Source organism: Abramis brama, assembly GCF_963993115.1.
Source record: "Abramis brama genome assembly, chromosome: 8".
Taxonomy (NCBI): domain Eukaryota; kingdom Metazoa; phylum Chordata; class Actinopteri; order Cypriniformes; family Leuciscidae; genus Abramis; species Abramis brama.
In genome coordinates this window covers 38,012,172-38,300,529 of record NC_139970.1, presented here as the reverse complement: position 1 = coordinate 38,300,529, position 288,358 = coordinate 38,012,172, and the positions used below count along the sequence as shown (strand labels likewise).

At 36.7% G+C, this 288,358-nt stretch overlaps 8 protein-coding genes across 26 annotated transcripts in view; 4 read left to right on the top strand and 4 right to left on the bottom strand.

The window, feature by feature from the left end:
* nckap1 (NCK-associated protein 1) overlaps positions 1-3,787 on the bottom strand; it is a 51,952-nt gene extending 48,165 nt beyond the window's left edge. For 5 of the 10 annotated variants that reach the window (XM_084121575.1, XM_084121581.1, XM_084121579.1 and 2 more), the window contains exon 1: positions 3,479-3,723. In XM_084121575.1, the coding sequence (XP_083977701.1) occupies positions 3,479-3,586 (108 nt within the window). In that variant the 5' untranslated portion in view covers positions 3,587-3,723. Of the gene's footprint in view, positions 1-3,478 lie in introns of all 10 variants that reach the window. The other 5 variants (XM_084121576.1, XM_084121584.1, XM_084121583.1 and 2 more) reach the window with 5 other exon arrangements.
* Positions 3,788-5,497: 1,710 nt separating this feature from the next.
* On the top strand, positions 5,498-7,608 carry dusp19a (dual specificity phosphatase 19a; the record flags this gene model as incomplete). The annotated part of the gene is made up of 4 exons (XM_084122920.1): positions 5,498-5,720; positions 6,273-6,319; positions 6,444-6,596; positions 7,390-7,608. 4 exons carry the CDS (start codon positions 5,498-5,500, stop codon positions 7,606-7,608), a joined length of 642 nt encoding a protein of 213 aa, XP_083979046.1.
* Positions 7,609-44,967: 37,359 nt separating this feature from the next.
* Positions 44,968-128,046, top strand: pde1a (phosphodiesterase 1A, calmodulin-dependent). 4 transcript variants are annotated; one of them, XM_084123194.1, is made up of 16 exons: positions 44,995-45,275; positions 46,819-46,845; positions 89,092-89,205; positions 94,776-94,958; positions 98,525-98,591; positions 98,691-98,807; positions 102,979-103,119; positions 103,322-103,422; positions 105,891-106,016; positions 106,150-106,251; positions 107,383-107,503; positions 107,899-107,980; positions 109,151-109,265; positions 109,350-109,537; positions 110,535-110,816; positions 127,974-128,046. In XM_084123194.1, exons 1-15 carry the CDS (start codon positions 45,178-45,180, stop codon positions 110,801-110,803), a joined length of 1,851 nt encoding a protein of 616 aa, XP_083979320.1. In that variant the 5' UTR covers positions 44,995-45,177; the 3' UTR covers positions 110,804-110,816; positions 127,974-128,046. The 4 variants fall into 4 exon arrangements, with proteins under 4 accessions (XP_083979318.1, XP_083979320.1, XP_083979319.1 ...); XM_084123193.1 differs by lacking the exon at positions 127,974-128,046 and adding an exon at positions 112,126-112,255; XM_084123192.1 differs by lacking the exon at positions 127,974-128,046 and having other exon boundaries at positions 44,968-45,275; positions 110,535-112,090.
* Positions 115,600-137,488, bottom strand: ppp1r1c (protein phosphatase 1, regulatory (inhibitor) subunit 1C). 3 transcript variants are annotated; one of them, XM_084123199.1, is made up of 7 exons: positions 137,355-137,488; positions 136,976-137,152; positions 134,911-134,971; positions 126,220-126,254; positions 125,833-125,899; positions 116,320-116,475; positions 115,600-115,836 (listed from the first exon to the last, which is right to left on the bottom strand). In XM_084123199.1, the coding sequence occupies exons 2-7, from the start codon at positions 137,054-137,056 to the stop codon at positions 115,742-115,744; spliced, it is 495 nt and encodes a 164-aa protein (XP_083979325.1). In that variant the 5' UTR covers positions 137,057-137,152; positions 137,355-137,488; the 3' UTR covers positions 115,600-115,741. The 3 variants fall into 3 exon arrangements, with proteins under 3 accessions (XP_083979325.1, XP_083979323.1, XP_083979324.1); XM_084123197.1 differs by lacking the exons at positions 115,600-115,836; positions 116,320-116,475 and adding exons at positions 118,092-118,587; positions 119,315-119,518; XM_084123198.1 differs by lacking the exons at positions 115,600-115,836; positions 116,320-116,475 and adding exons at positions 118,376-118,587; positions 119,315-119,518 and having other exon boundaries at positions 136,976-137,157; positions 137,355-137,481.
* Positions 137,489-143,095: 5,607 nt separating this feature from the next.
* itprid2 (ITPR interacting domain containing 2) lies at positions 143,096-190,357 on the bottom strand. Of its 5 annotated transcripts, none has more exons than XM_084121350.1 (19): positions 190,237-190,357; positions 171,583-171,781; positions 168,462-168,504; positions 166,499-166,548; positions 165,868-165,921; positions 164,068-164,110; positions 163,893-163,991; positions 161,562-161,770; positions 157,398-158,074; positions 155,573-155,633; positions 154,763-154,851; positions 152,879-154,411; positions 151,648-151,722; positions 151,369-151,484; positions 150,530-150,677; positions 149,352-149,417; positions 148,843-149,238; positions 147,313-147,441; positions 143,096-143,964 (listed from the first exon to the last, which is right to left on the bottom strand). In XM_084121350.1, exons 2-18 carry the CDS (start codon positions 171,737-171,739, stop codon positions 147,334-147,336), a joined length of 3,924 nt encoding a protein of 1,307 aa, XP_083977476.1. In that variant the 5' UTR covers positions 171,740-171,781; positions 190,237-190,357; the 3' UTR covers positions 143,096-143,964; positions 147,313-147,333. The 5 variants fall into 5 exon arrangements, with proteins under 5 accessions (XP_083977476.1, XP_083977477.1, XP_083977478.1 ...); XM_084121351.1 differs by lacking the exon at positions 190,237-190,357 and adding an exon at positions 177,348-177,472; XM_084121352.1 differs by lacking the exons at positions 168,462-168,504; positions 171,583-171,781; positions 190,237-190,357 and adding an exon at positions 166,698-166,852.
* A 4,586-nt stretch (positions 190,358-194,943) lies between these two features.
* Positions 194,944-198,276, top strand: neurod1 (neuronal differentiation 1). The gene is made up of 2 exons (XM_084121422.1): positions 194,944-195,309; positions 196,213-198,276. Exon 2 carries the CDS (start codon positions 196,222-196,224, stop codon positions 197,272-197,274), a length of 1,053 nt encoding a protein of 350 aa, XP_083977548.1. The 5' UTR covers positions 194,944-195,309; positions 196,213-196,221; the 3' UTR covers positions 197,275-198,276.
* Positions 198,277-200,160: 1,884 nt separating this feature from the next.
* On the top strand, positions 200,161-256,056 carry cerkl (CERK like autophagy regulator). Its single transcript, XM_084123421.1, has 13 exons — positions 200,161-200,604; positions 213,639-213,872; positions 225,457-225,588; positions 230,182-230,245; positions 236,633-236,775; positions 243,145-243,219; positions 248,116-248,293; positions 248,521-248,577; positions 248,844-248,875; positions 249,972-250,080; positions 253,187-253,283; positions 255,033-255,232; positions 255,726-256,056. Exons 1-13 carry the CDS (start codon positions 200,268-200,270, stop codon positions 255,805-255,807), a joined length of 1,740 nt encoding a protein of 579 aa, XP_083979547.1. The 5' UTR covers positions 200,161-200,267; the 3' UTR covers positions 255,808-256,056.
* A 1,844-nt stretch (positions 256,057-257,900) lies between these two features.
* On the bottom strand, positions 257,901-287,860 carry itga4 (integrin alpha 4). The gene is made up of 28 exons (XM_084123420.1): positions 287,519-287,860; positions 286,715-286,827; positions 284,659-284,756; positions 284,143-284,272; positions 283,933-284,000; positions 283,724-283,853; positions 281,142-281,227; positions 280,554-280,616; positions 280,331-280,468; positions 277,707-277,815; positions 276,604-276,698; positions 275,667-275,757; positions 274,294-274,339; positions 273,563-273,717; positions 272,023-272,177; positions 266,428-266,580; positions 266,240-266,316; positions 263,908-264,055; positions 263,672-263,770; positions 263,498-263,574; positions 262,846-262,935; positions 262,656-262,743; positions 262,453-262,560; positions 260,248-260,373; positions 260,040-260,165; positions 259,413-259,511; positions 259,193-259,312; positions 257,901-258,511 (listed from the first exon to the last, which is right to left on the bottom strand). The coding sequence occupies exons 1-28, from the start codon at positions 287,716-287,718 to the stop codon at positions 258,425-258,427; spliced, it is 3,075 nt and encodes a 1,024-aa protein (XP_083979546.1). The 5' UTR covers positions 287,719-287,860; the 3' UTR covers positions 257,901-258,424.
* Positions 287,861-288,358: the final 498 nt, after the last annotated feature.

Below are 288,358 nucleotides of genomic sequence, written 5' to 3'. Positions count from 1 at the left end.
AATGAGCGAGGTCAGACATACACAAGAGTGACATCAGTGGGCATGGAGAGACAGGCGGCACTCCAGAGACCTTCTTGCGCTCTAAACGGGCATCACACACACTGATGAATTCACATCACATATCTGAGCGAGTTCACAGCCAGAGGGAGGAAAAAATGCTAACGCCGATGGTCCTCCACTAGCCCACTTTCTGCTGTGATCTGGACTGCTGCCATTACGGCTAGCATCAATGCCAAGCCCTTCTCAAAAACCTTAGAAGTGGCTTTAATGGCAAAGGGTACGAAAAAATTTATTTTGAAAGGACCGACTAGAATTGACAGGCTTTACTTCGTGTGTGTGATGCTAGCACGATTCAAGATATTTCAAGCCCTCTGATTGCTGAAAGTGTAATATGGGAGGATCTCATGAAAACATGTCCAGCTCACATTTCAAACCAACAAGAGAAAAAATATGTTGCATACCGAAAATAAAGACCATTATTTCATGACATATAAGCACTTCCCTGTAATTATCACAATAGTGTGATTTGTGTCTGGACATTTTAGTTCCTGGTAGGATTTTTTTTATACCAGCCAGACAAATTCATAATTTGGCCTTATTCAGATTATCAGCATCAGTTTGTTTGTTTATCAGACATGTTATCTGTCAAAATCTATTGTCTGTGTTTTTTTCCCCCAGTGAATATTATGTTAAAGTCCCCCTGTGGTGAAAATCAAGTTTTTAAATGTTGTTTATATGTCTATGTGGTGTTTTTAATATGCTTTAAGACAAACCATGTGCAAAGTCACAAGTCAACACCATTCCTGAGTATTTTCTCCCTAAAACTGCAGTGAAAAAAAGACGGTTTGAAATCGCTGGTGTTTCTGACGTCACAAACTACCTCTTAACCAATCACGTCAACGTGCCGGCGGGCTTTAGCAAATTAACTATGCTGTGAAGCAGGGGAGTCTCAAGAGAAGCCAGGTTATCCCAGTATATTTTTCTGTTGATATGAAAAATCAGGCATTTAGCAATATATAGCGGGTGAATTATGTGCATGATGTATATTACGATGAACTAGGCCTATAGCTTATGCCCTTCTCCACTGGCTTTCTAAGTTGTTCAAAAGCGTTTTAAGGTTGCTGATTTTCAGTCTGACTCTGAGATGGTGAATGGAAACATGGTTTGTGTAACATTATCAACATTATTAGCTGTTTGACAACATAGTCAAGCAAAAGGCTAATCATATTAACTACCGTTATCTGTCCGACGTTGTAGAGAGCGATACATAAAACGCATTACCATTCTGATACATCGACCTGACCGAGTAGATTTCTGAGCTGATGTGATTGAATGGAGGCGGGGCTAATTTGCATATTAATGGTCTGCTTATACTAAATTAAGTAAGAGTGTGGTTACATTCAAGCTATTTTAAGGCATGAATAAAAGACATTCACAGGAAAAAACATTTAAATATGTCGTTTTGGTGATCAAAGATGAGTTAAATCATGGGGGACTTTAAATAAGCACTCAAATTTAATTCACAATCAAATTTTTTCACTAATTCACAAAATCACAAATTGCTTGTCACTAAAATCTAACCTAGTTATGAAATAATGTTACAATTAAAGATACTGTAATATATATTTTAAATCAGAATTAAATAATTTAAACAATGCTTTCATTATTTATAAATCATTTAAATTATACATATAAATGGGTCAAAACACAATACTGGTCTCGGCTTGTTGGGAACATATTAATAACAAGCCGAGACCTAATTGTGGGTCAAAAGTATGGATGCTCTGATTGATTTGCCTCAGATCGATATCAGCCGATAATCACATTCTATTACTCGATCAGGAGTCACTAAAATAGGCAGATCTCACCAAACGATCTCAGATTGATGACGGCAGACTTCAGTGCCGCGGTCATGTCAGTGTGGAGTTATTACGCGGTATCAAGAAACATGTTCAGTTGTAATTATGTTCAGTTTGACATTAAGTCTTGTAGGCTCTGTCTTTAATAAGCCAGAGAATCCTAATGTGGATAATGTTTTGCATAAGCCCTGTTTTTAAAGGCCTATTAAAATGTTCATTGTAAAATTAATATTTGTTGTGCTTAATCTGATTATTTATTTGATTCTAAATTAAAACAACAATCTACATCATTACTGTAAATAACAATCCTGATCGGAGCATCACTAGTCAAAAGTGGAATATTTTTATTCTACCACTTTTGACCCATTTATATACGCATTTACTGCTTAATTGCCATGAAAATAATGTCACAATGCAAAAGATTTTTAAGCAAAATATCCTTTTGATTTTGAGGTGAAATGTGACCCAGACATGTTCTTGAGTGGTTCTGTGATATTTACCCAAATATTACCCAAGAGTCATCTAATAATTTTTTCAAACTGATTTAAAAAAAAAAAAAAAATTCTAATTAATTAAATATTTAATAAAAAGACTACAGCAACTAACATTTTGTCAGAACCTCAAGTAAATAACATGTTATTTTGTTTAGATGTCTATTCAGAATCTTAATCTCTATTAAAGAAAAATAAAAAAAGATTCTCAATTTATCCACAATCGTGCAGCTCAAATCCCAAGATACTAGGCATAACCAGTTTATGCCTCTGATTCTTACATCACAGATCAATTATTTCTAATTACAGCTCAGCAAAATCAAACAACTACTTTTACAATTAAATCCACCTTTTGATAAAGGGAAATTATGAAAGATCAATACTGCAAGACACAACTGTCAAACCACCACTTCAGAATCCTACAGATCTGACATCTGTCAAACATGCTCTGGACTTCAGGTATGACAGATGAACAACTGAAAGGGCTTGGATGAGATCATTTCAACACACCCACTGAGATATCAAACTGGAAGATTCAAATTGACCAGGACTGCCAAGCTGCTACCAACTACCCACAATTAGATCTTTGTAGAAACTACAGCTTTCAGGGCTGTGATGCCAGGATTGGATTATCCTCTTCTATAGATGGGTCATTATCAGTGCTTTAAAAGCTGGGTCACGATGAGGTTCTAGTCTGGACACACAATGTTCACAGGCCCTCTCAATCACAGCTTTGTGCCGTTAACCCTGAGACTGAGTATACAGTGCCAGTATATAGATATGCTAGCATGATATCTGCTTTAAGATCGTAGGGGGTGTAACGTTAAAACTAGGACATTAGCCACCCTCATCCTAATCTCAACATTATAATCATCGTTATTTTTTATAGGTTAGATCGACCCCCTAGAAATTCACTAACCTGTACTAAATCTCAATCAAATGAGACATTAATGCACTATACAACGTAAACATTGATTTATGGCTGTGTCGCGCGCATACACACGCACACACTCACTCACTCAATCAGGGCCTGGCCACATCAACCCCGTGTGTGTGTATGTGGTTGTGTATTTGTATGGGTTTACTGCAGTCCTCTGCTACACACATGCATGAAGCGCTTATTCTCACCTTCTTTATGTTGTAGATGCGCGTGAGCATCCCGATGCCGCGGTCGTTGAGGATCGTCAGTTTCTCCGCCAGCTTCTGCTGGCTCGGCTGCAGCGCGCTCCGAGACATGGCTCAAACGACCGTTAAAACGAGCTAAATCTCAACCGAACGGATTCCTCTTGTAGTGTTAAAGGGTAAAGTGCCAAAACGAGTTGGTTTTTAGTGTTAAAATTCGCCCATATTACGGGCTTCAGGCGCGTCGTCGGGATGTATTTTTTTTCTAGGTGTTGCCCTGACGGCCAGAACGAGGCTGCTTCCGGCAACGTCACTGCGTCACGTGACCGGAGCACTCCGCAGGACCGCCGCCCCCATCATGCTGATGATAGTTGTTGCAAAAATGTTTTTGTCTGAATTATTTTCTGTGGGTTTTTATAGTTTTAAGCTTAAAATGTATTTGATACATTTATACACATGCAAATACAAGCAGTTTTCCAATATTTAAAAAACAAAAAAAACAAAAACAAACATAATTTAATGCATCATACATTTTTTAGATAATAAACCAAGATAAAATACCCCCCCCACCCCCCCCCCCACCCCCAAATGATGATGATTTGTGCAAATCATCTGAAGCCATAAATATTATATATACTTATATATATACTTTTTATGAAAGTGTAATCTACTAAATGCAATTACAAATAATTGAATACCCTTTAATATGCATAGTCTCTGCATAATTTGTTCTTGTAGCATATAGCCTAATTTTGTAGTGTCCGTTTTACCTGGGGCAGGTTTTGGTTTTTAGGCCAATTAGAAACAATTATGCTATCACTCTCAATTTTCATTATATAGCCTATGCATGTTTATTAAAATGTATTAAAATCATCATGACTTCACCATCATTGCCCTGTATCGACAAACCTGACAAAGGCGAAATTCAAAATGTTTTTTTTTTCTTCTTTTTTTTCCTTTTTTTCTATTAAAAACAATGAAGCATTACTAGAGCCCAAGCGAAGAGTTGTGATTGTAATTTGGGCCTAATGGGTGGAGCTAGAATATCCAACCACACCCTAACCCTACCCACAACTCTATCCCTCCACTCCCATAGAGCTCCAGAGAGGAGGAGCTGGACTAATCCCACCCCATTGGAGAGAGGAGGAGCTGGTCGTCATTTGACTCTGCACTGCAGTCTGCAGTGAGTAGCCTACCACTTGATTTTGATCAATACGCGCTCCGAACCAATGATTCGAAACAAATTATTCACAAAGGTTTCGAAGCTTCATGAAGCAGTGATTTGATAGCGCCCGCATCAATCTGCCATTCATTCATTCATTAGCCTAATTTATTCATTTGTATTAAAAAAATATATAGCCTACTTTTTTTTAAATTATTTTTTTACATAGGTAGCCTAGGCCTATAGCTTCAATAGCGTTTTCAAACCAGTTTTCACTGAACAAAAAAAGTAGATTGTTTGTACAGTAATTTGCTACAGCTACATGAATGGCTACATCATGGGTTATTGACAAATTGGGTGGTTATTGACAAAACACACGTCGGGCGGTTATTCACAAATATATGGCAAAAATCGTATAGCCTATATAAAATAATAATAATAAAAATAATAATAAATAATAATAATTATTAGATAGCCTATTAATTGCAGTGTCTGCGCCAAAGACGTTCGCGCGAGACGAACGCAAACCGACTGCACCCAGAAAATTGATTATTAAATTATTTTATAAAGTTGCCTGCCCTGAAAATACGTGAATCATTTGCGCATTGGGAACAGGTTCACTAATGCAGGCAAACATATGCAGTTATATTTCTCTCCTTTAGGTGTCACTGTTGTTTTGATCTTCCCCAGGTAATTATGCTGAGGTGCGCTAATGAATCTTCTCAGTTTTCAGGTAGTATCAAGGTCACAGAAATTTAGACGGGCATTCATTTACTAGGAAGGGAGCAAAGCACAGTCTCACAGCACAAACTAAGATTAGGAGCCTTTACATTTCTGCTTGGGACATCCTCGCCGCAAATGTGATGCAGTCGCTTGCACAAGAAATAAAATCCTTCTCCAAAACTAAATTGCGAAAACAATGCACCAGAGTAACAACTTTGAGCGGCAGGAGGATTATTGAGACATGGAGAGGTTCCACTGTACAGGTGGTTGAGGAAACAGCACAGCCTGAAACTGCATGTGGATATGTTCAGGATAATAACTGGGATCTTCAGGTTGGATATATTAAACCATATATGTTGCTTGGTGAGTAGGCTAGTTGATCTTCTCATGTGACACTGTAACAAAAATACGTAAAACCTCACGTGATGGCCTGTTTTAGTCATTATAAAATGTTATGTATAGAATTATATGATTAAAAACTTTGTATTGTATCATTTTAATGTTGTACATTGTGTACATAATGAATGCATTAAATGTAAATTATATTTCAGGGCTCAGGCTATATATAAAGTAAAATGATAAAAGCCTATAAATGATACAAATTATTCTAATAATGTAATATATTCTAGATTTTTAGGTTACACTTTATTTTAAGGTGTCATTGTTACAGTGTAATAATATATTTAAGTACTGAGTAATATTAATTAACAACATGTAGGCTACTTACTATAGGTTTAGGATAGGATTAGGGATTGGTTGAGGGTTAGTTGCATGTAATTATGCATAATTTACTGTTATTACTATGGTAAATACATGTAACATATGTAACAAAGGACACTTATAAGGACTAAAGTATTAGCAATTTTGATATATCCTAATAGTAATGAATGATTTTTAATTATGTTTATTTCATAGGGTCACAAGATGCCGCTCATGACTTTGGTACTTTGAGGAAATATAAGGTAATGTGCTTGACTGATTTCTTATTTACTTGAGTTTATTATTATTATTATTATTATAGCATTTTATTATAATTTATAATGTAACTTTTCTTGATGACGTATAATGTGTTTCCATTGATTTCAGGTCACACATATATTAAATGTTGCGTATGGTGTGGAAAATGCCTTCCCTGACTTGTTCATCTATAAGACACTGAGCATAATGGATCTGCCTGACACTAATATCATATCATATATCAAGGAGTGTGCACAGTTTATAGACCAGGCTAAAGCTGAGGTAACATTTGCCTTTTGTTTCTTTGCATAGTCATAATTATATACACATAAAAAATATACATTTGGTTAATATTTTGGGATTTCCAAGAATGATTTTGCACAAAATCATTAGTTTTTGCTCAAATCCTTGCATTTTGCATAATGTAACACCAATGTATGGAGGTCTGGCAGCATTAAAATATGGATATTTCATTCTCTCGGTGTAATTTCCTGAGTGTTGGGCTTTAGCGCCTGGCCTATGTGATACTGCATCGGTCATCCAATGGCTAACTCTCTTATTCTAGGTGACCATGCGGAGTGCTGAATAATGGATGCTGAGTTTTCACAATGCATTATTCATCAAGTTGTAGAAAGATCATATCACTAACGGGCCATTGTTTGTCATACAACCTCTTTACTAAATAGTGTCGCCAGTCACCCTTAACCTGACACTGCCTCATGATTCAAATTCACTAAGGTTTATGATTACAATGGCTGCTGGAAATAAGTTTCCATTCCTTTGTAAAATGAGCGTAGCACCTCCCGCCACCTAATTTACTATGTCGTCTATGATGCGAAGGGAAACAACGGCTCAGTTAATCAATTGATGTTCTTCTCAACTCGACGGAATGTGGTTCTCTCACCCGTAACTTGCAATTTTGTAATTCCTTGCAATTAGCATAGGATTAATTACATGCTTTATAATGGAGTATGTAATGATGTGAAATTAAATGCCTCCATAGAGGGATTCTAGTAGCTTCTGGAAACCATTTATTTTCATTCTGTTTGACTGAACAGTTGTTTTCTCTCTCCAGAAAGGAGTTGTACTTGTCCACTGCAATTCCGGAGTTTCACGTTCTGTCTCAGTTGTCATTGGATATCTGATGTTGAAGGAAAATCAGGCATTTGGTGACACGTTTGCACTGGTGAAATCTGCTCGACCGGCCTCTTGTCCAAATCCAGGTTTCATGGAACAGCTGAAAAACTTCAGACCACAAGACGCTACACAAGCAAATGGTTTGGGTCATGACTGAACATTATACTATGGCTGCATCCACTCAATGTTAAAGGGATAATTCACCTCATAATTAAAATTCTGCCCTCATTTTCTCATCCTCACATCTTTTTTTAAGCTTTAGGACTTTCTTGGTCCCACTTTATATTAGGTGTCTTTAACTACTATGTACTAACATTAGATACAATGCACTTATTAAGTGCATACATGTTTTTACATTGTACTTGCATTTTATAAATACCTGCATGTAATTACATCAACAATTACAATGTTGACCCTTCCTCTACCTCAAACTCACCCATACCACCAAACCTGTCCCTTACCTTACCCCAATCGTTTTTGCAATACAACATAAACACAATAGGTAGATTGGAATTATTTTTTTGATGTAAGTATAATAGTAGTTAAAGACACCTAATATAAAGTGTGACCACTTTCTTTATTCTGTAGAACATGAATGGTGATATAGAAATGTCTAAGCTGCTCTTTTCCTCAAAGTGAATAGGGCCCATGGCTGTCAAGTAAGATTTTCAAGGCAAGTTTGGTAAATAACTTAAATTTCAGTCTGTTCCTCACACAAAGCTTAGAATATAGCACATGAGTAATATGCACTACTTCTGTGGAGTTTTTTGTTGTTGTCTTTTTTGTTAAAAAGTAATATATGATATGAGGGTGAGTAAATATAGGCAGAATATTGATTTTTGGGTGAACTGCTCTTTTAAAGCCACCAGTGCTTCCATTGCAGTCTCATATATGACTTTGATTTAACACTTTGGAATTGTCTTATTAGGTGCTAAACCAGCTAACAGGGAACATTCTCAGAGTGTTCTGGCAAGGTTCTCTCAAAGTTATGAACAAATGTTCTTCCAGTAACATTAATAGAACATTCATTCAAAGTTATCTGTTCTTTAATAATGTTCTTAAAATGTTAGCATGAAAACATCTATAAATCATTCATGAAACACTTTTTTTTTTTTTCTAAAATGTTAGTTGGACATTCGTCTAACATTTTTAACTGTTACTACTTGTTTCAGAATGTTCAGAGAACATTCAATATTAACAATCCCATAATGTTTGCAAAATGGAATGTTCCATTAATGTTCGCATAATCAAGTTTTTTTTTTTTTTTTGACATTTCGAATGTTCAGAGAACAGTCGGAAATAATGTTGTCATAACTTTATGGGAACATTAGCAATACATTCTTAGAACATTTTATTGTTAGCTGGGAATATGACTAAATGGACAAGTGAGTACAGCCATATAGGCATTGCAACAACACACTGTAAAAAATGGCCTGGTCATTTTCTGTCAGGACATTATCTATTCATTTTACTGACATTTCTGTTAACCCCAAAACACAATGCAATGCATAATTCAACATACAGGTAAAACACCTGTAAAAAAATATTTTTTTACAACAGTAAAAAAAAACAAAAAACAGTATATATACATTGTGTCCTATTACAAACAGTTTTTAGAGTTCATCATTGGCTTTTAGGTCATGAGTTGGAATTTGAATTAAATGACAGGAAGAGGAATTTACTAAACTGCAGTACAAAGAAATTCACTACAATAACAGATGAGATTGCATTAGTTCCCATTTCCAATACACTGTATTATTTGTAATTCTGTAAATTCAGTTACAGTTCAATTTCAGGATTTCACATTTAAAGGCCATTCACACCCATACACTCATTTTAGTAGCTTCTATGGGGTATACATTTCTTATCATAATAAATCAGCAAAACATTGTATCATTTCAGATGCAGTTATCACCCTGTTCCGCTAAATTCATCAGGCGTTTAGAATCTGATAGTGACATCTTGTGGTCACAACTCACATTTAGCCTTTTCATCTGTTTAGTAAAATGGTTAGATCCAATTCAGTTAAAAAAAATATAATAAAGAATAACATTCTGCTCTTAAACCAGCTTCTTATACTCATTAACTTGGTCTTTGATAGTAACACTAGGCATTTTGTCATCATTTAACTTCCTTGGTTTGCGTCTGGGATGTTAAGCTATATTTGTGCAATAAAGTAACTTAAATATCAACCAGAAGAAAGGGACTAGTTGAAGAAGTATTCCTGTTACAACAAATATAAGTTTAGTTTTCTTTTGTAATTTTGTAATTTTCATTAGGCCTATATATTTTGATGTTTTTGTCCATAGATTGCATAGTAATATAGTTTGTTGTTTTTTTATCTTAAAATACTTGTTTAAACCTGTTGTGATTTTCTGACGATAGTAATTTGTCATCGTATATATATTTTTTATTAGAACTTCTTGGATTTTGTGGTGTAGACCGAGCCTGTTTTTGACGTTAAAGTATGAATGTGTGGAATGGATTATACTGAATAAAATATGTATATTAAGATACTTTACATGTCTGTATATATATATATATATTTTTTTTTATACAAACTATGTTTTTGTCAGTGCCTTTAACTAGATTTAAATTTCAGTCAAATTAAATGTAATTCAATCTATAAACTACACTGGCCTCATAAACATAACATATTGAATGGAAAATGTTTGGAATTGCATATTAACTTATCAAAGGTAAGTGTTATTTAGATATTTGCAAAACAATGTAAATAGATAAAGAGACTAACTTGCTTCAAAATATTGTTTGAAACGGTGTTGTTTATAAAAGGTCTCCACTCAGAACTGGCCGGGTTGTAGCGCCCTCTGTGTTAGTGATAGAAATACATATTGGCAGGGCGAGGGCGTGCATGCTGCCTACATGAGAATATTACGAGTGAACTGAGATGACTTATCTCGAAAACATAGGGAAACTCTCTGTGCAGTTGTCGTCACTTCAGCTCTATCTCCTATGTTGTTGATAAACTCGGGGATTTGCTTTTCCACATGGGCACTTTCTCATCCAAGCTCTCCAGGAGAAACATTGTGACCGTGAAGCCCAAAGAGTCCGATGACGGCAGAGCGAACCGGGACCCGAGCAAGAGCCAGACTCGGGTCATTAAAAATTCAGTTCAGAAGGTCAGCCGGGAAGTTCAGAGGGAGTCTGTCATCACTGAGGGAGGCAAGTGATGAGAGTTTCATTGCTGTTTTCAACTCTGTCCGTGCTGAGGAAAAGTTCGACATGGTCCAATGACGGTTTTGTTTGTTAACTTTAAATTTGGGTAAAATGATGTCAGGCATTTGGTTACAGCTTAATTTTTAGTGACAGTTATATCAAAGCTATGTTTTTATATCAGACAATAATTAATTCACAATTAATTACAGGGGATTTGTCACTTATGAGGTGCGAATTAAGGTTTGAATTCCCTCAAGGGAGGTCTAAAACATCGACAAAATATCATAAGTAGTAATAATTCATATTGTTATTATAGATGTACACAACACAAAAATATAACAGAAATCATTAGTGTTAGTTTACTAAGAAACATTAAGTCACCATGAAGTCAAATTTGACAATTCCTATTTTTTTTATGGAATATTGCAGTAGCCTATTTATTATAAATTATTTATTCATGAGCATGTGCCACGTGCCCTCATAATCTTTTATCATAATAACTTTACCAACTCTACTCTGATGATGTGTTTACTGGCTCTAGGGCGGGACAACCTGTCACGCACATGAGATCAACCAATAGCAAACCACAACCGTCCAACAATCCAATCGATTCCCAATGGACAAAATCAAGTCCCGTCCTGTTTTTTTTTTTTTCCTGTTCAAGAAGCTGGCAGCATCCAAAATCGCATACTCTCTTGAGTAGGTACTTATTTTGAATAAGTAGGCCTACTTACTTACACAACCGCTAAAAAAGTACGTTCTATATAGTAGCCTACGAGTGTGTGTAATCCAGACATACTACATTCAGTTGTGTCAGTTAGGTTGCTTTACTGTCATTAACAAATCCTCTCCCTTGGGATTGTGAAGTTTCCATTTTATGCACACTTCAGAATCTCGCCTGAAGAAGTAGGTCATCTGGGTAGCCTACTTTTTGCCTTCTTTTTTATGAGTTGACATACTTCTTTTGTCACGAAATGTTTTTCGCCTACTATATAGTAGGGAAGTATGCGATTGCGGTTGCAGCCGTTGTTACAATCAGATATAAGTCACAATAGGGAAGAAAACACTATCACAACTTCTGTTTCATGTCGACTTTAAAACCTCATATTGAGTTAGCTAACTGACAGGAAAATTACTTACAGGAATTCCTTTTAAAAGTTGACCCCTCTGAAATTCATTGAATAAGCATCATGTGTAATATTTTGCCAGATATGAGGTCTTTCCTTTAGACCTCATCTATCACCAGGGATTTCTTCAGAAAAATCCGAATTCAATATTTACAATGTTATCTGATCCAAGCACATTTTTAGACAATATTACCAAAATAGTAAAATTGGAAGACATACAGAGACAATTGTTTTGGTGGAAATTTATGGCAGAATTTGTCATAGTTTTGCATGCATTCTCAAAATGACCTGTTGGCTTGGGAATCAATATTAGTTCAGTTTCAAATTAGCCTTTAAAAGGTACAGTTGGTCAATTTATTAGAAAATGTAAAAATGGTTGATATAAGATTTTATAGACTAGTGTTACAGCAGAGATACATTTTTGACCAATTTATTGGTCTTGTTCATCAAGTTAATTTTATTTATAATGTGTACAGTACATGTACTCAAACTTCATGTTGAACAGGTTTCATATATAACATGTGATGTGGCCACATGGGCCACTCATGCAAAACACTAGGTGAGCAATATGAATATTAATGCACTTCCAAGAATGACATGACATGGCCAGTATTTCACTGCTGTCTTTGTCATGGCAACCCCTGTACAGTATTAAACAGAGTGTCATCGGAGGTCTTGTTTCTTTAGAGAATGCATTATAATGATTTGAATCTTACTATTTTATTTCAAGCCTCTTGGACGTAAAGGGGTTGAGTGGGCAGAACAAAGCCGGTGGAATTCATTACGAGGCCTCTCTGCCGCGTCGATTGGGATGCTGCGATTGGGGGCTAATTTGCTCGCCGTTGTTTTGGTTGCCAACCGTGCTGGATGGCTGTGAGGAAAGCAATTAAAGATTTTGTCTTATGGCCAAATGAAGAGCAATTAAGAGGAATGAATTCAGCCTCTTTATTTCACAATCACACTGAAGAGCTGTTGGTGGTTAGATTAGCATAAGTGCTGGCAGCGTTCTTTGTTCCCAGTGTTTTTTTGACCCCTAGTAACTTGCACACAAATCTACTGTTATCCATAAAAGTGGAGCTCACAAAAAGTATTTTCAATACTTCAATATTTTCAATATTGCACATTTTAGGGGCTATATGTAGAATTCAGAAACCCTTGTTATTAGCGACACCAGTGGCTATTAAGTGAACTGCAGCCAGCAACTTACTGCTTGTTCTCGCACTCGTGCACACATAACGTACAAGAGACTGAACGTGATTTAATGCATCGATATACTCACGGCAAATGTATTTCTCGTTTTTTGCTTAGAAGTAAAAAGAAGTTGGAAATACCTTTTCAGCGATATACTGTTACCAAACATCCAGACGCCGTCCGTCCACTCTGCTGAAAGTGACGTATAGAAGAATACGTACATATGTGCTACGCGCTTTCCTCTCAATAACAAAATAAACACACAACAAAAAAGACAGCGGTGAGAAAGCAGCAGTTAAGAAATCATCACCAACTCTTCACCAGAGTATATTTGAGACTACGGACTATATAGATCTGGTTATGTAAAGCTGCGTTCACACTACAAGCGACTTTGTCGCTGCATGTCGCCAGTGGCTGGCGGTGAGGTCGCTAGTGGGCGTTCCCACTACTGGTTGCCTAGTAATGTTTGTGAGTGACAGGGTGTTACTCCATGTTGTAGACAACAAATCTGTTTTCTTGCCGCTACAAGCTAATATTTTGGAAGGAAAAGTCTAAATATAAATGGAATCAGTACATAAAATGCATAATATTAAAGATGAATGAGAAACAGCGAGTGCTCTTTGCTACCGCGGCTATTTAACTGCAGCAAATGGGCAAGTACTGGTCTTTCTGAGTTCACGAAAGCATTCAGGCTCAGAGTCAGCACGGCGAGTACCACTGTATGTACACGGAGACATATCATAAATTATTGGACAGTTTCTGACTGCTAAAATAAACTTCTAATTCATCTTGCCTCGGTCGGACTCGGCACTGAAGAGTGACGGATCACGTGTGCTCCACTGACTTCACTCCTATTGGTTGTCGCTCCCGAAAGTCGCTCTTCATTTGCATAAAGTTGAACAGATCTCAACTTTGTCGCGTCGCTGGACACGCCCCATCCAGTCGCCAACGGTCACTGTCGCTTGTGTCGCCGGAAATCGCCAGCTCTCCATTGAAATGAATGGTATCGTGTCGCTTTGTTGCTTGTAGTGTGAACGCAGCTTAAGACTATAGTTTGAATTAATCCCTTTTCTTTGCATGACACATAAAGTAGACTTTATACAACATAACACTTTCGGCATTATCCTAAACATTGTATAAGCATTCATTTCATGTGTCTTTGAACGGAAGAGAGGCTCTCGGGAGCGCACGTAAACATCACATCCTTTTGATTTTTTTCTGGCAGAAATGTCCGGAGTCCTTCACTTAAAAATCAGTCTACAGGCTTTCATAGACAACCTAGGAAGTTGGAGAAGGTCTCGTTTTTCATGTTTTTTTACAAGCTGTTCACACATTGGCAACAAAAAAGCGATTAATACATTAAAATTCTTACATATAGCCCCTTAACTTGGGCGGCAGAGGCTCAGTGGTTCATGTAGGTTGTCTACAAACCGGAAGGTTGGTGGTTCAATCCCTGGTTCCACCTGACCAAGTGTCGGGGTTGTCCATGAGATAGACAGCTGCTCCTGACGAGCTGGATGGCACCTTGCATGGCTGACACCGCCGTCGGTGTATGAATGAGTGAGTGAATGGGTGAATGTGAGGCTATGTAAAGCGCTTTGGTGGCCATAGGTCTGCGAAAGCGCTATATAAATGCAGTCCATTTACCATTAACTATATCTTTAATTTATGATCTGCAGAGCATTTATCTCAGGTCATATGGCGCCACCAGCCAAAACAAGTTTTCCCTCTGCAACTGCGTAAGAAGAACTGAGGTTAAGTTACGCCAGTGGTTGTGTTAATTGGGGTAGTGATCTATATTTTAAAGCCCATAATTAAGTCTTTGAGTTCCCGTAGTAATGACTCGCCCTTGCCTTGTCAAATGTGTCTGAAGACGAGTGTTCCTATGTAATGAAGAAGGTTTCCAAATGCCTTCCGTCCATTTGAGACTCAGGCTTGCTGTTGCATATCAGTTCTAGATTTAATACTCTGTCGCTGGACCAGCCGAAGAAACTTCCTGTGACGTGCTTGCACTGTCAACCTGGGAGAATAGGAGTGTTGATTTAGTGGAAATGCAAAGACTATTTCCTGTTCAATTCATTGTTGCTGATAATTAGATGACCTTGAGCATGGCCAGGGCAGTTTCATTAGACAAATTTACATGTTCATGTCTGATAAACACGCACATTATATTAAAGGGGTCCTATTACGCTTTCCCACTTTTTCAGCTTTAGTTAGTGTGTAATGTTGCTGTTTGAGCATTAAAAAGGTCTGCAAGGTTACAAAGCTCAAAGTTCACCCCAAAGGGAGATATTTTATTCAACATAAGCCCCTTTTCAAGAACTACAACGAATGGCTTGTTTGGACTACAACGTGTTTTTTCTGGATCTTATTAAGTCACAATGGAACTCATTTGAATGATAAAAAGTGTTGTCGCTATGTTAAAAGAGACAGTCTTTTTCCACAACATTTCCAAAAACTCATTTATTTGACCTTCCTAAGGCTGACAAACTTAAAGTGGTTAAAACTTAAACACTGTTCCTGAACATTATAACCCCAACTTTGCACTGCACATTTTATTGAGAACAGCTTGTTTTGTTAGTTCTTGCTTTTTTAAGACTGCTCACTGCTCCTTAGGAAAATTAACCATGGTTTTGTGATCGATTACTGTTTGTATTACCTTAGTTTTTCCACAAATATCACGATTAAATGGTGGATAACATAGTATCTATAATGTATAAGATAATTACAAAAAAACATACCACTCTGAAACGTGCTTGAAAAGTCTGTGATGAAATCCGTTCTTCACAGGTTTGAATTGGTTTGAAATTGATGCAATCCTCAATATTTACACTAGAGAAGAGCTTGCAGTTACGGAGGGGCGGGACATTTCCCAAACACGCGCAATGGGCCAGCTAACCAATCACAGCACATTTCATATTTCGGAAGGATTCGTATCTTCATCGATATCGGCGTATTTGAGCCAGACAGAGAGGTAGAGAGGTGCTGTAATAATGTATAAAATGTGTTTTTTGAAAAATAAAGCATGAAAAAATATTCTAGTACACCCCAAAAACAAAATCAAGACTTTGTGAAAGGGCCCCTTTAAGAAACAAACTGAGCTGTGCAAAGTGACAGATATATTACTGAGAATCATCTACCGCCTCACACCGAGTATAAGTGTATTCACTTGTTATGAAAAAAAGTGTCCTTGCAAAAGAGTGTAATTGTGATTCGCCAGAATCGCCACCATGTTGTTTAGCCTTACAGTGATGCATAAAAGGATGCTAGATTTGTTTATTGTGAGACTTCTCTAGCTTTACATCCTGCTTGAACCTATGTAGGTTTGTAGCAAATTTGCATAATGGTTCCCCATGGTCTTCATTGGCTACACGTGCTCAATGTCTATTCTGACTCACCCTCAATCAGTGCAGTTGTAGTAGAGGCCTGGAAGTGTTTGGTTTGTGTTGTCAACATGTCGAGAAGATGCTGTTTTCTGCACTGCGAAAGCAAATCCACTTTTCATGCTCTTCCAAAGGAGGAGGTCTCGTGCTTGAATTGATGTGGTAAAACCGATGCAATCATTACTGTTCATATTACCGTGTATACAAGTGCAGAGGAAGCCTCCAGAGCTGAAATTCAGATATGGTAATGGGCATTTAGTTTCTGACACACACTGTATGCAGTAGGCCAATCACAACAGACTGGGCCGTCTGACCAATCAGAGCAGAGTAGGCTCACAGAAGAGGGGTTTAGGGTGCGGATCCTTTATCGAACAGTTTCAGACAAGAGGTGCAATATATTTATAGTATGAGAAAATAATTCAAGTGTTTTTTGTCCTAGGATGCATGTATATAAACCTATTGTAGGAGACCTCCAAAAACTAAATTAGGAACCTTTAAAATAGCAAAATGGGACACTTTAAAGGGGTTGTGAGTGAATTATTTGGAATAGCACGCATAAACTATCCAAACAACCTGACAGATATCACTGAAATATGTGTCCTAAGAAATCACAAGGTCTCTACATCTTAACCAACTTTTTGCCTGTCTGCCATTGAGTGCATTCAGATGCTCAGATCCTGGAATGAACCCCTGAAAGGATGTGACCTGCTTCCAGAAATATAAAACATCTACTACAATATAATATAATATAATTTAATATAATATATTATAATAATACACTATGATATAATATTTTTTTTTCAGTCACTAGAAAAAAGGTGTCATACTCCTTTCTTGGTAATTTTGAAATAAAATTCCATTTAAATAATGAATCTATAGCAATTACTTGTTGCCTCTGTTTTCTGTTTAATCTACCGTATAATTATTTACCCATTGCACATAATTACAGTTACTCCCATAGTTTAAAAACAATAGGCCTAGCACTTGAACTACATTTAAATAAAAATCTCATGATGGCATATTTACATTACAAGATGAGATTGTTGTCACTAGAGGGCTCCCTTTACCCATACAATTCCTGAGAGAGTGCAAGAAATAAAAGGCCATCAGTTTAGTGTTTTGAAAAATGCGATGCATCTGAAAAGTATTAGCAGTATAATCAGTAAGGCTTATGTGAAGAGTGATGCTTTGTTTGAAGAATGTTCCCACATAAATGTAAATCTAGGGTAACGATGATGCAGTGCCGAGTCTGCCGACAAACTCAAAGTGTTGGAAATGATTGTTTGAAAAACAGATAATGAATAACAGAAGAAGGAGGATCTAGAAAACCCTGCAATTTTATTTGCATATAAAATGTGTTTACCCAACTTGGACGGACATAACAGCATTGGTTGGCTCAACCAACAATGCAAGATTAGGGTGGGACTACATGTTTGACCATACAATAGGACAGAGATGGCATATCTGAAAACTGGCAAATTTGGCAGATTTGTTGTCACTATAGTGGACGTTTTCAGCCGTTTTGCTAACTTCCAGCACTAATTTACCCATTTATTATACCACTCAAATTGCTTCAATTACATGCCCTATTAACAAAACCCTGCCCTCCAGAGACATGATGCCATGTCAGCAAATCAGAACATGTAAAAGTCAGTGAGCAAGAGAGCATTTCTGATTGTCTTAAAAGGTTAAGTGGTTATTATTAGCCGTTTACAGAGTCTAACGCTGTCACAGAGACATACGCTACATCTTTTAGTCAGTTAGGTGTGCTAAAATAGCGCCTGCAGCGCATCCAATTCAGTGAGCACAATTCACACAGAATGCATATTTTTTGCAAGGTTTTTATAGTCAAAGGGTTAGTTCACCCAAAAATGAAAATACTGTCATTAATTACTCACCCTCAACCCTCATTGGTTCTTGCAGAAGCTGAAACGTGCTGCGTAACACAAGAATGAACCTCATTGGTTCTTATAGAAGCTCAAACATGTTGCGTAACACGAGAATGAACCTCATTGGTTCTCGCACGTCAAGCGCACATGCTTGAGCTTCCGTTTACCACAACTGATGTGTGTGCTGATGAATGAATCATGTTTATATGTGAATAAAAGCCTAAATGAAATCTGTTCATCATAAAAAGCGATCGAGTCTCTTCAGAAAATTTGGACTAAACCGCTAATTCATATGGATTAGTTTTATTATCTCTTTATGAACTTTTTTAAGCGTCAAAGTGGTAGTTGAGTAGACTGTCAATGGAGGGACAGAAAGCTCTTAGATTTCATTAAAAAGATTTTCATTTGTGTTCTGAAGATGAACTAAAGTCATACGGGTTTGGAACGACTTGAGGGTGAGTAATTAATGACAGAATTTTCATTTTTTGGGTGAACAAACCCTTTAACTAAAACTTAAACCCCAAAAATCTTTTGTTACTTGAAATAAAATAAACTTTAAGTTTTTATATTTTTTATAGAAGTTAAAGTTTATTTTATTTCAGCTAGTTGCAAAGGCAAAAAATTTCACCTAGAAAGGTACTAGCATCCACAGAGCACACCATTATTCTGTTTATTATTAGTGTGCATTATTATTTTTGTTGTCTGCTGGTTTATATTCTCCACCTTTTTAAAGCCCTGATGGATTCTGATTGGCTGTCAATGTTTTTATCATTCATCAGCTGGAAAAAATCGTCCTGAAAGTGATTTTGCCAATATCATTCCTCTGTGTTGTTATCGTTATAGTTGTGGTGTGGTGTGGACAGCTTTTCTTTTTTATTTAGAATGATATTTTGAATGATATATTTATCGTCATTGTTACAGTTGTTGTGAACTCTTAAGTGTTTTGGAAACGGAAAGAAATACAGAAATGATTAAATGGCTGAGCTAACCCTATATTTATCTGTCAAGCAACTTACTGGCCACCATGAGAGCAGCTCTAGGCGTTGGGCCAGGTCAGATCCATCCCCCTTTCCTCAGTGTATAGTCTGTCATTGCTCTAAAGATGGGAGTGTGATTGTTACTCACGAATCGTGCTAGATATAGCATTTGACATTTGAGCCTATTAAATCAAGAGAGGAACATCTACTCACCTTGAGATGATCCATGATAATGCATTCATTAAATTGATCTTATTGTTTTTCCTCCCTTTTCCAGACTTTTGTTATATCGTTTTCCTTGAAGGATGTGTGATGTAAGATCAAAGATTTTTTAAAACATAGAAATGGATTAAGGCAAAGGTCCATCAGTCCAACAATAGAAAAATAGACAGACAGGAATGATAGCACAAGGTGAAGCCCAATCAACAGCATAAAGGCTGCCTATCCATATGAGGATGATTTATCCTTTCAGGAAGAGGAAATTGGGCTCATTGTAGCGTGTGTAAATCCGGATTTATTTCCTCAATGAACCGCTGAGGTATAATGAAACACTCTGTGAGTTGATTAATATCTGCCTCCAAATGCCAGGTGTCAATCTCAGATATTCAAAGTAAAAAAAGCATTTTCTTTTGAGTGCAGCACTTGCATGCTGCTTTCACTGTTTAATCACAGGTGTGTAAGCATGATTCATGCCTTTTGTCGCAATAACTCGTGCCAGCATTTAAAAATAGTTATGTAATGGTTATGCAATGCTTAATTTTTATATAATCCAGACACACTTGGTCCAGGCTCGTGCATTTTTTTCTTCTAAAACAATTTGAAACTGTTGTCATATTTCTCTTTCATGATAAATAGGTTTCTGTTTAATATTTCTGTTAAGCTTTCTTGCCAGAGTGGCTTATATGAATGTGCTAATTAGGACTAGTCTATATATTGAATATTTACAATATTAGGGATGTAACAATATATCGTGTCACAATATATCGCAATACAAAAATGCAACAATATGTATTGTGGATAGTGACAATATGTATTGTCTGTATAGATCACCCAAAATGAAAATTACTGTGTGAGAAAAAATGTAAGTTTTCAGAGTTTTAGTGTCAGTTCTACATTAAACTACTATATATAATGTTGAATATAATGTATAATAATGCAATGGGGGAATATTTGTGTGTCCTGATAATGCCAAATGTCTGATGTTACCACTAAAAGTGTCCTACATTATTTTAAATATATCTAGTCAGTGACAGTGAAAGCATATTTGTCTAATATAATTAAGTATTTTCAGCTTCAGAATCATGAATATTGTTATTCTGGTGTCTCTATTGTCCTGTGCTTTGGGTTTCAGCACCAAGTCCAATCCTATTCATTTACACACACAATGAAATAGCAAATTTAACATTTTAATCAACAGTACATTTTTTGTAAACCTTTTACCATATGTCTTGGAGTATCGCATTAATATCGTATCGTGAGTTCAGTATCGCGATATGTATCGAATCGTGACATGAGGGAATCGTTACACCCCTATACAATATACTATAGTATATATTCAAAATACTCTTTGCTGTCAATATGAAATTAAGCAACATGAATATCCAATGATTGCAATGATTTTTATTTGGCCATGAAGTGAAAATTTGTATCATTAGAATAAAATAAGTGGTAATAAACAAATGACAGAAAACAGAAAGGAGAATAGAGTTTCTACATGAATTAATCCAATTAAATATGTTTATTTAGTTTTTTTAAGACAGTCAGTTTGCATGTTTATTTATTTATTATTTATTTATTTTTAGTAAGAGCAAATCAACATCTATCCATCCATCCATTCATCCATCCACCCATCCATTCATCCACCCATCCATCCATTCATCCATCCACCCAACCATTCATCCACCCATCCATCCATGTCCTAATAGTAACCCTGAACATTTTAGCAACTTAGAAACCATTCAAGCATACCTACTGTATGCAACAGCATAGCAACACCTTAGCAACCTCCTTGAAACACTCCAGCAACCACACAAACTAAGCTGGCTGAGCGTTGTCCGTCAGGCCGGATGCATAGATGTCTAGTGCCATGTCTAGTTTGTCACATGACTTTAAGTCAGTGTCATTGAGCAATGAGGCCCATGATTATAATGACAATAGATGAGCTTTCCAATTAGAGCTCTATTTTTGCTCTGGCAGAAGTGAGGTATTACATCCCTAATGTGTCATATTTTATTCAAGACCTATAACTTCTCTGATAGATACTTTCAGCAGAAATGTAGTTTAGCTTCAATTTGAGAGCGGATGCTATTAATCAGACATTTGACAAGGTGTAGTATATTTAGACAATTATATTCCAGTCCTGTTCTATTAACAAAGAGAACCTGGTCTTCATCAATCAAGGGTCCTTTGAGGTCGTCAGTGTTTAACAGCATTTTTGGTCTGAGTCTGTGTCATGTCTTTTTGTGTTTACAGATTACAGTCCTGTTGTGACTGTCCTGTTCCCTGTAGCTTCACTATGTGGTGCTAATGATGGCCATTAACACATGCCACAGCAGCTAGACACACACACACACACACACACACACACACACACACACACGCACACCCACACACGCACACACACACACACACACACACACACACACACACACACACACACACACACACACACACACACACACACATACACACATAAACACAAACACACACACACACACAGTCTCAAACGCACAAAGGCCTACAGAAAGCATGGACAATCTTTAGCTTGGAGATCTGTCTGTTATATAAGAACTTATAAGAATGACCTTTGTATTACTGACAGGGCATTGGACATGACATCTACAGAGAATAGTGTAATCAACTTCTGAGGATGTTTTATAAAGTCTTTGGAAGAACTTTGGCCCTGAGGAAATAGAGTAAAGATGTATTTAGTTATTTTTTTAATAAAGATAACTAGATCTGCACATATTTTCGGAAGAAAATGCGACCACCACATTGATATGTTGCATGATTTAAGAATCATGTTTTTTTTATTGAAATAAAATTTGTTCCCTCGTTTTAGTAAATCGTGGCCATGTTAAACTAATTCGTTCCCTCGTGTTGATCTAACCTAAACAACGGAACGATTATTATTACAACGTGGCCACGATGTAGTAAACAGAGGGAATTTATTATTATATCGAGCACACAATTTACTTAAAACGAGGGAACAAATTAGTAAAATGGGCTGATGTATTTTTAAGTTGAGGGAACAAATTGTTAATTCGTAACCGTGATATAAAAATTGTTTCCCCTGCATGTCATTTGCGGTGCTGAATTGAAAATGATTATTTTCAGGTTTCTACATTATACCTAACATTACTCTATTAGTGGGTAGCAGAAAGATAAACTTCACAGGCAATCCTTTCAAAAATGTTAATATACTTTCTATTTTCTATTTAAAAATGTAATTTATTAATGTGAGGCACATGATCATTCAGAAATCATTCTAATATGCTGATTTACTGGTCAATTATGATAAATTATTATTGGTTCTCAGTTATTAATGGTTCTTATTATTATCAATGTTGAAAAACATACATCAGTCCACGAATTCACCCAGAAATTTTAGTTAAGAAATTTCTCTATAGCATCTGTACTGAATGGAGTCATACTGTGAGTAACAGGCGTGATGTTTCTATCTAATCCACTGAAGTGTAACCATCTGGCCGTAGCAGAGAGACTCACACACCTCAAATCACCCAGGCTGGGAACTGCAGGAAATGAGCTCGCAGTCCGACTGATGGCTGACGTTTCATGAAAAAGTGCATGAACATTTCTGAATTCCTTTCATTCCATCAATGAATTATTGAATGTTCTCTTTCAGAGAATGATAAGGAGCCACTTTTTCTGGAATGTGTACGTCATTTACTTTTATACAGTGTCTTTTTAAGCACAAGCCCCTTATAGATTTCTCTGCTTAGGAGCACATTGGCTGTTGAGCCTTTATTTAGGTTATTTTTTTGGGTTATTTTTTCAGCATTTGGGTAGTTTTTGTGTTACCCAGCTCCTGGGTCAGACATAACAACCCAGACCTCTTCAGGATAGAGCAGTGCAGCTCCATCAAAATTGTGCATATCTTCGGTAAAATACAGGTTTGTGTAACTTTATGATTTTATTAAAAAAGATACAGAATCTAAATACGTATTATGTTAAAATATGTTCTCAGAACTGTACACTGATTGTTTATGGACAGGTTATGGAGCCTGTTGCTACGAGTGAAACGCAGGGCGGTGGTCTGAAGTTAGAAGTTCCCCCGCTGAACATGCACAAGCTCCTGCACGAGATCCAGCGCGCGGTGGAAACGGGACAACAGAGACTGCTCGATTACACTTGAATTACTTCTAAATGTTTAATTTTTACTTCTAATATTTGTTAAACTAGCTTAAATGTTGGCAATATGTATTAAAAATTATATAAAATATACTACACTGTAAAATATGATTGAAACAACCCAATTTGCTGGGTACAATTAACCCAACATGTGTTCTGTCCTATATTTACCCAGCCCTTGGGTTGAAAACAACCCATATTGTGTTGTTTTAACCCAGTGTTTTTTTTATGGGTGTTTTCAGAATATGATTATCCCCATGTGAAGTATCACCTTGCTAGCTGTCATTCTACTGTGTAAAATATATATAACATGATATTATAAAGACAGCATGTTGTTTTAAAATTAAAAAAAAGTGTTTGGCTTTAATAGTCATTGAATTAAAGCTAAAATAAGTGTTTAAAATGTACATATAAACATGAAAAACATTTTATTTAAAATGTTGTAATTGGCCAGTCTTTAGAAAGCAGAATGAAATAGTAATAATAGCAAATTCACACCTCACACTCACACACCTTGCTTTATTACAATATAATTTAATAATAATTATCTTTACATTTTTTTAGCAGCACATGGTTAATTTGTACAGACAGAAATATGCCTGGTGCAGCACTAGGATGTAAAGAGATGTAAAGTTAGTTAAGCAATATTATAAGTTAATATTGACATTACATTTCTTTACATTCTTGCCAGTTAGCTTTAACGTAAATAGTTTGAAAATAGTTTGTCTCTTCAGACAACACACAATAGGTTGTTTCATTCCTGAAAGAAGCGTTTCTGAACAAATCGTTTGAGTCGAGCCCCAGGAAGTGAGTGCTTCTATTGACTTCACTTGTCTCCATTGAATCCAGTGGGGTCGCTGTGTCCAGTTTATATACTGTCTATGGCTGTAGCTCAAGGTATTCATCTATGGTTTGGTTTTGAGGAGAAATAGTTATTTTCTTTGCTACTCATTTAAGCCTTATGTTCTAATTGAGCACATGCTAAATAAGTCTTGAGACAAGTTTCTCTATTGGACTGTTTTATGCTAAGTTCAACCGCTTAATGCGCCTTGGAATTATCAATGAATTATTGACTGAGTTTGTCGTCTTCGAACTGCTTAAACCTGTGGAACTTCCTGTGGATGTTTATTGACTGAAATCATTGTGCCATCATTGGCTTTGAGAAAGCTGGACTTGTGACAAGCTGCGTTGGAAACTCATGTTTTTCTATCATACAAACGATTTAACTGATATGTAAATATGGTTTGTGTTTGCGTGGAGGGTGAATACGTTTGATGTTACTTGTTTGGCACTTAAATATAATCACTGCAAAAACTCAATGGATGGTACCCTACCTCTTTACAATGATTTTGATCTATCTTTTGGAATTCAAGATGGTATGTTCCAATGTGACCTACCAGCATCAGTTGTGGCGTTTTACTGCCATTCACAAATCCTCTCCCATGGCCTCATTGCATGATAAAGTGTCTAAAGTGAAAGGCCGTGTCCGAAATCGCATACTCTATTGAGTAGGTACTTATTTTGAATAATTACTTACTTTGTGTGCTAAAAAGTATGTTCGACAGTATATAGTATGAATGTGTGTAGTATGAATGTAAGCCGTAAAGACTTATTAAAGGAAGAGGAAGATAGAAATAATTTTTATTAGATTATTACTAGTCTCTTTATAAACCAGAGTCAGAATTTTTGGATGCATCTAAAATTAAAAACTACTTTTTAATTTTTTTAACCTCCCCACAATTATGTCAACAAAATAAAGACATTTACCTCAGAAAAAAACTTGTTAGTCACCTAGAAAAATTCTAGAGAGAAGCATTTAGCTAAATACTGTTATTATATCCATATTCATTATATATTTTTTTTACTTCTCTTCAATATTTAATGCAGGCCTATTTACCATTTAAATGTTTATATTTCAAAAAGCTAATTAGAGTAAAAACAGAATTATCTATTTTAAAGTTAGTATTATAACTTTATTATTATAAAAAGTTCCTTGTGTGCAATTTGTGTATACAAATCAGTTCATTTTAACCTTCAATATTATAGAAATGTAGTACCAACGGACTCCCTATATAGTTTACAGCAATAGTTCGATTTTTTTTCCTTGAGAAAATTTGCCATGTACTGTACCTTATATATATACAAATTAATCCATATTGAATCAAATCGCAAGATTGTGAATTGAAATCGAATCGAAGTGAGTCTGTGAACTAGAACTAGAAGTGTATGATTTTGATTAAGCCACTCACTTGGTTCGTTTCCTGAACTAGCTATTTTTTTTTTTAACAAATCGGTTGAATGAATGATTGAATGACACACTCATTAAGATAATCATTTGTTGCTACCCACTGGCATAACAATGTAACCTGCAGGAAGAGTCACTGAAAAAAATGGCCCTTGTTGCTTTTTAATAAATATTTACATTTAATAATAATAATAACAATTTTCCCACAAAGTAATACATTTAATTAGCCTACCATTAGGCTGTTTAAAGTTGCCATTCTATTGACAGAATATGTGGCCACGTGTGTATTTTTAAAATGGCTTTGAACATCAATGTATGGAAGCTTTTTTCCGCCACTGAATAATAAATAAATAATAATAATTGCTTTTTTTCTCAGAATTGCGAGATATGAAGTCAGAATTGTGAGAAATAAAGTCGCAATTGCGAGATATAAAGTCGCGATTCTGAGAATTAAAGTCGCAATTGCGGGATATAAAGTCGCAATTCTGAGAAATAAAGTCGCAATTGCGAGATATAAAGTCGCAATTATGAGAAATAAAGTCGCAATTGGGAGATATAAAGTCAGAATTGCACGATATAAAGTCGCAATTGTGTGTTATAAAGTCAGAATTGTGAGATATAAACTATTCTGAGGTAAAAAAAAAATCTTTTTTTTCCTTAGAATTGGACTTTATATCTCACAATTGTGAGTTTATATCTCACAATTCTGAAAAAAGATGTCAGAATTGCGAGATATAAACTCGCAGTTGTGTGTTATAAAGTCAGAATTGCGTAATATAAAGTCGCAATTGCGAGAAAAAAAGTCTGAATTCTGACTTTATAACACGCAATTCTGACTTTATATCTCGCAATTCTGACTTTATAACACGTAATTGCGACTTTATTTCATGCAATTCTGACTTTATATCTCGCAATTCTGAGAAATAAAGTCAGATTTGCGAGATGTAAACTCGCAATTGTGAGATAAAAAGTCGCAATTATCTTTTAAAATGTTTTATTTTGTGGCGGAAACAAGCTTCCATATCAATGACAGTTTAGAGAAACTATCCATTTTATAAATTAGGTTTTGCAGTATGTTTTTATCACCTGCAGGCTTCAGTACAGTTTTCCTGTGAGATGTCAAGCCATTGACCTCAGCTGCAAAAGCTCACTTGGACACAGTTGTTTCTGCAAACGAGAAGTGAAATTTTAATCGAGGCGATCATGGTCACACCTGCCGCTCGTATGCTGCCACATATACCCCTTAAGTAATGCCCAAACACACACATCGACAACACTTGTGCATGTAGGCTATTTAGGATGGACCCATGTTATTGTTTACATATGCAAATCTTCCACTCTTCTGATCAGTGGTGTGCATCAGCCTCCACTGAAGATAAATTGTGGGCAATAACATTTGATATTACGGATGAATAGCTTTGCAGGGATTTTTCAGAATGTATCTCTATGGCAACCTGTAAAACCCAATTTCACTGACACTGAATCATAAATTAGGCCGTAATTGTCGTGTCCACCCAACTGCTCTCTCTCACCATATTTAGTCACACATGCTACCACATTCTCACGCTTGTCTCTGTCTTCTCTCTTTCACTTTCCTGTTTTTTTTTTGTTCTTCCTTTGGTGTACTGCCATAAAAAAACACTTCAAGCGTAATTAGAGGGGAATTCATTAATAAAAAGTTCTTTCTGATAGCAACATTTATTTGAAAGCAATTTCTGCATAGTTTTAGCGCCTGTTTCAGTAAAGGAAATATGTAAATAAGGTAATAGACCCTTAAAATCTATACTAAACACAATTTGCATGCAAATTCCCAGTCTTGCAGTCCTAAGTGCACACTTGTGGAGGATGCAGTAGACTGTCGCAGTATGCTGTACTGTAAAGGGGACCTATTATGCAAAACATTTACATAAATGTGTCGGCAGTGTGTGTACTCAGTCACCCTATAATGGTAAAAATCCACCCACTCCTTTTTTTAATCCCCATAAAACATAAGCAGTGACTCAGAATAAGCTATTTGCAGTTTCCAGCAATGTGATGTCACATTGCTTTGGCCCCGCCTTCGACTGCTGATGGACTCCGCCTTATTAGCATAGACCCCGCCCTGAGTGAGCTGTACACAGTCCGCCATGTATATCTCCTCGCCAGAGCATTTAACAGCAGCATTCAAGTAAGAAATGTATTCTTATTAAAGCTACAAAAGTTATTTAAGAGCAGCAGTAACGCATTAGTAACGTGTTACTGTAATTTGCTAAAAAAAATTGTAACAGAGTAATGTAATGCGTTATAATTTTCAAAATGGTAATCGCTGTCGACAGAATGCTGTGTTTTATTATCTAGATTGTAAAAAGAGAAATAGCTTTTCAGATGCCTGCCTGTCGCACACGCAGTGAGCTGGCCATCTACCCGAGACCTACTTTGACTGGTAAGAGCTTGCGCGACGGGTGAACCGGCAGTTTTCTTCATCACCCGGAGGGCGAGGTCGGTTACTGCACGGAGCTCCCGGAGGAGCTCTGGGTCAGAACCACCCTCATGCATGTCCATGAGTTCCTGGGCCTGGTGGACCTGCAGGAGCGCCATGGCATGGAGGGCGGAAGCAGCCTGTCCACAGGCTCTGTAAGCCTTTGCCATTAGACCGGACGAAAACTTACAGGCCCTGGACGGGAGGCGAGGATTACCTCGCCAAGAGGCACTGGACGCCGGACACAGTTGCATCGCGATGGCACGCTCCACTGGCGGGATATCCTCATACCCCTTAGCTGCTCCGCCATCAAGGGTGGAGGGAGGACCCACTAGGACGGCTTCTGGCGCTATACGGCGCAGTCCACGTCCTAGTGAGCTCCTCATGCACCTCCAGGAAGAATGGCACCGAGAAACCAATAGTCCAACCAGGAGGGTTCGGGACGTGGTGGAGGGTTCCACACAAGCCCGACCTTCTCGGAGGCCCGGGAAAGCATAGCCGCCCATTCTGGATCAGACCCGGGCGATGTAACGCAGCCGAAATCTTCATCTCCAGAGGACTGAAGCTCCCCCTCTGATGCTGCGACTGACATCTGGTCATCAGCTGGAGCCCCAAAGGAAACAACAAAGGAACGAGCACTCCTTTGGAGGCTCCACCGGCTGCTGTGTTTGAGAGGCGTGAGGGGCCCACGGAGACTGGCTCGGCGGGGAAGCCCTCAGTGTAATCTTCAGATCAACCTTACTACACGCCAAAGTAGCTCTATTCTGGGGACCAGAATAGACACTAGAACGGTGCATAGGCGAGGTGACTGCACCTCCCTTGAGGTAAGCAAGTCTTGATCTTAACACAGCCATAGTCATGTTCCCGCAATGAGAACATGAACTATTCACAAAAGCAGCCTCAGCGTGCTGAATGCCCAAACACGAGAGGCAGCTGTTGTGGACGTCTGCTGGCACCAGGGAACGACCGCATCCAGAAACGCACAGGCGGATTTACATCCTGAAAAGGACGCAGTGTCACGTCTGTGATGCTCTTTTAGTAGAAAATAAGAAAGAAAAAAGAAAAACTCTTTCAGTGCTGAGGCACCCAGGGATAGCCGTGGTGTAACGAGGTGTTACACACTCAATGGAACGCCCACCGAAACTGACACACACAGAAATGTGATGCTGTGAAAACAGCAGTTTGTGAGCTGTAATGCTTGCGGCCACCGCTGATCGCGCCGTCGCGCCAACACTGGAACAGAATTCTTCTTGATTTCCAACCTTGCAGAGTCTCTATTGCATCACTCAGCGAGAAACAAAGGTACGTGCGCCCGCTTCCGTGTTTATACCCGCACTGCGGGGCGGGGGGCGTGACGCGTTTCGCGCACGCCAACATTCATTGGCTCATTCTGTAGACACTCGAAGATGATAGGGCTCCCTGAAGTGATCCCAATTACGTCGTCACGTCAACGTAACGTTGAACGTGAGCGACTGATAGGGAACTGCAAACAGCTTATTCTGAGACACTGCTTATGATTTATGGGGATTAAAAAAAGGAGTGGGTGGATTTTTACCATTATAGGGCCAAGGATGGTTGTGTACACACACTGCCGACACACATTTATGTTCAAACACCATGTAAAAGTGAATTTTGCATAATAGGTCCCCTTTAATTTAGCATCTGGTTAAACTGGATTATGGCTGGTTTGTGATTTAAAAAACGTGCGTATGGGTGTGTAGTCAGGTTTTCCCTATGTTATGGGGACAAAATGTCACCACAAAGATAGTAATACCAGAAATTTTGATTCTGAATTATTATTATTTTATTTTTTTTCATTAAGGAAAAGAGCTTCTAAATTATACCAAGTGATGTTTTTTTGAAAATGTAAAAATGCAGAACGTTTTCTGTGAGGGTTTTGTTAAGTGGTATTTTTAGGGTTAGGGGATATAATATACAGTTTGTACAGTAAAGAAATCTTTATGTCTATGGAAAGTCCCCATAAAACATGAAACCCTACATTCGTGTGTGTGTGTGTGTGTGTGTGCGCGCGCACATGCGTGGGCTGGTAAACCCTACACTATGGGGACAAAATGTCCCCACAAAGATGGACATTTTTGGTCCCCGTGAGGAAAACAGCTTATAAATCATACTAAGTGATATATTTTTTGAAAATGTAAAAATGCTTACATTTGTCTGTGATGGGTAGGTTTAGGGCTAGGGAATAGAATATACAGTTTTTACAATATAAAAATCATTATGTCTATGGAAATTCCCCATTAAACATGAAAGCCAAACATGTGTGTGTGTGTGTGTGTGTGTGTGTGTGTGTGTGTGTGTGTGTGTGTTTGTCACAATACCATGGGCAAAAGTGCTGCAATGGTTTAGTGAATTTGTCCTTTAGCTGTTTTTGTACAATTACTAAATGGAGAAAAGGAAAGGTACTGCACAGTGAAACAAAGTTTAGTAGAATTAATTTCTCCTATCTGGAGCTTCAGGCACACTGAACCTTGAGAGTGTGTCTGAAATAATTCTCTGGGAGATTAATGAAGTCCACATCTAAATGCCAATGGAGGGTAATAATTAGAAACTTCAGCATGACAATTATACATTCTAATTCTAATAGAACGCCAAATCGTCATATTTCTCCACCGGCAATGAGGAAATGAGCAGAAGTCTTGTTGGAGAGCTTTTAAATACCTTCTGATCACGGTTTGAATTATTGCCTTTAATTTTAACTTCTCACACAAGCTGTGTGAGTTATGATGAGCTAAAAACTAATTTGGTGAAGGCACTTTCAAGAAAAATTAATCTGAGTTATCACAACACCAAAATATCAGTATTTGATAATACTATTGAAATTCAACACTAACATAATGTTATGTTCGCTTTAACATAAATATTATCAAAATAGATTTTAAATGTTACATATTAATATAAATATTAAGAAAACGAATTTATTGCATGCAGCTTTCAAGTTTTTATCAATTAAATAAACATTCCTTTATCAGGTTTATAAAAGTGCTAAAATAAAGAACAAAGACCATTAATATAAAAGCACATATATTATATTATATTATATTATATTATATTATATTATATTATATTATATTATATTAGATTAGATTAGATTAGATTAGATTAGATTAGATTAGATTATAAAAATAAACTCCAAATATCAATACAAGTCAATTCAACTAATACTGTTAAAAGACTGGTAACTTACTAAAAGTACTAAAAGTACATTTAACACCCCTTGAACTAATATCATCTGTATAAAGTGTGTTCATGAACATGGAAATTGTTCACGATTGTGGAAATGATTAATGTTTTACGTCAGTCTTCCTTCATGAGAATAATCTGGAACATACTGTGTCTCCCTGCAGGCGACTCTGTGCACTCCATGATTGCGATGCAGCCTGGCTCTCGGGCCCTCAGGCACAGGTGGGGCTCAGTGAGGGGCCAAAGCCGAGGACTGGCTGGAAGGGACGTGCCTGTGGCCAAAGATCCCAGAATTAGGTAAGAGTCCCCTGAAGTGACCAACTGCCACCAGACGTACATGGCTTGTGTGTTCCCTTACTACCTCACGCTCAAACTGCCATGCCAACCCATCTTCAAGTTTCTTGCGAGGACACCATATGTTGCCTTTGGACAAGTTAATACTCACTTAAGGCAAATCACACATAACTTATTTGCTACATTTTCTTACAACTTACACAGTTACATGGAGCTCATACATGCATATCTTTTATTTGCACAGAAATGACACACTACATCTTGAATGCTATACAGACCACAGCAAGTCATATTACCCAGAATAGTAATTACATCTTGAGAGTTATTGCGGTTTTATGTATTGTGGGCGTTTGATGTGTACAGCGCCGCAGTTTCTCCATGGTGAAACATTTCAGGTTGCCATAGCAACCCAAAAGACCTCTTAACACCTGACGATGCGCAGAATGTTGACATTGATCAGGGTTTTGTCAATCTCTGGAAATGCAAATAGGGTTTGGACTGAAGACTCAAGACATGAGGAAATCCTTCTTTATTAATCAGTATGCTATTTTAAAAGCAAATTAGTTTTTGTGTGAACCTTTTGTGTGAACCTCAAAAATACAGAAAAAAAACAGTAATATTGTAAAATATTATTACAAATTAAAATAACTGTTTTCTATTTTAATATACTTATATACAGTTGTCAACATCACAAATCTAGTACATTTGTTTATATTTTAATTTTTTATACACATTTATAACACTGTACTTTGTGTTATATTTCCTTGGCAGTAAATGACAAAAAACTATTACAATGATTTCTAATATAACGGCTGAGGGAGTGATGACAAATTTGGCATCTTTCTCTCTTCTGACCAATGTAATCAATCTCAATATAAACAACATATTTGTCCCCTCTTTTTGAAAGACGTGGAAATGCTATCGCAGATTTTTTCTTTTGCTGTTAGAGCAAATGGCAATATAATAATTATATTTGCTGTCGTCTCCCATTCACCGCTATAGAAGTTTACCCAACTATGACGACTTCCGCTTCTGAGAATCCCAGAAATGTGAAAAGAGTCCATACGCTTATTTGGTGCTCAAGAAACATTTCTTCATATTATTATCAATGTTTAAAAACTTTATGCTGCTTAATATTTTTGTGGAAACTGTGATACATTTTTTTTTCTTTGGATAAAGAATTTTTTCCCCCCAAAAGATTTGAAATAGAAATCTGAATACTGTATATGTATAGACAATTGTAGCATTATGTAAGGGATCCACTGGAGGCAAGCTTATTGAGAACCTAAGTGCTAATAAATATTAATAAACATAAAACAAAGGCAAGGCAAGGTGTGGCGTGGCGTGGCGTGGCGTGGCAAGAAACAAAATCGTGGACATAAACGCGAACAGACTCACACAACAGTGGACTACAGGAAACAATACTTGACAAAACACATGGAAAACATGAGGGCTTAAATACACTAATGATCTGACAAGGGACACCTGTGAACAATGAAACAATGAACCAATGACAACATGACACATCAGACAAGGGAACACATGGCAGGATCACATGACTTTGAACAGGGGATCACATGACAGACATGAAATATGACAAAGACGAGACCAAATCGTGACACATTATACATGTCTTTACTGTCACTTTTGATCAATTTAATGCATCCTTGCTGAATAAAAGTATTAATTTTTGTAATTTTTTTGTACTGACCCTAAATAAAATTTGTATTTAACCGAAAAATCTATAAATCTGCCATAAATCTCATACTTTTAGAAAAGGAGAGATCATGAAATTAGTCTAATGACACACTCTTTAAGATAATTTAATGACCAAATAAAAAAAATATTAAAATCATGTTGCTTTTTATTTATTTATTAATTGTCAGGAAAAATCATAGTATGAATATTGTGAATATTCAATAAATTGCCTTGTACTACTTTTTACTGTGTCTATAATAATAATAATAATAATAAAAAATTCTCCAAACTTTAGATTATTAGGCTTCGTTTATCTCTTCTTCTTCAAGTTCATGCATACACAATGATTTCAGAGAAGGCCTTTACTCGATTGTTGAGTGTCCTGTATAGGACCGGCTCAAAGTCACGTCCCTCATCTCGTTAGAGCATTAATCATGCATCGAGATGAAAACTAGCCAGAGCTCAAGTGTGAACCGCCTCTGTTTGCATGTTTCTATCTGCCTATAGAGAAAATCTCTGTATGAGTCACTGAAATGACATAAATTACCATTGCAAATACAAGAGCTTAAAAATCACAATAATGGGTAACGTTAAGCACTCCAGAAGCAAAGAACGGATACATTCATAAACTGTTTTCATAACAGTGGATATGAACAGCCCAAGAAAGAGAAACCTGCTCAGTGTGCCTACACAGATAATTTAATTGTCTATTAGGGAAATGGTTGGGAGTAATGACACATCATTACAGACATTAGTGTTTCTGATCTTCCAGGCTTTGCAAGAATTCAAGTTTTGTGTTCAGACAGAAATAGAAAGAAAGAGAAATAGAGAGGATGGGTAAAGTGTTATTCTTCCGCTTTGTTTGTGGTCTGGCTAAAGTCAGACTGCTGTGGTTCTGACAGAATCAGATTACAACCATGCTAATTAAAGTCAGTACAGGCTAAATTAGCCGAGCTGGGCTTGAGTGGCCACAGAACTGACCGTTCCCCTGTGCACTGGATAACCTCACAACATGCTATTGCTAATATAGGCCAAATTAAGAGGTTGTGAAAGTCTATCCTAAATTACCCATGCTGCATTAGGTCCCTGCACAATGTGGTGTGTGCATGACCTAATGGCCTACCAGGAATGACATCATCCATTTGGGTGACATCATTATAGTTTGAGATTCCTCTCAGTTAGGCTGACCAGATGTCCCGATAATTCCTAAAATGAAGAAAATTTCATGGTGGTGGGGGTGTGGGGGTGTGTGTGTGTGGGGGGGGGGGGTAAATAGAATTAATATTTCTTTATTCTAAATAAAGAAAATTTTATATAATTTTCACTGTAAAATTTTTTTTTATTTTAAGTTTTAAATAAAACAAAGATTACTGGAGTGTGTTTTACAAAAAAATACTGGTTTAGATTTTCCACTTCAAAATTTCAAGTTTAACTCAATGTATTACTTGCCTTTTCTTTTAATTATTTGTGAAATTTACTAGCAATTTCAAGGTAAATCCTATTTTTATCCTATATTTTTATCCTATATTATCCTATTTTTTGAAGTGATTATACTTATTTTAAATATTATATTTTGGAAAGGCGGGTAAATATGCACTCTCATGGATGTTTGACATAACTGAGACGATATAGACATGGCCAGTTGGCATATCACAAAGCCTTTTATTGTGTATCTGGTAATTTTGTTCAAATAAGGGCAGCAGTTGTCCAGAAGTTTAGTGTGTCATTTGGAAGAGGGCCTCAATCAATAACTAATGAGACAGAGGTGGAGTCTTCCTGTCTCTTGTTCAATGTGACACAGATCAGACAAGCATTGAATTTGTGGAGTGACACACAAAAAGCATCTAACAATAACACAAGGTTCATCAGTGCACCATTTCAGCCGTGACCTTGGAAAAACGGAAAAAACAACTTAGCATTTGAAGCTGTCATTATAACCTTTTGTCCTGCCTCTGGTGCTTTCAATATGTGTGTGTTGGCTTTAATTTGTTTTCCATTGACTTTTTTCAAACTCTTTCTAAATCTTCAAACTGCGCCTGTAACCAACGGTACCGATCGTGTCATTTGCATGCTCCTGTGAGATTCTGCCGAATGCCCCCACATTCGTGACAATAAGGGTATTTGTTTTTCACTCTTGCTGTCTCCATGTGAGGTATCCATGGTGACAGTCTTTGGCCTCTGCATTAGGCGGTCGGAATAAAGATGTATCATCAGTATCATCGGTTTAATAGTCTCCTGAGACTAGACTGATAAAGTTCCTCTGTGCGTGCTGCTGGAACACTACAAAAGAGATTTACTGCATATTACTGGCCTTTATTATCTTTTCCTTATCCTTATAGTGGACACATTAGTCATTTTTATGCTGTAATTACATTACATTAATTTATATTACATTTAAATGAATCATTTAGCTGACACTTTTATCTGAAGCGACTTAGAATTGAGGAAAACACAAGCAATGCATCAATATCGTAAACAATATTAGCAGTATCACAATATTGCTCTGAATTTTAAGAGCAAACCAGAGCAGTAGTTTAAGCAAAATTAACATGAATTTCCATACCATATGACTTTTCTTTTTGGCTACACTTTATTTTGATAGTCCACTGTAGACATACACTTAAGGCCCGTTCACACCAAGATTGATAACTATATTAGTGTCCAGACCAGCAGACAATCATGGATTCTGATTGGCTGTCAGTGTTTTTATCGTTCATCAGCTGGATAAAATCGTTCTACAAGAGATTCCGACAATATCGTTTATCTGTGCTGTTATCGTTATAGATGAACTCTGCTATTATTTAATATTGAGAATGATTTTTAAACCTATATCTTTAATGTTATCTTTATAGTCATCGTTCTGGTTGTGAACGGGCCTTTAGACTTAATTATAAGAAACTTTGCAACTACATGCCAACTAACTCTCATTAGTATATTGGTTGACTGTATAGACTGTTGGGTTAGGGTTCGGGTTAGTAGTCGCAGTTACTTATAGTCAGTAGAATATCTGTTGGGGCAGTATCAAAATAAAGTGTCAGCAGATATTAAGCAGACAATCTACTAATACTCTAATGAGAGTTAGTTGCAAAGTTACTTATAGTCAGTGGAATGTCTAAAGTGGACCATCAAAATAAAGTGTTACCTTTTTTTTCATAAAACACAAATGAGATGTTAGGCAAAGAATCTGAGCTATACTTTTTAAGCTCTAAAAAGGCACCATAAAAATATTATACAAGGTCAGAAGTTCTTCTCAAGTTATATTTTTTTAACAGAAATAATCACACGCATCTCCTTTAGTCTTTCACAAAAGGTACAAATAATGCTGTTGGAATGACATTGGGGTGAGTAAATGATGTCAAATGTTTTGTATGAACTATCACTTTAAATGCTACATACATGTGGGTGCGATCATGTATAGCTGAATATACAATCATCCTGTCTACGGTTTGATGTTACATTGATTGACATCTTTATAACCAATTGACATCTTTATAGAGCATCAATTCAGTTAATTGTATGCTATATTCATTGTTCCCTTCTGGTTTTCTTACTGTAATGGCTTGTGTATTGATTGAAATGAAGTGACCTTTCTAGACATGATGTTAAACGTAATTAATACTGAATGTTTTGTAATGTTCTACTACAGGGTGGGAAAGAGGGCTCACACAGCACACATGATGGATCCATAATTATCCCCTGATCTTTACAGAGCTGGGGACAAACCTTATGTAATGTAAACCATAATTGGGAAATGGCTTTAAAGATTGATAAGGCATGAACCTAAATATTTATTAACTGAGCAGTTAGGAAGGTCATAGTAATGGAATAATTTAACCTTTACTAAGCTCCGCCCCTTTGATTTCTGTTGCTAACTCAGACAAGCTTTGGAGAACAAATGAACTGGAGATTTTCAGAAGTGTTATTTTAGTATTATTTATGGATTTTTGGAGTATTTTTTTAAAGTGATAGTTTACCCTAAAATGAAAATTAAGTCATTATTGCGCACCCTGGTGTTGTTCTAATGCAGAATGCAATTCTTTTTTTTTTTTAGAAATTTAAAGGTACGTATGTTTTGACTGCACTAAAGCACAAAAATGCATAATGTGTTTTCAGAGATTTAGGAAACATGCTAAGTTCACATACTGTACTTGTTTCTCTGAAAAACAAAAATGTGCGTTTCGTGTCAAAATGTCTGTTTTTGCTTTGGTTTGTGTGATCCTGCCCGCTGCCAATTTACCAAATAGTATTTCGACACCCCCGGTTTCCAGTTGGTGCAAAACACAGCGCATTGCAGTCATGGAAGCCAGCAAACAAACTAGGTCAGAGATCGCAGATTCTGCCCGACCTAAAAAGCCTCGGCACACATCTAAAAAGCTACAGAGGCATATTAAACACGGGTAAATGAACTCATCAACTTACAATGTAAGGCTTGTCACCTTCCATCGTCAATTGGCTTTATGCCCAGCTGCACTACTTCCTGAACTTCAGCCAGCTCCTTTGTTTCCTGTCCGCCATTATTGGACAAACTGATTAATCCAGGTGTGTCTGATTATTGTTACTGAGGTCAGGCACACCTGGATTAATCAGTTTGTCCAATAATGGCAGACAGGAAACAAAGGAGCTGGCTGAAGTTCAGGAAGTAGTGCAGATGGGCATAAAGCCAATTGTGCTCACTCCTGTTGCGTGCCCTCAATCTGGCAACCCGAGCTAGAGTCGAGTCAGAGGAGGAGAGGGTGGGAGAAACAACTCTCTCCAATATTTTCAACGACTAGCTGTCAATATAACATACTGCACCTTTAAAAAATAATGTCCTGCTCACATTTGTCCATATAATGACACTGAATAGCAACCAGCATCAAGGTTTTAAAAAAAGATGCAAAAGTGTAACAGAATGAACCCATGCAACACAATTCCAAGTGTTGGGTATATGATAAATAAGCAGAATTTTATGCATTTAACAAAAATCCTGACCTTGGCTCATGTTGCATGAGATTATTCTGTAAAACTTTTGCGTCTTTTTAAAAAGCTTGATACGGGTCACTATTCAATCACTGCCATCATATGGAAGCGGGACATTTTTTATGTTCCTTTTGTGGTCCGAAAAAGAAAGAACGGCATATGGCATTAGAACAACACTGTGGTGAGTAAATGATGACTTAATTTTCATTTTAGGATGAACTATCCCTTTAAGGTTTTAAATAGGCTTTTATTTTTATATATTTTCAGTTGTTATTTTAGCAAATTTCATGTGCCTTTGTAATTTTGTATTAGTTTTGTTTCCTATTTTTTCTATGTTCTGTTTGTATTCTGTACATAATAATATTCAGTATTACTATTGATTGGACTACACTATTGGATGAAAAGAAAACTTGAACTGAATTAAGCTGGTCACTGTTTTCTGCAGAGCTGCTCTATAGCTAATTTGATTTTGTTCCATAATTGATGAATTTTGCAACATCGACACTGATATTGAACTGAATCAAATCGACAACTCAACAATTCAACTGACTCGAAGTGAATAACGCCACTATTGTCTTTTTTTTTGGTCAGTTTATTGTAGAACTGCTTAGCTGAATCGAACAAATTTCATAACTAATGGACTGTACATTGAACTGAACTGAATCAACACTGAACTGAATTGAGGTGAACAGTGACTCTATTGTCTTTTTAGAGCTGCTTTACAGCAGAATTGAATTCTGAATAATTCTGAATAATCCTTACTTTCCTGTGTCTCACTGCAAAGCTGCTTTGAAAAAATCAAGTGCTATATAAATTAAAGGGACTATGTGTAGCTTTTTAGGTATTTTATTATCTAAAATCAATATTTTTATTAATAAATATGCCCTCAATGGTGTACAAATACCTATGCCAATGATCAGACTAATCCTCGTAAACGAAGAATTTATTATCTTTATATACATGGGACGGGTAGGTCCACGGAGGCTTCCATGTAGTTCCGCCATCTTGAAAAACTATAATAGCAGAGAGGGACAAAAAGTACTAGGCCAACGCGTTTCCACAACGTGTTTTCGTTCAGAACCAGCGTCACGTGACTGAAGCCAGCAGAAGCGGAGGAGCAGAGCAGTGAGAGGCGCTTGTCACTGCCCCGGCAAGTTTAAAAGGATGCACTGCACGGTTATTTATACATCGTTCATTCATACATATGCTGAGTCACAGGATGAGTCCTCGTCGTCGAAAAAAGTCCAAAATAGACCGTAAAAGGAAACGTGACCGGAGATTACAAAAGCAAGGGTTAGTGTCGGGATAGCTAATGCAGGAGAAAGCTTTCAAAAGAGACCCTGAAGTTGCCTGCTTTCTTCTCGACAGGTAAGTCAATGTTACGGTCTTAATTACAAGCTTTTTTTTCATTGCTTGGTTGTGTACTTTATTATATAGACAGTAGAACATTTATAGTTAAAAGTTAAACAGGCTCTTTGATGAATAGCAGCTATTGAGTAAAGTAACGTTAGAGAAGGCTCTGATGATGATGATGATATCTAACAATGCACGTACTTCAAAAAATATAACGAGTAAAGAAGGCATTACTACTAATTACCATAGTTAATGTTTTTCACAGTCAGTAATTCATACTGTAGCATTCTTTTTTTCGTTGTTTCAAGTTTCAGTTTGTTTTAAATAACAAACCTGTTCACCCGAAGAAAAACTCGAAGTGCTATTATAAGACATCCTGTCATAGCTTTTTGGTACATAACGGCTACCGTAGATGCAACGCACATTTGAAAAATGCAAAATACAATTTCACCACTAGATGGGAGAAATTCCTACACACAGTCCCTTTAAAGTGACTTGACTTGATTTTAGCTTTAGCACTTTTTAGCACATATTTTTTTCAGTAAGTTGCCAAGTCAGCATTTCTAATTTCCATTTAAGGTTTTTAAGTTTAGGTTTTTAGGTTTTATTTCAATTCAGCTTTAATTCAATTAACGGAAATGATTATGATTAGTTTTAGTAAACAACAACAACACTGATTTTCAGTAAAATGTGCGATAAAATTTTATTGAAACCGCAGAGACAAATCAGAACTCATTTCCCGAAGATGGTCAGTAGTATTTTTAAGGCAGTGCTTTGCGAAGGGTCATTTGTCAGATCTAAGTATCATCATTTAGATGTTTTCTGGGATGTTTAAAACATGTGGCACAGTGGGTAATATAAAAAGCCATTGTGCTCACATGGATGTGGTTTTAATCTGTCACATTCAAGCCCACTTTGCTTTCCTGTCATCTTTAGTAAATATCAATCAATAATTCTGAATAATATTTGCAGTGCAGGGAAAGTGTCTTTCAATCTTTCACATCTTTCAAAGACTACATTCATGCCACATTGTCTTTGTCACATGTATAAGAACTCTTCACATCCAAAGAAATCCAGGACATTTATTAGTTTTAAGCTGTCATAAGTAAGTAAAAGCCAAGCTTGTGAGGAGTTATCCGAATTAAACACGATCCGCCCATGTATTTAAAGTGTCAAATGTATTATACATCATATGTCGTGCTGTCCGTGGGGATAAACATTGTAAGCTTTTGGCTCTTAAAACTCCATTTAATTAAGAGGCACAACCAAAAGGAAACACCCACTCTCACATTATAACAATTACCTGCTTGATGATGATTGTTCTCTGACGTCAAAGCATGTTCGTCCATGAACTGAGAGCTGTCCAGATTAAAAACAGATGTTTGTAAATGACAAATCGGGGTCATTGGGTGAATCTCAATTTACAACATGCTCAGGTCTCATTTCACCACAAAATTAAATGAAATGTTGTATGTGTCATTGAAGCCTATTGTATTGTTATTTTAATGACAAATTAAGCACATTTTGCCCTTAAATTATTATTACCATAATGCGTCTATATATTTACCTTTTTTTTTAATCTCATTATTCTCAATGGTGAATCTCATTTTAATCACCTTATTGTAATACAATGATTGGCATAAATCAAGGCATAAAGTATAAAAAATGCTGATGTGATCTATAACTTTAGTACGAGTGTGTGTGTGTGTGTAGATCCTAAAAATATGCTCCATATTCTTTACACAGAATATAATTTCTTTTTATATTGATATGAATATGAGCCAGACAGGTTTTTATGAGATTCACCCGATTATTCTCTTATCAGAGGCTGAAACCCGTCATTGTAAAAAAGTGAAGGTAAAACGTTTCATATTTTAATGCTGCAGCTATTAACACACGTGACTGATGGCTGTTTATATCCATGGACACATGACCCGTATCCAACCCCGTATCAGATGTGAGGTTCTGCCAAGCCCTGAATGAAAGAGTGATGAACTCTGAAACACTAGAGTTCATCAACAGAACAGTGGCTATGTTCCAAAACATAGTGATTTCACTTCATAGGCAGCATTTTGCTTGATCAATCATGGCAGCATGATCTCCTAAGATACCTTTTCAGCATCACATATATATTTTGCAGAAAAGAATCCCACAATGCATTGCTACCAGCTTGGCAAAAAAATAAAAAATAAATAAATATGTCAGATGAAACTAGAAAAATTATGATTAGAAATATAATTAATTCAATACAGTGTTATTGTATTACTATTTATAAACTATTATAGTATTTAATGTGTAAAATATTTTTTATTTAATTTAGCTTTTTTATATTTATTATTTGTATTTAGGTTATTTAATTTATTTTTATAAAGTTATTTATAGTGATTTTAGTATTTAAACTTATTTTATTTAAGTTAGTTTCCAAGCTAACATTTCTTTTTCATTAAGTTTTTTTTAAGTTGAAGTTTTTCATCTAATATTCACTTTTTTTTCCCCAGCTTTTCAGTTAACCAAATCGATTTTTAATAGTTTTAGTTTTAATATTGATTCAATACAAAAAAGACAATTTTACATAATGCATTACTATAAGATCAGTGATAAAAACATCAAAGATGGCGGCTAAAGCGGGAAAAAATATGAATCTAGAAAAATATTCAATACAAATAGAGACTGTTTTACCTCGTATTTTTGTATGACTATAGACTTTATGCGCCAGAGAAACAAGCGCACAGCAAACTTTGGAATTTTGTCTTTGAACCTCCGTTTTTGCAGTAGCTCTGTATATTTATAGCTGGTAAAGTGGATTTACTTATTGTAGAGTTACCGAAATTCTCAGGAGCGTTGTAATGTTTGAAGTGGATGTCGAATATCAGTTGACCCCGAAGATTTTAAAACGAGCGGTTCATTCATAAATCCGTAAGATCTTACCTCATGCTTTGGAAATACAAACCGGATGACAGAACAGCACTGAAAAGGGGCGGGGCTACATAAGGTCTATAGCAATGTTAGCATAACAACATGCTAACAGTAACTCTTGAAAATCAGTCAAGTCTTCCATGTGCTTTGCATGTGAAGTGATGTTGGTATGACACAAATCATTTCTGCAGATGTAGAGCAATCCAAATCAATCACTTGCAAGGTTTCATTTTAGTTAGAATGCTGCCTTAAAAGGCAGTAGGCAGCAAGGCGGCTCGATAGCAGTTATGTTTGGTTAATGGAGTTCTGTGCACCGTCTAACCATTGACACTTCTCTGACTTAACAAAATGCAGCAGTACGACACGTCAGGAGGTCCTGGAAGTGTTTGTCACAACCAGAACCTCTTAGGTGTTCATACTGTACAGGTCTAGATCGTGCCTGAGCAATCTTCACTTATTGTTCAGTAGCTGACGAGCACAAAAGCTTCCCTTATGTGCTTTGAATCAAACTGCACCTTCTTACTCTTGTCCTACTTGCTCTTTTCAGTCGATAATCACCATCATCATGACGACAATCATACGGGATAAGTGGACCTAGATAACCGAGCACAGTTTTTATTTGTAGTCTTTGTTGCAGCTCTTTTCTGTCTCGGTTTGTCTGTCTGTGTGTCTGTCTCTACGTGAGACCTTCAAGTCATTCTTTTACTGCCGTAATCATTCCCTCCAAAGCCATTTGTATGGCAGTGTGTTGCCATGGCAACGTATTTCACCATTTTAGTGCAGAAAGTGAATATGAATGTTTTATTTACACACACACGTTGTCCCATTTTATGCATTTCTATATATCAGAACTGTTTTGTATGAAACAAATGGCTGAATCAACAATCCCGACTGTCAACCAACATGCTAATGTAAAATCTCATTAAACGGAAAAAATAAAAATAGAGTCGAGAGGCTGTTTTTCCACTTAATGCAATTTTAACAAAATGTGGTTATCTTATTACAGAAAAAGGCATGTATGTAGCAACCAATCAAAATCACTTTTACCTGAAACAAAGAAAGATTTAGAGTAATCAGAGCCCAGAAATAATCTGTCAGTCTCAGAATGCACTAATTTCAAGCAATTCCTATGTGATGAAATTAACTAATGAGAAATTGGTTTTGTTCCTATGCTAATGCAGAAATGATTAAGCTATTTTACATTGCAGAGTGTAATCCAATAGACCGGTAACCCAGAAGAAGTGATCATTAAGATTCAGCCTATTCATGCCGCGGATGCTCCGTAGGAGATGTGCCCTTCCCTCTAATGAATGAAAATCAGCCATGCCTGGTTGCAACAGCACAAAAAAAAGAAAAACCCTCACAATCTTCATTCCATTCTTATTTACAGAAACGAGATATAGGGGTGCTGCTATATTAGGCAAGGTGTCCCTGTCTCGGACTGGAGCGTGTTTGCTGTTTTGGTTCTCCTCCGAAACCCTTCACGGTCTCTCTGAGTGTGTGCCTGCCTAATAATGGCTTATATTTCAAGAACAATCGTGACATTTTTATCAGCACGCTGCTTCTTGCAGCTGCGCTGGAATGAGAGGATTACAGCGTGTTGAAACTAGGCTGCCGTGCGCGAGACGAGCGCGGGATGCTATAGTGCACAGGTTAATTTCATTAAAACGCCAACTCGGGACCTGGAGATGCCGCCGAGGGAGCTTATCATTCAGCTTGCCAACGGAAGGGAAGTCTCTGTAAAATACGACTTCATGATGGATTCTTCTGAAGAACGACGTCTCGGGGAAGCTGGTGAACGGCAGGGGAATCTCGGCCCCTGGTGGCCAGGATAATGATGCTGGTGAGGATGTGAGGAAACCATTCTCTCTCCTTCTCCCTCTGCGTTTCTCCGGCTGTGGAAGAGGAGGGGGAAGTCGCTGATCCGTTTCCAGCCAACGGATTCCATTCGAGGAGCGACACTTGCGTCGCACACAGGTGCCCTTTTTCTTTTGAGTGTGATAGTGAAGGCTTGTGAGTGTTTGTGTATTTGCAGTGGTATAAATGCGTGAGATTAGAGATGTCAAGAGGAGACAGGACAACCTCCATCATAGATTGATCGAAAGGCTGAAAACAACAGGGCGAAAGAGCAAGAGGGAACAGATTCTGAGAGGGTGATAGATACTCACAAGGCACACCGCTGCTTTTCCGGACATTGGGAGAGAGAGAGAGAGAGCGAGCGAGAGAGAGACATTTGTGTGACGTGTGTGTGTGTGTGACAGCGTTCCCTCAGTGCGTAGTGGAGAGACAGGTCTGTGCGCTGACACTCACTCCAACGGGCTGATGCACTCTGGAGCTGAGAGCAGGACCCTCTGGGAAACGTGTGCCGCTCGAACTGCCGGAGATGCTTTGAAGACTCGGAGCTCTGCGCTACACGTGTTGAATCGCATACCTGCGTATCCCTCTGCGTCTTAGAACACTCCACACGCTCGTGCATTCGTGCAAACCATGGAGTCTCTGGCCAACGACACGGACGGGCTGGAGAACTCCTTGAAGTACTCCAAGTGCGACCAGACGGAGAAGATGTGGATTAGGCTGAAAGGAATGTAAGTGCTTCTTGTTTCATACTCTTTCATCAGCATGACTGGAAAATCTGGTTTGATTCCCAGGAGGGAGAATGACAGAGCTGTTTATGAGCAGTATGGTTGTGTTGACTGTGCGCTATGATGCTGGGAGTGGGTGAATCTTGACTCTTGGGGCAGCAAGTGTGTGAATGTAATACTAATGAGACTGTCAAGCCTAATGAAGCAAATCTACTGACAGTTTTGGTTAATGAATTCAAATCAGTCTTGTAGGGTTTGGGCTCAGCGGTGTTTGGATTGTGTCATTTCATGGTGAAACTATCCAAACATAATTCTTTTGGGGTTTAATTTTAAACGAAGAATGAGAATTGTTGACGTCGTATTTTGCATTTCACCACCAACTCTAGTATTGTGCACATTATGCAAATTTTATGTTAATTTAACATTTTAAATGTGACGTTAGCTAACAATTCCAACTTATTTTTCAGCAAAAATAATTAATAATGGGTCATTTATGAAACATCAAAGTTAACTAAGAATTCAAACTTATTTTTCAGCCACAATAATTAATAATAAATCATCTATCAAACTTTATATTCAAAACAGAAATAAAAGCATACATTCTTAGAGACTCATACAATTCATAAAACCAAGTTCCAGCACAAACACTATAGTTAGTACATTCAGAAGTGTCAGTAGTTCATGTTATACAGAGAGTTACATTAAGTTTACATTAATATTCCAGCTTATTTTTTCTGCCATAATGATTAAATAATTAATCTTTTAGCAAACCTTATTCAAAACAAAAATAAAATTATATACTTTTACTGTTTATTCAGTATGCTTAATTTTACTTAAATCTTGTTATCCTATTTTCCATCATAAAAATTACTTTCTGTTGTTCTGGTCACAGCTCACTGGTTCACTGCTAAAACATAATAACCTTTAGTCTGATGTTAAATGCATTGGTGCAATCTAATCAGGCGCTGTGACCTATAACTGAAGCAAATTTGTAGAAAGTCGGAGTCAGTGAATGGATGATCCCGGGATTTAAACCAGTCTAGTTCCATCACCTCCCTGCAAAGCTCATTCAAGCCTCTTTGAATCTATTCCTATAGACCAATCGTGCTCATCCATTCACCCCATCCTAGGTAGACAGTGTTGTTTTGGGATGCGTTGAAACGGCCCTACTGCTCAACATCCAGTTCGCAGTTGTTCTTTGGAAACTTCTAGGTGGATTAAACACAATCAAAAGCAAAATGAGTTATTACGGCTGTTTAATATATAAACAAATGTATTAGCGATTGATTTGCAATTCGTCCCAGTCCGCTGTAGATTTTCAAACAGTCAGTCTAAAACGCATCCGATAACAGCAGCTCCATTCGATAACTATCACCGTAGAGGGGAAGTGAGAAGTCCTTGAGAATCCTGGCTTTGTTCAAACTGGAAAGAGAGAATGCTGTTCTTGTCAGTCATGTACTTTGCACACGTAAAATAACCTACTCCCATCATGGCATGTGCTCATTATGGATGCAAGCTAATGTGCTTCCATTTTTTTGTCTTACAGGCAGAAGTACAAAAGCACATCTCAAAGGTAAGTCCAAAGTTGGTCTCTATTTGTGTCACAGCAATTCATTGGAGGAACATTTCATGCATGACAAGTGATGCAGGCTGGATGAATCGAACCGCAATCTTATCACTCCAGCTGGGTCACTAATGGTTTCGTTGCCACCTCCATAGTGTGGGGGTTGCGTAATGGGTAAAGATCTGGTGTGCTAACGTGAAGGTTGCAGCTGAAATCATGATTAAATGGGCTGATCAAGGAGCAGGAGAGATATTGACAGTACAACCCAGCGCTTTCACCTGTGCCAATGAACATGGTGCTTCAAGGAGACCATCCCTGTAATTAGGCTTTGCTAAATGGCTTAGCATCTCGATCCAGACAAAACATCAACCAGGAACAAGTGTTCTTCCATTTCCATGTGTGACAGCCCACACAATACAAACTGCACCCGCTGTCTGATGCGGATGTACGGATTACAGAAGTGGGGCAGCTCTGGAATGGAACGCTGAAGAGATTATCGCAACGCATTCATGGCAGCTCTGTATTGATATTCCTAAAACATTCTGGTTCGGGTTTGTTCTAAAGCCCTGACACCAAGTATTGAACTTGTGCTATTGATTCAGCCTGAACCGTTTAACTTACAGGCTAATTCAGAACTGTTTTGTGGACAATTTTAGCCTTGGGTGTGCTTTTGTACTATTCAAACTTTCATGGAGCATTGATAGAACACTTAGCATTCATAATGTAACCAACAGCGACGACGTCATCATAGTAGCCGTATTCGGAATTATGATTGGTCTGCTTTCTTACATCTATTTAAATAATGATTTGTGATTGGTTGCAGTTCGCTGCCACAAAGGAAATGTTTCACTACCTAGTGAGCTGCCTACTGCCTACATAGTGTACTGCCTACATAGGCAGCATTCAAAACCTGAGATGGAGACTTGACTCACAAATAATTTCAAATAGAGTTTGATGTTGCTAAGCTAATAGCACAATACTCTAACATGTACAAAAATGTGTTTATTTCGGGTAAAATAGTCCATTCAATAGTCCATTCTGTTCAGTTCAGTTATTGTCAATGCTGCCTCACTTGGTTTTGGAAAGGAGCATGTTCAAAGATTTCCAAAAGATTTTTCAAAGAATTCGAAAAATATTAGATTTTTTTCTATAAAATTTTTAATATTTATTATTTGATGTATTATATTATTTAAAATAATATTTTTTACCAAAGCTAAATCCCTTACCTCAAACTTTAACAATATTCCTTTGCTGCCTTGCAAGCAATGCTAATTCCTTTAGTAAATGCACATTAATACACAATATTATTAATTCATGATTATTTAGCTACTATTCACTTAATATAGTACTTAAGTGAATAGTAGCTAAATTATCATGCATTAATAATATTAATGTTGTGTTCAAAGTTCTACAGATGTAGCCCAGCGCATAAATAAAACATGTCAATGCATTTTCTCTCACACACATACATACACAAAGCATTACTGACTTTGGAGGGCCCTGATGCCTTCACTGGCCCTCCTCAATGTGGAAACCTCTGTCAAGCTCTTGTGTGCAGGCCAATCAGAGCAGTCTAGTTCGGGTGAAGTGGTCCTCACACACACCCACATTACTGCCTCTGATGCTAAACACTCGCCTGCCCTCAGTAACAGCCCCACATTTATGTAATGCACGCTGAGAGGCGCTACTTAACAATGGCCTTCCTTCAAAGCACAGCTTTCCACTATCAGCTAGGCGGACCACAGCATGTGTACTTCAGAGAATCTGTGGAGAGGACAACGACATTTCTGCATCAGTATTCACCTCAGGAAACAAGAGTCGATTGGTAATTCATGTGTCAAAATCAGTCATGTCCTGAAGGTGTGAGAGGTTTACGTGGAAAACAGTGGTTACTGTAATTGGGTGAATCTCACAGAACCTGTCAGGATCAAGTTCAGGTGACATTTCACCCCAAAATCAATAGAAAAAAATACGAAATTATAATTAACTTGAAGACAACAAAGCATTATTTTGGACCACTGTGACTTTTTGATATTATTTTCATGCAATTTCCTCCTAAATTCTCCTTTAAAATGAAAAAAAAAGTAAACAATGTGTTGTGGAAAAAATATGATATACTGTTTATGACCAACATAAATATATTTATTGCATTACAGTAATTTTTAATAATGAGAATCAGCTTTGAGAATGCACAAAAAAGTAAAAACAAATCAAAAGTAAAATGTCCCATTCAGTTTATCCCTTAATCTCAAAAAAAAAAAAATACTGTGTAAAAAAAAATAAAAAAATGTTCAGATGTATTGCAGTCAATGCAGTATGCCTGTCACAATGGAAAATTAATGGTCTCTAATTCGTGACTTTAACATGTTTTCATGAGATCCAACTAATGAGATCCCATTGGTTGTTTGGTAGTGTGAAAGGTATATTCAACCACAATTAGTTCTGTGGCGTGAACTTAAATAGAATGTGAACTGACAGCGTGTGACACCATATAATGCAGGAGATAATCAATCAAACTAATTATATAAGCAGTGCTTTAAGCACTTAGTGTTCAGCAAGCTGTTATGAATAATGTATGGTGGTCTCATTGATTAAATGACTCTAAACAATAATGAGTTCAACTCTACAGATGCTGTTAAAGCAAAGGATCATTTTACAAATCTTTTGAAATTCAGAAGATGTGAGTAATGTATCCACTAGAGGCCCCCATTAAACTGTCCCAAAACAAATCTCATTGAAAACATTCATATACGTAATGTAGTTCTTTATAGTGAAACCCCCCCCCCCCCCCCCCCCCCCCCCCCCCCCCCCCAAAAAAAGTTCTTTAGATTATTACAACGTTCTTCATAGTGAGACATTTTTTTCTTTTAAGAGCTGTTTTCTGAAAGGCTCTTTGAGGAACCCAAAATGTTTATTTTTTTATTTTTTTATGGCATTGCTGCAAAAACTCCCTTTGGAATCTTTATGACTTAATGACTATGGCAAAGTTGCCATTATTTTAACGTGCATTGAGTTATTTACTCGTAAATTCAAATGCAAAGACTATTCATGGTTTCAGCTACAGCAAAACCACTTCAGAGACACCAAAAGCTTTCTTGCACTGACCTTTACATTAGAGCAACACAGTCCATAAGGGTGTTGAGTGAATATAAAAGTGTGAAGAGCTGTGCACAGGTTGTTCATGTAAGAGGCGGCATTGTGTTGGCGCTCTTTCTCTGAAAACACAATCGAAAAGAATAGAGCATAATATAACGAGTGTCGAGTAGCCATTCAACAATTTCCTGCTGTGTTGTGCCTGTGTGTAGCTGTTGAAGTTTAAAGACAGTGTATAAAACAACAGGCTTGTGGGACAAAACTTTTTCTGTCAGTCCTGAGACATAAAATATGAAGAATAAAATATGAGAAATATAAAGCATTAATTACAAACCTAATGTCAATAAATTACATTTATTGTTTTGTTGAATAAGTGCTACAAGCCATATATATATATATATATATATAAAATTATTTTTGTTCCGGCCCACTTGTTTAAAGGCACAACATAAAAGAGGGATCAGACACCGACATCTAATGAATGCAAATTGTTTTATTTCATTTAACAAATACTACAATAACCATACATAATAATAAACATAAGTCTAAAGGCATAATAAAGGAAAACAAATATAAAAAGCACGACAAAAACTTTAAGCTACATGATATAAGAAACAAATGAGAAAGAAGTCAGGAAGATGCTACATCCTGGTCACGAGCCACTCGTGGGAGAAACTATCCCACAGGGAGTGAGTGTGTGTCTACTCCAAATATAACCCGGAGCACTTATATACTCTAATCAGCGAATTATCAATTAACATGGGGGAGCGAATCAGAAATTCTCATGCTCTGCCCCAACAGGTAAGGGGGGAATCTCATATATACTAGGCGTACATATAAGGGATGGGCAACTTTATCAAGTAAAGTTTACTTTTTTTAAGGAAAAAAAGAGGAAAAAAATATGAAATTGCCTAACATATAAATTTTTTAAATATTTATATGTTGACTTAAAAACTCATAAGAACAAGCTTTAGCCCATGTCTGTTAGCTCTGAGGTCATCTATTTGGCAAAATGAACATTTAGGGCCAGATTTACTAAACAGGGCAAATTAGCGTGAGAGCGCAATTCCAATAAAGCGCAGATGGGACGCAGACGCAGCCGGATCATTTCCATAATGACCAACGCAATCTACTAAGACCAGTGCAAATTAGCGTCTGTTTTAAGACATGTTTTTTGGGGGCGTTAAATAATCGGGCAAATACCAGTAAATTGACGAGCGCAAACCTTAGTAAATCACCTTGCGTGATTAATTTAAATACTCTCCATATATTTTGCGTCTGGAAAGGGAAACTCCTACAAATGCATATGCAAAAGTGCCCACACCTTTTCAGCGCTAACTTTACACTGCATTTTTTTTTTTACGCCAAAAGTGAGTTTGCGCTGGTGCAAGCTGTTAGTAAATCTGGTCCTAAGCATGTATGTGCATGTCAAATGTAGAGTCTATCTCATTTAAAAAAAAAAAAAAAAAAAAATGTATGACTTGTACTACAACTTTTTGTCCAATCAAATGCTCTCTACACTGTAAAAAATTTCTAACCCTCCCAAATCAAAAATTGTGACCGATAACATCTAAATTTTTCAATTGGCCCAAGTGAAATTCTTGTTGCAATAGTCTGTTAACATTGGCTCAATGAGAAATAATAAGTCAGACTAATTGAAAAATTTAGATGTTATCGGTCACTTGAAATTTTTGACTTGGGGATGTAATTTTTTTTTACAGTGTAGAATAAAAATGCCCCTCCCTTAATACGGTCTGTTTGTGACTCGCAATAGCAAAATGATTAAGTCTATTAGTTCATTTAAAACAGAATGAGCCTATAAGTGCAACTTTCAGTGTTTTGAGCATTATACTGTGTGTACTTAGCTGCTAATGTGAGAAAGAAAATGTGACATCGGCACAGTAGACATTCCAGATATTTCTGCATTGTGTCGTGTGGGCCTCCTGTCAACAGGTTCCTGTCTCAGGCCTCGTACCACCTCTCCAGCATTTGCTAAAACATTCTGGTGATGTCTCCTGGCAGCTGAGTGTTTCCTTTTCTCTGGATCTGAATTCATTTCAAGCTGTCCAGATATTGGCAGATGTTAACAAACAAACCGGCATCCTGCGAGCAAAAAGGCTTTGGGTTGTTTTGTTGCGTTGCTTTAGCTTGTTTTGGGAACATGTAGCTTATTAATTTACTGTTGTTTCGTAGTTGTCAATAGAGAGGCGACCGTGCACATGCCAGAAGTGAGCGTATGTTTCTGCTTCTTGTCTAGAATGAACGCGATAGTTTATTTTATCCACTTCCTCTGTATGTCTATGATTTACTTGAAAGCCATTTACTTTTGTCACTTGTGTGTTTCCTAAAGCAACAAAACCATGTTTGGGTTAGTGCACTTTTATTTAAAATGATAGTTCACTCAAAAATGAAGGTTCTGTCATAATTTACTCACCGTTATGTATTTCCAAAATTAATGGTGGTGATCACAGCTGTCCTTGTTCACAATCCACTTTCATTGTGGGGAAAAGAGCAGTTTGGACATTTAGCTAAACTTCTCCCTTTGTGTTCCATGCAAAAAAGTAATTCACAATATTTTTTGAGTTAAGCCTTTGTTTACACTCACAGCAACTTGCAGCAAAGTGACAGAAAGTTATTTTCAATGGGATTTATCTCTTCACACATATAATATAATATAATATAATATAATATAATATAGAAAATATTGATATATACTATCACTCAAAAGTTTGGGGTCAGAAAGACTTTATTTTGTTTTTCTAAAATAAGTTATAAAAAACAACAACAAGAATGTATTGAATTGTTCACAATTGACAGTAATGAAACAAAAAATCTATTTCAAATAAATAAATGCTGTTCTTTTGAAATTTCTATTCATAAAATAATCCTCAACAAATATATCACTGTTTCCACAAAAATATTAAACAGCACAACTGTTTTCAGCAATGATAATAATAAGAAATGTATCTTGAGCAGCAAATCATATTAGAATGATTTCTAAAGGATCATGTGACACTGAAGACTGGAGTAATGATGCTGAAAATCATTCAGCTTTGCATCACAAAAATAAATTACATTTAAAAAAATGTTAAAATAGAAAACAGTTATTTTAAGTTGAAATAATATTTCATAAATTGTTGTTTTTGCAGCCTTGGTGAAAGACTTTTTTCAGAAACAAAATAATCATAATTAATCATAAGTAACAGAATCTTACTGTCCCCAAACCTTTTATTCTGCATACATAATGTACATTTTTAGCTTCAAGAAAACTGAATGAGATCTTATTTTTTATCTTATTTGTGATCAGATTTTTCAAAAGCGTTAAAAGTGATTTTCGGATATCCCGCAGCATGAGCACCTTCACTACCTACAGCACACAAACCTCCAGAGCTGAAACTGCTGTCAGTGTGAACAGGGCTTCAGCTGGCAGCTCAACAATTAGTTTAGTGGACTGGAATACCAGAGCTTGGCACCATATGTGCACCCTGTACGACGGTTATCTGCATCCATATTTAGAAGCTGTCCAGTCATCTGAGAAATTTTCTGAGAGCAGTTTAGACCATGATTTGTCCTTGCTTGATTAATCTCTCCCTCTCTTCTTCTTTTTTATTTTACCTCTTTTACTTTGTTTTATATTAACTTGATGTTGACTGTCTAAATAAGGCCGCCAGACTTAAATTTGCCTGGAAATGAAAATGTAGCAATGCAATTACTATTTTCTTGCATTCAATCAATAAATGCTCGAGGCCTCTAATGGTTTCGGCAAACAACCTTAAGGAGACAAACTTAAAGAGGCTTTGGAGATATATTTGTGCCATTGTAGAAGAATATAGGAAGAACATTCACAGAACAATATCATCAATCACTTCATGTTGAGAGCACCAGTCAAAAATTGAAAATCAACAATCGGCTGCCTTGCAATCATTTTATAACTCATGTAAAGCTGCAAAGCACAAAAAGCTGGCTGTGAGTGATAAAAGAAACAGAAGTGAATAGAAAACAAAAACAAATTTATTATCGATATGAGCACTATCCGCTCCACGCTCATATATGATGGTTGCTATAGCAACATGAATCACAGCGTGAGGCTATAAGGTTAAATTAGAATTGCTTTATCAGTTTTAGATCGGAACAAAACTGCTATGGTTGGCTCTGGAAACAAACAAACAAAGTCATTAGCAACTGAATGCGACAGATTTTGGATTCTCATTATTTCCGTTACATCATCTCGAATTGTCAGAGCTAAATGTAAGTGCTTTTTTTGACATGTCTGTGAAGAATAAAAGAACACTGCAGTAATTTCAATGTCACTAACCCAACCTGAGAGAGAGAGAGAAAGAGAGAGAAAGAGAGAGAGAAAGAGAGAGAGAGAGAGAGAGAGAGAGAGAGAAAGAAAGAGAGAGAGAGAGAGAGAAAGAGAGAGAGAGAGAGAGAGACAGAGAGAGAGAGAGAGAGAGAGAGAGAGAGAGATGAGAAAGAAAAGAGAGTGTGAATTTACCCAACCCAGAGGAAAATTGTATTGCTCGAAGTTGTCTCGTTTACATCTCATGAGACTTAAGGGAATGTATCAACAAAATATGAAAATAATTTACTCACCCTCTACTGTTCCAAATCCGTATGACTTTTATTTCTTCTGTGGAACACAAAAAGCTGAGTTTTTGAATAATACCCTGCAAGCAATTTTCCTGAAGTCTGAAAATGCTCTAAAATGGACACACAAAAAAAGCCATGAACTACAAAAAAAAAAAAAAATATATATATACAGCACTACATAAATCATGCTGTGGACTAATGGAATATTACAGTATTTTTGTTATTAAGCTATAGCAGTTTTTGTGCATTTGTATTGTACTAAATGTCTTTAAGCTACTGTTTTTCACAACAAATACCATAGAAGCAACATAGTTAATTTTTATGGCAGTGAGGTGCAATGTGTGGGTTTTACTGTGGTTAACATGATCTAAATACTATGGAACTGTTTGAGTTTATATTGAGAAGTCTCTTGGAACATATGCGCACAGTTTGAGCCATTGTTGTGAAAGAAACTCTAAAGGAGAAAAATCTGTACACTTGAAAAAAGTAAAGGTCTCCATTTGCTCTCATTTTGCTGTCTAGGACAAACAACTGAGACATTAAAATAAAAAAGAATAAAAAAAGACATGTTTATTCCTCTGAGAAGTAATGCCGCTTTTTAATTTCTATTAAGATAAAAAGTCTATTAAGATTTAAAGTCTATTAAGATAAAAAAAAAGTGTGCTTAAATGATGTTATTATGTGTTTTCAAATTCAATAATCAACAGCTACATTTATTTAATTTTGATCTTTTTAATAAAATATTATTTTCCCTAAATCAAATGTTCATTCAAAAGCAATCAAACCCATTCGCACAGAAAAACAACCTGAAAAGCCTTCACATCGTCTTTATGCTCTATTTAGTGTCACTTTGAATTGCAGAAATAATTTTTATGTGTGTGCAGATTTTTTAATAAGAATTTCCATGCTTACTTTAAATGTCAGATCAATTCTCATAATATCATCATAAGGAATTTCATCAAAAGGGCTGTTACCACTAGCAACATACTCTTTAGTCTCATAATGGCACGAGCGATGTAAAAGGGTCCTGAGTTATGTTTTCCTCAGCCTCCTGCGGGGAATGACTCATGCTTCCCAAGGGCTTTCAGTCGGAGCTCAGTCTTAACAGAATCCGCCACATACAAACTAATTATCGGCACGTTAGCCTGCGTGTGCTAATTAATCCTACGTCTTGCTGTCTCAAACTCCCACTTTGTGTTCCACTGCCCCACTAGAACAATTCTGTCATTTATTTGCACAACACAACATTGTTTCCATTCAGGTCACTTACAGAAATCTTGGCGGGGCCATATGGCTCCTGAGAGCGAAGACCATTGAGATTTGTTGCAATGATTGATCTCAAGTGCCGTTTTTTTTTTTTTTTTTTTTTCTGTACCCACAGGAAAATGTAGTCACACTTTAGCAGTTTTGTGTGGGAGGTCACAAGCTTCTGCGATTATGACACATACTGAATGAAGTAGTGCAGAGAGAATTCTCCCAATAAATCACAAATGAGATTGCTTTAACGTCTCAATCGTTTCTCCTAGACAGCATGGCAATCATGGTAGTGAGGTTTGGAGAGTCTCTTGCTTTTTCTCCTGAAAAAAAAAAAAAGTCCATAGCAATCTCATTGTTCTCCTGTAGAGTTTCAGAAGAGATCTCAGTAATGTCTCAAACTGTGCTCACATTTGCAAAGATGCCTTGTGCAATCAAAGGCCAGAGATCTCAATATGAACTCAGACATTTCTCATCAAATTCTTTTAAAAACAAAAATCTGAGATATACAGTAATTAGTGGTGTAAAGTATTTGAGGAAACGTAGCCTAATTAATTACTGTACTACTTAAGTATATTTTTGGCTACTTTGTAGTTTTACTGAGTGTCAAAGATATTAGCAACTTTTACTCTCTACTTGAGTAAATTTTTAATAAATATATGTACACGTTACTCCCAATACATTTGTGATGAGTAATACAATTATTTGTTACATTTTGCATGGCACCTAACTTTTTCTGCAGCAGTTTATTTCTGCTAGCCTGGAAATCCAGACCTAAATCTAAAAGATTAATGGTCTGGCGTCGACTAATGAAAATCACCCAGATTTTTGAAAATCTCGCTGCACGCAATTGGATAACACTACGACCAATCACAACAATAAACCCCAGCTACCAGCGGAGCTAACCTTATTAGACATTCTCTGATTATACTCTTACCGTATCCGGTCGGCGAAACAGCAAAAACGTCCTTCTTGCAAAGAAACGATTCGAGCGGCGTCTTCTGTTCCTGTTTTAGATAAAAAGCTAAGTCTAACTCGTTCATTGTAGCGGCCAAAGCCGTTTCAAACAACTGGTACTCATCCATAGCCATCTTGCAATGTTTACTAATGACTTCGACGTCACAGCGCTAGTGTTGTCACGGTACCAAAATTTCAGTATTCGGTACCGATACCAGTGAAAATCCACGGTTTTCGGTACCAATTTCGGTACCAAAGCTTAATTTAGATTAAATTTACATAATTATATTATGTGTATATCACAGTTACAAAGATGGAAACTGTAGTATTAAAAACACTTTACAATAAGTTTCCATTTGTTAGATAACATTAGATAAAATGACCTAACAAAAAAACAATAGTTATATACTGTCGCAATTATTCTCCTTGGGGTTAATTTAAAAATACATTTTTAAAATCAAAAGTTAACATAATTTCTGTTAACATTATTTAATGCACAATGAATGAAGTGAACAAACATGACCAATCAAGTGTTTGTATTAAATAACATTCACAAACATTAATTAATGTTGTAAAAATATATTGTTCACTCAATGTGTTATGTTAGATAACGCATTAAGTAATGTTAATGAATGGTATCTTATTGTAGCATTACCAAACTATACAGGAGATAAAATATGTTTTATTTGACTTGACTATAGGCCTACTTTTATTTAATCCAAAACTGCATTCATATTTAACTTTAAAAGGGCTTTTTAAACCTGCTAAGAGTTATCCAGCCAAGAATAAGACTAGAACTGCTTTTCTGACGGACTGATATTAATGACGGCTTTTTATTTCTCATCTCCATAAATATATCTAGTAGTAAAGCTAATGCAAGGGCTAAAAATCAATTAATAGGCCTATGTCACACTTCCTCGTCGTCATGGAGAGCGCAGTTCGCACAAGCGTTTGTATTCCCGTGGCGTCTGTCGTTGCTATGCATCCATGAACGCGCATGGAAAAACGAGCGCGCCGCTTCTATTATGCCATTTGAAATAACGTATCTGCACGCGCAAAAACATCAGCACCACATCAGCAGCAGCACCGCCGATCGCCATCAGCGCTTTTATGAAGAGGACGCAACTGCACGCGCTTCGGGCATGCACGCGCATCAAGTACCGGGTCTGAGAAAACCTGGTACCGTGACGTTTATAAAAAAATAGTACCGACTTGGTACCGAAGTACCGGGTCTTTTGACAACACTACACAGCGCTGTCGTCATCTGTTTAGCTCGCCTCTGGCCCGCCTATATCAGAGAACCCGATGTGATTGGTGCAGCTCAGATCGAGGGGCATATTTAATGAGCATCATTACTCGACACCAGAGTAACTCGCTGAGCAAATTCAACTTGTGCTCTCTCGAGAACTCTGGATTACCAGGGTATATTTCTGCTACAAAAAGAAGTGATATCGCCATCTACAGGGGCATTGAAGGAACTATATATTGTATGTTTTGCCCTTACCCACCCAAACTTATCAACTCTACTCGAATGTGAGGTCATTAGCAGGTAGTTGTGAATCGCAGGTGTTTCATATATGATTTGAGGACATGATTGCAGCTGGTGATGAGGCCAAAACCAGCATGTCCAGGGCAAGTAGGCTTTGACTATTTCACTTTATTTAACATTATTTTATTATGGAGACCTTTGCAAAGGACATTGGTTTACTTATGCTCTTTTTGAGCACTTGAGCTTAACTGAGACTTGAGAGTTAGTGATGGGAGAAACAAAGCTTTTTGAAACTTTGAATCAACTGAACCGATTGTTTCACAAAATGTTCTTCTGGTCAGAATGGTGTAAATGCATCAGCCCTTACATGTAGGAAAAACAATTTTACAAACCAATTGCAAATGTTTTATTGAAAATGTAATCTTTTAAATGCAATTAACAAATAATATGTGTCGTTATAATGTTTTTTATTATTAATTATTATTTTTTTATTGTCGTTATTAAATTGTTCTTGTTTTTTTTATTTTTTATGGAGAGCTTGGTTAACCAGGCCAATGAGAGACTATTCATTTCAATTCTTCTTTTTTTATTATACTAATGTCTCAACAAAAAATGTCTACAAATGGATAAAATCGATTAGAGATCAGGTAAAAACGATGTTATGTGACATTTTGACATCACAAAGCCTCATTTACTGAAATCGCGTGACTGGCAGTTTGACACGCACTCCGAATCACTGGTACGAAGCAGAAGATTCACACAGTGTTTCATGCAGTGTTTCATAAGCACCCCCTCTGTTTGTAGACATTTAAGAGGCTGTTGTGTCAACCTTGATTAATTGAAAAGTTCAGTTTTAGTTTGATTTTAGAAGATAAACATGCGTTTCCTCTCCTAACAAATCAACTGTTTCTTGTTTTTCACTGGCATGTTTCTTAGGTGTTCTTAGGACTACTGCATCTTTGAGCCTACATTCAGTACGAGTAAAATACTTAAAGGAATAGTTCACTTTAAAATGAAAATTCTGTCATCATTTACTCACCCTCATGTTGTTTCAAACCTGTATGAATTTCTTTCTTCTGCTGAACAGAAAGGAAGATATTTAGAAGAATGTCAGTAACCAGGCAGTTTCTGGGTCCCATTGACTTCCATAGTAGGAAAAAAAATATACTATGGAAGTCAATGGGACCCAGAAACTGTCTGGTTACTGACATTCTTCTAAATATCTTCCTTTGTGTTCAGCAGAAGAAAGAGATTCATACAGGTTTGAAACAACATGAGGGTGAGTAAATGATGACATAATTTTCATTTTAAAGTGAACTATTCCTTTAAGTAGCCTACTGTTAAAATCAGATATTTCATGACTTTTACTCAAGTCGTATTGGAATTGGTGACTTGTGTCTTTTAATGTAGTCATTTTCTCTATAAGGTATCTGTACTTTTACTCAAGTATGGTTTTCAAACTATGCTCAGATTTGCAAAGATGCTTTGCATAATCAAACGTCAGAGATCTCAATTAAACTAAAGCATTTTTCATATTTTTTTTAAACCTAATCATCGGAGATATACCATAGGCCTACATATTAATTTTCTATTTTCAAAATGTGCTCAGATTTGTAAAGCTGCAGTGATCTCAATAAGAACATTTTTACCAAATATTGTAGATGTAAAGTATAAACCTTATAGGGGTAAATAAGATACAAAGATGTCCTTTAAGGGTTATGCCCCAGTGTTGTACCCATAAAGGTAATTTCTTTGTGTGAAATAAGTGTAAGAAATGTTAGGAGAAAAAGAGTTAACAACACGTCAGTGCAAAACTGAGACCTCTCGTACTACGTCTGTCTCTGAAAGTGAGATTATTGACACCTATTTAAGATGCAGCAGCAACATATTCAATAAAAAGTGCATTTGTATTGTGGAACAAATGTTGTTAATCATGAGGTGATGGAGGCACTTCAGGACTGGAATGTGGAGAAAGCAGCAGCAGTTTGTTGCCATAGAGACCAAAAGCGCAACTTGTGGTGCAATGCATTTGTTGAGCGTTCTACCTGGAGTTAATCTAGATACAAAGGGTTGAAAGCATTCTCCAAGACTTACAAGACATAAACAACACCTTACACGACAGAAATATAAATTTGAAGACTTAAAGGGATGTAGGTTTCCTTCTATGATGTGGAGTTATACTGAATAGTAAACATAAAATACGGAAATAAATGAATATTAAATTAATAATTAAATCAACACTAAGGCTGTGTTCGAAATGGCCCCCTATACCCTCATTCACTATTCCCTACATTTCTCCACTTATATAGTCCACTTGATGGAGTGAATGAAAATGAATGAGTAAATTCAGACACTGAGGAGGAAGGGTTGCCACTTTTGCATAGTTTTTACTTGCTGTATAATAATAATTTGAAACATAGCAAACTGGCAGCTCCATTAGCAATGAAAATATTAATCTTGGACTCTGCCATGGAAACTAGCATGTATAAACCTTAATTAAACAATTTAATAATCAATTAAAAATTAATTTATACCTGTATGATATTATGCTGTAGCCACAATGGACCAGCGGTTTGGGAATTCTGGTCAGACATAATTAAAAGGAATTCATTCGACTCTCACAGTGCATTATGGGTGTTCTCTACCCATTGAGTGTACATTGGTTGTACCCTCGTTATTGCGGTGCATTGTGGGATTGAATGAGTGCACTCGATAACGTCCACTATATTTTCGGACACCACTACAAATGGCTGTCCCCTTAAATAGTGTCTTATTTAAGGGTATAGGGGACGATTTCAGGCACAGCCTAAGGCCTTGTGTCCACCAAAGCGTTTTTTCCCGAGGCTAGCGTATTTGTTTGTGCGTATTTGAAATTGTTTTCAATGGGAGTGTGATGAGGTGCTGAGTGTTAAAGGGCCCGTTCACCCAGAACGTGTTTTTTCATTCCAGTGCGCTAGTTTTCCATTGTTTTTCTATGTAAACGCGCTAGATGGTCGTGTATGACCGTTGCGCTCATGTCTCGTGTCTTTTGCTGTGTTTTGCACATGAGAGACGTGTTTTTAAGATGCTGTGTCAAGTTAAAATAATTTCAACTTTTACACGCAGCATCGCTCATCAATGTCAGTACCAAAACAGCGGACCAATCAGAAGACCCTGGAGGCGGGGCAAGCATTGCCAGCTTCTGTTTACAGTAGCAAGTTGTCATGGCAACTGTTTTATTTGAAAGCAACAAGAGCGGTTGTAAAACATTCAACAGTATTTCAACGGCTCTGACGCAACTAGCTTTAGCTCTTGAACAAGCCGATGGTATTCCCCATATTTATGTCCGCGACGGAGGATGGAGTGAACCCAAACAGATCTCTGTCCTGTCGTTCTCTGAGCAGCGACACAGTTTTTATCTCTGTCTTGATAAAAATATGTGTCTTGATACTCCAGATAATACCTGATGATGTTAAGGGTGGAGTCATTTTGAAGAGAAAGGTTGAGGTTCTGTCGGTCACACGACTTGGTGAGGTTGAGCAGAGCCTCAGGAGTGAGCTGGACACCCTCCTCAATGAAACGCTCCAGCAGCAGCCACTCTAGTGTTTCACAGACGGTCTTGAGGCAGGAGAGGGCCTTGGAGCACAATCTTCAGGCAGCCACTTGTGACCAGCTGAGCCTCAAGAACGATCTCAACATAGCCTGAACCATGGCACTTATGGTTATTGATCATGCTAAGGTAGTTCATGGCAGTATGGAACTGCCCTGGGAGGACTAGGTGGTGCTCGTACTTCTCCCAGAACTTCAAGACAAGTGGCAGAGCCTTCATGCAGACGACCAGATCGAAGGTGTTGATGCTGTATTTCTGACCGACCTCAGCTGTAGCCTCCTCAGACTGTCCTAATGTCCTGTAGTCCTCAAAAGTCCTGTTTGCTAAAATTTGTCAAAGGAGCCAAACACCATGTCTCTACGATGTTCTGATGCAGAGATATAGGTCTTGCTAAACAGTTGCTAGGGTACTGTTTGGTTACTAGGGACTGACTTGATAGCTGCCAATGATGATACTCCACAGGCTGCTTGTCAGTATGAATGATATAAACCAACTGCATTCCCTCTGACATTTGATTTTGAAGATATCCCTGTTTGGGTTACTAGGATGCTCGACAATGGTTACTAGGGCATGGCTAGGAAGTGTTGAAGGGAATTCGTGATTGGCTGTTTACTTCCCCGAGTCAAATGAGCCCACCCACATGTTTCTATGAGACTTCTATCCAAAGATATCCCTTTGACCTCTTTCAGTGGAAGTCAATGGAACTTGTTGCTAGGGTGCTTTACAGTGGTTGCTAGGGCGTGGCTTGATAGCTTCATGGTGATCCTGAGAGACCACCCCCTGTCTCTATGACACTGTGATCCAGAGTTACAGTATGTTCAATACAAAATTCTGGATCACAGTGTCATAGAGACAGGGGGTGGTCTCTCAGGATCACCTGTTCATGTTATTACAGAGCCTGCCCGTCTGTTCAAATGTGGTAACCCATATGTTTCTACAAAATCCTCTCTCAGAGCTATGACTCACCAAAATCCGTTGCAATGTTAAGTCTATGGGAACATTGTATGCCCGATTGCTTATAAAGTATATATCATACCTCATAATTTGCACGATTTGGCGCCTCATTCATGGGTCTATGACAAACAGGACTAATGCAGGAAACTGTTGCAAAAACAAAATAGCAAAAGTTACATAATTTTAAGCCTAAAATGTGTTAGTTAACTGTTCTTCACCAGTAAAGAGTGGTTGTACCATGTCAATGACCTTTCCATTTGATTCCTGGTGTCAGAATTATATGAAAAAGTGGGTTCATTTGTCATTGTATGTTGTGTGGTTCAGGAGATCTGCATTTTTTGCCCCTAGCGCTGACATGGCATCACTTCAAGATGGCCGCCAAACGAACCCCATGGGACATTAGTTGACCTCGGCAACATCAAAAATTCTTAACTAGACACCATTACATTTACATTTACATTTAGTCATTTAGCAGACGCTTTTATCCAAAGCGACTTACAAATTAGGACTAAACTAAGCGAGTCATCATGAGGAGGCAAAAACAACGCAAGAAGTGCTCAAAATACAAAGTTCAGGCATTCAGAGTAGCATAAGCCCGATAAGTGAGGTTTTAAAGGAAAAGTTTTTTTTAATTTTTTTTATGAGGTTTAGTGCTTATGGAAGAGATGGGTTTTCAGTTGTCTTTTGAATGTTGTCAGGGATTCTGCATTCCAGATGAGGGTGGGGAGCGCATTCCACCAGCATGGAACTGTGAATGAGAATGTTCTGGAAAGTGATTTTGTGTCTCTCTGTGATGGAACCACGAGACGTCGCTTTTTGACCGATCGTAGGCTTCTGGTAGGGATGTAGACTCGTAGGAGTGAGTGAAAGTAGGAGGGAGCTGAGCCTGTGATAGATCTGTAAGCAAGCGTCAATGCCTTGAACTTGATGCGAGCAGCGAGAGGTAGCCAGTGCAGAGAGATGAACAGAGGAGTGACGTGGGCCCTCTTGGGCTCGTTGAAGACAAGACGAGCTGCAGCGTTCTGGATCATTTGCAGAGGTTTAGTTGCAGATGATGGAAGTCCAGCCAGAAGAGCATTGCAGTAATCAAGCCTAGAAATGACCAGGGCCTGGACGAGAAGTTGTGTTGCATGCTCAGTTAGGAAAGGCCTGATCTTCCTGATGTTGTGCAGTGCAAACCTACATGATCGAGCTGTCTTTGAAATGTGATCTGTGAAGGTCAGCTGGTCATCAAACGTTACTCCAAGATTTCTGACCGACCTTGATGGGGTGATTGATGATGAATCTAGCTGGATAGTGAAGTCCTGTTGTAGAGATGGATTGGCAGGGAGGACGAGAAGCTCAGTCTTTGCCAGGTTGAGCTGCAGGTGATGTTCCTTCATCCATGTCGAGATGTCCGCCAGACAGCTTGAGATCCGTGTAGCTGCTGTGGGATCATCTGGTTGAAATGAGAGGAAGAGCTGTGTGTCATCAGCATAGCAGTGGTAGGAGAAGCCATGTGCCTGTATGATGTGTCCCAGTGATGTGGTGTAGATGGAGAAGAGCAAGGGTCTAATAACTGAACCCTGGGGAACCCCTGTGGTCAGTTGATGTGCTCTGGATACCTCACCTCTCCATGCGACCCTGAAGGACCTACCTGTGAGATAGGACTCGAACCAGTGGAGAGGAGTACCTGTGATGCCCAGTGATGAGAGGCTGGACATAAGGATCTGATGATTCACAGTGTCAAAGGCAGCAGGGTCCCATTAGGGTCATTAGGGACCATTAGGGTCCCAAAAAACCAGGTTACAAAAAAATGCCAAACGGGTACATGGGAACCTATTTCTCCTGCTAGACTAAACACTGCCTAAGACATCATGATGTGTTTTAATTAATTGACTTTAAGTGAATTTGGTCTTAAAACAAGTGAAAAACTCCATGTGACACTAGATTTATTATGGCACTCTCAAGTCTATGATGCAGTAAGGTGGTGACTTTTGACCTTTGTGTCAGCTCAATATTAGGGTCATGTGCCTTCTTTGGGGTGGTAACCAAGGAGAACAGACACAGCAATCTGTCCATTTGTGCTTTTACCATCGCCTCTAAGGAAGTCCAATGATAATCCTCTAAGTCTGTATTGTCCTTTTGAATTTCTGCTGTATCCTGGATTGTGAAGTCTGTTGCTATAGATACTATGGCTGGAGGCCTTTATTGGGTGTTAGACTTATCCTCCATCTTTGATCCCTTCAGTAGCTACTTTCTGCTGTATTATACCATATGGATATGTTCAGTCATGTCTGTATGATATTTTATATTTGGCTGAAGTAGTGTTTTCCACATTGTGGTGATTCCATCTGCACGTTTCCATTTTGGCTTAAAAAAACATCAAGGATTGTGGGATAGGATAAGGCTTCTATACCGCAATCTCAAATGTTTTTGGCTGCATATGGTGTCCTGTACTGTTTCAAAAACTAGCAATGCAGTAAGTATACAAGACTTGGTTGAAGGAAGAAGGAAGCAGTGTTTTCATAAGCTATTTTCAAATTAACTATAAACTACAGCAGATGCTTCTTAAAGATTTTGCTTTTTGTCCATTAAAAGTTGAAAAAAATAAAGTATTACTATGTTGGGAGCATTGAGAGCATTCCCATTCATCTCAATTTCCAATCGCTTCACTGTCGAACTTCACTCAAATGACAACGTTTGTTGATTGGCTGATTGTAGTTACAGTGTCTACCAGCAGAGGCTACTAAGGTAAAAGCAACATGCAAGGAAGCCATTTTGTTGTTAAATGACAAGAAAACCAGGTAATGATATCACACTTTGGCAAGGTCAGTCATTTTTTTGGGATATTTTGATCTATTTATAACACTGCAATGTTAGTTTAGGTTCTCATATGTGACCCTGGACCACAAAACCAGTCTTATGGGTAATTTTTTTTTAAATTGAGATTTATACAGCATCTGAAAGCTGAATAAATAATCTTTCCATTGATGTATGGTTTGTTAGGATATGACAATATTTGGCCGAGATACAACTATTTGAAAATCTGGAATCTGAGGGTACAGAAAAATTGAAATATTGAGAAAATCGCCTTTAAAGTTGTCCATTTCTATTGGCGATAGTGCTGCATCCATTCACAAAAATAATTTTTTTATATATTTAAGGTGGGAAATTTACAAAATATCTTCATGGAACATGATCTTTACTTAATATCCTAATGATTTTTGGCGTAAAAGAAAAATCTATAATTTTGACCCATACAATGTTTTGTTGGCTATTGCCATAAATATACCCGTGCGACTTATGACTGGTTTTGTGATCCAGGGTCACATATGTCAAATGACTTCAAGAAAACTTCATAATATTTGTAAAAAAAATATTGATTGTACCTTGAAAAATATGACACTTTTTTTTGTAGAAAACGATATAAATGCGTGAGGCCATTACAAATACAAAAAGTGCATTTCTAAAAACTTGGCGCATACATTTAAAAGTAGCCTGAGATGCCTGAGCCGTCTGCTGTATTCTGTCTTTCTGAGCCTCATGATAGATGAGTAAACAGTTTGGGTTGTTTGTATTTTATTTGATGGGCCATTTAGGAGAAATTTAAACATTACTCAGGCTCTGATGTCAGTTTTATTCCCATATTACTGTTTCTTTGAAAATTGTACACATGGTATATGCTCCATCTGTATCCGATAAAAGAGCCTGGATGATTTCTGGATTACCTGAAAGAACTGGGATCTGTTTATGTGTGAGTAATGCTGACTTTCTGTGGAATTTCTTACATTAAAGTGCACATTTACATGAATCTATATGACGTTTTACCACTTTTAGCCCAGTGCTACATATTTTTATTAGTGTAGGCTGACAATATATTTTTATTTATTTATTTAATTTTAATTATGATAAATTTACAAGATATACAGTAATTGTATTTGGACTAGTATTTCACCTTGTCCTAGTCTTCATATGTTTGCCTTCATTGTGCCCATTTTCTTATTAGGACGCTTCAGTCTTTCTCTCCACTGCAACATTTTTATGTGACATGTCTGGATTTTACAGGCCGTTTTATTTTATTTTTTGGTTGATTGAGTTTGTCGTTGAATTTGTCATGTATTAACGATGCATGTTATGTCTGAATATTTAAAATCTTAATGATCAGTTTTCCAAAATTAAAAGTCTGCAGTGACACCCGATGCACTCTGGGTTTGCAGTGTTGTACTTTCTTTCCATAGGGATTTTTTGGTTTATGTAGTAAACTTTTTTATTTTATTTTTATTTTTTTAGAGCTGCACATGGGATCTACCTTTCTGACCAAAAGAGGAAATATGCTGTTTTACTCAAACCTTTCAAGACCCTACAAAATCAAAACTTGAGTTTGTGGCTTTTAGTCCATGTGTTTTTGCTTTGAGAACTTTTTTTTTAGATGTAACATGATGAAACTAAAGCTCATTGGCTGTTTAAAAATAAGACACAAGCCCTTTCAAATGTCCTATCTTGTATATCCTGTGTTAATAGGACAATCAGAAAACTGAATTTCATGGGGTCTTAAAGCAGGTTTATTTTTAATGTAGTCTCCAGACCTACACTCTTAAAAATAAAGGTTCAATTTATTATTATTATTATTATTTATGTTTATTTTTTATTATTATTATTTATTTATTTTTTGCAGCAATGCAATGGAAGACCCATTTTGGGCTCCCAAAAAGTTTTCAGTAACACTTTCTATGAAGTCCAAGCTTATAATGAATTATAGCTCCATTTATACTTTTACATTTACATTTATAAAGACTCATTAAGACCTTTACTGCATTATAAGAACAGTTATAGTTACATTTATATTATTTTATAATTACTTATAAGTCATGCATTTCATTCAATGCACATTCTCATAATCCATTATACACTGATTTATAATAAGTATTAATTAGTCAGTCATATGGTTCCATGAATGTATTCATAAAGATGCAACCTGCATTGGTATAATGTAATTATATTATTATTACAATTACTTTTTAGTAATTCAGATTTATTTCTGTAAAATAAGTGAATAGATTGTTATAAATAGCCGTTTTCTTATATATAAATTCTTATTGTGAGTGATAATACAGAAATAATTTATAAAAACACTGGATTTTTTTATGTAGTCTTTTTATGTTGCATACTAGCAAAACACTGCAACAATATTTTTTAAAGTATTATTCCAAACCGCAATAAGCAATACCATGCATATGGCTGAGGAGATATAGATTTTAACAAATCAAAATTACTATCCATGACCTCTAATGGAATCATGAGCCATTAAAGACATAATTGATAACTAATTGGTACAGCAAACAAGTGTCTCTGGATCTATTTTATATTTTGTGTATAATGGATTATGAGCATGCAGCTAAAAAGCAAATGTATGACTTATAAGTAATTTATATAAATATATTTATAGAATAGTAATACTTATAAATAAGTGTAAATGGGGCTATAATTTATTATAAGAATGGTCTTCATAGAAAGTGTTACCTAGTTTTCAAACAACTTTTTATTAGTGTGAAAATAACCTTTTGTGCAATGGATAGATTCTGTGAATGTTGAAGGTTCTTCACGGAACGCAATGCCAATAAAGAACCTTTATTGTTAAGGGTGTAATAAGCACTGCTGTAGTTTTCATAAAGTTGCATTTTCAAGTAACCTTTATCTAATACTACATATTTTGAACATTTCACAGAGAACGCACTAATATAATTTTTTTTCTCTTTTTGATGCGTCTCCATCTGTGTCCATGCCGTTAGTCTCTGAGATTGACATCCTCTTTCTTGAATATCATGATGGTCAAGGCATCGTTTCTCCGCCCCGCTCCAGTTCCTTTCGATTAAAGCACGAGAGCCTCCCCTGAAGAGGTCATATCTTTCTTCTCTTCTTATCATTTTATGTTCTCCCTGAGGTCCACTTATAATGTTAGCAAAGTTTTCACAGTGCCAAAAACAGTCAGTATTTAGTTTTCCATGACAATTTTCCACTCTCTCCCTGACCCTGACTGTGTCCTAACCAGTCCGTGATGCAACAAGCTTCAAATCAGTTTGTCTTTCCACATGAAGATAACATTTCCCAATACAAATCACGGTTGCTGAGATGTAAATGTGTAGGTTTTATGTGTTCAGAATGTATTCATCTGACACCAGAAAGTTGTAGAAGCTCAGAATAAGCCGTTTTGTCATCTTAAGAAGGTGTTTTGAGGTGAAAGTTACAGTGTATTTGCAAAAGATGAAGGAAAGTTGAAGGATTCCGCATTACACGACCGCTTTAAACGCACACCTCGCTCTCAATCGCATAACTTTGTCCACACATCACACTAAACACAAGCCAGATTGTGATATAATTACTGTTTTCTGACATGGGTCCAGCCCCTTTTTTGACCAGACCTTGTCCGCCAATGTTAATTTGCGTGCTCGACAGCTTTTCTGGAAGGGAGAGTGGCTGTAAAAGGGAGAGGAGGCAGGCATTGAGGAAGCGTTTTCACATGAGGGACAGAGAGATAAAAGCCACCGTGAAGAGTTCAACTCTGGTGCAGGGTGCCTGGCTCTCTCCAAGTTTACCGTTTGGTGTTTTCTGTGATGTGGCCTCCATGGCCTTTTGCACTGGGCCGTCAGTGAGAAAGAAAGAAGAGAGGGAGGCTGGATCGGGCAGAGTGCATACAGCGATGTGAGGAGCAGCTGGGGACAGTCTGACTGAAGCCTCACACACTCCCTTGACTCGTGCTCTTAAATGGATGAGTATGTGACCATCAAAAGAAAGCTTCTCCATAGACCCATCTTCAGGTAAGGGATTCAGCTGTGGCTTCCAGTTACATTTTTATCTTTTGCGATCGAGTTTGTCTGGAAACTCGTTTGTCTGTTTATACTTGTAACTTTGAAGAAAGTTGGCATCTGTGGTGCTTTAGCATATCTAGCTGTTTCTAAAGAGCGATGAGATCAAATGGAGAACAAATTGAGAATCTTTTTAGATGTTTCATCTGAGAAATGTCTCTTCTTTTTAGTTTTAAACGAGATCTTGTCAACATACCAATCAAAAATAAGATATCTCAGTATGGACCATACAGGTCTAATTTATTTGAGCTATCCATGTGAATTTTATAGCATTATACTCTTGCTGTACAACAACAATTTTCCCATTTAGCTTCATTTCTCTTAAGGAAGTGCAGGAGAAACATCTGAGACTAAGGCGAAACATAAACAAAGTGCTTATGAGCAAACCGGTGAGCAAATAGTGCATCTAAAGTGTGACTTTGATTCTCAGGGGCACTTTCAACCTTATCTGCTTTTGCTCTGTAATCAGCCACAGTGTGTTTCAAAGGAATGGAAGCAAAATACCCTTCACTAAATGCCCCCGTCTAATGTGGTTACACAGTCATTAGAGGCAGAACATTAAGCTGTGGTTCATTGCATTGCTCCGTTATTTCAAGCAGGTTGCTAAACGTTTTTTTTTGCATGTAAAATGGAAGCAGATGTGCAACAGGTTCTTTTGCATACTTTTGTCAGGCACATCAGTTTAGCGGTCTCAAAGCGGGTTTAAATGAGGATTAGGAGATACTGGCTTTGTTCCAAACCTGGCAAGCTACCTGTGTACATAGTACTCGGTACTGAGTGATATGCAACCTTATAAGTGAATGATTTGGAACTCTCGACATAGACAGACAATAGTCATTCAAATAGCAGTTCTCACATGAATCTCAGTTGATTTCAGCAGTGGTGGACAGTAACATATAGTATTTTTAATTTGGGAAACTTTTACTTTAAATATATTTCAAATGCAATAAAGTATATTTTTTTTTCACTAGGGATTGTTTATTTTTAGAGGCCATGTTGCAGGTTTTTTTTTATTTTATTTTTTTTATATAACCTTGTATGAAAATACCATATGAAAAGTAAATGCAGGATTAAAAATTGTTTTGCAAGACATAAGGGCACAAATTTAATAGAAAACGTGACCGTTTCCTTGACCGTGTTGAAAAAACGCTTTTTTTCCACCAACGCGTCATTTGACGTCACATGAGGTAGTCGTTTGGCTCTGCGTTCGCGCTCAGTGCAGAGATAGGTTGGTATTCAGTTGGAGCGCAGGAGCGGTCATGATTCAGTGTGTTTTCTGTGCTTATTGTATTTCAATAAATCATCGTCGTGGTAAATGATTGTGAATTATGGCCTGTCAGGACATCGAGTCCACAGGTTTTCGAATAAGAAAAAGGACGGTGCGATCTTCCGTGCCAGTGTGCGTTTTGTGCCGGGTAAGAGACGGGACTTCACTTCTGCTTCTGCTTTGGAAAACGCGGTAGTGTGTAGCGTTCACTATAGATCGAATGATTATAATCCCGGCGATATGTGCACACTGTCCCGGCTCCTTCATCGGGTCGCCCGGTCCGCCATCAGCATGTGGTTCGGCCGCCAGCGGGAAACATGACGCTCACGGATCCGTCAGAGATCACTTATTGTACATATTTTTTACAAAATGTGCCATGTCTTAATTTAATTCATTAACATATCCTACATAAACTTGTAATGTAATGCATTTATGTGTTTGTTATTAGTCTGCAGCCGACACTATTATTATTATTATTATTATAAATATAATATATTATGTTCTATAATTCATTTTCAATCTGTACAAACCGACTTTAATGTTTGTGTTGGCTGTTTCTACATATAAAGTTTTTGTACAGTAAGACAGTTGTGATTGTGATCTTTTTTTTTTATTTATCGTCACCAAATGGGTCAATTCAAAGCCTTTATAAAGTCCCTCTTCCTCTGGAAACTGTCTTCTAATGGCTGACACACACAACACATGCAGGTATGGGTCTAAGTACTAGCTTTGCTATTGCCTGATACATGATGATAATAATCTGTACAGTACTGTGATCTGAGCATAGTGTTGTACATATCGTCGGCTAACGTGAATACATCTATAAGCTAACACTGTTCTCTCGCCCTGTTCTCCTCACACCACAACTCACTGTTGTTCTGTCTAACCCTGGCCTGTCCTGCTCACTTGGCTTCATATCAGGCTCATAATTATATGATATCATCATATATCAATTATATATGAATTATATATATATCATACGAGTAAACATTTAGGCTACAATTCCCCCAGCTTTCCGATCTGTCATTGCGATCCATTGCTTTCCTATTGTTTACTTTGACCGCTCTACCTCATGTTACGTCACTTCAGGTTCGGCGGTTTAAGCGATTTTCAAATGCGGAAGTAAAAATTTCTCACAAAAACGACTCCAGAAGCCTAATTAGCGTTTTATAAGTATATGTTTATATTTAAATCTAGTTCCTACATTATTTTTCTATACATTGGCTTACTGTGTACTCTAACCTGCAACATGGGCTTTAAGCTTTTTACTCCACTACATGCTGCTGCTCGTTATTTTGAACTGAAGAAATCATCACGTGATAGCAGTGTCTGATTCGTGAACAAGCTGTATCTTTTCAGTTAACCTGTTAAATTGGTTTGCAAAACACACTGAATAATTCATTTGTGAACTGGATTGCATTTGATTGTATCTGTTCTCGAGTCAACAACTCACTGATTCAAATGATCTGGTCATAGCGAGTCTTCGGTTACTCAAAATGTGCCAAGATTGGTAGATCCTCGGAGCTTGAGTGTGTAAGTTACTAATGCCGAATTTAAGGATTTATTCTTGTAAATGAAAATCATATTTAGGCTAGTTCTGGCTACTTGACGATTCATAGGAATTCATAATGATGTTGTCACCCCCCCCCCCCCCCCCCCATCCTAGTTTAAGCAGGATACATTCATCAATCAGTACTTTTTACTTTTAATACTTAAGTACATTAAAAATCAAGTACTTTTGTACAAATTAAAAAGGAGTATTTCAAACTTTTATTTTTAAAATATTTTATTTGGGTAACTTTTTGTACATTTATTTAAGTACTTGATTTGTGTACTTCGTCCACCACTGGATTTTAGTACAGTTTGGTGCCAGCATGTTGCTAAGCTAATGATTTGGTACTCTAATATGCATAAAAATACAGTTTTGTGCAATACTTTGAAATATTATTTATAGATCATTTTTGTTATTGAATGAATTACAAATATGTTTATATTTAACATAACTTATCAAATTGATAAGTTTAATTATATCAAGTGCTGTGAGAAAAGGCTATAAATCTCCACCTCCAACATCCTCACACACAATATAGCTTACTAGCCGAGACACCTTCTTTATGTGTACAGATGTGATGTAATGATGCAAAGAAATGCTCTAATTTCCCACGGAAATCCACCAGTACCACTGGAATTAATTACAAGTTTACCGTTTTGAATCGAGCTAAGGCAAGCAGATAGTTTTGAACACTGGCTGGTTATGTACTTGCTCAAAATTTTATTTTGGATCATTTTTAACCCCAAAAAAGTTACAGAATGCAGCTTTAATGATAAAAACATATGTATGCTACTACGTAGCACTCAATTGGTTTTGGAACAGATCTGTACTGATTTTGCATGAGGGACTTTCTGAGTTCTTGGCTTTTCAAATATCCTGGGATATGTGTGTGTGTGTGACTCTTGTTATCTCTTAGGGGTTTCATGGTATGTTTTTTACCTCTGATGTTCCCCTTGGGGTTCCTCTCCTTGCTAACTCCAATAACAGCCTGCTGGGAGGCCTGCATGGGAATAGCAGATTTTTGAAACTTGCAGACAAGGCTCTGGAAATGAGTCTTACCCTACCATTTGTTTGCAGTGAGTAACATCCCATTGTGCAATTTTACATGACATCTGCAGTCCATCACATGAACAGCTTTAATGAGCTAACGTTTTACTATCAAATAGACAAAATTAATCAGCGAGATTCAACCAACCGTCATCTCTCTTGTTTCCTTTCTCTGCTGAATTTCCTTATTGGTCCAGACTGGGTGCTGATAACTTGCTTTGAAGATTTTTGGCCTATTTGGTACTTTTGGCGACCACGGAAATCTTGCTGGTTATGCTAGGTTAAAAGACTAGTGCACCAAATGTCACTCTCATGACGTTCTTCTGTGAAACTTTAAAGAAGTATATGTTACTTTTTTCCAATCCAATTTTCCAAATTTTTCCATCTTAAAATATGTCAGTGCCATTGTTTTGTCTCAAGATGTACACCAATAATGTTTTTTCTTAGGCACGTTTATAAAAGCTACTTAAATGCCCTAATTGAACTAAGGCCTAATCCTGGCTTAATCTAAGCCCTGCATGTCTGAAACCAGGCCTACATTACTTATGGTAGCTTTGTATTATAAATAGATAATCAATTGTTGTATCTCCTACATGAGACCCTCATTATCTTTTTATGCCGCTTTTTCAATCTTATCTTTGTGAATAAGCAAGAAGAGGTTTTTTGGGAAGAGTGAAGGGAGCTATCTTAGAGACTGAACACTAAATTAGTAAAGTATGAAACAGAACCTATCAGATTGCATTTTTTGCAGATACTATCATAATATCAAGGGAAAACAATGGAGTATTCACATTTTTCAGAGCTGACATCTTACTCTTGAAAGCTAATAGAAGTTCATAACAAATCAATTGAATTAACTCCTCACATTTGAGATTAGTAGTCACAGTTAGCGAGTGGAAAAATCACCTATAAGAGCAAATACTTTATTCTGTATAGTTGGAATGTAGGACTGTATAGCCTGCATGGTATGGCTTTGAATACTGAAGATCATGCGTGATTTTGGTTATGAAACCTGCATGAAATTTGTTTGTAACACAAAACAGCTGCCCGTCTTCTTGAAAGGGGGCACACACAATATATAACCTTAGTATAAAAATATGCTGTTTTTTTTTTATTTTTTTTTATGAAATGTATTACAGGTAAAGAATAACATATGCAAAATACACATTTTGGTTTCAGTAAGATTTAGGTTTTTGAAAGAAATTAATGCTTTTTTTCAGAGAGGATGTGTTAAACTATATATAGTCAAAACTAACAGTAAAGACATTTATAATGTTAAAAAAAGATTTTTATCTCAAATAAATGATGTTCTTTTGAACTTTATATTCATCAAATAATCAGAAAAAATCTATCATGGTGATTATTGCTAATAATAATAAGAAATGTTTCTTGAGCAGCAAATCAGCATATTAGAATGATTTTTTAAAGGATCACGTGACACTGAAGACTGGAGTTATGATGCTGCATTCCAAAATAATAATATTTCACAATATTACTGTATTTCTGATCAAATAAATGCTTCCTTGGTGAGCAGAAATGATATCTTTCAAAAGCATAAAAAATCTTACAGACCCCAAGCTTTTGAACGTTAGTGTATTAATATAAATATTAAAAATAGCAACTGTGGAATGCAGTTTATGAATACAAACATTCAGTTTACCTTGAAGCCAAACCGTGCAGAATGTATGAGCTGAAGAGTAGTTTTACTCTCATAAATTATGCACACTTGTGAATCCAGCCTATAGGCCTCTGTATCTTTTACTTTTTAAATCAACACGGTCTTTGCCAGAAGTGATTATATGTTGAGGTCCTTTGAGCTTTTTATACGTATAAGAATCTAGATTGTGCTAATTTGTCCTATGAGACTTGGATGCAATCTGTATCACATGACTCGTCACTAATAAGGTTGGCATACCAGAATCAGTCCTCTATAATCTGTGTTTTGAGAACAAACAGTATGGTATCTGGTGTCTGTCACTATGGAATAAGTCAGCACAGATTTCAGAGGAAATCTTGGCCCATGTTCGTCATCATAGCCAGCAACATTTAGGAAGTTAATGAAAAATATGTCAGTCATAGCCTTGCCTTATTTACCCATAGGCTCATATTATGTATCCCTCTTCCGGGACATTCAGCTTTCAAACCATTGACCTCACAAACACGTCCCCTGACATCTCTCTCTTGTTTCTAAAAGATAATTAGGCAAGGGTATTTTTTTAAGCATAATGTCCCTGAAAATACAGACTGCAAACAACATTTCGGGATAAAATGTTAAAAAACAGAGGCTTATTTCCATTGATTTACTCTTAGAAAAATATCTTGTCATCAAATTATAAACTGATGGATTAATCTGGTAAATGAATGAGACAGAGTCACCGTGCCTTTGATTTATTTGACCAATTAACTCCTGACTAGATACACATGAAAGGTAAACTAATCAGACAGCGTATTAATATGATGAGCAGGGTGAAATAGCAGTAACACAATAATTGCCATTTAGCAAATTGCTTTAGTATGCATTGTTCTCTATTCTGAGTAGGATGAGAGGGACACTTGTAGAGTAATGAATGGAAGAAATAATTTAACACTCTCCAATAACCTATTAGAGCCAATAGAGAAATACAGTTGCAAATGGTGACACCCACATCCTTCTACTCTGAATAGTGACTTGTTTCTGAGGTTTTTCCTTTCTACTGAGATGCCTTCATCTGGTTGGTTTTTGAAAGTGGTATAGATGTGTCCTTCACTGCATATGATATCCCACAATTCTTTGTGTGTGGTTCAGTGGTTGGTTGAAAGTATATAAATGCTTTCAGAAGGAACTGTTGAAAGGAGCAAATACTATATATTTGCTCGGTTATCTCTAAAGCTCACTTGCATTTGTTCTGGATCATTTGAATTGATGTTTTGGTGCCTTTGGAAGCCGATCGGAAGAGCTCTGCTGGTGGCGGATGTAATGAAAGCATGTTTACGCAGTGAAAATGAAACAAGACGGGTGAATTTCCTGAATTTATGTAGTTTAGGTGTTGTTATTGTTCAAGCGACTGTAGCGGTGTCTACCTCCATGACCTTGGACTTGTTCATAAGTTGAATAGGTGAGTGTTAAATTCACTGAACATTGTGAACACAGATGAAAGTATTGATAAACCAGAGATTAGACCAGGCCGATTATTGGACCGATAACCATGCCTGCTTAACCAATTATCAGAAGTCTGTTCCCACTTGTATTAATTCCCAAATCTATCACCATCCTTTTTCTGTTTTCAAATATTTTTGAGTGAATTTTGGGTAAATATTGTATAAAATGATTTGTCCATAAAGTATTTGGACACTTAGCTCTCACTTAAAAATGTCATTGCATTAAATAATAAACATATCTAAATGGCAGCCATTTTTGTGATGACTTTTAACCATTTATTTTTAATCCACTAAAAATATCAAGGCTTATTTCAGTGGGTGTGCTTGTGCTGTTTTCCTTAAAAATGCCACTTGGTTGGATTTTTTTTTTTTTTTATGCAATGCATTTTTATATCTGGCATAAGTGTCCAAATACTATTTGGAGCAACTGTAGATCAGTATTATATCAGATTAAATTGCACCTCAATTGGTACTATTTATTGGATAACGCTGCGTCAGTTGTGATAAGAGTTTCTGTTGTGTTGTTGGAAATCACAGAATAATTAAGATAATTCAAGGAGTATACTATTACATTATTGTGATTTTTTTTTACTTATAAGACGTCTTTGTACCATGAAAACATCCTGCAAGTTTCATAGTTTAAAATGTCCTTATTATAGACAAAGCATTTATTTAATCAAGCTCCAAAAACAGCTCATTTTGATATTGGGTGACCTGTGATGTCACACGGGCAATACATTTGCATATACCTGCCTCCAGAGAAAGACAAGACAACAGCTGACATTTGCTTATATTAGATGTGAGTGTCGTGTCAAATGTAAATAGAACCCATTATAATCAATGATGCTGTCTACACTTGATACTGTATACAGACACATGTTCAGTTTCTAAAATGCTCACACTCACTTGAGTTTGTCAACAGGACAAATTGAAGAGTAAAAAATGTTTGCTTTGACGCATCCAGTTTAAACAGCTCATTAGTCCCTGTACAGACTTCAGAAGGATCCCAACGTTGGAAACATGTTTTTTTTAATGGCGTCCTGCATCACGTCAGAGGATTATATGTTTGTTAGGAGCATTTTGTTTTGTCAGCAAGGCACAGTGTAATGGAGAGTTCACAAAAAAACTTTTGTTGACCGATGAAGTAGCCAACTTTATTGGATCTGACAGCAGCTGCATCACATACCGTAAGTAAATATGATTTCAGTGCTTTGTCTTTAAATGACGGTTTTTATATAAATAATGTTTTCAAAACACTGGGCGTTGATACTGTTTCCTATGTAGTGACGTTAGCCAATCATAACAGTGGCCATTTACTGACAAGCCTTAAAGGAGCCTTAAAGGGTAAGAATGAAAGTTAAAATAATTGTTTTTCCTCATATATATATATATATATATATATATATATATATATATATATATATATATATATATATATATATATATATATATATATATTTACACATATACATATATATATATATATATATACATATACATATATATATACATATATATATATATATATACATATATATAATATACACATATATATATAGTATATAAAGTTTTTTGCAAAAAAAAAAAAAAAAAAAAAAAAATATATATATATATATATATATATATATATATATATATATATATATAATTTTTATTTAATTTTTATTTTTTGCAAAAAACTTTATGAACATTATAAATGAACCTCAAGGGGGAAAATCCATGTCATGACCCCTTTAATGGCACTAAATTAACACGGTTAACTGACAGCCTTGCTTTTTTAGTCCATTTTCTTGAACATCAGGTAAAGTCATCCACATCCCCTAAGGGCTGGGATTTATATCGCTTGTGGAGGGAGATGGGGAGATGTTTAACTGAGATAGTCTTAGCCAGTAAATCAGTGCCCTCCGTGCTGCCAAAACACAACTAGACTGATGTTACTTGCATTTAGAGCTTCAGCTTAACTGCTTCAAATGGGAACCCAAGAGGTTAGTTTACAACCTAGTGTAAACCAACCTGTCCTGCAGGCATTAAGATGTGGCTTTAGTACTTGGAGGACTGGAGAAACTGAAGCTTGTGAAAAATGGGATGTTTGTTTAATCAGAGCTCTGCTTGGCTCTAAAAATTGCTCACCGCAGATCACTCCAGATTGCTTGTGTCAACCTGTGTTTAGCATGTCACCAGAGGGCCTGAAGTCCTCTAGTCAAATCCACGCACGCAAAATCTTGGAGGGAGTGTGGTCCTCTTGTAGCAATTGCAAGATGTATGTGGTTCTCAAACTTTTTTGGTCACGCCCCCCGTTAAACCATTAAAAAATCTGGCACCCCTTCACTACCACCACCTCTGACTACCAAGTAATTTCACTAAAATGTAGTGAATCTTTCCAAAATGGAAAGATTTATAAATTGAAAAACGTGCAATGAAAAACACCTGCAATAGTTTCACTGTGTATTATCACTGAATCATTGAAATGTATATCCGTAAGAGAATATATTTCAGTGGCTGCAGTGAACTCTTTCAACGGCGCTTAACAAGCTCAGCTTTTTGTAGCTTACGTCATCTTACGCTGAAGTCTATGGCAAGCAACTTCTATCTCTGGCTTATTCAGACGATGACAATAAATCAGCGGTCTGAAGAAGAATGATTCAGTGGAATTGGCGTTCAGTGCCGCTTTATAAAGGCAGAGCGCCAACTGCTAGTCACGCACTTGAGCACTGTTGCAATGGCTGTTTTTTTAGTTTTTTCATTTTATTCTGCTGATCTCCTGCGCCCCCCAGCATTACCTGAGCTGCGCCCCACACGATTTATCAAGCAAATTAATTCACAAATAAAGAGCAATAAAAATAAATGTCTAAAAAATTAAAAATAAATGTCTAAAAAAGCGGTAGTTGTAGTAATAGTATATAAAATAATTGATATAATAATAATGTGTTATACAATATAGATATGTGAGCGATGTATGAATGTAATTTTCTTGTAAAGAGAACTTGAGGTTTGGTAAACTAAAAATTAAATAATAAAAATAATAATATATAATAATATAATTATATCATGACTGATGAATGGATGTTGTAATTTTTTTTGTAAATATTGAGTTTTGGTAAACTAAATGTGTAACTAATAATCATTATGATTAGTAGTAGTAGTATTTATATTATTATTATTATTATTTTACAATATAGATATTTTAGTGACTCAGTGATTAAATTTATATTTTGGTGTGGTTGGCTGATTTATGTTCTGTTCATTTACTCAGAAACCTTTTGTTACAAAGCCTTTTTTTATGCTATTAATGAGCGATCATTCAAGTGCATGACTCGGTCAGTATTAAATTGACCAGTACCTCTAGGTTAATTAAAACAAATGGACAGACGCATGATGACAGTTCACCTTTCTCCAAGTCTTGGCCTGTGTTCACAGTCTATTAATACATTTGGTAAGCAGTGTTGGTGTCAAGGGAGGACAATTTGTGACAATATTTTCCCTGTTGCCTAGGGACTTTTTTGGAACCAAAAGTTAGCGGTGGGATATCTGTGAAATCAGAGAACACGTCCATTTATTTGTCAGAATAAATGGGGCGGGAAACTGCTCATGTCCGACGCACATTACACATGCGATTTTTCGTACTTAAAAGGAGCTCATCACACGCTCTTCCCCTCCTCTCTAATTATTCTCAGGTCAGTGAGCGGTCCTATGGGTGCCATCTTTGTGGAGTGAGGAATTTAGAGCTGTCTGAGAGGCTGGTAGCAAGGCTTTCCATCGCGAGCCCTCGCCGGGTCCCTCAAGGGACCGTCAGTGACGGCAGCGGCTCTGAGTTTTGGACGTTTGTATGTAGAATGGCACAGCAAGCTCATGGGAAAATGTTTGAGGCTGACCTTCCTCTTTACTTGTGTGACTGGGGCACGATGGCCTGCTTGCTGCCAGTGCCAGCGTCTCACTGGGCCGCTGTTAGTGATCACGAGAAACATCCCCTTCGCTCTTTCTCCAGGGCATTCTCATGCACCCTTGGAAAACAAACTCTTCTTGAAAAACTCAAAGCAAACTTCCAGGGTTTGTCTTGTTTTGCAATTTCTAATCTGACCTGGGTGGATACACTGTGAGCTATGAAAAGCCTGGATGGTTTTAGATTTGGAAAACAGGGACTCGGAAAAGGGCTGGAGATGGATGCAACGGGTTGACGGAGCAGCACGTTACTCAATGGGAGTCTAAAAAGCACCAACCCAGCTTGCTTTAACGTGTTTTTGCTTCTGGGAGGCCTGCTGTAGAGGTAAAGCGGTATGGGTTTATTTTGTTCATTTCCAGACAGGCTTCTTTTAGATGCTTGTTTTTATTTCCATGCACTCTCAGTGGTCTGAAGACCCTCCCCGATACACTGTGTCAGGGGCCATGGCAAAGTCTCCAAAAATACAGTCAGTCTAAGTGCCTGTGTTCTGTAACCACTCGACAGGATGGTGTCTGCCAACCAGCCATACTTCATCTCGTGTTTTTTCAGCTAAGTTTGCAGTCACACAGCTCTTTGGAATGCTTGATTCTAATTGGTCGATTGCATTGTTCTGTCAGATATTTTCTGTTTAATTATCACTAAACCACTCGTAAGCCACTCGTTAATCACTTTAAGATATTTACAACGGTCAGTATCCGTTTGCTCTAAATTTGATATAGTATTGTCACTAAATTTCAGCCACTTCTTTTACAGAACAGCTATTTTATTGGTAGCAGACTCCATATCAATGTTATTTTAGTATTATTTACAGTAGATACTATTATAGTATTTATTAATATTTTGATTTAGCTTCTTCTTTTTTTTTGCGTTCATTTTAATTTTAGTTTACATTTCAGTAATTGTGCTTTTGTCATTTTCATTAGTTTAATATTACAATTTATTATTAATTGTCATTTTTATTTTATTTTATTTCAGCTTAATTTTAATCAACATTTTTGATAGTTTTAGTTAGCAAAAACAACACTTCTTATAGCACTCTCCATAATGAATGTCATGTAAAATGTCACTTGAGTTTATTTGTGTTCTTAGCTGAAAGATGCATAAAATTGCAAAGATTGCATGTATTGTAGCACAAGCTAATTTGCATCTCAGCTCCCTAGAAAGTCTATTCATAAAACAAACACATAATTACACTATTAGTCATATTAATATTTTTTTTAAATACCAAAAAGTTAATTTATTAGTGACTACATTGTGTTAAAATATGTTGAAAATTAGCAGTCATGCAGTGATTTTTGCTAATTTTCCGACAATGACCAGTGTTTTTATTATGTTTAAGAGGGTTATACGCACTGTGCATTGTGCCCTAGTATACTTTTTTACAGTATTTCTGTAGTATATAGGTAAGCTATATACTTATATATTGTGCTAAATATGCTAAATATCTGCATGCAATGCCTCAATGACCTCAATGATCTACTACATTTGCTAAAATGTCCAATATGCAACAAAGCTCACTGCACTGAGTGCTGTATCCCATAATGCAATGCACTTATTTGACCTTCCAGTGTTATGAATGATTAACTATTTCTTGGCTCACTTTCTGGAAGATTTTTTTTTTTACATACTAAAGTATATTTTGCACAGTATTCAGCATTCTAAAAAGTATGCTTTGAATGCACTGCACATTATTTTGGATAAAAGTGGCTGGCAAATATAATGTGTGCAAAATTCAGAGGAGAAATTAGAGTACACTGGCACAGGTCATATATCATCTAAGCGAGCAGCGCAAGGAGGTTGCAGGTTCTGCACTTTTGCTGTCTTCAATGTTAAACACACTCTTACAGGCTTCATGTGAATGCTGATAAGCACAACAGCTGTTGTGGGGGGACCAGAGGGAGGGTGATGCACTCAAGGCTCTGCATCACGTTACATTTCTGTCATATTAAATGCCATTTACAGAAGGGTTCAAAAGTTTGACACCACAGATTTGCTGCTGTTGTTGTTGTTCCTTTCTTCCATTGAAGCTCAAGATGTTTTTTGGACATGATTTTTTTCATCATGCTTTGTTCATGTCAGCATCAGCGCTGCTGTCATTAAAACAGAGTGTTTGAATACTAAGGGAATACTGTATACTAATACTAATACTGTTTACTAACAGCTTGTGCCAGCACAAGCCCTCTTTTGCCGTTAAAAACTACTGTCAGGATTTACTAAAGATACAGAGTGAAAAATTAGCGCTGAAAAGGCATGGACAGGGTTATTTTTGCATATACATTGGTAGGAGTTTACCTTTCAGACGCAAAGTTTATGGGAGGAGATATTTGCGCTAGTTAATTTACTGGTATTTGCGGAAACAAAAAAACAAAAACGAAAGTTACAAAAACAATTATTTTGAATCAAAATGTCTGTGTGTTAGATGAAAACAGTGTTTAGATGGAATGAAACTTGGAGAAAAAATAGAGCTATTTTGTGATAAACTGTAAATCCCCTCTTGCTGCAGTGCTGTGTGTTTATCATTGTTTGGAAAGTCCTCCCATCTGGATCCGGCAGAACATATGTGATAAATATACACACTGTGACATTCTTGGGTGGGTAGGTGTGTTTGTGAGTGATGCACAGTTACACACCCTTCTCCTCTCCATTTTACTTCACTGCTGGGCATTTGGAAACGCGGTAAATCACCATCAGGGAGGGAAGGAATGAGTATCACCCACAATGTTTCCAAAGTCCTTATCATTCTCCTGCCCTTTTCCTCAGCCACTCTCCGCAAGTCAGATGGAGTCCATCTCCCTCACGCGCTTTCATGCACTCCAGGTAAAAATAGGCCCTGATAGGTTGACACGTCACTCCAGAGCTGTTCGCCCCTATAGCTACTTAACCAGAACCAGATTCTGGCTTCACTTATACTCGATAAACCTGCTTGAAACATCTTTATTTACATTACACGTGTTTTTAAAAAAAATGTAGATTCAAGCTTTAAATGTTATTTTAATTTCTCCTATCCCAGCATAATAGAGTGGTGCAGGGATGACATCTTTTTTCTAGGCCAAAACTCGGAAACTAGTTGCATTTTAGCGCTTCCGGTTCCATCGTCCATCGTTTTTTTGAATGGGTTTTTGGTTAAATGCTTGAAAGGTCTGTGGTGAACACAAGCTCAAGATATTTTCATGTTTTATTCTATCATATACATCAGTAATACCCTCTTGTGATTTTTTTTAAAGCTTTACTTGTCTAGTAAAAGGCAGTTGCTATTATTAAGTGGCTAAATGGGACAACAGAGGTTGTCGGGGACATTAAACGTCATAGCATCAAACAGGTGAACTCATCTACTCAATAGTCCGCTTTTACAGCCTTGTTGTGTTTAGAATCGTGCTCTTGGAAACTATTATAACTCAAACTTTCAGGGAAAATGTTTTTAACAAAGACTGAAAGAGTCGTCGTAAGCTTAGTGGCGGTAACGTTGAAGTCGTGCAACTGTGATGTAGATCGTTTATAGCCTACATTTAGCTTTTGACTTCTGCCGATTTATGCTTCAAAATTCATAAAAGTTGTGTTAATTTGTGAAGATTATGACGATGAACAAAATGTGTACGAATAATAAGCTTTTGTTGATCACAGAGCTTATTTTCTGCAGTAATCCGAAAGTCAATGGAAACATCCTATCGGATTTTGTCGAGGAAATCAGGGCGATGCTAACTTACAGGTTGGCCTACAAATATACGTCATTTGATGGTTATTTTCTCAGGAAAATGTAAGCTTTTTAGTTGTGGCATTATCAAAACATTGCTCTGTTTAAGGTACCAATGGCGTTGTTTTGGGGCGGTGCTATCTTTTTGGCCGACCAATGGCAGATGGGCAGTGGCGGTTCTAGGATTTTTCTGTAACAGGGGCCATTAAGGGGCCACATGTTACATTCAGGGGCCAAATACAGGGTACATTCAAGCACACAAAATAATTTATTCAGTACGGTGCAAATACATTTCGGCAGTCATTCCTTTTTCAAACGCTCTAATAAAAAATTATGAGCCAGTAAAGTTCTTAATGATTTTTTTCATTTATTTATACTGTGCATAAAGGACACAATGCACTTCTTTCTGAATTCCACCTTTCAAGTTTCATAATCATGTCGTCGCTTATAAACAGTAAATTATTGTTAATTGTTTGGGGGTGGAATTGCATCTGTGATCGTTGTGAAGAATTCTCCGGTTGCTCTTCTCGTCGATGATTGATGGGTGGGAATCTCTAGGCACCTCACGATTCGATTCGATTACGATTCAGAGGGTAACAACTTCTTTTTTTTACTTTTTTTTTTTTTACTACTTGGTACTTTTAAAGCAAAGTATTTATGATGACCCATAACAAACTTACTTCCAATACTTCCTATATTAATTTTATTAATAAAACAAATGGAAGTGATTTGGCAAGTCAACTGTAAGGTTACATTTGCCAGCATTTGTCCCAACATTGCAAAGAACCAACAGGAAAATAAATGTGTGCCAGTACTAGCAGCGTACTTGTAGTAAATTAATACAAACTTCAGCATATTCTGAATCTCTAGCATTTAATAATAGACTTCTATCCCACATCCTCCTGTTATTTCCAATGAGCAATATAATCCTTCAGACAAAAAACATTTTGCTGTAGCAAATTCACAAACAGTTTTCGTTCAAAAATATAGAATTATGTACCAGCAGCTCTCATATAATGCTTGTGGACTTATGCATATTCTGAATAATTAGTAACATACAAAGCCGCTCTTATTCACAACTAAAGAATAAAGAGTTATGACTTGAAATGTTTGCTGTATACCACAATCAAAAAAAGCTTATACAAAAAAAGTGAATGAACATCTGCAGAGAGCACAGTCAAAATGTAACTTTTTGTGACTGGCATTGCACATATTGCAGGGCAGTGTAACGTACGTATAACAGATCGGTTTACAGTATATTGATGTGAAAACTAAACAATACAGAAAGCAGCTCTCATACAAAAAATACTAAATAGGTAACAATGAAATTGCCAATTTTCCATACGTTAGCTTTTAACGAAGAGGGTGCTGTTCGAATTTGGTGCTCAGCCATCATGCGTCGGTTACATAGGTCTGTTATGTGCGCGACTCTGTTATGTGCACGCCACAGACTGTCCGCGCACTGCACGTCCGCTTTAGAGTTCCGCCTTTTGCGTTCCGTCAATATTACGTTATTAGGGAAAAAATATATAGGCTATATTTTTTTAGAAAATCGATTTTTGACATTTGTGAATCGATTCAGAATCGTCCACGTCCGCATCGCGATGCATCTAAGAATCGATTTTTTCTCCCACCCCTAGGAACGGGGGCCAATCAGGGGCCAATCAAATTTCAGCAGGGGCCAGGGCCCCTGTGGCCCCGCCTCTAGAACCGCCCCTGCAGATGGGGGAAGTTCTCGGGAAACCTAAGTCATTCATTTTCCTATTCAGCTTAAATTGTAGTTGAAATGAAGATTTATATCCTGAGAAAAAGATCCCAGTAATCTAAAATGTTCAAAAGATGTGTCATCTTTGCAAATCTTTACACAGTTAAAGACAACACCTGCAATCCAAATTCAGATATCTCAAATATTTAATCAGATTCCTTTAAGAGCAAATTAATTAGTTACACTATCCAGATTAATTAGCCTAATATGTCAACAACAGTCTAATTTGTGTCTGTCTTTCTTAAGGATTTTTAGGAGAAACATCTGAGACATCTGAGAACTCATTTTGTCTCCTGAGCAATGAAAGAGACACCTCTGAATAATATTTTCCTCTGGGCCAGCAAAAACCTTTCTCTCCTTGAAATGTAAAGTTTCTGTCATTATATCTTGGTTCTTTTGCTCCGTCGTAAATCATTTCTTACCCCGGCTCTCAGTTTGAGGTGATGAAGTCCAGTAATTTGACAAAAGCATCATGTTAAAAGAGCCTCACAGGGAATATCAAACCCACATTTTCACAGGAACAACATAAAATCCTCTAAGGGTAATTCATTCTTTCCAGTCACATACTTGACAGACAAATTGTAATGAATGCAAGAATGACTAGCTTGGCTTTTGAGAGCGCTTTGCTGTGATGATTTGCCTATTTTTCACATCAGATGTTATTCTGATCCACCTCAGACTACAATCAGAGTCAGACATCATTCCAGATCCTATCGTGACAGGAATTGGAAATAGCTAGAAGATGATGTCAGGCCAGACTTCAGGAGAATACTCATCAAAACTGACACAAACAACATGCTCTGTGTTCAGTGCTGTTCCTCAGTGTTTGTTATATATATTTTTTGCAGTAGTTTCATCAGTAATTGCAGTTTGTGTTCCTGCTGTTGTTTGTCTTTCATCCTGTAATGGCATATCTGAGGCAGGATGAAGTTTAGGCGTACATGTTAGCAGTTTGAGTTTAGGCGTACGTGTTATCTGTCAATATCACGCTAAGAATGAGTGTTTATTCAAGTTGCTATGCTAGAGACCACTGTCATAAACAAAAGACTGGCTGGGAGATTGAAAGCAGACATTAATCAGAAGACATTTGGCCATTTGAGATATAACTGTGCCCACTTGGCCGATTAACAGAAGTGTTACTTATCCTTTCAGTGGAATACCCATAATAACTCAATGACAGAAATGCTTTACATAATTTATGCTATATACCAGAGAAGTCTTGTGCATGTTTATGTATGTACTTTTCCAGATTTTCAGTCAGACAGTTATTTCTTTTAAAGCCACAGATAACTGCCAAAGTATAAACCCTTGTTTTTGTGCAGTGAGTGATTGACAGGTGAGTGGGCGGTACTTCAGTGTTGTCTGGGAATCATCAGAACGGATTAGCATTTACCTTACCAATGAAATACACATGGCACATGTGTTTTCAACAACCTTCAAATGTGGTTGAAATGGATGAATCTTGAGGTGTTTTGGATCTCGAGTACCTGTATATAGTGTTGTCCCGTTTCAGTGGGTTTCTGTAAAACCGGTGATAAGATTTGAGATAATATGTGGTAAACTCTACAAAGATGGAAATATCCGAAATCGTTTTTCATTCCCCATGAGGAAAACAGCTTATAAATCATACAGAATGATGTTTTTTGAAAATATAAAAATGCAGAAAGGTTTCTGTGATGGGTAGGTTTAGGGGTAGGGGATGATTATACAGTTTGTACAGTATAAAAATCATTATGTCTATGGAATGTCCCCATAAAACATGAAACGTGTGTGTGTGTGTGTGTGTGTGTGTGTGTGTGTGTGTGTGTGTGTGTGTGTGTGTGTGTGTGTGTGTGTGTGTGTGTGTGTGTGTGTGTGTGTGTGTGTGTTCATGTTTTTCTATCCCGGTGGGGACTTCAACCTGAATGCACACAGACTCATGGGGACTCGTGTCACAGTGGGGACCTAAATTGAGGTCCCCATGGGTACACAAGCTTATAAATCATACAGAATGAGTTTTTTTGGAAATGTAAAAATGCAGTTTGTACAGTATAAAAACCATTAAGTCTATGGAGAGTCCCCACAAAGATAGTGAACCAGACACCAGTGTGTGTGTGTGTGTGTGTGTGTGTGTGTGTGTGTGTTATTTAATTTTTTTTTCTGTAACTATTGTGTCAAATTATATTTTATTTTATTAAAAGGATAGTTCTGTCATTATTTACCTGTAATTCTGACATGTATTAATATTTTATTTCATTAAAATATTTGGTGTGTTGTTTTTATTATGATGTATTTATATTTATGTATTTTCTGTGCTTTCATCTTGTTGCAGTGTGTAAATCATTCCCAGGCTATCATTTCTGAGGAGCGATAAGAGGGATATTGTTCAGAAAACAAGGAATGGGAGGCAGTGTGTGATTGGATTACGTGGAATTCATTACTCTCAAATGTTAACTTTGTTTTTGACCTACATATTTACAGGGTTACCTCACATTAACTCTGCCAAGATATTGGCTCAGCTTATTCAAAATGCAAAAAAATCTTATTGTGAGTGCCATGAAAGATTAACCGAGCGTAGCGTTTTGGCACATGAGATTTGATGATTAAGATGCTGATAAACTGTAATCATTTATTTTATTTGTTTAATGCTCTTTGTTTTCTTGTGGGTGTGGAATTGGCAGTGTCTGTCTCATTTACCCATTTTGTTTCTTTCATAAAACAGATTGTGTTTTCCTGTCATGGATGTGTTTTAATTATCTTTGTTTGTGTATCTGTGTGCGTGTGTGTGTTTATTGTTGGCTTTCAAGGAATAATTCACACAATAATGAAAATTTGAATCATCATTTACCACCCATGTCATTCCAAACTCGTATGAATTTCTGTCAGAGCTGCTTTTTTTCTTTACAATGAAAATAGACGATGATGTGGCGTTTGGAGCCAAACTCAGGAGAAAGTTATGCAAGTCTATGAGGTTGAATAAATGATGTAAAAATGCGAACTATTCCTGTAACAAATAGTGTAATGTCAAATAACAACATCAGTGCTTTCAGATCAGATGTCGAATTTTCATGAATTGAAGCTCTGACTGTTTTTTTCCTGCAGATTGAGATGCCTGGTGAAGCAGCTGGATAAGGGGGAGGTGAATGTCGTAGATCTGAGGAAAAACATTGAATATGCCGCATCGGTTCTAGAGGCCGTGTACATCGACGAAACTAGGTGAGTGAACATTTGCCTTTCACAGTCCCAGAATGGGGTTGAAATAAGTGACGCTCTTCAGTTCTTTAGACCACATGTGCCATTTGAGATTGGTTTTAGCCACTGGTGGCATGTGACAGCAGGCCACTTTGTAAATACAATCGAAATGCTCGACAGCTGCAGTACAGCATATGCCTGTAGCTATGTGTGTGTAGGTTATAATTAAGATAATCACTGCTTGATGAAGTTTCTGCAGTCACTTTAATTTTAACATATGAGTTCATTAAATCTTTGAATTAATTAAATGTCATTGTAAAGTGTTGTAATTACACACATATCAGTTTAGCTTCTACCAAGGCGATTTATAACACTAGAGATTTGTGAGTTTGGTAACACTTTAGTTTAGGGTCCAACACTATTAACTAGTTGCTTATAAGCATGCATATTACTAGGACATTGGCTGTTTAGTAGTACTTACAGTATAAAGCACATATTAATGTCTTATTCTGCATGACCATATTCTAAATCTCTTAATCCTATCCAATACCTAAACTTAACAACTACCTTACTATACTAACTTACTAACGCCGTCAGCGTTTTCACAGGTTTGCGTTTTTGAAGTTTGCATTTGTCAACTTTTTCCCCCAAAATTTTTCAAGGCTTGCACCTTGGAACCTATTTCAAGGTTTGCGTTCTTGAGCCACCAGGCACTGTTGTTGTGCGAATGAGCGAGCCAGAGCGCATTAAGGGTTTTCTGTTAGAGCGGTGTCGTGTTAGCGGCCCTGAGTTAATAACTAATGATCTTTGCAACGGAAGTGAATCAATCAAAACTAACTTTAGCTGGATAATAACTTAATTCTAGAGCTGCTATAAAGCCAAAACAATATCTGTTACTTTAATTTCCTATTATCACTGTAAAGCTGCTTTGAAACAATCTATATTGTTAAAAGCGCTATATAAATGAAGGTGACTTGACTTGACTTGACTATTAATAAGCAGTAATTAGGAATTTGAGGCAAAATTCGTAGTTAATACTAACTTGTGAGAATTGGACCCTAATCTAAAGTGTGACCATGTGTTTAAATATTTTACAGTTCAGCTTTGTGTTTTTACACATTTTAATGAACATAGCATAAAATCCTGTGCCATTGTGCACCAATGAAACACAATAAATAGAATGAAAGATGTCTGATTGTCTTTATATTTCATATTTAACCCTCCGGGCTTCTTCGGTCAAAAATGACCGAAAACTTATACATTTAGAATTTTTTTTTTTTTTTGCTTCATCGGAATGGGATGACACTTGGTAACTTTTGTTGTATTAGCTATGTGAACACACAAAAAAAATCATGGACATGATTCGGATATGTTAAAGGGTCGTAAAAAAAATAGTCACACTTAGCTTCCTCCCGGTCAAAAATGACCGACATAGGAAATGAATGGGAAATACGAAAAAATGCGAAAACTCAGAGAAACTTTTGGTGGTACAAACTACAAATCAGCCACTGTGCAGAAAAAAAGTGCACAGCAATGAAGGGGTGACACTCTAAAACATCAAGAGTGTAAATAAGACACCCTCCCTCCCACACACACACCCCCACACACACAAACACACACACACACACACACACACACACACACACACACACACACACACACACACACACAGAGAAATGAACTGGTAAGACTGAAACAGCAAATTTTGCTCCAAACTATATAAAAATTATATAATCATAATAACTCCAAAACTATAGCAAGGAGAGTCAAAAGGTAGGTATCGTTTGAAAGAACTTTTTAAATTTTTTGAAAATATAAATGACATTACATTTGGACATTGTCCTGCAGAGAAACTGCGGATAAAAGACAAAATATATATATAATTTTTATTATGATTTTGCATATCTTTCTTATTTGTCATGGAATAACTCAGGAAGGAAATAAGATAGGAGGAAAATTCTTTTTTAGTGAAGTCCCCCTACATGTTAGCTGCATCTGGATTAAAAAAAAATAATTTTTGGATAAAGGAATCAAAAGTTACAGCATTTGGAAAAGAGATAGCCTTTTTGTACAGTCTTTGACACCCCCTCATGGACAATTTTTTCTCCATGAAGAATATCTTGTCATAAAAGCAATAGATTATGTTAATTTTGGGCTCATTTTAATTGTAATAATATGCTGTAAAAAATGAAGTGCCATTTTCAATGATCTGTGAATGTTTCATGAGCTGTATGATGTTTTTGACACATTGCAGTACATTATTTTATAGATTATGAAAAAAAAGAAATTCTATTTATCAGCAAATAACTCAGCAATACTTAAGAGTTTTTCAAAGTGGATACATTCACTGTAAAGTTCAGACTCTAAGCTTTCAAATGGCATCAACTTTGTGTTAATCAAGGCAAGATTTTTGAAAAATATGGTAATGAATATTTTCGCAGCTAGGTGGCGCCTGCTGGCGGTACACTTGGTTTTAGAGGGATTACTCAGCACTCGTTAGGAGTTAATAAATGCAATTTGTGTAAAATAATTTGTGTTGTTCCATTCAGTGGTTGCTTAGTAATGATTTTTTTTTCTTTCCGAATGGGAATAAAAATAAATAAATAATAAAAAAGCTATAGGCAGCCTATAGGCGGTTATAGGACATGACACATATTCATATATTTTGAAGCCACTAGATGGCGCTCTTCTCACTTGAATTTTTTTTTTTTTTTAGGCCTGCACTCTATTTTGATGTGAAATGTTGCATTTATTGAAAAAAATAAAAATAAAAATATATATATTAATTCTAATGGAAAAAATAGCTCATAAAAATTATATAATTAATGCAAAGTATCATAAAAAACTCTAAAAATTCTAAATAATAATCAGAAAATATTATAGAACAAAAATATATTTGATTGGTTATCCTGGGAAAAAATAAAGTTAAATTTTAAGGCTCCGTCCGTTTTTTACCGGGAGGAAGCTAAGTGTGACCCATTTACGAAGAAGCCCAGAGGGTTAAGTTCAGACAAAAGTACAAAAAGCCAACAGATAAAAACTTGATGGATTTTGCATGATTCAGACAATATTAAATGTCTCAAAAAGGTACAGTACTTTTCAAAAGTTTGAGGTTTAAAATAATGATTTTTAATGATTTTATTCAGCACCAAATCAGCATATTAGAATGATTTATGAAGGATCATGAGACACTGAAGACTTGAGTAATGATGCTGAAAATTATAATAATAAAACATAAAACAGCTTTTGTAATAATATTTCACAATATTACTGTTTTTACTGTATTTTGATCAAATAAATGCAACCTTGGTGAGCAGAAGAGACTTCTTTTAAAAGCATCTTAACGACCTGAAACATTTGAACTGTTAATGGAATCTGCTTTTAACATTTTATTCAAATGCAATCAAAACCTGACACATTCTTGGCTGATTTAGAGAGAAATACTAAAAATGGGACTAACGGCATCCTACAGTATATGGATTTATTGGGTCAATTCTGACTTGTGCAGGATGATCATGATTGAATTCTCTCATGGAAAAGGGGCAACATGTATAAATGGTACTAGCGCTCTCCCTCTGAGGATCGAGTCCACCCTTTTGTTGTTCAAGCATTCTCATCTCTATTTCCAGCAGTTAGAAGGAGTGTTTTTCACATTCTAAGAGTGTTCATGTTCCTCATCTCGCTCCCCGCGGAAGTCAGCGGAGCTGTGCGTCCCATGGGCCCTTGATCCTAATTAACCGAGACCTAAAGCTCTGTCGCTCTGTTGTGCTTCACATTGACGTGTACAGAGCGCTAGCGTTGTCCCACTAGAGCCCTGCCAGCCTCTCGTTTGATGGACTTGTGTTTAGACAGACTCGGCTATGGCTAATTACGTTTTCCTAATGACAGGCACAGGATGTATTGCCATGGTAGCAGCTTTGAGCAATTTTAGCTTGTTACTGAAAGTCGGAGAATATTTGTTATGATAACATGTCGCATTTCCTGCGCCGGTCGGGCTGTCTGCGTAAGACTGAGCAATAACAGTCGCTATTCTTTCTGCCGCATTCATTTCTCAGGAAAAGCTTATTTATTTCATCTTGTGCCAGTTGCTTATGCTACTTCAGCGTTGAATGCTGGCTTTTTCTCTAATAGAGCAAGTGCAGGATCAGTCATGGCACTATGAGAAAATGAGCGTGTGCCTGTGGAGATGTTTTCTTGCTTTCTGTCTGCACATAAATATCACTTTCAGTGCAGAACATCAAACAGGTGTGGAGCTCCATTTGAGTTAAACATGTACAGTTCACAATATACTGTGTATTATATTTTATTCCAGGTTTTATGTCAAAAGTAAGGAGGATAAGAATAATACAAATATTGAGCACCACAACTGTTTTCAACATTGATAATAATAATAAATGTTTCTTGATCAGCAAATCAGCATATTAGAATGATTTCTGAAGGAGCTTTGCATCACATGAATAAATTAAATTTTTTAAAATATTTTCAAATGGAAAACATTTATTTTAAATCGTATTATTTTAAACACATGCTCTCTTATGCTCAGTAAAACCAGTAATTGTGTGATAAGACAACAACGAAAATTATACGTATACTCTAAATGTTTAAACGATATGAATCTGCTTTTAGCGCCCATCTTTCATTTATTTTAAATTCGAATCTGTAATTTTATTTAAATGCAATTACTGATGCATTCTCAGTTGTTTGAGAATTGTAAAATGCTAAAATATGGGACAGACGGAATCCTATATGGATTTAACATGTCGATTCTGCCTTATGCAGGATGATCATATTTTTGTTGTATCATAATTGAAAATTTAATAAATCAAATTGTTGACAGTCAAAAGTAAAGAGCTGCCAGTACACACACACAAAATAAAGGTTGAATTATAATCGGTAAGATCATGCATGTAAACACACAGTGTTACAATGCAAATAACTCTTTTTGGCACTAAAAAAGGGCTTTTTTTTTCTTTCTTTTTTCTTTTGACTGATGTGAAATATGACTGGGACATATTCTTGACAGGTTTTGTGAAACTATAACAACCTATTACAACCCACAGACAGAGCCAGAAATATTTCCCCTAAACATAGTATTTTTTAATCTTTACACATCAGTTATTGCACATTCCAGCGATTGTAACACCCACCGACGCACATTTGAATGTAGGCTGCAGCCTCCTATGGGTTTTCCCACTCTGTAGTTCTGACTTCCACTGATGTTCTCTGACACTGTGTCTAGAGCACAGATTCCCTGTTGGTCAGTATAGGTCAGACACATGCAGATAAAGGTCAACCAGCCTATAAGTTTGTCAGTGGCCGATGCTGATATTTATATATAATATTATTTACTTTTATATATTTACTCAGTATTAATATTTGAAAACAAAATTATCTTATTTAATGGGGTTAGGAATCAAGAAATATTTCTATTCAATTCTATTTATAAAAACACACTGCAGCCAAATAACTAGATTGCAAGACTCTTCTACTGCACAAACTAGCCCACAATATTGATCTGGCTGCCGGCTCTTCACAGCAGCTGCTGTTGGCTCTTTGGAGTGATATCCTCTCTGAACATGTTTGCTCTTCTCTAGGCGGCTTCTGGACACCGAGGATGAGCTCAGTGATATCCAGGCAGACTCTGTGCCCATGGAGGTGCGAGACTGGCTGGCCTCCACCTTCACCAGGAAGATGGGAGTGGTGCGCAGACGGCCCGAGGAGAAGCCCCGGTTCCGCAGCATCGTTCACGCCGTTCAGGCTGGGATCTTTGTGGAACGGTATTTATAGCTTTTGATAATGAAATACTTGCTTATAATAATTCATTTAATAATAAATCCATTGTGATTTATGCTCAATTAATCATTGTCGGTAACATTTTACACAAAATACTTATTTATAATATTTATTAAAGTGATCACCAAAATCACTTTTTTAAAATTCTGACATCATTTATTCACCCTGATGTCCTTCAAATGTCAGTTGAAGAATGTTGGTAACCAAACAGTTTCGGTTCCCATTGACAGACTTCCATTGTGTGGACAAAAAATACAATGAAATTCAAGGGGAACTAAAATTTGTTTTGATTCCATTCTTTAAAATATAACTTTTTGTGGACAGCCATTCTTTAAAATTCAGAAGAACATTCTGTGGAATGAACATTCTGCTGTCTTCATTCAGGACAACCATTCTTAAAATATAATATTTTGTGTTCAGCAGTAGAAATAAATAAATACAGGTTTAAAATGGCATGAGGGTGAGTAAATTATGACAGAATTGTCATTTTAGTGTGGACTAACCCTTTAACATTCTGCCAAGACATTTTCACCCAGTGAGCTGCCCACGTAGGCAACATAATTATGCTGTCTCTTAAGATAGCTCACTTTGACAAAATTAGAAGCCAGCTTTAAATGTATTGTTCACGGAAAAGACAATCCCAGAATGCATTGCACCAGGCTTTGTGAACAAATTTTTCCAAGATGGCAGATGAATTTAGAAAAATGTCAGTATACTTAGTTTCAAAGTTTCAATGTTTGTGTAATGTTTTAAAGTTTATTTCTAATATACGTTATTGGAATATCATGTTAATTTCTGAGAAACATTCTAACATTGAAGGGTCATGAACACCCTGTTTCAGCACCGGTTAGTTCTCGCCACAGTTTTAAAAAATGCTACAAAAGGCTTCTGATTCAGTTTTATTTCATCGAGTTGAAAGCATCAAGGCTTCCCACAAATGCATGCTGCAATTTACCATTACTCACAACAAAAACGGAAAATATATTATACATGTTTTTGTAAGCTCACCGTAAATTACACAAACACATACATATCCTGTGACAGCTATAATTTACTGCACAAATAAATGCACGGCTGTTCACATTTGTACTCTGCATCGATAATATATGTGTACACGCTATTGTATGTTTAATGACTTTTAAGGGTTCTTTTCCAGCATTTTCATAAGCCATTTGATCAGTGAAATTGGGGCCGTAAAGACACTTAATGTGCATGAACTGCATTTGCGTCGAAGGGTCTATGGAAGAGAATTTCTGCAACACAGAATCTCCTACAAAGCAAAAACAAACACTCATTTTTGATCCATTAATACATCTCTCACAGTTTGAAGGAAATAATTAAGGAAATTTGAAGGAAAGTGAATAATTAAACGAGGCATCTTCTCATAGGATAAGGACAACACATACAGCTGTTAAAACTGCAGAAGAATGTAATAGACTACGATTTTGTCTTTGAAGGCAGCTGCTTATGTAGGCTGTAGTCAGCAATGCGGCACACCAGGTTTTGAGACAGAGCCTTTAAGCCTCTAAGTGAGTTTAAATCAAACAGACAGTCTCATTTCACAGACCTTGCGTTTTTCCCTTCTAACTGGGAAAATGTCTACAAGATTACCGACACATAAGACACACACTGAAGGGCTTGTTCTGCATAATCTTTTCCAGTATGATGATGAACATCTCGATCCATTCCATTTGAATTGCAGTCCTCTTCTCTGTCGCATGTACCCTCATGTCTGCGCGTGAGCTGCCTCCCTCATTTCCATGGAAACTCCTTCAGAATGTCATAGACACCTGTTGGGCTTGAAGCGCTGATCACCGCGTGTGTGATATCAAACAGATATTAGGGGCTCTCTTAATGAATAAAGACATTCAAATGAGGAAAACATCTGTTATTTTGTGGTAAAAAAAAAAAAAAAAGATAAGCCAGAAATATGTCCTGGACAAACTCAGACACTTTATTAATTATAATTTGACTTTGTACACAGTGGCCATAACATTTATATGAAACTTAATATAATATTCCATTCCAACAAATGAAGCTAAAGGAAGAATGCATCAGGGTGTTTTAATCTAAGTTGAATTATATAGGTATATATATATATATATATATAATTCAACTTAAACTTAAACTTTTATATATATATATATATATATATATTTATTTATTTTATTTTATTTTATTTTATTTATTTATTTATTTTATTTTTTCAAACAAGATAGATTGATTTAATTTCTCCACTAAAATGATGTCACTAAAAAATATTTTTCATGAAATGGATGGATTTTTGTTATAAAATGGATGAATTTTTGTTAAAAATTGGAATATATAAAAGACAAAAAGACAAGGGCCTTGATGATATAAGATGATGATTAGTGCTAGATGATGGTATAAAGTAAAATTGTGAAATTATTTAAAATTCATCCAATGGTCACTTAATTGTACGGAACCCCTAAAGGGACATGGTGATGGGAAAAAAAATTTGATTGAAGGAAAAATGATGTGTCATTGCTTTTGCATTCTTTTGCAGATGTTTTTTTTCTCAGGGGAACGCAAATGTTTTGCGAGGGAAAGTTTTTAAATATTTTTTTCCCCCTCCAATCTCATTTTTCCCCTACCACCATGTCCCTTTTGGGTATATGTATAATTGTGACATTGTGATGAAGTAAAACTAATTAATATGATTTCAGTCTTTAACATTTTTGAGTCCAATAAATTAAGACACTCGACAGAGACATACAAATGTTCTGCATATATGAACCTGTTAATTTTCCAGAATTGGGATTAATTCATTGAGAGCTAAGTTAATAAGAACACTAGATATGAATTTGATCATTATGTACTATTTTTGAATCTGGACTGTGTTGAGTAACGTGACGTTTTCAATATTAAGTGCTTTTCCACCCGCATTTAAAATGGAAAGTCTTAGTGTTATGACCTGCTTTTCTTTCTTTTTTTTCTGATTATAAAATGTTCCCACTTGAATGTACTTGATACTACAGGGAATACAGTTCTGTGAAGATTCTAAATGTAGATGTGTCACATTTGACTTTACTGCTGCTGTCAAAAACTTTTCATCTCTTAAACACTTCCATAAAGCCCCATTTTACTTCAGACTTTAGTAAAACCATTCTAATTGTGAGGAACAATTTAATGATCTTACATTGTTTGTCACTTATGGTATAAGTGCAAAGGGGTCAAATCGTTTATCTGAGGTCCACTCAACTAAAGTCATAGTGTAAAGTTAACTAAAGTTTTTTTTCTTAAAAAAAATTGCATCATTCATGAAGGTTTTTTTTTTTTTTTTTTACCCCTTTTCGACCCTTAGATGCAATCTGGCTATTTTTCCTTTTTAGGCTTCAATGTATACAATGTATAGTAGCACTGCAGAACTCCCCAAAAGTGTTCAGTGTCAGCTACCCAAAAGCAATTTTTACTTGTGAATTCATATACATGTGTGTACATTTTTTTACTGAAATGTACCTTGTTAAAAATAAACTTCAGCTGGTAATAGTAAAAAAAGACATCATGGTTTGTGTGTGCATGTTTGCAGAATGTACAGAAGAACATCCAACATGGCAGGGTTGACCTATCCACCATCTGTAATTTCAGTTCTAAAGGTACACATTATCTTTGCATTAGATTATAACATGGATTTAGTTTATTTCCTTAAAGTTTTATATCTGCCACCAATTCATAGGAGTCTTCCTACTTTTCAGGATGTTGATAAATGGTCATTTGACGTCTTCACGCTCCAAGAGGCGAGTAGCGAACACGCTCTGAAGTTCCTGGTGTATGAACTGCTCACCAGATATGACCTGATCAGCCGCTTCAGGGTACGAGAGAAACCTGACACACACCAAAACTGAGATATTAAACACATTGCTTACTTAGGATTCTGACTCATACGCCCATAGGGAAACTCTCATACTGACACTGAATAAAATTTAATCTGTCATTAAATTTTAATTTCATTTATTCATTTCATTTAACCCATACACTTGAACTTGTTCCCTTTTTCATGCTCCATGAGGACAGAGGCTTTCAAGCTTCAAAATGAATGCAAAAGAACCGTATCAAATATCATAAATGTAACCCATATGACTTGTGCACTATATTCAAAGACTTCTGAATTCCTACTATAGAGGGTATGCATTGACGTCACTTTTCCGCCGGGATACGCCGCCTCAGCAGGACTGAGTGGCAAAACATCTTGCATCATGACTGGATTTAATAGGGAAAACTGCAAAAACGGGAGTAAAACAAACGATTATCTGCTTAAATTGAAGGCAGTTGGACTCAACAGTGCTCTTTACAACTTACCAAAGACCCAGTGGTCCATGGACATTGACATGTGGCCAGGAATCAGGTTTCCTGACATTTATATGTCCCTGATTTAGATGCCGGGGAAATACATAAAGGAAAGCCTGTGAACCCAAAGCCATGCTAGAAAATAAAATAAATACAATATAGGTAAAGCTCATTCCGGATGATCACTTATATCATTGTTATATCGTCATATCACCCAGCCCTAAAACTTGTTAAAGCACCAAGGCATTATAGATGTAACATTATTACTTCATGTAAAGCTGCTTGGAAGCGAAGTGTATTGTGAAGCTCTAATAAATTTGAATTGGTGCTTGGTTGTACTTCAAGATGGGATAAAAGTGACATCAATTGATATTTTAGTTGTTCCTATATATTTTGCAAAACCGTTTAAAGTTATCCAAATAACTGTCAGCTGTTACCGTCATGCAGACAATACAGAGTTCCACAGTTTAGACTGAATCTCTTTAAGAACTGCTTTGTGCTCCCATCTGTTTATCTATCTAAACTTGCTTTGTAAGGAAAACTGGGTTTGTCTAACATTATCCAACCATCCTCCTTTGTAGAACACAAGGCTCAGAATGGATGTTTTTTTAATAAACGCTGACATAAACTTTACAGTTACGGTATGCATAAGGGTATAATTTGACCCCAATATTCAACATATATGACACAAAATGTTAACTGCAAATCCATGTTTCGCTGTCTGGACGTTTCTGCGAATTGCAGGGATCCATTTGCTTCTCTTGGCCCTGATATGATTGTAAAGCGCTTTGGGTGTACAGTAGTACATATGAAAGCGCTATATAAATGCCCGATTCTATTCTATTCTTCTATTCTCTTTTCTGTAGCTTTCAGAAGTCTGTAAAAAGATATCTCAGATTACTTGTTGAATCTATTTGTACAGTCAATCGCAAAGTACTTTCCCATTTTAAATGTGTTTTGTGTATTTTTCGTGCCATTCAAGCTGAACACCAACTTTGCCACTCAGTGGGTGTAACCGCAGTGACTCCTGCCTACTGTGACATCATGTGCATACCCTCTATATCTCTGTTTGAGAAAAGACTGAAATTCAAGTTGCCATTCACTGGTAATCTTCCCCGCCTCCAGTGATCTGTTAACCACTGTGACTGAATCACTGAATCTGTCCAATCATAGAATCAGTTCAGAATTGAGGACTCTGTAACCGAAGTTCTCTATGGCCCAGTTTACACCTGGTATTAAGATACGTTTTGGTTGATTGGATCACAAGTAGACGAGGAAGACATTCCCGTTTACACTTGGTGTTTTAATCCGTCTCTTTTGTCCACTTCTGTCCTGATTTCTTCGAGGGGAGGGTCTATGGGCGGTTAAATGCATGTTTTTTTCAGATCTTTCGATCTAATGGACAAAATAAGCGTGCACAATTTTCATATTAACGCGACTAGAGATGACGGATAAACATACGGAGAGCATCAGCTTTCGTTTCTGCTCTGACAGCTGCAAGACCAGCCGAACGCTCTTGAGTGTTAGAAATCAGGAATGGTGAGAGAATATTGTGCTTGGTATGTTTTTCGTCTTCAAACCAAATTTGGGTCTTCAGCAGAGAAAGTTTATATCCCATCCCGTCTGGCTAGCACGCTTCCCATAATGTTTACGCATTAGGTCAGTAGGCAGAGAGTAGGTGGTCTTTTATGGTTGTTCTAACGCATTCAATCACATGAGCATCTACACTACTAAAGCAATCCGGTCGAATGTGTTTTCAACTTCTATAAGTGGTCGAAAGTGGACAAGCTCAAACCGTTTAAGACCCTGTTTACACCTGTATTTAGTGTCATCCACTTGTGATCCGATCGACCAAAACGCATCTTTTATGATACATTTATGGTGCCTTTGCTTCATTTCTAAAACTTGAAAGCTCCAGTCTCCATTCTTTGTAATTGCATAGAAAAAAAAGTAACAAGCACATCATGTTCTCTTTGTGTTAAATGGAAGAAAGTCATATAGTTTTGAAACAACATGAACGCAAGTTGTTATGTGAACTATTTCTTATGATTTCATCCTTTTTGAATTACACTTTTTTTTTTCTAACCAAAGTTGGTGTTGTTTTCAAAGCATACATGTTATTACCCTGTAACAGGAGATTTATATGTGATATACTATGAGGCATCTGACATTTTCCATCCACTCTCTTTCTTTGTTTTTCACCATTGTGTCAGCTCTCATCACTTCTTACCCTTTTCACAAGTGTGGTGATGATAGACTCTCAACTAACACACACACACACACACACACACACACACACACAGAGCCCATGATTACAATTTAAATGCAGCAGACACGCATTGCCTGTGTTTGGGTTTAGGTGGTTAGGTATGGAGTCCCTGTTGTCCGTGTGATTACACATGCATATTTCGCGGCTGAAAACTGTTCCCTTACAGGAAGCCTTTCGGTTGCCTGTAACATGCTCCATTAATCTGCTGTGGCAGGACATTTAAAGCCTCAGACTGCAGCTTGAAGGCCCATTCTGTGTCTCTATTCGGGTTGGGAATCCAGAACTAAAGAACTACTTTTCTCTTCTTTAACACAATGGGTTTTTATGGTTTTGAAAGAAGTATCTTCTGCTCACCAAGGCTGAATTTATTTGATCTAAAATAGAGTAAAAACTGTAATATTGTGAAATATTATTACATTTTAAAATAACACTTTTTTTGTTTTTAATATTTTGTAAAATGTAATTCATTCCTGTGATCCAAAGCTGAATTTTCAGCATCATTACTCCAGTCTTCAGTGTCACATTCAGAAATCATTCTAATATGATTATTTAGTGCTCAATTATTATTGGTGCTCAATTATTAATAATAATTATATGATATTATAATAATTATTATTATCAATGTTGAAAACATTGTTGCTTACATTTTTTTGTGGAAATTGATATTTCTACGAAATTCTTTTTTTTTTTCTTTGATGAATAGAAAGTTCAAAAGAACGCCTTGTTTCCTGGAGGAATTTTTTAATCAGTTTAAATTACATTGTACAATATATTCAAATAGAAAACAGTTATTTTTAATTGTTATAATATTTCACAATATTTTTTATTATATTTTTAATCAAATAAATGTGGTCTTGGTGCACATAAAAGACTTTTCAAAAACATTTAAAAAAATCTTTATTCCAAACTTCATTTATATATTGAATTAGGTTTTTATATTTTCAGTTTTAATTTTTAGTCAAAAAATATTAAATATTAATCTTTATCTTTAATTTATTTTATTTTTCAGTTTTAGAGTAGTACTTCAACTAAAACAGTTGCAAAGCAACATTTAAAATGTTCTTTTGTAATGTTAAAAACACATTTGATCGATTTAATATGTTCTCACTAAATAATATTCATTTTGGTAGCAATTTATTTTACAGTCCTGTTTCTTATTTACATACAGTTCTATGTACTTCTTGTAGTAATGACACTAACTGCCCCTAAACTTAACCTTAACCCCTGTTGTTACCTTATATTAACCAGTACTTTCTTAAGTAAGCACACTGTAAGTACATTGAAAGTGCACATACTGTAAAATAAAGTGCATCCTTAATTTCTTTCAAAAACATTCTTACTGACAGCAAACTTTTGAACGGCAGTGTGGTTGAAATGCACAATCACAAGCATTCTGGTTTTGTAACTGGGATTGTTCTTCTCTGTAGATACCAGTGTCCTCCTTGGTGTCATTCGTGGAAGCTCTGGAAATGGGCTACAGCAAGCACAGAAACCCCTACCACAATCTGATCCACGCTGCTGATGTCACGCAGACGGCACACTATCTGATGCTCCACACTGGCATTATGGTGAGAGCGCTCAGTGAATTCTGTATGCATGTCTCGCACTGACCAAACAAATATGACATCTGTTTGTAGTCAATACGAGCTGAACGCTTGAGGTCTTAACTTGCAGGTTAATATGCGCAGCTGTTGAAATGCGTTTTAATGATGTTGAATGATGGTAATGATGATTATTTGGGTAATGGTTGACTGGTCTGCTCTCCCACAGCACTGGCTCACTGAACTGGAAATATTGGCCATGGTGTTTGCTGCTGCTATCCACGACTTTGAACACACTGGAACGACCAATAATTTCCACATCCAGACCAGGTGTGTGATGACCGCCAATAAAAAGCAGCCAATAATCTCAATAAATTGTCCAAAATTTAAATAAGCTGCCGTAATGATGCTCTATGTTTTTGAATGAAGGAAACTGTTATGAAAACTAGCTTTAGACCAGCTTCCAAACACACCATCACATCAAGCCTTATGATCTAGAGCAGCGCTATTTTAGTTTTTATTTTAGTTTTATTATAATTTTATTAATATTTTGAATCAGAACAAGTTAATTTTCAGTCATTTCATTATGTGCTTTTGTCTTTTTAGGTTTAATTTATTTTTATTTCAGTTTTAATTCCAGTCAATAATTTTAGTGCTTCAACCTTTAGTGCAAACTTTTCCAATTTTCTTTTAGTTTAAGTTTTTCTAATAAATATGCATATTTTATTGTATTTTAGCTTCATTTCAATTGACACTTAATATAAATGTTTTTAATAGTTTTAGTTTACAACAATAACCCTGATCTAGAGCAGATTTAATTAAAATGTAGATATAAGCAAGCTTTTTTTAGTACCTAAACTTTTTATTTCTCAGTACAAACAGAATTATTGTTGATTTTATATTTTAAAAAGTTATTTTTTATTTAGTTATTTTTTAATCTGTTTTGTATTTACAATTTAAATATTTTCCCATTATTAGTCAATACTTATATAATTAATATTTAATATATAAATTTATTTATATATATTTTTATATTTATAAAAATACTCTAATTTGACATTTATTAAATATTTATAATATTAGTATCTATCATTAATATTTATAAATAGCATTTATTTTGCTTTACTCACCAATTGGGTGATGGATATTTGTACTAATGCAAGCTTATCACAATGCATTATGGAATTGCCTTCTCAGTGAAGGATGGATGTGATACTGTCTCAGAATCTCAGAAACATAATGATTCTACCTACCATTTGGAACGAATTGAATGCATCTGTTATGCATTAGAATGCTGCCTGCGTAGGTGTGTGTGAGAGTGTGTGTTTATTTATAATAGAGAGAGAGAATCCACTGGTCATATTTCTAACACCGTTTATCTTCCTTGTGGTGTGCTATCGTGGGGCTGAGAGTGGAATTTATCATGTTTTCAATTAATCTTCAGTGGCAAAATCTACGTCAGAATCTACGTTCATGTTGTTGTTGCTCTGTGTTGGTTCACGTCAGGACGCATATCTTTTTCACATTAATACATGCCAAAGGATCCTTGAGAAGATCTTTTTACAGCAGGCCTCATTTTGCATGACAGCCCATAGCAGACATCATTCTTCGAAGAAGTACATCATGCACTTGCTTTTGCAACAGACAAAAACCAATGGCAAGGACGGAGCTGCAGTATAACAGTGATTTTGAAGGAGCGCTCCATCATCATTGAATTATGGGAGACAATGGAGCCATTACTCTTAATGTCTCTGATTACAGCTGATGTTCCACCTTATCTTGTAGTTCACTTCAGATTTACTCCTCAAGTGAATGAAAAGCAAATCTCCTGAGTACTGTCTGTCACTCACTGAATAAAAAGGATTTTCTCTGCAATATATTTAAACTCACAGTAAGAGATAGTAGAGTTCTTTGGGACTTTATGTTCAGAAAAATAATCCCTGTTCTTATTGAGAAACTTTTTTGGCTGTATAGGGTTCTTGAGGTACGGAGCCCCTAAGGGGACATTGTGGTGAAAAAAAATATGAGATGGGAGGGAAAATATGAAGTCAATGCTTTTACGTTCTCTCGCAAATGCTTTGCGTTTCCCGGAGAAACTTATCATTCACTGAGTTTCATGAACGTGATAAAAAAGTGTTTTTTTAATCTTTATAAATCCAATTTCTTTTTTGCATGTGACACAAAAGGAGGAAATCTGAAAATGTCTGAGCTCCATACAATGAAATTATATAGTGACCCAAACCAACACACAAATTACAAGCTTATGGTGAGAAATGTGCAAAATGTGCCATTGCACCATTAGTCTCATTAACAAAGTTATGAATACGCACAAAAAAAAATCTAATATGTAAAGGTGGCCCTTTTAGATCTGTCATGCCAATTTTGACATCAATGCAATTGGTTCTTGTGTTCTTGTGTTTTGAAAAACTCAGCAATATTTTCAGTGGAAAAGAACATTTAAATGTCGTTCTTTTCACCACACAAAACTTCAAAAGACTTGAAAGGTACTGCATGAGTCATATCTACTTTCAAGCTATTTTTATGGAGTTTTTTTTGTCTTTTGAAGCTTGACAGCCCCTGGTGACAATAAGCTTTCAAATACTGTAGAACATCTTTTGTGTTCCACGAAAGAAAGAAAGTCATACAGACTTGGAATGACATGAAGGTGAATAAATAATGAAGGGATTTTTTTTTTTGGTGTACTAACCTTTTAAAAAGTTACTGCAATGGCATAAAGGTGTCAAAGTAATTGGAACATATAGGACATTTTTGACTCCTCTTCCTTTGCTTCTGCACAGATCAGAAGTGGCCATCCTGTACAACGATCGCTCGGTTCTGGAAAACCACCATGTGAGCGCAGCCTACAGACTCATGCAAGAGGATGAGATGAACATCCTGGTCAACCTCACAAAAGATGACTGGAGGTACGCTGGGGTTTGACACTCAACGCTGGGAAACAATGTCCTCGGACGTCCCGTTCTGCAGATGGAGGATCTGTTCTGGGTCAAGTGCATGTGCTTTGAGTTCTGATGAGCCGTTGTGTTGTGCTTCCCACAGGGAGCTGCGGACGCTGGTGATCGAGATGGTCATGAGCACGGATATGTCCTGCCATTTCCAGCAGATCAAGACCATGAGGAACACCCTGCAGCAGCCGGAGGGGTGAGTCCTGTTCTCTCTGAGCGTTCATGAACATGAGGGGGTTAATGAATGAATGAGTGTGACGGTGTCTTCCTTATGATAATGTGTCACACTTCTTGCGTATTACCCATTAGAACTGGGTGGTATGACGTACAGTATTATGTGATGAAATAAATGTGTCGACTGCTAGGGACTTTTCTATAGCTTATTCATTCTTTTGTTATACATTATTTTATTTTTTGTTCTTGTGTCCGTCAAGCTCCAAACAGATCATTAAACAGGCTCATCAAATTATTGAAAAAACCCCAACTAGAATTCCAGGATCTATTTTCCCGATTCATGTGACAAAAAGCATTTCAGATCTATGAGGACGTCCGTCCTCTTCATTTTGCATTTCAAATGCGTGCTTCTAATGCAACAAATCCTTTGTTTGGTTGGCAGAAATTATTTTTAACAGTACTTCAACTGGAGTTATTTTAAGACTCTTGACGTCTTTTTCACATTTAAAGTTTATTTTTAAATTAATTTTATGTCTGCCTAGTCTATTTCTGTCTGTCTTTTAATTGTGGACTTTTTGCCAAAGTGCCAAAGACAAATTTACATAATATAGCAAATAGGCCGTAAAGTAAAAGTGCAGTTCAAAAAAGCCTCTTATTCTCAACAAAGCTGCATTCATCACAATATCTAAGATTTTATTAGATTTGCATATATATTGTATTTGTTATGTAATACATTTGTTATTAGTACTTATTTTTTATTTATTCCTTTGGCATATCATTTTTTTCCCAAACTGACTTGGGTATTAGCAGCTAAATGCTGCTGCCTAGAGATGTTTGCATAAGCTCAGCAATTCGGCACTCCGGTAAAGTCGTCACGTTTATTTATATACCACTTTATACAATAGATTTCTTAAAATCAAGCAGCTTTACAGTATTAAACATGAAAAAAACAGTGTCAGTGTCTCTTTCAATCAGAATTACAACATTTTCTACTATAAAGCTGCTCTCCAGTGTGTTGTGTTAAGACACAATCCTCCCGTGTCCTTTGTTTGTGAATGTGTATGTGTGTGTAATTTATGGATTCATAATTTGTTTACAAACTTTCTATCTTTGTATCTGACTGATGAAGCTGTGATGAATGTGTGTCTATCAGAATAGACAAGGCTAAAGTGCTGTCCCTGATGCTGCATGCGGCTGATATCAGTCACCCTGCTAAGGGCTGGAAGCTGCACTACCGCTGGACACAAGCCCTTATGGAGGAGTTCTTCAGACAGGTACACACATCATAATATTTATCTCCAATAACACAAGCAGAACTCCCAGAGAGACACACTTACTACAGACACAAACATTATCTGGGTGAACTGTAGCAGAAAGTTTGAATCCATTGAAGAGCTTATGCAGATGCAATGTAGTAGGTAATCAAAATCATAAATCATATTTTTGACTTAAACATACACCTACCAGTCAAAAAACATACTTTGTTTGTGAAAACTTTCTAGCAATTTTTGAGTGAAAATCGTGTTGGCTCAGAAATCAGGGGAACATGATGTCTCTGTCTGCTTCTCTTTTCAAGAACAAAGAGGGAAGAGCAATGTTTTATTAGACTGTTCACAAGGCTTTGAACCAGTATGAGTAATTCTTTCTGATTCTTTTATTGTCTCTGCAGGGTGACAAGGAAGCAGAACTAGGGCTGCCGTTCTCTCCACTATGTGACCGGAAAGCCACCATGATTGCCCAGTCTCAGATAGGTAAAACTAACACACACATGCACATGTGATCTCTGATAGCCAAGGCCATGTTTGGAACAGCACTCACATACTACTTCTATTATCTCTGTAGTATATACTGTAGTATGTATGCTTGCTTACTTGGCAAATTTTATGTATGGAATACACAGACAATCTGCTACATTTGCCAAAAGAAGCACACTGCATGGAACACTATCCCACAATGCAATGCAATCAACTTGACCTATTTTCAAGGTTGATGAACTAGAAGCAATATCAGAATTTTATAGAATCTATTTGTTTTTCTTTTCAGAATGCTACTTTTTCTAATCTTTAACCTTTACATTCTTTAAATCCACAACTAAATCAATTTGAACAGTATTATTAATACTTTGTAAATTGAATAATATATTGTTTTTCATCTCTCTATTGTGCATATATATATATATATATATATATATATATATATATATATATATATATGTATGAAGAGTTCAGATGCAAAAGCCTCTAAGTGCCATCTCAAATTTTCTTCTAGAATGATATTTTTTATCAAGCTTGTATATTTAAGTTCAGTAATTTCACTTAAATGGCAATGAAAATTACCTATTAATTGTCATTTAAGTGAAATTACTGAACTTAAATATACGAGCTTGATAAAAATTATCATTCTAGAAGAAAATTTCAGATGGCACTTAGAGGCTTTTGCATCTGAACTCTTCATATATACATAATTTGTTTTAGTTTTTTAAATATATTAATTTTAGACTTTTCAGGATAGCAATAAAAATAAATAGATAAATAAGTGTCAAGTATCTTTTTTTTTTGCAAGATGGTAACTGGATGCCACTCATGAACATCCATGTATTCTAAGTAAAAATGTGCATATTTATTACTGTAGAAATGCTGTTATGATCTATACTGTAACTATGCTGTTATGAACATATCCATACAGACGTGCCTTCAGTCCAGTCATGTTCAGCTCTTTACTGCCATCAAGAGGCTGCTGAGACAATAACATGCTCTCTTGTAATATTTAATGGAGCTCATAAAATAAATGTGGTTTCATTTAATGACACAATAACTACAGGTGTCTTGATTGAATCCAAACCCATTATTTCTAATCAGTTTCTAGCTAATTAAATGAATGACAAAGGCTTCTAAACAAACAACATTGTTTTTCCTTCAAAGGGTTCATCGATTTTATCGTCGAACCCACGTTTTCTGTTCTGGTCGACACCACAGAGAAGATTATTAGTCCTCTCATAGAGGAAGCTGTAAAATCTGGGGGTGTCCGCAGGTCAAGGTGAGGTGATGGTCACATGTTCATCAGGTAAAGGTGTTTGATTCAGGGATGATAATCTGTCTGTAATCTGCTCGTGTGGTGCAGTTTGACGGGTCGGGGCTCAGCCGCGGTGGTGGAGGCGGTACAGAGACACAGCGGTCGGGGTTCCAACGAGGAGCAGGGAGCCACTACAGACTACTCTCTGTGCGGCATCGACCTGAAACATGTCCGACACCTGCTCTCTGAGATCATCCAGAACAACAAGGAGCGCTGGAAAGAGCTGTCTGTTCAAGGTGTGCACGCATCTGTTCGTGTTTCTATACAGTCAACTCTTAGAATAAAAGGCTCAATGGGGTTCTATATAGAATTCTACGGTTCTTGACTCAATTTTGAAAAACGTTTTCATGCCAGAAAGGTTATATTAAAGGAGAAGTGTCTTAAAGGGATAGTTCACCCAAAAATTCTGTCATCATTTACTCACCCTCAACTTTCGTTCCAAACCTGTATGAATTTCTTTCCTCTGCTGAACACAAAAGAAGATTTTATTTTTTAAATGTCACACACACACACGTTTATATATTTTATGGGGACTTTCCATAGACATGATGATTTTATACTGTACAAACTGTATATTCTATCCCCTTACACTAACCCTACCCCTAAACACAACCCATCACAGAAATCTTTCTGCATTTTTACATTTTCAAAAAACATCACTTAGTATGATTCATAACTGTTTTCCTCATGGGGACCAAAAATATAATTTTGGTAATAAATGTCACAATAAATGTCATCTTTGTGGGGACATTTTGTCCCCATAATGTAGGGTTTACCAGGCAAATCAAACAAAAGTCATTGAAATAGCTCAACACAATAAATGTTTCAAGTGGTTTCCCCAAATTCGACTGAAAATGCAACTTTTAATGACTTCTGCAGTTTCAGAATTATTCAACCCCCTGAATAGAATCCCTCACAACAGCACAAATCTGCAAAACAGCTGTTGTCTGAACTCAACAAATCTAGTCAGTTCAGATATTTCATGTGTTCTAGCTCAAGCACACCTGGTGCAATTAATGAAGCCCTTGATTAGCTTGAGCTAGAACTCATGAAATATCTAAACTGGCTAGATTTGTTGAGTGTCACGTTTGACTTCATGTTAGAAATAACATAACATAAATAATGGAAGTTAAACTCAATTGAATTTCTTTAAATGATAACGCAGCTCTTCATCTCAGCGCACGGGGATAATATGGTATCCCAGATCTGATCCCACTTCCTGTCTCTTCCCAGAGTTGGCCAATAAGCAACATGAGAGAATGTCAGATCTGGAAGAGGAGTCCATGAGGAACACACAAGTCACACTGTCCCGCAGCAGTCCAGCCAGAGGGAGTCTCGACTCGGAGTCAAAGTCCCTGAACGAAATTAACAACACGGACTCCACTCACTCTTCCCAGGACTCTCTGGACCAGAGTTCCCAGTCCCCTTTGGAGGGACCGGGCGACGGTTCATCAGAGGAACACAGCTCAGAAACTCTGCCTTGGAACGGTAAAACGGCCTGACGTCTCACGAACGGTACGGAGCCTGAATGTTTTTAATCAGAAACAGGATGATGTACACAGCATTGTCCTCATTGTATTGTAATGCTATTATACTCTCGGGCTCGGAGGGATAATTGTGCAGACGGACGCACAGAATGTCCACGGAGCGACTCCTAGAGACGGTAGTGTGCAGTGTTGTCATGGCGACTGTGTTATTGCTGGAGACAGACCTCTATCATCCCTTGAGGAGGATTTAGCAAGTCCCTGAAACGCAACCTATTTGCTTCCCGGGCTTTTTCCTGTTTGTTCAATTAGGTTTTTTTCTTTTCTTTTGTAATTTGTTTTCTTCTTTGTTTGTAGACTGTGTCGTTATTTATTAAAGATTACGCAGCTACCCTTTGCACCACAATTAGTTTCTGTATTTTATTCTCGATACGGTCATGCTTACCAGCTCTTTGCGGCACATTAGGTCAGAATGACTGGAATATTTTACGTACTTCATTCTGGCATGATGTGTCTCTGTAGACTTATGAATATTATTCCCTCCAATATCCAGAACAACCAATAAAGAGCTTTTTTTATTATTGTAGCATGACACGTATAGTATGTGCAGCTGTAAAATTTTAGTAGAACATGCCGCCTATGAAATCATGAGCCAATTTTTACCTAACAGTAGAGGTACATGTCCTCAAGGGGGCGATATTTCATTTTAACAAACAACGTTGATGTCCCTTCAATCGCGCTCTCTAAATGAACAGAACTGTGTCCCTTTAAATCCATACAGTATTTTAGTACAGTGTCTAAATAAATGTTACATACATTTGGCTGTGTTCGGAATGGAATACTAATTTACTATTCACTGAATACTGTGCAGCATGTACTGTTTAAAATAGTGAAACAAGATGCATTTTGTAACAATAAACATTTAAAACAGTAATATGCTCTATTTTGCATTTACAATCTAGTTTTGTGTAAAAACATGTTAATATTTGGAAGCTAATATTGCATCCTTCTCATGACACTGGAAATGAACAGGTCAAATTAAGCACATTGCATTGTGGGATACATTATTCAGTGTATGCTGCTCATTTGGCAGATGAGGTAGATCATTTCAGAATACTGTGCTCTGTGTACATACTTTATTAGATACTACAGAAACTGTAAGAGTAGTATGCTTTTCTGAACACAGCCATTCTCAGAATCTCAGAACATGCTAAACATATGCTACCAAATCACTGTATCATGTTTTATAATGTTTATGTGAAAATACAGGTTCTTTTTTTGCATTATATATGACATAAATGGCCGAAAACAAGATTTTTGTCATTTGTATCTTATTTCAGGTCTGAGGTGTGGGCTGATGTAACACTTGCTGTCGTCACCTTCACACACAGAGGTTGAAAGCACATTTGAGCTCAGGGTCGGTTAAATTGTAAAAAGTAAGTTTATTAAACAGAAAAGCATCAAAAAAGAAGACTGCATCTCACGTAGTCAGGAATGACAGAAACACCTGTAGAATATCTGTTGAAAATTTAACTTGAGAATTGTTTTTTAAGGGTGAAGCATTTCCATTTTTTGCATTGACATTATTTCCATTATAATTAAGCACATTTGTCCCCAAAGCTGCAAAGAATTCGTATCCGTACTGTGTGTGTGTGTGTGTGCGTGCATGCGTGTGTGTGTGTGTGTAAAATCTTCCTTTTTGGATACAATTTTTTTTGTTTGTTTTTTTGCTTTAAAATTAAAACCATCATAAATTCAGTACAACAAATACCACCATAAAAACTGTACAATACATTTATAAAGTATAATTATAAGTTTAATATATTTTTTTTTGCATTCATATGAATTGCAGAGGGGACTTTTAATTGTCGTGAAACTGTCATCATGCAAAAAAAGCCATTATTTTTTTATGCAACAAAATTTATTTACATTTTTTTCCTTTTCATTTTTTTTGCGGGAAGTGTATCTAGACATTTCTTCGTTTTGTGAGATTAATTTTTATGGCTTTATAAACTTTATAAATGTGCTATACTGAAGTCAACAATGAGAGACTGAGACATTTTGTTATTCATACAGTACATTTGTCGGAAATACTTGTTCAACATTTACTACAGATTTAATGTTTAAAAAATATGAATATGGTGCTGTTAACAAGCTCTCATCTGTTCAAACGCATTTAAAAATTGCCCTGTTGTAATGTAGAAATCTCTTCTGACACAACCTTATAACTGATTAAGGCTGATTATTTTCACATAATTTCATTATTATCATTATGTGTGTGTGTTGCAAAAAAACTTTTTCACTCACTGGCATATTTGGCTACTAAATTTCCAAACTACTAGCCAAAACAAAACTATCAGAAATAAACCAGATTATCAGTCACAGCTTGGATTTAAATATATTTATTATTAAATCTGATTCTGAATCATTGTATTGCTTTCAGCTTTACGACAGGCAATCAATGTTTGTGGATACCATTCAAATAAAATGGAAATAAAAACAAAATTCTCTGTGACCTCTCATATAGTTGCCAAGAGTTGACCTTTTTGCCCTAAGGTCTTGGTCTTGGACATTTATGAGAACCGGTTGGAAAAAAGTGGCCTCTTATTTGACTATTAGGGCTCTGGCGGAGAGTTAACCGGTCGAACAGCAGACAGTACAGTACAGTACAGACAGTTGTTTATCACACACCAGTCAAGGCGGCGGTCCAAAACAGTGAAACTAATCATAATACTGACTGAAGTTCACTTCAAGAATGAACTAAGTGTTCTCAGAGTTTGAATTAAGGCATTTGTAAAAAGAGCAAATGGAAAGAGAATATAGCCTAGATAAATAATATAGATCGCACTTTAAGTATATTTAGGCTATTCAAGCCACAAACCTGTTACTGAAATATGCACAATATCCTAGGGTGAAGTCACTACGTACATATATTTGTCCTAAATTCTTGTGGGTTTTTTTAATTGAAAACTAGGCCTATGTGAGTGACGCTGTGGTGCGGAATGATTTTGAGTCATAGTTGGGCGCTGTCAGTGTGCGTATGGTCATAGAAAACAATGTGTTCGAATCAAATTTTAATTCTTTCTCCACCATTGATGAAAATTTTCATAATTTATGAGAAAATGCTTCCCCACCATTGACAGAAATGCCCAGCTTTCCGTGTTTTCACTATTATACGGTAGGGGGCGCTATTACACGTCTTCCAAATTCTGAATGAGTACTGAATCTGATCAAAACAACACAGGCGAATAAGAAGCAGAAACAAGCCATAGCATATGTAATCATATAAATAACACGATCATCAGACAGTATATAAATCAAAACTGAATTCTGAATTCGATCTGGATGTAGTCTTTGACAAAAACGCGTTTTATCAGCTTTTTGCTCAAAATGCTGCTTTTTTATGAAACTTATCCACATCAAGTGTTTTTTTTGTTTTTTTTATAATAATGCATGAATCTAGAATAAAATGTTTTTTTGTTCAGATATTCATACAACAAAAAAAACTTGGAAGTTAAAGTTAAAGACTATATGAATGTTCTCTCAGTGTGCAACCCTCTATGCATTGTTTTACAAATGTCTGAGGCTCCTTTTAGGGGAAGGGCTCTTATAGCGATGCCATGCAAAGTGATAGAACATAATTTATGAATCATAACTCGCCAAATTGGCTTGTGTTAATATGGGATTTTCACCCACATTTGGTCGGTGTTAATTTCAAACCCTGGTTAGCATGTGATGCCCACATTTCAGACACTCGTGTCAGAGGGCCGGTGGGCTGTACAACAGCCGTGTGGGACTTCAGAGTCACGTCTGCATAAAAAACCGTCATACCTACAAAAATATTGCTTCTGTCAGAGAAAGATTCATCAATGCCGCCTCAGGCTCTTCCCACATGAGGTGATCAAAAATAACGTGGCAGGATGTGATTGGTTTCACAATCCTCCCCATGTATTGCTAAATCATCAACGGAGCATCCGTTTTCTTATGCTTTTCATATTACAACTCATTAGAAAAATGCAACAACAAGAAAGTTAACATGAAATAAAACACAATACCAGAATGTTCAATGGTAAAAAAAGAAAAAAGAAAAGAAAAGTAAACTACTCAAAATTAAAGCTGCAGTCCGTAACTTTTTGGGGTTAAAATTAATCCAAACAAATTTTTTGAGCAAGTACATAACCAGCCAGTGTTCAAAACTATCTACTTGCCTTAGCTCGATTCAAAACGGTAAGCTTGTAATAATGTTTTTAATTCCAGTGGTACTGGTGGATTTCCGCAAGAAATTCGCGCATGTCTTTGTGTCATTACGTCACATCTGTACACATAAAGAAGGTGTCTCGGCTAGTAGGCTATATTGCGTGTGAGGATGTTGGAGGTGGAGATTTAAAGCCTTTTCTCACAGCACTTGATATAATTAAACATCACTTTGAGATTCACCCGTTGTAAAATGCAAAAGACTTCGGAGTGGCTACAGAAAAAAAGAGACATTTTCCGGTGAAAATTCTTATGTTGATCATAGGCCTACTTCCAAAAAGTAGAATCTGTGATTTACAGTATCGGCGCGGTGACCGACAGCCGCACATTCTCCTCAAAACATTGGATTCATACGCGCTGTGCCGTGCCGAGGCACAACCCACGTAAAGTTGATAATTCCGCGAATGAATGCAATTGCAGATTTTGAACAGAGATGGCGACAAAGAGGAAAAACTACGGACAGCAGCTTTAACTACTAACCACTGAAAGTTTTAAGTTTCAGCGTTTTGACACCACGTTTTGGATTGAACAGTATTTTGGAGTGACATGACTATATTAATTGTCAACACCTGCAAGATGAAATTTACTTTCAAACTATTTTAATCATTGAAAAAAAAAAAGTTACATTTAAGCAATTTTTTAAAAAACGGCTCCAAAAGGATATTATAAATGATGTCACTTCCTCATGTCATTCAGCCATTTTTACTCTGTCTGACAGTCTTTCCGTTCTCCATTGTTCTCCTCTTCCTCCTGGAAAAGTGAAGACGGGTCTGTTTGTTTTTTCAGCACCTTTACCCCTGTGAAGAGATTTGAGCAAGCGTCAGCTTATACCTTTTCATAACAGATGTGACTCTGAAACCATCACACAACAGCTTACATACAGTATTTGAATCATAGGCCTGAACAAACCGATGCCAATCTCCTTCTGTTCTCGCGCTATAGTGACTAAATGAAACATCAAAGTGTTTTAAAGTTGACGTGTCAATCATATTCTGCTGCTGAGTGGATGTGGCATTGGATTTTCTTTTGGTCAAGCTTCTATTTTCTGAATGCTCAGAATCAAGCTCACCAAGCGTTCATATGTAAATAAATGGAAGTAAATGGAACAAGAATATTATGTAAACAGACCTTAACCCAAAACATAACCCTGAAATCTGATTGGTTGATAGCAATTCTGTTCCAGGACCAACAAACAACAAATCAACATAATCTGCAAATCGCACTGAGAACTTTTCCTATGTCACATTTCCATATTCGGTGTGCTTATGATCTGGTCCTACCAGGGCCGAATGGTGGCTGGTGCTGGTACGGTGTGTCTTTGCGTCGTGGTGACAGGTCTCCGGGTTCCTCTGACAGTGTGTCCAGGTGTTTCTGAGAGAGTCTCGGAGGAGGATGACTCTCTCTTTCCTCTTGTTGGCTATCGCTGTGCTCTCGACCTGCAGGATGAACACAGCATGAGTCCAGCATGCAGCAGTCCCAGTGTGACCTGACTTACCTCTTTAGATCCAGTTGACTAAAGTCTAGGTCAAAGTTTGATAGCGATCATCTCAATGCAATAGAATATTTACAATAAGCTCTTTTCTTAAAGTGGTGATGCGTGTCATTTTTGAGCAAACAGAACTGCAGAAATAGGCTAATCACAAACTTCAAACACATGCATTGACCATCTTTGTAATGCACCTGCACATTAGAAAATAAATATAAAGTTATACCATATACCATATCTACTTCACTGGGGAAGGACCAACATTTCCGGTCACTAAAGATACATATGAAGAGTTCAGATGCAAAAGCCTCTAAGTGCCATCTGAAATTTTCTTCTAGAATGATCATTTTTATCAAGCTCGTATATTTAAGTTCAGTAATTTCACTTAAATGACAATTAATAGGTAATTTTCATTGCCATTTAAGTGAAATTACTGAACTTAAATATACGAGCTTGATAAAAATGATCATTCTAGAAGAAAATTTCAGATGGCACTTAGAGGCTTTTGCATCTGAGCTCTTCATATCAATAACATCAATTTCAATAATATTTCAAGTCAGCAATCAAATCTCACACCAGATGAGAAAGTGCCCGCCCACTTTTTCAAAGGTGATGGTTCCGGAAGTAATTTTTCCATTAATTTCTCCATAGGGATTTAAAAAAAGCCTTTGTTAAAGCGTTATAACCAGGCCAGCTAGCCTTCAAGGTAAATCACAACATTACAAACTTTATAAAGTATATGAAAATCGACAAAAATACAAATGTACAAGAATGTGTACCTAACGGCTTTAGTTAGGGAAAGAACTACAATCCCATGAAGCATTGCAAACAGCATAATCAAATTAAAAAACGATGGAGAAATAGAAAACTACTCATTTAAAAATTTTGATTTTATATATATATATATATATATATATATATATATATATATATAAACAATATATTTTAAGTTTATTGCAAAATATGCATATGTATTTTGAGAGATAAACGATTTAATCACGTCATTCGCAGTTATTCATGGGAGTGGGCGGAGCTATAGAGCTCTTTTGACATGTTTAGCTTGTTATGACTCTGACTGGTGGATTTTTAGTACAGCATCATGGGTAATGTAGTTTTTCACCACAAATTCAGCTGTTAAACACGATTATTTTAAAAATAAGTTGAAATAAATATGGGCTTCCGGCATCAACAGCAGCAAATCGCATCGTAGCACACAGCAGTTATAAGTTATTCAAAATCAGTTTTCCTCATGGAAAAAATGAATGGAGTTTTTACTTGCGGAATCCGACTGTTACCTTAAGTAAAAAACAGGTGACACCTTTATCAAAAAGGTGAACTGAAATGCAGGAATTTCATTCTTACCGTCATTCTTTTTCTTCTCTTTCCACACTATCTGCTACTAGTTTGCACAGAAATGACATACTTCACCTTAAAGCCTCATTACATATTTTATAGTACAAATAACAAATTCAGCCTTCATTTATACATCTGAGAATGAGACAATTTGGAGGCGGAGATGAAGAACCAAAATGACAGTAACATTAGATAAACAGCACTTACTCAAAATTATTTACATCATTCCTTGTTTTTTTTATTTCAAGCTCCAAAAAATTGTTTTATTTCATTGTCTCTACTTTACAAGTGAACCAATACCCATAAAGAAATTGTTACAACTTATCTGAAAGTGCCGAAATATGCTGCCCGTATTTCTGGTGCCACAGATATACATATTGGAAATATTTCAAATGCCATTTTATCAAATAGAAAAACAAACAGGTCAGATCATTTCAGTACAGATTTCAAAGTGAAGAACAAGCATTACATTTGACACAAATAAAACGAATTGAAGGAAGTCATCACTGGAAGGGAACTTAGAAAGAGCTGAGAAAGTACAATGCATGTATTTAGAGAAAACATGTCTTCTTATTCCAAAGAGTGGAGGGGACGGTAAATGTTTGGGACGGGTCTACGGTGTGCCAGGTACATTATTATGGCTATCGAGAGACAGCTGAAGGACTGCTCAAGTTTTTCTGCTCACTTCCTGAGGTGTCTGCTGTGTCTCCTGCATATGAATATACAAAACAATGGATAATAATAATGTTGAAAATTATAATAGAAAAAAGAATGAGGATTTTAAAAGAAAGTGGAGGAGAGACAGAGACAAAAAAAAAAAAAAGTCTTGTCAGTAAAGTCCAGCAGATCTTCCGTCCAAGCAATCAGCTTTTCTACTACAGAGATTGTTTATGGAGGGTAAAAGCACTGGAAATTAAATAATAAAATCAATAAATAATTAAATAAATACAAATAAATGTGTTAATTTATTTTGTAATAACAAAATAAAGGCACCCATTTATTGATACAATCAATAATTAATGTTTGACAATTAAATATCTAAATAATTAAATGTACACATTTATTTTGTAATATTTCATAAAAACACAATTATTGTTAAAACATGTTTATACAAAACTAAAACTGTATTTAAATAATTGAATAATAAAAGGGTAATTTCTGAATGACACCTGTATGGATGAATCATGCACTTTCAGAATGAGAGATTTTTCAGAATAATGAAATATTTTCACAATTATTAATTACATTCTGTAGTTTTTGACAGTAGTTAACATCTTTAAGAATAATAACATTGATTGAACCATTCATTTTTTGATTTATTTAATTGTTAATTGGTTTCATTGTTTAATTTAACGTACTTTGGTCCTCCATAATGATTTATTTATTTTACCCTGAGATTTAACCTTGTCCCTTCCCAGTTTTTGTTCTGGACTTACCCCCGGCCCCACTGCTGCCTGGCTGCCCCTCAGTACTGACAAAAGACTCATTGCCATTGGGCTCTGAGCTGTTGTGATTGGCCCACTGAGCTTCGTTGGCAAAATGCTGTGCTGTGATTGGACTGGGCGTGTCTGGGCTGTCAGAGAGCCCCGCCTCCTGCTGCTCCTGCCTCTGAAAGTGCTGCTCCACCACCAGCTGCAGCTCTGCACTCAACACAGGACACACAGCACAGCGCCACACAGTGGACACAGGCTATCAGCACAGGCGTGCGATGTGACACCTCTGAACCCCATCCAAATGTATGACATCAATCAAAGTACACTCAACGGTCGGCTATGAAATTGAAAATGAATGACTTACGAGATGTATGCATGCTATGTATATCTCAAACCAAAACGTTTTTTTAACTTAAAGGAGAGTGTTTATGAATTAAACGTATTTATATTCACTTTTAAAAACAGTACAAAATAGGCTTGTTTCATCAGTTGGGCATAGGGCTGGGCAATATAGAAAAGAAATCAGCAATTTACCTACACATAATTTTACTATTTTATTAATACATTAATATATATATATATACATATATTTAAATGTCTGAGTGACAAAAGCGAATTGTTTTGACTCGATTCATTAAAATTGAACTCAGTTGAATGAATCAAACCTGCTAGCTTTAATGCAGTTGTGTGTATGTTAGCGAGCCGCAAGACAATGAAAGATTGAAAAATGTGTCTAATGACAAGCTCTTCAGGTAACTTATAAAATCTCATTAAAATTAGCATGATATTCACAATGTTGCTTCATTTTATATCACCAGCAAAATCAATGCAAATACGCAAAATAAAATCATATACATTCTTAATATATCGCCCAGCCCTAGTTTTTATCAACAGCACAGTATTTCTTATTGACGTATCAGAATAGAGAGCTAATGCACTGTAAGCTGATATCTCTCATGAAGCAGGTCTGAAAGCATCTTAAGAGCTTTCAGAAGGTTTCATCTGCAGACCTGATGATGATGTTGATGCCTAACGCTTACAGTTCTCATTTATACAACACACTCATTGTACGAAAGATTTTGTTAAAAATGTTTCCTTGTTTAAGAAAGAATCTCCCTATAATCAAAAACTTGAAAAAGCAAAATAAAATAAAATCAAGCTACAAAACAGCAATTCCTAAATAATAAACTGACTAAATAGAAGAACTATGATCTACACATAGAAAATAGATCGCAACAGTCGAGCTACAGCAGAAAGAAATACCATTTATTTTAACCTTAAGATTTTAATACTAACAAAAATATCACTTGACACAGACGTACCATTAGCTTTGAAGTTTTTCAGTAATTAAATGTGAATAAAATTCCATAGAAGGTAGAATCAATGTGATTTCAACTGCATTTAGCAAAACTATATTTCACTGCAGAAATCCTGTTGAAGAATGACATACAAATAGACAAAGCATTCTCATCCCCAAATCGTCACTTTCAGACATTCTTCAATATCCGACGCACAAAGCACCCTTTAGCGTCCATATGAGACGCTTCGGTTATGGGTAGGTTTAGGCGTCATGTAACTGACGCTTTCGAAAGTTCGTCAATATCCGACGCACAAAGCACCCTTAGCGTCAATATGAGACGCTTCGGTTATGGGTAGGTTTAGGTCTGTGGTAGGGTTATGCGTCTCATATGGACGCTAAAGGGTGCTTTGTGCGTCAGATATTGAAGAAATTTTGAAAGCGTCAGTATATGACGACTTGGGATGAGAACGGGCTGAAATAGAATGTCAAATAGAACACAGAACTAAAATAGTATGTCATTCTTCAAAAGGAATTTGGCAATTAAAATATTTGTTTTAAATGTAGTTGAAATGCCATTGAAATGTATATATAATACATATATATATTCATAATCTAATTTAAATCTGGAAATAAACATTATTGGAATTATTGGAATTTTACAATTTTAAAAACAGAAAAAAATTCTGAATACTTTTTTTTTTTTTTGCTTCAATTTAAAGTTTGTAATATAATGATTTACACAGAGCTGGTTTGTTTAATTCATGGCTCCGTTAAATGAAGATTACTTTGAAATCCCTATGGAGAAAACGTATGGGAAAAATGCAATCAAGTTCTGCAATCAAGACCACTCAAAAGTCTGCACTACGTACAGTACACTCAGCAGTTTTACCCTGGAAGGAGTTCAGCTCTCCACTTTAATGGATTTTGTCACTATTCAAAGCAATCTTCCCCAAACTTTTCACAATCTCTGGCTAATGGACAGATAGAAGATCCCTACTTACACAAATGAGGTTTTGACACCACTGAACCACAACTAGCCCACACCAGCAGAGCGAGCAAGCTTGGCATCTCCGCAAATCAGATTGCTTTAGCTGTTTCTGCCCTGCGCCGACCCAAAGGATGCTGAGTGTTCATTCAAAACTGCTCTGCCAGGCTGTCCATTTGAGGCCATCTCTCTAGAATGATGTATCTCTCTCTCCTCCCCCCACTCCAATCAATAGCTCAAGCTAATGTGAATTTAGCACGTCCATGCCAGGAAATGGCCTCGTCCATGAGTCAGCGAGGCGGACTTCACCACTCTCCCTCCCCCATCTCATTGTCTTAAAACCTCTACTTTGTCGCAAACGTGGCTCGACGGGCAGTGCACATGCTTCATCATGTTGCATGGTGGCACTTATGTGCAGACAACGTGAGTTTGAATCCGGCTTGGGTCATTTTCTGCTCTATACTGTCCCATTAATTGGACAAAAAGACATTAAAACAAGTATTAAAATAAATACTCCATTCATAACATTGCATGTGCACTGATAAAAAAAAAGAGAAAAAGAAAGATAACACATTTTCACTGGAGCGGAAACCAAGAAAAGAGAAACAGCGGCTACATACACACTGCAAAGTTAAAGGAGTGACATCTAGAATTGTCTCAATATTCGATTCACAGTTGTTGGCTTACTAAAATACTGCATGAACTCCACAAATAAATCATAAATAAAGTCGGTATCAATTTACAATAAGGATTCATTTGCTAACATTAGTTAACTACGTTATTTAAAGCACCCCGATTATGCTTTTTCAGATTTGACCTTTCATGTAGTGTGTAATAGAGCTGAATGTAAAAGGTCCGCAAAGTTTCGAAAATCAAAGTACTCGACAAAGGAAGTTATTGTCTCCCAAAGGAAAGAACTGATTCTGAACTGCCTGAATTCCAGTCTTACTTCCTGCACAAACCGTAGATTTGTGACAAATTTGCATAATGCCAGTCTATGGTCTTCATTGGCTGGCTGTGAACAATGTCTACTTTGACCCGCTCTCAAACACTGTAGTTGTAGCCGAGGCCTGGAAGAGTTTGTTTCGTGTTATCAACATGTTAAGAAGACACCGTTTTCTGCACTGCGAAAGCAAATACACTTTGCAGGCACTCTGTCTCAAATTGATACGGTAAAACCGACGCCATCGTCATTGTTCGTATCACTGTGTATCAAGTGCTAAGGAAGATCCAGAGCTGAAATTCAGGTATGGTAATTGACGTTTCGTTTCCGACATGCGCTGTGAGCGGTAGACCAGTCACAACAGATTGGGCCATCTGACCAATCAGAGCAGAGTAGAAAGGAGCGGTTTAGAGAGACTGAATCCTTTACTGAACCCTTTCAGACATTGTGAGAGAAGAGGTGATGCTGCAGTGTATATTATTAGAAATTCAAGTGTTTTTCGATCTTGGAGAGCTTGTAGGAGACCTCCAGAACACATTTAAAATAGCATAATGGGGCACTTAACATGAACTAACAATGAACAAGAGTATTTTTATTCATTAAAGGTTTAGTTTACCCAAAAATGAAAATTCTGTCATTAATTACTCACCCTCATGTCGTTCCAAACCTGTAAGACTTTCATTCATCTTTGGGACACAAATGAAGTTTTTTTTTTTAATGAAATCTGAGAGCTTTCTGTCCCTTCATTGAAAGCTATGCAACTGAAACTTTGATGCTTCAAAAAGTTCATAAAGAAATCGTAAAACGAATCAATACGAATCGAGCGGTTTAGTCCAAATTTTCTGAAGATACACGATCGCTTCATATGATGAACAGATTGAATTTAGGCTTTTAATCACATATAATCATTGATCAGCGAACATAAACAGAAGCTCAACTGAACAAATCTCATTGGTTCTTACAGAAGCTCAAACGTTAACACATGAGAATGAACCTCATTGGTTCTCACACGTCAAGCGCACATACTTCCGTTTACCACAACTGATGTGTGTGTTGATGAATGTTTAAATGTGAATAAAAGCATACATTCAATCAGTTCATCATATAAAGAGATTGAGTCTAAACTGAAAATGTGGACTAAACTGCTCAATTCATATAAATTAGTTGTATGGTCTCTTTATGAACTTTTTGAAGCGTTAAAGTGGTAGTTGAGTAGCTGTCAATGGAGAGACTAGGAATAATGACAGAATTTGGTAATGACATTCTCAAAGATTAATAAATGCTGTAAAACACACATTGTTCATTGTTAGTTCATGTTAGCTAATAATGCATTAAGTAATGTTAACAAATGAGACCTTATTGCAAAGTGTTACCATAAAATCATTGCAGCTGAAATCAGGAAAGAACAAACACAAAATGGATCTCTAGCTATTTGATTCAAAAATACCTAAACAATCAAACATTTAAATAAACTCAAATCTGAAAAGCTGTTAACTAGATGTATTTAACTGTGCAAAAAACTAAAGTCTTTACTTTGAATTAAGCTTGGAAACATTTTACGAATGAAAATGCTTTTTAATGAAGAACTATGGATGGTCAAATGCAGTTTACTGTCTTATTATATCCTATTATATATCATTATGTAGTATAGTTGAAAAGTCTGAGACCACACTGAAAATCTGGGATTCAGAATCTAATGTAAACCTGAAAATATATATATTTTTATATGTTTAAAAAATATTAAGGAAATGTTCTTTTTAAATGTTAAACACTGCACTATTTCTAGGCCACTAATCAAATAATAATGTTTGTGAAATTGTGACTCTCAGATGTCATTGCTTCCAGTGAAGCTCAAGACGCTCTTTGAATTATTCTCAAATCATGCTGGAAAAAACACATGCTGCAAAATAGACGCATATTCACTATGCTGTCAGACCTCTGGGAGTGTGTGTGGTTGAGAGCGGAGGAACTGTGTTAATATTAGCGACTGATCCATAAGCACGAGCAGTGTGAGCAGTCTGTTGAGTGGGCTGCATGTGTGGGTCATTGGATGCAAGTCACCGCCTCCATCGGTGAAATATGTGTAGTGTGAATGTTAATGGAGAAGATGGCATGGCTGAGTAAGTAAGTGTACTGTGGATCAAACACAGATGGCATAGACAGATCATTCCTACTATGCAGTACATTTATTGCATTAATATAGTCTTTTTTTAAAAGATTGAAATTGCTTAATAATTAAGTTAATTTTACACAATGTTCTCTAAATTTTGAGCTGATGTTGTTATTTTTAATTGATAATCAGTTTATAGATTTTTCCTGTGTACTGTCATCAGAATCACTTTCCATCCTGTTAATCTTTTGTAAAATCCTTATAACAAAAAAAAAAAAAAAATTACATAATCCTTCAGGAGGTGACATCCTTTTTGAGAGAAAACAACAGCACAAAAAAGTGTAATAACAGTGTAATACCCATGTCATTATACAAATTTGTGTCATTATAAATCAAACAAGCACACACACACACACACACACAAATAATTAAATAAATAGGGCGAAGAATAAAAGTAATAATGAAAAAATATTACAATAAAATAAGCAGAAGGCTAATGTACATTTCTGCATATCACAGTGTTATTTTAGTAAAATTGAGATAATATAATAGTTTTTATTAATATTTTGAATAGTTTTTATTTTTATATTTTCTGTTTTCATTTCAATTGTATTTCAGTTTTAGTTATTGTAGTTAAATAAAATAAAAAACTTTGCCTTTGCAATTACCTGAAATAAAATTAAATATTAAAAAACTTCAGTTTCAGTTAACATTTTTTTCTTTTTTAAGGTTTTAGATTTAGTATCAGTAAACTATAATAACCCTGGCATATTATGAACTGTATACAACTGTATAAATATACAACTGTTATTCAAATAATATTTATAATACATTTATTTATATTATAAATAACTATAAATATGAAATGGTTTGTTTGACTTGAGCATGATGATATCAGTATTATTATATATATTATCAATCATCAGACATTTGCTCTATTATTCTAGCTATTATATAAACATAATCAAGTTATAATTAAAACATTTAAGTATTGAGTTTGGTCAAGGCCTTTTTTCTAAACGTCTGGTGCATCCCTTTATAAAAATACTACCGTAAATTCTGACATAAGCACATACATTTTTTAAGAGCTCAAAAGGTACTGCATAACAGGAATGACTCAGATGGTGTATGGTTACGTAAGAGCCTGAAACGTCACATATTATGCAGATGGTGTATATGGTACCTCTCATGGTCGGTGGCGTGTAGACGCTCTGTTTCCTCTGGGCTGGAGACAGCTGGGCACTCTGGGCCTGGCGTGGACAGTGGAAAAGCACAGCGTGAGAGAGGGGATCTGATTTCACACAGACTCTATTTCAGGAGCTTTGCTCCAGCAGGTAATCAATGACAACTGCATCAGAACTCCATCCATCTCGCAGGAAAGCTGAGCATCTGAGCATAGAGAGCTGTGCAGAAAAGAACCCGGAGGCTTAGCTTACATTACCACCACGTCCACTAAGACGGCTGAAAAGAAATAGCGTGTGATGTCTGATACGGTGTGAGTGAGGAAGATCAAATCTAATGCTCGTGTTAAGTGCTGGGTTCCCTGTTATTGCTTTAGAGTACTACTCACCTCTGTTTGATTTCCTGTAGTCTGCCTGTCATCTCCTGAAGGGGGAAAAATCAACACAGGGACTTACTGTTTTCAGTACTTTATAGATGCAGAAAACGTAGCTAAAAAGTAACATAGCACTCCAAAGAGAGAAAAAAGATACAGTATCAAAATAAGAGTTCTTTATTGGCATCTACTCTATGGTTCCATGAAGAACCTTTAAAATCCACGGAACCTTTCCATTTATTTAAAGGTTCTTTACGGTGGAAAAGGGTTCTTTCAATTACTAAAACATTCTTTACACTTAGAAAACAGTTGTAATTTTAAGAATTGTTCACTAAAAGTTTCTTCAATGACACAAAAAAGGTTTGAAGAATCACATCACTGTGAAATACCCCTTTTGGAACCTTTTATTTTGAAGAGTTCCAAAGTTTGGGGTCAGTATGATTTGGTAACACTGGTTTGATGGTTCACTTTGGACATTCTACTAAGTAACTTTGCAACCACATGTCAACTACTCAGCTTAATACCTGCTAACACTTTATTATGATGGTCCCCAAACTGACATTCGACTAAGTAACTTTGCAAGTAAATGTCAACTTATTCTACTAACCCGAACACTAACCTAACAGTCTACTAATACTCTAATGAGAGTTAGTTGGCAAAGCTAGGATGTCTGAAGTGGACTATAAAGTGCCACCCAATTTTTTTAATTATTATTATTTTTATTTTATTTTTTATTTTTTTACAAGGATGCAATAAAATGATCAAAGGTAACAGAAAAGTATAATGTTACAAATAATTTATATTTCAAATAAATGCCTTTCTTAAAAAAAAAAAACATTTTTCAACATTATTAATAATAAGTAGAGATGCACCAATTGCAATTTTTTTTGTAAGTATGACCTGCCGATAGCGATTTTTGCCCTTTCTGATTTTCTTTCTAAGAATTATATACAAACAAAAATCTACTTTTCTTCAATGCAAAATTTTATTTTTGTAAAAAAAAGTCAAAAGTCAAAAGTCAAACACAATTTCAAACAACAGCACAAATAAATGCAATAGAATAAAGAGAAATATGAAGTAAACCCAGCTGTAAGTTTTTCAGATGGGTATACTGTATATTCAGGTTAAAACTTTTGTGCCAGTTTTGCTTGGTAACCCCAGTAACTTTTACAACACCTGGTTTGTACTGTAAGTTCTCATAGTTGCACCTTAAAGAATCACACAGAGTAGTGGGAAAAAGATCCTTGTATTTGTATATTACTTGTATATTACTGAGAGATTAAATCCTTGTAAGCGCAGTACAAAAATGGGCATGGGCTGCACACAGAATGTTACAGTTCAGTGTAAGCCACCAGCCTAGGTGATGTGATCTTCCAAAAGTCATTTAATTACTTGACTTTTCATATTTTTGATGAGTCAAGATGAAGAAACATAAACAAGGTCTTAATTTAAAAATTTTAATGGATAGTTCACTCAAAAATGAAAATTGTAATTTACTCTCCCTCATGTCATTCCAAACCCATAAATATTTCATTTTCAGAACACAAATGATATCCCCCACCCCCCAGATTTCATTAAAAATATCTTTATTGGAGTTCTGAAGATGAATGAAAGTCATGAGGGTCAGTAATTAATGACACATTTCATTTTTGAGTGAACTAACCCTTCAATGAGCATGGCTGAAAGGCAGTACAGATAACACTGTGACAACTGATCACGTCTATCCACATTTCCCTGTTGTAATATTGTTGTTGTTTGGTTTTATACAGGCGTCTGATATTGATGAAGTCTGGGCACAAGTATCTGTTGGGATGCTGACGTTAGATGAAGATGCACATCTCTCTTCTAATCTTCTCTACCCTGACCCAGAGTCTACTGTCATCATTGTTGAGGGAAGTATTGGACAATCTCCAGAGCCTACCTCAAGCAATTTGCCTTTTGTTTGGGCTGGCATATGCCATATTTGGATTGCTGCTACACTTCCAAGTTCATCCAAAGAGTGATGCTTGACTTGGGACAGAACAAAAAAAAAACTAAAACTAAAGTGACTTTTTGAAAATAATTATGTAAACCAATGCCAACTTGTGGTGACCAACCCCGTGCCATACTTAAGCTCATCCTACTGCTACCTCCACTGTTTACAAGAAGCACACACTAAATTAGATTCTGTTTTTGAACATAGTTCCAATACACTGCTGGTGTAATTCATAATAGCAAATGTGCAATGTCAGTTGGTGTAGAAGAACCATAAAAACATATATTATTTACCTTTGAACTGTCTCTGTGTGTATAATTGTAAATGTGATTAATGGAACCTTTTTTTCATTGATTTGTTATGGATGTTTGAATCTCTTAAGTTACTAGAGTAACATGTTCTTGCAAAAGGCAAAAGGCAATCGGTTTGCATGGTTTTAACAAGTAAATCCAATTGCTGTTCAAGTGAATACAACCGAGAAATACCAAGTTGCAGGAAATGTTACATTAGTTGGCTCAACTTAAATAAATTTGTTGTTTGGAAAACACACATAGTGCACTGGAAATGATTTAGTTACTTGAACTCATGTGTACAGTAAGTGTACAACACTAAATAAGCATTTGTTAGTACAACATACTATTCTCATTTCACTTGTTTTTTTGAATTTACAATGTAATATGTTACATGATGGAAACAATCTGTGCTTCATTTATTCTAAATTTATATGTCCACAAATTCTGTTAAAGGACACTAAGGGTAAATCCAAATTTAGACCAGTTATGTCTTATTTGATCCAAGAATGGAATACGTTAGGCGACTAACAAAATCAGATTTTAGATTCCACTCCCAAGCTTCTTTTTCATAATGCAAACTGCTTTTAGAGGCCGACCCATTTCTTTCCCTGACTGCACTAAGTGGGGCTTATACATTATTTCAGATGTTGAAAAGTGGGGATATTTGTTCAAATTCAGGACTTGAAAGACCAATTTAATCCTCCATGGTCATTATATCTCTTTCAGGGCAACTTACAGTTTCATGCATGCTCTCAAAGCGTATGGATGACGTGAGGAAACAAACTGATTCTTTAGTGGCTCTGAATGATTTTATGAAAACTGGAGTGTCCTTATAAACCTTTCTTAATTTGCATATTATGCAGTGAGCATCTGGAACATTCGCAATCTGATATTCACTGGAAGGTTGTTATTGCTGCAGCTTCAATGAACCAAAAACGTCAAATTATTCCTTATCATTTTGTTCACAGATATTATTGCACACACAGAAAAAAGTGTTCAGATGAAAACATCCTGATATAACTTTACATATCTTTGCAATGTTTTTGAAAGAAAAATACAATAAAAAAATATTGTGAGTTTTAACATTTTTTAAAATGTCATTTATTTCTATGATTGCAAAGCTGAATTTTCAGCATCATTACTCCAGTCTTCAGTCTCATATGATACTTCATAAATCATTCTAATATGCTGATATGGGGCTCAAGAAAAAATATGAATGAATAAAAATATTAATTTCTTAAAAAAAACAAAAACATACTGATACCAAACTTTTGAAGAAGTCACATTAAAATATTTACAAATGTTATTAGATTTAAAATACCAAAGTTGCATTTATATTGAAGAAATATAGTACTTTTTAGCAATAAAAACAATAGAAATATTGCTTGATCAACATGATTTACCGTGTGGTTAAAAGTAATGCAAAACATGATTTTAAAAAAGTGAAATTAGTTCCGACAAAATAATTTGTTCGTTAATGCCATTTAATTTGATTGAAATTCAGATATGTTTTTGGGGGCCACTATGCTTATAACACTAATTAGTTGTGAATGTAGTCTGTTTTGTATCGTACATTCATACAATGAAAGCTATTATGTACTGTGAGGAGCGTATGCACCATCAACAGGACTGACGTTCCACTTGTTTAAGGGGGAAAGAAGACTTTAAAAGCCCCTGATTTCTCTTAAAGCCACTGAACATCTTTATTCCCTGACCTAATAGCCACTTAAGCCCCTAAATGAAGTCTGGATTATGACTTCAGACCTGATGTTAAGTGGAAACAGAGGTACACAGTGAACCACAGTAGCCAGAAGAGCTTTCTTCTTTTATGGGCCCAGTGGCTCCACACATGAGGACCTTGTTAAAAAGACGAATCGTACAAAACGTCCCCGCCATAGGCACAGGTTCTGTTCAATGAGCACTGCACCAAATTACCACTCTAACCGCAATAACAAGCCAAGCCACTTTTCAGCTTCATCTTCTGTTCGCAGTTACACGTTGCCCAGTTTATGACAAGCGGCGCTCGTGTGACGCAAGTTCTTAAAGCTTCAAAAACGTTCTTTATTAGGGACCGATTCCAAGTGTTTTGGATCAGAGGAAGAAATGCCAGCCAAACAAAGAGGTTCTTGTTTTGTGAATGCAGCTCTGTGCGTCCCACCTCTTCTACACGCCCCTGCAATCTACATCCAAAATCACAACCGCAACTCGACAACAACCCAGTGATCAATCTGCATCAATCAGGGAAAACAAACAGCTCTGAAATTAACAGCATTTCCCAGTCATTTGTCAGGTTTGAATGGCTTTGCTGGAGAGCATGTCATCTCTGTTGAGTAAGACCTGGCGAGCGAAGGCAGAGAATAAACGGTCTTAGTCAAGGGAAGCTTGTGAGCTCATAAAAAGGCCTTCTTCTCAAGCAGAACTGGCAGATGGCAATGCTGGCTCCAGCGGGAGGGTTTGGTTTAGCTTTATCATGAAAACCAGTCAACTCTGCCAAGTCAAACACGAAAGTATGGGCACATATGATCTCTGCGAGATTCCAGACAAGAGTCCACAGCACTCGGATGAAGTGGATCATCGCTATGTTTATTCACTGATATTGAACAACTTATGAAGACACTGGATGTTTGAGATTATATATCACTGATTCTTACGACACAGGACAAAACATGTCACAGCTTTACCACACACACACGCACACACACACAATTTTATTTACTGTTTATTTGATCAAAATTATTACATTCAATTATTACTCACCACCCCTAAAATAGCCTCAAACCAATACTTTATGCATATTAAAAAATAAAAAATATAATATCATACAATATAATATAATATAATTTAAATATACTAAAATAAAAATAGATTTAAAATGTTTCACAGCTTTGTCTCTACCTTTTGTAAACAATGCCAGATATTTATTTAAAAATAAAATAAAAGAAGTAAAATCAAGCAAGATCAATGTCATCTTTCCATATTTTACTGGCTATGATTTCAACAACATCACACAGACTCTAGTGAGTTATATATTTCATTTAAAGTAAGTGTGCTTATATTTTCTGTCATAATCATATCAATTAACATTGTACATTTTTTTATATATTTTATTTGGACCTATCAGAAGCTGGACTTAATACATTTGTGATATGCAAAATATGCAAAAACTCTGAGGTGACAATATAATTGATAGAGCTGGAAATCAATTTGAAACCATCCTGTAATCTCAATTTATTCATTCAATTAAGTGAATGCTAAATTTACCATTATTTATCAACAAAATTTGTGAGGAAGTGGAAGAAGCAGGACAGATTCATTTGAAACTATTTGAACTGATACATAAACTTGATTTTTTTTTCTTTCTGTTCTGTAGCCTGTTTTGCAGTTCTCAATAATCACTCATGTCTGATCTCAAAATACCCATAGCATTCAAGTTTTTCTGCCTTCAAGTGTTTCTGGGAAGTTCCAATTTTCAAACTTGGAATAATTACGATGTGATGTGTTATAGATTTTCGGTCGGAATAAATTGTAGGCATTGAGCAATTTTTCACTTGACTAACACAGGAAGCTTTTTTAGCGCTAATGCAACACTGGAGATCAAAGGATGTGCATTAGGTGTAGAAATGATGATTTATCTGTGTATTTTATCATTTTCATGCAGCCACAGAGAATTATGGGAAGTTTTGTCCCACAAGCCTGGCGCCTCATAAACATGACTAAATGTGCTTTCTGTCAAGCTTTATTACTGTTTATCAAAATATAAACAAAGTAAATTATACAGTCTTACAATTAAAACTTAATTATGATCCCTATTAGCCATCACTCTTTATTTTCCCAAGTAAAAACATTGTGGTGGCACTCAAATCGTGAACATGATCGTTATGACATGACTCGAAGGCAGAATGATTTCTCTACATTTACAGTGCCAAAAAAACGCTTTCTCATGTGGGCTGTTGAGTGGGCTCAGGGTTGAGGTTACCATGTTTACAGATGACGCTAGTGTGTTGGTATTTCCCTCAAGTAGAAAACTTTATTGATTCTGCTTCCATGTGGAAAACATATGAACTTCGTCAGCATAATTTAAGTTTGATGGCAAAAGTCCTCAGGTAAAGACTTCAAGAATGTTCCATTCAAGTCTTGAGGAACAGCTGCAGTATGTTACCCATTGAAGCCAGTTTCTGACTCAGAGTAAAAATTACAAAAAGGTAATTGTGAGTTTAAACTATAGAAATGAAGTGAGATAAAATGTTTCACTGTCAGATCGAAATTTGCAATTGTGATTTAAAAGTCATAATCATAAGAAATAAATTCTCAATTGTGGTTTTCCAAATTGTTGAAAAAGATTGTTTTTGTGAGATACAATTGAGAGATAAAAACTCACAGTTGAGATACTGAGTCACATTGTGAGATTTAAAGCCATATTGTGAGACAAAGTCACATTGTGGCATATAAAATCACATTTGAAGATATGAAGTCACATTGTGAGATTTAAGGTTACATTACTAGACAAAGTCACCTTATTGGATTTAAGGTTATTTTGTGAGATTTAAAGCCATGTCAGATCAGATTTAAAGTCACAATTGTGAGATATAAAGTCACTATTATGAGATTTAAAGTCATATTGTGAGATTTAAGGTCACATTGTGAGATATAAAGTCATCTTGAAAGATTTTAGATCACACTGTAAGATTTAAAGTCCTAATTGTGAGATATATAGTCACTGTTGTGAGATATAAAGTCATATTGTGAGATTTAATGTCACAACTGTGAGATATAAAGTCATATTGTGAGGTATTTAGTCACTATTGTTAGATATAAAGTCATATTTTGAGATTTAAAGTTACATCTGGACATATAAGATCAAATTTGGATATAATAAAGTCTTATTGTGCGGTACATCATATGTGATGTATAAAGTATCTATTGTGAGACATAAAGGCATAAATGGTATGATATAAAGACACATTGTGAGATTTAAAGTCACAATTGTGAGAATATAAAGTCATATTGTGATATATATAGTCACTATTGTGAGATATAAAGTCACATTTAGAGATTTAGTCACATTGTGGCATAAGATCATTTGGACATAATAAAGTCATATTGAGAAATATTGTCGTATTGTAAGATATACAATTGTAAAATATAAAGTCGCATTGTGAGATGCCAGGCTTACACTAAGACAGACAGGGCTTACACAAAGCCAGGATTAGGCCTTAGTTCATTTAGGGCATTTAGGTAGCTTTTATAAACGTCCCTTAGAAAAAAAAACATTACTGGTGTGCATCTTGAGACAAAACAATGGCACTGACATATTTTATGATATGTCAATGCAAGTTGCTTTCAGTTAAAACGGCTCAAACATGCATTTTGGGACTAGGCTCAAGCCTTGTCTGTGAAACTGGGGGATAGAGTCACAATTGGTAGATATTACGTCACATTGTCAACTATAGTTCTAGTCAATTTTGTATAGTCATATTGTGAGATGTAAAGTCACAATGTAAGATATAAAATCACAATTCCCTTTTTTATTTACTCTGAGGTGAGAACGGGCTTCTATAAAGGGTCATTTGCAGAAGCACATACTAAGTGTAGGTATAATTGAATCTCAACAAAATACATCCCAACCATTTCCCAAGCAACCCTGAACTCCCCTCATAGATAAGCCCTATCGTTCTACGTTAAGGTTAAACTGAAAGTTGACCCATGAAGAGACAACGCTTGAAAAACAGAGCTACGGCTCAACGGTCTACACAGACTGGCCGTTCGCATATGCTGACGCCATAGGTGGGTTGTTTGTGCTGATAGCCTGTTGACCATTGCCACATTCTCAGCGTGTTGTCCTGTTCCGACCCAAGGCTAGATTACAGACGCTCCGACGTGAAATGACCTCGCCAGACCTATCATATTGTCCTTTAAACCAGAAGAGCACATTTCCTCCCGCAATATCACATAATGATTGTACATGAGAATTGGAGAGGGCCTATTTTCATAACAATACAGAAACCCACGGCTTTATGTAAACAAAGGCAGAAATTCAAAAGGAATACTTCACAGCTGAACCCTTTCAGCAACCAAACCTTGAAAAACACCACCAAATGATGATCAAATACACCAACTCTGGTTTGTTTTTGAGAGCAGTCATGAGTTCTAGCCCTAATGCATTAGGGATGCTAAATAATCAAAGCAAACATATAGAGTTTGAGATCTGTACAAAGAGTGAATACTGGGAACTTTACCCTAAGGGTTCTGCTTAATGAGAGGCAGACCGTTCACTGTAGATTCTTATCTTAATGTAAATGCATTTAGGTTGCACAAGGGCTTCAATAGTAGTTCAACAGAGCTTTGTTTGCTACAACCCAACAGTCCATATAGGTTGAACCAGTTCTTTCAGTGAATGTAAACAAGCATGCAACATGTTTAATGGTTTAAGGCTCTTACCTGATGCACTGGGCTCATTGTAGATGACCAATGTGGCTGGAGTTGGTCTGCGCTTGCGAATCTGAAGAGAGAAAGAAATACATTTTATAATAATATTATAATTCACAAAAGTGGAGGTACTATATGAATAAGAGGGATTCTTAGGCCTGACATGGAGCGGAGTGTCTAAAACCCCTTCAACTATGGTAAAATCACTGTGATACACAGCCTTGAGTGGCTTTTTAGTTTATTATGCAGCATCCTGCTGGGGAAAAAAACCCCCTAAGCCTAAGCTGGTTTTCTGATCTTAGTTGGTTTAAGCTGGTCCCCCAGCCTGACCAGCTGGAAAATGCCCTCTAAAACAGTTAATAAACTAGCAAACCAGCTAAGGTACCAAATCACATTATTTAATAAAGATATAAAGAGCAATTCTTCCGCTTATATAGTTCATGTTACTTAAAGAAACATGATCTGTCACCTTTTCAGAGAGGGGGTTTGTCTGTGATCCAGGTTATATGACAACTTTGAACATGGCTCATCCAAATAGGTTTAGAGTCATCTCTATCTAGTTGTAGTATTACATGATACTTTTAGTACTTTTGTAAGTGTTGGCTGACAATAACAGATGGCACATGGGTGTAAAATGTTCATGCTGACTGATTTACCCCATGTGTCCGTCCGGACACCAGCATTTGTTGGGTGATTCACTGGGGTCAATATAATCAATTCCCTGAAGAACGCTGCTGGGTTTAGATCACATTTAGCCTCACAACATGCTGTCTCAACACATGTGAAACAGCATGAGCTCACACTCAACAATGTCGTTCTCCATCCATGTGTTTTAAATATACCTAAACATTAGAGTCAGTTTGATCAGAAATAAGAGATATCCTATAAGAATTACCCAGAGTGTGAGAGAGATTCAGGAGCCGTCACTTGACCTACCGGGCCAGTACTGCGTTCTCACAACATCAACGTTTGTTGATCATGTACAATTGTTATCAAGCCCCAGACAACTCACTGGATGCATGACCACAAGTTTCTCATGATCTTACTGGATGTCGCACATGCTGGTGGTGTCACCAAGGTAATGTTTTTTAACTTGGTAAATAGCTTGTTGAAAATGACTATTCCAAGCGTATTGGATGCAGATAGATTGAAAGCAAATCAAAACTGGTCAGTTTCCAGCAAAAGTCAATAAGCTTGCCAAATGTTTATCCAGCATGTGTTGATTTTTGGTATGTTGGTTCCTGAGAAAAAGATTTATGCAAATTAATAATATAGGGGGGAGACCAGGGCCAGTTGTCTCAAGGATTATATAAAATTTTGATTCAAAACATTTTTGACTGAAAAATTTGAACTACTACTAGCTTGATTGCACCAGCACATATATCACTGAGCCTTGAACCTGCATTGGTCCAGGTTCATTTTAAAAGAAAAAAAGTCTCAAGAAGGAAGAGCGAATGCCGCCTTTACTGATGGAGAACTTACTCAGCACAAGAGAGAGTGCCACTGATTGGACATACCGGCATCATCATAAAATCAGCCCAGCACTTTCCTGTTATCACACTGTCAGCAACAGCACCAACATCAAACACTTTTACTGCCAGACATGCAGCCTCTCTGCTGGATCCGGATCCATCAATGAACAGCTCTACTAGCTGGAACACAACAAAAATCTAGTCTGCTGCATGCAACCACAATTACATTTTGTTTTTGATGCACGGTTTCCCTTTACCACCAAATTCACACTCATTGCATTACCGTTGCCATTTTTTTATGAGACAAAAACTATTTTGGCATGAAGTATTGAAATGTAAAAGCAAAGAATAAATGTTTAATTTCTTCCTCACATTAAAGTGCATGCAAAACACTATTTGTTTGACGCATTACTGTTCCGTGCACTAAAAAATGACATATTTACCAAGCACTACAATCCCACTATGCATGACATCATATCATAAAACTGATTTTGGCATCAATCTGCACAGATCTGATGCTTTAAGACCGTCTCAAGGGAGCCAAAGAGCAATGCAGGCCAGTCTCCATTAGGCACAATGCAATAAAAGAGCCTCTCTCTACTTACATGCTCGGCCGCTTGGGGATCCAACTGGCTCTGGAAGAGTGGAACGGCAAACTGAATTTTCTTGGGGCTGTTGGGCTCCATGCTGAAAGAGAGAGCTGACGGAGAGAGAGATGGAGACAAACTGGACCCTACTTATCAGCCCCTGTGTTTTCTCTCTCTCCTGTACGTCCCGCCTTCCTTTACTCCACGGAGAGAGAGAGAGAGAGAGAGGGAGAGAGAGAGAGAGAGAGAGAGAGAGAAAGAGAGAGAGAGAGAGAGAGAGAGAGAGAGAGAGAGAGAGAGAGAGAGAGAGAGAGAGAGAGAGAGAGATGATCAGCCACAGAGACAAGCAGAACAAACAGTCAGTCTGTCCTTCCCACATCCATGTTGTCCCACTCACTTCGCTTTGCTCCCGTGTCCCATAAACCTCACAGAAGCAAGGATTGGCTGCAGGTCTTTCTCAGTGTGAGTTTTCCGACTGCTCCGGGACACGCTCAGATCTCTCTCTGCTTTGCTTTCTCCCTCCCTCTCTCTCTCTATCATTAGCCAGACTCAGAGCAATGCAATATAAGCTCCCACCGGGACCTGCTGATGCTCCTACATTATTTATGATCCTGATTCAGGATGCTGTCGGCAGTTTTCGCATCACATGGCCGGTTTTCTCTTCATAGACACGGGTAAACCGTGAGACAAGAGAATGTTCTTTATAATGTATAACACGCTCGATCACACTGGCACTTCATTTATGGATTTTTAATTATTCAGGGATTCTTAGGAGGTGGGAATGAATCACTGCCCTGCTAAACCTGCCATTTTATTTTTAGGCAGAGTGGATGTAGTATGAATCAAGGGTTTAAGACAAAAGTGAAGAATGTTTTTGTGAAGTAAAGCTTTAAAATATAAAATGAAGATTCCCATAACTTTTGATCCAAAGGATTTCCATGCCTTTTCCAGGCATCTGTGACTGATATAGTTTTTATTTTTATTAATTTAATAAAGATTGTGCTCACAAAGAGCAATTGCTAGCTGATATACTGTATTTTATATTTAGCTGTCCTTTAGAAAAAGAAAATCACATGTAATATAATAGAGAGCTTTGTGCCATTGAGTTTTGCACATGTGAAAACCCCCTTAGAAAATGTTGAAATGTAGTTTTAAATATTAGTATTTTAAAGTTGAGCATAATTAGAGCATAATTCCTTGGTATTTCCAGGTTTTCAATAACCCCGGGAACCATATAACAGTGTTGTTATTGCTAACCACAACTACATTGTTTTTGTTCACAAGTACACATTTAAAATACGAAATTCTAGCCATGGCAACTAATTTATAAAATAAATTTAAGTTGGTTATAATTAAGAAATAAGTTTCTCAAATAAGTTTAGTAACTTGAACAAACTAAAACAAATAATAAAAACAAATAAAATAAAAACAAATAAAATATTAAAAATTGTTTTTAGAGTAATACAAATAAACAAAAGCACACAACATAATTACTAAAACTTGAACTAAGCTTAAAATGAAAACTGAAAATATAAAAATAAAAGGTAATTGGAATGGAAATATTAAATAATAATAAAATAATGCTGCCCTATAAAATACACACACACTCAAACACACTTAAAATCTTTAATTTTCTCATATGCCTTAAAAAAAAAACAATGGCATTGTTTTTTCTTTTGTTTTTGTTTTCTTGGATAATGAAAGTAAAGGTATTAAGGTGTAATGATTCAAAGTGTGGCCACGTATCGATCCTAACGCTATAGGACAGACGCCACCTGTGCGGTTTGCTCGGGCTGCAGGACATCTGCCAGTGAGATAACTGTTATTGATCCACCTGTCTGCTCTGAAATAGGTCATTAGTCTGTGGCCTGTCTAAAACACAACCTGAAGGGGCAAAATGGAGATATTTCTGGAAACAATAACTAATATGAATGAAAATGAAACGAACAGTTGCTTTACTAAACACACATATTGTACAAGGGCATCCCTGAGACCCTACAGAGTACAAGCGGTTTAGAGAATGGATGAATGGATATTTGTAATGCTGTCCATTACATAAGATTAAGAAGAGGTGTGATAACCTTATTTAGTTGCAGTGTGTATGTATACAGATAAAACTAAATTCCACATAATTTTTTAATGCAATGTAAAAGTTGCATTTAAAAATAATAAAAAATTTATTATTTTATTGTAAAATTTAAATACAAAGTTCTGTCATGAAACTCTAGATGGTGCAACCTGCTTGAAATGTCATCATTCTCTATTGGGCACAGCTGATTGGTTCCTGCTGTATCAGTAGCCAATGAGCTCGCTGCTCAGTCTTCATATACTTGGTCAGCATTTGCTATAGCAGATTCAGCTCTCTTTCAGAAACCCTCCACCTTCCCCAGCTCCACCTGTATAGGTAGATCTGCTACAGGCAATTCATGTATGCTATATTGTAGAGCAGCAGCGTGTCTTGCTCACAGCAGCGTGTCGTGTATGTATTGGCAGTAGCAAGTCTCGAACCGGCTCAGCAGCAGCAGCGTAGCAGATCTATTCTGCCAAGACCAAATATATCAACATTGTCTTACACATTACCATGCCAAAAACTCATGAAGTTGTCATGACAGAAATTTTAAATATGAATTAAATAAAACATATTAGGGTTGTATATACAAGTTAGTTTTTTTTTGTTTTTTTTTAAATAATACTTTTATTTAGCAAGTATTAAATTTGTAAAAAGTGACAGTAAAGACATTTGTAATGTTACAAAAGATTTCTATTTCAAATAAATGAACTGAAATTTCAGCACAGGAATAGATTACATTTTACTGTAAAAAAAAGAAAAAAAGTTGCTGCCTTAAATTTTTAAGTACAATGAACTTGGATGTTTAATTCATTTCAACTTATATCACATTAAACTGACATAAAAAACGAGTTGAATCTTGTATAACAAAAAAAAAGTTGAAAATTGTTGAACTTATTTTGACAAGTAATGTAAAAACATGTCAACTTATTGATTATATATATTTTTTTTTTTACAATGTAGGCCTACTGTATATTTGACAATAGAAATAAAAGTTATTTTAAAATGTAATAATATTTCACAATATTACTGTTTTACTGTATTATTAATCAAATGCAGTCTAAAAGCATTGGAAAAATATGACCAAACAAACACTGTTTTTTTGTTTGTTTTTTATTAATAAATTGATACTTTATTCTTTAATTTTTAACTCTTCCATAAAAACAACAGAGCCAAAGCTTGTTCCCGAAACAAGCTGTTTTCTATTTTTTCCGCTTGTTAGAACAGATATTATTTTATATAGTATATTTTCAGGAGTCAGCAAGTGTAACCTGAGGCAAGTCTGGTGGAAAAAAAGAGGGAGTATAGGAAGCCCGAAGAAACAAACTCACACCAGTTCAACCTGTTCACCTCAGAAACAAACAGAACTACACCAATGGACCTGACCCATGTTTACACCCTGTCATCACTGCCGCCCATTTACAGGCTGAGGCCTGACCTTATGACCCTCATCACGCTCGAGGAGCAGGTAATATCAGGGAGGAAATTACTAGAGCTTAATGAACGTCAAAGGGTGGAGAAGGCACAAAACAGGCACTGTTTATTACCCTCGTCCCACTGCGTCTGACAGACCGTTGCGTAAGCTTTAACAGATATGCTTTTATTACACAGCGAGTGCAATTAATCTAAACAGCAGTCACACAAGCTGTCAAAATCACTGTGCACTGAAGTTTGATGAAAACGCAAAGAGTAGATGTCATCAGACCAGGCTGTCCTGTCCAAGAGTCCATTTGTGTGTTCAAGAACACACAAGGCCAAATGTACAACCATGTCCTTGTGCTCACTGGTGTTTTTCCTTTAGTAAGAGGCAGGGTGAGAAAGAAAAGTGGGATTGTGTGGCTGGGAAACAGTCTGTACCCTCTATTAGACGTGACGGCGACTGAAATCCAATAGCAGCTGTAATAAAGTTAATTTTCAGTCTGTAGATGAACAAAAAACACCTTTATGCTGTTGACTGAACACAGCTGAGCAGCTTAAAAAGTTCAAAATGGAAATCCCACTCGATTGTCGAGTTATTCAACCCATTTCTGTTATATCAGTATCCCGCAGGTCTAATGTTGCCTTTTTATGTTAATGGCCGCCCTCTGAATCATTTCAAGCGTGCTCACAGTATCAAACTCACTCTCCCGCCAACCTACTATCTCAGAGACATGTTTCCATGGTAACAGTGGGCCGGATTGAGTTATGTATCAAAATAATTTTCTGACCCACAGGTATATTTATCATCATACTTGGCTAAACACAGCAGTAGGAGTCTGCCATTAACACTGTTGCCCGCATTAAAAAGGACAAGCACGATCTGGAACGAAAGAACTTTTCAGTTCAGCTGAAATTATATGGGCCTGTATCAGATCAAGCACAATATAGGAAGGTTTTAACAGGTGATTAATATTTGAACACTTAAAAATGTTTCATATTCAACCCCTTTCAAGCATTCCATTGAAAAGGCTCTCTCTCTCTCTCTCTCTCTCTCTCATCTTAATGCAACATAGAACCGTTTAATGGTTAATTTTGTTTTTTAAAGGAAATTATTATTTTTATACATCGAGGATGCATTAAATTGATCAAAAGTGAAAGGAAAGACAATTATAACATTACAAATTTCTTTCATATAAATTCTGTTCTTTTGAACTCTATTCACCAGAGAATCCATGGGGAAAAACATCTTGGTTTTCACAAATATATGAAGCAGTACAACTGTTTGTCAAAATTTATAATAATAAGAAATGTTTCAAATCAGCATATTAGAATGATTTCTGAAGGATCATGTGACACTGAAGACTGGAGTAATGATGCTGAAATTCAGCTTTGCATCACAGGAATAAATGATACTTTCAAATATATTAAAACTGAAAACAGTTATTCTAGTTTGTAATAATATTTCTGAATATATTACTGTGGTTTTACTGTATTGTAAATGTACCTTTGGTGAGCAAAAGATACTTCTTAAAAAAAAAATTATTAAAAGATCATGCCAATCTCAAACTTTTGAATGGTTATGTATTTTATGAAATTTGTTTTATTGCCAGATTGTATCACGGACACAATTTTTCTGGTTCAACACCAACAAATGTACCCAGGATCATGAGAATAAAATAAGAACTAGGGCTGTCAAATCGATCGCATCTAACATAAAAGTTTGTGTTTATATGTGTATGTGTGTGCATGTATGCACACACACACACATATATATATTATATAAACAAACTTTTATGTTAGGTGTGCTTAATCAATTTGACAGCACTAATCAATAAACAATAGGAACCTAACATTAAAAACTATTTCTCTCTGAATGTAATTCTTGATTTTAAAAAGATCAACAAAAGAAGTTCAACATGAGTTCATATTTACTTTCTGAAAGCCAGTTTACCAGATTAAACACTGTAATACAATGGTCTGTCTGAATACTCGATTTTGATTGGCTGGAAGTTGTGCAATAAAACAGTTTAATGCACAGCTAGCAGTGGATTATCCCTTACTAATGGATTCTTGGCCTGGGCAAGATATTCAGATCCTAAATACACTGTAAAAATAAATTGTAAAAATAATAAAAGATTAAAAACATGCAGTGAATAAATGCAATTAATTAAGAAGACTGATTAACTATTGATAGCACAATAATAACAATCATTAGTAAATTTAATTTCAAACTCATTAATAAACCAAACAGGAAAGCATAATAAAATAAAAGTAGGCACTGTAATTCTACCCTTCAGAAGTTTATGAGGCGAGGCATACTAGATGGTTTCAAAGCAGAAATGTGCAGCTCATACTTTTATAGTCATACTCATACTTTTTCTAGTGTCATTAGAGCTTCAAGTTGGATGAATTTGCTAGTAATGCATTACTACCGTGGAGTTTGCTACATGCACACAGCCCCTTTACAGCATCCTCGCACATCTCGTTCAAAAGGTTTAATGGTTGGATGCAATTCTACAAAGACCAGATTAATAAGCATTTCATTATGTGGTAACCAGGAACATTCAGTATTTTTGTTCAGTAAAAACCATACAAAAATACAAACACCATCTGAAACAACCCAAACAAAATTATGACTCGGCAAGTGTACGTACAAAATAAATAAATCTTTATTAATGATTTGCATTAAAGATTATCCCTCATGCATCCCAGGCGGAAAGGGAACACATAGTTCCCTTAGTCGCATAAATCAATTAGTATTACAATTCATTTCATCTTAGTCAACAAAAACTCATTCACACTGAGGAAAATTAAGTTGAACACTTTAAATCCAGAAGCGGATTTGACAGACTATCCTCTGCTGTCTTTAAGAATAAAAAATATTTTAAAAGCGTGCTAGTGTATATATTGTAAGTATAAAGAGAATTTAGTGCTTTTTCTTCTCACAGGACAAAATGTTTATGAATGTGCTCTGAAGGCTTAAGTGTCTTATCTATACATACAGTATGTGATAGACTATCAACAGGAAATGAAGACAGCTGTGTGCATTTTCAGTAGAACAGTAGTTGTGATTGGTCAGTTCAAGTTTAAGAGAAAAAAGTTTGAAATGTATTGCACAGTTAGTTCCTCACAGAGGCTGAATTAGAAAACAAGTGTGATTACAGTAGACATGTTTGTCCTAGACAGACAAAGACACACTCACACAGAAAACTTTAGTCACCCACAAGTCTTTTCAAACATTCGACAAGACCTGCATCACATACTTAAATACATCCCAAAAGATTCATTACATTTATGTAATATGTACCAGACAGATGCCACAATAAGCCGTGTGCACTTTGCGGATTTGGACAGTGGAAGATCTCAACCGCTGCAAAGATTCACTGCAACTCGACAGTCCAGAAGCATTAGAGTCTGGAAGGGCTTCACAGACAGAACCAGAAAGAGGTGCTGGGCCTTTCTCAGTGCAAAGCTTTAACCAGTGTTCATTGCGACTATTTCACAGGATTTACTTCTTCACCTGCGGAAAGAAACAAAACAGTGATACTGACTGAAAAGACTGTAACCTGCCTACTGACTTCTAAAGCATATAGTCTGATCCTCAAAAGAGCATAAAATTACACAGACCTTTTTACAATTATATTAAACCAGCTATCGATACATTTCAGTACGGATTGAATTCTACATAATCCACAAACACTTGCTTCAATATCCTGCCATCTTGGCCAAAGCTCATCACAATGCATTCTGGTTTACCTTCTATGTGAAGAATAATATGGAATTCCAAAAACGTATTTTTGAATACATCTACAATTTTGATGTCTTTTGATGATTTTGACTTATGATGTCTTCATATGCTGTCTATGTCTATGTAGGCAGCTCACTAGAGTTAATTAATTGCCCAAGAAATACAGCATTACTATCAAAAGTGTTCCTAACTATTTGAGAAATACAATATTTTAGCCTCCAAACATCAAGATTTCATGCAAATATATAAACACAATGGGTCTCATTCATGAAACACGAGCAGAACAAATTTTTGTGTAAATCGTGTGTAAAGTGGTTCTGGCGTAAATTTTCGGATTCATTAAAATGTTCGTATTTTCCAAATGTTAGTTGGTACGAAAGAAATCTACACCTGCTCCCAGCCACGCGGAAATAGTGCGTTTAACATCCGAACGTTTTGCTCATTAATAAGGCTGCATTTTAATTCACCTTAATTGGGTTTATTTGACAGGGTTACATGTCGAACCATTTTCTTTTCACTTCTGGGACTGTTCGATTAACAGAAACTCCATTAACTGCATCTGTAATATGCTGCCAAGCTTCCTTTTCTTAGGACCTGATACGCCACTATGTACGCTTGAAAATAAAATGTGGCGTTTTGAATGAACTTCTGATAATAAAACTTCAATTTCTGCATCTGAGAAATTTCTCTTTTTCATTCGCTTTTGAGAAGACATGTTAAAATCCTTCGTTTGGTGTCATAATATGATGCCCATATATAGTTGTCAGTCGGATTTAATGGGCGGGATTTATGGTAATTGAGAATGAGCGTGCACGCGCGTCCCATTTACGACTGATTGGAATTCATTAACACACACACACTTCACCATCACATCTGAAGTTTACGAAGTATTTGTGAATCAGGAGAAGAGTTTTCGTGAAGGTCTCTTTACGCGCAAATCACTCACATATTTACGAATGTTTCATGAATGAGACCCAATATATGTTATATTTACACACACGCATAACATTTTATATATAAAATGCAATTTCATGATTTCATGCAAATATATAAACACCATATATGTTATATCTACACACACGCATAACATTTTATATATATAAGAACTCAGAGTTATCAAATCAGTTGATATTTCACTGGTTTTGGCCCTCCTTCTTTTAGACTGTCTTACAAATGAATTAGGTTGAATAGCTGTCAGCTGTTAATTAAGTACACAATTAGATAATACCAATTTAGGTCAACCAATTACCAAGCAATGATTAATTTTGTTCAGTCTGTGGTGTAAAAAGGTCGCATTAGCAATTAAAGAAAAAACACTTAACACTTATATATATATATATATATATATATATATATACAGTGAGGAAAATAAGTATTTGAACACCCTGCTATTTTGCAAGTTCTCCCACTTGGAAATCATGGAGGGGTCTGAAATTGTCATCGTAGGTGCATGTCCACTGTGAAAGACATAATCTAAAAAAAAAAATCCAGAAATCACAATATATGATTTTTTAACTATTTATTTGTATGATACAGCTGCAAATAAGTATTTGAACACCTGTCTATCAGCTAGAATTCTGACTCTCAAAGACCTGTTAGTCTGCCTTTAAAATGTCCACCTCCACTCCATTTATTATCCTAAATTAGATGCACCTGTTTGAGGTCGTTAGCTGCATAAAGACACCTGTCCACCCCATACAATCAGTAAGAATCCAACTACTAACATGGCCAAGACCAAAGAGCTGTCCAAAGACACTAGAGACAAAATTGTACACCTCCACAAGGCTGGAAAGGGCTACGGGGAAATTGCCAAGCAGCTTGGTGAAAAAAGGTCCACTGTTGGAGCAATCATTAGAAAATGGAAGAAGCTAAACATGACTGTCAATCTCCCTCGGACTGGGGCTCCATGCAAGATCTCACCTCGTGGGGTCTCAATGATCCTAAGAAAGGTGAGAAATCAGCCCAGAACTACACGGGAGGAGCTGGTCAATGACCTGAAAAGAGCTGGGACCACCGTTTCCAAGGTTACTGTTGGTAATACACTAAGATGTCATGGTTTGAAATCATGCATGGCACGGAAGGTTCCCCTGTTTAAACCAGCACATGTCAAGGCCCGTCTTAAGTTTGCCAATGACCATTTGGATGATCCAGAGGAGTCATGGGAGAAAGTCATGTGGTCAGATGAGACCAAAATAGAACTTTTTGGTCATAATTCCACTAAACGTGTTTGGAGGAAGAAGAATGATGAGTACCATCCCAAGAACACCATCCCTACTGTGAAGCATGGGGGTGGTAGCATCATGCTTTGGGGGTGTTTTTCTGCACATGGGACAGGGCGACTGCACTGTATTAAGGAGAGGATGACCGGGGCCATGTATTGCGAGATTTTGGGGAACAACCTCCTTCCCTCAGTTAGAGCATTGAAGATGGGTCGAGGCTGGGTCTTCCAACATGACAATGACCCGAAGCACACAGCCAGGATAACCAAGGAGTGGCTCTGTAAGAAGCATATCAAGGTTCTGCCGTGGCCTAGCCAGTCTCCAGACCTAAACCCAATAGAGAATCTTTGGAGGGAGCTCAAACTCCGTGTTTCTCAGCGACAGCCCAGAAACCTGACTGATCTAGAGAAGATCTGTGTGGAGGAGTGGGCCAAAATCCCTCCTGCAGTGTGTGCAAACCTGGTGAAAAACTACAGGAAACGTTTGACCTCTGTAATTGCAAACAAAGGCTACTGTACCAAATATTAACATTGATTTTCTCAGGTGTTCAAATACTTATTTGCAGCTGTATCATACAAATAAATAGTTAAAAAATCATACATTGTGATTTCTGGATTTTTATTTATTTTATTATGTCTCTCACAGTGGACATGCACCTACGATGACAATTTCAGACCCCTCCATGATTTCTAAGTGGGAGAACTTGCAAAATAGCAGGGTGTTCAAATACTTATTTTCCTCACTGTATATATATGAATGAATGATTGAATGTGAAGTGTCATTTCACATTCAATTCATTTCTAGGAGAGGGAAGTATATCTCTTCCCGTTACCTCCATGATGAAAAGTTTTCAAGCACTTAACAGATCTGTATTGAGCATAATGTGATCTATCAAACCAACCTCCGTCCTCTGTTCTGCTGCTTACACAGGAGGCTTCCTGGCTGGAAGAGGAGATCTATGCGGCGACACAGCAGCCAGAAGCTCGTTCACAATCTCCTGCCTGATTTCATGAGCGATGCTTTCTTTAATCTGCGGGAGGATACAAAAGAAATGATGTTAGACTGCATTAAAGGCAGGAAAATCAAACACTAATTACATAGTAAGACCACCTAAAATGTGAATCATTTGAATTATTTACATGAAATTATATTTCAAAGTGACTTATAATGCAGTTATAATCAGGTATGCAACAATTTGAAAAGTTTTTTTTTCTCCATATATGAAATCCCAAGAACTGGCAAGTGCTGTGAAGTGTCAAATACATATTGACACGCCGATGAAGAACATCAGGTTTTGCCAGGCTGTTACATCACCCCACAGGCCCCACATTACTTCAGTCCAAGTTTCCTTTAGGAGCATCAGAATTACTGGACCATCATAACAGACTTGTAAATCAGCCTACACTGATGCATGATATTTCATAGGCAAATCTGTCAATCATCACACACACCAAAAACCATTACAGCTACAAAGGACTCGCTCAAACGGTGCCAAAGACACAGTAAAATATACTTTTTCCACTTTCTTTTGAGACGGGGACGGAAAACACATTTACTTTTGTGTCTCCATTTCATCGTTTCTAGATTTTTTGGCAGAATCTAACAGTATTTTTCTTACATGTCTCTCTGGAGTACTCAATTCTGATGGGTCAGTCGTGGCATTCAGCTGTCAGAAATGTATTATTATTACACGCCACGGGCTCTCTAAAATGCTTGATTCTGATTGGTCAGTCACGACATTTCTGTTGCTAGAACGATTTTTTGTTCACTGTGTTCAATGGATTATTAGATAATAAACAGGTACGATTTTAAAATGGTTTCTTCTCAAATTAATATTTCATGTCCCCGTCACTACGCAAGTAGTGAAAAGCTGTGTAATAAATTAACCCTTAAATGTCTGTCTTGTTTGAACTTGTTCGTTTGCAGTGTTATTTTAGTATAATTTTTTTTTTGTCTATAGTTTTATTAATTTTTATTTCAGTTTTAGTTTTAGTTATTTTAGAACATCAAGTTAAATTAAATGAAAATAAGAAATGTTGCCTTGGCTAAAATTAAAAATAAAATATGTTGTTTTTTTTAATACATTTTATTTCAGTTAGGGTTTATTTTACTTAAAGCAACAATTTTTTTATGGTTTTAATTTTAGTTTCAGTTCACTACAATAACCCTGGCTCAAAGTTGCTTGATAGAAACAGTTTCTCTTTGCGGAAGCTTTGCGTTTAATGAGCTGATAAAATATTTGAACTCAAATCAATATTTCATGTCTAATTATTTACCTACTGTATGTGGCAAATAGCCATGCAATAAGCAGGATAACGTAGATGACAATATTAACCCCTTCAGGGCCCGGATCATCCTGTTGGGGTTTATTTTGCGATAACAATGCTGCACATCAGTCGGCTCAATGGGTTAAATGTATAAGTTCTCTCACCTCCTGTATAAGATGTTGCAGGTCACCATTCCCTCTACTTCTACTCCTCCACTCGGTGGGACAGCAGTCATCTGCCGTCCTGCTCCTGCGACCATCCAGTGACAACTCGTCCTCATCTCTGCTGAACTCCAAAGAAGTAGGTGTCAGGTTTGACTCCATCCTTTCTGGGGATTCGGGCCGAGGAACCTCCATTCCAGGCCGTGGAGGGACGGTGGGTGTGAGGTTGAGGGTGGCCCGGTAAACGCTGCCTCTTTGCAGGGAAGGAGAGCGGCAGTCGTGTGATCGGTTGAATCTGCCAGGGCTGGATGCTCTCGATGAGCGGCCTGAACTGAGTGTGGCAGCCTCATATCCCAACTCAGACTGAAGGTACAACTGCTCCTTCAGGAGGTCCGTCACCTGTACATTCATACACAAGAATTAGAAGAGGAAACTGAGAGCAGAATAAGGCATTGAAATGATATCCGATACAGGATACAGGATACCCTGTAACATGAGAATAATTCACTCACTGGCTCCATGGCCCGAAGTGCTGAAGAATTAGACAGGCTATCCACGCTGTGACCTCTCTGCATGCCCTGTGAGACGCAAGCATTTGTTACTAAAGTGTCAAAAAATCTACCGTTCAAAAGTTTGGGGTCTGTAAGATTCATTTTAATGCTTTTGATAGAAGTCTCTTTTGCTCAACAAAGCTTTATTTATTTGATCACAAGTACAGTAAAAACTGTAATATTGTGAAATATTCTTTACCATTTAAAATAACTGTTCTACATTTAAAAATGTAATTTATTCCTTTGATGCAAAGCTAAATTTTTAGCATCATTACTCCAGTCTTCAGTGTCACATGATCCTTCAGAAAACATTCTAACATGCTGATTTGGTTCTCAAGAAACATTTCTTAATATTTTCAATGTTGAAAACAGTTGTGCAGCTTAATATATTTGAGAGAGATATGTTTGGTTTTTAGGATTCGTTGATGAATAGAAAGTATAAAAACAGTATTTATTAGAAATAAAAATCCTTTGTGTATTATAAATGCTTTTACTCTAAAAGTTGATGCATCCTTTCAATAATAATAATAATAATAATAATAATAGTTACAGTAATAAAAAAAATCTTAATGACCCCAAACTTTCGAACAGTAGTGTAAATAAAATGTTTCCACGTTTTAGTCATTTGTCATCACACTAATGGTATATAATAGTTATTTTGCTGAAATTCAACTCAACACTGTTTTATATATTACATTATCAAAATGCAGTGTCAGTTTATGGTTATTCTAAATATATCAGGTTCAGTGAACTTCACATTAGAATTCACATTTAGACTTATTCTGCACTTCCAATCCTGAGAGGCTATAAAAAAAAAAGAGAAATGCATATTTTGTTATATTACCTGCTAACAGATAGACACTTTTGGTAAAGTATTTAAAGTCGACATGAAATCAAAATTGAAAACGCTTAACCACGTTAGTCTGCTATGAGCAAGAGATGGAGAGGAGGTGCGCTAAAGTAAAATCAATATTCAATATTCAATATTCCATTTCACTTGGAAATACGTCACAACACTGGAGAAAAGTCGTTTGCAACTTCCGGTTCACAGGGACTTTAAAGCAGAATTAGGTCTAAGCTAAGCTATTACAGCATCCTTTATCATTTATTATGAGGCAGCTGCAGTCACATCCACTGACCATGTGGTGGCGGTAGAGGCTGCTGTGCTGGGAGCTGCTGCGCATCTCTTCATTCAGAGAGAGCAGGCGATCCTCCAGCTGAAGCTCCAGATCCTGCAGCTCCTGTCTGACTGCAGTCCGCAGGGTTTCCAGATGTTCCGCATCCCGCCTGCAACAGCAAAGTTTCAAGTTCTTATCAGTTCTCCAGACAGTAAATACTTGGTAAATCGCCAGGAGAGGTGCAGCGATCATAGAAATTTGAGGTTGAAACAGAAAAACAATATTTTAACACTATTATTTGCCAATACTGTTCCGATGGTCATTTTATTCCAGTAGTGATTAATCATTAGCATATATGATTTGTTTACATATTTTAGGGTTCTTGATTAGTTTATTGCTACATCCGCCTTTCTCAAATTGTAAAGCTGTTCAGTGCTGGAAACCAACATACTTTTGTAAAAACAGAAATGTGAAATATTACAGTTTAAAATAACTGTTTCTATTTTAATATATTTTAAAATGTAATTTATCCCAGTGATGGCAAAGCTGAATTTTCAGCAGCAATTAGGCCTACTCTAGTATTCAGTGTCACATGTCCTTCAGAAATCATACTAATATGCCTATAAATCATTAGCAGCATGTATGATTCATTTGACAATTAATTTAGTGGCTTTCTCTCTGTAAAATTGTACTGCCATTCAGAGCGACAAGGATTTGATTTATTTATTTTTGCAGACCCCCTTAGGACCCCAGTTTAAAAATATGTTTTTTGGCTTTCTAGACCAATGTGAGAGACTTGGGCAAAAGGAGCCAGAGGGTGAAGCACTTTGCCCTTTGTGGCTTGTGATTTTGTTCCTCACCTCTCATCTGGACTAAGATGCTGGTAGACCATAGACTGCTGTCTCATGAGAGCCAGTTCCAGATCCATCATCTGAGTCCGGAAGACGTTCAGACTCCTGCGCCGCATCTGGAGCTCCTTCAGCAAGTTGGTAGGGACACAAACATTAGGTTAAAGACTACCCAAAAAACTCTTACACAAGCTATATGATCATCTCAATTTCATAAGAGGCTTCTACTGATGCAACTCAAGGTTATGAAAATGAACTATGAGACTGCTTCCTCTTTGGGAAATGATGTACCTCATAAAGCAGTTGGACAGAGCGTGGTGTACTGATCCTGTCAATGGGTGTGTCCCCTCCATGCACCGATGAGCTCTGCCAACAAAACCACAGATCAGTTATCACTTATGAGTCATGCAGGAAATACATGTATAAACTGAGCCCGGGATATGCAGCATGCTGACTCGGCTGAATATTTGCATTTAAGGTGGGATTCGCAAGAATCCGGAACACACTTCCTTGTTCTACTTTATGTATATATATATATATATATATATATATATATATATATATATATATATATATATATATAACTTTGTGTGAAACAACACACTTATTACAGGTCATAGGTTACACACACACACACACACGTCATAGGTTACACACACACACACACACACACACACACACACACACACACACACACACACACACAAAGACACACGTCTGGTTCACTATCTTTGTGGGGACTCTCCATAGACATAAATGGTTTTTATACTGTACAAACTGTATAAAAGTATAACTGTATAAAACTGTACATCCCCTTACACTAACCCCACCCCTAAACCTACCCATCACAGAAAACTGCATTTTCTGTGTATTTTTTGACTGTACATTTTCAAAAAACTACTTCTGTATAATTTATAAGCTTGTTTCATCATGGGGACCTCGATTTAGGTCCCCACGGTGACACGAGTCCCCTGGAGTAAGTGTGCATTCAGGTTGAAGTCCCACTGGGGACAACCTCTTCTTCATGTTTAATGGGGACTTTCCATAGACAATGATTTTTATACTGTACAAACTGTATATTCTATCCGTTTACACTAACCCTACACATCTCAGTTTTGCTTCTTTACATTTTCAAAATAATCACTTAATATGATTTATAAGCTGTTTTTCTCACGGGGACCAAAACATTTCCCCACAAGGACGAAGATTTCATATATTGCTATCTTTGTGGGAACATTTTGTCCCCATAATGTAGGGTTTGCACCCACCCACACACACACACACCTAGAAACACTCCTTAATTTTTCACATTACTTGATGTTTCCTAAGTCCATCCCATGCAAATATATATACTGTGCTATAGCAAAAACTCCACCAGCTAACCCTATTTCTACCATCAGAATCAGAAACGGTTACTTATACATCCTTGTCAGGCACAGCCTTATTAATAACCAGGTTTACCATAGGTTAAGACCGTTTGGATGCAACACACAAGTATACAAATAATTTTGGCAGTTCTCACCTGACCAAGGTTCTGCATTGTCCCACGAATGTCATGGAGGACCCTCCTGAGCTGCATCTCTGTGCTGCCCATCGCTGGAGCGGGTGCCGGAGGAGTCCCAAATGAGAAAGGGTAGGGGGGAGACTGATAATATGGATGACTGTAGGGGGCACCGGGGTGATGTGAAGAATTGTTGTACCCCAAATTGTAGGGGGCACTGTGGGACTGCACAAGAGGGATGTGAGTTTGGTACGGGCTGCCGTGGATGTTCAATGAGGGGCCGTAGGGAGCTCCGTGAGAAACGTTATAAGGTGGAGAGAATGGGTTGTATGGTGTGCTGTGCGGATGCGTATAATGCATATTGTGCTGGGGTGCAAAGGTCACCCCCTGTGGTGGAGTAAATGTATTGCTCTGAAGTGGCTGAGGACAAGGCGAGCTCTGCGGTTGTGGGAAGGGAGTGTGGTGGGGAAGTCTTGTAGGGTACGAGAAGTTGTAGGCCAATCCATGTTGTGGAGAGTAGAAGGACCCATGAGAAGGAGGAGGAGGAGGAAGAGGGTGGGCCAGACCTGTATAATGAGAAAGGTTTGGGACGCTAGATGTGCTCCAGCTTGGACCTTCACCCAGGGGCCTCTGGGGCCAGTCGGCAGGGACACTATAAAGCGAGCTGGAAGAGCGAGTCAGATGTTCGGGTATGTTGAGATGGTGTGGTGGTGTTCCCCTATCAGTCTTTGATCTACTTGCTGGAGCAGAATTCAAGAGCGTAGATTTACTGTCGGCATGATCAACTTCGTCTTCTTCCATGATGGAATCCACTTCTTCCCGGTCACTGCGATTCTCCTCGTCGTAGCGGTATGTGTACGAGGGTGGGGTACAGTGTTTGACCGAACCCTCTCCAAGTTGGATGCGCATGGAGGTGACCACTCGAGCCGGGCTGAGCGAAGACATTGGGAGGGAGCTGGATCTCCTTAAAGGATTCCTCTCTAAGCTTTCCCTCAGCAAGTCCTTGTCCCTCACCCATACTCGGCCAGGACGTTCCTCGTCCATTGAGGATGACCTTTGATGGGCCGTGTGGAGGCCCATCTGCCTGCTTTGAGCCATGGGGTGGCATTGCTCAAGATCCGATGACTCTGGTCCAGAGGACGAATGTAGATCTTCAGGAGAGTCTGGATCCATGCTCAAACCAGGCTGGGATATGTTGCCCTCATGAGTTACATCTGAATCTGTTGTAGGATTTACAATCACGGTCAAATCCACTTCTGGAGAGTCTGTGGTGGGTTCTTGCACTGTGTTGGAAGCCCTATCAGAGTTAGGAGAAAGGAGTGGTCCATTGGTGCTAATATTGTCAGAGTTTGGATTGGGAATCTGGAGGCTGGGGATCACAGGGACTTGTCTGTTGGCTCCACTCTGGCTAGATGTGCCTCTGGGCAGAGGATGGGTTTCCTCGCCCAGCAATTTTTCAAAGTTGGGGTACTCCAACGCTACTGGAGTGCTGACTTCACCTGCATGCGATGTCACTGTAGTTTCACTGTCACAGCTGTCTGAGCTTTCTTGCACCTAATAAAAGAGAGAAGTTTCACTTCCATTATCCAATGAACTGGTTCTTAGGAAAATTTATGTTGAAAGTTAGATTTAAGTTCCCTGAGAACACACATGGCACAAGTTCTGGGTGCATCTTAAAGACGACATTTTCAAGATGTAGAGTTTTCAGTAGATATGCACCAGTTGACAGGCCATCAATCAGAACCAGATTTATTACTATATATATAATTTTTATGATATCAGTGCAAACTAAATTCACATGGGTAACAAAATAACATGGGTCTGATAAACATGAATCCGAGGAGGATTACACTTTGTATTCATAGATTGTTGAGAGCCCAGATGGTTATGCCCACACTCGCGTACCTTCAGGTGATAACCCGAACCGTCTGTGGATGGGTCCTCTGCAAACCCGCTGCTGTCAGACTGCTGGCTGACAGTCCTCAATAACCGCTCTGTAGGAGAAACAACACAAGCACCAAAACTGAGTGCGAATGACTAATTTCCCAGTGGTAGAAGACTTCTCAAATTTAAAGCCAGTTTATCATTCATGCTTATGAGTTTTAAGGCTTAGATCTCATTATTTAGGTTCAGTGAATATTGGTGAATATTGTAAATTATTGCCACATATTTGTCTGTTTTCCAATCACTTATTCACTGTAATAATAACAAGTTTGTTAGTATAATGTTGCATATCACAGAACATAATTATGACTCAAACAACTTTAACTTGAATCTAGAACATTCTTCTAGTGAACATCTACTAAATTCTACCACACGAGGGCAGACTTGCTCTATACTGTCTCTAAAAGACATTTACTTAAAGTCCCCTTCAGCTCTTTGGGGCTGGGCTATAGGACAGCATGATAGACAGAATCGGTTATGAATAAGAATTTTTTCCTCTGTTTTCTTCTAGGGAAAGACAACCCGATATGATCAAACAGTCGTTGCATTCTCAGGAGGAATGAGTCTGAAAGCATTTTTATCTTAATTCAAATTTAAATCTTACTGATTGTCATGTTGTAAACAATACCATAGCAAACATAACTACAAAACCTGTTGCTAAGAGGTCTCTTTTACATGATATGCGTTTTGAATGCTTCAAAATTGCAAATAGCGAATACAAATTCAGTTTCCTGGTAGCATGACTGATAACCGCAGTCAGTCCACACTCACCGCTGCCATCTCGAGACATGCCACCAGGACCAGGAAGAGCTTCATCCTCATTACTCTGCAACTGCAAAGAAATATATTATTACCAGTCTGAGAGATTACAACACAGCAGCGTAGTCACACTTGAACATTACACCAGTTTTATATACTCAAAAGATGCTGCTCATAAGCCAATGTTAGAAAATGTGGTATGACCAAGGGCCAGCGTATAAAATGACCTGGTAAAAGTACTGGGTGGTTTTGACAGACGGATAGTCACACCCCAAACCCAAACTATTGGTCAAGTCAATGTTGCTATATCATGCCGTGTCCGGATGCTCAAACAAACAAGAGCAATAAGAGATTATTCTCATAATTTACTAACCCTCATGTTGGTCCAAACCTGCAAGACTTACTATCTACTGCAGAACATAAAAAAATATTTTATACAATGCTGGCTTCCAAACAACATTGGACCCATTGACTTTCATTGTATGGACAAAATACAGACATTTTTCAAACTACCATCTTTTGTGTTTGAAAGAAGAATGGAAGTCATACAGGTTTGGAATGACATGAGGGCAGTAAGAATTTTCAGTTTTGGGTGAACTATCCCTTTAAGTTGGGAAACACTTGAAACAATCAACTTTTCAAGCATGCAAAAAAAGAAAAAGAAAAAAAAGATAAAGATGTACAAATAAATCGAACCATTCATTTATTAATTGTACATTAATATTGTAAAATGATATTATTATTATTATTATTATTAGTATTATTATTATTATTATATCTTAACTAGTAATTTACAATAAATATTTGACTGTTGAATTAATTTATAATAATATAATTTTACAGAAGGAACTTTTGACTATGGCTTAAAAAAATACCATAGCAAAACCAACTAGCCTAACTAATATAAATTTCAAGCATTATTAAAGACAACTAAAAAAGAACAATAAACAAATTAGAAATCACACAAATAAATACAACCGAACAAAGATAAAACAGTTTTTTAAGATTTTCATGTACTATTCAGATACAGAAACTGTAATCAAATGTAAAAATAACAGCACTTTATAAATAAAATATACATTAGAAAATATCGTTACAAAAGTTATTCACTCAAAAACAGCGAGTACATTTTCTCTGTCTTTTGTTGTCTGATTAACGCTATTATAGAGATGGCAGCAGGAATATTAGGCTGCTGTCACTTTAAGAGCTGAATGGATACAATATACTGTTACACGTGTTTTCTTATCAACTTTTTTCATTCACTTAAGAAATAGGCAACTGTGTTTACGAGGATATTTTGTACATATTTTTGTGTGTATTTGTCAGTTTAAGTGCAAAAAGACGCAGAAGACAACTCAGTTTTGTATCGCGCATTATAAAGTATGAGAGGCGGCTTTCTGTGCGCGCACGCGTTGGATGTGTGCATAGCACAGAAAACAGCGCTTGAATGGTTTAAAGTCATATTAAAATGCACACAAGAGGAATAGAAATCGTAATTTTATAACACGTATCTGATTCCTGACCTTAAGTATCCGGTTCCAGAACTGGAATCGATTTTTGATTCCCAACCCTAAGTATCACTGGTGAAAATTGTCTGCTATTAAGAATTAGTATCATGCTCCAAAGGCAAAACCATAATCCCCAGAAAATACTCCAGGCGCTCCATGTTCCCTACTTATTTTTAGCTTTAAGTGTCATGACCCTCTGCTGTTTTTACAACAAAATGCACACAAAAGAAACTTTAGGGGAAACTTGGAGATGATTGTCAGCGTGAGAACTGGACAAGGGAAAGCAGGGAGGATTGTTTTGGTAAAGTGGAAGCAAGAGGGAACTGTACCTCCTCCATTTCAAAGGAGTCTCTGGGCTGGCTGAGCAGGTGGGCTATGTGTGGGTTGGGCAGCAGGTTGGATGGTTCTTTATCTGGCGTGGACGTGATGGTGTTCTGGCACTCGTGCTCTTTGAGTTCTGACTCTGTTGTGAGGTCACTCTCGTCAGAAACGCGACTGATGCTCACCAGGACCGGGGAAAGTGGCGTGTCTTTGTCCAGAGCTGGCGACGAACTGGAGTGATCACCATTCGTTAACGTAGAGTCCTTGGCTAGAGGTTCTGGGATGTCTCCGTTGAGTGAGGCCTCTGAGATACATTGCTGTGCTTCCTCGGTAACTGTTGCCAGAGATGAATCTTTTTTCCTAAAGACCTTCTGCTGTGGCTTGTGCTCGGTATCCGTCAGCCCGTCCCGTATGTCAGAGTTCACGCTCTCTGCGCTGTCAGCATCAGGCGCTGAAGGCTGTTTGGCCGATCCTTCCGTGCCGGAGGCCAACAGGTTCTGTCTCGTAATGTTCCGCTTTAGAATTTTGGCCACGTTCAGAGCGGAATTATTCCTTTTTAATGGAGGTGTTTTAACCTCTATGTCGCCGTTGCCGATTTTCTCCATGGGTCTTCCGGACACGTGGGAGTAGATTTCTGTGAAAACGTTTGCCACCGTAGCCAGTACTTCTGTTTGACGGAATCGACCTACAGAAAAAGGAGAGCAAACTTGATTTAGTCAAGAAAAAAAAAGAAAAAAAGGAGAAACTTAAGAAATTAAAACAGAAACAATAGAAAGCACTTTTCAAACTTTTTTTGTAGTGTTTCCTACACCTACTATTGTAAAAAAAGAAAAGAAAAAAAAGTACATATAGTAATATATTGTATTGTATTTTTTTTAAATAGTAAAGTACAATAAATAATTGATTGTAATAATAATATATTATAATATATGAATTATATAAGGTTTCAACACATAAACAAACTAATAAACAAATGAATAAATAACTGACAAATAAAGTAATCTCTTAAACGGTCAAACCGCATTGTAAATTAGAATGAATTGAGTCATCATTTCGAATCATGGAAAGAATTGACTCACTTTAACCGCGGGTTAATCATGTCAGAGTCAAAATGAGTCAAGAATTGTTTCTATGTAAGGCTGATTTTCTAAAGGCAATGTTTAAAATGCTAATTAGTAAGGTTAGTTAAACTCAAAGCAGTGTAATTACTTATTTGTTGTTCATATGGGAGTTATGCAAGTGAAGCGTATATTTTATGAAAAAACAAAAAAAAACAAAAAAAAACAAAACACAATACAAAAAATAAAACATATAGGGCCTCTCGGTGCCAATATGAGATCCGGTTAACTTTTGTGTGACGGTTTTATGTCAATGGTTTTTATCAACATCAAGCTTGTCATTATGGCTGACATAAAGGAAAAAGATTTGACAATACTGCAGGCATGTAATGGAATGATAACAAGTGATAACAAGCGAGGGATGTGTGGTGCTCAGAAATCAATCGTCTTCATTTATCTCCTGCAATGCAGCCAGGCTGTCTGAGTCAGCGTTCAGGACATGTGCCAGAAAAAGAAAAGAGGAACAGAGAGTGTGGTTTTCTGTGAAAGAGGGACAAGCAAGTCCAATTCTAGATCACAGCCCCCATGGAGGAGCATTTAGGGAGGAAGAAGCAAGAGTTATGCAAGAAAAGACAACAAGACATGGGGGAACAAGTCCACAAAACGTGAATAAACATTCAAATCCACTTCTTGGTCGAAATGCCTGCCTAGTGAGGTATGAGCATAAACAGCTAGTTAGTCTAGGTTGTGGCATTAAAAATAACTGTCTACTACTAACCTAATAAAACTGTTGCTGCCTGTCAGTAATATTATTTGTTCTATTACTTGTAAATTGTTTTCCTTGTTGTTTATTTTAATACTGACAGCAATAATTGCTTGAATAATACCTTGTATGTTTAATTATTACTTGAATTAATAATCTGAATGTTTATTTTAAAAGAATTGACCTAAAATAGAGTCTTTATTAATATTAATATTTTTATATTTAAAGTTAAGTGTACACTTTTCTGCACTATTAGCACCTTCAAATTGAATTGAAATCTGTTTATTTAAAAAACAAATTAATAAAATTGACAACTACATTCAAACAAAGCTTTTCAAATAATTATATTAAATATGAATATAATGAAACATTATAATATAAAAAATATCATGAATTGTATGGGGCTTCAACAAATAAACAAATAAATAAAATGTTAAATTAAAATAATTTACATAACTTGTATATTCTTTGTTAATATTTATATAAATATTTTAATATTTAAATAAATATTTTAATATTTAAATAAATATTTTAATATTTAAAGGTAAAGTGTACAATTTTCTGCACCATTAGCACCATCATATATAATTACAATTTGTTTGAGATAGATAGAACAATAGATAGATAGAACAATAGATATAGATAGATAGATTCAAAACAAACTTTTACCCCAACAGTTCACAGCCAGACCAGCACTTATTAAAACTAAGCAACAAAGCGAACCTGAAGCCAAATGCAGTGCACTCACGATCAACAAAACAGGCCTTATTACAGACTTCACACGTCCCTTCCCTCACCAAGGTTCTTCCTGTTCCGATGCTTTGTCTTGGCTCAGTGAGAATTATGCAAATGTAGGCCAACACAAAAGCTGGCACAGAGCTGGCACACAGGCCGAATCCTGATGTGAGCGGGTGGCAGAATCCGCTCTGCTGTGCCACAGCCTGCTTGTCACTTTCTCTCTCCGTTGCCGTCTGTCTCTGCCTCTCATTTCTGTGCCCACGGAGGACAATGGCTTTGTTGTGCTCTACTTCTACTGAGTCTGAACAGCCCTCGCACACACAGCGAGTGTTTGAGGGTTAGGAGCTCAGTGTTTGGTTGAAGATATGGAGTAATTGAGAAAAGCCATGGATTAGATGTTCTGCAATGTGGTCTTAGTGTCAAACACACTTCTTTTCTAGGCACCACAACTTCCCTCAACTCTTCTCTTACTGTCTTTGTCTTACATCTTTATATGGTTAAATACTTGTATGCAGAGGCGCAAGACTGTCGAGTGTAAGCAGTGCTTCTTTTTTTCTCTCTCTCGCCCCAGGATCGATAATGCAATTAAGGATGAATTGATATTAAAATCCTGGCTGATAATGATGTCGATAGATATTTTCATGTTATGGTTGATAATTAATAAATGTCCAATATTAAAATTATACACTATTTTCTCAAAATATATGAATTAAAACAGAATTTTTTTTATACATTTTTTAAATGCTGGAAGTGAATTTAGGCATATATAAATGTACATAATGAAAAGTGGATATTCATTTTGAGATCTGCAATGTTAACGCAGTTTTAATATTTAATTATTAGTTTTTTAATGCACAATTAAGCAATTGATGCCAAGACTGATAAACAAACAATAAAACAAATATTGGTCAATAATTTCATTCATCCCTAAATTCAATTGCATGTCAGAAATATGCATTTAATTAAACCGCATTAATAGACTAAAAGCAAACAAAATACAACGCTTTGTGAAATATTACTGAGATTAAGAAAAAAGACTTAGAAATACATAGGCATTCCAGATGCAAAAGAAATATTGAAAAAAACTTGACAGTAGATCGGTAACGGTGCAAATATCGCTTTCACTTGAGAGCAGGGAGCGAGCGAGGAGAGGGAATTTTTGAGTTACTGGAGAATGCTTTGCATGCGAGCCAAAAAGGAAAGTCATTTAAAAAAGCAGAGGAAGTTAAGTTATTTTGATAAAAGATTTCTAGGACAAACATTATTTTATTTGCAATAACATGCACGAAGAATTGTGCACAATAAGACCAAGAACGTGCATTAAGAAGGTAAACAGTCTGTTTTGACTTTATGTTGACTTAAATGTTGTCCGGTTGCCTAGCTACAATGTTATTTCTATGCATCAAGGCCATGCGAAACGAAAGAATGATGTAATGATTATTTTTCAGATTAAAAAAAGGGGAGGGGACAAATGAAGGCATTTCTAAATGCTCGCTACACCCTGCATGTAACATTTAATATTTCCCTCAATTCATAATTTTGATCAGTGTGAATCACAGGGGCAGAAATGCTATCAAACATCACAGATTGTGTTGACAGCTCAGTTGACATACTTGTTAGGGCATAGTTCGGGTTCTCCAACTCCATGCGCTGAATCTGGGCTCCCAGGTAAACTTTGATGTCGATGCCGTTGGCGCCAGAAGACGAGTTGAAGAAACGAGAAGGGATTTTTGAGGCGATGTCGGGCTCCTCCCGTCCAAAGCCGAGGTTGTATAAAATCTCCTCTGGATCCTCCTCATACAGGTCCAGCAGTTCCGAAACACTGCAGAAAAAAACAACATCTGCATCAGCCAAACAATATTTGCCCAAGTGATGCATTACAGATAAAGATCTTGGTAACACTTTACAATAAGGTTAACATTAGTTAAAACAACTTTTTTTAGTTAATGATCTGTAAGACTGGGGCTTTATTAGTGCTGTTCATTGATTCGAGTAAATGTTTTGACATTTGGGTATAAAGCGTTTTAATTCTACAATATATGGTGTAAAAACGTCTGAGTGCTGCCCTCTTCAGGTTGAACGGTGGCTACTGCAGTTGAATTTTCCTATTGGAAGTTGTTTCCCCGCATGACGCAAGCAGGTACCAGCTCACCACGCCCTTGGCATAGACTCAGCCCCTGGTATAAAAACATCTTGTTCTGTCAAAACCACTGTAGAGTCAGGAATTGGAATTGCGAGTATTGAAAACAACCAGGATATAAGCATCTAGTTAGCATAGCATTTATATAGTTATTAAGAATATTTCGTGTAGCATAAGTAGTTAATTAGCATAGCTGTTAGTGTAGTATTGTTAGAACAGGGTTCCCACACCTTGGTTAACTTCAAATTCAAGGACCTTTCAAGGACTTTCCAGGTCCAATACCCTCAAGTTCAAAGACTTAATGTGGGGACACATTTGTTGTGTCCAACAACAAACGTTGAGGTACCATCGTAGTAGTTTCGTGTAGGAATGCACCGATACCGATACCAGTACTCGAGTGTCAGTCTGATACTGTGCTCATGTACTCATACTGTAAAAACTACCCCGATGCAACCGCACCCGATACTACTTTAAGGGGCCGTTCACATATCCCGTCTAAAAACGCGTGGAGAACGCGGCCGCACATGTAAAATGTTTCTCCTTCTTTCCACAAGCGATTGCGCTCTTGCAATTTGATTATACAAGTTGTATAGGCCTATTTACTTTGTTACAGTCAGAAAGTGAAAAACATCTGATGAAAATAAAACATTGTTAGAAGAACTGTGATGGTATGGTATTATTAAGTACTCATATTGGTACTTGGTATCGGCAAGTACCCAAATGTAAGTACTTGTACTTGGTCTGAAAAAAAGTGGTATCGGTGCATCCCTAGTTTCGTGCGCGGGTGAACGTCATGGCAACGTACAACACAAAGTACCTCACACGGGAAACACTTAATGTAACGCGTAAATGCGCGTAACTAACGTAAATCGAACAAGCTAGTATGCATAGGCCACGAAGTGTTGGCGAAATAACACATTACCGGACCGGAGGGAATAATATGGAATTTCTTCCTTGCACAAAATAAATTCAAGCACTTTCAAGGACCTGTATCTATGCATGTTTATTTTCAAAAACTTTCCAGGGCCTTGAATTTATTTATTTTTTTGATTCACAAACTTTCAAGGATTTCAAGGACCCATGGGAACGCTGTTAGAAGCATAGTTAGTTATTAGCATAGTATTGCATCAGTTAGGATAGCTTCAAGTTAGCGTAGATTTTTAGCATTAGCTTTATCTGTATTTAGTGCAGTGGTTAGGATGGGACGTTGGTGTAGTGTTGCTGATTGCAACAGCACTGCTGGTCTGCATAGCTTTCCAGCAGACTTGGAAATTAGGCGCCAGTGGTTGCATGCACTTGGCCTGGAAGACCGTGAGTTCCCGCCTAGAGCAGGAGTGTGTAACATGCATTTTACACGGGATTGCTTCTCCAACGCAATGGAGGTGGAAATGGGCTTTTTTTTTTTTTTTCTGGAACACATCTCTAAACTTAAACAAAACTCAGTGCATATACATACATATATACATATACATATATATATATATATATATATATATATATATATATATACACATACAGTACATACTGTACATACAATGTATAATGCATATAAAATAATTAGTAATAGCTATTTAACTAGCCAAATATCAGCCAACAAATTGGTCTATCACTAATCTGAAACATAAGTAAAAGTTATTTAAATATAGCCAGATTGTCATTAACTATAGTAAAACATAAATTAAAAAGATTATACATTTATTGTATTCAAACTCCTTGCCCAATCACTGGTTGAGTTTTTGCTGATTCACAAGCACATAGATTTCACATGTGTTCATAACTTTAGTTCGTCATTGTTGTAAAGTACCTGGACACTGTGGTGCTGCTCTTTGCAGAGCCAGTGGAGTTCATACTTCTGCCCTTCTGTTTAAACTGGCTCCTTTTGGCCTTGGCTGGCATTTCATAGCTGAGGAAAGAAGACAGTCATCCACCTGTGACTAGACCAAAACAGAAGATGGGAACATTTTTGAAATCCTGCTTACCCATTGGCCTCTGTTTTTGTGCTGCTGTTCTGGAGGTGATTGGCTGTAGAGAGAAAAAGAAGAATATAGGCTTAACTGTGCTGGATTCCTACCTAATTTGATACCAAATTCCTCTCAAAACACCTGTCGACCTTTGAAACAACAAGTGCAGTTAGCAAAAGCCCCGCCTGTCATTTCAGCATTGTGGGAATAGTCTGATTTTCTTTTACTAAAAAGCCTTATTTAACGTTGTGATAATGTTAATTTCCAAAAGTGATTTATTCAGCTGAGAACATCCACTCTGGACGACAATCCACTTTTCCTCAGCACTTAGAGCACAATGACAGAATTATATGTGCACACATCCTAACCTGCCAAACGATTCGTGTTACAAATCACATTAGACACCAGGTTTGAGTTCACTAAAGAGGACAGGATTGAACACAGAGACGCTGACGACATTAACCAGAGATTTTCTGGCCTGAAGCATCCTGGTTTACATGCACTCATCTATCAGCCTCAGGTGTAAATGCTCAACCTCAAATTTCCACAGAAATTCCCATAACTGGTGCTGCCTGATTACTGTGCTTTTGTCAATAAGTGCGGATAGAAGCTGAGTCATTCAGTGGAACTAGTCTGGACTCGTTTCTTCACATACAGACACAGTGAGGGGTGAAACCTGGTCAACTGCAGTTTCACAATGGCTTGTGGCAAGTCTTCAGAAAAACGTTTCTCCTCAACTTGTTGTGTTGTTTAAACTAGTCATTCTACAACTGTAAAAATACACCCACACATAAAATAGCATAATACAAGAAAATACAGTATAACTGATGGCCCATTACACAAGCAAACAATGCCAAGTGCTTTTCATACTATTAATATTGTTTGTACATTAATTTGTCATAAATATTGTTTTATTATTGTTGTTTTTTAAACATTATTAAAGTTTTAAGTAGCACACACAGGTTCCAAAGTTAACACTCACCAAGCAAAAAATCTAGAATGCCTACATATGTCCCTCCAGATTTTAAAAAAAAAATAAAGTAAATATAAATAAATATATACATACAGTGTATTTATAAATATTTTACATTTTATTTTTAAAACATATATAATACAAAATATATTTATTTTAATATAATATGAAAGAATAAATGTTTTTTTTTAAAAACACCATAAATAATGAAAAATAATAATAATTAATGGCCGATTAGCAAAATTTATGGCTTGAAAATGTACCATATTGGACCCTCAGTATGTAACAAATATGTGAAGCACAAAAAAAAAAAATCCACTCCCTAATTAAACATAACACATCAGCATTAAATAATTCCTCACCACAAATAATTGCTAGCTAACATCAGACTTCTGCTACACCTCTGCTATGACACTGAGAACTAGTGGAATTAAAAGTGCGCTGCAAAGTCACTTTTATTATTTAAGCGTTCCTCTCCCGCTAACACATGGTCCATAAGGTGCACCATGAAACCAGAGAAAAGTTATCCGACGTGCCAAGACCAGTCTTTCAACCAGAATATCACATGCATGTGTGAGCATGTCACTGTGTGTCCTTAACAGCACATAATCCAAATAGAAAGTAAACACTAAAGAGCACAAAAACTGAAAAGAAACCCACTAGGTTTTAAAAACAACATCACAGCCATAACACAAGGCGGCCAGCAGTCATTCTTGTTTGTCAATTGGTTCATTATCCTCTAAGAAGCTACGTGAGATTCTTGGAATACTTTGGCACATTCCTCACAAAGGAGCACACTTGAGAGCAATTACATCTGATTGAGGGATAAAGTGTCGAGTACTTACCCTCAGCTCCCAGGGACAGGTCATCTTCAAAGCTACAGCCATTCTTTAATGGCCCTAAAAAACAAAGAGAACAGCTTTCAGAGAGCAAACACTTTACACAGACCAATCGTGACAAACAAGTGATCATTTCCAATTCTCTTCAACATAAAAAAACACTTAAATACATCCAAGTACTTCAGAGCCCGAATGTGGCTAAGGCTTGCACGCACTGAGAGATTAAAAGTAAATATTTACTCTTAAGTGCATTTGCCTTACCTACAAAGTTATTAGGAAGACTGCCGATGCAGTTTCGAATGACCTGATCCATAACACATTATCTGGCTCTTGGCTTCAGTCCGTATAGTGTTAATCTCTGAAGAACCCTTCATCTAATCAAGCACTGCTTTGCCTGGAGTGTGTGGGGGTCTGCTATTGGCCCCAAAGCAGCATACGTGTGCGCGCGCGTGTGTGTGTGTGTGCCAATGAATGTGCATGTGCGCTGTAGTGCACTGTGAGGTCTTGCTCCAAAGTTCACAAGGAGTGGTGGAGAAGAGAGTCAGCCAGCAGTTGAGTAACCTTTTACAGTAAAACCGATCCCAGAACGTCGACATGCAACTTATGTAAATGCAGATACATGAAATGATGAACTCACCTCTGGACGGACTGCCGCTCTGTTCATCCAAAGAGGCCCCGAGAGGAGTCCTGTTGAAAGATCAATAACACGTCATTTCCTCTCCTTACACTCGCCAGATCTCTCCCTAAAAACACGCTCAAACATCCTTCCCTCCCGTGTTCGTTTCTTCGTACACACAGAACTGCAAAGCCCCGACACAGAATCTCTAGGCACTTACAAAACGCTGCCTTCGAAATCCCCCGGCACTTTCATCCAGACACCTGGAGATCCGAACGGCGTGAGAAAAAAACCACACCACGTACAACAAGGCTAAGAATAGCTCACGCCATGTTTCACAACACCAGCAGCACCACCGAAAGTCTTTCAGGCTCCGGATATCCAGCAAACTCTCAGCGCTAGAGACACTTACATTTCCTGTCAGCCTGTTGGAGGATGTCTGTCTCATGTGTGTTTAATGATAATGAGCAGGAATTGGGAATAGGACGAGCACGAGGTATTTTTATTGACCTAGTGTGTGGCACTGGGTTCAACGGGAGAATTTGCACTAGTTCTAAGCATTTGATTAAATCAACTATGAAGGAACAGATCACCCAAAAATAAGATTCTGGCATTTACTCATCATTGAAGTCTCAAATAAATGCCGTTCTTTTGAACTTTCAGTAACTCTTTATATTACACCGTCCTTGTTGCATGTGTTACACGTACTTACTTTAGGAAAAACAGCAAATTATGCATAATTACATGTAGCTAGCCCAAACCAAACCCTATTCCTAACTCTAATCCTACAGTAAGTACATGTAGGATAGTTAATTATTATTACTCAGTATTTAACACTGGCACAGGCACCTTAAAATAAAGTGTAACCAAACTTTCAATTCATCAACACTGATTATAATAAAAGTTTCTTGAGCAGCAAATCAACATATTAGAATGATTTCTGAAAGATCATGTGACACTGAAGACTGGAGTAATGATGCTGAAAATTCAGCTTTGCATCACAGGAATAAATAACATTATAAAACATATTCAAATGGAGATTAGTCATTTCAAATTGTCATAATATTTCACAATTATACTTTTTTAACTGTATTTTTCATCAAATAAACAACCTTGGTGAGCATAAGAGTCTTCTTTCAAAAATTACCAACCCCAAACTTTAAATGGTTTAAATGTCTTTATAATGGCCCATATCAAATGCGATTTGGCTCTGTTTTATTTTATTTCTTTTTTTCACTTTGGAACAGCACCATAACCTCATCAATGTGAATAATACCAAACATGTTGGTAAAACCTTTACAAGCATACCAGCTTTTAAACTCAAAAATTCAGATTATGACCGCAATTAAATATCATCGCGTCACTGACAACAAACGATTCTCAAGCCAAATTTCTTTCAATGTTCAAACAAACATGCAAGGCTTCCTTTTAGATCACAAGATGAAATGGCAGACAGGGACACGCACCAACAACTCTGGAATCTCGGTTTTGTTTTTCACGTGGAAGGTTTATGTTGGTCATGAGGGACGTATATCTACAAAGTAAATAAACGGCCCTTTCCTCCTGCGTTTCAGAGCTAAACAGTCGTGCATCTTTTAAAAAAAACAGCCTGGCAGTACAGAGAGAAAGACTAAAAACTCTCTGAGGACAACTCCAGCATTAATGGGCCCCTACAGACCCAGAAAAGCTACCAAAAAAAACCCCCAGCAGCACAAAGGACAATAGTCAGTCCTCACAAGTAAAGACTTTCCTGACTCTGGGAAGATCACGGTCTGAACCAACTAAACTATTCACACAATTCTCTCAAATTTACAGCTTGTCAGAGACACCAGTGACAGGAGACAGAACGCTTTTCTCTGCCAGAAGGCATCTGAGCGATTTGTTTACTTACCAATTCACGTCACACCATGGCGTGTACACACATCTTTCTCACACTATTTGCATTTGTATTTTATAAGCAGAGTGTTTTTTTAAGGTAACTCACCTGCAGGTCCTGAGCCAGTTCTCTACTTGATTTGGATTAGGAGCTGAGGAAAAAAAGAAAATACAAGTAACTGTTCCGTGTAATAACCAAATTAATTTCCCTAAAAGCAACATCAAACAAACAAACATCAAATCTAACTGTGATGACAAACACGGCACTCTCTGAACTACCACTGTGTTCTGCGATTCCTGGTTTTCAAAAAACTGTCTTTGCTCTTAATTGGTTTATCACGACTTGCATGGAGAATCAAATGCCAAGCCGAGCCGAGCAGACAAACCTCTGTAATCTCTCTGTCTGCTGTGTTCATCATGACATTACGACTTCCAGTAAACCTTCAAACCTCCAAAAGTCGTGTTGATAACTCCCATTCAAATGATAAAAACAACAATCTTATGGTTTGCCATTCTGTTTTGCATATAAATATCAGCCTAAATTTGCATACATTTTTTAGGTGTCTGAATGGTATTTCTATGGACTAAAAATGACAGAACGAAAAATAAATAAATAAAAGTAGAAATAAATAAATAAATGCAGAAATAATAGTGAAAATAAATACATTTTGGTAATATAAATGGCTATTTCTGTATTTTTACATGTATTTATTTATTTATTTATGCATTTTTATATGTATTTATTTATGTATTTATACATTTATTTATATATTTATGTATTTATATATTTATTTATTTATATATTTATATATGTATTTATTTATCCATTTATTTATTCCTACATTTATTTATTTCTGTATTTCCACATTTATACATTTATTTATTTCTGTATTTCCACATTTCTACATTTATTTTTCCCTGCGCATGTATGCTAATTGACCAATGGCTAACCACGCCCCCTCCACTCACTCGGACAAACAGTCAACATTCGGTAACAGGCGCTTTGGCAGCTGTCACAGTAGGAGACATTTCACAGGAGGCAATTGATTTTTTGGAGACAGAAAGATTATATATCATCTCGATGTCACCAAAAGGGCCTTAAATATGCATTCGAGGGTTATATTAATAATTTTATTGTTGAGAAGGTCGATAAGCTTCAGCTCCAGAACAAAGATTTACAGTTCACAGTGTAAACGTTATAGTTTGGTGCTATTTCGCTTCAAACGCTCGCTTTATAGGCGCGTCCAATTCGCTTTGGATTCAAAATGTTCAAGCGTCGAACTAGACGCGGATACGCGCGAATTTGACGCTCTATTCGCGTTTGGTGTGAGCGCAGAATAATGAACAGGCTGCGATGTCAAGATTGCATTGCTGGAATGTGTGTGTTTGTGTGTGTGTGTGTGTGTGTGTGTGTGTGTGTCAGAGAGCGCGCGCGATCGAACAGTGGAAACATAAAAACATACTCCATTTTGTTCATACAGGACATAATTAAAACTGCAAAGTGTTTAGCCTACTTATATTTGTATAAAACACAACATTGTGCTTTTGTCAAACTGTAAACTCTTGTCAAACTGTAACCTACAACTGTCACCCAACCAAAATCACACACACACGCTGTTTAAAAGCCAAAATGACAAGAAAAAACATAAAAACGAATGAAAACTGATAACCGCAATGCATTGCAATGGACGAGGAAGCAGATAATGTCCGAGTGTATTGGGTTAGCTATGCGTACTGTGATTGGCTCATCGCGTTTGGGGGCGTGGCTTAGCATTGGTCAATTAGCATACATGCGCAGGGAAAAATAAATGTAGAAATGTGGAAATACAGAAATAAATAAATGTAGAAATGTGGAAATACAGAAATAAATAAATGTAGAAATGTGGAAATACAGAAATAAATGTAGGAATAAATAAATATATAAATAAATAAATATATAAATACATAAATATATAAATAAATGTATAAATACATAAATAAATACATATAAAAATGCATAAATAAATAAATGCGTGTAAAAATACAGAAATAGCCATTTATATTACCAAAATGTATTTATTTTCACTATTATTTCTGCATTTATTTATTTATTTATTTCTACTTTTATTTATTTATTTATTTATTTTTCATTCTGTCATTTTTAGTCCTTCATAATTTCTCCATGTCGCTGAATTTTTATAGGCCAAGAAATATTAACATTCACAAAATGCAGACTGTTATCTGTAGGCTTAATTCATGTAAAAGTGTGTTTAAAAAAAAAAACAGCTCTGTGAAATTTAAAGAGGCAATACAAACCATATCAAGCAAACAGTATGTTAAAATATTAGTTATCAGTAATTGTGTGTGTGCAATTAACATCATTATTAGCAATGTACAAACTTAGCATATCAAATATATTGAATATTTGGAGATTAATTAATCAGTTTCTACAGAATCAAGAGTATTTAATAACATTTCTGGCTGAAACTTCCAAAAATATAGTTACTATAATAATTAATTTTACTTTCATGAATCAGTTCAAACTGTCCATTTCAATCAAATGATTTAAAATCAACTATTTGTTTGCATCGCTTAATCTCTGAGTGGTATAAGTTTTTGTGCGGTATTTTTCATATATTAAAACATTTACGTAACAATATACAATGGTAAATACTGCTGTTCATTACTATGTTGTTAAATGTAAACATACCTTCAATCTTTTAACAAGATTTGTACTGTATTTTCTGCATTTTTGAATCCACATGGCTGCGCCAATCATTGCTTAATTGGTTGAAATGACAAATTTCTGAAAATTCAACCCTAATACTATGTATTATTATTATACATTTTATTCAGACGCCTTACATGACACTCAAGGACACCTTAAAAACACAATAAAACAATCAACATTAAATGACAAACAATCATTATTACAGCCTGGAAACTGGATTCAAGCATAAAAGCAATCACATTAAAGCCTGCCTAAAAAGATGGGTCTTAAGGCAACATTTAAAAACAAGACGACTTGCACTGTTTCGCACATCCTGACTGGCAACAAACAATAAATAAGGTGTGGGTGACTGAAGGCTCAGGACCCTATAGAAGTTGTGCGAGTTTGAGGGAGAACAAGAGTGAGTGCAGAAGATGATCTCAAAGTACGAGTAGGAAGGTTAGATAAGTATGAAGGTAACCACAGAACCGAACAAACCTGAAAAACTGGAACCGTTATATCATTAAAAGAAAGACTGTACCTGTTTCTGAGGCTGTCGAAGTCTTATCCTCCATAGGCTGTGGAGACAGCAGCTCCTCTGCTCCCTGGTCCTGAGACTCAGGAGCCTGCCAGGAGTCTCGGCTCTGAGCCCAGGCCTTCCTCTTGAAAAAGGCAGGGGCGGACTCGCACTCCTCCATGTCCTTGGCTCGGATGGGAAACTACAGTGGGGGACGGTTCACCTGCACAAAAAGCAAAGAGGGACAGACTCAGATCTGAACTGCACAACAGTATCCAGGCCCCCATCTCCCCAGAGGGATTGGTGGCAGGTCCAAAGAAGAGTGCTGTGACTGTCTTGTGTCACATGAAGCAGACTTTTAAGTCTTCCTCTACTGAACCAAGCCACATAAACCAAAACTTTGCACACATCACATGCTCGTCTGAGCAAGAACAGAAATGCATGAGCCGACATGTCTTTGATGCATTACTTGCACATGAAGTTGGTGAAGGGTGTTAACTGGAAACAGAATGCGTAATAGACCAGGTGTCAGCACATTAAACAGCACCGTCTCCAATCACACAGACTCTCAAAGCCAAAATTGCATGCATAGCATAAATGGACGCAATCAAAAACAGATTCTGAAATTACATATATTATCTTAAATGTGACTTCCCACTTTCAAGAATAATAACAGTAATTCACTGTAATTATTGCTGAACCCATAAACCACAAAAAATTGCCACTTTGAAAAATAGATCATGATTCTCCCACTATTCAGAACACACAACTAAAAGTAACATGAATGTTAATTGCTGCAGTCTATTTAAAAAGTTTAATTAATTGGAATGAATTCTTTAAAAAAAAAACTGAGTGAATGATTCAATGACTCACTTATAAAGACTTCACTTGTTTCATCACTGGATGAATCAGCGTTTTTGAACGAATATCTTGAATGAATGATTCAATGACAAAATACATTTCGCTTGTTGCCACCTACTGGCTTAACGATATAATCGATACAATCTTGATTTGAAAAAGTTACTTTAAAAAGATTAATCAATCTATTTTGATCGATAGGGCAGACATTAGTGTTTATATCTGAAATGTAAACTTTTAACCAAGTTGCCATTTAGGAATAAAATAGCGTGTTTGAATCGAGATTGCAATTTTACAACGATTAATCGTGCAGCTCTAATTATCGGTGCCATATTGTTGTCCAATAACAGATGCTAGGTGTAGAAATGACACACTGCAGATTTAAATAACATAATCATCCTGACAGAGTCAGTCTAAATATCCTAAAGAGAATGTTTTTGCAATATAGATTTTATTATTTCTATTTTTTTTTGTATAAAAAAAAAAGTCTTCAAAGAGTCTATAAAATGTGATAACCTAAGAACCAGACTGTTACATGGCCCAAGGCTCTGTCCAATAGGAATATGTTTTGCTTAGCGAGAACAAAAATTAGAGGGAACATTGCTTCCAGATATTACTGGAAACTCAAATAAGAGATGAAGGCCATGTGACGGCACTGGGACAACAAATAACCAGCATGAGAAACTAATAACATCTACAGAGATTCCAAGGTTCCTGTCAATACGGCGCAAACAGAAGAAAGAGAGGGTGAAGGAGGGAGAGAAAAAGAGAGAGATGGGGGCGGGATGAGGGTCTTAGCTGGAATTGATGATAAAAAGAAAAAGTAAAAAAACAAGTTAAGCAGGAAATGTCTGTTTAGTTGAAAGATTACAAGCTGGTGCGAAGTCATTTCCTGTTTTGGATCTGGCACTTTATGAAGGAACAGATGAGCCTGACCAAATGGGATGGATTTATAATTCATCGGTCTGATCTCCCACATTTCACACACTTCTATTAATAGCATGTGTCTATTTTAAGACTGATCATAGAAGTATGACTAAAAAGAAATCTTGTTAGCCAGCACAACCACCTCATTTTAATGCTAAAGTCCACTGATTATAAGGAAGCAGATCAACATTAGGGAATATACCTGCCTTCAGAAAGTTATTTAATCTACAACCAGGAGGCATCAGCAAACTTCCAAGGGGGCCTTAAAATAAGACAAAAATAAATATTAAAATAAGCTAAAAATCACAAGTCTTGGAAAAACTGGATATATGATGTAGCCTAATTTTAAAAGTGATGGTCCTGGAAAAGTCATGGAAATGACGAAAATTCATTTTTATATGTTCTTTTTATATATATAATAAATATACATTTTAATAGTTATGACAACCTCTAAAATATTTTAATGGGTAGAAATTGTAAGTAAAAAAAAAATCATATGCATAAAATCACAAATGACTGGAAGAGTTGTGTAAATTTATTAGCAGGATCACTAAAGAAAAATACAGCTCCTCAAACTTCTGCAATTCTGAAATTTAATTATATTTAATTAATTAAATATTTTAATAATATAATATTTGATGTAATATGTGTATATTATATAATAATACTACTACTACTAATAATAAATATAATATTTTAATCATATTTTAGTTTTCTTAGATTACAGAAAGTTACATTAAGCCCATAGATTAAATGAAAACAAAGCTAGGACAATTTGTTTCATTCCATTTATTTTAATTTAATAATAATAAAAAAAAAAAAAAAAAAAAAAATCGATCAATGGAAAACAAAAAAGGCTGTGAAATACTGACCTACAGTCATAGTCTATCTCAAAATAGGGAGATTCTCATATCACCATAAAGAGGTTTATTTTGCGATAACGTCTGGCTAATCTTACATTCACCTCCTTATTGCATGGATCCATTAAAAACGAGATAGAAACAGGCATGTAATATTGATTTGAGTTTTAAGACTGCAGAGCAATACACAAAAGACAAAAACTAGCAGAGTCAACTACTTCAGTTTAGACAACTGTTTAGCAGACTCTTCATACAACCAATATTTGACTGAAAACTGCTGCAAACAAACAATCACAACCAAGTATTCCGGCATGTCCTAATATTGTAGAATATGTACTAAAAAAAGGTCTAATAATGCAAACAGAGTCGAAACATGTTCACATGTTGAAATCTCTTCAGAGGTTGTTATTTTTGGACTCCAATGACAAAATTGATGTCAAGTCAACTTGGAGCAAGTTAAAAGGAACCAAACGGTGTCCTTCAGTATGTAGACTCCCTAAAAAACATGCCAAACACCCCGTTTCTCATTAAAAACAAATTGTTAATTTGGAACACACAATGATTAATTACATTTAGTACACAAATAAACCTTCTCCAATATCATGTTAAACACGATTTATACACCACATCAGCAAATGTTGCTTTGCCAGAGCAGTCCAGACTGGAGCACTGTGTCAATAGACCTTATTCAGAGCAGCTCCATGACAGGCATGAACGTGAGGCTGTGAGGGATAGACTTACAGTGTTTTCAATGGCATCCGCTTTTTTAATGCTGTATAAAGCTCATACTTTCTGGAGTTTTTTGTCTGCTGTCTTTTCGTCAGCAGAGCGATTTAAAAACATTAAATAACGACACAACCCACTGAAGAGATGCGTAAACCCATTGCTGTAAATAAGGTTTATTCATAAGAAGTTTGATACATGGCCACCTTTGACAAAGGTGGTATCAAAACAGTCAAGCATGTTGATAGAGACTTTTGTGTGGTCTCTTTATTAAATCTGTCAATAACCCAGGTAACAGCAGCCACATATGAGAGCAACACGGTCCATTCTTTTTCACAAACAGCGCGTAGTCTTAATTCCATAAACACAGCAGAACTCATGCTCTCCGCTCCATTTTGGACCTGCAATTTGTAAACAGTTGCATACTCTGCTTTAAATGGGTAGAGACTTGGGGAAGAAGGATGGGGAAAGCAGCAACTTAACATAAATAAGCGCTACTAAGCAACGTCAAGCATGCCGCGTATCCACCAATCACAGAACAGATGCAGAATGCTAAGTAGGGGGAAAACATTTGCAGAAAACCCCACACACATCCAAGAGTAAACCAAATGTTCCAATATTCCTGGGCAATCCAGCTGTGTTTTTGTTATGAGCCTTGCATTATATAAGATATTTGCATTAATTTGAGTGTTTATAGACAGCATGAAATGAAAGTAAAAGGTTTAGTTCACCACAAAAATGTTATTCTGTCATTAATTACTCAGAGCTTTCTGTCCCTCCATTGACAGCTACACAACAACCACTTTGATGCTTAAAAAAAGTTCATGAAGAGATCGTAAAAATACTCTCAGATTTCTTCAAAAGATCTTCATTTGTGTTCTGAAGATGAACAAAAGTCTTATGGGTTTGGAACGACATCAGGGTGAGTAATAATGAATTTTTGGGTGAACTATCTCTTTAATTCACCCTATTTTCTAAATGCATACGTGACAGTGCATGTTTAAAAAAAAATTGACCTTGTAATGTTTAATCATAATGCCATAACTGGACCTTCAGGTGAAACTGACACTTCTTTCTGGTGATATTTGCAGGACTCCAATCATTTAGTTGCTTAAACCCCGCTTCTGCAAGCTTATGTTTTTTACTGCCTTGTCATAACTCGTAATGAGTGAACAGACTTAAAGATGAGAATTTTTTTGTTTGTTGATAAAACCCACTCTTAACCTTAGAGTCTATGAAAAATAGCTGGAAGTCAGAGCTGTGAGAAAAATCAGTGACCTTCTCAATTCCATTGAATAAACACGCTGTCACTATCATACTTCACTATTCTCAAACCTGTCAACAAAAGCTTGTTTGGCTGAAATTTCCTTGAAAAACGGTGACTATTTTTAAAATGCTGCATGCACCCCACACATGCACTCGCTATGACCTCCTTCTGTTGAACCGAGGACGTCCCAGTTCCCACATCTCATTCCAGATCTGACCGGTTGCTTTTTGTCTCCGTCCCCACGTCCCAAAGGCCCCAAACAAAAACAGGCCCGGGGCTCCAAGTCAATCAGGCACAAACAACAGCACATCAAAGCGCATCCTAAGAAACATCCCACAATTAATGCATCATGCTTACACATAGAACTTGATTAAGAACCAAACAGGCTGATTCTTAGTAGGACTGGGCGATTTATTGAATATTCAGGATAACTTCACTGGAAATATAAAATTAAACATGAATATTTATTTATGTTTCCAGAGGACAGCATCATCAGACTAGTTCCCCAATCCTTCCTTATCTCACAGGTATGAAAGCATTAAGAAAGATTAATTATTAGTGCTTCTGAGTTAAACATGAAGGTGAATTACATAATGTATGCGGTCACTAGCATCATCAAATGGAATTGCAAAAATAATGAATTATAATTTAATACCATCTTCTACTGGATGGACAAACAGATAGTCCAACTCCAAAATCACATCATTGGTTGTTGCATCTGACTAATGAAAATTATTATATCATTCTTCAAGTGGTGAAAACATGGCTTGCTTATTTTTAACTACATATATAATGCATTTTACTTCTAGCATTAAACGCTTTAAATCTACTTGGCAATAACACTTGTTTGGTTAAAATTATGTTTCCAGCTCTAATGCCTAAATACTGAAATATATTTCATTTAACATGGCCAAAAAGGCTGAAAAATATTGAGATATTATTGTTTTTAGAAATTTCACCCAGGCATAATTCTAAGCTATTTTAACCTTTAAGAGGAGCTTAATCCATTTTTACAGACATGGAGCTAAAACAATATGCTAGTGAGGAAAACACAACTGATTTTAAGAAAGAGTGGCCAGTGACCTGAAAGAAATGTTATCTTGCAACCATGCAGTGATGTCAAGAGCTTTAAAGCAGAACAAGATAAGCCTTACCCAGCAAGCTGCTCTTTTTGAACCACACCTGCGATGTTTTCTTCCCAAAATAGAAACACAATATCCAGTCTGCGCCAGTGCCTTGGTGAATTGCCACCCTCAATGACCTTTGGTATTGGCTCTAGACACAAGCCCAAGGCCTAGTATGTGAAATAACATGGCATTCTGTTGAAGTCCTTCATTGTGATATTGTTTTAGAAACCACGGCATCTATGAAAAGAAAAGGTTATTCTGTAGCCCTCCCATAAGTCCCTAAGGGGTGAAAAGTGCTGCTGTTGACAAAATTTTAGGGCCAAATATAACGCCCTGTGGTACACCTAAAACAAAACAATCATGTATTGTTCATGCTCAGCATTTCCAAACCGATAATGCTCCATACCTCTGCAAAGATCACCAGAAGATCAATGTCTGCATGCTGTGAACCATGAGATTTCTCTCTGAGGAATGCAAACATGAACAATGGTAAGCTAAGAGCCTCAATTCAAAGGGATGTTATTAGAGCCCGACCGATATATCGGCGGGCCGATATTAGGCATTTTCCAAACTATCGGTATCGGCATTTATAATGGCCGATAAATGAATATTTAAAAAAATAAATAAAAGCGGACGAGTACATTACGCGTTTACAGGCATCATCTAGGAAAACAGTCTCGACTAGTCGAGTCACGAACGCCGTGCTAAGTGAGCTGGTCGATAGGAATTACGTTTGTGAAATCTAACGTAGCACGGCGTTCGTGACTCGACTAGTCGAGACTGTTTTCCTAGATGACGCCTGTCTGTAAACGCGTAATGTACTGTCTTTATAAAGTATCTTCTTATTAAACTGTCTGTACACTTACAAAGTTCTCAATGCTTCGGTTTGCATGTAGGGACCCTCATTATGCTACCGTGTTAAGTGTGAGGCTGTTTTGAGCATTGTTAGTGGTATTAACTAGCGATTTACTTTTACTTACTCTGTGCCCCATATACTAGCGTTATAAGCTAACGTTAATCTGTTTTTAGAGATAAAACTATTTACATTCGATTTTCATGAAAACGCATCCCAGGGAACGATCGACTCGGTAACCATGTGTTAATTACCTCACATAATGTATTTAGTGCATCACTAAGTAGTAGATTTTAGAAGGCAGGCAGCAAATGATGATTGAAAATGGTTTGTTGTAGCTTGATGGAATAGATGGATAGAATTAGGAGTGACCTTTGTCTTGTTTAATAATAATACAAATGATGATGATAATAATAATATCATCATCATTGATTTTTTTTAAATTATTACTGTCAATATTAATAATAATAGTTGATTTTTTTTTGTTCAAAGGACTTTAAGTTTCATATCTTAAGTTTGTATTTTTAATATACATTATATTTATCAGAACTTTAATATATTCTGTTCTGTTGTGACAAAGTTAATTTAAAAAATTTTTTTTTATTTTTAAACTGCATTATATTATTTTAGTAAGGCTGAGGACTCTTAAATAACTACAAATAACTAATGTTAGGGAAAATCTGTTCATGTTTTGTTACACGTTTCTGGATTTGAAAAAAATATATATATCGGCCGATATATCGGAATATCGGATTTTTAAATCACCAAATATTTGTATCGGTATCGGCCTTAAAAATCCTTTATCGGTCGGGCTCTAGATGTTATGCACAAACTGTAAAAAAGTACCAATCCAAACATCTCAAAACCTTTTTATTTATTATTTATTTTTTTTAACAATAATACACCAATACATCAGGATCCTATATAAATATTCATTTTTGCATTCACTCATATAATTCTCTCTCTCTCTCTCATCAAAATCCAATTTCTAGGATTACAACATTGCATTCCATAGAGGATGTTTTAATTAATTGCATAAACTGTTTCAGGTCTTCCATGTGCAGGGTAAATATCACAACATCATAATATGGGCACCAAAACTGAATGTCACTTATGCAATGTAGACAGGAAATATATTAAACATTCATCTTACAACTACCTAAATGCTTTTAGCTTCAATAAAGATCAAGGATAAAGAAGGGAAACCGATTCCAGAATATCTCTTTGTTATTCAACCAGAAAAGTGTTCACCGGAGGGCTAAAGTCTAAACATCAATCTCTTCTGAGAATGTGATGTTCCTCTGTTTTGAACAAGTGACACTGTGCTTATAGTAATGGCACTTTGGGTAATTCTCCCTCTCTGCTTACACTTGAGTCTTTTTCCACTTGTCTTCTGACAGCGAGTGAGAAGATGGACTGAGACAATAAATTAAGACACTATCAAACTCAGTGTGTCCTCAAGAGCCAGAGCAGCTGGAAGTTTCACAGCCAAAAAAATCACTTTCTTAATCAGTATGTTTGTCTTGCTCCCCAGTACAAATATTTAAACGTCTTTGAACCAAGATAAAGGAAAAAGTAATACTAAAATACTAATTAAAGGGTGAGCTCACCCAACAATGAAAGTTATCCCATAATTTACTCGCCATCCTAGGTATATATATATATATATATATATATATATATATATATATATATATATATATATATATATATATATATATATATATATATATGACTTTCTTCTTTCAGGAAAACAGAATCTGTTATATTAAAAAATATCCTGGCTCTTCCCAGCTTTATAATTGGAGTGAATAGAGCCTGAGATTTTGAAGCCCAAAAAAGCACATCCATCATAAAAGTAATCCATACTTTGTAAGAAAAATATCCATAGTTCTAACTTTATAAAATAGAATCACAGGCTTCAATACGCAAGTTGAGTTCCGGCGGAAGAGAATCCTCTGACACGACGCATGACGTATTGGCGAACGTGGAAGTGCAGAGGATAGAGCAAAGCAAAACAAAACAAAACACCGGTCACGAATTAGAAGTCTAAAACGAGAATTTTTAAACAAATGTTATATGAAGTTGCAGTTGGATATTTTCATCGCATCACTTTGCTTCAGAAGACCTTTATTAACCCCCTGGAGCAGTATGGATCACTATTATGATGAATGGACGCGCTTTTTTGGGCTTCAAAATCTAAGTTACTATTCACTCCCATTATAAAGCTTGGAAAAGTCAGGATATTTTTTGAGATAACTTTGTTTGACTGAAAGAAGAAAGTCATATACACCTAGGATGGCTTGAGGGTGAGTAAAATATGGGATTTGGGTGAACTAACCCTTTAAATTATTTTTAGCAATTTATTTTTCTTTGCTATTCACCTTTATTAAAGGGCACCTATTATTCCCCTTTTTACAAGATGTAATATTGGTCTTGGGTGTCCCCAGAATGTATTTGTGAAGTTTCAGCACAAAATACCCCACAGTTAATTTATTATAACCATTTGAAAATGTCATTTTTGGGGGCTGTTTTAAAAAGAGCTGTTTTGGTGTGTACCACCTTAAATGTAAATGAGCTGCATATCCCCGCCCTGCTGGACCCAGATGATGAAGAGAGTCCGGCACAGAATAAACACGAATGAGAATGGACTAAACGTCTCGGAATGGTTATTTGATACATTTATGTACTTACAAAGTTTTAATCGCGTCCCCTTTGCAATTATGGATGTGCAACACACACACACACACAAATTGTGATAACGTTCACACAATTTTTTGAAACTACACACACACAAATACTGTGATAACGTTTGCTAAGTACAAACAAATTATTTTTATTTTTTATTTTTTTAAAGTACAAACGAAATTATATTTATGCCAGGGGTGCTGTTGCGTCAAGTTGACATTACTTGTCGTACAGGTGCTTATGTGGCAAATGTGAGAAGATGGCTATACAGAACCAGAAAACATATGCTGCAGGGAGATAGACGTTTATATACTGTCTATGGAGATAGAGCAGACCTTAATTTATTTACATTTGTAATTGCTGCAAAAAATGATACGTGACATAAAACTGTCTGACGTTGTTTGTTGAGACATCCTATGACGACGACAATAAATAGCTTTAGACGCATTTGTTGTTGAACTGGCTGACATCGATTGAAATGACTATTTGCTCAAAATCATAAAATACACTTACTTCTTCTGGAGGTGACGTTGGATCGCAAACAGTAGGCAACGATCCACACTTGAGGATTAACTTTAACCCTCGTTCACTAAACAGTCAGTCAGAAAATGATTCGCGCAAACATAAACGTATTTAGGAAGTTTAAGTGGCACCTTTTCTTCATAAATAAAATCCATCCGCTGCGTTTTCAGTGGCTCTGATGTCAGTGAAGACTACTATGTCCATTCTTACATCCCACAACAGAACACCTACACTTCTTAGGAGACATTACCGGCTGTCGCTGAAACAATGGAGGATGGTGTACAGATCACCGAGGGCGGGGTCTATGCCAAAACCAGATTGTCAATCAAACCACGTCGGTGGGGCTTAGCGCAATTCTACGTCACAGTGAGAGCAATCTTAGAACAGGGCGTTCTGAGACAGTGCTTGTGATTTATTGAGATAGTAAAAAAACTACTGGGTGGATTTTTATCATTCTAGGGTGGTTTTGCTCACACAATGCCAACACACATTTATGTTCAAACACCATGTAAAAGTGAATTTTGCATAATAGGTGCCCTTTAATGCCCACACACTTTCATAAGAGCAAAATCATATCATGCAGTCCAGTTATCACGTGTTATAGCAATCCTCAAATGTTTTTGCTTCAAGATCCATTTTACTTTCAGCATCAAGTGGCAACCCAACAAATTACCGTAACTGTTTGTGATACTCAGGTAAACAAAATGTTTATATTTAAATGTTTAAAATGTAAACAACAAGTTTATAAATATTTATATATTTATTTATTATATATTAAACATTTATTTTACCTTGCACAGTTTTGTACGTTTTCTTGGACAAGGTCAGGCACCTACCTAATTTGTCTAGTTTCTAACAAGCAACATATGAATTAGCACCAAAAGTTTGATGTCAAAATCAAAAGACCACTTTTTAAAGCTGATTGTTATCATAACTATTCCCCATAAATCAGCGCAGAAAATACATGTACAATGATTCCACCTGGACCTGCTCATTTTCCCTGTTAGTTTAATGAAAAATGTTTGTAATAGCAAGAGGCAGATAAAAACCCTGTCTTTCTACACACACTGATTAATGTGTTTTTTAATCCAAGTGTCTGCTCTATGGCACACTTTGTATTCTAGACACACTTTGTATTCTAGACACTGGGTTTCATGAAGCTTCAAGAGAGCAAGGGTAAAATGAGAGAGGACAGGGTGCCAGGGTAACGCACAAGGTCAAACAAACCATTTGATGGATCTTGATACTTTATAAGTGGTGAAAGCAACAGGACATCCTGTCACAGCTACTCTACCACCCAAGAAGTGAGATGGGGATGTGTGGTGGGACGTGATTAGCGTTTAGAGGGCTGATTATGTAACTTAATTACAGAATCAACACACTGTATCTATAATGCAATGGAGTTGGTTAGATTTTCTTCTAAACAACATACCTCAAAGTGTGTGTGAACCACTGTCGACACACCACATATGGCAAAAATGTAGCAAAACAACATTGTTTCTTAATAGTTATACTTGGAACCTTAATGACTAGTTAAGTACTTCAACAATTGGTTCAAACTACACTACCATTCAAATGTTTGGGGTCAGTAAGATTTCTTTTTATTTTAAAGAAATTAATTATTTTATTAGGAAGGATGCATTAAATTGATTAAAAGTTACAGTAAAGATATATATTTCAAATAAATGATATTTTAAACTTTATATTCATCAAAGAATCATGAAAAAACATGGTCTCCACAAAAATATTAAACAGCACAACTGTTTTCAACATTGAAATTGTTTTTTTGAGCAGCAAATCAGCATATTTTAATGATTTCTGAAGGATTGTGTGACACTGAACACTGGAGTAATGATGCTGAAAATTGATCAATTTTACTATTTCACAATATTACTGTTACTGTTTTTATGAAGTAAATGCAGCCTTAATTGGTAAGCATGAGAGACTTCTTTCACTGTTTTCATCTGATGACCCCAAACTTTTGAAAGGTAGTGTATATACCTATCAAATATTCTAAACAATGCTATTTTCTGGTACGCTTAAATGAACAAGTCAGTAACTAAACTGATTTAAGTGTCACATAATATAATAGTTTTTGCATAATTTTGGGTCGGACATGATGCAAGTAATGACTTGTAGTCAAGAGTGATACAAACCAATAACAGTTGTCTTTGAGTGATTCATTAAATAGAATTAGCTCATAAGAGTTCATGAGACGGACTTCATACAATGAGCAGATCCCGATAGAAAGACGAGGAAAACTCACAACTCAAAATAGTGGTCCAGGAAACAGTCATGAAATGACATTGTTCCAGAATTTTCTAAACCTAATCGTTTCCTTATTTAAGAGTTGTATCAGATCTGAAACACTACAATCGTCCAAAATAAAGACAACTAGAGGCAGAATAGAACAGCAACATACAAAAAAATGATTATACAAGATAGGCTCCTCATCGGCTGCCTGTTTGTTAAAGATCCAGACACAGAGACTCACCATGTACCAGCATTATGATAAAACCATTTAATCATTAGCCTGAACAAGGTCAGCGGTTCCCAGGGTTTCAATTTGCGCAGTGTGAAACAAACATATGGAGCGCCCAGGGTGTTACCATGAGCATGGTAGCTTACCAGACACTGGGATTCAGTTTGGAACAGGTGAGGCTCCGATTTCATACCTGGTGGAAATATCTAACTCTCATCAGCAACATTTAAAGCTTAAGTGAATAATAATAATAATCCGTTTTATTTTTTCATACCATTACAAATGCACGCACACACACTCTTTGTGATGAATAGCACTGACATTGGACCCAGAGGAGGGCTGGCTGGAATCCCGGGAACTAGGCCTCAGCTAAGGATCTGATTATGGAAGAAATATGGAAAGCAATAGGAAGGAGTTGATGAGAAAAACCAATGCAAGATCCATTAGACCGGCACGCTTCTTCAGAACAGCACTGTAAACATCTCGGCACAGGGTCCTGATGGATTATGAGTGCACTGCTTTTCATTCCAACTACTCTTAGACACCCTACTTAATTCAGAACGCAGAATTGCCTACAGCATTGCCAGAAGTACAAGTTGTGAATATTTAATGACAGCACTTTCACATGAATTTCAAGGGGGGATACAAATGTCAAATAGCTTAAAATGTCATTATAAAAATCTAAATTAGGATTAGATGAGTCATTTTTAAAGTCAATGGAAAACCTAGTTAAACTCACACCTGTGAACACTGTTCTTTATTAGCATTCAAAGCCGGCAAAAAGGTCTACAGTCAGGTTAATAAACTATATTACATGGCATTTTTTATTATGAATAAACATATGTATTTAACATTGGTGTTTCTTAATCACATTAATGGGAAAGTTTACCCAAATGAAAATTCTGTCATCATTTCTGTGACTTTGACTTTCATTGTATGGACAAAAAAACACACAAAAAAAACAAAAACAGATACTTTTGTGTTCGACAGAAGAAGGAAAAAGTCAAGTCATACAGGTTTTGAACAACATGAGGTGAGTAAATTAAGACAGAATTTTCATTTTTGGGTGTACTATCCTTTTAAAGTAATCACATTTTAAAGTAATAAGCCAGTTAAAGCTGCGCATTACTCTGATTTTCCCACAGTAAAGGGGAAATAACATTCACTGTTTTTGCTTTAGCAAGCACTAGCCTTAGGGCTAAAAGCTTTTGAGACCAGGTAAACTAGTTCTTATTTTTCAAAAATGTCTCATATGTCAGGCTTTGAGGTCACATGGTAAAACTAAAAGTTGACAACATTAACATTTGGCAGATACACTACAGTTGAAAAGTTTGGGGTCGGTAAGATTTTTTAATGTTTTTGGCTGAACACTTAATGTAGTCTTTTATACTCACCAAAGCTAAATATTGTGAAATATTATTACAATTTAAAATTAATCTTTTCTATGTGAATATATTGTAAAATGTAATTTATTCCTGTGATGCAAAGCTGAATTTTCAGCATCATTACTCTAGTCTTCACTGTCACATGATCCTTCAGAAATCATTCTAATATGATGATTTGGTGCACAAGAAACTACATTTCTAATTATTATCAATGTTGAAAACAGTTGTGCTGCTTAATATTTTTGTGTAAACCGTACTACATTTTTTGTTCAGGATTCTTTGATGAATAGAAAGTTCAAAAGAACAGAATTTATTTGAAATATTTTGTAACGTTATAAAAGTCTTTACTGTCACTTTTGAACAAATTAGTCCAAATTATTTTAGCTCTCTAGAATAAGAATATCTCTCCCTCTGCATCTGACTAGCTATAGCAAGTAGTAAATCATAGTTCACATTCACAACCTATTTAGCCATTTAAAAAAAAAACTGATTTAGTTTTAAGAAGAAAAGAAAACTGTGCTCGTCACTATATCATTTTGTGGGGTTTATAAAGTATTTACTAAACCCTCATCTTACATTTATTGTGAGAGTAATGTAGACTGTGCAACACAACAGTGTAATTTCCCTCAAGTCTCTTTGAAGCATTTCTCTTGAGATTTCAATAAGCCGTGTCTGTTTCAGGCCCCTAGCTGAATTCATTTCCTGTGGACAAAGCCTCCGATAGCCATTCACATTAGCCACACAGGACCTTCACTTGTTTTTTTGCCCTGTGCATAAAAACAAAGAACCAATTTAGGACAATTTCTCCTGAATCAAGACGTTTATAACGCAGATGACTGATAAAATGCATCAGAAAACGTCCCAACCTGCTTCAGGAATAATGAACATCCAACAGGTTGTTATCGCAGATTGCACGGCTCTGTGGAATGCTTGATTCTGATTGGTCAATCGTGCAATCCAGCGGTATGTTATTACCCGATAACAACCAGTAAAAACTGATAACAGGCTCATCTGGGATAACTGAAGTCAGTGTTATATGCTTGCTAGGAATTCGTGGAAGTTGTGCATTTGGCAAGCTGATAAAATATTAAAATTCAAATCAATATTTTGTGTACAATTATTTAATACTAGCCACATAAGTAAATAATTAGACACAAAATATTGACTTGAGTTGAAATATTTAAAAAGATCTATAAACGCAAAGCTTCCACGAAGAAAGCAGTTGCTAAGTAAGCGGCAAGTTCAAACTAGATGAACATTTAAGGGATACGGTACAGTAATGTCACTTATTACGTGGCATTTCACCACATAAATAATTACGGGCATAAGAGATTGATTGATTTGAGATTAAACTTTAAAATCTTACCTGTTTGTTATCTTATTAACCATTACAGTAACAGTGCACAAAACAATCGTTACAAAATGGCACTAGCTGTGTTTGTATGAAACAAAACAGCGAGTCCGCGGTACCCTGATGACATAATTAAATTAATTGTGCACAAAATATTGATTTGAGTTTTAATATTTTATTAGAACACCAAACGCAAAACTTCCATGAAGAAAAAACATTCCTAGCAAGCATATAGTGCTAAGTTCAGTTACCCAGATGAGCCTGTTATCAGTTTTTACCGGTTGTTAAAGGAGAACTCCGGTCAATTTTAACATTGAGCTCATTTTTTTATTTTTTTATTTGGAGTGCTGTCAATACAGAGAACAACGACAAAAATCAGTGTTGCTTACACCATGTTATCCTCTTTTTAAAATTTGCAATGTTAAAATTGACCGGAGTTCTACTTTAACGGGGAATAACAAACCGCTGGATGGCACGATTGATAGTATTCCACAGCCGTGTAATAAGTAACTATAACACAGCATCAGCAGCAGTCGCAACTGTTTTGCATGTCTAATATGGGAATATTGTAGCTGATGGCTTGTAAAAGTGAAACAGTAGGCATTAAGCCAAACTAATCAGGATGGCATCTAGACCAGGGAAGGAAACATAATACGCTGTTGCAGTGACTTTCAGTGGCATCAATAGAAATGGTTCTCTTTAATATAATCTAACTTCCTATTGTAAATAACAGTACTTTGCTAAGGAAACAGAGCCACACCTTTTGTTTAGTTAGCGTGACATATCTTCCACGAAAAGCAACTCGAGACTTGTTAACACAATAACTTGGCTTACTCTCAACCACTACTGCTGATTTCTCTTGTTAAAGAGATAGCTCACCTAAATGGAAATTCTACAGATTGCAATGCAGCAAGTTTGAATATCACAACCGCAAATGGGATTTAAGAGCTCTTACAGTCAATAACAGCTTAAATTTCAGTTTATTCCTACCACTAAGCCATCTACAAGGGTGAATAACTGATTTTTTTACAATTTTGGGAGAACTTTTCCTTAAAGAACGCGTTTACACGGTCTCAACCTGTGGCAGGAATGCGGTAAATCATGCGACGACACACGGATTCACCCGTGTTATCTCTGCAAATACACACCAGTGCTCTCATTTGATCAAACACACTCTTTCACGCACATATATGTCAGCTGTGTTTACACCCGACCAATGTTATCTGAAGACACCCAGAAGACAGTCCACAGCCCTGACGTTTATGTTTGCATAGAACACAGCTGCCCTACTTGCAATAAAACTGTAGAAAAGTCACGAACATGAAAGAGTGGAATGAACTTTTAAGGAGACTTGAGAGCCACTAGGCTAAATCTAGGAACACTGACAATGGTTAAGAGTACTAAAACTTCAGATCAGTCTAAACCGGTGGTTCTCAAACTGCTGTCAGTGAAGCACTAATGGTCCTTGAAAGATCCCAAGTGATCTGCGAGATGATGGGCAATTAAAAATAGTAATAATTATAATAATAAAGCACAGCAACTGCTCAAATGTTTAGGGTTAGCAGGGTTATTCATGTTTTTCAAAGAAATACCTTATGCTCACAATGGCTGAATTTATTTGATCAAAAAGACAGTAAAATGTGTAATATTGTCAAACATTATTAGAATAAAAAAAAAAAACTGCTTTCTATTTTAATATATTTGAAAATGTAATCGGTTCCTTTGATGACAAAGCTGAATTTTCATCATCCTTCAGAAATAATTCTAATATTCTGATTTGGTGCTCAAGAAGCATTTCTTATTATTATCAATGATGAAAACTGTTGTGCTGCTTAAAATTTTGTGAAAACCATGATACATTTAAAGGGATAGATCACCCAAAAATGATAATTCAGTCATCATTTACTCAACCCTCAAGCTGTTCCAAACCTGTATGAATTTCTTTCTTCTGCTGAACACAAAAGAAGATATTTTGAAGAATGTCAGTAACCAAAAAGTTTCTTGTCCCCATTGACTTCCATATGGGAGAAAAACAAGTAATAAAAACTCGGTGAGTGTTTTAGCGCAATTTTCTCACCTCATGGGATCACAACACTAAGAGATAGTAAATCTTTTCCTGGATTTTTTTTGTGCGTTCCCGAGATTAGACCTTCCTTAACATAATGCCGAAAACCTGAAGTCTCTAGGTGGTCTGGTTGAGGAGTAGATAGAAGTGCAAGATTGGTGCGCACAGACGCACAGAACAGAAATCATGAGTTAACAAGCGCAATTTCGGGGGAAAATTGCGCAAAAAATACCATGGAAGTCAATGGGGCCCGTCAACAGTTTGGTTACTGACATTCTTCAAAATATCTTCTTTTGTGTTCAGCAGAAGAAAGAAATTCATACAGGTTTGGAACAGCTTGAGGATGAGTAAATAATGACAGAATTTTCATTTTTTGGTTGAACTATCCCTTTAAATAAGGATTATTTGATGAATAGAAAGTTCAAAAGAACAGTATTTATAACATTATAAATATCTCTACTGTCACTTTGATTAATTTTAGTATTCTTGCTGAATAAAAGTATAGACCCTAAACCTTTAAATGGTAGTGTACATAAATAAAACAATGAATAATAACTGATAAGACCCACCAACACTTAATTAACAAAGTGATTAACTTAATAGTAAATAACTGATCCACAATAATTAATGATACATTGCTTCAATTGTCTCACTTCAAATGCATAACTGACAGTTTTTATGTCAGTGTGCGAAAATGTTGGAACCAATTTTCGGCAAGATTATGAACTTTTGTTTACATTACTTAAACTGGAGGTAATTGTTTTGAAGTAGTTTCCCACAGAGTTAAGGTGTTAAATGGTCCACATGTTTCGTTTCACTGTTCAGGTGGTCCACAATCAAACACATTTTCCAGACAAACTTTTGATGATTCTGTCATTTGGGATGATCAACATACCATAAACATAGGCCTAAATACAGCTACCACTTTAGGTGGCCCTAATGACTTCTATATACTTTCTTCTAGTCATCTGGCTTTATTAGCAATGCATCAAAAATGCAATGAAGGAAATACTATCAGCTATGAAGAGCATGTCATTATCATTCCAATAAACAACACAAAAGTTCTAGCAAATCAAGAGTAGGCTACTATCTAATGAGGCTGTAAACTTGTTGGTCGGTTTCAACTTTCCATACACAAACAGGAGGGTGTAGCAGGTGACATGAACATGACCCATTATCATAACCATGATCATCAGTGGCAACTAAAAGAGGCATTACGAAATAAATAATAATGTCAATGTCATCCGATCAGTTGCGAAACTGTTGTCCCGAATCTAAATGCATATTCATCACAGTGCAAAAGTTCCCTTTACTTTACTTTTCTAAAATATGGACACTATTATACTGTTTCAATCACACGCGCATACAAAACAACTCTACTAAACTAGAAATAAGCGCGCGCGTGCTTACACGCCATAACACGCATTAAACTAGCACGAGCGCTTAAATGTCTGTATTTCAGTGAGCATCTACGCATAAAACAACCTCATGGCAATATGAGAGCACGCAAGATTAAAGTAAACATTAAAGAAAGCAATAGCCCTCAAAAAGCAGAAAAAACGCATCTTACCATCTCCCAACAGGACGTGATGATGATTGCGCGCTGATAGTTAGAAAGTATCTGCACTGAATCATCTGCCAAAACTATTCCAAAACTTCAAGTGCAAATGCTTCCGCTTCCGGAAAAAAAAGTGAAAAGTAACAACATGGGCGAGACGAAGCCCAAAAATACGCCTGGCCTGAAACCTGCTGGAAGAAGATATGCAGTGCACCATCCATACCTGATCCAACACTTATTCACCAATAACAGTTACACTTGACATTTGAAATGTGAAGTCTAGTAGATATATATTTTAAAAAGTAGTGTAAAAAAGCTCTTTTTAATAACAGTTCTGTTGGATTGATGGATGGATGGATGGAAGATAGATAGATAGATAGATAGATAGATAGATAGATAGATAGATAGATAGATAGATAGATAGATAGATAGATAGATAGATGATAGATAGATAGATAGATAGATAGATAGATAGATAGATAGATAGATAGATAGATAGATAGATAGATAGATAGATAGATAGATAGATAGATAGAAGTTTTAGTACCCCAGTGACAAGCCATTGTACCCCTAAAGGTACAATTATGTACTTTATTTTCTGAGAGAGTAAGATGCCCGTAAGGCTTAACAAAGTAAAGCTCTCTTTATGAGCATGTAAAGTAAACCTTTAATGCCCTTCAGTTATCAACAGAAAGGAAGTTACATCACTGAGCAAGGAAGTGGTTAACCCACCAAACCATCTGAGATGAAGCACCTGTGATAGACATCTAACCACAGTTTTCCCCTGCATGATGGTCAGTGTATGAAATCTACTGCTGAAAAAAGAGAACAACTGATTTACAACAGCCCTTGAGCTGTTGGTAAGAGATATATTTATATCAGAATAACACCCCACACTACAGACATATATTAAAACATCTGTAATGTAATTATTTCAGTCAATTCAGAATGATTAATATAAAATAGGATTGCTGAAATTTGCTTTTGTGATGCCTGACTGTTGCAGCAAAATTGAAGTAATTGCTAATCAAATTCAATTGTATTGCCAACATTTCTCAGTGGAATCTTAATTACTGTTCTTTTGCCATAAAACAGATGGGAAGAGGTATTGTGTTCATGTTATTACCCAGTGGATGGTTACAACTTGATTTATGGACCACTGTCAGTATTTCTGAAGCAATATATCTCAGATGAGCGTACCAATGGTTATCCCTTTGATATTATGAATCCTAAATGTTTCCAAAAAATATGATATATGAGTAGAACATATTATCTGCCCCTTAAAAAAACATAATATACCGTCATTAGCCTATTTGATAAGCTGAATTTACAGTGCTGTTTAGCAGGATAGGTTTCATCATAATTGCAAGAATAAAAAAAGCAACATATGCTATAAAACTGCAGAATTGCATGAGTTCACTATAAATTTTTGGATTGCCCAAATAATGCTGATGACCTTTAAATTTTTTGCTTGTGAAGTAAAAGAACTTTAGTACATTTAACAGTAAAACTGATGTTAAAGATTATTGAGGTAGGGGAGGCCGGGGCTAGTTGTCACATGGAGAAATTTTGCAGATGCTTGTTTGCTCTAGCAGTGATTTCATGTTGGTTTCAAACAATTACAATAATTTTGTTTATTTTCCCTTCAAACAAAAATTCTGATATTAACATATTTTTAACAGCTTAACAGATAACAGCTGTATGGTGAATAAGTGAACGCAATAAAACAAAAAATGAAGGTAGATTGTAACAAAAAAAGCTTGAAGCAATATAATATAATATCTCAGGACAAATGTATTTCATAAATATAAATAATTAGGAAATAAAATATAATGTAATATAATATAACATAATATAATCAGTAGATATATATTTCATGAACTGTTTAATATTCTATTCTATTCTATTCTATTCTATTCTATTCTATTCTATTCTATTCTATTCTATTCTATTCTATTCTATTCTATTGTGTCTGGGAAAGCTGTAGGCATTGTGGAAAAAGAACGTAGTTTCTCCATTTAATCAGAAGAGGGCGCTCGTGACCATGATTAGACTCGACAGATTATTGTAGACCGAAGCTTCTGATCTCACACACAGGGTTCCAGAGAATTGAGGATTTAAGTGCATACCAGCATATTAAACGTAAAATGAATAAATAATATAATATATTTGCAATACATTTAAATTTAGGCTAATAAAGCGAAAGCCAAGGGTTTACTGTTTATTTATTTTGATAGCCTAGTTTAATGCATCAGAAAATAAACATTAGACATAGGCCTAAATGCTTCCTAAAAATACACTTTACCAAAATAATTTCTAATTCGATATATATATTATTTAAAACGTGTTTGTATATGCCTATTATATAATACACAGGCACTTTATTAAATACAATTTATAACAAGCATTATTTCGTTAGATTTACAGATCGTTAGTTATATATAAATATGTGCTATTAAAGGCCTACATGATCTGTTGTATTTTATAGTTTTAACGACTTGGTAATGGAAATGATTTACCCTTGTTACCCGTTTATTTTATTGTTAAATAAGTCTGAATTAAAAGAGTCATCCGTTGGAAGTGATGTTGACGGGCTCTCGAGGCCGCTCTGGCCCCGTCATGCAGCAGGTGGCCTTACCTGCAACCCAAACCAGCCCTTGAACTAGAGAAACCCCGCATCCACAGAGCTGCACAGATGGGTCACCAGCCAAAATGAGCGCCTCTGCATGATTTATTGCGCCAAAATACCACGGAACTAATCAGCGGACAAACTAATTAATACAAATCTGCATTTTTGCATAAGTAATTAGAGCAACGAAACTCGCAGTGAAATAGGAGATAGGGATTTATTCAGTCGGGAGACCCGTTCAAGCAGAGAGAGATTAGTTTGGATTCACTGTTTCTTTCCGTCAGAGAAAGGTCTGTTGGTTCAAGCAGAGGGTGTTAAAGGTCAAATTATTAATAAATATCATTGGTATGACCTCATATTGTGTTGTGTTGGGAGGGAGAGGAACATCTTAATGTTAAAGAAATCTTGCAGGATGCGACCTACTTCTGTTCTTTTGGTATCGGTAAAGGTGTGATATTTTATTTGATTGTATTTATAAGTAGCCTATGTTTTTCAATATATATACATATATATTAGCTATAGGCTTTCAATTTAGGCATCTTGTATAACTCTTTATTTACTCGCCTCAGTATTAAGCCAGAGAAACTCAGTCAGTGCAAAGCCTTTCAATGTAAAATGACATCATACAGAGCCTGTATATTTTTATATGCATGTAATTTATAGACTAATAAACACCACATAAAAAGAAAGAGTGCCAATGTGTAGGACGTCGAATAAATGAGAAATACAGAAGTACAGCATGAACTATATGTGACAGAAGTCCACTGAGTTGCTGTCAGTGGTGCTGAAATCACTCTCCTCACGTCTCTTGGTTTGCATGGCAACAGGGAGAGACACACACACGCAAACAGACGGCTTCCTATCGGACCTTTGACCAGCACAAACTTGTCGATTTTTATGAGAAAGATTAGCAGCACTCAGAGCCCATGAGTGTTCGTGGACAATTCATGGTTACCTGGTTATCAAATGTCTGCGGTGGGCCATTAACAGATGTCAGGAGAGATAAGCACAGATAAGCAAACAATGGAAATGAAATATGTTGCACGCATGAACAAACAGCATGCGGATATAGCCGAGACTCCCAACTCACACAGAATAAAAATAATTGCACTAGCCCACCTCGATGAAACAACTGTGAAACCAACAAAAATCTTTAAGATTCTCTTATGAAGCTGAGCAAACCTATAATTATTTCTGGATATATTCGTTGGACTGTTTCTGAACTAATTAAAATTAGGTTATTTAAACAGTAGGCCTATCCTAAAACTAAAGTCATTATTTATTTAAGGCATGATTAGATTAAGGTTTTTGTTACTTGTCAGATGTCATTCTGTTGATATTAAATAATTCCAGAAAAAATAGTCTATTATATCTAATTTCCTCAGAGCACAAATGCACGCTCCACGTGCGTTTAAATGTCATTGTCTATAGTTATTCTTTCATTTATATATTCGCCTTTTCAACGGTTGGTCTATCTTTTTTTTTTTTTTTTTAGGGGGTTGGAAGGGCGATGATATTAAATTGAATAGAAAACAGCAGATTTCGGACGTTGGATCAGGTTAGTGAGCCGTGAAACAGGCTTTTTGTCAGTGCGCGTGCGGCTCGCGTGCCGACCGACCAGCGTTGAAAAGAGGGGGACTCATTACCGGGGTCTCGAGCCAGACTTTGCCATTACTGTTTGATCAATAGCACGAGATATTTGTAAAAGATTAGCGACAAATCCCCCAAGCACCCCAACAAACCACAAAAACATCAATATTATAACTTCTCCTGTATCAGAATAAAATTCAGTTGTTTTATTTTTTAAATAGGCCTAATTACAAGAATAGGCTAGCCTACAAATAGACCTAATAATGATAACACAATAATAATAATAATATAGGCATAGGCTTATTTATCCTATTCTTTTAGACAGGACCTATTTCCACTGATAATTAGTGACAAAAACTACTCCGTGATTACGAGCTAATTTATGGACACGCATAAAGAGTTGTCCGCATTAAGACAACGGGATGTGGCTAAAGAAAGAGTCGGCCGTGATTGAATGTGTCCCACGCTTGAAAGGGTTAATCCATCCTGCGGGTACAAACAGGTCCACGGAGTCTCTAACTGGCGACAGATGGCCACTTTCTTTCGGCCACAAAGGGACGGAATACGGAGCTCTGGCGAATACAAATGGAAGAGATCACGTGACGCTTGAGGCCGTTTTCCTGACGTAGTCGGCCATATGGCGCGTGCCGGGGGAAGGGGCGGGGCCAGATGTCAATCACGGGCTCAGGGTGGGACTGTAGAGGCAGCGGCACAGACAGACATCCACTCGCATCCTCCAGCATCAGCAGCACCGCTATATAACCAGAGCATCACATCGGCGCAGACACATTAGGCTTCAATCCGCAGGACTTCCCACACCACGAGGGGCATGAAACTATCATAACAAGACATTCAACAAATCCTAGGTATGTGATGTTACTGTCTTCATTAATATTGTCTCTATTTCACTCATTTGTGTTGAACTATTTAGATTATTAGCTCGAAATCATTCAGATCATTCTTATAATGAAGATGATTGTCCACGTTGAACTTAGTTGAACGGAAATTTAATTATGAAGGGCATTTATTGTGTTACCTGATGCATCTATAAATGAAAATATATTTGTTAAATTGGTGAAGAAGTGCCAACCTGCACTGATAGGTTTATTGCACTTTTTCAACCACTTTGAATTGCATTACTGTTGAGGAAAATTTAGCAAACATTTAAATACAAGGAAACAATTATGCTGTAACATAATGTGCAATCATACACAACGACTAATAAAATACATTCTACAGTTGAAATGTATAAACTTCTATCTGATATACGGTGCAATATCTGTTGTTAGGAATAATACGATTCAAGTTAGGATAGCCTATATCTTGTTGTTCAGTCGCGTTAAGCAGGAAGGCAATACCAATTTACTTATGATAACATACATTCAAACTAATTTACTCTTTAAAAAAATTAAGGTTCTTCATTGATTCCGAGATTTTTTTTCTTAATAAAATAAAATAATATGATATAAAATATAATAAAATGACTTATATTTCTTGCAGTTTTTAAATATGTTTTTCTTCATTTTGCATCATACTGTAGGAAGCACAATCCTTTTTAAATTAATCCATTCTTTATTTCAAAATGTACAACAGCAAGGGCTCTATCTGATTAGGAAACACTGATGGTGTTACATAATAAAGCTGCATAAATAAGCAGCTATGATTCATCCACAGGTGATGTGCATGTCATACTTTAAGTGTTGCATGACTCTCTTATGAAAGACGATACGGAGAAATTTATATTTAAAGGCTTTATGTACCATTTTCAGAGTTCCAACATGACGAAGTCTTACACTGAGGAAAGCATGATGCTGGAGTCTCAAACCAGCACAAACTGGACCGACAAGTGTCACAGCAGCTCCCAAGACGAGCGAGACGTGAACAAGACCGACGAGCCCATGCACAAGGACATGGAGGAGGACGACGACGATGTGGAACTCAACCGACTCGAAGATGAGGAGGACGATGAAGAAGAGGAGGAGGAAGAAGACGGCGATGACACCAAGCCGAAAAGACGAGGACCCAAGAAGAAGAAAATGACAAAGGCACGTGTGCAAAGGTTCAAAATGAGGCGCATGAAGGCGAACGCCCGGGAGAGGAACCGCATGCACGGTCTCAACGATGCGCTCGAGAGCCTGCGCAAAGTTGTGCCGTGCTACTCCAAAACGCAGAAGCTCTCCAAGATCGAAACGCTCCGACTGGCCAAAAACTACATTTGGGCTCTTTCGGAAATCCTGAGGTCTGGCAAAAGCCCTGATTTGATGTCTTTTGTGCAGGCCTTGTGCAAGGGCTTGTCCCAGCCGACGACCAATTTGGTCGCAGGATGCCTCCAACTGAACCCCAGAACTTTTCTGCCCGAGCAGAGCCAGGAGATGCCCCCTCATATGCAAACAGCAAGTGCTTCCTTTTCCACTCTTCCCTACTCCTACCAGACGCCCGGTCTTCCCAGCCCTCCGTACGGTACAATGGACAGCTCTCACATCTTTCACGTCAAGCCGCACTCGTACGGGAGCGCGCTGGAGCCGTTCTTTGACACCGCGCTCACAGACTGCACCAGCCCCTCGTTTGACGGGCCTCTAAGCCCACCTTTGAGCGTCAATGGGAACTTTTCCTTCAAACACGAGGCTTCTTCGGAATTCGAGAAGAACTACGCCTTTACCATGCACTATCAGGCGGCGGGCTTGGCCGGCGCGCAGACACACGCGTCTCTTTACGCGGGCTCTACGCAGCGCTGTGATATACCGATGGAGAACATTATGTCGTACGACGGGCACTCTCATCACGAGCGGGTCATGAACGCCCAGCTGAACGCGATATTTCACGAGTCGTGATTCTAATGGACATTTGTGAGACTGCTCGTTACGGTATTCTGTTATGGCTGATGCAAAAAGAGCAACAACATTATATGCTTAATCTTATGTACGTATTTATTGTTGTTACTGCCTTTAGGAGAAAAGAGAATTCGTTTATTCTCGTTCACCTTATGTATTGTATTCTATAGCGCTTCTACGTTGCGGTCACACACAGGTGGGAACAGGAGTGACCTTCTTCAGAATGTGTTAATTATCCATGCTACAAAATCACAAGCAATAATTTGGAAACTATGCAATTTTTAATCCAATACTGGGCCAATTATAGAAATGAATAGAGATTGATATATTTTTCAACCTATTACATTTTACTACTTATCTATCCCATACTGAATTATTTTGTTGTGATTTTGTATAGAATTGTTAATTTTTATAAAGTCAAATCCTAGCATCATTCCATGCAACCCCCATGTTAATGTTTTATAAAACTGATTTATCTCCTGTGTTTATATAAAACAGTACTCATTCCAGTAATAACCAGCAGGCAAGTGCTTCAAAATCTGTAATGTTGCCTTAGCAATGAATTACTGTAAAATCATGCAGAGTTGCACAAATCCCATCCTCTGAATCCCGTCTAATGTTATGTTCAATCAGTGATCCTTTGTGGAATTTCGAATTGCTTGAGTGATGGGAAGAAAAAAAATTCGGTGTTAGAGTCTCAGTGTTGTACATAAAAGCTTGACTATCACCTTTTAAACTCACCCTGTGTAAAAGCTGATCGAAAGGCCTGTCTTTCTAAGATGGAAAATAAATAATGGACTGAATTAGTCTGCTCAAACTATTCGTGTATTTTCGACTGCATTTGTATTGGCTGTGACGAAAGAACAAACAACGAAGGTGCAACCAAAAAAAAAAAAGAAAAAAAAAGAGAGAGAGGTTGATTTAAAAGTGATTCTTGAGACTGTTGTGTGTATCGGTTCATGATGAAGGTTTAAGAAATAAAACAGATGGTTTTGAATTTAACATTAGTATAATCATTTATGTAAAATACATGCACCACGCCCACCCCTCTAGAATAACGATTTACCTTTATATATTGTGATTTTTATTTTATTAACACACATATTTGTTCTAATCTAATTATTCAGGAAGAAACATAATACATTTAGGCTACAGTATCAAAGAGTTCGTGTGATGAATCTGTAACTTAGACTTCTGAAACTGTTAGTAACATTAATATGGAAACTTAAGGTCATGTGAATTTATACGCTTGAATATTATTAAACACATTTACAGGATATTCGCTGTCGGTAGTTTTTAACATAATCTTAAGATGCTCTATCGATTTGGTCCTTTAGTGCGCAATAAGAATGTTTCTTACCTGAATGCCTACAGCCAAAATAAATATTAAATCAGCACGGAGACATTACCCAGGTTTATTTGAGACCTGAAAGTCTCCTCAAAATAAGATCGCATTATTACACGAATGAATGACATCCAGTTTAAAAAGCATAAAGAGTCAGCGGAGAGTTTGCGCAGATATCCACTTTTATAGAAGAGGGTTTCGTCTACAAACATATTTGGAACTTCTAAATACACACTGTATCTCTAAATACCTCTAGAAGAAGAAGAAAAATCACATCATACATCAGTGTAAATGAATTTGTCCTCGAGTCGTCTATAATCCACACTGTTCGTGCCTTTCTTGCAAACAAAATCTTCTTGAAATATATTGGATATTTGTGTTTTATTTGAAGAGCAGAAAGCCTTTGTCCGTTATTAAATGAAGTCCAAGTTGTCACTCACGCAAAATATAGATTATAATGAAGACAAGAAGCTAATGGTGTAAAAGGAGTTATTGAAATAGCCTACCCTCAACACATTTTGGACGAGCATATAGGGTACGAAGATAAATATAAAAAAATACAACTAAGGATGAAAGTAAAAGAAAACAATATAATATAAAATCTAAAATATTGTAAATATAATACAAAATATAATCTAAATTCTTGTAAAGAAGTCACACTTGCGCGAGTTTAGGAGGCTAGATAGAGCAATATGAGAAATCACGAACATCGTCCATAATATATATATACTTTTAGTTCATACGACTTTAACATTGAGACTGTTGAATATATAGACAAAACATTTTTTTAAAATCCGCTGGCATAGAAGGAGAAACGTCCACTGGGACTCAGAAGCTTTGGCAACCTCCAGGAACTGTCCAAGGTGCTGCCTGAGGAATACCTTTCCACACCAGTTCACTTAGTAGGCCTATGATGGGTCATGTTTAGCACACCAAATAAACCAGGCTTCTGTCATGAAATATATGGAAAGAAATTCAGGTGTGCATGTCTGAGGCAACTTATATTTGTTGACATTTTAAGTTTAAGCCACATCTGAGTGCCACCAATGTCTGACAAAATGAAAAGATCATTGTTCACTTTTCTATTGCAAGCCGTAATTTATTCATTTTCTAAAACTAATATCCATGTGCAGTAGGCTACATTTCAAAATCACTAATAAATAATGCAATACAAACTTTTTGCCATTTAATTAGCTATTTAGGGAAATGTTCAAATATCAGCTATTCATTTATAGTAGGCCTATCATGCATTCTAACTCTTTTTACTAGAGGTACTACTAATTAGTATAATTTAATTAACTTATTTTTAACATTTAGCTTCTCCAATAGGGATTATTATCTTTTTCATTGTAGGCTAACTATTCATTAGACATGACATATTTGTTACTAACACTAATAAATGTTAAAACGGCTTGTCATAGTATTTTATACTACTACACATTTTTAAATGATTTTTTGAAATAGTAATAAAAGACCACATGTGAGTGAGGTTAGAGCGCGTGCTCGGCTAAGAAAGTCCGGTGGGCGGGAGCGCGCGCTCTAGAGGTGAATGGAGATGAGGAACTTCCTCAGGAGCCTAGCGACCGGGAGCGCGCCGAACCGGTAAATTAGTACACAAAGGCGAGTTTGCCCCGCACACATTCACATTATGTTTGAATCCCCGTGTAAATCGATAAATGTCCTCAACGCGTGGTCGGAAAGTCAGGAAGAGTTGCGCGAGACGCAACCAGCGTCTCCTCCTCGCGGGACGGGAAAGCGAGTCAAGATAAAAAAGAAAAAGCGAAAAGAGCAGCAAAGCGAGAAACGCTCCATCTCGGCCCCTCAGTTATGCACCGACGACGACGTTAAGGGGCGAAAAGAAACGAAATATAGACCGGACGAACCGATTGTGAGAGGAATCTTCCAAATCGGGAAAAAGAGCCACGACGTGGTTCTCACAGCAACGCGGGTAACATGGACGCCCATTCAGCCCGAGACCCCTACAGGTGAGCTGCAGCCGAGCTGTGTTTGCCCCCGTTTCCATGGTGATTGAACGCTACTCATGTTTACTTCCTGTGTGTCTCGAGCTCAAAGTCATATTAGCAAACAGTTTATTATTTACCGTGTTTATAGACACGACTACGCCTCTTAAGTAAACATAAGTAGAGACTGTATAAACTTGGTTTTATGAACGTTTAAGAATGAATCGTGGTTACACTTTATTTTAAGGTGACGTAGTTACATTGTAGGCCTACTTACACTCAAGTAAGAGTGATTAACGTTACTTAGTAATTTTAATTAACTAACGTTACATGTAACTTACTTACTAGAGTTACAGTTAGGGTTAGGGTTTGGTTTAAGGTAATTTACTTGTAATTATGCATAATTTACGGTTATTACTAATACTGTAGTATGAACATGTAACATGTAACAACTTAAAATAAAGTGTTGCCTGAATCGTTCTAGAATTTAGAGTTTTAGAATAATAATTTGTTAAAAAAAATGCACAATTACAACATGAGCTCTAGACTCACAAACATATGATGCACAATTACAACATGAGCTCTAGACTCACACATCAAGAAAGTTGCATTTTCAGAAATATATGGATTCTTCCACCAAACACACATTTGTCACTGCATGCACAACAAAGTGACCTCATCCACGGGGCCATTGCTTCAATGACAAAAGTTTGTCTTTGAGGTAATCTGATCCAAATAAATGTTGCAGATATAGGCTAGCTTCTGAGAATCACTGAAATTATCTCATATGATTTGAGATAAAAGACATTTATGTTTTATGCATTTGGCAGACACTTCTATCCAAAATGACTTACATTTTATCAGATAATGCATTCATAATTGGCATTGCTAGTACCATGCTCTATTGTTTGAGTTCATTGTTTATGATTTCCTTTTTTGTTCGAGGCGATTAAATCCATAGTTTTTCAATAACTCTCTATAGTCAAGGGATAGTATTTGAGGGAAAAAGTCCTCTTTTTGCAACATTGAAAAAGTTCACTATAGCTAAAATAGACTCTGTCTCCTCTCCACCAATAAGCTGGTGTGTGGTGGGCGTTCTGGCGCAGTATGGCTGCCGTCGCATCATCCAGGTGGATGCCATTGGTGGTGGTTGAGGAGATTCCCCCTTTAATATGTAAAGCACTTTGAGTACCCATAAAAGCGCTATATAAATGTAACAAATTATAATTATAAAAAGCCATTTTAAATGCTTTTTTAATAAAACTAAGCTTTTCACAAATATTGTGCTGCTCCATCAGTATTCAATAAAATAACATATTTTTGATTGTTGTAAACATCAGAACCAAAAATAAGCATATTGTGGGCGGGCCTTTAGCTCCGTTGTACCCTACTGTAATAATTACACAAGCAAATAGGGCTACAACAATATAGCAATCCAAATAAAGGGGGGAAAAAGGGGGTAATGTCAGTTCTGCCAGAAACTCATGTGTAACAGCTGTGTTGGTAATGGACTCCGGCTGACTGTTGTGACCACCTAAAGTAGGGCATCTGTCAGTCTTGTGGACAGTTAGCAAATGTCCAAGTAAATGATACTCAAAACTACCATCTGCATCATTACTCTAAGAAGATAACCATATGACTTTTTAGGAGGATTTGATTTTCATATCGGATATCAGTGAAACCCTATAGGCCTGCATGTGTAGTTTTTCTCTTTGGGTAATATTTAAGGAATCCAACCTTTAATCTAGACATTTTAAGTTACTAGAAATATTTGCGCATATCCAGATACACTGTAAGTTGCTGCCTTACATTTTTTACTGTAAGTACAATCAACTTGAATGATTAAGTCATTTCAACTTAAATTACATTAAACCGACTTAAAAAAAAAAGTTGAATCTTGTATAACTTATAAAAAAAGTTGTTATTTAAAGTTGTTAAGTAACTTATTTTGATGACTTAAAGTAATGTAAAAACATATGTTGTCATAACTTATTGATCATATAATTTTTTTACTTGATGTGTGAATTTTCGTTTGCTGTCATCATTGAGGCATTAGTCACAAAATGAAAAAATGAAACAATTTTGAAACACGCCCAGCAGTTTGTAGCTGAGGCATGTACTTCCTGTCTTTGACTGTTGTTTTGTACAGGCACTTTAAAGCATGAGCGCTGCCGAGTGCAAGAGAGCCTTTCAGTCAGCGTAAGCTTTATAGACAGTACTTTTCATCTGTGATCCAAGCTAATGTTATTAAGCCAGAGCTCTCATTACACAGAAAGCATTCATCTAATAACCCCCTATGGCCTTTACCAAATGTTCCCTTGAAAATGCCAAAAAATGCCAGTGAGATCTCGATATACTGGGGTTCTCTATTTGACGCTCATGTGCTTTTTTTCTGCCGAGGGATAACAGATCAGAATATTGCCCCTGATCCCTCAATACAGACAACTGAGAGAGATTGGAGGACATTACCCAACTAGACAAACACAATATCAAATTACTTGATTGCAATGTGGCATTTCAGTGCTTGTTTCTATGACAACACTGTGTGTTGGATTTCAGTGATGATTTGATACCTCTGTTTACTTCTCCCGTTGCTTAATTTCTGATTATGCATTTTATTTGTGTTGTCATATGCTTTAGACCTACAAAACAAAAACAATTGTGATATACACAGTCTCCACCAAAATATTAGAAATGAGAAAATATTAGAAATGTTTCTCGTGCAGCAAATCAGTATTAGAATGATTTCTAGAGGATCATGTGACACTGAAGACTGGAGTAATGATGCTGAAAATTCAGCTTTGCACCATAGGAATGAATTTTAAAGTATATCAAATATATCAATATATCAAAATATATCAAAACAGTTCTTTTAAATTGTAATAATATTTCAAAATATTACTGTTTCACTGTATGTTTGATCAAATAAATGCAGCTTTGGTGAGCAGAAGATACTTATTTAAAAGAATTTGGACTGTTAGTGTAGGCTAAATATAGGCTATTCGTTATTTACTCACACTTTTTTCTTCTTCTTTGGAACACAAAATGGATTTTTGGAGAATATTCTGACTTTTCCATATAATCAAAGTGAATGAGGACTGGAGCTATCAAACTCCATAATGATAAAGATAAAGCACCACAAATAAAGGTTCTTTATTGGCATTGATGGTCCCATGAAGAACCTTTCACATCCATGGAACCTTTCAATTACACAAAATGTTCTTTGCAGTGGAAAAATATTATTATAATATTCACACTAAGAAAAACATGGTTCTTCAGTGAACTGATCACTGAAAGGTTCTTTAAGGAACCCAAAATGGTTCTTCTATGCTGGCATCAGTGCAAAAAAAAAAAAACTTTTCATGGAACCTTTCTTTTAAAGAGTGCAGAAGAAAGATATAAAAGTAGTCCATATGACTCATGTGCTATATTCCAAGTATTTTCAAGCCATATGAAAGCTTTGTTTGATGAAGAACTGACATTTAGACATTATTCACTGACAATCTTGCCCTTCATTGTAAATTTCATTCAAATATGGCATCATTAGGTTTGTCCTTAAGTACTTTTGTGACACTTATTTGTAATTTGTTGGAACAAAACGTATGGGTTTGGAGCGAAATGAGGGTGAGTAAATGATGACAGAAGTTTAATTTTTGTATGAACTATCCCTTTAAGACAGCACTAGCCAGGGCTGACAACAGGACAAACTGTAAATAATATATAGAGTTTCTTTTTTTAGAGGTCAGCACTATTTCTACCGTATGTTTTAAAAATACCGCTCACGAGGCATCACCTACAGCCCGCTGCCTATCCAGAGTAAACATGTTAGCTCACGTTTTACAAATGAAAGTAGAGCCCGCTGAATTGACCTCATATTCAGCCGCAACCACAGAAGAGCACGGGAGACTGGGATTGTTTGCCAAAGGGATCTGGGTTTGACTTTTTGAACCCTGAATTTGCTTAGCATTGGCCTTGGCTTTACTTCAGTTTGTCTGCTGAATGTACAAACACCGTGATTTGATCTGGGTGCCAGGGCAGTTCACGCCTCCGGTCCACGCAGTTCATTAGATCACTCTGGTGGGTTCATGCCATGTGTGTGCTGCTTTTACCTCTGGCTCTGTAAACGTATACGAACAAAGCTCATGGGGCAGAGATTGCAAATTTATGCTTTTATTATTATTATTTTTTAATCATAAAACTGGATACAGAAGACAACCAGTTTAAGTAAATGCTGCATTTTGCTGAAAAGCGTCTAAAATGTTTGCACTGAACTTTACTGCTATATCTTATTTCAGGAGATGAATCTATCCACCTTATTTTGCAACACCGAAGTAAGCTGTTTTCTTTGAATGTGCAAGACTTCCCATTCATTAGTTGCTATAGGGAAATAACTAGAAGAATGACAATGTGCAGTAAACAGTAAAACTATTTGCACTACAAACCAGTTTGTTTATGATTATGATAATTAATTAAAATAGTATGATAGCAAGTACCAGTTTGCAATATTAAGCAGCATAACGGACTGTTTTTGTACAGCTAAAATAACTGTAAGCAAATGACATCGGAAGCCTTTGCACATTCAAGTTACAAAACAAAAATATCTCTTTAATATCTCATTTGTTTATCCTAGACAGGAATGAGTTTACACTGAGAATTCTGCTTCTCAGATTTCTGTATTGAAAAAAGACCCTTATAATCTCACGCCAGAGTCAAACATTTATCTGATTCTAATTAGACCAAGTTATCTGAGCTACAGTACATCTCAACAGTTGTTACTTTTGTGTACATTTTTATTGCTACTAAACAATTTTAGGAGAAATATCTGGCCAAGAGAGCTCAACTTGTTGTGAGTATTGGTTGTGTTGTGATTATTTGCAGTGTGTTTTTGTATTTGGTTGTGTTGTGATTATTTGCAGTGTGTTTCTGTATTTGGTTGTGTTGTGAGTATTTGCAGTGCGTTTCTGTATTTGGTTGTGTTGTGAGTATTTGCAGTGCGTTTCTGTATTTGGTTGTGTTGTGAGTATTTGCAGTGTGTTTCTGTATTTGGTTTGCGTTTGGTTTGCAGCACATGTGTTGTCAAATTGATGAAAATGTTTTCTTAATTTGCTGGTGTTTTATCTATTTGCATGTGATTTCTTCTGTTGCAGCGCGTTGAACTCTCTCGGCCACCGTACACAAGTGAAATTTACTTGAAAGATAACAGAACTCAATTAAAAGTTCTGAGCTATGAAGAACAACTTCTGAGCAATCGTAAAAAAAAGAGAGAGAGAATAGGACTGGTTTAAACTGCTATTTTTAAGTCCATAATCAGATATGGCCATTGTAGGGATTTTCTTTTCTATGATGGAGAGAACCTAATTACTTATCCTGAATGCATGCTCACTTATCTCTGAGGGAGTAATACATTAGATGAGAGATACAAAAAGCCATTCTTCTTCTGTATGCATTTTAAAATGATTTTATTTCAGATTATATCCTAACATATTGACTTTAGTTCTCAGCTTTTGTTACATCGATCACTTTAGCCATTTATATGAGCGCCGAACTGAACGAGCATGTCATGCAAGCAAATGCTGGATGGTTTACCATACACAAGTGCGGTACTATTAGATCTTTGAAAATGACCTGTTTTTCCCAGAACTCTGAGGACTTTGGTTGACCATTGCGGTCAGCATGGAGCATCTGCCCCAGTGTAGCTCTCTGGAACTGGACTGACTGGCTCAGCCTCAGATTTCTGAGGCTAATTGCACCGCTGAGGTTATCTGATCCCATTTCACAGTACCGAGGGACAGAAGGGGGACATTTTTTAGTCAAGACACATTCCCTGTCCTCCGCATGGAAAACTGCAGTGCAGAGACAAGATCGTTCAGCAGTGTCACATCAGTCAACATCCGTGCTATAAAACTGTATACTCTTCAATAAGCATCAATCAACAAACAAAAACATGTTCTGCAACACTAGATACAACAATAAGTAGGCCTAATGTTAATTTAGTAATTTAGCCACATTAATGAAGTTATGTTACTTATTTAAGCTATCCAGTCTTACAAATCACATTTCCCTCTCCTTCATATCCTCAAATTATTTTGGCTTGGAGCATAATGAAAAGTAGGTGACGATAATTGTTTATTTCTAAAGCCTGTTTAAAAATAATGAGCAGAACATCATTAGCATCAATAATGAGTCATTATGCTGAGACATGCTCAGTTCTTCTACTAACACCTGAGACTCGGAGTAGGAGCCTCTGGTTACAGAGCCACAGAGAGCCGCACGTACTTCCAAAACTGTACGACGGCATAAGAATGAGCATAAGAACAGCTTTGGATTGCATGAAATGCCTCTTGTCGTACGCCTGAATTAATCTGCAGTGTTTTCACCAGGACAAATATAACAAGGATGTTTTTTGTTTTTTTTAAATAAAAGGATGTTCACCCAAAAATGAAAAATCTGTCTTCATTTACTCAAACTTTTGTTCCAAACTTGTACGACTTTCATTCTTTTGCAAAACATAAAAGAAAATATTTTAAAGAATGTTACCCCAGTGAAGTGGTGAGTACTACATTCTTATTGGTAGCTGAATGCATAAATTATCCAAAATATATTGAATTTAAATAACAACAAACAACTCTGGATCCCACTGACAAAACAAAAAAACTAAACAAAAAATAGTACGAAACCATCAAAAGTTCTCTTATTAGTAGCTGAATTCATAAATTTGCCAAATATATAAAATTTAATTAACAGTCATGCAAGGAGCAAGAGATGTGTGCAATGATGGAAATCTGCATGCACAGACTATATTGTGGGCTGACCAAAACCAAAAATTATACAGTAATATGGCAGTTTTAGCAAGCAGATTGTCTCGTGCACGCCAATCAGCTGGCTTGTGTATCGAACACAGTCAAAGTTCAAGTGTGTGACCCCTCTGTATTGCAATAGGGATATACAGTGTCACAGTCTAATTGCACACAGGGAACAAACAGACGCTGCCTCCTTTGTTTGCATCCTGGGGGCTTGAAAACGGCAATATAAAAATGTAAATATTGGGTTTTGGTGTGTGGGTCTGGGCACACAGGCTTCCACAGGCACAGGTGGAAAATATGCTCTCGGACGCCATGCTGGGAACCACATGGCCCCACACAACATGGGGGCAAAGAGTGGCTTGCTGACCTGGCACGGGCTTTCCGTAGTTGGTCCCCTTTCAAACCACGGTATTAGTTTCATATGCAAGAGTGCTGCACGCATCAAAAATGAGTTGGGAGAAAATGAGGCAAAGAGATTCTCTGCCAGACTGATTTAAAAGACATTCATGGATATTTACTATATGGAGACACAACTAGATTCACATTTTCTGAAGGAATGAGTGGTGCTTACCTGTAAAAATCTTGATAATAGGGTGTTGTATAGTCTATGAAAACAAGTCTTAATATGTTATGCAGTGTTGTTTAATTTTTTAAGTACATTTTTAGACATTTTTACTTCAGAAAATCTATTGTTGTAATTTTTACAGAGTTTTAAATGCCTACTGGCAAGAGTATCTAGATATGGCTTGGGTCTCTCCTTTAATGTGAGATTTTTTGGCCATTTTATTGTCTACATTGCAACAATTGTTAGTCTAATGACTTAGAAAAGTAACAACACCTCCTCAAATGGCTGCAGGTTTCATTTATGTCTGAATCACATATGGGATGAGTTGATCATGAAGTTTACAGTTAGGGTTTTGTTCAAATCACTAATCTTAAGTATGAGCAGTGCTAAAGGTGATGCTTCAAGCACCACTAATAAAATCAATGCATATGCATCAGACAACATGCATATTGAAATCTCACTGTAACAAAGTCTAGCAGCTCAAATCACTCCCGGTGTAGAATTGATTCTTTTTGTCCATACATTAGTTCCATGATGACATGATGTCGGGCCCCCTGTGTCTCGCCTTTGCCGGAGCGCTGCTGAGAGGAAGCTTGTATCCATCTGGAAGCAATAAAGTTTTCTAGAAGAGTGCACAGTTTTATTTAATCTCCCCGTGTCTTACTGTGCCTCAAATGAAGGGCTGTTCCCATCTTGTCATCTGAAATCAGCCTCATGTGCGCCAGAATATGACACTTGCCACGCTGGGGGCCACAGACTCGTCGTTCCCTGCTTTGTTTTCTGCTCTCTGGATATCCGCCATGTGAGGTTCAACAGAATTGCTATTTTCAAACTAATTAACTAATTTCCTATCATATAGCTTTTATGACAACCAGCAATTCCTAGCTCATTTAAAATCATTTAAAAATTATTTTTGTTATACATGTGAAAAATTAATACTAAAGGGAGAACCTGTACAAATGTAATGCTCAATTAAAAAAAACTTTTATGCAACTTCAATTTAGGCATTTAAGTTAATTTTTGCTAAGACATGCATCACTATTACTATTTATCATACTTTGGCTTAGTGATTTGAACAAACTCCTATTGTAAGGTATTAAACTTTGACACACAACTCATTCTGCATCATTTGTGCTATGGACATAAATAATAATACCTCAAATCCTGCAGCTTGTTGAGGACAACATTGCTATTTGGGCCAGTAATCACCATGCAATGCCCTAGCAACAACACAGAAAACCACAAATACAAAACTATAGCACTGTTCCATAGACAAGCAACATTTACATTTCTATATGCATATATATATATACATATATATATATATATATATATATATACACACACACACATTTTTTAGGAAAAAATTTAGCAACTGCAACAAAACGCCCAACTTTACTGAATTCAATTTTATCAAGCCTGATTTTATGTAATCAAGAAAACATGAATCGGCAGCCAGTGATGATAGTGCGCGTGTGTGTGTCATCGCTGGTTGTGAGTGGTGTCTACACACAGAGACGCATGTAATTGTCAATAAGAGAGATGAGCTCTCCGGAGACGACATATCCATAGTCAGTCTTCAGGAGGGCTCCGTGTCATATGACCTCGCGTGTTACCAGACGTGTCATATTGATTTGGCCCTTTGCAGCCCCTTTAGACCAATGACCCTGAACATATGGCCCTTCTTATTTGTGAACTTGTGTGCCCTGCAGCAGAGGCACCAGCGGCAAAAAATCTTCTTCAACCCCCTTCTCTAACCCCAGCTTTGCGTTTTTTTGCATGGATTACTCTCAAATCCCTTTTAGATCACACAAAAGAGGTGTGACGGCTTTTACAAGACATCTACATATTCTGTCTATGCATCTTAAAGGTGTGTTTTGCTTTTTTAACTACTGCAATATGCAATCATTTTGGTTATATACTGTATGAACTTGTTAGTATGAGTGTATGCCACAGGTAATGCACTAATCACAATTACCACATTTTCCAATTAAAGGGATAATATCATTGATGAAAATAATTATTTAATTATATATTTTTGTGGAAACTGATACATTTTTTCAGCTAATGACATCCAAAACCAGACAAGAGTGCTAAATAAGCAGAAATACATTGCATATGCATGTCTGATTTCTGTTTATTTTCGTGAAAAAATACAACTATATACAACTGTGTGTATACATGTATGTCTGTATGTATATGTATCACATACCAACCATTATTACTTGCATATTCCAGTACAATGGATTTTCGGAATAAGGTGTTTATGTGACTCAACATTCCTATTAATACAGGCAAATCCCAGATGTCTTGTTCAGCAATCTTGTAACTAGAATAGAGTCTTATTTGGATTATGGCAATCGAGTAAACCACATTTAAAAAAATAAAAAAATTGGAATAAAACAGTGGCTTTTATTGCTTAAAGGGATACTCCACTTTTTTTGGAAATAGGCTCATTTTACAACTCCCCCAGAGTTAAACAGTTGAGTTTTACCGTTTTCGAATCCATTCAGCCGATCTCCGGGTCTGGCGGTACCACTTTTAGCATAGCTTAGCATAGATCATTGAATCGGACAGGACCATTAGCATCTCTCTCAAAAAAATGACCAAAGAGTTTAGATATTTTTCCTATTTAAAACTTGACTCTTCTGTAGTTACATCGTGTACTAAGACCGAAGGAAAATGTAAAGTTGCGATTTTCTAGGCTGATATGGCTAGGAACTATACTCTCATTACTGCGTAATAATCAAGAAACTTTGCTGCCGTACCATGGGTGCAGCAGGCGTAATGATATGACGCAGCGCCTGAAAATAGGTCTAATAGGTTAGACAAACTTAGTCCCGGTCACGTTGGAAGTTACCGAGCTGGGGACTATTTTCAGGCACTGCGTCATATCATTACGCCTGCTGGACTCATGGTATGGCAGCAAAGTTTCTTGATTATTACGCAGGAATGAGAGTATAGTTCCTATATCAGCCTAGAAAATCGCAACTTTTCATTTTCCGTCGGTCTTAGTACACGATGTAACTACAGAAGAGTCAAGTTTTAAATAGGAAAAATATCGAAACTCTTTGGTCATTTTTTTGAGAGAGATGCTAATGGTCCTGTTCGATTCAATGATCTATGCTAAGCTATGCTAAAAGTGGTACCGCCAGACCCGGAGTTCGGCTGAATGGATTCGAAAACGGTAAAACTCAACTGTTTAACTCTGGGGGAGTTGTAAAATGAGCCTATTTCCAAAAAAAGTGGAGTATCCCTTTAACCTTATGACGCTTCCTGTTCTCATCGCAAAAAGAAACTGGAACAATCAGTCATGAGAAAATGACCTTGGTAGTTTTTTTTAATGATTTTTTTTTTTCTTTCTAGCATAATTTTAACTTTCGTCAGCTTTCTAATACTTGCGTTAGCTTTCTAATTGCATCAGCAAAGCCACGTCAAGAGATTAATTTTGCTGCCAATTTTAATGCAGTTGTTAAAGTTGCATCATTATTCCCTTAAAAATAGATTAGCAAGTGTGGAGCTGTAAAGTGGCTAAAATACAATAGAGATAAGAAAAAAAAAAAGTCTGTGTAAGCAAGAATTTATGGTCTCCCAAAAATAGAGAGAGCACAGTATTAGCAAAAAGTAAAGTTCCTATTGTGTGGCCTGTTTTAGAGCAGATCAGCAGGAAACGCTAGTCAGTCTCATGCTTTACCAGGAGTATATCTCAATCTACATCTCATTGCTTCTACTTAGCGGGCAGCTCATTTAAACTCAATTTTCCTTCTCTTAATTGGGGGGACTAATTGGGTCCTATTGCCAAAGCCGTAGAACATCAGAGCCCAGACCAACCTGACTAGCGCTGTGCACATGGTGACAACCGCGGCCTGAAAAGGGCAGTTGAAGAGCAGCATTTGGAGTCTCTTTATTAAAAAGGGTGGACATGTGCAAAAACTGCAACACAATTAGCATCAAGCAGATAAGTCCTTCTTTAATCCTGTTTACGGTCAGCATCAGGCAGATGTGCCAAGATTGATTCAGCTTACTGTAATGTAGCAGAGGAGAAGCCCCCCCTTTTCGGCCTTGTCCCGTTCTCCCTCTACACTCTTCAGGACCCTCCCTCGCTCTCTCGGAGGCAGGTTCCTGTACACAGCCGTTAACACGGGCCACTTTGTCATTTGCCCTGGCTCAAGGAAAGCTCTGCCGGGAGAGATTATCTCCTATTCCCACTAATTCAATTGACTCAGGGTTTTGTAGAGTGACCACAATGAAACGAAGCTCCGGTGTTAAATAAATAGAGTGGTGGAGGTATAGAGAGGTTCGAGCAGAAGCCTGAGTAGGAACAGATGGCGGCTGGTGTCTTGCGCAGTAATGTGAGAGGGTAGTTAATGTTCTGAAACGTGGAGGTGCGGCTCAGGGTGCTCCTAATGAAGAAAAGCTTTCACACGAGGAGAGAGACTGTCATTCAGAGAGGCAGCTACAGAACTCGGTCCATCTTAAGGCTCGGCGACAGATTTCAGTGCGGTTTAATTGGAGTTTGCCTGTGGGTAATCATTTACAGCGGGGGGTCAGGAGAGAACAGGAAACTCACAGCCCATCGTAACGCTGGGGTATCAAGTGCAACGCTGTTAAAAGTCTGAATTCTCACCCATTAAAACTTCATTTCGTTGTTTGTTTTTGTTCTCAAAGAAGGGATAGTTAAAAAAATTCAATTCACATTTAATCGTCATTACGTTGTTTCAAATTCGTATGCAATTCCTTCTTCTGTAAAACACAAAAGAAGAAAATTTTAACATATTTTTATCCATACAATGAATGTCAAGGGGTCCTGATATTGTTTTGGACTCCATTGACTTTAATACTATGGGCAAAAACAGTTCAGAAGTTTGGGGTCAGTAAGATTTTTGTTGTTGTTGTTGAACAAAATGAATACTTTAATTCAGCAAGAAAAGGACACAATAAATTGATAAAAGTGACATTAAAGGCAGTTTTTTTTTAACTTTATGTTCATCAGAGAATCCTGAAAAAGGATATCATGGTTTCTACAAAAATATTAAGCAGCTCAACTGTTTTCAACATTGATAATAAGAAATGTTTCTTGAGCACCAAATCAGCATATTAGAATGATAAATAAAATAGAAATAGAAAACGGAATAGAAATTAAAATAGAAATGTTTTTTTTAATTTTAATGATATTTCACAGTATTACTGTATTGTATAATGTTTCACTGTATTTTTTATCAAATAAATGCAGCCTTAATTGGTGAGCATGAGAGACTTCTTTCGAAAATCTTACAGACCACACAAATTTTGAATGGTTTTATACAGGTAAATCTATAAATTTATACAGGTTTGTATGGAGCCCCTAAAGGGACAATGGTGGTCAAAAAAAAAAAAAACGAGATGGGAAGAAAAATAAAAAGTAAAATCTTTTGCGTATTCTCGCAAAATGTTTGCTTTTCCCTAAGAATATTTGCGCAAAGTTTCTCAGGGGAACGCAAAAGTTTTTGTAGGGCTCCGTAGGTTTGGAACTACAAAAGAAAAGTAATGAACCTCAATTCACACTGGCCTTTACAGTCTTTCAATTAAACAAGACATTTTATTACTGCTGAGGGGTCAAATGATATGATAAAAAATAAATAAAACACATTACAAGAGGAGGTGAAAAAATGTATAACATGACATCAATGTCTTTTGTGTGTTTGCTATAGCTGACCGTGATGTGAAGAAGCAGGAGGAGTATGTTGAGCTAAAGGATGTGTTTGCTGTGAAGGTAAAGCGGAGACGCTCCGTCGGGCAACAGACGGGTGGAACTCTGCTGGGCATCACACTCTTTCAGTGCAAGAAGAAAGGGCTCAAACTCAAGGACCATGCCATCCATTTCAACAACCTGAGCGCGGACCACTGTGAGACTTGGTTCAAAAGCCTTAAAGAGATCCTCAGCGGTACGTTCACACATCAGAACAGTTGAACATCCACCAGACTCTGAAAAAATATCACATATCAAGCATTAGGCATTTTAGAATTATTTTATCTTGGAGCCTCACTGAATTTTATGACGTACATTTATGACATGCAAACATTAACCTGGTCAACATTTGCTTCATTTGATATTTTATTGTGTTTGCTGACATTTATTGAATAAAGACGGCTCAACTCGGTAATGAATTGGACACAGTTACTCTGTTCCTGAACTTAGTGAGTGTAGCATTTTAAGCGCGCTCTTCAAGATGTAGGTGGCATAATTATGGCACCGTATAAGATTGTATAAGAAATTGTAAAAAACTTCTGAAGTAGAAACCTTTTCTATTCTGGTTCAGATGGGTTGAAGAGCTTGGAGCTTTGTCTGGTTAGAACAGTGATGTCTCAAACTAAGAATCGTTATCAAAAGTTCTCCTATATTGAGCAGTGTAGTCTTACTAGCTCAGATCTTAGAGTCCTATGAAGATTAAAACAAACTAATTAAACAGAGCTGTGAAGTATCCCATCAGCGGTTCCTCGCTCCAGTCTCGCAGCAACTCACGCAGCAATCTGGTGGAACATGTTAGATCCTCCTTTTATACAAGGAGTCAATAATGGAACAAACTAGAAAGCGGACTAATACAGTAGACTAGAAAATCTATAAACCAATATAATAGCCTAGAAATTTTACCAATGTAATAAGCTAGAAAGTTTACTAATACAACACATCTGAAAATTGAGTTAAACACAATTCACCTCTAAATAACAATTAAATACAAATAATTCACTAGTAAATCTGGGCCTTTTTTACACAAATACTTACAAGAACCATTTTACCCACAATATTTTGTGTGCTGTGTACACTACTGCTCAAAAGTTTGGGGTCAGTAAGATTTTTTTTAAAGAAAATAATACTTTTTTAGTTTTTTTATTAGCAAGGATTAAATTGGTCAAAACTTTTAGATTGATAGAAAAAAAAAAACTATTTCAAATAAATGCTGTTCTTTTGGACTTTCTATTCATCAACGAATCTTGAAAATGTTCACAAAATATGAATATATTAATAAAATATGGTTAAACTTTATTTTAAGGCGACATAGTTACATTGTACTTACTCAAATAAGTACTGAGTAATATTAACTTCATGTACTTACTATAGTTACGGTTAGAGTTTGGTTTAGTGTTAGTTTCTTGTAATTATGCATAATTTACTGTTATTACTAGTAAGTACATGTAGTAACTACGTCACCTTAAAATAAAGCGTTACCTAAAATATTACTTTTAATATTTAAAATAGACCTAATGTTTTCAACATTGATAATAATAATAAATGTGTCTTGAGCACCAAATCAGCATATCAGAATGATATCTGAAGGATCATGTGACACTGAAGACTGAAGAGTAATGATGCTGAAAATTCAGCTTTGCATCACAGTAATAAAACTCTGTTGTTAGTCTATTTGTATAACTCATTGGGGTGCCTATGTAGATCATTCTATTTCAGTCAGAATGCAGCCTAAGAAGACAGCAAGGTAGATCACTAGGTTTTGGAACAGAGCCTTTGTATCATAATTAAATGATTTCTCAAGTATGCATCAGATCTACAAATATGATGTTTTAGCTATGTCACCAACATCCTGGCTGCACAAAACAAAGTCATGAATAAACTCCACGGACTGGATTATAAGGTACGCTTGTTGAGAGAGCCGAGGGGCACCATCTCCTTTGTGTGATGACCATATCATTATGTGGTGTGCCTGATGGTAGGGGGGTCGGAGGGGGTCTTGAAAAAGGGTGGTGTTGGCCGCAAGGACCTGCTGGATCAGACTGGAGGAACAGGTTGGTCCTACGGCCTCCCTGGAGTTTGTAATTATCTGTGCTTCTCTCACTAGCGTTCACTGCCAAGACAGGCCAGCGGCCTGCCTAGCGATCGCTGTGCTGCACGGGAGACAGGTGTCCTTCCAAATGCGTCAGAACTCTTCATTCTCCGGTTCCCGAAAATCTAGGGGAGGGACGCAAGGAGGAGATTTAATAGTGGGGGATGTCTAAGACTCTCCCGAGGACCAACAAAATGATTTCTTCTTTCATAAGCAATACTATAAACTTCCTTTGTCAGCTAAATGAGCGTTGAGCATTCAGACGCTGCCTTTGTGAAAATGTGCATGTGTAATCTCTGTTAATCCCAGTCTGCAGAGAATGCAGCACTGCACATTATCGCTGAAATAATCTCGCCTCACAATTAGGCTAAAAGTTCAATTTCAGAAATCCTTATTTGCCCGATGTGCGCCCCACATAAATACTGAAAACAGTACACTATATAAAACTAGATTGGATATGGGATAGGAGTTTAGGACTTGATAATGGTGTGGAGGAAATCTCTGGAAAGTGTTTTTGTCCGATGAGGGCCTAGTCATAATGCTGTATTAACACCAGCTAATCCCTGGAATTTCAGTTACAGCACTGAATAAGAGGTGATGTAACAGTAGTGCTCAGGAGGTACATTACTCACTGGGAATTAGGGAGGGGATTGTCCAGGCCTCACAACTTTATACTATCAAGCCCTTCCCCCACCTCAGTGAATCTTTTGGCTGTATAACTTCTTCACACGAAAGAGTTTCTGAGCTGTAGCCCTTTAAAGATTGAAATGCTGGCTTTTTGCGGGTAATTGTGAGTGAGGACTGCATGTACTTTGGGCAGAACATGAATTAATTAACATAATTAAAGAATATGCCTTGAGGGAGCCTGGAGGAGAGAGGACATGCTTATTTAGTGCTGTGAGGAGAAAAATTAATACACAAAGACGAGATTCATTGTGGTGTCTTACAGTGGAAGTACATCGAGACATTCCAAAACCATTAATATACACTGTTTCAGAAGTATAGCCAGAAGATTTAAACATTATATGTTTTGCATGGAATTACAGACCTTGTCTGTGTAAAGTTTCATCATGTCTTCCAGCTTAATGACCTTGTAATGCTGGTAAATGTGGTCATTTTCCTCTGAAAGGATTTTTATTTTTTTTATTTTTTAGCAATGCATGCATTCATACACCTAAAAAAGTAGCCACACTTTACACAATGTAAAAAATTACTTCTAAAAGGGATTACATTTCAGTAAAAATATCTAAAACGTCTTAAATATATATATAAAAACTTAAAATAAGATACATTTACCATGTGGTTTATATCTTAAAATCAGCTTGAAAACACTTTATCCAAATTGCATTCTCTGAAAACTAGTCTTAATAACTGAAGCAATGGTGCTTAGGAAGTCAATTTAAGGATTTTTGTATTTTTCAACTTGAAGATTGGATCAGGATTAGGTTTTCTTTGCAGTGTAGATCAAATAATAAACAGGTTTTTACTGAAGAATTAATGCACCTGATGTAATTTCAGCAATACTAGCATAACCAATACAGAATGACAAAAGTATTAAAACTTGCATTATAACAAAATATTTTTATAGCCTGAGGAAGGTTAATTGAATGCAACGTTTAAAGCTGTTTTGGCGATGATGTAGTTTAAAAGTAGTTTAAAAAACAACAACAAAACAGATTTCCGTTGGTCAGACAAACAAATCACAATAACGTTCTACTCTTACTATTTCTGCCATTTAAAGATATGAATGAATGAGGCATTTATATAGCGCTTTTCATATGTACTACTGTACACCCAAAGCGCTTTACGATCATATCAGGGGATGTCTCCTCAACCACCACCAGTGTGCAGCATCCACTTGATGCGACGGCAGCCACAGTAAAACGGCACCAGTGCGCTCACCGCACACCAGTTATACTGTAGGTGGAGAGGAGAGAGAGTGATAGAGCCAATTCAATGGAAAGGGATTATTAGGAGGCCATGATTGGTAAGGGCCAATAGGTGGAATGTGGTCAGGTCACCCCTACTCTTTACAAGGGGGCCATGGGATTTTTAATGACCACAGAGAGTCAGGATCTCGGTTTAACGTCTCATCCGAAGGATGGTGCTTGTTACAGTATAGTGTCCCCATCACTATACTGGGGCGTTAGGACCCACACAGATCACAGGGTGAGCACCCCCTGCTGGCCTCACTAACACCTCTTCCAGCAGCTACCTGGTTTTCCCAGGAGGTCTCCCATCCAGGTACTGACCAGGCTCATCCCTGCTTGGCTTCAATGGGAAACCAGTCTTGGGCTACAGGGTGATATGGCTGCTGGTGGATATGACAGAAAAAGTATGCTACACTACTCTGAATAGCATATTAGTATGCCTTTCCAAATAGCATATTAACAATAGCATAGGCAGAAATAGTAAGAGTATAATGCTAGTATACTCTTCTGATTTCAACAGTAAATCTGATATGAATGAAAAAGAAAGAAAGAAAATGTGAAAATATGTAAACTCCAGAGCTAGAGTATGACGAAGTCACTAACAATTATTAGGTGAGTTTTCTAAAATAATGAGATCATTAGTTTTACAGTGTAACTATAGTGTTTGTTTTTACAGTGTTTGATGAATCAGTTTGTCCTTATTTCAGTACATTCTCTCTCCTATAGATGTTATAAAGAATCATTGATTAGGGCCCTTCATGACCTTCTCCATGCAAGTTATGATAAACAGCAGCACAGCTACATGAGCTTCCACGCCACTATTCATGATCACCTGCTATATATAAACCTTCCTTAACTCTTATAGTTGTTAATAAAGCGTGGCAGTTTGTTTGGTGCTTGTGGAAATGTCCACCCCACCCCCCTGCATCGCATGCACATGCTCTCACACGCACACAGACGCATGTTTCCATAGGTGGATTATCTCTGTTATTTTATTGGCTGCGCTGCCGAATCATTGGCTCGGGGGATGAGAGCGGGCACGCTGGATTACAGGGGTGCTCACCTGTTACAGCAGCCCAGCGGATCCCGGCCTGGTGTTTCCCAGGGAGGCGGCACAATGGAGGGTGTGTCCCAGCTGACACTCAGCACAAAGGGTGAACGGTTCGGTAAAAAAGCCCCCAGACCCTCAATCCCCCAATGTGATTTTATTCAAGGTGAGCTCTGAATGCCATACGCAGCATCGGCGTGTTTTTCTGACAAGCCATGTGATGTGCGCTGACACATGAGGTGCGGCCGCCCAGCTGACAGATTAAACCCTGTGGTCAGAGAGCGAGCGGTCGGGCCAGGCCACAGACCAAACGTGCGGGGATACGACCGGCAACAATAGTAGCACCTGTACTACAGTCTACTTGGGTCCAATGTAGTCGTCGAGTTGAACTGGAATAGACTCCTTGTGTCCTTAAACCCTCTTTTGAAAGATTAGTCTAGGCAGGTCAATCAGAGCCCGGGAAGCCCTCGGCGCTCCACTCCGGACACATAATGTGCTCTTGGTGCTCTTGTCAAAGCATGTGGTCACACTCCTGCGTCAAGCTGGACTTTATTGTTGTAGACCTAAAGGGAGGAGAAAAGACAAACAGAGAGAGGAGAGAACTCAAGGGTCAAGCATCGGGTCCATCTCATTCCTCCAAAGGCTTTTGTGACCCATCTGAATTCATATGTGCATTTGGCATAAAGCACAACAGTTGCTATTGTGTGCCGTGCATGAAATTGCTTTGAGTTGTTTAACAAGATAATAGGGAAAGCGAAATCTCCCTCGGAACGCGATTTTAAGAATGCTTTCGACATTTGAAGGAAGCTGGGCCTTTGGCTGAGCTTGCACGGCATTTACATGAGTTGATGTACAATAGCTCGATAGCAGAGTGGATAATGTTACACATTAACAGGTTTTCCATTAAGTCAACCTGCGTATCCATGGTGACTCTTTCCCCTTGGCTCCTTGGAAACGGATCAGTCTGTGTATCTTATTGACTGGAGTGCTCTTACTTTAGCTGGGATGTTTTCTGGCTAGCCCAAACTCTGTGTATGTGCCTGTTATAGTAGGGTACTTTGATACTGTTTCACATAAAATAAATAAAAATATCATAAAAAGAGTTGTAGGTCAAGTCTACAGTGAATGAAACAATTCTGTCATCATTTACTCAAATTTACTCATTTCATTTTAAACTCGTATGATTTTCTTCCTTCTGTGAAAGAAAACACTTCTTGAAAACACTATTTCTAATTAGCAACAAAACTTCATAAAATCAAAATTTTAAATGTATATTAAAACTTAAGTTTATAATATTTAGGACACAAGCATCGCCAAATAGAAAAGTTCTAATACTTCCCCTTCCATTGTTCAGACAAGTTGATTTCCAGCTCAAAACTATAGTTTTATACTGTTATTTGAGGCATAATCCGGAAGCTCAAAGAGACTGCAATTCCATCTGGTACCAGTAGAGGCATAAACAAAATGCTAATTGACAATGTTGCAAAAAATCCTATCCTCAACGAGTACTTTTGTCTTATTTTACACTTAATATTTAAAAATCCCTGAAACAACATAAAAAATGTATGTAGACAGTGTAGACGATATTAAAACTTGGTTTCATACATTGCATCTTGAATTTTTTTCCACTTGTAAAATGTAATTAATTAAAGACTAGTTAAATAACATTTAAAGTTGCTCATAAACTGTTATCTGCTTACTTTCATGCACAGAAAAATGTGAAAAATGATACTTTTAGAAGTACAACAGCCTATCACTTGGACAGTACCTAAAGGTGTATATTCTTAGAGTAGTAACGTAGCTACAAGAACCTTTTAGGGGTGTCCCATTTAATGTCCTATTAAGGGTGCTACTCCAGTGACAAGCTGTTGTAACCCTAAAGGTAACATTATTGCAATTTTTTTCGGAAAGTTTCAAAAGCAAATCAAATCTTGTGGTGCCTAAAGATTCCCACCCCTAAACGGCACCATGAAAGGACAGATGCTCCTGTGGACTCTGCTGTAGGTACGACTGCAGTATCACTTTCACCAAGTGCTGCTTGTGGATTTTTTCTGCGTATTCCCATCGGATCTTCCCCATTTCTCTGTCTGTCACACCCGCCCCCGGATAGATAGACATGAACGCAGACATAATGGAGGCACCTAACACATGGTGCTGTTTTTCCACCTTCCTGGCTAATATTAGGAAAGGTGTTATTGTCCACACCGAGAACTACAATGGCTCTAATTGAACAATATGCATGTGCGTTCCACATTTTAACATGGAATAATTAATAGGATGCATTACACACTTAATTTTATTCTCCGAGCCTCTACGCGTTTTTTCTCATTATATGGGGCCTGTGTGAATTAATTGCTCCAATGAAAGCAAGTGTATTGATTTGAAGCCCAAACCTCCACCGCAGTTCCCCACCTCGTCTAGCGGTTGGAGCAGCTCCTGCCTGGTGATGCCCCTGCTGGAGGGGACAAATCTGGAGAGGGCTGGGTCTCCCCCACTGCTAATGCGCGCTAATGCCAGTCCCTGACACCATGCCAGATGCTCCGCTCTTGGCAGAGGATCTAAGGAAATGTCGAAGCACTCGTCCCCCGTATGGAGATCTCACGGCCGGTAGGAAAGTGGCACAGGACAGTGACGCTCTTTTTCTCTCACCCGCTCCATCTCCTGTATGGCCCCCAGATCGCTTACCTCCCCTTGGGCCTGCCGGATCCAGCTCCTCTCCGATCCTGACCTTTCCCACTGCAAGGCCCCAATCTAGGCTTATCCGTTGGAGGGCTCACTCCCCTCGCCAGCCAGGGATTTCAGGGCAAAAATAAGACATCTGTTCTTGAGGATTAGCAAATATTCTGTGCACCCCAGAAAGCCCGTTTGGGTATTGTGGGCTCAGCGAGTGGAACAGTCTATGGGTTACTTAAGTGCAGTTTGATGGCTGTGTTATGCACATTGACTCTCTTTTCCTCTATTTGTCTTTTTCAAGGGGCTTGGCCAAGTCAACACACTGTTATTGTAAAAAAAAAAATATCCCTAACCCCAAACCAAAATTTCTCCAATGTAACTTCTCTTAGATCTTTCAGATCCCATTCTGACTCTGGTTATACCATAACTTTTCTAATCAGACTAACATTTTTTTCCTTATCTGTGGATCTCAAAATTTTCAAAATTTTCATACTGTAACTGCTCATTTTGTTCTCTTTCCATTCATCTGTATGAACTTCAAACTAAAACTTTTAATTAAAGTTTGTCTATCTATCTGTCATCCATCCATCCATACGTCCGTCCGTCCGTCTGTCATCTAAAAAGGCATTTCTAAACTTCTTTTTTCAAAACTTTCAAAAGAATTTGTCAGTCTAATATTCAAAGTTTATCTTGATGAACTTTGCTTTTTTTTGTTAAAATCACAGTTATGAATATCTTTGGATTTCAAATGATTTTAATGAATCCCCTTATATTTAAAACTGAATTACAATTCTGTAACCTTAATTCAGATTCAAGAATTTAATTGGAATTGAAAGACGGGCGCATAACCCTGAGAACAGAATGACTTCACAATCACAAAATAACGCTGCACTGTAACATGAAGCATTGATGCTTTGCAATCAAACAGTGACTGTACTGCATGGTCAGTCCTCTCATTAGCGCAGTGAACGAGTGTTTACAGGCTGTCCTGGGGCTTTGTTTGTCTCTGAAATCAATGTGTAACCTGACCCCGCTCTCAGGTAATTTACCCCTGATTATGGGAAAAGTGTTCCCCTGTGCCGAATCATCTTCTCCGCAGGGAGACCCTTAGCCACACCATTCAGATGCTCCTTACCTTTCCCATCAGCACCCTCTGTGCCCTGAGATGGGGGCTGGACAGAGACAGATGTAGCCGCTGTGTTGGGTGACATTAGCCGGTCTTGATAGCCCTCAGGGGTAAAACAGCCTAAGCCTCTGAGTCACAGGGCGGCTGCATCACTGTAGTAAGTGCTGACCTCATGGAATGTCCACAGGTGGCAGGTACATGTGTCTGAAATGCGGACGTCACTTCAAAGCTATTGAGAGGGCAAACAGAACCAACCTGTTTACATGAAGGGCATGTGGGTGAATGTCACAAAAACATCCAGGGTCATATTTCATCCAGGTCATATTGAACAAATCTGAACTGCACAAATGCATTTTATATATAGCAGATTTGTTTAGATTTGTTCAATATGAACATATACTGTTCAATAAAGTATATATAAATATATGGTACTTACGATTACTGTACTGTAATAATAAATATTTTACCTTAAATGGTCATAAAAATATTCATATTTATTATTATTATTATTAATTATTTTTTGTTAGTCAAATATGACACAGATATGTTTTAATAAACAGGTTTTGTGAAATTCACCCATTTAAGCAAAAAATATGAATAAATGGCTTACAGCTTTACCTTAAAACAGACTACAAAAGTGATTAAAGACATAGAACACATATTTAGATGAGTCGTCTGCTATCCCCAAAAGGTTATAATTAACGTGTGAATGCAGGTTCTCTGAAGTCTGCTAATCACAGTGGCCTTTTGCGGGAACACAAACAGGGCTGGCTCATGGAGGTGAAACCTGAGTGTGGCCCCTTCGTCTGGATTGTCTTTCAATGAGCTCCTGGGAGCCACTGTGCATCGCTCACACAAACATGGGATTATGTGCCATAGTAACACGGTATCGTGCATGCAAGCAGCAGGCTACGTCCTCAGTCTCCCCTCTGTGGTGTTTAGATTTATCCTGAACAACAGCTCAGATATGATCATTTAAACAACAGAAACATAGTTTCCCATTTCAGGGTAATGATTTAATGAGAGCTGTCTCTCTGTCTACTACATAGGCAGCTACCTTCTAAGACAGGATCCTAACTTGAAGACAACCTCATAAGTAACCTATTTGGAACACTTTTTGGCATTAGCGTGTTGCTGAACTAACAATGTAATACTCTAAAACAAACAAATGATAATAAAATGATGATAAACTCTAATAAATTGGATGAACAGTAGTCAATATTTGAAGTGGATCAAAACCTTTCATCAAAGTTATACATGAATTTTGAACAATACCCATTCTTGTCTTATAGGACAACTTTGATGGACCACTTCAAATGTGGACTACTGTATATGCATCTATGGTGAACATTTTTCTTTCTTTTTTTTTGTTAGGTATCTTTTTACTGAGCTTGTTGCAGTGCATTCTGGTATTGCCGTCTCTAGTATATATTATATGAGGTACAAATTTTGCATCATAGAAAGCTACCTACCTTTTAGCACAGCTATTGCCTTGCAACTTTGATATAATGCTGTCTATATTGGTAGAACACATGGTTTTGGAACAGTGCTAGGGTCTCTTGCATCTTTTTTTTTTGTGGGTATTTTGAGCTTCATGAAGCAGTGACGCAAATGTGCACACTAACGTAAATCTGATGCAATAGATGAGCGTAGCCTCACAACGCTGCTTTCATGTGTCGTGCGGTGGGCCTGAAGCCCCCTCGGTGAGGATGAGTGTTGCTGAGCCTCCTGAGCCCCATTCACAGCTATAACAGCAGTGCTGGTGCCACCCCCCCGCACCTGCTCCCCGCAAGGACCCCAGCGTCCCGGCACTGCGGCCCCCAAGAGCCACATAGTGGGAGATTGGATCAGCATCCCCACGCTGAGCGAGACTCGCAATCTTCTTTCAAGATCCCAAATCCCCCCAGCCTCCCCACCTCACATCCTGCATCTACTCGCGCGCACGTTTTGTGTCTATTTGAACTGTGACCTTGGGCACCCCCTGGAACTCTTGCACTGTGATGTCAGCAGGGGATACGGCGGAGGGCAAGCCGAGGGTAGCGGCTCGTTAGCAGGTCGAGGGTCGAGAGCTTCAGGGGCCGGATTAGAGTAATGAGGGAGATGGTGGAGCAAGGAGAGAGAGTGTTGAGCTTCACCTCAGCTTCCATCGATCTCAGGCACTCCAGGAAGTCCAGAAGAGAAAGCAGCTCCCTAATTTCTGCTAATTATGATCCACTGTTACTCAATACTGCAAAGAAGGACATATAGAGACGGTCAGAAAGAGTGATGGGATGGAGAGATTCCACAATACCACAATACTTCAAATATATACGCTAGTTTGAGGTCAGTATGATTTAAAAAATAAATAAATTATTATTTATATTCAGTAAGGATGCATTAAATTGATCAAAAGTGAAGGGAAAGACATAATCTTACAAACAATTATATTTCAAATAAATGCTGTTCTTTTGAGCTTTCTATTCATCAAAGAATCCTGAAAAAAACTATCAGTTTCCCCAAAAATATAAAGCAGTATAACTATTTTCAACATTGATCATAATAAGACAGTGTTTCTTAAGCAACAAATCAGCATCAGAGAGCCTACATGGTGTATTTATTCAAGCTTTCTCCTCATTCTTGGCAGATATTCAGACACTGTAAACAACAGACACTGATCTGACCTTTTCAATTTTTGAAGACTGATCTCACGCTGTGTGAGAGCCATTCTGCAGCAAGGGTGGCAGACAAAAGCAGAACTCACGGCAAGAAATCATTATTATGAAGGACAGGGGCTTTGGCTCACATTAGCAGATGTGCACTTCTCTAAACTGGATGAGTTTCAAGCACTTAAATGAATGCCCATGGGATTCATGACACAAGGGGATTGATGAATCTTCCCGCTCTTTGTTTCTTTTGTTTTATTTTGCTCTGCAGGTTTCAAGAACCGTCCTAAATCTCTCAAAGTCTTTGTGAACCCCATCAGCCACAAGAAAGAGGCATACCAGATCTACCTGGACAAAGTGGCCCCGCTCTTCAAGCTCGCTGACATACAAGCCGAAGTCACCGGTGAGTCTCACACATCTGCACTGTATGAGATAGCAAACGGTTACATAGGTGGCTTTTCCTCTCAGGTTCATCTTAAAGTCTTCACGCACAGGTGATCCCCCGCCCCCTCAGGCCTCACTCGAGGTCGAAGTGCATTAGCGTCTGCCCTCAGGGTCTGTTCGCTCATAGGATTCATCACTCAGTGCTCAACAATTCCCTATATGCTAGCAAGCTGGTGCTTTACGCCATTAGGCATTGGCAGTGGATCATAGGAAATCAATATTTTAGGGTGAGGAATGTCAAGGTCCCTATGTTAATGCATCATTTGAATACACACTTAAAAGCGAAATTAGTGTTGTTTACCATTTTAATTGCCAACTCTCATGCATTACACTAAAAATCAACATTTAGAGGGAAACAAAAATATTACATTTGACTAATATTTATTAGAATATCCTATACTGACAATTTTAGTTTACTCTAAAAATCCTTGAAACAAAACCTTCATTTACTTGAGAAGCAACACTATATGATATAAAAAACATGTTTTCATAAATTCATATTATCTTGAATTTAAATGCATTTTGTCTTACTGCACTGGCAGTTTTTTTTTTTTATACCTAAAATAAGTGGGGGGAAAAATCAATAAAACACATGCTCTGAAAACAGTTTTTTTTAATATGTTGCTTTTAAGTAAATGTATCTTGCTTCAAGGAATTTTAGATAAATTAATTAGAAAATTGGACAAAAACGTGTTTAGATTTGGATTTTCACCCTGCAACCACATAGATTCATAAAAATTTCAAACCATATATCAATGCAGTAACTTACAGCACCCTAACATCATGGTATCGAGCTTTGCATGAGCAAACATGTAGTTAATCCACACACTCTCATGGCATTTTTTTACTATTTTACGGTGTGAATGGTCCTTAATTTGTATTAATTCATACGATCTTATTCGTAAGTTTTTGTACAATCTGCGTATTCCTCACTTAGGGGCGGACCTTCATGCTTACTTTTTTCTAAAAATCATACGTTTCTGTACAAGTCACATCATACAAATTTAGACTAAACCGCCACCAGTGTTGAGGAAAGTTAATTTTAAAAGTAATTCTTACAATATTAATTCACTAAAAGTAAAAAAAGTAACTAATTACATTAGTTACTTTTTATGGAAAGTAATGCGTTGTTACTTTTGCATGACTTTTTCTCACCTGGGCTGGGCTTGCTTGTGTGTTTGTTTTTTTAATAACAAAAAAACAAAAAGTTCTATTTTTGGTAAATGTAAAGGCCCTTTCACACCAAATGTGAAATGAATAAGCCTCAGGCTGAAACAAACCTTTCAGCTGTGCTGCCATTCTGGATTGCAGAAAAATAGGACGCAGGAAATGTTCAACACTCTCATTTCAGCAATAAAAACAACAAAAAAATAAACAAATATGTTTATCTAAAATAGTTTTTGCTTATTAGTATGGCTAAATTGGATCATCGAAGGTCAGCAGCAAAAACATTGGTTAACAAAGTGAGATTAAATACATAAAGTACATTTGTGCTATTTCACATATTTAAATATTGGAGGTTTGCGTAATATCCTGAGTTTTCATTTCACTGTTTATGTTAATTTTGAGGAATACTGCATCTGTTTTTGAGCAAGTGAGTTGAGTAAATGCCTGCTCACATTTAAAACTACAATAAGCATCATGTTTACACAGCGCACACAACGCATCTTCACTTTACTCCTGATTTCTCTTAACATGGGGACAGGAGAGGTGTCAGTCAGTAAATGGGAAAACAAACTTGCGTTACTTATTTGAAAAAGTAACTCAGATATTTTGTTGTAAATTAAAAAATGTGTTACTTTTTCAAGTAACTAGTAAAATAATCTGATTATGTAAATCGTGTTACTTGTAATTCGAATCGTTTACCCCAACACTGCCCGACACCTCGTAAAATAGTTTTCTCTTTGGATTGAGTTATTTTGCTCTTTCATATGTTGCTGTGTTGATGTACCAGTAGTGCATGGTGAGCAACTCCAAAAACATTGCCAGATAATGCAAGAACTAACAAAATGTATACCAAATGCATATAAAATGTGATGCTTATGCACAAATATTTCTACATGCTGTTCACAACCAAGCTCTCCTTTTCTTTGAATCCTAAATCTCTCGATATCCATTCGTCAGCAGTGTGTTTGTGTGCTTGAGGTTGTGTATGTGTGTGTGCTCATACTGGAAGTAGCAGCTGTACAACACTGCTGTGGATTGTTCTAAATGCATCTCACACTCATAATGACAGGAGAAGTGTATCCTCCGTCAGTAACCTGACCCAGGGGGAGGGACTGCACCCATCTGTTCTAACACAGTGCGGGACTCCCCCCTCTCCTCCCCTTTACCCACCTCCTCCCACACACACAGGACCCCATACTATATGTACTATACAACCATGGACTACTACACACACACCCAAACACGCACCAGGCGCCCCCTGCTTTTAAAAAGGAGACTCCACAATCTGTGCTCTAATGAATGTGGGTACCTGATTCCAAAAGCCATTTGAACAGTAATAGAATCCGTTTCCTGATGATTTGCTCCCGAGGGCAGAGGCTGAGAGCTCAAGGTGGAGCCATTAAACAACATTTTACCTAATAGAAATTAAATATCTCGTTCTGCCGCTCGGAACGCAGAGCTTTGAGAATATATATGATCGAATTAGCTCTATAGACTGAGATACACGGGCAGCAGTCGTGCAATGTCATGTTCAAGAGAAGCAATTACAGTGTTTAATTCACAGCTATTTACTGATAATCAACGCTTGTATGTGGAAATGTCATTTTTGGCATTTACATGGTCATTTAAGAGTCTAATTTAGCATTTGATGTGCTTAGATTGGTGCTCTGTAGATTGAGCACTGTTTTAGATACAAGGTTAATTTTGAACTAAAATGAATGATATCGCACAGTTCAGGCCAGAATTTTCAATCAGTTAGTGAGATATGAAAAATATGCCTGGGTTGTGGTTTTGTTTGACAAGGTCAGAGCCACATGGTCCTTTAATTACACTTTGATTTGCAAGTGCTCCCCCTACAGGTCAGCACTAAGAATTGAACTCATGACAGAGTCTATATGGCTATGCCTGGAATAATTATGTACTTATGCTTCTGCAGTATATGTGGAGTATAAATTATATCAGTGGCAATATTTATTTAAAACATCATTTGACTCTGATTTTGTTCCAAAATTGGATATCAAAATGGAAATTAATATTTTTTATTTACAAGATGATAACTACACGTTCATTAACCCCAAACATGATGATGATGATACTACTACTACTACTAATAATAATAAATTAAATGAATGAATGGATAAATGAAAATGAATGAATTTTTTATTTGGCAAGGACATTCAATTGATCAAATGTTTAATTTTTACTAAACAAAAACTATTTCAAATAAATGTTGTTCTTTTGAACTTTCTATTCAAAGAATCCTATTAAAATGTATCATATATTTTTCTCTATAGTATATTAAGCAGCACAACTGTGTACAACATTGATAATAATAGGAAATGTTTCTTGAGCAGCAAATCAGCATATTATAATGATTTCTAAAGGATCATGTGACACTGAAGACTGGAGGAATGGTGCTGAAAATTCAGTTATGCATCACAGGAATAAATTACATTTTAAAAACATTAAAATAGAAAGCAGTTATTTTAAATTGTAATATTATTTCAAAATATTATTGTTTTATTGTATTTTTGATCAAATAAATAAAGCCCTGGTGAGCATAAGAGATTTCTTTCAAAAATATAAAAAATCCTACCAACCCCAAACACATAAAGACACATTATAATGTTTCAGAAAAGAAAAAAAAACATTTAAAATGATGATCATCTGTAGTTGAGCTGGTACCAGGCATAGCCAGGCATGTCATAATGAGCAGACACACTTGCATCTCTGTGTGCATCATAAAACACATTCTCAAACAATAACAACAAAAAAATAAACATCCATCTGCAAGTGTCACATCAGCCACGGTGAGCCCTTTGATGGGTGGTCACAGCTGGGACCCGCTCTGTGGCGGAGGTGCCCCAGAAAATGCTAAGTGGGGCACGGGCGTGCACAATGCCATCTGCGGCGTGCCACCCCTCTTCCCCCACATTCAGTGGCATTTTTGCGTGCCACACAGGACAGGGGTTTCTGCCACACTACGCCAAACCTGAATCGACAATTATACTGGATCAAGCCTGTATCCAACAAACTCTGCTGACCACATCTAACCCTCTTTTTTTCTGACTCATTACCTTTTGTTTACCTTGTTACATCACAGTACTGTAATGTAAATAGCAAACCACACATTAAATGCTGGGAAAAATCTTGTTTTGCGCAGCTTGGGCAAGCTGAATACAAGAGCGGTTGCCTCTTTGTACCACAACTCATAATCTTGATTAAAAATGCAAACAGCATGCAAGTATAAATTCTGCTTTACAGCCAGTACCATATGTTCGGCTCAAGCCATTTGCCAATGCCTGGAAAAGGGTACTAAAGGCAGTTTGGAGTGCTTTCCTTTCAGAAAAAAACCCCAAAAACATTAACTCTTTCTTTTCCGCAGTCACTAAGCGAAAGGGCCAGGCTCTGTCCATTCTGAAAGACTGCAGCTTGGAAGAATATGATGGGTATGTATACTTCATGGTTTGTACTTAAAAAAAGAAAATCTTCAAAAATTCAGTCTATGAAGCATTTTGGCTGTGGGTTAGTACAACTTTCTGGATTCACACTAAGCTGTTTCTAAAAGAAACGCTGTTGAAAGTGAATTGGACCGAGCACCAAAACACACTTGTAGCCAGTCAGCAGTAAGGGGCGTATACACTCATTCTGGGGGAGGTGCCTGTGTTGCATAGCGTGTTGGTGAATTTGGGGGCGGATCTATCAAGATAGGGGTGTGATCCTTTTGGGTAGGGGCGTGTTTTTGGTGATTTCAAATATCAACAGCGTTTCTCAGAAATCACTTACTGCACCTTTAATTGCAAAATGACAGTGTGTGTGTGTACATGATATGATATTTTATTTATCATTTATTTTGATATATATATATATATATATATATATATATATATATATATATATATATATATATATATATATATATATATATATATATAATTAAAAACTAAATTATATATCTATATATATAGAGAGAGAGCTTTGATGTTTTAAAAATTGCTTCCAATTTCATTATAATTACAGTAAAGCAAAGTATTTTCTGCCTGTCTTAGGGTTATTGTAGTTAATATATGTAGTTACTTGAAATAAATTAAACATTAACGGAACTGAACCAATAAAAAATTAAAAAAATATAAAGACTTTTTTCAAAAATATTTCAGCATGTTGCCAAGGAAACATTGCTCATTTTCATTTAGTTTAAATTTCAAATTCATTTACTTGATGTACTAATAACTTAAATTGAAATAAATAAATAAATAAAATAAAACTACATTAAAAACAATCATTTTTGAAATGACAAAAACAAACAAAAAACTTTATTATGAAAATTATATACATATACATTAACTATAATAGTATCAATGAGACTAAAATAGCACTTAACTGTCTGAACAGATGCTAAATGTACTGAACTAAAAGATAAGCTAAAGTAATCTACACTAATTAAAAAAATACCCAAAAATGAAACTTCTTTCATCAACTGCGTGTCTTGTGAAGCCTATGACTTTTGGTCATTGTGTGGAAAAGAAAATGAGTCATTTATAGTAGAACATTCATGCTGCTCTTTTACAAACAATGAAAGTGAACCATGGCTGTTAAGCAAGATTTTCGATGAATAATATATTCACAATGTTCTTTGTATGGAATAGAGCAGTCCTGACTTTCTCCTAAATAAGAAGGCAAGTCATTGAACAACAAAGATGACAACTATCATTTGAAGGGTGAACTAGCTTTATGACACGAGTGAAGATGGCATGGAATTCAAAGCCAGATGACATAGTAATCCTGCCTCTCCCTCACATCCTCATGTCTCTCTTGAGATGACATTTAGCCATAATAAATAAAGTAGTGTTTGGGACAGAGGGAGGAGAGAGAGAGAGAGAAAGGCAGAGGTGGACTTTTACAAAATGAGTGATACACTTTGATTGGAGGTGCGTGCCGCGGGGTCCAGTGCGGAGCTCTCCGGTAGAGCAGGTCTCTCTGGTGCAGCTCGGCAGGTGGCTCCTTAATTACCTGTTCTGGAAGCAGTGATGAAGCACCGCCATCCAGCCGACCGCGGGTGCGGGGCATCGCTCACACCACATCGTACGGTCTCTCTCCACGTGCTCCAGTACTTCTCACAATTAGCTCCTCTTAAATATCTCCGGCCCCGGCTTAACGCTCATCCGTTACTGCCGCCCTACTGTTCCGCTGCATCCTCTGGGCTCGGTGGGAGGGGACGTGCTGGGTCTGGCACAGTGGTCTTTGATTAAAAACACAGCGTGCAAGTTCACGGCAGTGACAAAAGGACAAGGGCAAGCACCGAGTGAAGAACACACTCATGTTGAATGGTGATTAATCTGTGGTGTATGAAGGTGGTGAGAGGGCTTGGTGGCCGGGTTCTTGTGAATCCAGAAATAAAGAGATCAGACACTGTAAGAGGTCGTAGTGGAACTTAAAATCTTTATTGACATAAAACCACAGGGTTCGGGATCACTGGGTCTGATAGGACGGTTTCAAAGTGTGAAAGTCTACTGTGAGGCCTAGGGCTGGGCAGTATCACAAAATATATTCACTGATGATAGAGATGAGTGCAGGACTGCTTTACATTATTTATAATTGAGAGCAAGCGAAAAAACATGGAGCAATGGAGCAATACAGAGCTGGAATGGCTCTTGCGTTTTGATGTCATACACTGATCGGTCTGCACAGTGCCGCTTGAACACACCTGTTCACACTTGGCAGGTTTGGTTTGATTAAAACAAACTCTGGTGCGATTGCTCTGTTAGTGCGGTTCATTTGATTAAGCGTGAACGCTGCCATCTGAACCCTGGTGGGCACCAAACAAACAACAAATATTAAATATTAACAAATATTATTTTTCAAATGTAATATATTTTAAAATGTAATTTATTTCTGTGATGACAAAGCAGAATTTTCAGCATCATTACTCTAATTTCTAACATTATAAATGTCTTTACAGTCACTTTTGATTAATTTAATGCATCCTTATTGAATAAAATTTATTACTGCCCCCAAACTTTTGAATGGTAGTGTATAATTTAGATAAATCAGATTATATAATTGTTCTAAAAAAAACAATATTTAATCACAGAACAGTGAGGTTATCAAAGAGTGTTGACATCAATATTATAATGTAATATTATCAAATATACACTATAAAACTCTGTAATACTACTAAAAAGGCATTTAAAGGTGAAGTGTGTAATTGCTTACATCACCTTTAAGTTAGTAGCATTATTGCTTTAGTTACTCCTCAACACTGGTATGAAAGACCCTGTGGCATCATACATCATATCTTTGCACTTATGGTAATAGATTTCATTATAGATAATAGATCTGTCTTGCTCTTGTACAGCGCAGCAGTAAGACTCAAGACTTAACGCTGAGGATAATATCTGTGTGGAATTTCGGCATCAGTCATGGTCTGTCTATGTATTCCAATTTCACAAAGCTTATTCTTTTTCGAGGATTATAGAAAAGATGCTCTGATGATTTTGTTGAAATTAAATTTTCTGTCGGCATGACAAATCACTGAGGATATCTAAGCTACTTAACCCGGCATAGAAAAAAAAGATCACTCTTTCTGTCGTTTGCTAAACAGGATAATCTTCAAGTAGGGAATTTACTATTGTAAATCGCACAATAGAGTCATGCTAACTGGTCTTCACAATTAAAAATGAAAATTGTCATTTACTCACTGTCATGTTGCTCCAAACCATTATGACTTTCTTTCTCCTGTAGAACACAAAAAAAGTTGTTAATGTATGGACCAAAAAAAAAGATGGTACAAAAGTCATTGTATGAACGAAAACGTATAAAAAAACAAAAACAAAAAAACACACACTGTAAATGTATTTTATAATGTGGTGACAATAATGCTAGCAATGCCGAACAACGTAGGGTGTTTTATTAGAAAATGTTAAAAAAGCACCATCTTTAACACCTCAGCGAAAGCAAAAGAAAAGATACTTTTTTCCTGTCGAGGAAACGTGTTATAGCACTCTAAACTCAGTCCCCTGTCCTCATTCCTCTGATCTCGATTAATTAACTTCTGAAGAATTAATTCGGCAAAGGTAATACTAATCACACGTTTTTTCATTCATTAATTACTTCAGCAACTGATGCTTCCCAGTTTAAATGGAACGGTGCTATTTCAGTTACGTCTCACATGAAGTTGCGCGGTGTGCCACACACAATAGACGTTAAAGTGATGGCACATCAGCGATGGATGCAATTATTCCCCTCACACATTTATGTTAATTATCAGCACCCTGAATGGAAAGACCTTATTTGTGCAATTTTTACTGCCACCACATTGACTCCTGATAGATGGGAAGTGAGATGAGTGCCACACAATGAGACTGACGTGACACACTGGGGAACATTACATTTTTGGACGTAGTGTGTTACTTTTTCTCACCGTCAGCTCACAGAGACTCTCCCTTTCTTTAGAGTTGAAGAGCTATTCTTGGATTGCAGGAATTTTTACATAGGAAAGGCTACTTTTCCTCTAACATGGTTTGCTTATCTGATATACACTGTAAAAAAATATTGTTGGTTTAACTTAAAAAAGTAAGTAACCTGGTTGCCTTAATTTAAGTTCATTGAAATTAAAAAAATTAGTTAATACAATGAAGGAGATTGGTTTAATCAACAAAAACTTGAAATATGTTATCTGAACCAATAATATCTCACACACCCTAATGTCACATTTTTGACAAAAAGTTTATTTTTTAACCATAAATTGAGCATTTGTGGGCTCTGTGCATCTCTGATAACCGTAACAACCTCTAAAACTGTGATACTCATCATGCTTGTAATACAATAACTCCTACAATAGTTATTTATGGTGCGTTCCATTTGTCCTCAGAAGTGGATAATTGCTAGTTCCCAGAAGGAACTTTTAAGTGGAACACCTCCTCAAGTTGAAGTTGCGACTGGGAAACTTATGGCTTATATGGCTGCTCAGCGCATCACCCGCAGTGAAACAGTGATACTTGTTATAGTGCGGACATGATACTTCGGCATTATCTGTGCAAAATATCACTTTTTTGTGTGTTTGTATTCCGAAAGAGCAAGCACAACATAGGTTGTGCGTCCATCTTAGTTTTCCAACCCGTGTGTGCTCGGGTGTGACGTCATTTCCAGCTCAAACATCCCTCTTCCGGAGGAATGCAGCGTTATTTTCCCAACATGGAGAATAGGTTTTCAGCTGTATTTATCAGTAAAAAAGGTACTTAAATTTACATAAATGTAAAAAACCCATTTACATTTCTGTCCACTTAAATTTAGTGCTATTGTCAAAATGCAACCCCCCACACATAAACACTTTATTTTAGTGTCCTTGTTACATATGTTACATGTACTTACCATAGTAATAACAGTAAATTAAGCATAATTACATGCAACTAACCCTCAACCAAATCTTAATCCTACCCTAACCCTATAGTAAGTATATGTAGTTGCTTAATATTACTCAGTACTTGTACATGTAACCGAATTTTTCACTTTCACTTTTTTCCAAGTCTAAACAATTAAGTAACTTTAACTAGCAATAGTAACTAGCACGTGACAAAACTAAACGGCAAATACATATCTGTACATAGTCAACTAATTAAAAGAAATGTCAGACTCAATGCAAAGTCTGCCTTGAACAGATAAAAGTTGACATGAGTAAACATGAGCTTATATTCAATTATATGGATATATACACTATCTAAAGCCAATTTTTGTAATTCTATTAAATTTTTTATGCAATAATGTATTTGAATTATCTTCATTTGGGGGCTTCCTTTAAATATTGATATGCCATTCATTTTTATTTAATTAATCGGCATATCATGTTATTAATCTGGTTAGCATTTTTAATCAGTTGACTGCCCTACACGCAGCATGTTAACTTCAGCACTGAACCCTGGTTAATGTGGAATGGGGCTTGTTCATCTCGACCCCATCCGTCATTCCCATAAAGCTCTGCATTGTCTCGGCACACTGTGTGTTTGGTGAGGCCTCTCCGTTGAAGCTTTAACCTCTACAGATGAAGATAAGGCACAGTCTCTGACACCTGTGAAACGCATAAAATGTTAAAACATGGTTAGTCCCACCCACTCCTTCATAAAATAACCCATAGGTGAATAGGTGAGCTTTGATGTAACGCTTAATATTTACTCTCCTGATTTGGTAGATTCGCAGCGTCCTTCGAGGCTTAACATATATGGCGGATCAAAACATTGCAGGCAGATTTATCCCAAACACCTGCGACTGCAAGGTCACAGAACTCATTTTGTGAGTGGCATGACTACTTGCCTATTAGTGCTGGCCGTGTCTGCTAAACAAATCTATTTGTGAGATTGTACAGTATTGCTAAAGGGCATTTCTGAATTAAATGTAATCAGCTTTACTAGGCTGTGTTCATTTATTAGTAATGTGCTTAAAGCAGATTAGTGGGCTCAGCCATTTTTAATGATTTATTTTGCTGCTGCGATCTGACAGATTTTCCGCTGTTCTTGAAAAAAAAAAGGACATTTCCCAATTAGAATACATGCCTCCCTCTCAACACTTCCATGGTTTAATCTATTGTTCAATACGACGTAATGGGAATTATGATCTCCATTAATTGAAATGGATTCCTCTAATAAAGACTTAGTAGGAATTTTTAATCATATTTAAGGAATAACTATGCCATGTGTAATCTGTATATTTAATCAAATACTCTTCCATATGGATTTACATTTATCCAGTGAACAACAGCCTAATCGTTACATGTGTGTTAGCCAGCCCTTGGCCATGACTTTGGGTCACATGACTCACCGCCCATCCGTTTGCTTTCTCTCTAGTGTGGTATGTGTTGGGGGAGATGGCTCTGTGGCTGAGGTGGCCCACGGGTTGCTTCTCCGAGCCCAGATGGACGCTGGGAGGGACACAGATTCCATCTTCACGCCTGTCCAAGCAGCACTTCCTCTCGGCATAATACCAGCAGGTGAGGATCAGGGGTGGTGTATCTCTTTCTCCTGCAGCTGTCCCCAGTCCAGCTCAAAATGTCCAGCTCCTCTCAGGAGAGTGAACGCGAATGAGCGTTCAGTCCTCGCTGAGTCAACATGAATTCAAAATTGACCCAATTTGCTTGACCCAATTTACTATTATACATGTTTCTGGTCTTACTGTGCACAATTCATCCCATGCGCATTATTGTTAACTTATATCAACATAATTCCAGCTTATTCTGGACGATGTTACAAATATAACCCCTCCCCTCAAACCACCTGGGTCCATTCTAGTATGCAACACCCACTTTCCACAAAACAATAAATTATATTACCAATGGTTATTCTTGTTGTGTATCTTGTTTCACAGGGAAGTACATCAGATTATGCAAGTGAAATTGCTTCCAAGCTGTATAAATATGGTAATAAATGTATTATTTGTGGAAAGTGGGTGTTACATACTAGAATGGAGCCAGGTGGTTTGAAGAGAGGGGCTGAAGAGTTATATTTGGGATGACATCATCCGGAAAAAGCTGGATATATGTTGATCTAATTAATATATAATAATAATTAAAATATAATATAATATAATCTGTAACTGAAATAATAATAAATAAATACACACTATTCATCATTTCTGATCTTACTATATATATACATATATATACACTTTAATTACATATATATTTTAATTACACATTTTATATTATTACTTTGAAAGCATGCCACAATACCGTTTTGATTCCATGAGGTAAGAGAAGAAACTGAAATAAAACTTATAAAATATAATCGATAATCACGTCATGTCAAAATGTGACTAGTAGTAAAATATGATAATGTATAGTAATAGTCTTGTGGGTAAACCATGCAACTTTTTATGCTTCATTCCTGCAATAAAACAATCAGAGGCGTGCTGCCAATTGAAAATCAAACCCTGTAGTAATTTCGGTCTCTAGTTTCTGTGCTGTCAGAATGATTTAGTTTGATTGTGTTTTGAAACTCCTCTAGCGAAAACAAACAGGCAGCTCATAACAGCAGCAAGCGAGTGTATCATTATCAAATTGATTTAATCACAGTCAGGCCTCTGAATGGCCAACTCGCACACTGAGTTAATTGCCTTCAAGAGTGTCTGAAATGGAGCATCCTCGATTTGCCTTTGAAACGGGCTCTACTGGCCTTGGATCAGCGGCCCTGAGCCCTGCGTATTGTCCAGGACTGACTAAGCTCAGATATTTACCTCTCTTTTTTGCGGGATTGTGGCACAAACCAACCCCAAAGAGCTGCCAAACCGGGGTGGGAAGAGGAGGGGAGAGCAGAATAGATTGGTACGATAGCGGCCCCTACTTTTCCGTCCAAGAGATTGACCTTCACTTGTCATTTCAGGCGCAGCAAAATGGAGTGCTGTTGTTAGGAGCAATGGAAGCCCTCCAACTCCGCACCCGCTGCAAACTGACCGTACCGGGGTCATGGTTTCTCTTCATTAGTACCGAATCCCACAGGAGAATTTGTAAACAGTTTCCTGTCACAAATGCGAAGGGGAAAAAACGACCCCCGCCTTTGTCGTTTCCCTGCACAGGTTTGGATGTGTCATTTGGTGTGACATCAGACCCAGGTCAATCCTTTGGGACGGAGGAAATGGAGTCGAATCACTCTCTTTGTTACAGCTATGCAAAAACACCCATGTACTGCACCAACTACAGTGATTTACTGCAAGTAATTACCAATAAAATATACATGAAATGCCCTCGCATAGCAGCTACATTGACATCTAATTATCTTAGCTGGAAAACAGACTAGTTTCTTTAACGCTTTAATTTGTCATTTTTTATGCTTCTTTCTGTCAATATTCATAGTACAGTCAAGTAGAACAAACATTAAGTTTTTCGGAAGATAAAAGTAATTACAAAGAGTGTTTCAAATACCTTATTTACATGATGCAGGATAAACATTGAGAAATGAGAGCCCTGCCCAATTAAAGGCTTTCTCTATGCACCATAGTATGTACTCATCGGTACGTATGGCATATAAATTGCAGGCTTCTAATTAATTTGCCTGCTTTTAAGGGTTTCAGGGGGACTGTTAATTTCTTTGATATTCCAGGCAAAGAACCAAAATGTTGGTGCAGTTTCCACGAGACTCTTAGACATGCTTGACTAGCGAGTCATTGCATCACATTCATCTGCCTGGATGAGGGAGACATTAACTGCCTTATGAATATTCATGCTGTCTGCTTAATTAAGTTAATTGTTCTGCAGAAGTGCTCGCACTTCCAAGGACAATTTTTTTTTTCTCTCGCTCTTTCAAAGCCCCCTTCCTTCCTATTCGCCCCCCTACTCTAATATCTGGGCGCTAGCACCATTCGTCACCAGGTTCTGGAATGGAGATGGGCAATATATGGAACTCCCGATGATGTTGGCACAGGCTGTTGCTCTGAGCCTTGCGGGAGAGACAGATGCACGCTTGAAATATAGAGTTACCGCACGGCAGCGGCACTGCAGACACCACCGAACAACAAAAAAACAAAACGATCAATGTCAAACACCAAAAAAAAAAAAAAAGGCATTGTCTGACGTACGTACAACGTTGAACGACAACACTTCGGCGAGCCTCAAGTGGGCTTTACCAGATCTGTGCAATAAATGGTAATTTTAGCATTCAGATAATGAGATTTTAATATCACACTCACTGAGACTAAGTAACCGCATTCATTATATTTCTTTTAATTGGCGGTAGACCAAACACTCCTTATATTACGGTTTCTCACAAGACTTGCACCAGAACGTATTCCTGTAGGACTCACTTTGCTATATCACAGCAAAGCCACAGCTTGCCGTTTATGACGGGGAGTGAGTCGGCTCTGTTCCAAAACCTAGCGAGCTGCCTACGTAGACAGTATTTTAAGGCATCAAATGCACACTCCTGATAAGAAGGCTGTTTCAAAAGGACAGATACTGTAAGATCTTTTGGCCAAATTCTAAAGCATCGTCACATAAATACTTTGCTGAGAAGACAAACCCATAATGCACTGCGATGAACTGGAAAAAAGGTGATCAATGTGAGAGAAATGTCTCAGAAATTGTATTCAAATATATTTAAAATTCCATTTAAATTGTATTAAATTATTATTGTATGCGTTTTGCGATTTTATTAGCCGTGTGCCGACTTTAATTTTGTTTGAGTAAGAGCCAAGCACCAAAAAAAAAAAAAAAAAAAACATTTACCAAGTAAATGCAGTACAATAAAACATACATAAATTTAAATAATAATAATAATTAAAAAAAACAAAACATCTGAGTAATAAAGTATATACTCATCTGATTACTCAAGAAAACAAAGGATTAAAATGGCTATCCCTACTAGCTACAGTATAGTAAGGCAGCTCTCTGGTTTTTGGAACTCAGTCCGTCAGACGCTGTTACCTTTACTGAGCGAAGGCTCAGAGCCTGGCTTTTGTGTTGAAATCATCACAACATATGGAAACTCCCAGAGAGGCCAGGAAGCATCATGGATGTGTGTGTGAGGGAGTGACCTGGTAGGTGGGAAGAGGCACATTTACTTGCAGCCAAATTCACTTGGAGTGTGAGTGTGTGTCCAGCACTGTAGGCCTGGCCGTCTCATCATCAGAAAGGGAGGGAACGATTTCATCCAACACCTCCGTCCTGTTCTCATTTACAGACATTTGCTTTCATACCCTGTTGATCTGAGCAAACACACTAGCCAGATAACTGCATGAAAGGAAATGCCTACTCACCCGACAAGGACAAGCCACTCTCTGCTGTTTGTCTCTGGTAGTAATCAGTACAAATACACACACCTGTTCTCCCTTCGCAAGCTGCCAGCAATGTAAACCGCCTTAATTGGCACAAGGTGATATTAACTTAAATTAATGCCCTTTAACAAAGTCCTCATCCTGTAATGATTAACTTTACCTCACTCATTAGATGGACGAAGCTGCTGCTGTTTTTAAATCAATGCTGCATCACAACTCACATACTCAAGCTGTTCCAAACCTGTAGGATTTTTTCTTCTTCTGCTGAACATGAAAGAAGATGTTTTGAAGAATATGGGCAACCAAACAGTTGATGGACCCTATTGTCTTCTATAGTATTTTCCATTGGGTTCCATCAACTGTTTGGTTACCCATATTCTTCAAAATAACTTGTTTTGTGTTCAGCAGATGAAATAAATTCATACAGGTTTGGAACAACTCGAGGATAAGTAAATGATGACAGAATTTTACATTTTGCGTGAAATATCCCTTTAAATGAACAGTTCACTCCAAATCCATATGCTGTCTGTGCACACACAAAGAGAAATGCAGATTTTTCTTTTCATGACAAAAAAAATGGGCTATATTCCAAGTCTTTTGAAGCCACTTGATAACTTTGTGTTATATAATATAATATAATATAATATAATATAATATAATATAATATAATATAATATAATATAATATAATATAATATGTTTTTCTGTTTGATTTTTTGGGGGAAATATGACCATTTCTTGACAGTTTTTGTAAGATTCGCCCTAATAGTTGCCACAACTCCATGTTCTATAAAGTTACTTTGCAGTATGTCATAACAGTAGCATACTGTCTGACTACACACTTTCCTGAAGTACATAGTTTTAGTACAGTATAGATACTCATTTAATAGAAAAAAACTGAAATCTATGTTCTAACGTGCTAAAGAAAGAAAAATTGGAGCATATGAAGTGCATAGATTGAGGACTTAATGTGAGCCGTGATTGGTCGAATAGAAATTGAATGGAAAAGTTCCCGTTCTGTCCTCTGTAGCAGGTGCTTGAGAACATTGATATGCAGGGGAGAGAGTCTACAATAATAAAGCAAAGCTACATTTTTTCACGTTTCTGTAGCCACTCTTAATGGAATCTCATCACTCACTGAGAGTAAACAGTGTCTGCAGAGATACACACTATAGCAAACATCATGGGACCATATGCCACAGCATTCAGATGGTCTCATAGCATCAGCATCAGCGTGTGTCTAACGAGAAAAAGCTTTATCACAAAATCACCTGTGCAGAGAATAGAATTGATCCAAATAGAAAGGCTGCTTGTTTATGAAATGTATGAGTAAATTTAAAGGAACAATTCACCCAAAATGCAAATCCAAATCCATATACTGTGTCTATTGAAAAATAGGCTATTGATAATTCTTAATGCAAGTGTATTTCTAACCATGACTCAAGCTCATGAGTTTAAAAAAAAATAATTTTCATGAAAATATTCTTTATATTGTCTTAATGTTTCTAAAAATCCAAGTCATCTGAAGCCATAACTTTGTGTGACAAATAGACCAAAATTTATGTCATTGTTCACTGATAATCGAACAAAGCTATCGCATGGATTCAGAAGACAATATAGTGAATTTGATGTTGTATTTTTAGAAACTTTAAGATGATTTTGAAAATATTTGAATGACAATTATGTAGAAATACCTCATTCAGTATATAATATGATTTTATTAATTTTAGTGGCCAAAAGTGATGTCCGGAGGAGATAGTTGTTTTTAATGATCATACAAGTTCGATTACACCATCAAAATATGAGGAAAATGTTTTGTATATTTTAAATATGAGAGAAGAACAAAAGACTAAACTTGGTTAAGGTATTTATTTGACAAAGTTATTTGGCAAAATGGCAAACTACAACTATAGGTTTTATTTTACTATGCAAAAAAGGCATAGAAAAACAAAAAGCTGTCAGGAAAAAGCATACACTGACATAATCAGTTATTAATATTTCAATGATTCTCTCTTGTTTTTGCATGTGCTCATAATTTCTTTGTATGATAGCCTAGCCAAAAATCTCTGTCCGCACAATTTGCCATGTTTCATTGTGTTATCAACCAAGCAACAACTACGCAATGTGTTTACAAAATCTTCAACAATTTTTTTTGTATAATATTTGAATAAAGGGTGAAGAGAAAGTGTCAATTTTCTTAGGCCGGGCATCACTTTTTACCACTGCTGTATATAAGATAATATTTGTTTATAATATAAAAATTGTTTTCTTTTGATTTTGGGGGGAAATATAACCATTTCTTGTCAGTTTTTGTAAAATTCACCCTAATATTGCCCACAACTCCTTGTGTTATGAAGTTTGTCTCATGTTCTTGATTCCAAGTCTTCTGAAGCCATGCAATAACTTTGTGTGACAAACAGACCAACATTTATGACATTGTTATCTGGCTTAAGACTTGGAATATAGTGCATATGATGTCACATTTTTAGGATCATTAAGACAAGTACATTTTTGGCTATTTTAGTGTGTTTTTTTGGAGCTTGATCGCTAACCATTGCTTAAAGAGTATTAAAATGTGTGTAATTCTCCTTCCATAGGTTCTACTGACGTGGTGGCGTGCTCTGTGCATGGAATAAGACGCGCTGTGACTGCAACCTTGCACATCATCATGGGTATTTGTTTGTTTCTTTCTCTCCTTCACACAAGAGCTTCTAGTGATTCTCTAGCCTTACAACTGCCTGTACACTAACAGTAAGGCCTTGAGGAACCACGGTTATGGAGCACAAATATACATGATAATAACATGTAAATGGGATTCGTATTTACTTTTCAATTCCACTGAGTTATGTGTGCAGCGGCAATGGTTTCATTTTTTCACCCTTTGGAAGTCTCTCTCTCTTTTTCGTGCATCCCAATGGCGGAGTGTGTGGTGGTTCTCTGTAATCTGTTGTTTAATTAGAGTGCACAGGCTGTTGTTACGGGGGCCGAGAGACGGCAAAACCCCCACGCGGGCTCTGCCTCTCCAGCTTTGGAGATCATGGTTAACAGGTCCCATGGAACGAGAGACAGTCCCGGGAGAGGTGGAGATACGTCTGTCGTCAATCACCCGTACGGTCCCGCCACGTACGCCTAGCTTCTTTGACGTGGCTGTGGGCCGTCGTTGGAAGTGTTACTTCTGGCTGGCAGTGTTCACTTTGGCTTTAGGATTGCATGTTCCTATCTGTCTGTCTGTCTGTGAAGCGTTTTTGAAGTTAGCACCAATATGTCTGGGCCATTGTGTCGACTGTGCAAGCTCTCCTGGGCTTAGCTTAACAGACAAGCGGATTTGGCTTGTGTCAGGGGATTACACGCACAAGCTAAGCTCACGTCCTCCAAAAAAAGAGAAAGAACACATACTGGCAAAAATGGCGCTTTACTGTATAGCTGAATTACAATTGGGATGAACACAATCAGAACCTCACAATAGTATTACCGAATTTAGTTGAGTTCAATTTAATTAGGTTCTTTGTTGTTACTTTATTATTGTTCTATGTGGATTACTGAAAATGTTTAATTTGGTGATATTTTGTTTTCCATTCACAGGCTTCATAGATAGTTCCTGGATGGGTTAAAGCAATAGTTCACACAAGAATTACATGGACATTGAAAATCATGTCATTATTTACTCACCCTCATGTCATTCCAGAATGCTGTACACTTTTGTTTAATTCTGGAGAAGACAAAAAAAGTATTTTTTTTTAGGGAATCTTCATATAGTTGTTTTCCATTGACAATCAGGCTTAATATATATATATATATATATATATATATATACACACACACACAAACACACACAAAAACAGCATAAAAAGCACCATAAAAGTAGTCCAAATGGCTCATGCACTATATTCTAAGTACTATGAAGTCATACTATAGCTTTGTGTGAAGAAAAAACAAACAATTTAATTTTATAGTTCCATCCTAAAAATAAAAATTCTGTCATCACTCAGCCTCATGTCATTCCAAAATACTGCATATTTTTTACTTCTTTATAAGACCAAATGGGACTTTTATGGAAACTTCAGTTATTTTTCAGTGTTGGGGTTAATGCATTACAAGTAACTCGAGTTATGTAATCAGATTACTTTTTTCAAGTAACTAGTAAGTAACTTTTTTAAATAAGTAAGTTAACGCAAGTCAACGCAACTGTTTTCTCATTTATTGACTGAGAGCTCTGAGAAAAGCTCTGAGAACATTATTGACTCATGTTGAGAAAAATTGTGATGAAGTGCAGAGGCGTTGTGTGTAAACATGATGGTTATTGTAGTTCTAGACTAAATGTGAGCATACCTTTACTAATCTCACCTGCACAAAAAAAAAAAAACATTCAGTATTCCTCAAAATGAATAAAATCAGTGAAATTCTGAATCAGAATACTGCACAAACCTCCAATAATGAAATATGTTAAATAAAACAACTATTTTTATTCATTTAATCTCACTTTATTGACCAATGTATTTGCTGCTGACCTTCAGTGATTCAGTTAAACCATAAGCAAAAATGACTTTAGATTTTTTGTTTTTATTGGTGAAGTAAGTGTTGAACTTTCTTCTCCTGCATTCTATTCTTCTGCAATCCAGAATGGCAGCAGAGCTGAAAAGTTTGTTTGAGCTGCACCCTCTAATGTACACTCGTGAATTTGCATTTCCTTCAGCTTTATTATTTCAATTTTGGTGTGAAAGGGCCTTTACATTTGACCCCCAAAAAAGTTTTTTTGTAATAAAAAACAAAACAAAAAAACAAAAACAATCCCAACCCAGGTGAGAAAACGTAATGCAAAAGTAACATAACCCATTACTTTTCTTAAAAAGTAACTAAGTAACGCAATTAGTTAAGGGAGTAACGCAAAAATCGTAATGCATTATACTTTTCAAAGTAACTTTCCCCAAAAGTGTTATTTTCCATACAATGACCATTAAAATACATCATATAATTAGTCCATATAACTGGTGCACTCTATTTTAATACTTCTGAAGTATTAAATATGATAGCTTTGCATGAATAACAAACTGAAATTTAAAGGGAAAGTAAAAAAAGAAAGAAAACACTCAAGTCATTCCAGAATGCTATACTGTGTTATTTACTTATGTAGAAGACAAAAAGAGATTTTTTTGTGTGAATTTTCTCATAGTTATTTTCCATACATTGACAATCAGGCTTCAAAATGTACACAAACAGCACAAAAAGCACCATAAAATTCATCCATATGACTCATGCATCATATTCTTAAGTCTTATGATAGCTCTGTCTGAAGAAAATGCTGAAATTTCAAAGCTATATTTGACTATTTCTTCTGTGGAACTCAAATATATTGAAGAATGGCTCAGTGTTTTTTTTCCATGCAATCAAAATGAGTTAATGGAGTCCAATGTTGTTTGGTCCCCATTGACTTTCATTGTACGGACAAAAAACAGTTTAAACATTCTTAAAAGTTTCCTCTTTTGTGTTTCACCGAAGAAAGTTAGTCATACAGGTTTAGAACAACATGAGTGACGACAGAATCAAAATTTTGGGGTGAACTATCCCTTTAAAATAACAAATCTGGATTGTGTGACAATATCGGATGACAAACCCTCAGAACTGGTGAGTGCCTAAAACTCTCCGGCCCAGTTCTTTTCTCGCTTGGCTGCAGACTCGGATGATTAACCCGATCTGACCTCCACGTGTGAGAGAATGCGTCTCATCGTTAAGTCCTCAGAATTGAGCCATATGGCGGTGTAACTCATAGCTTTTGACTAAAGGGAGGTGTGAGTTTTAAGAACGAGTGTTGAATTTCTTTTGTTCGCTGAGATTGGCACCTTTTCTGTGCACCGCGGTACACTCGCTATCTCAGCAGGAACGTTGAGAAACATCCTCGTACCGTTGTGATTAATTGCTCCATCAAAACATTGTGGCTCTCTGTACGAACCGCTGAGCTAAGTGTAGGCACTCGCTCAGCAAAAGACAGCTTTTCCTTAGAAGACATTCCTGTTAAGCGAACTGAATTTAAAACAACACGTTTTCTTTCTTTACTCCACAAAGTGTCTGGCTTTTGTTGCTGCAAGGCAAAAGAGAAACATCAACGGCACATAAGACACCTGACACGAATGAGAGCGTAATGCCTATTTAGGAAGGCCAATATAAGGGCTTGTTCATTTCTAATTAAGCAATATTTACGCATGTGAATAAGGCCAACTGGCGGGATTTGGAAGGATCCAATGAATAATTCATGAGCAGGGAGAGTGTATGCATGGGGAGACAGAAGGAGGTCAGGAATGTGCCGGGCTACAGGGACTGGACTCAACCAATGGGCCACCAGATCCAGTCATTCCTGCTCACTCCGACATATGCAATGAATTAACTCATGAGATGTCACAATGACACTTGATAGATGACTCTATTGTTTCTAATGGACTAGAATTACATTTGGTGATTATATGCATGCACATATATGCAAATACATACTGATTATATACTGCCGTTCAAAAGTTTGGTCAGTACAATTTATTTTTTGAAAGAAATTTATTCTTTTATTCAGCAAAGACAGATTCAATTAATAAAAGTGTGTTGTTAAAAAGAAATCTGTATATATTATATAATAATAATTATATATATATAAACATATAATAAACATAGTTAGGCTACATAACTGTTTGCATCTGTTATTATCATGCTCTCAATAGCTCTGTTACAAAATAAACACTATCTACTTAGGCAGCTGCCTTCTAAGACAGACCCATTTCATTTATAAGCAACTTCAATTTAGCGCTCCTAACATGAACTGGACGGGGCATTCGACTGACAATTTCAATAGAGCATATATTGGGGTAAAATAGTCAAACATTGGATAAAATCAACCATTTTAAATTAGATTGAACTATTTTTTCCCCCACAATTTTTGGTACCGAATACAATATATTTATAATTAAAACCGGCTCTTTCTTTTCAACCATCATCTTTTTTTCCTCAATTTTGTTTGTGTCGGAGGACGCATTCCAAGGTAGGAAGGCACTTCAAAATCCAATAGTTATCTTCACATCCTGTCTCCTAAGATCCCTTCATCTGATCGATTTTCGCTGTCTTTGATATCCCACAATCATGTGCGTTCAATCCGTGACAGTTGAGCTAAAAAATAAAGATGGTGTCTGAAAGATGCTGTTGGTGGTCAGTTTGGGCCTAAATGTACGTTTACCACTTTTTATTTCTTTCTAGTGAGAAATTACTATTAAATATTCACTTATTTTTCACCAAAGCTCTCTCTATTTTGTTGTATTGTTATGCTGCCAAAGTCCGCAAAGTCATCAAGTCAACTGCCTAAGCTTTCGGACGCAGCCCTTGTCGCAGTGCTTTTTGGGATCACTTTCTTAATGAAGGATGCATGCCATACTGCTTTTGAGTTTGGTCTTTTTAACAGAGCTCTAATCTACATTTGTAATGGGTCTTACCACCCCTTGAGTGGCTGTAGTGTCTTCTGTTCCTAGTGGTTTTGAACTCTTTCTCTGGTGTACCTAGTTCCTCTACATACTGACATTGTTACGTTGCTGTTCTAGGTCATCATCAGCCTGTGGACGTGTGCAGCTTTAGCTGTATGGGTCGTCTGGTGAGGTTCGGTTTCTCTGCCATGTTTGGTTTCGGCGGGCGGACGCTCGCACTGGCAGAGAGACACCGCTGGATGCCACCCAGCCAGCGTCGCGAGTTCGCTCTCATTAAAACACTGGCAAACCTCAAGTAAGCAGTCTCTCTTTCTCAGTTGAGTTGTCAGCTGTAGCTGTCTCTCATCTGGTGGGCTCCAAGGAACTGGCTGGTGCTCTATCAAATCTGGGATTAGTGTCAGACCAGCCTGGCACAGCACACATGGGCACTGTCTTTTAGAAATCCTTATCATAACACTCCATCTAACGTGTTTGTTCTCTTTCCTCGTGTCCCTCCCCAACTGACCGATGGTGCCTGTGAAGACCTGAAGACTGCGAACTGTCCTTTATAACCAGCAGAGGAGCCGAGGATCAGACAAAGTGTGTTAAAGCACATTTTTAAGGTTTTCTCGACCCTCATCCCCATCCAAATTTCAGCGTAATTATTTGAATGTTATTTTAAATAAACCACCCCCTGCTTAATTGGCCATTGGAAGGAAATCAAAATGCTGGAAATGCTGAAGGTCACCCAGCTAATGCTAATAAGGCAGGCTGCCCCACACTGGGAGGAGTCCATACAACTCCATTATTACTCAAATGCTGTTGATGGTTGTGCACTAAAAAAAACATCTCTTTCTTTTATACAGAGCTGAGCGAAACAGAGATGGAGAAGCCATTTGTGAGTACAGCTAAATTAGGAGACATTTTTGAAGATATTGCACCGCTATAGCCTGCATATATCTGCTTTATTGGGCAGCAAATCAGCTCTCGGCTAATAAGTGTTTCCTATGAGAAACAAAGGGGTAGTTCCTCAAGGGGGTGTTTACCGGCCGAATTAAAAGCTGAGTTCTCCATTGGGCTGCATTCAAATAGGCCTAGTTTTCTTTCTTTCTTTTTTTTTGCTTTATTGGAGACTGGACATTCAAACACAATACTATGGAAGCTTGTTTCCGCCACTAAATAAAAAAATAAAAATGGTAATTGCGACTTATCTCACAATTGCGAGTTTACATCTTGCAATTCTGATTTTATGATTGAATTGCGAGTTTATATCTTGCAATTATGACTTTATAACGCAATTAGCGAGAAATAAAGTCAGAATTGCAAGATATAAACTCGCAATTCTGACTTTATTTCTCGCAATTGCAAGTTTATATCTCATAATTCTAAAAGTCAGAATTGCGAGATGTAAATTCACAATTGGGAGAAAAAAAAAGTCGCAATTATCTTTTAAATTGTTTTATTCCATGGCGAAAACAAGCATCTATACACTACAAATCTGAAAAAGATTATTATTATTTTTTTAATTCCTGGTATCACAAATGACTTTGATTGGTTCATATGGTCCATCTCCATCAGCGCTGAGAAAAGTTACATGTTTCAATACTCATACATATCAGTTCAGCAGCGGTCTGGATGACAATGCAGTTCACTGGAAAAAAAAGAGACATATAATATAATATATTATGGTAACACTTTACAATAATTTCTAAAATAACCTAACAATGAACAATACATTTGCTACAGTATTTATACTTCTTTGTTAATATTATTTACTAGTGTATATTGTTTAAAGCTTAGTTCCATTACATAATATAAACAGATAAAACGCCATCATACCTGACCATTTAGAAAAATCATCCAGGCCACTGCTCAAGGACCAGCTCTTCCATGCACACTGCTATTCTATGATCTGCTTTCACATTAAAAAAATTCAAGTGCACCAACAGTGTGAGTACTATCTGCACATGGAAACACTCTCTCTGTTTTAATAGGTGAGGGTGACTCCTGGCAGACCAGACACGGCCTGTACCTGAATATCAGCATCATGGCTATTCCCTGCCTGTGTTCAATGGCCCCCGGGGGCCTGGCTCCTAACACCAGGTCAGAACCTCTTCCACACTACCTCAATCCGCTCATTAGCAAACTGACAACATCCTTCTGGATGTATTGAAAAATCAATATTTTTGACAACACCTTTGAAAAAAATGTATATATTATATATAGATTTCAACCCACCAAGGTGGCTAGTAGGAGTGACTGCTTACTGACCTTAACCTTTTGAATGGCAGTGTACTGTGTAAATTGATCTGATTTAAAAAATGAAATCATGAATCATTCTTTTTTATGAAGAATTAAAGACAGACCTTTTTTTTAATAACATAGAACGAACATGCACAATAAGATCAGCAATGTGCATTATGATAGTAAATAGCATCAACTTTCATTTTGTGTTGACTAGAACAAGCTAAATCTGATGCCAACACAATTAGATCCATCTACATCTTCTTCTACTGTACACCTCTGAAAGAAATGTTTTAACCTGCAATTATGTTTCATCAATAACTTGCAATATCTCTTAAAAAAGGAAAACAATAAGTCATGATGCAGTCACCAGTCTTATTATGGCACATTTGCATGCACGAACACAAGCTGTAAATAATCCGTCTCACCTGTGTTTTTAAAATCTTCCTTGTTAACAAAAGGATCTGATTTTCATTTGCCATAATAAACGTCATTAGGAAACTGACCAGCACTCGTGGTGCTTTATCAACGCACCTGTTCTACTCAATCTAAACTATAAACGACCATCGCAATGCAACCAAACTAAATCGGTCCCACCATGTTCAATCAAATTGTCTACATTGTAAGCACCTGAAAGCTTTATTAATGTTAAAGGGATAGTTCACCCAAAATGTATAACTCACCCTGATGTCGTTCCAAACCCGTATGACTTTAGTTCATCTTCAGAACACAAATTAAAATCTTTTTAATGAAATCTAAGAGCTTTCTGTCCCTCCATTGACAGTCTACTCAACTACCACTTTGACGCTTCAAAAAGTTCATAAAGAGACCATGAAACTAATCCATATGAATTACCGGTTTATCCAAGTTTTCTGAAAAGACTCGATCGCTTTATATGATGAACAGATTGAATTTAGGCTTTTATTACATATAAACATTCATCAACACACACATCAGTTGTGGTAAACGGAAGCTCAAGCATGTGCGCTTGACGTGCGAGAACCAATGAGATTCATTCTCGTGTTACGCAGCACGTTTGAGCTTCTGTAAGAACCAATGAGGTTCATTCTCGTGTTACGCAGCACGTTTGAGCTTCTGAAAGAACCAATGAGGTTAATTCTCGTGTTACGCAGCACGTTTGAGCTTCTGTAAGAACCAATGAGGTTCATTCTTGTGTTACGCAGCACGTTTGAGCTTCTGTAAGAACCAATGAGGTTCATTCTCGTGTTACGCAGCACGTTTGAGCTTCTGTAAGAACCAATGAGGTTCATTCTCGTGTTACGCAGCACGTTTGAGCTTCTGTAAGAACCAATGAGGTTCATTCTCGTGTTACGCAGCACGTTTGAGCTTCTGTAAGAACCAATGAGGTTTGTTCAGTTGAGCTTCTGTTTATGTTCGCTGATCAATGTTGAATAAAAGCATAAATTCAATGTGTTCATCATATAAAGCGATCAAGTCTCTTCAGAAAATGTGGACTAAACCGCTCTATTCATATGGATTCGTTTTACGGTCTCTTTATGAACTTTTTGAAGCATCAAAGTGGTAGTTGAGTAGACTGTCAATGGAGGGACAGAAAGCTCTCAGATTTCATCAAAAAAATCTTCATTTGTGTTCCGAAGATGAACAAAAGTCTTACGGGTTTGGAACGACGTGAGGGTGAGTAATTAATGACAGAATTTTCACTTTTGGGTGAACTATTTCATTAATACAGTAGGAGTGATGTTAGTTCTTGTTATGACGCTCGCAGTGGCGATTCTGTTAAACACATCACCCAAATCTGTCACCAAATCTTGTTCTGAGACCTCATAATGTACAAACTAAGCACTGCCCTCAATCCTTCAGACTATGTGCCCAAAAAAAAGCAAGTAAGATGGGCTCAGTAGCTGATGTCTGTGCGGACTGTAAAACCTTGAGACCAGGTCAGTGTGTCAGCAACATGCAAGGCTAACTGAGTCTTCAGACTTGTTTTCTGGCCCATGCCGTGGGCGTTTCGTGTGTGAAGCCGGGTAGACTAGGCCAACATAATCCTGAAGATTGGAATCAGTGGTTGGATCAGACTCCTAAGGTCAAAGCCACCTAACTGGACTAATCAGCACATAATTACTCTGATTAAAGGGAGTGGCTGGTTAGACTTAAGGACTGAGCATCTGTCCACGGGCCGCAACAACCCCCTCTCCTTCCTGTATTTAGAGAGCGACACAAGTTAAGCTCAGCTTCTCGTAAGCACCATCTTTAGTGGGGGTCACGGGGTTCTCATTGAAGAAATCATTTGTTTGTTTCTGCTCTAAAAATATCTAAAGGTCCTTTAAACACGATGCATTCACTAGAAGTAATTAATGACAGAACGTTTTTGGGTGAACTATCCCTTTAACATTAACAAAGCTTTCAGGTGCTTGCAATCTAGACAATTTGATTGAACATGGTGGGACCGATTTAGTTTGGTTGCATTGCATAGCTCATAAAATACTTTCAGACTACAGATTTTCTTTCTGAGAATATATTTTGAATTAAAGGGATAGTTCATCCAAAACTGAGAATTCTGTCATCATTTACTCACCCTCAGTTGTTATATATCGAGGATGGCAGTTTTCTCATTTTTATGCACATAATTACAGAGGTTTGAATTTAGTGGAAATCTAATTCTGTCTGGACTTATTTCTACTTTGAAGCTCCCATTTACATTGTCCACTGATGTGTAGATATGGGACAGTCAAAGTGTGCTCCACATATATTTATAGACCTTTGGTTGAACAAAATAGAAACTGGTTTATACAATTCTCATTACCTCTTAACCATATGAAAAGTGTATGGGCTTATTATAATGCTGAATTGGCTTTCTCATCATGATGTGCATTGCCACGGACTCAGTGTTATCTCCATACACGACAGGCACATAAGTAATAGTTTGCATTAACAAATGTTACACCTAAGCACAATAAATGTGAACATTTTCTGTCTACCGCAGGCTGAACAATGGCAGTATGGCGCTGATCGTTGTTGACAACACATCCAGGTCAGAATTCATCAAGCACTTGAAGAGATACGGCAGCACAAACAACCAGGTGAGGTCACCTGTGCGAAGCCAGAGAACTTTCTTAACTCACATCAGCCTGATACACAGGAAATCCAGCCCACGCAAATAGAGTTAACAACCTGCACAGCTTAAGCAGAATTAGCATACTGTCAAGTCAAATTAGTCGCTGATTGTCAGCTTCCCACAAAACACTTTTCAGGCTAATACAGATTAGCCCATTTCAGAGCCTGTCTCTTCTTTTTTCTTAAGCAATCCAATCTAGAGATGTTTGTTAACCCACATTCTATAAATAATCTGTGCATGTTGCGGCGTCGACCTACTGCTACTTCACTCTCCTGTCATTGTGCAAAGCTGTGTCAATTTCAGGGTCTCTGCTGTACTATTAGGCCTTTATTGTCCATTTTAAACGAGCTTGTGTGTGTTCACTTCATTTACATGAGGAAAGCAATGTAGAAAGTCAAGTGCATTTTAACAGTGGTTGAATCTCACAAAGAAAAAAAAGGTCTGGGTCATATTTGGCCTTAACATCAAAGAAAGATGTAAGAAATTACACGAAACTACAAGAAAATGTGCTATTTCTAACCCATTAAGTCTAAAAAAAAAAAACATTACTGTAAAGTGAAATATATATATATATATACAGTATAGTATTATTTTAAAGGTAAAGTACGTATATATCATCGTGCTCGTTCATCTTTTTACATTGAGTTACACTGAAATAAAATGCAAATATATTACATGAGAACATGAGTTGTGTATAATTGGAATTAATCTCAAAAAAGGAAAAAACTTGCTTTAAGATACATTACAGTGTTGAAAATTTGGGAAATGTCGAGAAAATGTGCTTAATTATGTGCAAAAAACATAAGAAAAATCTCATATAACATATGGCAAATAGACATTTTTTAGTGTTTGGTACTTGTATTACATTATGGTAGTGCTGGCTTTTAATTTATGATTTATGCTGATTTAAATAAAAAAATGGAATGCAGTACAAAGTACTGTAGGACAGTAATGAGAATCTGATGAAACTCGTTGATCATAATGGGATTTTAAAAAATTACTGCAATGTAAAACATCTTTATGCATTACAATAATCAGAATTTAGGGGAGATTTTGTTTAAATGTCATTTAAATAAATAAACACTGGTTCTAAGTACAGGCTCAACTTTTATACAGAATTTAATTTCCTTATTTTAAACGGGTGAAAGTGACCTGGTCATGTTTTTGTGACATTTACTGTCAAATCAATTTGTGTGAACTCATCACAAAGACACAGAACAGAAATAAATCAAATAAATCATGCAATTGATGACCAGTGACTGCTGGGTCAGAACCATTATTACTCCAACAGAATACTAATGTACATAGTTTAGAAAAAACAGTAAATGGTACTTACATAAGATCTCTGCAGTGAGGTATTATAATGACTTCTAATCAAGAATTTGACAGACATACCCAGTTATCTTAATAAAAGGATATACAATATGATGCGTTGAAAGCCCAGTCCTGGCCTGGTTTTGTATCCAAGTTCACTCCAGTTCACACACACACACACACACACACACGCGCGCACACACACGACTGAAGCGGGCTGATGAGGATCAGTTGTTCATCACTGCCTCCTTGTGGAACTACATTAAACTACAGCCTCAAATAAGTCAGATTCAAATAAACAGTGCAAACAGCTGCACATTACAAAACACATAATGAAAGCTCAGACAGAAGAGTTCTGATATATCGACGACTTCTATAATACTTCTGTATCCTTCTGCAGTTTGGTTTCTCTTTTATCGAGACACACACTGTAAATGCTGTGAGACTGCGGCCACGCTCTCAGGGAAGCTGGGCTGAAGACGTCTTGGAGGAGAACGAGGAGAGCGATTCAAAAACAATGCCTATCATCTCCTCTGAAGGAACATACCCCTGGAACATTGACGGAGATCTCTTAGAGGTCACATCTGAACTCCTGATCAGGTGAGACACTCAAGTCAGTCATCGAGACAAATTTACAGCAGAACTCCATTATTAGAGGTGGTGTCATTGTTTTTTAGGTTGCACATATTATAATATCATATTCAAAAACCTACGAATGCACAGATATGCAGATTTTATGGGCAAAAGCACCATAAAACGAACATAAAAGTCAGAACTTTCCATTTTATAAGTGAACAAGTCAAATCCCTATTTATTTGCAAAACAGTAGTCGTGATAGCCACTGTATACTTTCCCAGGTTGAACTTCACATGACCTGTGTAAGCGCAGGCTGTGTTGTTTTAAGGCACTACAAACATTATATAAGCAGCACTTGATAAGAAAATTCCTAATTCATCTTCTTAAAGCTGCAGAAAGAGTGTCAGAAGAATAAACAGAACAGTGCGAGGTTCTAAGAAAAAGGGAGGGATGTGTGCATATTTCAGATAAATCCTTGTAATGTTTAAATGTAGTGACAGCCCTGTTTATTTTCCAGGGTTCACCCGCAGCTCCTCACACTCTTTGGAGCCGACGTGGAGGCGGCGGAGGAGTCGCCAGTTAAATGCAGCTGTATCTGAACACACAACCACACACAAAAAAAGAGAGATTGTGCTTGATGGAAGCGCTAAGAGAAACTGAACGAACAAATTGCACAAAGCAAAGCAAAACATGTATAGAACATTTTATGTCAGAGCAAAAACAAAATGACACACAGTACATTCCAGTGCATAAGAATTTAAATTAAAGCAAAGTAAATTTTTCAACATTTTTTTAAGAAAAACAAATAAAAACATTAACCTATTAAAAATACTGATAAAAAAATAGAAGCAATGTGCTAGTCCCTGAACAGTAGCGGGGTTTTTTTATTTTTATTTTTTTACTTGTATTTTTTATGTCATAAAAAACACTGACAAGCAACCCATCTTATGGTTTCCCAAATCTAAAGATTATGTCCCACATTTCTGACAGGACTGTTTGGTCTTACTATCCTTTCAGGTCTCGTTCATACACCGTCACGAACACACACTTACGGGCAGGCACCAACAAAATCAGCTGACGTTCCCACATTTTATGCATGTATTTTTGGGGGAAATGGATTTGAAAATGTCACTATTTTTATTAAATTCAGTTTTTTTTATATATATATATATATATACATCTTTAAAAAACTTTTTTATTCATACAATTAATCAACATCATCTTTGTTTCTTATAACACAGCACCAAAAATCATTCAGCATATGATGACATATTTGGCATGATAATCAGGATTTGTAAATAAATTAAATCAGACCATCCAACTTTGATTGAAAATACAAAAACTAATTTTCTTTGTAATTTCATAGAATTTTTGTTTATATTTCAGTGCACATTTATAGCTTCAGCTTAGTTTTCGCTGTTCTGCAAACTCCCATTGTTTACCTAATTATTGAATTAATTTTTGTAAACATTTTCATTAGCACCCTTAGCTAAAATATTTCCTAATTGAACAGACAAAAGGGGCAGGAGATGAGTGGATCTTTGAATGACGGGCACGTGAGAGGTGATGGTGCCGTGTGTATTTGCGCCATATAAAACGAATACACACACTCTTAAGCAATGGCTGGAAGCCAGACACATGCCAATCTCGTCACTCTTCTGTAGCGCGGTACAGACACACAACAGCAGCCTCCTTTGCTCCGTTTCCATGGCACCCAGCCAGAGCGCGCGGAAAACACTCGCTCCTTCCATCTGGCGTCTCCGTTCAAACTTCTAACTATTGAACTCCGCAGCGAGAGTTTGGGAGGAGAGAGAATGCGTGTCATTTCCTCCTTTTTTTGCAAGGAGAACCGATACCGCAGTGATGCATAGGTGTGAACACCCCTATCGTAGCAATATTCTGTTTCGGCAGGGGCGATGGAAAGATCCTGTGTCACCTCTGTGAAGGCTGTACCAACATGCGGGTGTAAAATAGCGAGTCTCTCTTCGGAGATACACAAGCATAACCTTAGCAAGAAAAGCTACAGCAGTGCAATTTCTCCTTTACAGCAGGCCAATAGCCAATATGTTCAGTGATCGTAGGCAAACCTGTGATGAAACAATTAGGCTCTGTTCCAAAACCTAGCGAGCTGCCTTGCCGTCCATGCAGCCTACATAGGCAGCTGTTTTTTAAGACGGCACCAAAACTCAATTAGAACCTCATAAATTACAGACGACCAGCCATAGCTGAGACTCGGCTCACGATTGATTTCAATTGGATTTTAATGTTAGCAGGTTGCCGTCAAATCGATTAATAATCACACCTAACAAAAGTTTGTTTTATGTATTATATGATGTTAATTCATTAAATGCTGTTCTTTTGAACTTTCTATTCTTAAAAAAAAATCCTGAAAAAACAATTATCATGGTTTCCCCAAAAATATTAAGCAGCTCAACTCTTTTCAACATTGATAATAATAATATAATGTTTTAAATGCTAGAGTGATTTCTGAAGGATCATGTGACACTGAAGACTGCAGTATTGAAGCTGAACACATCACTGGAATAAATTACATTTGATAAATTGTCATTTTAAATTGTAATAATATTTCACAATATTACTGTTGTTTGATCAAATAAATGCAGCACTGAGGAGCATAAGAGACCTATTTTAAAAAAGCATTAACATATAAAAGTAGTGTACATATATTATTAGATATTTTAATTTGATTGATTTGTTGTAATACTTTTTGATGTGGAATAAATTATATTCATAATTAACACTCTCTCACTTTGACTCCGCTCATCACAATGCATTTGTCGCACTGCCTTAGACTTTGACCAGAAGGAGGTGTCTTTATACTTCCTACCTTTTGGAACAACCTTCACACTTTAAAAATGCTGCCTACATAGGTTGCTCACTAGGTTTTGGAACACAGCCGTAATGTTCTATAGCGACCGTACATTCTGAAGTCCTTTTCTCCCTTGGCACGACAGCCCCGGAGCGTGTCCGTGAGCACATTAGTATGTTCCATACTCTAAAGTGCATTGGCTTCATCCTGCCGACAGAAAATGCAGATTCTTTTGACAGTCTCTTTCAACAGTCTTCATCGCTTTGTGATGAATGTTTTCAGCCATTACGGTTAATGGCCGTTGGTTATCATGAGTCCAGCTCTTGGTGTCTTCATGGTTTGTCCATTCCATTCTGACTGGTTTTGTATGTGGTGCAAATCCCATATTATGACGTGCTCTCTTTCTTTGGTACATAGTCCCAACTTTCCCGTCTAAACTTCTCCTCCTTAAACTTCCGCTTAAAGAATCCAAGCTAATAAAAGGAAGAGGATGTATTATTGTCAATAAGCAAAAGCACATCTCAATTTCAACCTCAACAAGCCTTGTTTTGAAGATTTTTCTTCTTTTTGTGTATTTGCTTTGTAGGGATAAATCTACTAATTGGAAGGTTGTCTGAATGACTATTCGGGCTCATTTGAGCTTTTAAGACTGGTTCAGGTCTACCAGAAACCAATCAGGTTTCTTAACTCCAATCTTGGATGGAGCATGGCGGAATTGAGAGAACAATGTGTTTTTAAAAGTTAAACTTGATACTTTCATGACACGAAACATTGAAAAATTCTGCAAAATTTGCACATATACTGATAATTTAGAAACAAGTCTGAAATTATTCTTTAAGTTTATCATTGAAGGCAGTGGATTTGTTATTAAAGCACTGCTTTAATGGCATCTCCACTTCTCCAATAGAGTTTTACTGTACTGACAGTTACAGTTACACTATAGTTTTACCACGGTAAAGCCCAGCATGCTGTTAAACCCTCTATGAGATGATGCATCTCTAAAAAGTAATATCTTCACATATTTCAGGTCTAGCTTTAGTGAATTGATTTCTATGCTCTTAGTACTTCCTAATTCCTGTATGATAAAGAGTCTTGCACGAGTTGAATATACGTCATTATGTCATACTCGAGAACATTTCATATGTGATACATACCTTCCAGAGGGTGAGGACAAGCAGTGCTAAAATGATCAGACCAACAATCAGACTGGATACTATTAGAAATATTTTCACAGCCGCCACAAGCTTAAGGCTGTACAGAGCCTGCAAGTATACCTGTAACATTGCAAACATTTAAGTTAATAACAAGCAACAAAAGGTTGTAAATGCAGCATCTCATTATGCATCACTGGTTTTAGAGGTTCAGACTACTTACTCCAGCAGAACTGTCATCCTTTAGTAAGATGGTGTTTGCATCCTTTACTGGTGAAATAAGGTCAATCATGCCTCGTATCATCATGACAGAGTGTCTGCCCTATAGGAAATAAACATGCATCAAGGTCATGTGTTTTAGTTGCTCATTTGGGCAGACAGTTCAGGTAATCCATCTGTCAAACAATGTTTGTCTTTCTAATTTACTGCATCCGGTAGTCTATGAGGAACATTTATTGGCTATAATTGGAGGAGGCCCAACCAAGCCAAGCTTAAAGTCTAGCTGGATGTCATGGTGGGCATCTTAGGCAATTCTTTTTTTTTTTGTCTGTGCAATAAAAAAAAAAAGTTGGCCAATTGAAAGTTGTAAGTCTTTTGTTACATTATAAAATGTATTTTGCTCAGTTTAATGCATCCTTGCTGAATAAAAGCAATAATTTCTTTCTGACCCCAAACTTTTGAATGGTAGTGTATTTCAAATAAAAAAATCACATTTTAGATCCAGTGCATGCATATTCTAGAGCAATTAGACAGGCAAAAAGGCAATTGGCTCTTTTAAATGGAAGCCACAGTTTTGAGGGGTGCAATTTCTTCTTCCATCTCCTTCTCCATGTCTCTAACCAACACTCACTGGACTCATCTGGAGAACCCTGGGGTTGAGCTCCACCTCCATATTGATGGTAACTTCTTTTCCAACCTCCAAGTCACCGAAGTGACACTCCACCATTCTACAGGTCTTATCTTCATGAGCACAGAACTGTAGAAAAACAGGGCGTGAGAACTTCCACTAACATTTACACTAAACACACCAGAACTCATTACTATGACTATTAATTTACCATTGTGCGCTTGCTTTTTGGGGAGAAAAAGAATACAAGTTCCTGAATAAAGGAAGCTTCTGGGATGTCACAGTCATCAATAATCTGAATTGTATTGTTCCTCTGGAAGCAATGCCCAAGAGTTGTCTGCAAGATGAAAAAAACAATATAAGTTTAAGTAAAGATAAAGATGTCTACTTACAGATGTATAGCATAAGCTAAGTTATAGCTAATTATGTTACATACTTATCATTAAGATGACTAGTAGGAATAGTTCATCTATCTATTCCATGAAACATAAAAGAACAGGTTCGGCAGAATGTCAGAAGTTCTGTTTTCCGTACAAGGAAAGTGAATTGTGATTTATACCACCAAGCTACAGATAGGATAATAAAGCATATGACTTGTGTGCTATTTCAGAAATCTTCTGCAGTCGTACGACAGCTTTGTGTGAGGAAGAGATGAAATTTAAGCCGTTGTCTACTAATAATCTTTCCTTGTTGTAATGCTCAAATTTAGTGGTTGAGTTTTTCAAACTTGACATGTCACAATTGGTCACATGACACATGAGAACTAATGCAAATCTGCATCAATTTTATCAATATGGGATACGGCATTGAGTGTTTTTAGTAATTGTTGGTTTGGTGTGTTTGAGTGCACATTGTTACAATTACACAGCAAAAGTTCAGTGACATTTTTATTTGTGCATGGTAGAAAGCACACAGTGAACTCCGAGAAAACGCTATGCTTGAGGAAACAGTTTGTGAATAGGCAACTACAAATGATGCCCGTGAAAGAGACTGTGAACGCATTGAATAGGATATGTTTAGTTGGTGAATAGCATAGGCTACTATTACACAGTAGCGATAACGTTAAGCACACCAGAATGAAATATAATATTCAGAAGTAAACAGCATAGCTGATTTACAGATTCATTTAACATCCACAAATGAATAAGCACGTCGATTCAGGGAGCAGTGCAAAGTGCCTGTGCAAAATCAGTTTTTGTGAGCTGATCGCTGAACAAAAAAGTTCAGGAGATTCTTAGCGATGGCTGATTTCAACAGTTTCAATATGATAAAAAATAACTTTTATATTGATTCAATGGATTAATTGCATTTTGAAAAAAAAAGTGTCATGAATTTATTGCATTTTTGGGGAAAAATAATCCGTTTTTATAATAGATCTTTGAAAATCAAAATCTGGATTTGAATTTTTTATGTTATTATAACCTAAAGATGCTATGTGAAAGTTTGAAACAGAAAATAGTCGTTTTCATCTTGCCACTTTCTTGGTAAAGAAAACACATTTTTACTCAAATTAATCAAAATGGATTTATCACGTTCTGGAACCAAACTATAATATTCAGAAGTAAACAGTGTAGCTGACTGAGTGTTTATGTCAGAATGTTTATTTTTAAACCACAACCTTCTTGGGGCTTCTTTGACCGATACAACCCTCTAATGTCAGAATGTTTATTTTAAACCACAACCTTTTAAAAATGATATATTTAACGATATCTTTAGCATTTCTCATCCAAACAACGTCAAACTTGGCACTGCACTTACTCGTGCCCGTAGCGAGACACCTGTCAAGTTTGAAATCCATCGGACTAACGGTTCGAGAGATATGTGGTTAACACACACACACAGACAGACAGACGTTTCTGTAATTTATAGATAGATACCATAAATCACAGTCCAGTTTCACTGTTTGGAAAGCAGAAGCACAAACATTATGCCTACCATCTCCTTACACAGTGGTGAATAACATAAGAAAATCTTATTTTTTGGATAAACTATTCCTCTAAAATATTGTATGGGTGCATTTAAAAAAAAGTCTCTTCTGCTCACCAAGGCTTCATTTATTTGTTTAAAAATACAGTGTATTTTAAAATGTAATTGATTCCTGTCATGCAAAGCTAACTTCTCAGCATCATTACTCCAGTCTTCATAATACTATTTTATACTATTATCAGTATTGAAACAGTTGTGCTGCTTAATATTTTTGTGGAAACAGTGATACTTTTTTTCAGGATTCTTTGATGAATACAAAGTTTAAAAGAACAGCATTTTTTGAAATAGAAACCATTGTAAAATGATTAATGTCTTTGTCACGTATGGTCAATTTAATGCATCCTTGCTGAATAAAAGTATGAATTTCATTCATTAAAAAAAAAAATCTTACACCAAACATTTGAACAATGTATATGCATGTAAATCTCACCTGTAAATCCGTAATCCTGATTAACTGGTATTTGTATGGCACCAGCATCAGAGGCAAGCTGATCTTTACTCTCGCATCAAGAGCTTTACTAGGACCCATATTCACCACCTGTAAGTTAATAGACATTTTAACCAAACGCATCATGTTAAATGATTCATTAGTGCTTAATGACATTGTTATCTGTCTGATGAGCACTAAAATACCTTGTATGTATAATTGAACTTCTCAGGATAGCAGTCAACCGGCACAGACTCTTGTTCTCCGATCAGAAATGAAGTCGGAGAGACAAATCTGCAGAGGAAGGGAACACAGAAGCGTCCCGTAATTTGGCCTGTTATTCTTCCGACATCCACTTATGGAATCACATATTCATAAGCAAGCCAGATAACTTACCCGTGAACATTGAGGTCAACTGCATATCTCAAGGGCAACGTAAGAACAGCCACGTTGTCTTGCTGAAGGTCTGTGTTCTCAAAGCTTTCACTGAAAAAACACGCATTAGATCGGTTAATGTTCACTATTGAAGAAACGTACACTGACCCAAAAACTATCTGGACATGTAAACCAGTTAAAAATGTGTGATTGCATGGCTCAGATAAAAGGTGAAATTAGCATTTGTTTACAGACGCCACTTAGTTTGATATTGTCCTATCTAATGAAACGACATGTTAAGTGTAGTTTAAGTGTCCAAATGCTTTTTGGGGTCATTGTATATCTGTAAAAGATCTTTCTACGAGAGGAAATGTTTATAATGACTTTAATTATTGGAGTACAACCCTAATATACCCTGAGATTTCATTACAGGAACTCATTACATAGGCTACGTAAACATCCATCTTTAGATCCATTCCTCTGTTTTTCTCGTTTCTAATGGTAACACTGAAAGCACAGCAAACCTTTGAACGTGCTGTTTAATGCCTTTGTTTGTCTTTTGTGCTCTGATGATCAATTTACAAGTTTACGCAGTTGCAAGATGTTCTCCACAAATGTTTACATTTGGCTTGAATTCCTTGTAATGAATTCCTGAGATCTCTGGATCTCTTACCTCGTAGCATTGATGTTAATACTAAGATCTCCAGCGCTGCTGTTCTGCATCACATCCAGTAAAAATGTGATCTTGAGCTGGAAGAAAGAAAAGAGACGTTTATATTCCGACAAGACATGGTGACCACATGGTGACCAACAAACTCTTCTAACTTCCATTGCTAAAGACATTTACCTTTGAGAAAGGAGGGATGTATAAATTTCCAACATTGCAGTCCAGTCCGATGGCCACTTTATTCTCCTCTGCAATTCCACAGCTGATGTATTTATCTTCCTGAAATAATGTCACAATATTAAAGCACATCAATGGCAAGAGTCCATTAAAGGGCATCAGCAACACAAAGAGCTAAAAGCTGCCTATGATATCTGAGACAGATTTGAACAAGAATTACTGAGACAAAGTTAAAATACCTCTAGTACTTTGATGAAATGCAGGTTGCTGGGAAACCTCAGATGAAGTCTGGGTAGAAAAGCATCATCTCCACTGTTGGCTATTGTGGTGTTTAACATGAAGCTTTTCCCATTACCCAGAGCTAAATATGGCATTTTCATGTAGGATCTGTTGAGAAAACAGTAATTTAGGTTTTAAAGTAGGAATACACCAATATGAACAATTTGGCCAAATTTGACATAATTTTTGAGAGCCTTATTACAAAAACAAAAGTTTCATCATCATAATCCATGTCCAAAACACACAATTATATATAATTTTATGTAGCCGATATGACAGACTTGTGCTGCACGTTGCAATTAACTGTATTTTTTTTTTTTTTTTTTTAAGTGACTCCAATCACATTTCAAGCAATTCAAAACCATCATGTTAAACAGTGCACATCTGAAGCGTCTCAGCTGAAGGAAATAATACATTATTTATCGGCTTTAGTATATAGGACACATTTTCTTATCAGGCCAATAACGATAACATTCAAAATGAACATATATCGACCCATACCGATATGGTGGCCGATATATTGCGCATCCCTATTTTAAAGTTTAGATTTGATCCATTCTTTAGTCCATATAATTCAGTGAGGTTGAGTCAGAGTGAAGTAAAGACTCGGATGGATGGATGGATGGATGGATTTTGGCTACTGAACATCTTCATTTGAAAATTACATAAAATGCTTTTTTTTGTCTCAAAGACAAAAACAGCTGAAATTTTTGGCCCAAATTTTTTATAATTACAGATTTTAACAGCTGTTCAATATTTGACAAAACATTACACAATATGTTATAAGCTACTTTAAAAGTTAAAATGAATGAAGAACTATATCTGTTAGAAAAAAATATATTAATAGACTTTTAGTAAATATTTAAAACAAAAATTTAAAATTAGCATTTTTGCATTGCTATTAATCAAATTTTATATTTTATTATAAATGGACTAAAATATTTGTATTGTTTAAATATGTGTAGTATAATTAAATAATATATTCATGTAATTATACCCGGTGCAATATTTGTTTAAAAAATAATTTTATGTCTCCAAGTTTAGTGTAAATAAACTGCTTTTTCCTAAGGTATATACAGTATATTAAGCTCACACGGTTACATAAACAAAACTGAAATTTTCCTAAACATAATCAAATCAAATTATGTGTATGACAGTCTAAGGTAAAATTTCAAAATCCTGACGGATAGTATAAGTTACTAAAGTTGATATATTGCGCAAACCGGTGCAAAAGCAAATATTCAGTGTCTTAACAACCAACTTTCTTTTATTATTTTTTAAATTAATTTTATTTAAGAATACTTTGTTTTATATATATATATATATATATATATATATATATATATATATATATATATATAGCTCATTTTAGAATATTTAGAAGACTCACATTTCTAGAATTTAAAGGAATAGAATGTGTTTTATAGCCAGTGTTTTTCCTGCATCTGTTTGTGTAGCTTGTGCACTGAAGGCTCAAGCCTGATGTTTCTCATCTAAAGGCACCAGGTGCATCTGGGAGACTGGAAAGCCACTCTCCCCCTCACTCTCTTTCCCTCTCTGACACACACACACACACACACCTTATGAATAATCAGATCATGTATTATCACCAATGGGTGAGGGGGGTCCATAAATTAGTTTGCATACGGCTGCAAACATGATCCAAAATGCTAATGTGCACACTCACACTTGCGCCTCAATTGATTGAGTCCAAGAAATGCGATGCATAAAATGCCTCAATATAAAGCTTTGTCTACTGTGCATGCTGCTTTAATGGGTGTATTCATGAGAGCAGATAATCTCAAAAACCCTCCTGTTAGTCACGAACAGAACCAGCACAACTAGAATATTTACACACGTCTCTAGTTGTTCACGCAAAGTCAAGAAACCAAGAAATTCTGTTTTTAATGTTAATGAAGCCAATTTTAGAATTATTAAGATTTTTTTGTTGCCAATAAATAAATTTTCCTCCAAATTCTCATTACCATAATGCAAAAAATGTAATTTGCTTTACTTAAAGCTTCAAATCTAAAAGCATACAGTTACTTTACATACTATTATTTTACATTGATCAGACTGAGATTTTTCTTTTCAACAAAACAGAAAGGATTTGGGAGGGAAAGGTGCATTTAACGTGACAATGCACAAAATCGAAGTCGTCATAAAACCAGCTTCATTTTCTTTACACATTTGTTTTTCTATTTGATTTTGTGGTGTACTATGAAACAGACATTTCTCAGCGATTTCCATGAGATTCACCCACTTAGCATAGATTATGTGAAGATAACTTACTGGGGTAAAACCAGATGAGCAGAAACCTGAAGGTTGGTTGAACAGTTTTCAAAGGCGCAATATCTGGCAAAGATGGTCTGCAAAAAGAACGATTTCAAATCAGAACACATTATGACCTATGTTGAGGTTAATAGTGGCCACAGAAATGAACCACAATAACAAAACAGAGATGGAGAAGAAAAACTGACCTTGTTTCTCACGATATTGGCCAGTTCATCCTTCTGCTGTAGAATGGGTTTGAGAGAAGGCAAACCTCCTGAGTCCCTCTGTGCCAAACGGTGCTCTCCAAGTTCATATTTCACCTCAAAATGGATAGGTGTGAAGATATCACGGACATCTTTCTGCATACAAGAGAAATGAAACATAAAAACAAAATGATTACTTTTTCTGAAGAAAATAACGATCGCTTGCCCATCCAAAACTCACCCCATCTAATGCTTAGATTGACATCGTGTTCCAATACAGTTTTTATTTTTATTTTTTTATTTTAAGAAATTTATCACACTTTGTATTAGGGTCCAATTCTCACTATTAACTACGACCTTTGCCTTGATAAACTCCTAATTACTGCCATTAATAGTTAGTCAGGTAGTTGTTAAGTTTAGTTATTGGGTAGGATTAAGAGATGTAGAATATGGTCATGCAGAATAATGCATTAAAATGCGCTTTATATGTACTAATAAACAGCCAATATCTGAGTAATATGAATGCTAATAATTAACTAGTTAATAGTGAGAATTGGACCCTAAACTAAAGTGTACCATGAAATTGTTACTTTTATTGATGCATTTAATTGGTAAAAAGTGACAGTAAAGACATGTATAATATTACAAAGGAATCTTTTTAAATTTTAAATGCTGTTCTTTTGAACTTTCTATTCACAGAGAATCCTGGAAAAAAAAATCTATCACAGTTTCGACAAAAATTGTAGGCCAAAACTGTTTTGAACATTGACAATAATAATAAAAAAAAAAAAAATCTTGATCAAATCACATATTATAATAATAATTTTTGGAGTATCATGTGACACTGAACTGATGTGAGTAATGATGGTGAATGGTGCATCACAGGAATAAACTAGATGTACCGCATGGCGGTACAAAATATGACCGCCGCTCAGGCCTGCACTGGCTTTCCACAAAAAGAAATGACGTGGAGCAATTTGGCTGTATTGCGTGTTTATGTATATACCTAAAAAAAAGTAGTAGTATGTGCATGTCTGTCTGTGTGTGTGTGTGTATGTGTGTGTGTTTGTGTATGTGTGTGTCTGTGTGTGTGTGTGTCTGTGCGTGTATGTATGCGTGCGTACATGTGTGTGCGCGTGTGTGTTTGTGTGTGTGTGTCTGTGCATGTGGATTTGTATGCGTGTGTATGGGTGTGTGGATGTCAGTGTGTGTGCATGCTTGCGTTTGTTTGTATTCCTGCATGTGTGTGTGTGACAGTATCATCCTAAACCAGCAACCCTTCGCTCAACATCACCATCTACAGGCCGATGAGTGTACAGTCACTAAATGTGCACATAAATGAATTTATTTTATACCCCCCCCATGGATGAAATTCTACGAAACTTAGCATACCCCCAGAGGATGTCAAGTTAATCATACACATGAAATATGGTGCAGTTCTGAACATCTCAACTGAAGATAGGGGCGATTAAAGCAGAATAATATTGCATTTTCATTTTTTATGGGAGGGGCGCAAATCACAAATGAGTGATTATGGGCTAGGTTGATGTGGGCCCTTAAGACCAACATACCATAAAAATTTCTTCATCCTCGGTGCCACGGTTCAGGTAGTTATTTAGGAAAAACTGCATTTTTTGGGTTTCGGGGGGCCCAGCGCGGGGGGGGAGTGGCCCCCGGGGACCAAACGAAATTTTTCCGTAAAAGTCTAGTGGGGCTACATGGCCACCAAATTTCATGTTCCCCGGTGTTTCGGTGTCCCTGGTATCGTTGACGAAAAATTCAGTAGATGACGAAAAAAATAAAATAAATTGACAATCCCTATATGACCGCTTTCGCTAGCTATGCTAGCGGCGGTCATAATTACATGTTTAAATATATTAACATAGAAAACAGTTCATTTAAACTGTAATAATGTTTCACAATATTGCTGTTAATAATCAATTTCTGATCAAATGAATGCAGCCCTGATGATCATAAGAGACTTTGTTTCGAAAACATTGCCGACCCCAAACTCGTGAATGGGTGTATGATCTTAACTTCCCTCACCTCGGTGCAGATAATTAATGCAGGTAAGGTTTGCTCTGTCAGCTGTGATGGCCGTCTCTAATTGGGGGCTCAGTGTTTGCGAGTTGTCCTGTGGGGTCTCTGGGGCCTGTATTTAGCTGCAGGGGAGATGTGTGACCGGGGTTTTGGAAGCCTCTTCTATGGCCAGTGTAAATGAGCTGGACTGCAGCCACAGCCACAACCTCAGAGAGACGCTCATTTCTGCAGCAAAGGCTAAACTCAAAGTCAACGCTGTGAACTTGTGCCCTTCGCTCAGAATCTGGTTAGTGAATTCAGCCATTCACAAGTGCACACACGCATCTAGTTTGTCACAGGCGTGTCTGACCTCAAGGGCAGACAGCTGATATTTCAAAGAAACTGATGACTTTATCAAGGGCATTTATAAGAGCATGAGAATGACTGGGTGTTTCCTTCACACCTACATTCAGCACCAAGTTAATTTATCTCAAAACAAGAACTGAAAGTGACACCTTCCTTTTTAAAATCCTGGCACATTTGCATCTCTCAATGGCAATGTGTTAAGACAACAGCATATTAATGTACCTTCAGTTTTGGGTGGAGAAGTGTTACAGTAAATGCAACTTAAACTTGATTACCACAGACAATAATATGAATTGTCACTTAGTTTGTGAAAACTTTTGTATTTTCAGTAATGTATTTACTGAAATCTAGCAGGAAAGCGTGCCATAGGGTTTCAACCAGAATTAATTAATTAATAGCACTTGTTCGATATATAAATATTTGCTATTAGAGATGTAAAGTTGTCTAAATCATCCTTTTGAAGTGGAACTTACATTTATATTTATGAATTTGGCAGATGATTTTATCTAAAGCACCAAACATTGCATTCAGAGTATACATTTCACCAGTTCATGTATTCTTTGGGAATCAAACCCATTACCTTGGTGTTGCGAGCACCATGCTCTACTGGTTGAGATTAAGGACTGCACTTAAACTTTGCTCCACTAAAACAGCACTTTATAGATAGTTATACACCCAAGAAAACAAAATTAAAGCTTTGAGCCCATCCATATGTTGTGTACTAATAAACATTCACAAAATGTAACTTAAAGCTAAATTAACTTTGGACCAAAAATGTATGAATCATCTTGTACTGTAAACGACATACACTACTGTTAAAAAGTTTGGGGTCAGCAAAAGTGACATTTATAAAAGATATATATTCCAATTCTCTTCTTTTAAACTTTCTATTCATCAAAGAATCCGGAAATCAGCACCAAATCACCATGTTAGAATGATTTCTGAAGGATCATGTGACACTGAAGACTGGAGTAATTATGCTGAAAATTCAGCTTTGACATCACAGGAATAAATTAAATTAAAAAAAATATTAAAATAGAAAATCACCTGCCTCTGACTAGCTTTGATGTAAACAAAGACTACGTAAAAAGTCCTGTTTCGAGTCTTTCAAGGGGATAACAGATATATATAAGCTCACTAACACAGACTTCAAAAAAGATAACGGGTCAAGAAGCCACCTTCCTAAAACACAGCACAAGATGTCCGCCACATCTGCTACGCGTTCCATTCGTTACTCTTATTGCCCATTAATTAAGCCCTAAAATACCTCAAATGTAGCAGCCTCCTTGTTTGGGTTTGCCTCTGACAGATAATCACACTTGTTTATGGCCTTCGTCTCCATCAGCAGCCATTAATAACAGCGCAGTCATCACGCGCCTCCATTAATTACTGTGTAAAACATGAGCTGGATCAGATGGTCCTGATTACAGGAAAAGACCGAGGGAGAGGCGTCCAGAGAGGCCCACCAAACACCTGGAACATTCACTCATACTCACGGAGCCATCTATCCGCACTTCATCAACTGTCTAGGTCTCTTTCTATCTGTGCTGTTCTCCCCCATGCCATCCTGCCTGGCTCTTCCTCTTGATCTCCAGCAGCGACAACCTGCTATCGACTCCAACAAACTATCTATATGAGCCTCTTTATCATCCCGGCCTCCTGCGTGGAGTCACGCTGTAAACCTAGAGAGAGTCACACCACCTGGGCCTTTTGGAGAGGGTGATTAACTCGAGCATGAAGAGCAGAGTGACGTGGGCAAATCACAGCTGTGATTTGTCAGCACTTTCATATCCAGTGTTCAAGTCTATAACGCACATGTGGGGCGATCAAAGAAATCCTTAGCGTCGAGTCCTGATATATTAAAGGAACAGCTAAATGTGACGTTACACTAGGTTTATGTGAAGTTCACTCACATAATCAAGTATTGTTATAATTTTTTAGCTAATATTTAACATTTTTGAAAGTTCTACATTTCAATGTGACATTATACAATAATAACTGAAATTCAAATAAATTAGAACTAATAATAAAAAATAATAATAATAATAAAAATGACTAAAGCACATAGCAAAATTGCTAAAAATTTAACTGTAAATAAAATAAACTGAAAATATAAAAATATAAGCTAATTCAAAATATTAATTAATACTGTAAAACAGTAGTGTCTAAATGTCAGTTGATAATAATTAAATATGAAAAAAAATTTTTTTATTGAAGTACAGTACAGGTCAAAAGTTTGGAAACATTACTATTTTTAATGTTTTTGAAAGAAGTTTTTTCTGCTCATCAAGCCTGCATTTATTTGATCAAAAATACAGAAAAAAAAATGTAATATTGTGATATATTATTACAATTTAAAATAATTGGTTTTCAATTTATTATACTTTAAATTATCATTTATTTCTGTGATGCAAAGCTGAATTTTCAGGATCATTACTCCAGTCTATCACATGATCCTTTAGAAATCATTCTAATATGATGACTCATTATCAAAGTTGGAAACAGTTCTGCTGCGTAATATTTTTTCATAACCTGTGATACTTTTTTAGGATACTTTGATGAATAAAAAGTAAAAAAAAAAAATTAAAATAGAAATCTTTTGTAACAACAATACTGTATACACTACTGGTCAGTAATTTGGGGTCAGTCATTTTGTTTCTTTCTTTTTTTGAAATAAATCAATACTTTTATTCAGCAAGGATGTGTTAAATTGATAAAAAGTGATAGTAAAGAAGATTTATATTATTATTGAATAACCTTTTATTCATCAAATATATTAGGCAGCAGAACTGTTTCCAACACTCATAATAAATCAGAATATTAGAATGATTTCTAAAGGATCATGTGATAGACTGGATGTCACATGTGACACTGAAGATTGGAGTAATGATGCTGAAAATTAGGCTTTGCATCACAGGAATAAATTATTTTTTAAAGTATATTCAAACAGAAAACTATTATTTTAAGTTGTAATAATATTTCACAATATTACTGTTTTTTTCTGTATTTTTGATCAAATAAACACAGCCTTGATAAGCATTAGAGACTTCTTTCAAAAATATAAAAAAACGTAATGTTTCCAAACTTTTGACCTGTATTGTATATAGTACCACTGCCATTCTTTTTAGGAGTAAAGCAATAATGTAATACTCTAATCTGTGTTAAAAGTCGCATCCCCCATCGAAGGTAATAAACATAAATAGAGTCTCGCACCTTCATGAAGGCCTGGTGGGCAGTGCAGGTGAGCTGCTCATGCTTGGCATTCACTCTGCCCACTGTGACATTTGATGTCCCGTTTCCACTGAAATAAAACCGAGATGGAAAGCCCTCTTTGTGGTGAACGTCAGCTGTTAGGTTGTACTTCAGTTCTGCACAGGAAAGAGAATGATGTTCAGAGACAAAGTTAGAATTAGACAACATGCTAAATCACAACAATTTAACATTACAATTCAGAATCCTGTTGCACTCTTGTAGCGAACCCCTAGGGGTTTATGATGTGACTGCAGGGTGTTTGTAAGATTCTGAAAAACTAAATTAAAGAGTATACACTACCGTTCAAAAGTTTGGGATTGGTAAGGTTTTGTAATGAATTTGAAAATTCCTTCAGAAATGATTCTAATATGCTGATTTGCTGCTCAAGAAATATTTTTTATTATCAATGTAAAACAAAACAGTTGTGCTGCTTCATATTTTTGTGGAAACTGTTTTTGTTCAGGTTCAGACTTTTGTAACATTAGAAATGTCTTTACTGTTTTAATCAATTTAATGCATCAGTACTGAATAAAAGACAGAGTACTAATTTCTTTCAATAAAAAAAATCTTACTTTTGATCAGTAGTGCATGTCACAATATATTACAATACAGTTATTTTTGCTGCAAATAAATTAAAAAAATAGTTAACAACTATTTTGGATAATCCAGTCAAATAAATCCTTTACAAATGAAAGGTATCTCATTTAATAATTTTCTCTTTAATGATTACCAATCAAAATGTTAATTACAAATTAATTATCAGGTGGCATTAGGTTAAAATAGAACAACTACTATTATGAAATGGATAGAATTCTGAATCTGTGATTGAAAATAACTAATCTCCACAAGGCAACAGCTCTTCCCAATCTTGACTTGTCTGGGATACTTCATTCTCACACATACTGATAACGCACAGCAGTCCTCTATCCATCTGCAGCGGTACCACAGTATTGCAAAACCTCTGGGTGGCAGATTTCTACCGTCAATACTTCATATCTGTTTCAAGATTATTAATATTTGTCATCAAGCATGGCTCTGTTGTTTACTATGCGTTTAGTGAGTGTGGCTCTATCAGTGAAGCCAGGCCTTGACACACACCCTGAGTCCTCTAACCGCCACAACAAAAGAGGGGATTGTGGGGCAGAGATAAAGAGCTGGGAAAGAGGTCTGCAACACAGAACTGCCACGTGCTGATAAGACGAGCCGACACACAGCCTCTCGTAAACAAAGAGCTCGAGTCCAAAACGTTCATCCTTGAACGCTGTGTACTCAATTCTAAGAGGAACACGTGTGGGGAGCTCAAAATATCAGAGGACATTTTCGCATCTAAAAAAGTCAGATAGCACTGCAGGAAGTTTCAAAGGATCTTGCATCAGTCTGTTGCACAAATCTCACTGCATGTGGATTTGGAGGGAATTTTAAGTCATGGGTTCTGTCTTCAAAACACTTTTCAAATTAAGATTAACATAAGAGTATATCTGATGGAATATTACTGCCTTACCTATGTTTCCTGGGATTTGTTTCCCTCTGACTCGAAAGCACACCTTAACATTGATGCACACGGCAGACAGACCGTTGTCAGTACACTGGGCTATGGAACGGTTCAAGCTGTCAGGCAACAACATGACAGCATCCACTTTCACCACTGGACGCGTCCTGAAACAACCAGAGTTACTGGATTTATCATCAGATCAACACATTAACACACAGTTTGCATATACAGTACATAGGGATGGCCAGGGCTAGTTGTCACATGGGAATCTGTCATATGTGGATGGATGGATGGATGGATGGATGGATGGATGGATGGATGGATGGATGGATGGATGGATGGATGGATGGATGGATGGATGGATGGATGGATGGATGGATGGATGGATGGATGGATAGATAGATAAAATAACATCCCGTGCCAGCTGAAGCATCCTTTTTTCATGGCCAATAACGGTGAAATTTAAAATAATGCCTTTACAGACTTTAACCAAACAGCTTCATTGGAGTCTTCACTCCAGCTAGGCCTGGAATAGGAATATGCTGACTTCTTTTCATTTACTGTGCTGATTTTGGAAGATTTAATTTAATTGTGCTAAATGAAGTTCTATAGTCTTATTGGCAACTGAAAATATAATAAATTTAGCTTAAACAAATTGAAACAAATTCCCATAGCAAATACCACATCTTAAAGCTTAAAGTTACCAAAGCAAGTGTGAGTGAAAATTCTGCTGTTTTTACCTGAACACCACAGCTGAGTCTGACAGGAAAGCTCCCACTGCAACATCTGGATGAGAACATAAAAATTCCCATAAACCACACATGACTTGGTTATTCTTTAGCACATTCATTACTCACTGGTGCTCTGATATTCTTAAAAAAATTAAACATGTCTACAAGGCCACAATTGCAACACTGCTTTACACAGGGAGTGCTGTTCAGTTATAAATAAATTAGGTTATTTTGCATTTTTAATCCAATTTTCTGTTACAAAATTTCTTAACTTTTGGCACGTCGACCACTGTAATGTGGGATACAGTAGTCCACACACTGTGCTCTGGTTGCCTACTGCACACGTTCGAAAATGTAGAAGGTAATTATGGTATTTCGCTCATAAAGAAAATGTGATTGCACTTTATTTTATGGTTCGTGCACTTACTGTGCACAGTATACATAATACTTTCATTCAAAACAGTATGTAGTACTGTCCATTCTAGTACTTTGCATATTTTTCTGGCTTCAAAAAATTATTTATTTCAAGAAAGGAAATAAAAGTCTGAGAACAGGAAGTTTAGACACATCTGACTACCTGACGACCTTTAAAACAAAACAAAAACAACGAATCATAGGATTGCATCTTCAACATTTTCAAGAAACACTGTTAACACAGTTAACACCCACAACATATTAGATAAAAAAAAGCTGCTCTGCAAACATGAGGTGTTATATTTTGGCCATGCAGCTACATATGCTTGCTGCTCTTCATTTGTGCATGCATTTTGTTTTTTTACAGAAGTGACAGAAGTGTGAGAACAGAACTGAACAACTAGGCAAGGCAAGGGAGTGACATCATTCTCTTTTACTCACTAATGACTTGTTAAAAAAATAATAATAGCTAACAGCAGACATGTACATTCCTCTTCAAAAGTTTGGGTTTTTTAAAGATTTTTTTTAATGTAAACTGCATTTATAGACAGTAAAAAACAGTAATAATATGAAATATTATTACAGTTTAAAATAACTGTTTAAATTGTAATTTATTCCTGTGGTGCAAAGCTGAATTTTCAGCATCATTACTCCAGTCTTCAGTGTCACACGATTCTTCAGAAATCATTCTAATATGATGATTTGTTGCTCAAGAAACATTTATTATTTTTTTATCAATTTTGAAAACAGCTGTGATGCTTAATATTATTGTGGAAACTGTGATAAAAAAATTCAGGATTCTTTAATGAACTTTTGTAACTTTATAAATGTCTTCACTGTCACTTTTGAACAATTTAATACATCCTTGCTGAACAAAAGTATTAATTTCTTTTAAGCGTATAGTGTAGGTTTCATCTTATTCACAGAGGAATCATATCCTATTCATGTTGTTGTGTTAAAAGTGTTACCTGGGTAATTGTTGCTATCAATATCAACTCCTCCAGACACTGATTGGCCAAACATCTTGAGGTCGTTGCCCAACAAAGAGCCCGTTATTCTCTGCAATGAAGAAAGCACAAAGACAGCATTCAGAAGATATTTAGATTCAGGATTTTACATCATAAATGCCAATGGAGTTGTACTGTACTCCAAGAGACATGCAAATGATCCTATTCATGACCAGTTTTACATTCATTTCATAAATGGGATGAAGGTAAACTGATTTGGCGACTTGATTTATAATGGACAGCTACACAAATCTAGTGAAGACGTACTGTAAATTAAAGTGGGGTTGATGGAATAATGGTAACATGAGCGATGTAAGCAGTCTCTTATTTATTCGTGCATTGTGGTTGGCACATTTAGATGCCTTTAATTAACATTTAGTTCTCTGGAATGATTGATTCTGATTGATCAGTCAGTTTATTTTGCAATAATGACCGGATGACTTCACATTATGCCTTACTTTTTCGCTTTTCAGACACACAAACTGACAAGGTATCAGTTTGTGTTACATGGAAATCAAACCCATGCTTGTGCCATGCTCTACAATAACTGGAAAACCACAGTATTGTAATAAGCTAATCACTAAAAAACATCCTGCATATAATCATTTTAGCCTGAAGTTAATATAATTAGATGAAGCTCTTCCTAAACATTCGTTTATAACTGGACTCTCATGATTTTGATTTGTCAAGCCCTGATCACTTCTTGAAGCTATAGAGAGAGGGATTTCAGGAAATTACAGCAATTAGACTGGACGCTTTCCTCTTAGTACTCCAGTGTAGACAGAGAGAACATGAAAGACTCTAAACAATAGGGAAGTTCGCACAGGATGGGGACAACTGCTCAGGTCTAACTTTTCCCGCCTTTAATATCAGTATAAACAGCAGATGGAGAACGTACTTGAGAGAAACTTTGTGCAATACCACTTCTCCTCCCATTGTAGATATATATAGCACCATGCAGATCGTCCTCCTGAGGGGCTCCAATGGCCACATCTGAAACACAGGTATTGCATTAGCTTTGTTCCAAAACATAGTGAGCAGTCTAACAAGACACACATTTTAAGACATCATATAGGCACTATCGAAACAAAGACTGTTCCAAAAGCTATGCAGCATAGATATGCAACTTATAAGATTGAACGTTTGGGGTAAAATGTTTTTTTTTACATGTTTTTGTAATAAGGTTTTGAGCGGTAGAGTACCAACTTTTGGGCAAATTCTAATGTAGCATTGCATTATACTTCAAAGAAAAGGTATTCCCATAATGCAGTGCAGGCTCAGTAAAACATTCATTCACAATGTGAGAGTAATCATTACAAATACGTGCAAAAGTAGTGTAATTTAATTCATTAAAAATACCCAATATTTTGTGTGCTGTATATTTTTAGGTTTAATAGAATATCACAGAATATCTGCTGCCTATGTAGGTAATAAGTTTCAAAGCAGAGCAAATTTAAATATGCCATTAAGAGTTTCTAACCATGAAAACATTATTTATATAAATCATTTTGTTGTGAAAATGAATTATTTATGCTGATGCACTGGCAAACTAGTTGTTGTGTAAGCATGTTTCACTCTTTCAACAGTGGTTTTTCTGTGGTGCTTAATCGTAACTGCATGACTATGTTCCTAACCAAGTTCCGTTTCTTAAACCACACCAACCACTCATCTCAACTTTGAGTCAAATTTGAGTCAGAGATTAACTGATATCTGACAATGAAACAACTCAAGAAGATGGGATTTCATTAATGGCTGACAGGCTTTTCAATGTAAAGTTTCACAGAATGAGGACGTAAAAAAAAAATTGCTTTACCATCAAACCTTACTTGAGGAACAAACAAACACCCATAGGTGCCATTTTAAAATACAGCAAAGCATAATATATTATATTTTTAGGACACTTGGCTAGTCAAATAAAGCAACTCAGCATAAGAAACGTACAAACTGTGAAGGTTTATAAAGGTTCCATACTCAAACATTGATGTATTAGACATACCATACCTGGATATCCATCATCGTCAATATCACCAAGGTTTATAATGGTTTCTCCAAATCGTGCTGCATAAGAGTCGCTGCCGACTAACTCAAAGTCTGCCTCTCTCAATTTAGCCTGAGAAAGAAACACAAAGACACTAAGGATATTGTTAAGAGCAGCATCATAGTCGTAGTGTGTGTAAGACTTCCCCTGGCCACGGACTTGAGACTAGCTGCTTTTAGAGGGAAAAGTTGCCCATAACTGCTGGTCTAGGATAATAATAGTATATTGGTGAAACAAATTTGGCAAACAACCCAGTGTGTATCTGTGTTTGCGCTCTGGAGAACATGCTTTTGAAGCATTGAGCAATGTAGACAATCACAAACACATCTGTTGATTTCTTGAAGCAATGGCCAATCAGAGGTATTTAAGTTTGCACTACACAAAAAGTTCTGAGTTCTGCACACTGCATGCATACAGTATATTTGCTTTTGTGTTAAAACTAACAGTGGCTTGTAAATGTAGACACTTTAATAACAAATATTTATTGGGAGTGTTTATGCTGGAATGTGTAGGTTGTGCAGTGACACTTTAAAGTATTTCAAGGAAATTTAAATGTGTTTTTAAAGGAGAAGCGCATCTCCTTAGCCTTAACCTGGAGTTGGTTCACCCTCCGCCTATGAGAAGCATGATATTAATTGTTAGAAGCAAATGCACAATTATCAGTGCAATAATCTGACATCTTTCTGTAATTTATTAGTATATCATTGTTTAGATTGTAATTCATCATAAATAAATTCTCTCAACTTTGTACACTACACTATGTAAATTTAATGAAATGCACTAGTTTTACACTTTTCCTACAGACTGAGACCTGCTGTTCATTAAATAAACCTGTTGACCAAACTGTTTTTGTGCAAAGCATTATTTTTGTACTTGCAAACTACTCTTTGAGGTCTTAAGTATTGAAGAAAAACAATGCAGCAAATGGTGACAGTCAAGCAGTCATTTTTGAAGTCTTAAAAGCATGGTGCTTTTTAGTGGTTGTTAATTTTTGACCTTTTTTATTTTTAACCTGTTCTTTTGGTATGGTCTAGGTGGTCACGATCAAAGCCAGAATACATCCTTTACACAGAACACAATAAGATAAGACAGCTCAAAATATGTAGATGTGTAATTTTCTCACATGCATTACAATGGAGCTCAAAGACTTCTGACATCCTTAAATTAACAATAGTTATATATAGAATATATGGGTGAATCTCATAAAACCTAGAAAAAATAATTAAAAAAATTAACTGAAAAGTATGCACCTGTACTACAAAAAAAAAAAAAAAGTATTTTTCATTCCAGTACAAATATCTAAACACACTTAAAATCAAGATACAACTTCTTGAGAAACAAAATTACATAAGATATTACATCTTGTTTTCTAAAAAATTTAAATTAAATCAAAATTATGTGAATTTACACTTAAAACGAGAAAAAATATCTGCTAGTATAAACTTATAGAGAAATATATATAAATTACAAAAAAAATACGTTAAGTTTATTTTTCCTAGCCCACTGGTAGATATTTTTTTCTATTTTTAAGCATAAAGTCACTTCATTGAAAGATCCATTTTTCAGGAAACAAGACTTAAAGGAGCATTGCGTAAGTTCTGAAATTTCTAACCGTTACTGACACCAGTGGCCGTTAGAGAAACTGCAGCCAGTCTCATGCTCGTTCTCGGTGCGCACGCTCGTACGAGCACGACCACAGCAACCAGAGAGTTGCCGCAGCAACCACAGACGGCTCATCGAGATTCACCAGCATGTTTACAGAGGTAAGAAAAGTTACAGTACTGTAAGATTATTGTTTGACAGACCATATTGTCGCTGCTTACTAATGGCTGCCGTACGGATGTAAGCCCAAGTAGACGAGAACGCGCATGACGTCACATTTTGTGAATTTTCGCGCCAATTCGGACCCGACTCCTCCACACACAATTGAGCCTACAGGCTGATAGAGGCAACCGTGGTGGACAGTCAAGGTGTCATTCTTTCTATTACATTATGGTTGGCTCATAAATGTACAAATGAAAACTCTATCTTAAAGATTTTTTTAAAGTAAAAACCTACACATACAGTAGCCCCTTTAACACCTAGTAATTTTGTAATTTTAAAAAAATAATTTTGCTTCTCATGTAAATTTATCTTGATTTAAGAATGTGTAGATATTTTTCTACTGAAAAATAAGTCGAAAATACTAAGGAAGAAATTTTGTTTTTGCAGTGAAGTTGTCACAGTTGTGTTCTGTTTAGTTTGTTTTCATTGGACTTGTCTGCCTGTCTTCATGTCATTTGTAATCATCATTATCAGTTCATCTGTGTCACCTGGTTTTAGTTAATCATCATCATCATCTACATCACCTGTGTTCTGTTAATCAGTGTTCATCTGTGTTAGTATTTAAGTTCCTCCGTTGTATTTGGTGTGTGTGAACCTTCTGCCTTTCTGTACCAGTTTGAGTTATATTATAAGTAAACGTTTTGCATTGGAACTTTTGACTCCTCATCTTCTTCTTCTGCCTGCACTGCACTCTGACAGTAGTATTTGCTGTACTGCCCTTAACTTATGCTAATTTATATATATTTACATATCGCTGCCTCACCTCTCCCAGGTTTATGTAGACATGCACACGTCCCTCCTCCCTCACTGAGCTGAACATAGGAGCCCCCACCAACAGATCGGACAGTCCGTCTGCGTTCAGGTCGACAGCACATACACTAGCTCCATAATAAGAGCCGAGCTGTAAACAGGAACAAACATCCCCCATTGTGATCATTCAGCAAGAACATCCCTTAGGAGCACTTAAAATTCTTGAAATTTCTTACCTTCTTGCCCTTGGTTACATTAACAATTTTCAAAGTGTTGCCCTCAATCCTGAATATGTAGGCCTGGAGTAAAAGAAAACACAGGAGTATGGGAAATGGGAACTATAACAACAGCAGCATAACAATGGATTGTATATTCTGGCGAATGTTACATTTCCGTATAGTTTTATCACAAATATACATGGTAGGTCCCCAACTCCTTTTCCAGTCTCGGTTTCTTTGGTAAAATCATTAGATACCAGACAAAACTCATAAACACTGCAAACTCAGCACATCTTTTTAAAAAAAAAACGTACTTCCTCTTCCGCACAGATGGAAGACGAGTTTAGTTTAACTGATTTACCGTTCACAACTGCCTCACAGAGCAGATGTCAAGAGGGTTTCATATCTAAAACCATTTTATACACAGCCACCTGGAATCTCTGATATTCAGTATGGGGTATTCAAAAGTGTGCAAAAGCCTGCATGTCTAACCAAACTAGAGAACTTTAATACTAAGCTACTCCAAAAACTTGGGTCTGTGCTAATAATCAGATAGGTGAAGATGATCATGGTGGTGGTGGTGGTGGTGGTGATGTTAACCCTTACTTTACCAGTCTGTTCATGCTGGGGAGCACCACCCACTATCTCAGTACTTTGAGGATCTAGAAAGTGTCCGGCACCAACAGCATAACCTGATGGGAAGAAAAGGTAAACATTCAAACAGGCCATTCAGAGTCTGCACAAACATTGTAAAAAGAATTAAAAAAATTTTTTTTAAAGAAGCTATATCTTCCTAAACTAACCATAAATTACTTTTGAAGCATGAATAAGTGGTTTTAAATATTTTTTTGTGGCTTGAAAAAAACACTTAATTTAGATATTACAATGCTTGTGATAACTGGATACTGATTTTAAAACATCATATTGTATCCACAAAAAACTATTTCTAGCAGATAAAAAACAAATATATCAAATTTATATTCGCAATAGTCTTTTCTTTTCAGGCTTGGAAATTGATTTTCCATGTTTTCCATGACACCAGGAACCCTGTACTAAATGTGACTATACGGCATTATAAACAATATATTATTTATAATAACATCATGATTTTCTGTAAAGCTTGAAACCATGCGTATTGAGAAAAGCACTATACAAATAAATACGACTTGACTTTGACTACTTTACTTTAGGAGATGAACCAAAGAAATCACATGTACATAAAGCAAAAACAATGACTAAAATGAGGCATTGCTGAAATGTAAGTTTGTTTACAAAGTATGGGCCGGTTGCCAAGAGACGAAAAACAAAGTGACACGTTAGCCTAGTAACCGTATCATATTTTGCAACATTTTGATGCTCCTGAATTGTGCAACAGTGTCTGTTTCCTGTTCATATAGAAAGACGTTATGCCTCCTAACAGCAAGTTTCCTGCTGCAAGTCTTAAGACTGATGATCACTGGAGAATGTTTATCTTTAATTTTAAACATTTTATTAAAATCAGATCACTGTATCCCTTAACCCCAAAAATAGAAAGCACTTATTTCTTAGCAATTTCATAGATATATCATTACAGGCCATAGCTCTGTTACAAAACCTAGTAAGTTGGCTTGCTGTGTACTGCCTTCATAGGCAACTTCCTAGCCATCATGGAACCTCATAAATGACCGATCTGAGCTAAAAGATACACGCGGCCTTAGAATTTGAATAAAATTAAGTCAAGTCAAGTCACCTTTATTTATATAGCGCTTTTTATAATACAGATTGTATCAAAGCAGCTTCACAGTGATAACATGAAAATAATACAACAAAGTTTGTTTCTAGAAGGAAATTGCGTCATCATCCACCTTAAGTAAGGCAGATCAATAATATTGTTGAATATTAAATGTCCCCAACTAAGCAAGCCAAAAGCCAAGGCAACAGTGCAAGGAACCAAAACTCCATCAGGTGACAGAATGGAGAAAAAAACCTTGGGAAACCCAGGCTCAGTCGTATCATAAGTATCTTATGAGGCAGGACAATTGACCCTTCGCTAAGCCCCGCCCTCCTTAGTTACTGTTGCTACGCCTGTCAAGCTTTTGCGCCTGGCACGTCTATTACAGTATGTATGCACTGGTTTCAGACATTCCTAAGGAGATAATTAGTCATTTTTGGCAAACAGGTGAAAATATGAGAGTGCAATACTGCAGTATGCATTCGAGGGCTATATCCACGACATAATATGCAAACGATTAGAGAATAATTTCAAGCAGCAACCGCCTCATATGCTGACCATTCAAATGGGAAACACACAAATTTGAGGAACAGCTATGTGCATGCCCAGCAGGGTAAGTGAAATTTGAAAATATTCTAATATTTATAAAACAAACAGCTTATCCATATGTATTGTGGAATAAACACAAGACATTAGCCTGACCACTTTGCAATGATAACATTCTCCCGCTTATATTTTTAGCGCGCCAGGCTAACGTTACTGCTCACACGTCGGACTAACTTACTGTTATGAACTGATTAAGTTTGCATACCAACCTTTTCCTTGGAGATCTCCGGCAAGCCCTGTGATGTTCCCTCCTTTTACTAACTACCTTTTACTTTTACTAGAACTAACACCGGGAGAGTCGCGATCGGATTGGGGTAACGGTTTGGCCGTCGATTAACAAAATGCTGAAATATATTTTTAAGTAACGTTAAGTTATGTCAGTGAGCCTCCGTCTTGCCTTTAATCACACTGCTTGATCCACGAGCTGGACAATAACTTTATTCTAGAGCTGCTATAAAGCCAAAACACTTTACTTTTAATTTCCTATTATCAATGTAAAGCTGCTTTGGAACAATCTACATTGTTAAAAACGCTATAAATGAGATGACGCCTGGCATTTCTCCCCTTGGGTTTTAGGTTTCGGGAAGGGAACAAAATCCACCACCCCGTCCAAACTTTTAGGATACCGGGTATCAGATTTGCATAATCCATACGCACAACGCTTCGGCATGTTTCCCTCGCTCGAAAGCTTGCCAGACCTCCCGCGCCTAGTTACGGTTGCTAAGCCACGATTGGCCTGTGGCGGTTTTTGGGCGTGGCTTAGCGAAGGGTCAATTAGGTTGCCTACAGTCTTTTGTATTTATAATGCCTCATAATGTTGCTTACTATGATTTGAAACAAAGCAAACAACATTAGCAGCTTGAGAACTCACCTAAATAACTTCCATAGAGAACTGCACTGTCATCATCCACATAAGCAGCTGACATGTTGCTTGTAGTGTTGATGACAAGAACGGATCCTGTCCAGTATGAGGTACCAGGAGCTCCCATGATCATCAGGTCCTACAAACACAATACATCATTACCAAATCAACTGAATTCAATCACAGCTCAATCAAAATGCCATAGAAGCTCTGAATACCTCTGTGAATAAGTTTGATATTCCTGCTTGGCATGATCCGTAGCCATCACCAAACTTCCTTTGATGGTCTAAAAAGAGAGAGAAAAAACCTTGAGAAAATTGGTGCTCACTTGACACTAAGGAGCTTCAAATGGTGCTATAAAGTAATTCTGCTGTGTTTGAACCTGTGAACAACAATAAAAACAACACAGCAGTAATTGAAATGTGTACCTTTATAGCAGGGGATAATAGGAGTGACGCGTTTCAAGTCTGGGCTGAATCTGAAGCAAATACCATGCGGAAGCTTGTTCTGATTGTCTTTACTAGAGTAGTAGATATTCTTCCACCGATGTCCACATGCCTAAATTTAAACCAGCATAGAGTAAACACCCATTTACTCATCATACATATTACATATGGTCATTCATTCATTCATTTCTAATTTATTGGTGCCTTTCATGACACTCAAGGTTGCCTTATAAATCTTCCTACAACATCAATATAACAACAACAGACAAAGCAAACTATAATATACATTAAGACACTAAGGAATAAGACTAAGGTCCACCAATAATTGTATTGGTTGCTCCAAAACAATTTAGTTTATGAACATTTTGCACCTTCTCTATGAACCTTAGACGTAAACAGGAGATTTTCCATTTAAAATTATGAATCATAGTTATGCATTTACTCTCAAGGTAGCACAATTAAGAATGTATGCATTGACAGTTAGACTAAAAGACATACCAAAACATGGCCTTTTGAGGGCTGCCGGGACAGACTTACACCCAGCCACTGGTTATCATTCTCTGCCAAACAGTGTTTTCCACAGTGCTGTACATCTCCTGAAATCATTCAGTACAATGTGCCCAAATTAATATACAATCAATCCAAACCGTTTACTTTCAAGAAATTGTACAACATGTTAGAGACGCAGAGATGTTAAGACATGCAGTACAAATTAAGCAAACACCAAATTCACACCTCTGGTTCACACACCAACACAGGATGAGAAGCTTGTTGTGAAACTTACCATAAAAAGGCAATAAATAGCTTTGAAAGTATTGATGTAAAAGAAAGTATTGTGTGTTTCTGAGCATCAGCTTTGCACTTATGAACTCTTGTTATTACAAACCATATTAAACTGTTAATTCTACCATCAAGGCCCATTTACACCAAGGACGATAGAAGGATAACCAAAGATAACGATAAAGTTCTAAAAATCATTCTATATATATATATATATATATACAGGACAGCACAGAGAAACAATATTATTGGAATCACTTTCAGAATGATTTTTCTTTCCATTTAATGAACAATAAAAACATTGACAGCTGAGCCAATCAGAATCCATCCCACTTTATAGAGCTTGAGCATATAAAGTGGCAGACGACTGGTTTGGACACTAATATAGTGCGTTGGACACTAATATAGTTATCATAATAGTTATATTTATAGTAATCATTCTTAGTGTGGACAGGCCTTTAAGATTGTTAACTAGAGCTTAAAATTTTCAGAGGAAAAAATGTGAGTAGTTGACATTTGAGGAAAATGTGTGTGGTTTTCACAATGTGGTCTTGTTGATGGTTGCCAGGGCATGTGCATGTGGTAGCTAAGGTATTTTGATCGGTTTTAGGCTGTGGTTGATAGGGGGTTGCATACTGGGCTAAAGTAAAAAAAGAAAAAGAAAAAAAGAAAGCCAGATCTGGTCCCTAAATATGGCTCTCAATGCAAGTCTATTATGTAGCCATTTTATCGTTCACCGGGGGAAACAGGGGACTCCTCAATAAATAGATTCATGTTAAAGAACAAAGAGTTTAATGTAGATTACATGCTAAATTTGATACTTAAGGGTTGTTCATACTTGTTCAAGTATGAGCAATAAAAATAGTGATACTCATCTTAGCAAATGCCACTAATAATGAAGCCTTTTCAGACACATCATCTGAACGCAATTATGAAACTTGGTTGTACTCCAGCCCAGAATGGCTTAGAAATAATTTGTTTAATGGCATTTTATTTGCATGATATATACATCTTGCAGCTTGACCTACAAAGATGACTCCCCCCCCCCCCCATCCCTTGTTTCGGGGAGGGAGTATAAGCATCCTCTTCCTGACAGGAGGAAACTCTCCAAAGTCTGGTTAACCCTCATGGGGAATTCATTCACAGGACGTTTTCACAGCCAGGAGTCTAGTAAGCACACGAGTTCAGTCAGAGCGAATTCAGAAGTGTGAAGTCTAAACAGTTTAACGTTGTCAAATGGAAATGCTCAATTGTTCTGAGTTAGTCTACAACAAACAGAAGGACAAAGAAGAGGAAAAAACCCCATGAGCATTGTTAAAATGTTCAAGTACATTCAAATATTATAAAATGTCATTAAATGATTTATTTATTGTCTGAGACTACAAGTGGAAATGCTTATATTGTGCATGTTTTTATTATATTATGAGAGTAATAAAATTTCAGAATGCCTTTGGTTTTGTAATTTGGTTCGTCCACCTTTTGCTTTAATTACTTTAGATCAGCTGACATGAACAAAACATGATGACCATGTTCTCCAACATGATTTGAGAACGATTCAAAAGGAATCTTGTGCTTCAATTGAAGCAAAAATATCTGGAAAATAAATCCTAAAACTTGTTTTTCTGGGTTTAAATGGGATTGTGAAGCTTTGGTAAACTTTTGGACCCCACATCAACTTCAACAAGAACATTATTTAAAAAGAACCTCTGCCATTCACAAAAATACAACAATCAAGAAAAGCTGAACTTCTGAAGGTAAGAGAGGGAAGACCTACCAACATGGAGCTGCTCACATTGGGAGGTCAACACACTGCAGTTGTAGATGGCTCCAGGATTTTTGGTATGAGGATAAAAGCTGGAATCAGCCACAGGCGCTCCAACTATCAGCCTTAACAATAAATATGACAATGAATACAGTCTACCACTTGTAGCTGGATAGTTTAAGCATAAAGTGTCTTTTGTGACTATTTGTAACCAACATCAAGATTTTATAAGGAATGATTCATTATAAAAAATCCTGCAGTGTGACAAGAATGTAAGTACAAATATTTCATATAGTCTCTGAATTACTAATTGGTCAAAAAAAGCAGATAATTACAGATAATTCGCATTGTACAAATATGAATTCAGGGTCAGATATTAACCAGGGCTTGGGACAAAAAAAAACTGTCACAGATATGCTCATGTGAGATATACAGTTCTTCTGCAACATGTGATACCTTTCACAGTATTCCACTAGGCATATCTTGGTTAGTTCATCATTTCAGGATATGACTTTGAATTAAAAACTAGACAGCTACTGAGTAACAGTGACTGGACAAACGTATTAAACATATGCTAGCCGAAGTTTAATGTTGAGTGCAAATGTAAATTCCATAATTATTCACAATTATTTTAAATGATTCACTATAAATAATTTATTCAACTTAAGTACTTGACATTAAATAGAAAACATAACCTACTAGTGAGAAATAAACAAAAACAAGCTGAAAATCAGGCTATTAGTTTATTTCTCAAACTGTCTCAGTCACCCTTTACTGAAAACATCAAAACTTCTCATGCATGTTTAAATCACTTACCGTGTGTTCTCAGCATGCTGGTGAAGCAGAACAGAGTATCCGAATAATGATCCATTGGGTCCATTAAAAACTAAAGGATGCTCCACATCCAGATTGTAGCAGTCACACCGAATCAGCAGGTTCCACAGGGTCCAAACTACAAATTTCCACCTCAGAAAATCTCTAGTGAGTTGTGATGAAATCATCTCGTCATCAGTCATAGCACCACACACAGAATACAGAAGAGATACAGAAGAGAGCCAATGCTGACTTAAAACAAAAGTGCAAAGAATTCAAATAAACTTTTTGTTAATACATCAGGAAGTTGTCATTGTAGTTGTGAGCTCGCGATGTGCGCTCGCCTGTTGCGCACCCTCATCTCATCTGCTCGAGAGCGCCTCGCGCTTCATGACGTCACGCCGCTCTGAGTAAAAAGGAAGCTTTTGAAGTGAGCGCGGGCGCGCTGCCGGGGCGTGACCGCGCAGAGAGCGCCGGACAGCGGATACTTCGACGAGCTCGTCTCCAGACTCTGTCTGGACAATGGAAAATGATGAACAACACATGTATTAACCGTCATATTTTCTGTTTGACGCCCCAAAACACATTGAATACCTCAAAAAAGTATAACTGAGGAACGTTACTTGACCAGATTTTAATGTTCTTTTTTTGGGTCTAATTTATTGTATTAATCTAATTCATAAACAAACAAATAAAACAATGTAATGCAGTTAAACATTCTTATATTTTATATTTGAAATTACATAGCCTAAATTAACTAAGCATTAACTAATTAATTTTGTTGACCTTAAAGAGAAAAAAAAAAGGTTACAATACTGAATAACCTTTCTGAAAAAGACATGT

Excerpts from the sequence above, each read along its gene's own strand:
- neurod1 (XM_084121422.1), top strand. The coding sequence starts at position 196,222 with ATGACGAAGTCTTACACTGAGGAAAGCATGATGCTGGAGTCTCAAACC.
- itprid2 (XM_084121350.1), bottom strand. The coding sequence starts at position 171,739 with ATGGAGGAGTGCGAGTCCGCCCCTGCCTTTTTCAAGAGGAAGGCCTGG. Across the intron at positions 154,412-154,762 it reads GTTCGGGTTATCACCTGAAG|GTGCAAGAAAGCTCAGACAG; the intron begins GTACGCGAGTGT and ends CTCTTTTATTAG. Across the intron at positions 151,485-151,647 it reads CTGTCCAACTGCTTTATGAG|GAGCTCCAGATGCGGCGCAG; the intron begins GTACATCATTTC and ends AACTTGCTGAAG.
- cerkl (XM_084123421.1), top strand. The coding sequence starts at position 200,268 with ATGTTTGAATCCCCGTGTAAATCGATAAATGTCCTCAACGCGTGGTCG. Across the intron at positions 236,776-243,144 it reads TCTCGGCATAATACCAGCAG|GTTCTACTGACGTGGTGGCG; the intron begins GTGAGGATCAGG and ends CTCCTTCCATAG. Across the intron at positions 248,876-249,971 it reads CAGAGATGGAGAAGCCATTT|GTGAGGGTGACTCCTGGCAG; the intron begins GTGAGTACAGCT and ends CTGTTTTAATAG.
- pde1a (XM_084123194.1), top strand. The coding sequence starts at position 45,178 with ATGGAGTCTCTGGCCAACGACACGGACGGGCTGGAGAACTCCTTGAAG. Across the intron at positions 106,017-106,149 it reads CTCACAAAAGATGACTGGAG|GGAGCTGCGGACGCTGGTGA; the intron begins GTACGCTGGGGT and ends TGCTTCCCACAG. Across the intron at positions 109,266-109,349 it reads GGGGGTGTCCGCAGGTCAAG|TTTGACGGGTCGGGGCTCAG; the intron begins GTGAGGTGATGG and ends CGTGTGGTGCAG.
- ppp1r1c (XM_084123197.1), bottom strand. The coding sequence starts at position 137,056 with ATGGAGCCCAACAGCCCCAAGAAAATTCAGTTTGCCGTTCCACTCTTC. Across the intron at positions 126,255-134,910 it reads CAATGAGCCCAGTGCATCAG|GAGATGACAGGCAGACTACA; the intron begins GTAAGAGCCTTA and ends TTCCCCCTTCAG. Across the intron at positions 125,900-126,219 it reads CTACAGGAAATCAAACAGAG|GCCCAGAGTGCCCAGCTGTC; the intron begins GTGAGTAGTACT and ends TGTCCACGCCAG.
- itga4 (XM_084123420.1), bottom strand. The coding sequence starts at position 287,718 with ATGACTGATGACGAGATGATTTCATCACAACTCACTAGAGATTTTCTG. Across the intron at positions 284,001-284,142 it reads TATTATCCCCTGCTATAAAG|ACCATCAAAGGAAGTTTGGT; the intron begins GTACACATTTCA and ends CTCTCTTTTTAG. Across the intron at positions 260,374-262,452 it reads TCAGGATTACGGATTTACAG|ACAACTCTTGGGCATTGCTT; the intron begins GTGAGATTTACA and ends TTCATCTTGCAG.